Below are 288358 nucleotides of genomic sequence, written 5' to 3'. Positions count from 1 at the left end.
CAGGTAAAAGGATTTTGGGGGTATGTTATAAGCAAAAGAAAAGTGAAGGAGACCATGGAATTCCTGCATAATGAAAAAGTCAATAAGGTGGAACAGCAGGTGGAGCTATTAAATTTGTATTTTGTATCTGTCTTCTCACAAAACGCTAATGAAAGCATCAACAATAATCATGATAGAAATGATGGTTAGCAGAAGTCCAAGTTGACAAGAAGCAAAGGATTGATAAGAGGACATTTAGACAAGTTAAAGGAAACCAAGTCCCCAGGTCCAGATGATTTACACCCTAGAGTCTTGAAAGAGATAGCTGAGGAAATAATAGTACTGCTTGCCATAATCTTCAATAAGTCATGGAAAACAGGAGTGGTCCCTCTAGATTGGAAAAGGGCAAATGTGGTACCTATCTACAAAAAGGGGAAAACAAACAAATAGATCCATGGTCAATGTTAGTGCCCCATAATGGTCATGGTGAACACGGACAGAAGGCTTTGACTTAAGGATTGACCAGTGTTACTGTAAAACTGAATGTATTGTGTCCCACTCCTTATTAAAACTGGAGATAAACCTAATCTTATTCCCTTCAGTTTTTCTACGGCTAGATAGTTGTAATAATTACAAAAGTGAGACAGTTGCACTCTGTAGTGCTAAGATATGGGGAACAATGAATATGGGAATATAGACATGCATTACTGCTATGAAAAACATGTAAAAATTGAGATTCTTAGCACACAAAATTGGACAGTTTTATGTGAAATGGCAAGGCGACCTCTTTTCTTTTTGTTGGGTCCCTATCAAACTAAGGGCTACTTTGCACGCTTTGACATCGCAAGCCGATGCTGTGATGTCGAGCACGATAGTCCCCGCCCCCGTCGCAGCAGCGATATCTTGTGATAGCTGCCGTAGCGAATATTATCGCTACGGCAGCTTCACATGCACTCACCTGACCTGCGACGTCGCTCTGGCCGGCGACCCACCTCCTTAATAAGGGGGCGGGTCGTGAGGCGTCACAGCGACGTCACAGGCAGGCGGCCAATAGGAGCGGAGGGGCGGAGATGATCGGGATGTAAACATCCCGCCCACCTTCTTCCTTCTCATTGCAGCCGGGACGCAGGTAGGTGATGTTCCTCGCTCCAGCGGCTTCACACACAGCGATGTGTGCTGCCGCAGGAACGAGGAACTACATCGTACCTGTCGCTGCACCAGCTTAATAGAAATGTCGGCCCCTACACCAATGATACGATAACGACGCTTTTGCGCTCGTTAATAGCATCAAAAAGGATTTGCACACTCCGATATCGATTGCGACGCCGGATGTGCGTCACTTTCGATTTGACCCCACCGACATCGCACCTGCGATGTCGTAGTGTGCGAAGCCGGCCTAACACCTCTCTTTGGGTTAAAAAAACCTACAATTTATGGGCATACAGGAACCTGCAATTGAAGAATTAAAATAGCCTAAAGCTGAAGAGCAAGAGTGCTCAATTAGAAGGCATAGCCCTGTAATTTAAGAAAAAGACTGATGGCACATCTTACCTTTCTAATGCCAACAGGTGCAAACTGAACATGAAACAGTAACAAAAGGGACACAGTTGCACTCTGTAGTGCTAAGTTATGTGTAACAATGAATATGGGAATATAGAAATGCATTACTGCTATGAAAAACATGTAAAAATTGAGATACTTAGCACACAAAAATGGCCACTTTTATGTGAGCCCAACAGCCATGTTTCATGTTCAGTTTGCACTTGTTCACATTAGAGAGGTAGGATGTGCCATCAGTCATTTTCTTTGGTTGTAATAATTGACACTGTGCAGTTTTGTTGACACTGTTAAAACCATTTTTAATGGATTTCTCGCTGTAGCCTCTCTCCTCCAGCCTCTCTCTCAAGTCAATGGCTTGTTTCCTAAAGTTGCTCTCAGTAGAGCAGGTCTGCCTTATTCTCAGGAATTGGTCAGTTGGGATCACCCTGATGGTAACCAAATTTTGCACTGAGGTGGCATATAATAAAGAATTGATGGCAGTCGACTTTCTGAAGATAACGAATAACGTTTGGAACACCATTCTAAGTCTGAACTGGGTGCAAAAAACCTAAAAAAACATCACTATGGGGAGATAAGGTATGCACACCAGTGACTATGTAAGGGGAATACATGGAATAGCAGAAACTGCTGTGTGAATACTGACTTGAAAAATCCAATAGCTATATGAAAAGTGAAAATGTGAAAAATGGAATCTGCATTACTGCCATGAACATATGAATCAAGAGAAATTTAGCTACTGAATTGATCAATGCAATAGAGCCCCAACACTACGCCAAAGTATTTCTCTACGTTGGGGTCCCTAGCTTGTGTGTGTCCTCTCATGCAGTTAAAAAACTTACCGTGTATGGGAAGCTGAGACCCAAGCTATTTATGCGTATTATATGGATTGGCAATAGGTGTGGTGGGGAGGGTTCACAAACGAAAAACTACTAACAATAACGAGGTTTTTTGCACCCAGTTCAGACTTAGAATGGTGTTCCAAACGTTATTCGTTATTGTTAGTAGTTTTTCGTTTGTGAACCCTCCCCACCACACCTATTGCCAATCCATATAATACGCATAAATAGCTTGGGTCTCAGCTTCCCATACACGGTAAGTTTTTTAACTGCATGAGAGGACACACACAAGCTAGGGACCCCAACGTAGAGAAATACTTTGGTGTAGTGTTGGGGCTCTATTGCATTGATCAATTCAGTAGCTAAATTTCTCTTGATTCATATGTTCATGGCAGTAATGCAGATTCCATTTTTCACATTTTCACTTTTCATATAGCTATTGGATTTTTCAAGTCAGTATTCACACAGCAGTTTCTGCTATTCCATGTATTCCCCTTACATAGTCACTGGTGTGCATACCTTATCTCCCCATAGTGACTTTCTGAAGATGTCAGTCTCTATTGCCATAGCAACACCTTCCCACTTTGCGCGCACACGTTTCTGACAGAGGTGATGCATCCCTCTGTCTATTCGGTATGCATGCACTCTGTAATGTGGCGACACCATGGTAATGGATATCTTAGGCTGTATGTGCGCACTAATCATCTGCGCCCCACAGCGGTGACTGACCCATACGCATGAGATGTGATCACTGCGCTATATTTCCGATCATGTGACTGGGCACAGGCTCTTTTACCTATTATTTCTATGGGACTTGCATGTATGGGATGGCTTCTTATCTTAAGTCATGTTAAAAGGCTCATTAAAGGGTAGATATTGACTTTTAGGATTGCTACATACAATATGTGGTACTAGAATTCAAGTCCTCTTCCTCTCTGAAAAGGCTATTTGCATATTTAATGGTGTACACTATTCCGAAGATAAATGGGGGTCCCAGAGAGGGGAACAACAGTTATAAGATATTTGACATATGTTGTGGTTTTGCTATAGATGTCTTTGATTGGAATAACATTTTCAATAACAAACTGCCTGAATAACCAAGATAGCTGTCCTTGTATTTAGGTCTTCTATCCACCTCATGTTTCTGACCCCTATTTTCCAATCTGCTCCAAACACCAAAAAAATCCTTTATCTAATATATAAAGCTGAGTGTATGTGTGTGTGTGTGTGTGTGTGTGTGTGTGTGTGTGTGTGTGTGTGCGCAGTACAGACCAAAAGTTTGGGCACACCTTCTCATCTCTAGAACAACTATTAAGAGGAGACTTTGTGCAGCAGGCCTTCATGGTAAAAGAGCTGCTAGGAAACCACTGCTAAGGATAGGCAACAAGCAGAAGAAACTTGTTTGGGCTAAAGAACAAAAGGAATGGACATTAGATCAGTGGAAATCTGTGCTTTGGTCTGATGAGTCCAAATTTGAGACCTTTGGATCCAACCACTGTGTCTTTGTAGAAAAGGTGAACGGATGGACATGCCTGGTTCCCACCGTGAAGCATGGAGGAGGAGGTGTGATGGTGTGGGGGTGCTTTGCTGGTGACACTGTTGCTTATTCAAAATTGAAGGCATACTAAACCAGCATGGCTACCACAGCATTTTGCAGCGGCATGCTATTCCATCCGGTTTGCGTTTAGTTGGACCATCATTTATTTTTCAACAGGACAATGACCCCAAACACACCTCCAGGCTGTGTAAGGGCTATTTGACTAAGAAGGAGAGTGATGGGGTGCTCCGTCAGATGATTTGGCCTCTACAGTCACCAGACCTGAACCCAATCGAGATGGTTTGGGGTGAGCTGGACCGCAGAGTGAAGGCAAATGGGCCAACAAGTGGTAAGCATTTCTAGGAACTCCTTCAAGACTGTTGGAAAACCATTTCCGGTGACAACCTCTTGAAGCTCATCAAGAGAATGCCAAGAGTGTGCAAAGCAGTAATCAAAGCAAAGGTGGCTACTTTGAAGAACCTAGAATATAAGACATATTTTCAGTTGTTTCACACTTTTTTAAGCATTTCATGCCACATGTTTTCATTCATAGTTTTGATGCCTTCAATGTGAATCTACAATTTTTAGAGTCATGAATATAAAGAAAACTCTTTGACTGAGAATGAGAAGGTGTGTCCAAACATTTGGTCTGTACTGTATGTCCGCTAAAGGAATCCGCACTGTCGCATTTACAATCATGACATTTTGCACAGACACCCCATGTCACTCAGGGAACATCATAGACTATGTTTGGGCAGGAAAATTTAACCCTGCACTTTACACTTACTCTCCAAAAATCCTGCTTCTATTAAACTGAATGGAGGTGGGAGCTGCAGGCTATAAATAGCAACTGTCAGTGGTTGCTATAGGAACAAAATAAACTGTTAGAATAAGAAGCTTATGTGTGAGGTAATAAGATGTCGGTGGTGAGACGGAGAGAGAGAGACAGAGACAGACAGAGACAGCCCTGGAAAGAGACAGAGAGATAGATGGCCAAAGTGAGACCTGGAAAGAGACAGCCCTGGAAAGAGACAGCCGGGCAAAGAGAAAACCGGGCAAAGAGACAGCCTGGCAAAGAGACAGCTTGGCAAAGAGACAGACGGACAAAGAGACAGACGGACAAAGAGACAGACGGACAAAGAGACAGACGGACAAAGAGACAGACAGACAAAGAGACAGACCTGGAAATAGACAGACCTTAAAAGAGACAGACCTGAAAAGAGACAGACCTGAAAAGTGACAGCCCTGAAAAGAGACAGACGGGCAAAGAGACAGACCTGAAAAGAGACAGTCCGACAAAGAAACAGCCCGACAAAGAGACAGATGGACAAAGAGACAGACGGACAAAGAGACAGACGGACAAAGAGACAGACCTGGAAAGAGACAGACCTGGAGAGAGACAGACCTGGAAAGAGACAGACAGACAAAGAGACAGACGGACAAAGAGACAGACGGACAAAGAGACAGACGGACAAAGAGACAGACCTAGAAAGAGACAGCCGGGCAAAAATACAGACCTAGAAAGAGACAGATCTGGCAAAGAGACAGACTGTGCAAAGCGACAGACCGAGCAAAGAGACAGCCCTGGAAAGAGACAGCCCTGGAAAGAGACAGCCGGGCAAAGAAACAGACGGGCAAAAATACAGTCGGGCAAAGAGACAGAGGGGCAAAGAGACAGAGGGCAAAGAGACAGTCCTAAAAAGAGACAGACGGGCAAAGAGACAGATGGGAAAAGAGACAGAAGGGGAAAGAGACAGAAGGGGAAAGAGAGAAACAGACAGACACACAGATAGAGAAAGACACAGAGATAGAGACAGACAGACAAGGAAAGAGACAGACAAAGAGACAGACAGACAGTGACACACAGACAGAGACTGGGAGAGAGAGAGACAGTTACTTTCCCGGGCAACGCCGGGTACTACAGCTAGTTTGAAATAAAATACAAAAAAACACCCTCTTTCACCAATTCATTAACCCCCAAAACACCCAGGTCTGACATAATCCACACGAGGACCTATAGTAAACTGTGAGCTTCAGGCACAGACTGATAAGCATTGACATCACTCAGGTTATTTTTGGTCATAACTGAAGGTTCCCACAGCCCTCCACCTGTGATCGCAGGTAAACTGACCTCAAATGACCTCACCTAGCTTAGGTCACAGAGTTCACAGATTTGCATCTCCTAACAGAAAACCGCATTTTTTTTGCCTAGAGATATAGATTTGGTGTTGAAATTTTTACACTATATTTTTGCACCCAATCTACACCCCCTGGCAAAAAAACGCATCACTACCGCATCATACTGCATGTGGTTTTTGGTGTGTTTTTTTTTTACCAGGAGGTGTAGATTGAGTGGAAGAATATGGTGTGAAAATGTAATCACCAAATTTGCATCTCATGGCCTAAAAATGCACAAAACGTTTTGTTTTTTTTCATTGTTTTGGTGCAGTTTTCTGCCAGAAGGTGCAAGTTTAGTGCGGAAATGTCTGCACCAGATTTTAGCACCAAATTTTCACCTAAAAAATGCACCAAACGGCGTCAAAACCGTTTTTTTTTGCATTCTTGGGCCAAAAGATGCAAATTTGGTGATGAAATTTTTACACTATATTCATGCACCCAATGTACACCTTCTCGCAAAACAAAACAAAAAATCCCATCACTACTGCATCTATTAGTGATGTGTTTTTTTGCCAGGAAGTGTAGATTGGGTGTAGAAATTTCAGCACCAAATCTGCATCGCTTGGCAAACAACATTTGGTTTCCTGCCAGGAGATGCATGTCTAACAATGCAAAAGAGACTGAAAAGACAAAGGCGCTAATAGGGTACTAACGTTACAAACGTTTATGGAATAAATATCAGATGTGCTCACCTGATACAGTTGTGAAATTAGTCACAACTGCTATTGAAAGCGTGTAGGTCATGGCTGCAGCAGGCACCACGAGGAGTTAGCGTAAAAATTTGAAATAGAAGTGAACTCCCGCGCTGTTGTAAGAAGATGGTCAGCAGTAATGGTTAAACATGATTTTATTACGTGTTTCAGAGTTCACATCCCCTTCCTCAGATAGATCACATATGTACATTACTGTTGACCATCTTCTTATAACAGCGCAGGAGTCCACTTCTATTTGAAATTTTTGCGCTAAGGAAATGCATGCCTGTGAACTCAGTGATCTCACCTGAAGTGAAATCACTGACTTTACTGAGGTCACCTCAGGTCAGGTTACCTCCGATTACAGGTGGAGGACTGTGGAAACCTCCAGTTGTGACCGCAAATAACTTGAGTGACATCACCGCTCATCACGCGGCTCATTCTCTGCCTGAAGCTCACAACTGGTGGTTGTGTTCTATGGCTGCTCGCTGTCACTTCAGATATAGCAAAGCTGGAATCTTTATGGGACCTCGTGTGGATTATGTCGGACCTCTGTGTTTTTGGGGTTAATAAATTGGTGACATAAGGTGTTTTTTGTATTTTATTTTAAATAAAGGATTTTTTTGGTGTTTGTGTTTATTTAATCTAGGGCTTAGTGGCAGCCATGAGCTGTGATTAACCTCTTATTACCCCAATTGTCACTGCACTAGGGCAAATGAGAAGAGCCAGGTAAAGTTCTGGGATTGTCACATCTAATGGATGTGACAATCCTTGGGAGGAGCTACAGGCTGCTATTTTTAGGCAGGGGGCCCAATAAGCAGGGTCTCCCCAGTCTTAGAATATTAGCACCCAGCTGTTGGTTTTATTGTGGATGGGTACCAAAATTGGGGTGAGTATAAATAATTAAAAAAAGCCACATGCAGTTTTTCTTATTTTGATACACAAACAAGATAAGCACACGGCTGGGGGCTGCAGCCTGTAGCCGTATGCTTTATCTGTGCTGGGTATCAAATATGGGGGCACCCAATGCCAGTTTTTTTATTTATTCATTTATTTAGTTTTACACCACAATATAGAACCGCAGACAGGGTCTGTGATTGGTTGAAGTCAGACGCTGTCACACAGGCTAGGGATGCATCTAACTGCAACCAATCCCAGACCCCAGTACTGTTGGTGGGCGGGGAAAGCAGTGCATATGGACTAGCAACCCGGAAGTAAAATGAGCGACCCAGAAGCAGTTACAGACTTGGTAATTATAATGTGCTTGCTTCATTCTTATTTTCTTTATTCTTCCTTTATTTTTTCTTTTATTTCCGGATCATTACCCAGAGTTCCTTGAGAACTCCAGGCCTGGAACTTGCGTATGTTTGAAATCGCACGCATCCGGACTTTTACAGTTCGCATCCACCCATCACTACCAATGATCCATCTTTAGCAGCAACATTTCATATAAAAAGCCACTGCTTCATACAGAGCTCTGTGATGGCATATTGATAGCAGTTATTTTCCCTCCACTGACTTGACATTGCTCCAACTACTATTCTGACATCATCTTATGTAACAGTTATGCCATGTTAAAGGGAATCTGTCACAAGGTTTTTGCCACCTAATCTGAGAGCAGCATAATGTAGAGATCCTGATTCCAGTGGTGTTTCAGTTACTAGGTTGCTTAGTGTAGTTTTGATAAAATTAGTGTTTAATAAGCAGTAGATTATCATTAGAGGACTGCTTGGTCCTCTGCCAGGTATTCCAGTATATTCATTAACTGTGTATAAGAATACGCTCACAAGAGCGTGAAAATCGGATGAGTGCAATGCGAGAAAATCTCGCATTGCACTCTGACCAAAGTTAAGGCTGCTTTACACGCTACGACATCGCTAAAGCGATGTCATTGGGGTCACGGAATTCGTGACGCACATCCGGCCGCTTTAGCGATGTTGTTGGGTGTGACACATACATGCGATCGAAAATCGTCGCAAACACGTGCAAAATCGCTTATCGTTGACATGCTCCCCTATTCACAATTATCGTTGCTGCTGCACGTACGATGTTGTTCATCGTTTCTGCGGCAGCACACATCGCTATGTGTGACACCGCAGGAACGACGAACATCTCCTTACCTGCGTCCACCGGCAATGTGGAAGGAAGGAGGTTGGCGGCATGATATGTCCCGCTCATCTCCGCCCCTCCGCTTCGATTGGGTGGCCGCTTAGTGACGTCGCTGTGACGCCAAACGAACCGCCCCCTTAGAAAGGACGCGGTTCGCCGGTCACAGCGACGTCACTAGGCAGGTAAGTAGTGTGAAGGGTCCATGTGATTTTGTGCCCACGGGCAGCGATTTGTCCGTGACGCACAAACAATGGGGGCGGGTATGAACGCTAGCGATATCGGTAACAATATCGCAACGTGTAAAGCGGCCTTTAGTCAATGAGGGACAGCAGTTGGTCAGCTTTTCTCGCGTCCAGATTCTGGATGCGAGAAAAGTAGCAGCATGCTGCGATTATCTGCGAGAGCCATATCACTCGCACCCATTAAAGTGAATGGGTATGAGAGATACATCGGACTGCACTCGGATGTTATCCCAGTGCAGTGCGATATACGCACAGGCTGACAATGGAGGAGATAGGAGGATTAACCACTCCTTCTCCTCCGCAGCGCCCACCCTCAGCTTCACAGTCGCACAACACTTGGCTCAGGCTCGCAGCAGAGCCTGAGCTGGGGGTCATTAGCATATCGCATCCAATGATGACGCATTGGATGCCATATGCTCGTATGCGTTCAGCCTTACTAGAGAAAACACTGATTTTATGAAAATGACAACAAACAGCTCAGTAAATGACACATTGCGGGAATCAGGGTCCCTGTCTCTACATTATGCTGCTCTCAGATGGGGGAGCAAAAACCTAGTAACAGATTCCCTTTAAATTGAGTCTTGTGCCTGCCTAGTTGAGATATCACGTGAATGCATTTCTGTGGACTTTAACATCTTTTAGAGATGGTGATTGACTCCTGTCTTCTAAAATTAACCCCAGTCTCAAGCTTATCAATTGTTTTTATTAAACACCCTCTTGAAAATACATTTTTTGAGAAAGGGGACATTGTGAAGAATCTGAATATAATATCTCTTTCTCAGTGCGCCTAATGATATCTTTGAAAAAAAATAAGACTAAAAAAGATATCGGAAGTTCTATCCAACCATGTACAAAAATCAACATTTTATCTCCCTTTATCTTTGAGGCTGCTGATTTTCAATGGATGTTTTTTTATTCCATCCAGTCATTACACTACTGCATGAAGCTCCACAGCTGTTTGTAGATGCAAATACTATTGTGTGCCATTGAAACTTAAATTTCATTACATTAACTGAAACTTGGTACTAGGGTCAAAGTATGTGACTGGCAAAGGACTTTAGGCTATGAACCATATCACTTCTCTCTTGGCTCCTGGGTGTGGATCATATACCAGGCACTTGGCACTACATCCTGCACTGTCAAAGTATACTTTGCAGAAGCATATCAGTACCACATTGATTTTTTTTTTTTTTACACACATGTTTTTATTTGGATATTTCATAAACTTCAACTTCAATGCATGATCCAATCCACCCTAAAAGAGCTAATTTCTCCCTCCTGTTGTCGATCCAATGGACCAAACATTCAAAAAAGAGCTTTACACCTTGACATAAACATTTGTTATTCTCTTCTAAAGGAATTACGGTACTATATGGTGTTAATTGGAAGACGATATTACTTACAAGAAGGGGATAAGGCTATGTGCTCGGGCTGCCGATTAGGTGTAGAAATTTTCTGCACTAAAAAACTGCCTTGTGGCAGAAAAACACACCAAAAATGCATGCGTTTTTTAGTATGTTTTTGATGTATTTTTGAGCCATGCTTATTTTTAGTGAAATCATTGGCTAGAAGGGCTGAAAAACACAGGAAAAAAAACACAACAATTGACATGCTGCTGTTGAGGATAAGAATTGATTAACCAAAAATACTTAATTCAGCCATTTCATAGAATGAGGTATATAGTTTAGTAGATGTAAACTAACACACATATTTATGAATGCTTTTGTCTCTTACTAACACGTACAGTTAGGTCCAGAAATATTTGGACAGTGACACAATTTTCGCGAGTTGGGCTCTGCATGCCACCACATTGGATTTGAAATGAAATCTCTACAACAGAATTCAAGTGCAGATTGTAACGTTTAATTTGAAGGTTTGAACAAAAATATCTGATAGAAATTGTAGGAATTGTACACATTTCTTTACAAACAGTCCACATTTTAGGAGGTCAAAAGTAATTGGACAAATAAACCAAACCCAAACAAAATATTTTTATTTTCAATATTTTGTTGCGAATCCCTTGGAGGCAATCACTGCCTTAAGTCTGGAACCCATGGACATCACCAAACGCTGGGTTTCCTCCTTCTTAATGCTTTGCCAGGCCTTTACAGCCGCAGCCTTCAGGTCTTGCTTGTTTGTGGGTCTTTCCGTCTTAAGTCTGGATTTGAGCAAGTGAAATGCATGCTCAATTGGGTTAAGATCTGGTGATTGACTTGGCCATTGCAGAATGTTCCACTTTTTTGCACTCATGAACTCCTGGGTAGCTTTGGCTGTAAGCTTGGGGTCATTGTCCATCTGCACTATGAAGCGCCGTCCGATCAACTTTGCGGCATTTGGCTGAATCTGGGCTGAAAGTATATCCCGGTACACTTCAGAATTCATCCGGCTACTCTTGTCTGCTGTTATGTCATCAATAAACACAAGTGACCCAGTGCCATTAAAAGCCATGCATGCCCATGCCATCACGTTGCCTCCACCATGTTTTACAGAGGATGTGGTGTGCCTTGGATCATGTGCCGTTCCCTTTCTTCTCCAAACTTTTTTTCCCCATCATTCTGGTACAGATTGATCTTTGTCTCATCTGTCCATAGAATACTTTTCCAGAACTGAGCTGGCTTCATGAGGTGTTTTTCAGCAAATTTAACTCTGGCCTGTCTATTTTTGGAATTGATGAATGGTTTGCATCTAGATGTGAACACTTTGTATTTACTTTCATGGAGTCTTCTCTTTACTATTGACTTAGAGACAGATACACCTACTTCACTGAGAGTGTTCTGGACTTCAGTTGATGTTGTGAACGGGTTCTTCTTCACCAAAGAAAGTATGCGGCGATCATCCACCACTGTTGTCATCCGTGGACGCCCAGGCCTTTTTGAGTTCCCAAGCTCACCAGTCAATTCCTTTTTTCTCAGAATGTACCCGACTGTTGATTTTGCTACTCCAAGCATGTCTGCTATCTCTCTGATGGATTTTTTCTTTTTTTTCAGCCTCAGGATGTTCTGCTTCACCTCAATTGAGAGTTCCTTAGACCGCATGTTGTCTGGTCACAGCAACAGCTTCCAAATGCAAAACCACACACCTGTAATCAACCCCAGACCTTTTAACTACTTCATTGATTACAGGTTAACGAGGGAGACGCCTTCAGAGTTAATTGCAGCCCTTAGAGTCCCTTGTCCAATTACTTTTGGTCCCTTGAAAAAGAGGAGGCTATGCATTACAGAGCTATGATTCCTAAACCCTTTCTCCGATTTGGATGTGAAAACTCTCATATTGCAGCTGGGAGTGTGCACTTTCAGCCCATATTATATATATAATTGTATTTCTGAACATGTTTTTGTAAACAGCTAAAATAACAAAACTTGTGTCACTGTCCAAATATTTCTGGACCTAACTGTATATATGTATATTGCATATTTAGTGATTTTCCTTAACACAGTATATATAAGCACATGTAATTTGAAGATGGCTTCACATCCTGTCTACACCCAAGATGATGAACAAAGGAGAATTCCTAAAGTTTGGACTGACCAATCCAATAGAGATTATGTAAATTTCTATACGTCTTGAAGCCCGACCTGCGATACTTGATTGGACCATACTTTTGTATACACCCTTACTATAAAAGCTTTGTTCGAGGAGAATAAAGATCAGTTGGCCAGCGTCTGTCATGGAGATAGTTATAACTGACTTGTAGTCCATTACTTTGTCTTTTGTGCAAACATGCCATTATAATTTGGAACAGCAGTCAGATCCCGAGAGACCGCTTGAGTCTCATTATCATCATTTCAACACTGCTTCTTTTTCTGCAGCCAAAACCACAAGAAAAAAAGAAGTAATGTGCACACAGCCTCATTGACTTTGCTGGTATAAAGACAGACATGCAGATTTGGTCAACAATCTGCACGATAAACTGCACCAAACCTATATAAAAAAAACTCAGCTTGTGCACACACCCTTAAATGGAATAAAAAAATAAAAATAAAGCATGACTTTTTTCTACCTTCAGGCTGAGCATGCTCACTAGGCGAAACACTAGACATAGGATCTGGCTGGGGCAAATCGTCACGCGCATGCACCCTAGCCGCCTCTCCACACTTAGAGGTGGAGAAATAGGCAGCCAACTGGACGACCCAAGGCCCGGCCAAAAATGGCAGCTGGCGCCTGAGTGTAGCAGGAACTGCATCAGGCTGCTTGCGGCTAAGGCCGGTTTCACACATCCGGCTTTTTGCCATTTTGCCGGATGCGGCGCTCTCCCGTACAGTTAATACAGTACAATGACAGCGCAACAAGCGCCGGTCACATGCTGTCATGTGACCGGCGCATGTGACCCGGAAGTTACAGCGCTGTCATTGTACTGTATTAACTGTACGGGAGAGCGCCGCATCCGGCAAAACGGCAAAAAGCCGGATGTGTGAAACCGACCTAAGGCGTCGTCGATTCGCAACACTTCTCTGATAAGATATATTACAAAGTTGCTATTTTCATGTGTACTATTGATTTATGAAATACAAATTAAAAACAACAGTTCTGCTTTAAAAAAATTCTTAAGTATCCTTTACCTACCATTTATATTGTCAAAGAAAACCTAGCGGACACGTAATTATATGGGGCAGCTCTACTCCAAGTGATGAAAACCTACATAAAGAGGAGAATTAAGCTGATGATAGAAACACATTTATGCATAAAACACAACTAATAATTAGGAGAATAAAAGAAGAGAGGTCACTGAAAACAAATCCAAAGAGAGGTTTCTGTGATAATATACAGATATGACTAGATGTAGATACATTATGTTTCAGTATTTTCTGAAAATACCTAGAATGACAACATGACAACACTATAGGATACAGACACAACATAAACACATAGTAAACAAATATATAAATAAAACTGTGGTATTTTTGGCTCTGGAACAAGCAGACTAAACAGGAAAGCACAGAACATATGCAGGCCCCAGAGCAAATCTAAGCAATGGTGGAAACTTCCATAACTTGTGTACGTACCTTCGACAGGTATTGTGTTTACACTAATGTAGGAAGGACAATCACTGAGAGTAATCATATTACCTGTGTCCCAGAGTGACTCGTGGGGAATTTCTAAGGTAAAAGCAAGAACACCACTTTATGATGGACACAGACCACATGCAGAATATAATACTATACGGCAATTTTACAGACAGGGCTGTCCATGCAAAGGATTCAATTTCGGCCAAATATTTCTACTTTTGTATTGGATATAGCATGACGTCTGGAAGAGGAATACAGCTTTATAGATATAATAGAAACCAGTGAAAGGAAATAGCACTTGAAGCGGCTACAGCTGTCAGTCCCCGATCTCCGTCATTGGAAATAACTGGAGTTCTGGCTCCTCTATAGCTGAAATGGTAAAAAGTTCCAAACATGACAAAAGCCAGATTGCATTACTGTGTCTGTTTCAAATACATAATGATGACTGCTCGGATGGTGATTGCGAGTCCAAGTATTAGAATTTCTAGCAGATGCTGTTGACAATGTGATATCTAATAGGGCAGCATTGCATTGTAGCAGTGCCGGTAATCCTGATGCCAGTTCTGTTGCTCAATAACTTGTCTATCACAGAAGAGTTTAAAAGGTTGAGACATCTCATATAACCTATAGTCATAATTTAATTCTCCACTTCTGACATTTGTTTTTCATGTTAGCTTAAGTGAGAGCTTATCAAGTGCGAATATGGATTCCAATAATTTGTGTATTTTATGATGTATCTTTTTCTCAAAACTTTATTATAATACAACTTTCAATTTTTTTCAGCGCCATTTCTTTATGTGTGCAGAGCATATTAATTGTAACTAGAAAATTATTGAATAAACGTACATGTGCTTCCTTCTACCAAATCCAAGAAACACCTTATCATGTGTAGGTGACGCACGTGGCAGAGGGAAAAAGTGACCAAAAACGATAAAATAAAAATATATATTTTTTTATTTTATTAAATACATTTCAAAATATACTACTAAAAACAATCTTAATAAAAGACAGCAAGGTTCCCAAGCAAAAACAGCAGGACAAGTTAAAGTGACAGTGCAACTGAAGACCCAATATATTAATCTACCTTATAATAAATATTCCTGAGCATGCAAATAAAGTGCAGATAAGTTGTAATTGTCCAAAATCCGCAATAAAAATTTCTAAATTAACCAGGCTGCTGCTATGCAGTCAGAAAAATGGTACAGAAACCGCGGAGCACAAAAAACAATAGCAGCAATTGTGAGTTATGTAGTGCCCTAATAGGAATAATGTAAAAATGATATAGGAAATCAAATCGTATACCTGAATTGTGGGTCTGACGGTTCAAGTGACCCTGCCTGAGTCCAGCACCCCCTGAGGAAGTAACGAAACATGTGTCGGGGTCTGCAGCAGGCAAGCAGGTCACTTGAACCCTCAGACCCACAATTCAGGTATACGATTTGCGTCGCCTACACATAAGGGTTTTATTGGATTTGGTACTTGTATTATAGTGACACTAACAGAGTTTTGGATTTGATTATGTGCCTGCTCCTGTATATTTATTAGGAGTTACCCCTTTTTGGAAAACAGGCCTTTAGACCTTTTCTCACGCCTGTGCTTTACAGTACTTTGCTCTGCCCTCAGCAGGACAGAACAAAGTGCGCTTGCGCAGAAGCGCAAAGAAAGCCTCTATGTGAATGACGCATAATGCGCACAGGGCTGGCAGGAGGACGGTGATTGCCTAAGATGGAGGAGGTGCCGAACCAAGAGCAGCAACGCTTATCGGACCGGACCACCCAGTAGGTATTATAAAGGTGTTTTTTACGTTATGCAGAGCGGCCTGGGCTCTTATATACAGCACTAAAAGGTGGCCCGATTCTAACGTATCGGGTAGTCTAGAATGTGTATGTATTTTAGCAGATTGAATAATAAGGTAATGAATGGACTGGATGGGTTAGGTTTAATTTAGTATTCTTATAATTGTTTATTGGTTTTAAAATGATAAACAACAGAAGGAACAGTTTTAATAGATGAGTCTAATGTTTAATGATGTCCATGGCTTGTAATGAAAGAAGGCCATGAACAATGTAAATTTAAGTAAAAATATGCTGATGCTGTGATGTGGCCCAATGTTGGTATGTGCCCCCATCCTGGTGCAGCCACCATCCTGACATGTGCCCCCATCCTGCGGGGTAATGTGTGCGGGGGGCGGAGTGCGGGGTGGGTGGAGCCGAGCAGGGCCATGGCACTGAGGACGTCAGTGCCGGGACTGCATGGCTGGGGACAGGTAACTATCCAGGTGTGTGTGTGTGTGTGTGTGTGTGTTCGGATGCCTTCACACTTGCGTTCAGCGCAATCCGCCACTATAGAGCATAGCGCAGTCCGTTAACGCACTGCGCTATTCTCCATAGACTTGTATTGACGACACACTGTAATGCAAGTGTCTGCGTTGCATCCACTGGACGACGCTACGTCGTTAATTTGACGCAGCGTCGGACGGAGGGAATGCTGCATGTAGCGTTTTTTGGGTCGTTAAAATATCGCACCTTGACGGATTCCGTTAGAATCCGCCAAAGTGTCTAATAATTGTCTATGGGGGTGGATTCCGTCGCAATGCACTAAGCGGCGGAATCCGCTGACGGATCCCGTCACGTTCTACTGCGCATGCTCAGCATGTCAAGCAGAACGATCTAAATCGTTTAAAATCACTCCTGGTCTCTCTCCCCCCCTCTCTGTCCCCCCCTCTCTCATACTCACCGATCACCGGCGCGGCGCTGCACAGCTGTCACACTGCTCTGGCGGCTTCTCCTGCTTTTGAAAATGCCGGCCGCTCATTATTCAATCTCGTATTCCCTGCTTCCCACACCCACCAGCGCCTATGATTGCTTGCAGTCAGACACGCCCCCACACTGAGTGACAGCTGTCTCACTGCAACCAATCACAGCCGCCGGTGGGCGGGTCTATATCGTGTGGTACAATAAATAAATAATTTAAAAAACCTGCGGTCCCCCCCAATTTTGATACCAGCCAAGATAAAGCCACACGGCTGAAGGCTGGTATTGTCAGGATGGGGAGCGCCACGTTATGGGGAGCTCACCACCCTAACAATATCAGCCAGCAGCTGCCCGTGATTGCCGCATCCATTTGATGCGACAGTCCCATGACTCTACCCGGCTCATCCCGAATTGCCCTGGTGCGGTGGCAATCGGGGTAATAAGGAGTTAAATGGAAGCTTATAGCTGCCACTAAGTCCTAGGTCAGTCATGGCGAACCTTTTGCAGGCCGAGTGCCCAAACTGTATCCCTAAACCCATTTTTTTTTCCGAAGTGCCAACCAATCCTATTATGTAAATAATTGATTGTAACCTTACCTTTGCAGTCTTCTCTTCAGCAGGGGGCATCACGCTCATGCATGCTTACCACACATTGAAGCTGAGCCCCTGCCCTTTCAAGACACAGCAGTTGGATTGATCTTTCTGGAAAAAAATTGCAGCATATTAGGCACAAGGGATTTTAGCATGGAATGCAATCAGATGTCACTCTGTAATCCACATCTACATTTCAAAGTCTGAACATCCTGAAAACCCATAAAAACGTATGAGTTGCTCCCCTCCCCTTCATTGTGTAGTTATGTCCCCCTTCCTGGCCACTTCCTACTAAACATGTCCCCCATCCTGATATGTCTTTCCTACAGTCTGGTATATTTGTCCCCATCCTGGTAAATATTCCTCATCCTGGTAAATGTACCCCATCCTGGTAAATGTACCCCATCCAGGCATGTACCTCATTCCTGGTAAATGTACCTCATCCAGGCATGTTCCCTTATCCTGGTAAATGTCCCCTTTCCTGGTAAACGTACCCCATCCTGGAAAAATATACCCTATCCTGATAAATGTCACCCTTCCTGCTAAATGTTCCCCATCCTGGCAATTTTCCTCATCCTGGCATGTTCATGTACCCCCATCCTTTCATGTTTCCTCCCATCCTGGTAAATGTATCCCCCATCCTGGTAAATGTACCCCATCCTGGCACGTTCCCCTTCCTGCTAAATGTACCCCATCCTGGCATGTTTCCCCCCTCCTTGCAGTCATGTTTCCCCCCATCTTTGCAGTCATGTTTCCCCCCATCTTTGCAGTCATGTTTCCCCCCATCTTTGCACGTTTCTCTCCATCCTTGCAGCCATGTTTGCCCCGTGCTCTCCATGTTTGCCCTGTGCTCTCCATGTTTGCCCCATGCTCTCCATGTTTGCCCCGTGCTCTGTATGACCCCGTGCTCTGTATGCCCCCGTGCTCTGTATGCCCCCGTGCTCTGTTTGCCCCGTGCTCTTTGTTTGGCTCCGTGCTCTGTATGTTTGCCCCCGTGCTCTGTATGTTTGCCCCCATGCTCTGGGTTTACCCCCGTGCTCTGTGTTTGCCCCTGTGCTCTGTGTTTGCCCCCGTGCTCTGTGTTTGCCCCCGTGCTCTGGTTTTACCCCCCCGTGCTCTGGTTTTACCCCCGTGCTCTGGTTTTACCTCCGTGCTCTGGGTTTGCCCCCGTGCTCTGGGTTTGCCCTCGTGGTCAGTTTGCCCCCGTGCTCTGGGTTTGCCCCCGTCCTGGCACAGCCGCACACAGCTTGAAAATAAAAATAAAAAAACTCACCTTGCAGCCCCTGCTCCTCCGCTGCGTGCCGCCCTCAGTCAGTTCAGAAAGATCCCGCGCGCCCACAGGACGCCAGCGCCGCCTACTGACGCCCCTCCATCTCCTAGGCAACAGGCCTGCGGCTCAGGAGAGGAGGCGTGTCAGAGGCAGGAGAAATGTCTCCTCCGCTCCAACACCAGTTTGTACTGTCGGCGCGACCATACCGACAGTACAAAGTGGCTCAGTGTGGCGACAGCGCGCGTGCCAGCACAAAGGGCTCTGCGTGCCCAGTGTGGCACGCGTGCCATAGGTTCGCCATCACTGTCCTAGGTTAATCATGGCAGGCGTCTCCCCAAGATACACACAACGAAAAATCCTTTATTTGGAATAAAAGACCCCCCTCATTTACCACTTTATTAATCCCCAAACACCCATCCAGGTCCGACGTAATCCACACGATGCTTTCAGCTCTGCTACATGAAACTGACAGGGAGCGCCGTAGAACACAACCGCTCTGTGTCAGCTCCACGCAGCAACTGAAGTGACCCGGAGACTTCAATCAGGTAGTGCTTGTTTGTGTGCGGGGATGATGGAAGCCAGTGTGTGCGGAGATGATGATGAGTGCAGTAGTGCCGGGGTGTGTGCGAGGATGATGATGGGTGTGGTAGTGCTTGCGTGTGTGCGGGGATGATGATGAGTGCGGTAGTGCCGGGGTCTATGCAGGGATGATGATGGGTGCGGTAGTGTCGGGGTGTGTGCGGGGATGATGATGGGTGCGGTAGTGCCGGGGTGTGTGCAGTAATGATGATGGGAGCGGTAGTGCCTGTGTGTGTGCGGGGATGATGGGAGTGGTAGTGCCTGCGTGTGTGCAGGGATGATGAGTGCAGTAGTGCCGTGGTGGGTGCAGTGATGATGATGGGAGTGGTAGTGCCTGCGTGTGTGCGGGGATGATGGGAGCGGTAGTGCCTGCGTGTGTGCGGGGATGATGGGAGCGGTAGTGCCTGTGTGTGTGGGGATGATGGGTGCAGTAGTGCCGGGGTGTGTGTTCAGTGTATACATGCGGAGGGTGGAGTGCGGGGGGTGGGGGTGCAGCCGAGCAGGGCCATGGCGCTGAGGACGTCAGTGCCGGGGACTGCATGGCTGGGGACAGGTGACTATTTGTGTGTGTGTGTGTGTTCAGTGTGTACATGCGGAGGGCAGAGTGCAGGGGGGTGGAGCCAAGTTACGCTGGTAACCATGGTACACAATCGGGTAACTATGCAAAGCGCTTTGCTTAGTTACCCAATGTGTACCATGGTTACCAGCCTACGCCGGCTCCCGGCACTATCCCAGCAGCGCAAGGGTAAGTCTTGTCTCAGTTCCCGGTGTAGGCTTCCGGGTGTGCAGCACTCACCGGGGAGTCGGGGCTCGTGTGGGTGCGGGGAAAGGTGTTAGACGTCGTCCAGTCGCGACGTAGTTCGTGCTGTTCACTTAGCTGAGCCGTTCGTCGCAGGCTCTTTAGCGCACGCGCTGTGGCGACGGTTGTCACTGTAATGACGTCATTTTGGATCAAGACAGACAGACAGAATTAGGCAATTATATATAGACTAGAAGGTGGCCCGATTCTAACACATCGGGTATTCTAGAATTTATTGTGTAGTTAATGTATGTTTTTTGTTATATATATCGATGTTGTTGTGTGTAGTTGCCAGTGTTTGTGTAGGGCACTGTAAATGTTCTGGGTGTTGTCTGGGTGGGGGTGTGTGTGAGAGCGGTGTTGTATGTGTGTTGCGTTGTGTGTGTTGCGTTGTTTGTGGAGCGCTGTATGTCTACAGCTTTCTGTGTGTGGTGCTTTGTGTGTTGCACGGTTTGTGTGGGTGTGGAGTGCGTGTGTGTGTTTTGGGGAGGTATGTTTTGTGCGGTGCACGGTATGTGCGTATATTTGTGTATGCCGCGGTGTTTGTGTGTTGGGTGTTGTGTGTGTGCGGCATTGTCTGTGTAGGACAGTGTTTGTGGTTCCCAGTGTGTGTGTGTGGTGTGTTGTGCGGTGCGCGTGTGGCGCTGTGTGTGTTTTGGGGGGAGGTGTGCACCCCCATCGTGCTCCATCTCCCATGCTGCACACCCCCCATCGTGCTCCATCCCCCATGCTGCGCACCCCCCATCGTGCTCCATCCCCCATGCTGCGCACCCATCGTGCTCCATCCCCCATGCTGCGCACCCACCATTGTGCTCCATCCCCCATGCTGCGCACCCCCATCGTGCTCCATCCCCCATGCTGCGTACCCCCCATCGTGCTCCATCCCCCATGCTGTGCACCCCCCATCGTGCTCCATCCCCCATGCTGCGCACTCCCATCGTGCTCCATCCCCCATGCTGCACACTCCCCATCGTGCTCCATCCCCCATGCTGCGCATCCCCCATCGTGCTCCATCCCCCATGCTGTGCACCCCCCATCGTGCTCCATCCCCCATGCTGCGCACTCCCCATTGTGCTCCCTCCCCCATGCTGCGCACTCCCCATCGTGCTCCATCCCCCATGCTGCGCACTCCCCATCGTGCTCCATCCCTCATGCTGCGCACCCCCCATCGTGCTTCATCTCCCATGCTGTGCACCCCCCATCGTGCTCCATCCCCCATGCTGCGCACTCCCCATCGTGCTCCACAGTCACACATCAGACAGTATACACGCACACATCTGATCGCATACACTCACACCCCACTTCTCCCTGTGCCCTCCGGTGGGCGGTCCCAGCAGCTGTGCTGCACGCCGTGCTCCTCTGCCGACACTCACAGATCCGATCGCATACACTCACACATCAGAACACACGCACACACCCGATCGCATACACCCGATCGCATACACACACACACACACACTGACGATATCGCACATACGCGCTCACACACTCACAACATCCGGAGATACCACATGCTTCCGGCCATGTGATCCTCCGGCAGGTACTGGAAGGTCACTGCACGCACAGTATCGCCGCCGAGAAGTAAGTGATATCACTGGATGTTGTTGTGTGTGGATGCGATCTGATGTGTGTGTGAGAGAGTGAGTGTGATCTGATGTGTGTGTGTCTGTTCTTATGTGTGTGTGTGTGTGCGTGTGCGTGTGTGTGTTCCGCTGCTGCAGGACCTTGATGAGCTCACCTGCTCCCGGTCGGCGTCTGGTGAGTATGACTGCGGGGTCTTCTTTCTTCTGTCTTCTCTCTTCTGGGGGTGCCCGCTGCCTATAATGAAGTGTCTTGCAGTGTCTTTAACTCTTTCACCGCTGCATGACACTTCATTATTGACCGCAGCGTATGCCGGCTCCCTGCACATGTGTACCGGGAGCCGGTGTATGCTGGAGCGGGCGATGCGTGCGGAGGTCCGGGGTGAGCGGCTAATCCATGCGGGGGGCGGGGCCAGGCCGAGGCAAGCGGCCAATCCGTGGGGGGGGGGGCCAGGCCGAGCCCAGCGGCCAATCCGACAGTTGTCACTTTTATGACACTTACAATGACACTATCACGTGACACAATTTTGGAGCAAGACAGACAGACAGAATAAGGCAATTATATATAGACTAGAAGGTGGCCCGATTCTACGCATCGGGTATTCTAGAATTTACGTATTGTGTAGTTCATGTATGATTTTTGTTATATATATATATATATATATATATAGATGTTGTTGTGTGTAGTTACCAAGTGTTTGTGTAGGGCGCTGTACATGTTCTGGATGTTGTCTGGGTGTGATGGGGGGGTGAGAGCGGTGTTGTTTGTGTGTTGCGTTGTTTGTGGAGCGCTGTGTGTCTGTAGCGTTGTGTGTGTGTTGCGCAGTTTGTGTGTGTGTGGTGTGTTTTGGGGGGAGGTATGTTTTGTGCAATGTGCGTGTTGTGCGGTATGTGCGTATATTTGTGTGTGCAGCGTTGTCTGTGTGTGTGGGTGTCTGTGTAGGGCAGTTGTTTGTGGTTCCCAGTGTGTGTGTGTGGTGTGGTGTGTTGTGCAGTGCGCGCGCGCGCGCGTATGTGTGTGTGTTGAGGGGAGGTGTGCACTTCCCATCGTGCTCCATCCCCCATGCAGCGCACTCCCCATCGTGCTCCATCCCGTATGCTGCGCACCCCCCATCGTGCTCCATCTCCCATCCTGCGCACTCCCAAACGTGCTCCATCCGCCATGCTGCGCACTCCCAAACGTGCTCCATCCGCCATGCAGCGCACTCCCCATCGTGCTCCATCCCCCATGCTGCGCACTCCCAAACGTGCTCCATCCGCCATGCTGCGCACTCCCCATCGTGCTCCATCTCCCATGCTGCGCACTCCCAAACGTGCTCCATCCGCCATGCTGCGCACTCCCAAACGTGCTCTATCCCCCATGCTGCGCACTCCCAAACGTGCTCCATCCGCCATGCTGCGCACTCCCAAACGTGCTCCATCCCCTATGCTGCGCACCCCCCATCGTGCTCCATCTCCCATCCTGCGCACTCCCAAACGTGCTCCATTCGCCATGCTGCGCACTCCCAAACGTGCTCCATCCGCCATGCTGCGCACTCCCAAACGTGCTCCATCCGCCATGCTGCGCACTCCCCATCGTGCTCCATCCCCCATGCTGCGCACTCCCAAACGTGCTCCATCCGCCATGCTGCGCACTTCCCATCGTGCTCCATGTCCCATGCTGCGCACTCCCAAACGTGCTCCATCCGCCATGCTGCGCACTCCCAAACGTGGTCCATCCGCCATGCTGCGCACTCCCAAACGTGCTCCATCCGCCATACTCCGCACTCCCCATCGTGCTGCATCCTCCATGCTGCGCACTCCCAAACATGCTCCATCCGCCATACTCCGCACTCCCCATCGTGCTGCATCCCCCATGCTGCGCACTCCCAAACGTGCTCCATCCGCCATGCTGCGCATTTCCAAACGTGCTCCATCCGCCATGCTGCGCACTCCCAAACGTGCTCCATCCGCCATGCTGCACACTCCCAAACGTGCTCCATCCGCCATGCTGCGCACTCCCAAACGTGCTCCATCCGCCATGCTGCGCACTCCCAAACGTGCTCCATCCGCCATGCTGCGCACTCCCAAAGGTGCTCCATCCGCCATGCTGCGCCAGCATCAGCCTCTCTACCTGCAGCATCAGCCTCTCTCCTCCCAGCATCAGCCTCTCTGTCCCCAGCATCAGCCTCTCTGTCTCCAGCATCAGCCTCTCTGTCTCCAGCATCAGCCTCTCTGTCCCCAGCATCAGCCTCTCTGTCCCCAGCATCAGCCTCTCTGTCGCCAGCATCAGCCTCTCTGTCCCCAGCATCAGCCTCTCTGTCCCCAGCATCAGCCTCTCTGTCCCCAGCATCAGCCTCTGTCCCCAGCATCAGCCTCTCTGTCCCCAGCATCAGCCTCTCTGTCCCCAGCATCAGCCTCTCTGTCCCCAGCATCAGCCTCCCGAAGCATCAGCCTCTCTGTCCCCAGCATCAGCTTCTCTGTCCCCAGCATCAGCCTCTCTGTCCCCAGCATCAGCCTCTCTGTCTCCAGCATCAGCCTCTCTGTCCCCAGCATCAGCCTCTCTGTCCCCAGCATCAGCCTCTCTGTCCCCAGCATCAGCTTCTCTGTCCCCAGCATCAGCCTCTCTGTCTCCAGCATCAGCCTCTCTGTCCCCAGCATCAGCCTCCCGCAGCATCAGCCTCTCTGTCCCCAGCATCAGCTTCTCTGTCCCCAGCATCAGCCTCTCTGTCCCCAGCATCAGCCTCTCTGTCCCCAGCATCAGCCTCTCCGTCTCCAGCATCAGCCTCCCCATCCCAGCCTTCCCCAGGATCAGCCTCTGTCCTCTCAGCCTCCTCCAGCACGCCGTGCTCCTCTGCCGACACTCACAGATCCAATCGCATACACTCACACACACCCGATCGCATACACTCACACACACCCGATCGCATACACTCACATACACCCGATCGCATACCCTCACACACACCCACACACCCCCACCCGATCGCATACACACACACCCACCCGATCGCATACACTCACACACATCCGATCGCATACACTCACACACACCCGATCGCATACACTCACACACACCCGATCGCATACACTCACACACACCCACACACACCCACCCGATCGCATACACTCACACACACCCGATCGCATACACTCACACACACCCGATCGCATACACTCACACACACCCGATCGCATACACTCACACACACCCACACACCCCCACCCGATCGCATACACACACACCCACCCGATCGCATACACTCACACACACCCGATCGCATACACTCACACACACCCGATCGCATACACTCACACACACCCGATCGCATACACTCACACACACCCACACCCCCCCACCCGATCGCATACACTCACACCCACCCGATCGCATACACTCACACACACCCGATCGCATACACTCACACACAAAGACACACACACTGATGATATTGCACATACGCGCTGATACTCACAACATCCGGGGATATCACATGCTTCTGGCCATGTGATCCCCCGGCAGGTCCTGGAAGCTCACAACAGCACAGTATCGCCGCCGAGAAGCAAGCGATATCCCAGGATGTTGTGAGTATGTGGATGCGATGTGATGTGTGAGGTGTGTGTGAGTGTGATCTGATTTGTGTGTGTGTGTGTGCTGTTATGTGTGTGTATGTTCCGCAGCTGCAGGACCTTGATGTGTGGATGCGATGTGATGTGTGTGTGAGGTGTGTGTGAGAGTGAGTGTGAGCCGGTGTACACTGGTAACTATGATACACATCGGGTAACTAAGGGACCTTAGTTACCCGATGTTTATAATGGTTACCAGCTTTCACGGCCTCCGTCAAGATCCCAGCATCGCAAGGTTATGTCTGGCGCTGCCGGGATCCTGACGGAGCCGGTGTAGAAGCAAGCGATAGCCCAGCATGTTGTGATGTGTGAGGTGTGTGTGAGAGTGAGTGTGAGAGTGAGTGTGATTTGATGTGTGTGTGTGTACTCACCTGGGAATCGGAGCTCCGTGTCAGTTGGGCCAGAGCAAGCGTGCATTGCGTGAGGGGGCGGGGCCTGCAGAGAGCCGGGGCGAGAGGCCAATCCGTGTGGGGGGGCGGGGCCATGGCGAGCCCAGCGGCCAATCAGCTTTGTGTCACCGTAAGGACACAATTTCGGAGCATGACAGACAGATAGACAGACAGACAGACAGACAGACAGAATAAGGCAATTATATATATAGATTGTGGAATGCTGTATATAAGGGCTCACTGGTGATGGCTGTAAGTCATAAGGGATAAACCTGGTGACAGGTTCCCTTTAACCATGTTCGTGCTGCTAATACAGTGACGTTAAATTGTTAGGGTTGAATTATTCATTTTATGTATAAGACATCTTTACAATTAAAATGCTGCTGGCAGATGCTCTTTAATTTTCCCAGCTGCTATTCCCTTTGGCATAAGACATTTGATTACATCTGTATAGCTGATACTTTTACATTGGTTCCACTTGCCCTCCATGATGTGCAGTTTATCAATTGGCACAATTGACACTTATTAAATCATTAGCATAACATATGCACTGGATTTTCTGGCTCGGGTCATGTGTATGACAGTTTTCAATGTTATCCATCTGTTGCAGAAGTAAAAAGGTTTTTTCACCATACCATCTTATAAGGGATTATAGTTATTGGCATACTTACCCTGTTGTAGTGGTGATTTTCCTGTATTATTAATCACAAGAGACAATGTATATGTTACAGGCAATGTATGAAAACCCGGCATTCTATAGAATACCTAGGCAATGTATACAATCCGTTGTTTTCAGGCAAGGTATGAAATATCTGCGTTGTTCTATACTTTCCCTAAGCATTACATAAAATGTCTAGGTATTATAAAGAATGTCAAGAACTGCTCAGGCAAAGTCTGATATAATGCCCAGATTGGAAAAGTCTTTAGTAACAAAGTCAAAAAACTAATGAAAGAAGTAACAAACAGGCAAAAAAGTAATGAAAGAAGAAATCCTAAATGAACAACAGGATATCTTTACTGGGAAAAAACAAAGAAACAGAAGTGTCATTCCTGACTATTAAGCGGGCTTTACACGCTACGACATCGCTAGCAATTGCTAGCAATATCGAGCGTGTAAGCACTCGCCCCCGTCGTGCATGCGATATCGTGTGATCGCTGCCGCAGCGAACATTATCGCTACGGCAGCGTCACACGCACTTACCTGGTCGTCGTCGTCGCTGTAACTGCCGAACAATCCCTCCCTCAAGAGGGAGGGACATTCGGCATCACAGCAACGTCACCGCGACGTCACTATGCGGCCGGCCAATCAAAGCGGAGGGGCGGAGATGAGGGGGACGTAACATCCCGCCCACCTCCTTCCTTCCACATTGCGGCCGGCGGCAGGTAAGGAGACGTAAGGAGACGTGTGCCACAGCGATGTGTGCTGCCACAGGAGCGACGAACAACGTCGATAATCAACCATTACCGATTTTTGGTTTTGGGACGACCTCTCCATGGTGAACGATTTTCACTATTTTTGAGGTCGCTTAAGGTCGCTGGTTAGTGTCACACGCTACGATATCGTTAATGACGCCGGATGTGCGTCACTAACAATGTGACCACGACGATAAAACTTTAACGATATCATAGCGTGTAAAGCCCCCTTTAGTCTTTAGTAACAAACAGTCAAAAACATGAAAAAAGAAATGTAAAATGAACAACAGGATATCTTTGCTGGGAAAAAAAGCAATCAGAGGTGTCATTCGTGACTATTTGTTGCAGCACGGGAGGCCAGAATGGCATTTTAATGCTAAGGGCAACTGAGCCAGTTTCACAGATCTGCTACTGCCTTCATTGTCTACCTACTTTTGGACGGACCACCCCTGTAGTATTCTACACTCCGCCTGTTTGTCATTTAGGTATTCTATAGAATGACTAGGAAATGAATGAACATCTGATGTACTTCATACTTTGACCACCCATTTCCGGCATTGTATACATTGCCGAGGTATTCTATAGAATGTCTGTTTTTACACATTGCCGGTAACATATACAAATGATATATCGTCCTTTACTGTCACCTAATTGTACTGTAACATATAGCTGCAGTTGTCTATGTATTTCCCATTCATCTGTCTTGAATTTCACTCCTGTTTATAATTTTTATCAATTACTAATAAAGATATTTATTTACGCAAATAAATTGTATTTTTATGCGTTATATCTGGCAGCCTTTCTTAATCCCCTTGGGGATCATGTTAGGTTTTGTTGCAGCAGAAGCTTGCCTTGTGTTTAGTAGGACAAAATATTATTAAACCGTGACTAAAGTATGTGGCTTTGACAAAGTTTATGGCTTTATTCAGTCACTATACAATGATGGAACTGTTCAGCAGGCAATTAACCCATTTGTTATATCAAAAGCAAAATGCTGCAGAAAAAGAGTGAGGACAACTATATTTCTTGTTTAATTAAAACATTAATATCTAGATTTATTGGGTTTCCCCGATAATAAGCCCTATCAGGAATTTTCAGCCTCTTCGGCGTTAGACTTAAATATAAGCCCTACCCCGAAAATAAGCCTTAGTCACGTTTCAATAATGAAGTGTCCATGCATCTAAAAAAGTTAAAGAATACTGCAGGACACTTCATTATAGAAAGCAGATACCCTCAAAGGAGAGAAAAAAGAAGACAGAAGACCCAGCAATCATACTCACCAGAAGCCAAACAGGAGAACCTGCAGTGGAACGCAGGAACACACACCCAAACACATCAGATCACACACCCACACACATCAGATCGCACACACACACACACACACACACATTAGTTTTCACACTCACACACATCAGATCACACACCCACACACATCAGATCGCACACACAATCACATATCAGATCGCACACACACTCACCACATCCATTGATACCTATTGTTTACAGTCCAGCTGTGGAACCTGGGACATAGTGCAGTGGAGTGTGAGATCCTGCGGTGAAATAAATGGCGGACCTGCATTCTACTGCAGGTCCTTGATGCATTCCACTGCAGATCCTTGCTCTCCATTGCACTGCATCACAGGATCTTCTGCTGGCCAGACGCAATAGGTATCACCAGAGGTTGTGTGTGCAATCTGATATGTGTATGTTCGGATCTGATGCATGTTTATGTGTGCTCTGATGTGTGTGGGTGTGCGATATGATGTGTGTGATCTGATCTATGTGTGAGTGTCAGCTGGAAGCAGGGGAGGCCCGCTGTGCAGCATACCTGCTGGGAGCGCCTGCCGAAGATTGCAGGAAGACCTAGAAGCTTCACAGGCGTCCGGGGACTGGTAAGTTGATTCTCCTGGGAAGGGGGAATCTGCTTTTTTGAGGGGGTAAATTTACCCCCAACCAATGTTTCCCTGAGAATAAGCCCTACCCCGAAAATATGCCATAGGGCATTTTTGGGGGCAAAAAATGATGTAAAGGCTACTTTACATGCTGCGATATCGGTCCCGATATTGCTAGCGTGGGTACCCGCCCCCATCTGTTATGCGACACGGGCAAATCGCTGCCCGTGCCGCACAACATCGAGCAGACCCGTCACACATACTTAACTGCCCGGCGACGTCGCTGTGACCGGCGAACCGCCTCCTTTCTAAGGGGGTGGTCCGTGCGGCGTCACAGCGACGTCACTGAGCAGCCGCCCAATAGAAGCGGAGGGGCGGAGATGAGTGGCCGGAACATCCCGCCCACCTCCTTCCTTCCTCATAGCGGCCGGGAGGCAGGTAAGGAGAGGTTCCTCGTTCCTGCGGCGTCACACATAGCGATGTGTGCTGCCGCAGGAGCGGCAAACTACATCGTTACTGCTGCAGTAACGATAATCGAGAATGGACCCCCAGTTCACCGATGAGCGATTTTGCACGTTTTTGCAACGATGCAAAATCGCTCATCGGTGTCACATGCAGCAACATCGCTAATGCGGCTGGATGTGCGTCACAAATTCCGTGACCCCAACGACTCCGCATTAGCGATGTCGCAGCGTGTAAAGCCCCCTTAAGACAGTGTCTTACCTTTGGGGAAACATGGTAGTATTACTCTAATTGAAGTTCCCTGCAAAACACTGATATATATATATATATATATATATATATATATATATATAAAAAAAGTTAGACTTAATTTCAATGGATTCTCTGGTGAAAACAAATGAACACCTATCCCATTATCCCATTGAGACTGAATTAGGCAGTGGTTGGGCATGAGTACATCCGCCCCATTCTAACAGGGATAAGAGTTTCCCGATCTGCTGATCATTGTGAATGTCATGGATAGTTTATTAACTTATTTTCACTTGTTAACCCCTTTAATTAAATTCTTTCTGGTTAATGCCACATTTTGTAATAGAATATTGATTGGAACTCATATAATGATAATAGATGGTTTTTAAATCCTTTATTTGTAAACAAACCCAGACAAAGACCAAACGTTTGGACACACCTTCTCATCTATATCACCAAAAAAGAGAGAGCCGAACAAGAGGTCATGAAAAATTAATAATATTTATTCATATAAATAAAAAGAGCATAATAAATATCTCATGCAAATATTAAAAAACATAACTGTTGACTAGAGAAAAAGGGGAGTCACAAATTAATCTGCATATAAATATCAATATAAATATCAATATAAATTAATAAAAGGATGAGGGTGAAGTATAAGGCTGGTTTCACACTACGTCTTTTTAACATCCGTTAAAAACGTTTTTTTAACGGAAGTACGGATCCTGTGCAAATCCGTTTTCACTGCAATGCATTTTCAATGGACTCGCGTCCACCTGCGTTTGCATGCGTTTGCGTCCGTTAGACGCAGGATCCGTCCTTTTGCGTTATTTTGACATGTTTCAAAAACGCAACATGTAGCGTTTTTTTGCTTTGTCAAAATAACGCATCTCACAGGATCCTTCACATTGCGCCGCGAGCTGCAATGCATTTCAATGAGTGCTGGATCCTGCCTAGCAGAATGCGTTCAGTTGCGTTGTAACAGGATCCTGCTTTTGTACTGAGCATGCCCAGAAAGTACTGAGCATGCCCAGAACCAGTCTCCAGTGATCTGTCTATCTCTCTACTCCCTCCCTCACCCCCTCTCTCTCTATCTATGTCTTTCCCCCTTCCTCTCTCTCCCACCTGAGAGCTGCGGACACTCGTAACCAAGGTAAATATCGCGTAACCACTTCTCTTAGTTACCCGATGTTTACGTTGGTTACGCGTGCAGGCAGCCCTGCTCCTAGCAGCTGCAGACACTTGTAACCAACATAAATATCGGGTATCCAAGGCCGATGTTTACCTTGGTTACCAGCGTCTGCAGCTGTCAGAAGCCTCCTCCCAGTCTAGTTCCCCTCACTCCCGATCACATGACTCCAATGCCCGCCCCTAAATATCCAGTGCAGGATCCTGCAAAATAACATATGCGTTTGCATACGTTATTTGCTGTAAAAGCAGGATCCGTACTTCCGCTAAAAAAACGTTTTCAGCGGATGTTAAAAAGACGTAGTGTGAAACTAGCCTAAGAATGAATCACAAAGTACACATCAGTAATTCTCAAAATAAACTCATATATTATGAAAAGCCTGGTCAGACGTCATACCACAGAGTATGTTTAACTGCTGTCAGCAGAGAAAAACCAGAGTGACTCACCCAAAGCAAATCACCCAAACATCCTAATGCAGGTATAGGCAGAGGAAAGACTGCTCAGAGTAATGACAACCAGTGGGCAAATCGTCCAGGGAGATATATGAAGCGTCAGAATCGGCACCAAAAAATATATATAACAATAGGGTATTTACCTAACAGGTTGTGGAGCACTATTTCCAGAGAGGTAGAGTGACACCCACCCCGACGCGCGCACGTTTCGTTGCCGTCCCTTCCTCCCACAGCCCCCAAGAAGGGACTAGAAGGTGGAAGCAGGAAATGAGATAAGGGGGGCAGAGGGGGAGCGACAGGGGAAGAAGAGAAAAAGAGAGAGAGAAAAAAAAGGGGGGAGCAAACAATGGGAGAAGGGAAAGGGGAGAGGGGCCAGTCCCTCCAGGAGCAGACATCAAACTAATGCTAACTAATCACTTCGAGTCATCCAGCAGCCGGGCATATTCGCTAGAGAACTTAAAGTCCAGCCAGGGGAGCCAAGACCCATAGAATAGCTCATATCTGTCATGGAGCGAGGCAGTCAGGTCCTCCATATGTAAAAGATCATTAACTCTTGAAACCCAAAGGGCTAGAGTGGGGAGAGCGCTCGACTTCTGTTTCAAGGGGATGCACGATCTGGCCGCCATCACCAAGAAGCGCAACAGCGATTTTTGTACAAAGATGCCGGAGTCCCCAACAACTGAAGCAAGAAAAACTCCGGGCCCATAGCCTGAGTTGACCCAGTCACATCTCTGATCACCTCACCCACTCTGTCCCAAAACCGTCTCAAAGCCAGACAGGCCCAGAAGACATGAACAAAGTAGCCGCGCCTCCGCTCCACACCTTCAACAGTTAGGGTCCATCCCGGGGAACATCCTGTGCAGTCTGGAAGGAACCCTGTACCACCTTGCCAGTAGTTTAAAGTTAGACTCCTGGACTCTAGAGCTTATTGAAGTTTTGTGCGTCAAGATCAGGACATCACTCCTCTGCCCGTCTGACAGGGATAGTCCCAGGTCACGTTCCCACTGCAAAAGATATCCCGGAGGGGGAATGCCCGCCGGATCAACCAGCATCCCGTATTCCAGAGAGAGGGAGTGCCGCAGCACCCCCTCCCCAGGCACAAGTTTTCAAACTCAGTGGGGCGGTTGGTGAATTGAGCATAGTCAGATAGGGAGCTAAGGGAATGCCTAAGTTGTCTAGATCTCCAGCTTACCAAAGAACATGCCACCAAAGTATCCTCAATGAAGGCCAGTCTCCTTCGACCCCCATATGACAAACACAAAATCTCCCCCTGTATCCACTGCCGAAAGACGGTATCTGACAGACCAGGGCGGAGAAGTCCAAGGAACCAATCACAGGCGAGAGAGGAGAGGGCAAAGGAAGCAACAGCCATTGGACCAAGTGCATGGAGCAGCACTCCAGTGTAGCCCCCAGAGTTGGGTCGTGCCTCAAGCTAGGAAGGGGCAGGTGCGATATTCAAGGGGTCGCTGGGAAAGGGACCGCAATAAAACTTTGCTCCAGAAGCACCTAGGGCTTCAGAAGGGAGTGCTGACAAGAATCAATAACCCTCACCATGTGGGAAGCCCAATAATAGATCTTCAAATTTGGGAATCCCAATCCTCCCCTCCTGTTAGGCCTACTCAACAAGGACTGGGAGAGCCAAGCCGGCCTGTTGGCCTATTTGAATTTAGTTTTGAGAGAAGCCAGGCCTCTAAAAAAGTAGTTAGGAATCCTTATGGGAAGAGCCTGAAGTAGGTATAAACTGCGAGGAAGGACATTCTTCCTAAAGATATCATATCTTCCAAACTACGTGAACAGACCTTTGGTCCATCTTGCACAGTCCTCTTAGATGGCCTGAAGAAGGAGGAGGAAGTTCAACCAATAAAGAAGATTGGCCTCAACCGCCAAGTTAATCACCAGGTATCTCAGGGACTGGGTGGCCTATTTAAAACTGAAGGAGGAACGGAGTGAGGAGACTACGTCAGGAGGGAGGGTCATGGTCAGAGCCTCAGATTTATACATATTTATTTTAAAATTACACAGGGCCGAATACTTTTCAAATTGCCGCAGTAGGTTAGGCAGTGAAACCCTAGGGTTAGTGAGGAAGAATAGGAGGTCGTACGGGTAGGTTGCAACTTTAAATTTAGTCTTTTTGACAGAAAGACCCAAGATGTCCCCACTTCCACTGATGTGGCACAAAAAGGGTTCCAAAGTCAGCACAAATATCAAAGGGGAGAGGGGGCACCCCTGTCTAGTCCCATTGACAATAGGAAATCTATTAGACAGGAAACCATTCACCCTAACCACCGCAGAGGGAACACTATACAGGAAGCCTATCCATCTCACCACTGAACCGCCCAACCCCACCTCTCTCAGCACCTCCGTCATGAACGTCCAATTGACCCTGTCGAAGGCCTTTTTGGCATCTATGGAGAACAGCATCAAAGGCAACTTCTCCAAGCGGGCCTTATAAATAGGATTCAGGGCCTTGGTCGTGTTGTCCCTCGCCTCCCTGCCCCCCATAAACCCAACAGGTTTTGTCAGGGTGAATGATCTGTCTACACAATAGGGACAGCCTGTCCAACATGATTTTTGAAAACTGTTTCAGATCTGTATTGAGGAGAGAAATGGGGCGGTAACTGGCGCACTGAGATGGGTCCTTGCCTTCTTTGGGAATTACCACTTTATTTGCCACCAACATATCACAAGGCACCGGGGGCACAGAGGAAAGGGCAACATTGTTGTAAGCCGGCAAGAAAAGGGCAAGCAGCAAAGAGCCCTTCTTTTTATAATAAACTAAAGGAAGTCCATCCGGGCCTGGGGCTTTCCCAGTCGGGAGAGTTTTTAATGGCTTCAAGGATCTCCGTTTCAGTGATTGGTCTCTCCAGTGTCCATTCCCTAAGCTTGAGCTGCGAATGTAATTCTGTATTCGGATGCGGAGGTCCACCATGGCCTGTCCAGAGCGGGCGTTGTCAATAGAGTAAAGAGAGGCGTAAAAATCCCCAAAAGCAGAGGCAATGTCTCTCGGCTTCACTGCCATCCCACCTCCCAGCGACCGGACCCGTGGAACATAGCCTCAAGCCCTCTGTACACATAGCGCTCTTGCCAAAGTTCTGCTGCTCTTATTTCCGAACTCATAAAAGTGTCTCCTGCACTTTACCAGGGTGCCCTTTCCTTTGTGGTTCAACAACGTTCACAATTCCTCCTGCTTTTTGGTCTCCTACCGCCAAATCACGGCCCCCTTATGCAGGGTTTCCAGTCGATGTATGTCAGATAGAAGAGCAGCAGTCTCGGCAACACGCTCTTTCTGTTCTCGTCTGCTGCATCCTGGATTGTCATGGAAAACCCCCAGAGAACCTAGCGGGATAGAAAAAAAAAGGGGGGGGAGGAGGGAGACGAGTAGGACTAGATGAGAACGGGAGAGGAAGAAGGAGAAGAGGGACCCAAAAAGGGAAGAGTGAGAAAAGGAGCAAGTGAAGGTCCTACTCGCTAAGAGAAGAAAGGAACAAGAAGTGCAGGAGGTGAAGAAAGCTCACAAGAAGTACACATATCTAGGGACCAGCCCACAGATGTGCTAGGGAGAAGAAAAGATGGGGACAAGCACAGACCTGCAGAGGTAAGCAAGCCCCGACCCACCCACGTATATACCAGACGTATATACATCCACCCACCGACTATGTATAATTCTAAAAATGGAAAAGACATATACATTCTCCACTAACTTAAAGCAAATGGCATATTAACGAGAAAAATATATGCAAACTAATTAAGGGCAGCTTTGTCATCAGGACAGGGATGACAGCCCACCAGGGAGCTCTCTGCAAGGGAGCCAGGCTGGCCTCGAAAGGCATGCACCCCACCATTCATAGAGAAAGACCAAATAGAGACTCCAGCATAAAGAGGGACGTTCAGCCTTGCTCGCCAGCCGTCGCGATGTCTTCTCCTCTCTCTCCGTGTAGAAGATCCCATCGGGTCCCAGGCGAGCCAATCCGGAAGTGACATTGCAGAAGTCCCCAAAAAATTTAAACAGGCCTGTCAAGTCCGAGGGCTGCTTTAATTTGTATACGGCATTACCGTAGCAGATAATGAGGTGAAAGGGGTGACCCCAGCGGTAGGAGGCGCCCACCTCTTTGATCCAAAGCAGGAGAGGATGTAATTGCCGACGCATGAAAAGAGTATGACTGGAAACATCCGGGAACAGCAACACTGTGACCCCGTCCAGCTCCACAGAGCCGTGTGTCCAGGCCCACTGGAGAAACCACTCTCTGTCCCCATAGTAGTGGAGCCATCACAGAACGCCTCTTGAGGAGGGCACCCGTGTATTGGGTCTAGCCACCCTATGAATCCTATCAAATAGGAAGGTGGCGTCCGAGGGTCTGTCCGTGACCATGTTGAAAACGACCAGGATATTAGTGCGGAGGAGATCTTGGGACCAATCTTCAGGGATGCCTTTAAGCCTTATGTTATTTCTCCTGCTCCTGTTCTCTTGGTTGTATAGGAACAGGGCTAATTCCCTGATGCGAAGGTTATGAGATACACAGTCTCTCTCCAGCCTGTCCATTCGTCCCTTCAATGACTTCTGGGCCTGCTCTGTGGCTGCAATCCTGTCCTCCATCACCCCTATATCCTCTCTCACAGATGCCAGGGCATTAAGCTGTGACTGCTCTATTCTGGCTGCTAACTCCTCTAAATCCCGTTTGCTGGGGAGAGCCAGTATTAACTCGTTAAGAGCCTGAAAGTCCTGTATGTCAGGGGGATGTGCTGCAGGGGTTACTGAACCTTCCTGCGTGCCCTCCCATGAATTGGGGACCCCGGAGAGCCGGAATGCCGCAGGTATCCCCATATCTGGCATGTAATTAGTGTCCAGGTTCCTAGCGCGCCCAGACTGCGCACCACTCCGCATGGCACCAGCTGCCTCCCCGTCGGGTCCACCCATCACCTCAACCTCCATCGAAGCCGTCGGTCGTGCCTGCGCTGCGGGTTTCACCATCTCCGGCATGCTCCCGGACCCCACTCCTGCCCTGCTCTGACGCGATGCTTTCAGGGACTTTCCCTCTGTCATGCGCTCGGCTCCCGCCGGCGCCATCTTGCTTTGCTGGCTGCTGAAGTGCCACAGGAGGAGAGAAAGTGAGCCAGCCCCCCCGAGGGTCTTCCTGTTGCAGGAGATGGTGCCGGAACAGGCACCAAGGTAGGCTTTTTCTTAGAAGAAAACGCAATTCCAGCGGATCATAGGCAGAAGTAAAGTAAAAACTTGCACTTTATTTTCGCATTAAAAGTGTACAGGCGATATCCACAGAGATACAGGAAAAAAATCATCCAACGCGTTTCGACATAACGCAGTGTCGTAGAGTCTTATTCATGGATGTTTTACAAGTGAAACACTACCTCTATTTAACATACAAACACTCCCATCCTTCTTCAGGACTAAAGCACAATCAATTATTTTACACCTGACAAGTGCACCTGCTCTCAGGGAGTAGGAAAAACACCATATAACAATTACAAATAAAACAAAAAGTATGAAAAGAACAATATTAAAAATAAAGTCACATGAATACACTTTTATTTTTTATTATTAATTGTACTGGACTATAATGTCCTGGCGTACATTTTTCTGAGCCGAGTGGTCGGTGAGGGGAAGAAAATCTTACAGCGGGCACAGGAGCTCTGAAACTGCACATCTTCACTCCGCCATGTCCAGGGCCCCTAATAGATGGTTTTTAAAGAATTTTAGGAAAGCAAGTTGTAGTTAGGGAAGTCAACAGTTTTGTAAGATGAAAAATTTAATCTGATCATTGAAAAGCTAGAGGACAAGTTGGGGAACTGATGGGAAATTTGCTGCAATTACTATGTACTGTAACGTATGCTTCTATCACTTGAGTTTTCTGCAGTGCACGAGCCATACAGTTGTGCTCCCTAGTAGAGTTGAGCGCGGTTCGTGGTTCTCCAGTTCGCGGCTCGAGTGATTTTGGGGGCTGTTCTAGATCGAACTAGAACTCGAGCTTTTTTGCGAAAGCTCGATAGTTCTAGATACGCTCGAGAACGGTTCTAGCAGCAAAAAAAACAGCTAATTCCTAGCTGGCTTTCCGCTGTAATAGTGTAAGTCACTCTGTGACTCACACTATTATGACATTTCAGTGTATAGTGTGCGGGAACAGCGCATTCAGATCACTGCTGTATGTATAATGGCGATCGCCATTTTTTTTTTTTTTACCTTGTCTTCCTTTCCTAAGCGCGCGCGTGTAGTGGGGAGGGCCAGCATGTCAGCCAATCCCAGACACACACAGCTAAGTGGACTTTTAGCCAGAGAAGCAACGGCATGTGTGATAGGATGTCCATGTCACATGTCCCTGCATTATAAAAACGAGTATCTGCCCATCCGGACGCCATTATCTCTTCTGCGTCCTTGGTGTCAGACATCACTGGCGCAGCTCCTATCGCCGATACAGCTGTATTATGCTCCATACACAGCGCTGGACAGCTTAGGGATAGCACTTTCTATCAGTCCTTTTAAGGGCTCATACCGGCAGGGTCAGAGCCATAGGTGACAGGTCCTGAAAACAGAGTTTAACAGCTACACAAGATGACAGCGTCTGTGTAGCTAAGGTCAGGGATTTCCTCGCTGCATTTCCCCATTAGGATGGATAGAAAGGCAGGCTTCCTTTCCTCTACCCAGAGACCCACAACCCTGCCACTGTACCCTCCTGCCCTTTGCACACTCCAACTCATTGTTACTAAGCCATTATACTAGCAAACACTGAGTGAACTTAGTGGCATCCTAAACGTGGCTATTGGACTTCTGTATAGTCCCAGTAGTGCACAGATATTTGCAGCACGTCTGCCTGCATTGCACACTCAAACTCATTGTTACTAAGCCATTATACTAGCAAACACTGAGTGAACCTAGTGGCATCCTAAACGTGGCTATTGGACTTCTGTATAGTCCCAGTAGTGCACAGATATTTGCAGCATGTCTGCCTGCATTGCACACTCAAACTCATTATAACTAAGCCATTATACTAGCAAACACTGAGTGAACCTAGTGGCATCCTAAACGTGGCTATTGGACTTCTGTATAGTCCCACTAGTGCAAAGATATTTGCAGCACGTCTGCCTGCATTGCACACTCAAACTCATTATAACTAAGCCATTATACTAGCAAACACTGAGTGAACCTAGTGGCATCCTAAACGTGGCTATTGGACTTCTGTATAGTCCCACTAGTGCAAAGATATTTGCAGCACGTCTGCCTGCATTGCACACTCAAACTCATTATAACTAAGCCATTATACTAGCAAACACTGAGTGAACTTAGTGGCATCCTAAACGTGGCTATTGGACTTCTGTATAGTCCCAGTAGTGCACAGATATTTGCAGCACGTCTGGCTGCATTGCACACTCAAACTCATTATAACTAAGCCATTATACTAGCAAACACTGAGTGAACTTAGTGGCATCCTAAACGTGGCTATTGGACTTCTGTATAGTCCCAGTAGTGCACAGATATTTGCAGCACGTCTGCCTGCATTGCACACTCAAACTCATTGTTACTAAGCCATTATACTAGCAAACACTGAGTGAACCTAGTGGCATCCTAAACGTGGCTATTGGACTTCTGTATAGTCCCACTAGTGCACAGATATTTGCAGCACGTCTGTCTGCATTGCACACTCAAACTCATTATAACTAAGCCATTATACTAGCAAACACTGAGTGAACTTAGTGGCATCCTAAACGTGGCTATTGGACTTCTGTATAGTCCCAGTAGTGCACAGATATTTGCAGCACGTCTGGCTGCATTGCACACTCAAATTCATTATAACTAAGCCATTATACTAGCAAACACTGAGTGAACTTAGTGGCATCCTAAACGTGGCTATTGGACTTCTGTATAGTCCCAGTAGTGCACAGATATTTGCAGCACGTCTGGCTGCATTGCACACTCAAACTCATTATAACTAAGCCATTATACTAGCAAACACTGAGTGAACTTAGTGGCATCCTAAACGTGGCTATTGGACTTCTGTATAGTCCCAGTAGTGCACAGATATTTGCAGCACGTCTGCCTGCATTGCACACTCAAACTCATTATAACTAAGCCATTATACTAGCAAACACTGAGTGAACCTAGTGGCATCCAAAACGTGGCTATTGGACTTCTGTATAGTCCCAGTAGTGCACAGATATTTGCAGCACGTCTGGCTGCATTGCACACTCAAACTCATTATAACTAAGCCATTATACTAGCAAACACTGAGTGAACTTAGTGGCATCCTAAACGTGGCTATTGGACTTCTGTATAGTCCCAGTAGTGCAAAGATATTTGCAGCACGTCTGCCTGCATTGCACACTCAAACTCATTATAACTAAGCCATTATACTAGCAATTTATGCTGCCAGTTTAAGGGCCGTAGTTGCATTGTCAGGGATATTTATTCTTTATTATTCTGCTGTTAATAAAGCTAGACCACCGCTGCAATCTACACCACCTCACAATTTTTACTACCACATTTTCAGTGCACAATCTTGTCGCAATCAACATGAGTGGCAAAATGACAGATGCTGGTGGAAAGGGGAAGAGGCGTGGTGGAAAAGGAATAAAAGGGTTTGTCCGTGGGGAAGGTGGCAAAGCTCCATTATCATCTGCTGAAGATAGACCATCTACCAGCAAAAGTAAGATGTCTACTACTTACCGTGGACAATCCGATGTGCTCCCTTTTTTACGGACACGAACAACAGGAACAAAGGTAGATGATGGCCAAAAAAGGAAAATGCTTGAATGGATCTCAAGTGGTCCAACAAGTGCCCTCTCAGCCACTTCAAGTACCGCATCCAAAAAACACCAGTCCTCTGAGTTGTCATCCCAATCAAACTTGCTTTCTCCCAGCTCTGAAGTCTCCATCAGCCCTGCACAGTATAGTGGAACTGAGATGGCTGAGTCTGCAGAGCTGTTCAGTCACACTATAGCCTGGGAATCAGAGGTCTGCTCCCAAGCTACAGTGAGTACAGACCAGGAAATGGTCTGCAGTGATGCCCAGAACCTTTGTGACTCTGATTCATGCCGTGAGGACCAAGTTTCTGAGCATAATGTTGACCCTTTGTCACAAACTGTAACACCTGTGGTTATAGACAATGAGGAACATACTGATGACGATGAGACGCAGATACCAGATTGGGATGACAACTTAAATATTCGGTCAGGGCAAGAAGAGGCTCGGTCTGAGGGTGAGGGGAGTGCAAACACAACAATTGATGATGAAGTTCTAGATCCTACCTACTGTCAACCCCCAGTCAGGCACTCGAGGAGGTCAACAGAGGCGGTGGAGGAGGATGCAACCGACGACGAAGTTACCTTGCGCCTTCCTGGACAGAGTCGGAGCACTGGTAGCACGTCTACAACTGCATCATCAGCCACCACTCTGCCTCTGAGCACTAGTCGGGGGGGCTCAGCAGGTCGCATGCCCTCTAAGCCTTGCCTAGCCTGGTCCTTTTTTGACATAGAAAAAGATCGCCCAAATTATGTGATGTGTAAAATTTGCCGTGATTCTGTTAGTAGAGGTCAAAACCTCAGCAGTTTGACAACTTCTTCCATGAATCGTCACATGAATAAATATCATAGGTCCCAGTGGGAAGTTCACCGTGTTGCAATGCGGCCTAGCGGAGCGAACCATCTACGGCCTGCCCCTTCCAGTGCATCCGCGCGCTCTTCATCTTCTAGGACTGTGGGGACAGTTGTCACACCTGGTTTTCCACGCACAACTTCCACCACTGTAACCGCAACAGGCAGTTTGCTTGGTAGGTTGTCAGTTGGTTTGGAAGGGGAAACAAGTGAGTGTGTACAGCTCTCTCAGACATCGATAGCACCAACGTTGGATGAAGGCAACATCATGTCTCCGCCTGCACTTTCCTCACAAACCTGCATTTTTCCAGGGACACCCTACTCAACACCGTCTACACACAGCAGCCAGATCTCTGTCCCTCAGATGTGGTCAAATAAAAGGCCATTTCCTGCGACACATGACAAAGCTAAGAGGTTGACTCTATCCCTCTGTAAGCTCTTGGCTACCGAAATGCTGCCTTTCCACCTAGTGGACACACAGGATTTTAGAAACCTTATGTCTGTCGCTGTGCCCCAGTACCAGATGCCTAGTCGCCACTACTTCTCTAAGAAAGGTGTGCCCGCGCTACACCAGCAAGTCGCACACAACATCACCGCTTCCTTGAGAAACTCTGTGTGTGAACGGGTGCATTTTACCACCGATACTTGGACCAGTAAGCATGGACAGGGACGTTACATGTCGCTGACTGGGCACTGGGTAACTATGGTGATAGATGGTGAAGGGTCTGCTGCACAAGTCTTGCCGTCCCCGCGACTTGTGTGTCAATACTCTGTCTGTCCAAGTTCCGCCACTGCTTCTGCCTACTCCACCTCATCTGGGTCCTCCACCTCCGCCCCAAGCCTGCCTGGTCAGGCCACCAGCGTTCTCACTGCGCAGAAGGAATCACGCACCCCTCATTACTATGCTGGCAGCAGAGCGCAACGGTATCAGGCGGTCTTTAGCTTGACATGTCTTGGTAATAGGAGTCACACAGCTGAGGAGTTGTGGTCAGCTCTGCGGTCCGAGTTTAATAAATGGTTGTCTCCACTCAACCTGCAGCCTGGTAAGGCCGTGTGCGACAATGCTGCAAACCTGGGTGCGGCCCTTCGCCTGGGCAAGGAGACACACGTGCCTTGTATGGCTCACGCGTTGAACCTTGTTGTCCAGCAATTTTTAACACACTATCCCGGCCTAGATGGCCTTCTGACCAGGGCACGAAAACTGTCTGCTCACTTCCGCCGTTCAACCGCCGCAGCTGAGTGACTTGCATCGCTCCAGAAGTCTTTCGGCCTGCCGGTTCATCGCCTGAAATGCGATGTGGCGACACGCTGGAATTCGACTCTCAACATGTTACAGCGACTGTGGCAGCACCGCTGAGCCCTGGTGCAATACGTCATGACGTATAGCCTGGGCCAACGAGATGCAGAGGTGGGGCAGATCACCCTGATGGAGTGGTCTCAGATCAAGGACCTATGCACCCTTCTGCACAGTTTCGACATGACGATGAATATGTTTAGCGCTGACAATGCCATTATCAGCATGACAATTCCAGTCATTTACATGCTGGAACACACGCTAAACACTATTCGGAGTCAGGGGGTGGGACAACAGGAAGGGGAGGAACTACAGGAGGATTCATATGCGCAAGGGACAACAACATCACCAAGGTCCAGACGTTCATCATCACCAACGCAGCAGGCATGTGACCATGGGGGACAGGGATCAACAAGGGCGCATAGTAGCACGCGAAATGTTGAGGAAGGTGCAGGAGAACATGAAGAAATGGAGGACGAACTGTCCATGGACATGGAAGACTCAGCGGATGAGGGAGACCTTGGTCAAATTTCAGTTGAAAGAGGTTGGGGGGAGATGTCAGAGGAAGAAAGAACGGGTAGCACCTCTATGCCACAAACACGGCGTGGACTTGGTCCGCATGGCTGCGCAAGACACATGAGTGCCTTCTTGTTGCACTACCTCCAACATTACCCTCGTATTGTCAAAATTAGAAGTGATGATGACTACTGGATTGCCACACTATTAGATCCCTGGTACAAGTCCAAATTTTGTGACATAATTCCAGCCATAGAAAGGGACGCACGTATGCAGGAGTATCAGCAGAAGCTGTTACTCGATCTTAGCTCGGCTTTTCCACCAAACAACCGTGCAGGTGCAGGGAGTGAATCTCCCAGTTGTAACTTGACAAACATGGGACGGTCTCGTCATCTTCAACAGTCTACCCGTACCAGTAGGACTGTATCTGGTGCTGGTAACAGCAATTTTATGGAATCTTTTCATAATTTTTTTAGACCCTCCTTTGCAAGGCCACCAGAGACAACAAGTCTGACACATAGTCAACGGCTGGAGAGGATGATACAGGAGTATCTCCAAATGAACATCGATGCCATGACTTTGCAAATGGAGCCTTGCTCATTTTGGGCTTCAAATCTAGAAAAATGGCCAGAGCTCTCCAGTTACGCCTTGGAGATTTTGTCGTGTCCAGCTGCCAGCGTTGTCTCTGAATGTGTCTTCAGTGCTGCTGCGTGTGTGCTGACAGATAAGCGCACGCGTCTGTCCAGTGACAATGTGCACAGACTAACGTTCATCAAAATGAACAAGTCATGGATCCACCAGGAATTTACTACCCCTGTGTCATCCTGGGGAGAGTAAATGCTTGTGGATTTGGAATGTGCTTGATGCAAATTTAGCTGTGAAGTGTACAACTAGGGCACAAGTGCTGCCACTGAATGGGTGGGTGTGTGTGGGGCACAATTTTTGGAAAAAAAGGGAGACTCCGCTTGGAGTAACCCTTGCTTGCTGTGTTTTTTAAAAATGATCCAAGATGAACAGAGCTGGGATCAGGAAAGAGTTTGCTACCTACCCCGGTGTCATCCTGGGGACGGTTAAGTATGGCATATTTTTTAATGTGCTTGATGCAAATCTAGCTGTGAAGTGTACAACTAGGGCACAAGTGCTGCCACTGAATGGGTGTGTGTGTGTGGGGCACAATTTTTGGAAAAAAAGGGAGACTCCGCTTGGAGTAACCCTTGCTTACATTGTTTTTAAAAGAAGCCAAGATGAACAAGTCATGGTTCAGCAAAGACTTTGCTACCTACCCCGGTGTCATCCTGGGGATGGTTAAGTATGGCGTATTTTTTAATGTGCTTGATGCAAATCTAGCTGTGAAGTGTACAACTGGGGCATAAGTGCTGCCACTGAAGGGGTGTCTGTGTGGCCCAATTTTTGGAAAAAAGGGAGACTCCGCTTGGAGTCACCTTGCGGTGTTTTACATGATTTTAGAAGGGCATGCCATGCCTATATCTGTGTCTCGTCCTCTTTTTCCTCGTAACGCTGTTTTGTTTTCACATGAGAATTTGTCCTTGTCACTTTCCCATGTGTTTGTGTTGTGAGTTGTTTGTCACCTTTTGGACACCTTTGAGGTTGTTTTCTAGGTGTTTTTATGTGTTTGTGATTGCCTGCCATTCTTTCCTATGCAGTTCGAGTTCGGTTCGTCGAACGTTCGACGAACCGAACTCGAACGGTAGCTTCGTTCGGCGAACCGACCTCGAGCCGAACCGCGACCGGTTCGCTCATCTCTACTCCCTAGTCTTGTCCATTAGTTTCTATCACAAACATTATTTCGCCATGTGTTACAGTAGATTCCTTAATAGCCACCTGTAAATAGCTGATTGAAGATGATACAGACATGCTATGATGTTTTTGCTAGTTGCCACTTCCATCAGTTACTCAGGAGTGGGTAAGTGTCTTCTGTCATCAACATGCTCTGCTTCAAATACAGTATCCGATCTCCCTAGAACTGACTTAATGGAAGAGTCTCTGTGATTTCTCATATCTTTGAACTAATGATTACAAAGTTAATATCTACAGAAAATGTGCATCTCAATCAATTAGAATATCTTCAAAAAGTTAATTTATTTCAGTTTTATAGTTTTTAAGGTTGAGGGGAGACTAAGTCCATCTAGTTCAACCCATAGCCTAACATGTTGATCCAGAGGAAGGCAAAAAAACCCCAATGTGTCAAACAGCTCCAATGGGGAAAAAAATTCCTTCCTGACTCCACATACGGCAATATGACTAGTTCCCTGGATCAACACCCTGTCATAAAATCTAATATACATAACTGGTAATATTATATTTTTCAAGAAAGGTGTCCAGGCTCTTCTTAAATGTTAGTAGTGAATCACTCATTACAACACCATGCGGCAGAGAGTTCCATAGTCTCACTGCTCGTACAGTAAAGAATCCTCGTCTGTGGTTATGATTAAACCTTCTTTCCTCAAGACGTAGCGGATGCTCCCGTGTTCCAGTCGCAGACCTAGGTGTAAAGAGATCTTTGGAAAGGTCCCCTCATATGTTTATACATTGTGATTAGATCCCCCCTAAGCCTTTGTTTTTCCAAACTAAATAACCCCAAGTTTAATAACCTGTCTTGGTGTTGCAGCCCACCCATTCCTCTAATAATCTAGGTCGCTCTTCTATCTACCTCTAAGATTATGCTATTTATAACCTTCTATACTTTTGCTATCAAGAAAAACATCCATTCCTCTCTTAAACTCATTCAGTGAGTTGGCCATCACCACTTCCTCAGGAAGAGAGTTCCAGAGCCTCACTGCTCTTACCGTGAAGAACCCTCTTCTATGCTGATGTAGGAATTTTCTTTCCTCCAATCGAAGAGAATGCCCCCTTGCTCTTGTCATAGTTCTTGGTACAAACAGATCATGGGGGAGATCTCTATATGGCGCTCTGATATATTTGTACATATTTATTAGGTCTCCCCTAAGTCTTCTCTTTTCTAGAGTAAATAGACCTAATTTTTATAACCTTTCTGTGTATTTTAATGCACCCACTCCATTTATTATTTTAGTAGCCCGCCTCTGAACCCTTTCAAGTTCAGTAATGTCTTTCTTGAGCACCGGTGCCCAAAATTGCACACAATACTCCAAGTGTGGTCTGACGAGTGATTTGTACAGAGGGAGAATGATGTTTTCATCTCATGCCCCCAGACCTCTTCTAATGCATCCCATCACCCTATTTGCTTTGGTGGCTGCTGCCTGACACTGGGCACTCCAATTTAGCTTCTTATTGACTAAGATGCCTAAGTCTTTTTCCATGTCTGATTTCCCCAGCGGTTTCCCATTTAGTAAGTAATCGTAGCATCTGTTTCTCCTTCCCACGTGCATAACCTTAAACTTATCTGTGTTAAACATCATTTGCCATTTTTCAGCCCAATTCTCCAATTTACTCAAATCCATATGTAGTTGCAAATTGTCCTCCTTTGTGTTAACTACCTTACATAGTTTTGCATCATCTGCAAATACTTATATTTTACTTTGTAAACCATCCACCAGATCATTAATAAATATATTAAATAGTAGGGGGCCCAATACAGACCCCTGTGGCACCCCACTAGTAACCCTGGCCCAATCTGAGAATGCGCCATTAATAATCACTCTTTGTTTTCTACCACTAAGCCAGCTACCTACCCATCTACACGCATTTTCCACGAGCCCAAGCTTTCTCATTTTACTTAGCAGTCTTTTATGAGGGACAGTGTCAAATGCTTTACCGAAGTTGAGATAAATGACATCCAATGATTCTCCTCGGTCCATGTGAGAGCTTACATCTTCATAGAAGCTGATCAGCTTAGTTTGACAGGAGCGATCCTTCATAAATCCATGTTGATATGGAGTTAAACAATTATTAACATTGAGACATTCCATAATAGTATCCCTTAAAAACCCTTCAAACATTCTACCCACAACATATGTTAAGCTTACCGGCCTATAGTTTCCAGGTTCCCTTTTACACCCTTTTTTTAATATTGGTACCACATTTGCTAGCCGCCAATCCAGTGGAACAGACCCAGTTTCTATAGAGTCTTTAAATATAAGGAATAGAGGCCTGTCTATCACATTACTTAACTCCCTTAATACCCGAGGGTGAATGCCATCAGGGCCTGGTGATTTGTCAATTTTAATGTTACTAAGTCGGTTCTGCACTTCCTCCTGAGTTAGGCAGGTCATACTTAATGAAGCATTTACATGATCACTCTGCATTTCCCGTGGCATATGCTTTTCCTGTGTGAACACAGTTGAGAAAAAAGTATTTAAAACATTTGCTTTTCCCACATCGCTTTCTATGATTTTACCCTCATTATTCTTTAAAGGGCCAACACCATCAATTTTAATCTTTTTTCTGTTTATATAATTAAAGAATAGTTTGGGATTTGTTTTGCTTTCCTTAGCAATGTGTCTCTCAGTTTCTACTTTTGCTAAATATATTTGTTTTTTACACATTTTATTTTTTTCTCTATATATTTTTAATGCTTCTTCGCTGCCTTCTTGTTTTAGCTTTTTAAATGCTTTTTTCTTATTATTCATTGCCCCTTTTACATCCTTATTTAGCCACATTGGTTTTCTCCTGTTCCAAGCCCTTTTATATCCGTATGGTATGGCTCGCTCGCAGTGGGTGTTTAATACCGATTTAAAAATTTCCCACTTATTTTCTGTGCTCCCATTTTTGAGGACATTGTCCCAATCAATTTGGCGAAGGTCTTCTCTAAGCTGATCAAACTTTGCTTTCCTGAAATTCAGCGTTTTTGTAACCCCCCTCCAAGGCACCTTACTGAAGGACAAGTGGAATTGTATTATATTGTGGTCACTATTCCCTAGGTGCCCATCCACTCGTACGTCTGTTATTCTATCTGGCCTGTTGCTTAAAATTAAGTCGAGAAGGGCTGCCCCTCTAGTTGGGCCCGGCACAAGTTGGGACAGATAATTATCCTTAGTTACTGACAGACGCCGGATTCCTTTCTGAGATACGCAGGTTTCAGTTTCCCAGTCTATATTGGGGTAGTTGAAGTCTCCCATAATGATCACCTCATTGTGATTTGCTGCTTTGTCTATTTGTTTCAATAATACATTTTCAGTGGTTTCTGTTATATTTGGTGGCTTATAACAAACCCCTATGAGGATTTTATTAGTTTTCCCTCCTTGTATCTCCACCCATAGAGACTCCACCTCTTCATTTCCCTCTTGAATATCTTCTCTTAGTCTGAGCTTTAAACTGGACTTTATATATAGACAGACTCCACCCCCTTTCCTTTTTTTACGATCCCTCCTAAACAATTCATATCCTTGCAGGTTAGCCGCCTAGTCATAACTGTCATCTAACCATGTCTCAGTTATTCCTACTATGTCGTATTTTTCCTCATACATTACCAGCTCCAGTTCTTCCATCTTATTGGTCAGGCTTCTTGCATTGGTCAGCATGCAGGAAAGAAGTTTTGCTCCCCTTTTCTTAGCTTCCTTCTTAGTACCCTGTCTTGGGTCCTCTTTACGGCATATAGTATCCTTGATTAGTTTGTCCTTCTGCTGCATGTTCTTGTCTTCTGTTTTTTCTCCCATCCCCTCTTCTTCTTGTTTAAAGCCCTCCTGATGAGTGTGGCAAGCCTTCTGGCGAACGTGTGTTTCCCAGGTTTTGTGAGGTGTATCCCGTCTCTTGTGAGAAGTCCATCGTAAAGGTAATTCACTCCATGGTCCAAGAATCCAAATCCTTGCTGCCGGCACAATCGTCGTAGCCAGTTGTTCAAATCTAATATCCTATTCCATCTTCTGACACCATGGCCATCGACTGGGAGGATTGATGAGAAAACAACTTGTACGTTCTGTTCCTTTATTTTCTTCCCCAGAATTTCAAAGTCTTCACAAATAGTTGGTAGATCATTTCTTGCCATGTCGTTTGTTCCTACATGTATCAATAGGAACGGGTATTCGTCTTTAGATCCGAGGATAGTTGGTATCCTGTTGGCCACATCCTTGATTTTTGCTCCCGGGAGGCAGCATACTTCTCGTGCGGTTATGTCCGGCCTGCAGATAGTTGCCTCCGTGTCTCTTAGTAGTGAGTCAACCATAACTACCACTCTTCTTTTCTTTCTGGACACACTGCTTGTTGCTCCTGAGAGCTTTTGAGTGTCTTTTGTTTCTGCTTTTGTTGACAAAGTAACTTCTTTTGATGATACTGTGTCTTCTGTAGATATGGTATCATCCCTGAGCTGTGCCATTTTCGTTCTCCAGCATGAGGGCTTCATATTGGTTGCTAAGCTGTGTGGGTGGTGACGACCACTTGATACGCTGGCTTCTTTTGGTCACATGTGTCCACTTTTCAGCCTCTGTATGTGTTCTGAAGCTTTTCTCACTTTCCATATCCTGAATGGTTGCTTCTGCCTCGTCCAAGAAGTCCTCATGTTCTTTAATTAGCTTCAAAGTTGCTATTCTTTCTTCCAGTCCCTGCACCTTTTCCTCTAAGAGGGCAACAAATTTGCACTTTTGACAGGTGAAGTTGGATTTTTTGTGCGGCAGATCCGTAAACATGTAGCATGTGTTGCAGGTGACCATGTGAATTTTCTTCTCTTCCATATTGCTGATGTCGCGTATGACAGGCGAAAGTCGCGCGCCGTCTGGCGTGCGGTTTTGCGATGTCCTCAAACAGCGAAACCCGGCAAGTCCCAGCAATCGATCAGCTTATGGCGACTCTTCTCCTCTTCCCAGAATTCACTGGAAATATGCAAATGAGCTTCCTGCTTCTCCAATCCCTGGTTTTGCGATGTCCTCAAACAGCGAGACCCGGCAAGTCCCAGCAATCGATCAGCTTACGGCGACTCTTCTCCTCTTCCCAGCATTCACTGGAAATATGCAAATGAGCTTCCTGCTTCTCCAATCCCTGGTTTTGCGATGTCCTCAAACAGCGAGGCCCGGCAAGTCCCAGCAATCGATCAGCTTATGGCAACTCTTCTCCTCTTCCCAGAATTCACTGGAAATATGCAAATGAGCTTCCTGCTTCTCCAATCCCTGGTTTTGCGATGTCCTCAAACAGCGAGACCCGGCAAGTCCCAGCAATCGATCAGCTTACGGCGACTCTTCTCCTCCTCCCAGAATTCACTGGAAATATGCAAATGAGCTTCCTGCTTCTCCAATCCCTGGTTTTGCGATGTCCTCAAACAGCGAGACCCGGCAAGTCCCAGCAATCGATCAGCTTACGGCGACTCTTCTCCTCTTCCCAGCATTCACTGGAAATATGCAAATGAGCTTCCTGCTTCTCCAATCCCTGGTTTTGCGATGTCCTCAAACAGCGAGACCCGGCAAGTCCCAGCAATCGATCAGCTTATGGCGACTCTTCTCCTCTTCCCAGAATTCACTGGAAATATGCAAATGAGCTTCCTGCTTCTCCAATCCCAGTAAAAAAGGGAAACACATACTGTATATTATATAGTCATTACAAATAGAGTGATCAATTTCAAGTGTTTATTTCTGTTAATGTTGATGATTATGGCTTACAGTCAATGAAAACCCAAAAGTCAGTATATCAGAAAACTAGAATAATTACCACAAAACACCTGCAAAGGCTTCCTAAGCATTTAAAATTGTCCCTTAGTCTGGTTCAGTAGGTTACACCATCATGGGGAAGACTGTTAACTTGACCGATGCCCAGAAGGCAGTCTATGACACACTCCACAAGGAGGGTAAACCACAAAAGGTCATTTCTAAAGAAACTGGCTATTCACAGAGTGCTGTATCCAAGCGTATTAATGTACAGATGAGTGTAGGAAAAAATGTAGTAGAAAAAGATTCAAAAGCAACCGGGATAACCGCAGCCTTGATAGGATTGTTAAGAAAAGGCCATTAAATTTGGGGTAGATTCATAAGGAGTGGACTGCTGCTGGAGTCAGTACTTCAAGAGCCACCACACACAGACGTATCCAGGACATGGGCTACAAGTGTCGCATTCCTTGTGTCAAGCCACTCATGACCAATAGACAATCTTTAGAAGCATCTTTTCAGGGCCAAGGAGAAAAGGAACTGGACTGTTGCTCAGTGGTCCAAGGTGTGGTTTTCAGATGAAAGTACATTTTGCATTTCATTTGGAAATCAAGGTCCCAGAGTCTGGAGGAAGAGTGGAGAGGCCACATTCCAAGCTGCTTGAGGTCTAGTGTGACATTTCCACAATCAGTGATGGTTTTAGGGGCCATGTCATCTGCTGGTGTAGGTCCACTGTGTTTTATCAAGACCAAAGTCAGCGCTGCCGTCTACCAGGAAATTTTAGAGCACTTCATGCTTCCCTCTGCTGACAAGCTTATTGGAGATAGAAATTTCATTTCCCAGCAGGACTTGGCACCTGTCCACACTGCCAGAAGTACCAATACCTGGTTTAATAACCACAGTATTACTGTGCTTGATTGGCCAGCAAACTCACCTGACCTAAACCCCATAGAGAATCTATGGTTTTATTGTCAAGATGAAGATGAGAGACACCAGACCCAACAATGCAGATGAGTTGAAGGCTGCTATCAAAGTAACCTGGGCTTCCATAACACCTCAGCAATGCCACAGGCTGATCGCTTCCATGCCACGCCGAATTGATGCAGTAACTCATGCAAAAGGAGCCCCGACTAATTGTTAAGTGCATTTACTGTACAGACTTTTCCATAGGCTAACACTTCTGAGTTTAAAATCATTTTTTCAGTTGGTCTTACATAATATTCTAATTTTCTGAAATAATGACTTTTGGGTTTTCATTGGCTGTAAGCCATAATCATCAACATTAACAGAAATAAACACTTGAATAGATCACTCTCTTTGTAATGACTCTATATAATATATGCGTTTCCCTTTTTGTATTGAATTACTGAACTAAATTAACATTTTGAGGATATTCTAATTTATTGAGGTGTACTTGTATGTTATTTTCATAGACTTTAGATAATCTATATGCTTCTTTTCTCTAATTTAGGGTGTAATTTGGTTGACATCCTTTATAGCTGTGTTAGTATACTATTCCAAATTAATTCATTATATACAGATTATTCCTCAAAAGTAACAGACAAGGGACAGAAAGCTGCAACTCCACTTATTGCACAAACAAGTCACTAGAGTTGTCCTTTGCCATAGCTCAGGTTCATACTGACCTAAGGAAAAGTCATCCATTTTTAATCCAGAAAAAAAAAATTGATTATTTGGCTGTATTTTTATCTGAATGGCATCAATTTGTTTTCACATGTGTATTGCATATAAGGACTAAAAACCACATATAATCCTCACGATAGTTTCAATAAAATGCTGTCAAAGCCAAATACCAAGAAGTTTTGAAAGCAAGGCAGCTTTATTAAAAAAATGACACATTCCAAAAAGCGACAAAATTCACAGTGATAAAAATGCATGTAAAAATGTAATGAAAAAAACCCCGCAAGTAACCTAACTTACTTAGGCCGGCTTTGCACGCTGCGACATCGCAAACCGATGCTGCGATGTCGAGCGCGATAGTCCCCACCCCTGACGCAGCAGCGATATCTTGTGATAGCTGCCGTAGCAAATATTATCGCTACGGCAGCTTCACATGCACTCACCTGACTTGCGACGTCGTTCTGGCCAGCGACCCGCCTCCTTATTAAGGGGGCGGGTCGTGCGGCGTCACAACGTTGTCACACGGCAGGCGGCCAATAGGAGCGGAGGGGCGGAGATGAGCGGGACGTAAACATCCTGCCCACCTTCTTCCTTCTCATTGCAGCTAGGATGCAGGTAGATGTTCCTCGCTCCTGCGGCTTCACACACAGCGATGTGTGCTGCCGCAGGAACGAGGAACTACATCGTACCTGTCGCTGCACCGGCATTATGGAAATGTCGAACCCTACACCGATGATACGATAACGACGCTTTTGCGCTCGTTAATCGTATCAAAAAGGATTTGCACACTACGATATCGATTGCGCCGTCGGATGTGCGTCACTTTCGATTTGACCCCACCGACATCGCACCTGCGATGTCGTAGTGTGCAAAGCCGGCCTTAGGCTATGTGCGCATGCTGTGTTTTTTGTGACCACAAAGATGCAGCATTTTTGGCCCCAAAAAAACGCACCAGCGGCAATAACGCATCAAAAAACTCATGCGTTTTTGTGCGTTTTGCTGCGTTTTTCTCCAATAAATTCAATGGGTGAAAAACACAGGGAAAAACGCAAAAAGAATTGACATGTTACCACAAAAATGCAGCTAAACAAAAACTGCACTGTGCGGATAGCAAAAATAAAATCCCATAGACTTTGCTGGGAAAGGAGATTCATGCAGTTATTAAAGCAAAAACGCGGCAAAAAATGCAGCGTGTGCACATAGTCTTAATAGTTCCAGAAAAGCTACAGAAAATGTATATCATCAAAAACTCAGTAAATACTCACTAGTACCCACTACTGTGGGAACGCGGCCTAATAGACATGTACATTCAATGTTCCGCTAATGTTGGAAATACTGCAGTTTGTCATCAGAAAGATCTCCCAAAGCTTGGCTGGATTCCCATTTGACTATGTTCACATGTTGCGTTTTTGCTGTGTTTTTTTTCTACAGGCAAAACTGTTCTCTTTGCAGTAAAAAAGCTGCTTACAAAAAGCAGGTTTTCCTGCACTTTTTCTCATTGTTTTCTATGGTTAAAAAAAAACAGCTTAAAAAACATTGAAGGAATTGACATGCTGCTTTTTTCAAAAATGCAGCAGATTCCCAATTTCAGTCTGGAAAAAAAGCAGTCATGAGGTTTCTGGAATCTCTTATCTTTAGCTGGTACTGTAAAAAGCAGCTTTTAATTGCCATAAAGAAACAAATGCATCAAAAAACACTGCAAAAACGCAACGTGTGAACATGAGCTTACTGTTTGCAGTGCAACAAATGTCTCCATTTCTGAAGCCTGCAGGAATACCCACAATGAATTTTTGATGCTGCGTTTTTTGCTGCATCAAAGACACAGCAAGTTACAGTCCCAGCAAAGTGCATGGGAAATCTCCTGCCCACTGTGCTTTTTTACTTTGCACAAACTGACCTGTGGTCCGTGTTTCAAATCCACAACATGTCAATTTCTCTTGCGGGTACGCTGAGAGTTTTCTGTGCAGATTTTACCCATAAAATAGCATTAGATGTGGAAAATGCACGCGTTTTTAGTGCATTACCGCTTTGAAAATGCACTAAAAACACATGTAATCTGCAGATGATGGAATTAATAAAGTTTTGACAAAGCAAAATACTAAGAAGTATCAAAAACAAAGCAGCTTTGTTTAAAACATGACATACCAACAAGAGACAAAAATCACAGCATCAAAAACGCATATAAAAAAAAGAGAATGAAAAAATGCAAATAACGTTGTTAGGAAGACAGCCCAGGAGATCACGTAAATATCCCACCGCTACCACCAATTTGTCACAAACAGAGCTCTGCTGTCCCCAATCATCTACAATTATGGAATTTACCAACGATTAATGGACGAGCCACCGCTGTTTCCACTACTAGGCTGATTACTGGGGAGCTCACAGTGAGGGTATAATGTATATATACAGCTGATTCTAACATATGGAATATATCTATCCATATATATATATATATATATATATATATATATATAGATATATATATATATATATATATATAGTATAGACCAAATGTTTGGACACACCTTCTCATTCAATGAGTTTTCTTTATTTTCATGACTCTGAAAATTGTAGATTCACATTGAAGGCATCAAAACTATGAATTACAACATGTGGAATGAAATACTTAAAAAAGTGTGAAACAACTGAAAATATGTCTTATATTCTAGGCCAAGGGTGGGCAATTAATTTTCCCATGGGGCCGCATGAGAAATTGGGATGGTTTTAGAGGGCCGGACTAATATAATTAACTCGGTTCTACATATATATATATATATACACACACAAACACGCATATATACTGTGCGTGTATAACATATATACACATACACACAATGTATACATACACACACAATCCCCATATACTACATCACTACACCCGCCACATACTACACCTGTAATATACATCAGTATACACTACACCTGTAATAAACTACACCTCTATATACTATACCACTATATATTACATCACTACACCCCTATATACACCTGTAATATACTACACCCCTATATACACCTGTAATATGCTACATCACTATATACTACACCTGTAATAAACTGCAGCACATCACTATATACTACATCTGTGATAACCTACATTACTACACCCCTATATACTACACTTGTATTATACTACATCACTACACCTCTATATACTACACTTGTCTTATACTACATCACTACACCCCTATATACTACACTTGTATTATACTACATCACTACACTCCTTTATCAGGGCTGTATTTTGCCTTCGTGCTGCCCTAGGCACTTTAAGTGGTCGCGCCCCTTATTGACAACGTAAAACTGAGTTTTCGCGCACGACATCTGTTTAAGGCAGATCTACTCTGTAAAACACTTGAAAAAGTATCAATGAGAAACGAAGGGCACTAACCCCCCCCCAATGGGGATCACCACGGGCACATCAAAACAGCATGAGTATAAAATATTCCCACCGTCCCCACTTATATACTGTGACTGTCACACTGCCCTCCCTTATAAATTATACCCACCACACCTTCCTCAATTATGAAATATGATCTGCACATTGTCCTCACATCATGCTGCCCCCCTCCTCACAGTGTCCCATGCATGCTGCCCCCTCCTCACTATGTCCCATGCATGCTGCCCCCTCCTCACAGTGTCCCATGCATGCTGCCCCCTCCTCACAGTGTCCCATGCATGCTGCCCCCTCCTCACAGTGTCCCATGCATGCTGCCCCCTCCTCACAGTGTCCCATGCATGCTGCCCCCTCCTCACAGTGTCCCATGCATGCTGCCCCCTCCTCACAGTGTCCCATGCATGCTGCCCCCTCCTCACAGTGTCCCATGCATGCTGCCCCCTCCTCACAGTGTCCCATGCATGCTGCCCCCTCCTCACAGTGTCCCATGCATGCTGCCCCCTCCTGACAGTGTCCCATGCATGCTGCCCCCTCCTCACAGTGTCCCATGCATGCTGCCCCCTCCTCACAGTGTCCCATGCATGCTGCCCCCTCCTCACAGTGTCCCATGCATGCTGCCCCCTCCTCACAGTGTCCCATGCATGCTGCCCCCTCCTCACAGTGTCCCATGCATGCTGCCCCCCTCCTCACAGTGTCCCATGCATGCTGTCCCCTCCTCACAATGTCCCATGCATGCTGCCCCCTCCTGACAATGTCCCATGCATGCTGCTCCCTCCTCACAGTGTCCCATGCATGCTGCTCCCTCCTCACAGTGTCCCATGCATGCTGCTCCCTCCTCACAGTGTCCCATGCATGCTGCCCCCTCCTCACAGTGTCCCATGCATGCTTCCCCCTCCTCACAATGTCCCATGCATGCTTCCCCCTCCTCACAATGTCCCATGCATGCTGCCCCCTCCTCACAATGTCCCATGCATGCTGCCCCCTCCAGACAGTGTCCCATGCATGCTGCTCCCTCCTCACAATGTCCCATGCATGCTGCCCCCTCCTCAGTGTCCCATGCATGCTGCCTCCTCCTCACAGTGTCCCATGCATGCTGCCCCCTCCTCAGTGTCCCATGCATGCTGCCCCCTCCTCACAGTGTCCCATGCATGCTGCCCCCTCCTCACAGTGTCCCATGCATGCTGCCCCCTCCTCACAATGTCCCATGCATGCTGCGCCCTCCTCACAATGTCCCATGCATGCTGCCCCCTCCTGACAATGTCCCATGCATGCTGCCCCCTCCTCACAGTGTCCCATGCATGCTGCCCCCTCCTGACAGTGTCCCATGCATGCTGCCCCCTCCTGACAGTGTCCCATGCATGCTGTCCCCTCCTCACAGTGTCCCATGCATGCTGTCCCCTCCTCACAATGTCCCATGCATGCTGCCCCCTCCTCAGTGTCCCGTGCATGCTGCCCCTCTCCATGAGCTCCTAATGCTGCCTTCCTCTTTTCCATAATGACACCTCCATGCTGCCCCATTCATCTAAGACCACCACACTAACGCTTATGCTGAGACCCCCCCCCCCACACACACTACCCCACTCTTGATATTGACTCCCCTACATTGTTCCACTCCATACTGAGCCCAGACATGCTGCCCCTTCTCCATAATGAGCTCCCAATGCTGCCCCCCTCTCATTCTGAGTCCTTACACTCCCCCCATCGATATTGTCATTGCTCTATCCCTCAACCCTTGTCCTCTGTCTCTAGCATTGGCCCCTCTCTCCCATTCCCCCAGCAGCAGCCGCTCTCTTCCGCCTTCACCAGCAGCCTCTCCCCCAGCATCAGCCTCTCTCTCCCCAGCATCAGCCTCTCTCCCCCCAGCCTCCCCCAGCTTCAGCCTCTCTCCCCCAGCTTCCCCCAGCATCAGCCTCTCTCCTCCCAGCCTCCCCCAGCATGAGCCTCCTCCAGCATCAGCCTCTCTCCTCCCAGTCTCCCCCAGCATGAGCCTCCTCCAGCATCAGCCTCTCTCCTACCAGCCTCCCCCAGCATGAGCCTCCTCCAGCATCAGCCTCTCTCCTCCCAGCCTCCCCCAGCATCAGCCTCTCTTTTCCCAGCCTCCCCCAGCATCAGCCTCCTCCAGCATCAGCCTCTCTCCTCCCAGCCTCCCCCAGCATCAGCCTCCTCCAGCATCAGCCTCTCTCCTCCCAGCCTCCCCCAGCATCAGCCTCCTCCAGCATCAGCCTCTCTCCTCCCAGCCTCCCCCAGCATCAGCCTCCTCCAGCATCAGCCTCTCTCCTCCCAGCCTCCCCCAGCATCAGCCTCCCTGCTCCCAGCTTCCCCCAGCATCAGCCTCCCTCCTCCCAGCATCAGCCTCCCTCCTCCTAGCCTCCCCCAGCATCAGCCTCCCTCCTCCAAGCCTCACCTTCCCCCTCCCAGCCTCAGCCTCCCTCCTCCCAGCCTCCCCAGCCTCAGCCTCCCTCCTCCCCCAGCCTCAGCCTCCCTCCTCCCAGCCTCAGCCTCCCCCAGCCTCCCTCCTCCCAGCCTCCCCTAGCTTGAGCCTCCCTCCTCCCAGCCTCCCCTAGCCTCAGCCTCCCAACCTCCCCAAGCATCAGCCTCCCTCCTCCCAGCCTCCCCCAGCATCAGCCTCCCTCCTCCCAGCATCAGCCTCCCTCCTCCCAGCCTCCCCCAGCATCAGCCTCCCTCCTCCAAGCCTCACCTTCCCCCTCCCAGCCTCAGCCTCCCTCCTCCCAGCCTCAGCCTCCCTCCTCCCCCAGCCTCAGCCTCCCCCAGCCTCCCTCCTCCCAGCTTCCCCCAGCTTCAGCCTCCCTCCTCCCAGCCTCCCCCAGCCTCAGCCTCCCTCCTCCCAACCTCCCCAAGCATCAGCCTCCCTCCTCCCAGCCTCCCCCAGCATCAGCCTCCCTCCTCCCAGCCTCCCCCAGCATCAGCCTCCCTCCTCCCAGCCTCCCCCAGCATCAGCCTCCCTCCTCCCAGCCTCCCCCAGCATCAGCCTTCCTCCTCCCAGCCTCCCCCAGCATCAGCCTCCCTCCTCCAAGCCTCACCTTCCCCCTCCCAGCCTCAGCCTCCCTCCTCCCAGCCTCCCCCAGCCTCAGCCTCCCAGCCTCAGCCTCCCCCAGCCTCCCTCCTCCCAGCCTCCCCCAGCTTCAGCCTCCCCCCTCCCAACCTCCACAAGCATCAGCCTCCCTCCTCCCAGCCTCCCCCAGCATCAGCCTCCCTCCTCCCAGCCTAACCCAGCATCAGCCTTCCTCCTCCCAGCCTCCCCCAGCATCAGCCTCCCTCCTCCCAGCCTCCCCCAGCATCAGCCTCCCTCCTCCCAGCCTCCCCCAGCATCAGCCTCCCTCCTCCCAGCCTCCCCCAGCATCAGCCTTCCTCCTCCCAGCCTCCCCCAGCATCAGCCTTCCTCCTCCCAGCCTCCCCCAGCACCAGCCTCCCTCCTCCCAGCCTCCCCCAGCATCAGCCTCCCTCCTCCAAGCCTCACCTTCCCCCACCCAGCATCAGCCTCTCTCCTCCCAGCCTCCCCCAGCTTCAGCCTCCCTCCTCCCAGCCTCCCCCAGCATCAGCCTCCCTCCTCCCAGCCTCCCCCAGCATCAGCCTCCCTCCTCCCAGCCTCCCCCAGCATCAGCCTCCCTCCTCCCAGCCTCCCCCAGCATCAGCCTTCCTCCTCCCAGCCTCCCCCAGCCTCAGCCTCCCTCCTCCCTCAGCCTCCCTCCTCCCAGCCTCCCCCAGCATCAGCCTCCCTCCTCCCAGCCTCCCCCAGCATCAGCCTCCCTCCTCCCAGCCTCCCCCAGCATCAGCCTTCCTCCTCCCAGCCTCCCCCAGCATCAGCCTCCCTCCTCCAAGCCTCACCTTCCCCCACCCAGCATCAGCCTCTCTCCTCCCAGCCTCCCCCAGCTTCAGCCTCCCTCCTCCCAGCCTCCCCCAGCATCAGCCTCCCTCCTCCCAGCTTCCCCCAGCATCAGCCTCCCTCCTCCCAGCATCAGCCTCCCTCCTCCTAGCCTCCCGCAGCATCAGCCTCCCTCCTCCAAGCCTCACCTTCCCCCTCCCAGCCTCAGCCTCCCTCCTCCCAGCCTCCCCAGCCTCAGCCTCCCTCCTCCCCCAGCCTCAGCCTCCCTCCTCCCAGCCTCAGCCTCCCCCAGCCTCCCTCCTCCCAGCCTCCCCTAGCTTCAGCCTCCCTCCTCCCAGCCTCCCCTAGCCTCAGCCTCCCAACCTCCCCAAGCATCAGCCTCCCTCCTCCCAGCCTCCCCCAGCATCAGCCTCCCTCCTCCCAGCATCAGCCTCCCTCCTCCCAGCCTCCCCCAGCATCAGCCTCCCTCCTCCAAGCCTCACCTTCCCCCTCCCAGCCTCAGCCTCCCTCCTCCCAGCCTCAGCCTCCCTCCTCCCCCAGCCTCAGCCTCCCCCAGCCTCCCTCCTCCCAGCTTCCCCCAGCTTCAGCCTCCCTCCTCCCAGCCTCCCCCAGCCTCAGCCTCCCTCCTCCCAACCTCCCCAAGCATCAGCCTCCCTCCTCCCAGCCTCCCCCAGCATCAGCCTCCCTCCTCCCAGCCTCCCCCAGCATCAGCCTCCCTCCTCCCAGCCTCCCCCAGCATCAGCCTCCCTCCTCCCAGCCTCCCCCAGCATCAGACTTCCTCCTCCCAGCCTCCCCCAGCATCAGCCTCCCTCCTCCAAGCCTCACCTTCCCCCTCCCAGCCTCAGCCTCCCTCCTCCCAGCCTCCCCCAGCCTCAGCCTCCCAGCCTCAGCCTCCCCCAGCCTCCCTCCTCCCAGCCTCCCCCAGCTTCAGCCTCCCCCCTCCCAACCTCCCCAAGCATCAGCCTCCCTCCTCCCAGCCTCCCCCAGCATCAGCCTCCCTCCTCCCAGCCTAACCCAGCATCAGCCTTCCTCCTCCCAGCCTCCCCCAGCATCAGCCTCCCTCCTCCCAGCCTCCCCCAGCATCAGCCTCCCTCCTCCCAGCCTCCCCCAGCATCAGCCTCCCTCCTCCCAGCCTCCCCCAGCATCAGCCTTCCTCCTCCCAGCCTCCCCCAGCATCAGCCTTCCTCCTCCCAGCCTCCCCCAGCATCAGCCTCCCTCCTCCCAGCCTCCCCCAGCATCAGCCTCCCTCCTCCAAGCCTCACCTTCCCCCACCCAGCATCAGCCTCTCTCCTCCCAGCCTCCCCCAGCTTCAGCCTCCCTCCTCCCAGCCTCCCCCAGCATCAGCCTCCCTCCTCCCAGCCTCCCCCAGCATCAGCCTCCCTCCTCCCAGCCTCCCCCAGCATCAGCCTCCCTCCTCCCAGCCTCCCCCAGCATCAGCCTTCCTCCTCCCAGCCTCCCCCAGCCTCAGCCTCCCTCCTCCCTCAGCCTCCCTCCTCCAAGTCTCCCTCAGCATCAGCTTCCCTCCTCCAAGCCTCACCCTCCCCCTCCCAGCCTCCCTCAGCATCAGCCTCCCTCAGCATCAGCCTCCCCCTCCCAGACTCCCCCAGAATCAGCCTCTCTTCTCCCAGCCTCCCCCCCAGCTTCAGCCTCTCTCTCCCCCCAGCCTCAGCCTCTCTCTCCCCCAGCCTCTCTCCCCCCAGCCTTAGCCTCTCTCTCCCCCAGCCTCCCCCCCAGCCTCAGCCTCTCTCCCCCCAGCCTCCCCCAGCCTCAGCCTCCCTCCTCCCAGCCTCCCCCAGCTTCAGCCTCCCTCCTCCCAGCCTCCCCAGCCTCAGCCTCCCTCCTCCCAACCTCCCCAAGCATCAGCCTCCCTCCTCCCAGCCTCCCCCAGCATCAGCCTCCCTCCTCCCAGCCTCCCCCAGCATCAGCCTCCCTCCTCCCAGCCTCCCCCAGCATCAGCCTCCCTCCTTCCAACCTCCCCCAGCCTCAGCCTCCCTCCTCCCTCAGCCTCCCTCCTCCAAGTCTCCTTCAGCATCAGCTTCCCTCCTCCAAGCCTCACCCTCCCCCTCCCAGCCTCCCTCAGCATCAGCCTCCCCCTCCCAGACTCCCCCAGAATCAGCCTCTCTTCTCCCAGCCTCCCCCCCAGCTTCAGCTTCTCTCTCCCCCCAGCCTCAGCCTCTCTCTCCCCCCAGCCTCTCTCCCCCCAGCCTTAGCCTCTCTCTCTCCCCCCAGCCTCCCCCCCAGCCTCAGCCTCTCTCCCCCCAGCCTCAGCCTCTCTTCCCAGCCTCCCCCCAGCCTAAGCCTCTCTGTCTTCCCAGCCTCAGCCTCTCTCTCTCTTCCCAGCCTCCCCCCAGCCTCAGCCTCTTTCTCTTCCCAGCCTCTCTTCCCAGCCTCCCCCCAGCCTCAGCCTCTCTCTCTTCCCAGCCTCCCCCCAGCCTCAGCCTCTCTCTTCCCAGCCTCCCCCCAGTCTCAGTCTCTCTCTCTTCCCAGCCTCAGCCTCTCTCTCTCTTCCCAGCCTCCCCTCAGCCTCTCTCTCTTCCCAGCCTCAGCCTCTCTCTCTCTTCCCAGCCTCCCCTCAGCCTCTCTCTCTCTTCCCAGCCTCAGCCTCTCTCTCTTCCCAGCCTCCCCTCAGCCTCTCTCTCTTCCCAGCCTTAGCCTCTCTCTCTCTCTTCCCAGCCTCCCCCCAGCCTCTCTCTCTTCCCAGCCTCACCCCAGCCTCTCTCTCTTCCCAGCCTCACCCCAGCCTCTCTCTCTTCCCAGCCTCCCCCCAGCCTCTCTCTCTTCCCAGCCTCCCCCCAGCCTCTCTCTCTTCCCAGCCTCCCCCCAGCCTCTCTCTCTTCCCAGCCTCCCCCCAGCCTCTCTCTCTTCCCAGCCTCCCTCTCTTCCCAGCCTCCCCTTGCATGATTACAGTGGACAAAAAGAGGCATCGCAATTTGCAACGATCATCAACTAACCTATAAGGAGCCCATACATTCTAGGCTCTGCCTCTGCCTTACCTGCTCCGGTGCCCGCCGCCCTGCTCTAGCTGGCTCCTCTTCTGGCTTGCTCCAGCTGCAGACGCGTCCTCCTCCGTGGCGTGTGTCATCTGCAGCATTGGACGCTGCAGCACAGGGCAGTGAGCTGATTGTCGCGCCCGCGCGCCTCTGACCCCGGAAGTGCAGGCCATGGAACTTCCGGGGTTAGTCAGCTCACTATGCCATGTATTTAAATAGACAGCAGAAGTGCGCCTCTTCTCCCCCCCCCCCGGAACACAGCCGAGTGTAATGAAGGGAGGGACGGGGGGCGGGGATGTAAAAAAAAAAAAAAAAAATTATAATTTTTTTTTTTTTTTGCCAGAAAGTGCCGCCCCCCGCAACGTGCCGCCCTAGGCACGGGACCACGGGTGCCTAGTGGCAAATACGGCCCTGTCCTTTATACTACACTTGTATTATACTACATCACTACACCCCTATATACTACACTTGTATTATACTACACTCCTATATACTACACCTGTATTATACTACACCACTACACCCCTATAAACACCTGTATTATACTACACCACTACACCTGTAATATACTACACTACACCCCATATACACCTGTAATATACTACACCACTACACCCTTATATACACCTGTAATATACTACACCACTACACCCTTATATACACCTGTAATATACTACACCACTACACCTGTAATATACTACACTACACCCCATATACACCTGTAATATACTACACCACTACACCCTTATATACACCTGTAATATACTACACCACTACACCTGTAATATACTACACTACACCCCATATACACCTGTAATATACTACACCACTACACCCTTATATACACCTGTAATATACTACACCCCTATATACACCTGTATTATACTACACCCCTATATACACCTGTATAATACAGGTGTATATAGGGGTGTAGTGGTGTAGTATAATACAGGTGTATATAGGGGTGTAGTATAATACAGGTGTATATAGGGGTGTAGTATAATACAGGTGTATATAGGGGTGTAGTGGTGTAGTATAATACAGGTGTATATAGGGGTGTAGTATAATACAGGTGTATATAGGGGTGTAGTATATTACAGGTGTATATAGGGGTGTAGTAGTGTAGTATAATACAGGTGTATATAGGGGTGTAGTATTATACTACACTCCTATATACACCTGTATTATACTACACCACTACACACCTATAAAACTACACCACTACACCCCCCCATATACCACACCTGTAAAACTACATTCCCATATACTAAACCACTACACCCCAAATATTTGTCAAAAGTTACCCCTCTCCCCCAGCCCCCCGCCTGCCCGCCCCCATTGTCCCCGCAGGTTACTAGTAACCACTCACCTCTCTTCTTATCGTTCCCATCCTCAGACACCTCCGTACGAGCCCCCCGCTGAGCTGCTTCTCCTTCACATGGCCAGGCTGCGCCGACGCTGTATTCCTAGGAGCCCCCGCCGCTGCCTCTCTCCATACGGCCCCCGCCTCTGCAGCTTCTCCTGCCAGGCGGGAACTTTTCAAATGACACACGCGCGCCGTACTGACGATATCAGGGCGCGTGTGTGTCACAGAGAAAAGTGTTGGGCAAGGAACAGAGGAGAGATTCCTGCGTTCCGCTGCCTACACTGTGCGGAGCTTCAGGATCTGTCCTCTGTTTCCTGCCCGACACGCAGCGTGTGATGAGGGTCAGGGCCGGCTCCAGGTTTTTGTGGGCCCCGGGCGGAAGAGTCCCAGTGGGCCCCATCAACACGCAGACACACATACGTACACATACATATTTAAAGACAAACTCACAAAAATACATATAGAACGGACACATCTATACAGCCATATACACTGACATACATAGATTCACATTATACATGCCTACAGACGCACAGCTCTGCTGCATACATACAGACACACATAGCTCTGCTACAGACACACATAGCTCTGCTACATACACACATAGCTCTGCTACATACATACACACATAGCTCTGCTACATACATACACACATAGCTCTGCTACATACATACACACATAGCTCTGCTACATACATACACACATAGCTCTGCTACATACATAGCTCTGCTACATACATACACACATAGCTCTGCTACATACATAGCTCTGCTACATACAGACACAGATAGCTCTGCTACATACATAGCTCTGCTACATACATACACATAGCTCTGCTACAGACACACGTAGCTCTGCTACATACATAGCTCTGCTACATACAGACACACATAGCTCTGCTACATACAGACACACATAGCTTTGCTACATACATACACACATAGCTCTGCTACATACATAGCTCTGCTACATACAGACACACATAGCTCTGCTACATACAGAGACACAGAGCTCTGCTACATACATAGACACACATAGCTCTGCTACATACAGACACACATAGCTCTGCTACATACAGACACACATAGCTCTGCTACATACATACACACATAGCTCTGCTACATACATACACACATAGCAGTGCTACATACACACATAGCTCTGCTACATATAGACACACATAGCTCTGCTACATACAGACACACATAGCTCTGCTACATATATACATACATACACATTGCTCTGCTACATACACACATAGCTCTGCTACATACATACACACATAGCTCTGCTACATATATACATACATACACACATAGCTCTGCTACATATATACATACAGACACACACATACGCGGCTCTAGGGCCCAGCACATACGGCAGGGGGGGGGGTTTGCAGGGAATACACCTAGGGGGGGAGAAGAGCCCACACAGCTCACCAGGGCCCATAAATCGGGGGGTGGGGAGGGCACATACCGCTCAGGTCACGGTGGAGAGGGGGCCCACACAGAGCCGGAAAGAAGCACTGTGCTGGGGGTCGCTGGCTGGCACTGCAACTCTCATCTGTGGGATGAGCAGGACGCCGGCCGGTAGCTCCGCCCACAGATGAAGTTCAACCAGGAAGTCTTTGCTCCTTAAAGGGACGGTGCCGCAGATTCCTGCCGAGGACTGCGGTCCCCGGAACTTGGCCCGGGGGCAGCAGAACTAAGGCGAGTGGGCCCCGGCCAAGGGGCACCAGAACTGACGAGGCCGAGTGAGCCCCCCCGGGTACTGATGAGGGCAATCTGACCACGCGCCTCCCGGAGCCTGGAGCTCCGGACAACAGGTCAGATTGCTCTCATCAGTGACCGGCCAGCAAGGACGCCCTGAGCCAGGCGGGCCGGTCACAGAGAGTAGGCGGGCCGGATGTGGCCCGCGGGCCGCCCCTTGCCCAGGTCTGTTCTAGGCTCTTCAAAGTAGCCACCTTTTGCTTTCATTACTACATTACACACTCTTGGCATTCTCTTGATGAGCTTCAAGAGGTAGTCATCGGAAATGGTTTTCCAACAGTCTTGAAGGAGTTCCCAGAGATGCTTAGCACTTGTTGGCCTGCTTTTGCCTTCACTCTGCAGTCCAGCTCACCCCAAACCGTCTCGATTGGGTTCAGGTCTGGTGACTGTGGAGACCAGGTCATCTGGCGTAGCACCCCATCACTCTCCTTCTTAGACAAATAGCCCTTACACAGCCTGGAGGTGTGTTTGGGGTCATTGTCCAGTTGAAAAATAAATGATGGTCAAACTAAACGCAAACCGGATGGAATAGCACGCTGCTGCAGGATGCTGTAGTAGGCATGCTGGTTCAGTATGCCTTCAATTTTGAATAAATCCCCAACAGTGTCACCAGCAAAGCAACCCCACACCGTCATACCTCCTCCTCCATGCTTCACGGTGGGAACCAGCCATGTAGAGTCGATCCGTTCACCTTTTCTACAAAGACACGATGGTTGGATCCAAATATCTCAAATTTGGACTCATCAGACCAAAGCACAGATTTCCACTGATCTAATTTCCATTCCTTGTGTTCTTTAGGCCAAACAAGTCTCTTCTGCTTATTGCCTGTCCTTAACAGTGGTTTCCTAGCAGCTATTTTACCATGAAGGCCCTCTGCACAAAGTCTCCTCTTAACAGTTGTTCTAGAAATGAGAAGGTGTATCCAAACTTTTGGTCTGTACTGCATATATACTGTATATATACATCCCCCTCAGTAGAGTCATTGCCAACCTCAAAATAACATAAGAAAAAACTACTAGCTGCCACCACCAATCATTTATGCTGGCTCATTGGACACCCGTTACAGATATATATATATATATATATATATATATATAATTGGCTTCAGGAATGCGGTTATAGAGCAAGAGGAACAAAGCTATAACATTTTATATATTTAATCTGAAAAGTATGTGGTGTTTATAAAAATATACAAAAGATGTTACAAAGGGAAGAAACACAATATAGTATATACAATTACATAAAATAAAAGGGATAAACAAAAAAGAATGACAAAACTTATGTAACGGAAATGGCTCAGATTTATAGATAAAAGAACTCAAATGAAACATGGAACACCCCTATAAGGCAATGTAAATTCCTGGCATTGAACAAGGATCATGATTTGGCATTTGCTTTTATTAACACGTTATACCCATATACCTCCCTTCTGGTGATCCCCAACTTTCAGTATTTCTTCGGCCCTGGAGGTTCCAGGTGGAAGATTTTATCACCATATTCTTTCAGGACTTCAGGGGGGAGCTCGAAATTTCTGGGACTTCAACCTCAGAGGAATCCTCTGGGACCTGCTCTGGGTCAATAGCTGGTACTGTTATCCCTTTGGATGATGATGGTCCAGAAGGCAGTGTGTTGCCACTCTGACTGCAGATGACAGCAGCTGTGTAGGCTGTTTCACTAGGGGATGACATCACCTTACCATCAGCCTCACTGGCTGTGAGTAACCCTTTTTCCTTTCCCAAACAGACTGTGGATAACACTTTCTCATGATCCTGATGAGCTGTGGATACCACTTTTCCTTCACTCTGACAGGCTGTGGGACACACCTTCCCACCATCCTGATAGGCTAAGGATAACTCTTTCTCATTACCCTGACAGGCAGTGCGTACCTCTTTCCTACCATCTTCATAGTTATGCATAACACTTTCCCATCATCCTTACAGGCTGTGGATAAACAATTCCCACCACCCTGACAGGTTATGGGTACTATTTTTTCCTCACCCTGACAAACTGTGGCACACACTTTCCCACGGTCCTGACAGACTGATTAAACTTTGCCATCATCCTAACAAACAATGGGGACCTCATTCCCACTATCCTGACAAGTTATGGGTAACTCTTTCTCACCATTGTGACAGGCTGTTATTAACACTTTTCCACCACCCTTACAGGTTATGGGTACCACTTTTGCCCCACCCTGAATGGCAGTGGGTACCTCTTTCCCACCATAAGGACAGACTGAGGAAAAGACTTTCCCATCTCCCCGACAAGCAGTGAGGACCACATTCCCACCATCCTGATAAGTTATGGGTAACACTTTCCCATCACCCGGACAGGTCATGGTTACCACTTTTGAACCATCTTCACAGGCTGTGGTTACGCTTTTTCAACAGCCTAAAAGGTGGTGGGGAAACGCTTTCCTCTCTTCCCAGAATACCTTATGTCACAGTCCGTCTCGACACTGACAAACTGCATGCAACCACCTTCCTTGTGGTATCAGTGCCTGCTTGTCTCCATCTCCCTTAGCACTGATTCTTACTCATTTGAGGGGATCCTCAGCAACATCACCATGCAGCATGATGTGGCTCAATATTCCTGTATAATCAAACACATCACTCTGTGATACGACCGGATCAGTGCCAATCATGGCACAATTACCACCGGCCATGTCACAGTCTGTTGCGACACTGGCAAGCTGATAGCAACCATGTTCCTCATGGTCCTCATGCCTGTCTCCATCACCCTTAGCGCTGATTCCTACTTCTTTGAGAGGATCCTCAGCAACTCACAGCATGACATGGCTGAGTTCCCTTGCGCAATCAAACGCTATTATTATTTATGTACAAAATTGATATGCACATTCACATAATCAATATTTGGATTACATGAACTATCAGATTGGTGAGGGTTGACAGGAACGTATTTAGTGACCAAATTGTCCCAGATCAGTTCTCAATAAAACAATGGTGCGGAAGTTCTTGGACACCAGTATTTCTCTTAACCCACTCCCACCACCCCAGTCTAAGAAAACCCGGGCCATTGGTAAAAGTTGGTGAACACCACTAATCCCGGTGACAGTCAGGGTCTTCCCAGCGATAAAAATTCTTCCGGAAACACAAATTCAGAGCTAATGAGAGTTCCTTCTGCACGAAGCGTCAAAAACTCACCAAAAGCTCATCATAGGAAAGTAGCTTAATACAGGATATAGCTCAAGAACATTAAGATAAAAATGTAATTCAAAGTTAATCAACTTTTTTTGTCAATGATGTTGATTTTTTTGAAATTCATGAAATTGTTTTCAAAATGGGAACAAAGCAAGAAAAAGGCTTCAGGCACAATAGAAATTTCTGTGAATTACCGTGTTCAACTTGTTGCTTTAAAAAGATTTATTCACAAGTTTAACAAGAAATGAATAATCTACCTAACTCATTCTAGAATGCATTGTAATCAGCAGTAGACCAATTTGCTCATCATATGCCAAATTTGGTCCCTAGACCAGAGGGACCTGCAGAGGGACACATAGTTTTATAAGTTTATATATTCATTCTTTGATTGTGGCTTGTGTCCAGGCCTCAGACATCACTGTACTCAGTGTCCTTACTTGGGGAATGTGTGTTGTAGCTCGTTACTTTATGACATGCATTGCATGACATCAGAAGCCTAGCCTCAAGTGAAGAGGCTAAGAACAATCAGAGTTATGCAGGAAGTGGAAAAGAGGTGCAGAGGATCTGACCATGGGCTGCATAACAAGTGAATGGGGAGTTGTTTTTTAACCGTTTGCTGGGCTCTCTATAGTTTAGGAAGATGGCGGCCACAGCTTGTCACCATTCTGCTGTATTCACATGTAGCAAATTACTAATAATCTGTATATCACACACGTGACTAACAGGGTTTACCCGATACCAGGTAAACCCCAGGACATGTAACAACACACAGGGAACACAGGAGTCACAATAGAATGGAGGTCCCTGCTGCTAGGGAGAGGTGTGAGGGGGCACCTCCTGAACTCACTTCAAGAGGATTCCTGAGCTCCCTAGCATCTCTATACAGGTTCTTGCAACCTGTCGCTGAGCTGTATATGTTATACCTTCAGCTAGCCCTACACTCACCCTGGCTAGTGAGCAGGCTGACGAGATCACTAGACTAGCCACTACAGAAACACAAGGGTAGGAATACAAACAGGGGAAATAGACATGTAAAGGAAAAACACTCCAGGCGGCTTTAGTGTACCAAATACCACTGCTGCACACAACACGACAAACGTCTTCCAGAGCAGGCTCCTTCCAAAGTGGACCACATAGAATTAAGGATTTTATCACAGCCATCATGTGATCATATCACATGACTTAAATAGGGAAGGGGAGTGATCCCAAAGAGCTGAGCTGCACCTGAGAGTGAAACTACAGCCAGCAGCCAGGCAGGAAAGGGTGCTTAACATTTACAGCAACACAAGCAAGGAGATTTCCAGCGGCAAGGCGCTGTGAATTTCTTACACCAGATTCCCCCGGGCTCTTCCCTGAGCGAGCTTGACTGATGACACTGTATTTACAGATTTTTGTAAAATTTGAGAATTCAATTCCATTTGGATAAATTCACTCATCTCCATTGTACAGCGCTTCATAGTGGTTTCACGCCCTTCTTCAAGAGAGAAAGCTAGCTAGGGGAAGGGTACTGCTGACGATGACATCTAAACTTGTTTATTTGTCCATGAACATTGCATCTTGTGGAAGTTAGATTTTTATACATTATGATTTTGTATGATGTGCATAAATGATGAAATCGTTGAGTTTACTATAAACTATACCAGATTAACAGAAACAGTTTATAATCTAGAGTAACTGGCTGGAAAGCAGATTTGCTCTTATGCCGACTTTGCAGCGCTTAACTGATTATATTCCACTAGAGCCATAGGCCAGATTAGAGGAATGCGCTTGTAAGATTTAGATGCTGAATTTAATTGCCATGAGGCGTGAAAGGCCTGCGATCCATGCTGACATTCTCAGCATTTCAGATCTGGCACTGTGGGACTTAGCATAGTCCCTGATATGAGGTCCTATTTTAGAATGTGCTCATTGTTTGGATGCTTAGAAAACAGCTGGCATGAATCATTAACATATCGCTACCCAAACGTTTTATATTCTATTCTGCTTCAACATTGTTACATCTGCACATACTCGTTAATTCATTTATATAGAACAGACAATGTGGTAGATTGTGAGACTTTGCATAGTAAACCAAAAACCCTGATGTGCTCTTTATTAAAAAGGTTTAAGCTTGGAGTGAATCATGATAATTATGTCATCATTGTAGTAAAAAAATTCCCAGTAAATAAGAAGCTTCCCCGCCGTAGCAATGCTAAGCCGCTTCATGATGTCACAATCTTTTGATCTAAAGCCCGCTACACACGCTTCAATATATCTCACAATCCGTCGTTGCGGTCAAGTTGTAAGTGACGCACATCCGGCATCGTTTGTGACGTATCTGCGTGTGACAGCTACATGCGATCAGGATTGAACGCAAAACCGTTGATCGCAAACACATCGTATCATTCTCTAGAATTGAGCGTTTTGTTGCAAGAACCTAGTCAATTGTAACGTGTGACATCCCTCATACGATTTTGTTGTCTGATGCTATGTGCGCAGGTGTGCGCTCTGCACCGCAGCGTAAAAAAGGTCTGCTTCAGAGCGCAGCTGAAAAGCTGCGTTCTGAAGCGCCTCACAATGTCTGTCATTCACTAATCTCTGTCAGTCCGTCACTATCTCTGTCCCTCACTCTCTGTCCATGTCAGTCTATCCCCCTCTCTCATATACTCACCGATCCCCGATGCTGCACGGCATTCACACTGCTGAGGCGGCTTTTACTGTTTTGAAAAAGCCGGCCGCCCATTAAACAATTTCGTATTCCCTGCTTTCCCCGCCCACCGGCGCCTATGATTGGTTACAGTGTGACACGCCCCCACTCTGAGTGACAGGTGTCACACTGCACCCAATCACAGCAGCCGGTGGGCGTGTCTATACTGTGTAGTGAAATAAATAATTAAATAATTAAAAAAAACGGCGTGCGGTTCCCCCCATTTTTAAAACCAGCCAGATAAAGCCATACGGCTGAAGGCTGGTATTCTCAGGATGGGGAGCTCCACGTTATGGGGAGCCCCCCACCCTAACAATATCAGCCAACAGCCGCCCAGAATTGCCGCATACATTAGATGCGACAGTTCTGGGGCTGTACCCGGCTCTTCCCGATTTACCCTGGTGCGTTGGCAAATCGGGGTAATAAGGAGTTATTGGCAGCCCATAGCTGCCAATAAGTCCTAGATTAATCATGTCAGGCGTCTATGAGACACCTTCCATGATTAATCTGTAAGTTACAGTAAATAAACACACACCCGAAAAAATCCTTTATTAGAAATAAAAACACACACATATACCCTGGTTCACCACTTTAATCAGCCCCAAAAAGCCCTCCTTGTCCGGCGTAATCCAGGATGATCCAGCGTCGCTTCCACCGCAGCTGCATGGAGGTGACCGGAGCCGCAGCACACACAGCCGCTCCGGTCACCTCCACACAGCAAATGAAGACAGCCGCGCGATCAGCTGCTGTCACTGAGGTTACCCGCGGCCACCGGTGGATGCAGCGGTGGCCGCGGGTAACCTCAGTGACAGCTCAGCCGCCGAACAACCTCTTTTTTAAGGGGGCGGTTCGTTCGGCATCACAGCGACGTCACTCAGCGGGCCACCAATAGAAGCGGAGGGGCGGAGAGCAGCCGCATTCACATCACTCCCACCTCGTTGCCGGAGGACTTTAAAAAAATGGCGCCAGAATCAGCACATGCGTGTACCGCGATCTCTGGTACCATTATATTGAAGACACTGTTGAGATGACTATGAGTGGCAGCAGCGCATGCACTGATGAAAATATATTAGTCTTCATAGTGTCTTCAATAAAATGGCATCGGAGATTGCGGTACATGCATGTTCCAATTCTAGTGCCATTTTATTGAAGACACCATCACAGCGCAATGTGCACGTGCCACCAACATCGGCAATGGCAGCGCAAAATTTAAATAAAGAAAAGTAGGTAAGGCAAGAGGTGGAATCATTCCAGAGGACCCGGCCCACAAAGTTCCGCCCTGATGCAAAAGCCACTGAACCAATTACGTCATTTCTGACGCTTTAATAAAGGATTTTTCTGCAATCAAGCGTCAAATCTCTAAACTGAAGGCAGGATTTGATTCACCATACTACTGCCAGTATGGCACTGCCTGTACTTTATAGGTCAAAAGTCCTGCTTATAGGTTCCCTTTAAATATGAATGAAAGACATATAGAAAAACTTAAAGAGAACCTGTCAGGTGCAATATGCATCCAGAACCATGAGCAGTTCTGGGTGCATATTGCTAATCCCTGCCTAACTGGCCCTGTATCCAGTAGCAAACATAAAGAGATCTTTATAAAAAGTATTTCTAAAGATCCTTTATGATATTGTCGCGCCCCGGGGCAGCAGAGCTGCTCGGATCCGGGCGGTCCGTGGCTTGAGGGGTCCCGGGCCGGGGGCACCGTCGAACAGTTTTAAATGAAAAATAAAAACAAAGTCCAACTACGATTCTTGCGGTTTGCCTCCAGGGATAGTAGGGCTGCCTCTGCAGGTTTCCATTGGGGCTGATGGATGGTGGCAGCGTGGCTGGTGGAGCCCTCCGCAAGCAGAGCTTTTCCCCAGGGGTAAGTGAAGGGTTATCGTGGAGGTGAGCGGAAATGAAGCAGTCCAGACAAAGAGGGCAGTTTGATAGTTTTTACTCATTGGATTCACGCCCTGGAGACGTACTGGTTCCAAGGTGCGCCCGTGTCCCTGATGACTGTGCCTGCCGACCTGGTGCCGGTCTCCACCTGTGCCGCTCTCCACCTGTGCACTCTGGTGTATGTGGGCACTTGGAGGTCCTCCTGGGTTCTGGGTCCTGCCGCAGGCAGATTGGACTATTTAAGGGGATATGTCCCGGTCCCCTCTTTGCTGCTGATGCCTCGGATGTTAGTGGTGGCAGATGAGTCCTGAAAACTCACCACCTGGCAGAGTTAACAGATGGCTTGAAGTCCTGGTCTGGTATCTTCAACCTGTGCATGCAAAGTACTGTGAGCCCTGGATGTCCAGCCCACAGGATCCCTCTGTCATTAGAGCTTGCTCTCTCGCTCTGCAGCTACTTTCCTCCTCTGAGTGGCTGTTCCTTCTACTCAGGTCTTTGCAGTTTCTTTACTACCACTCCACTGACATTCTTACTCCTCACTTTCCTTTCTGGCTCCTTCCACTTTCTCTCTGTGTCTCAAGAGTCTCTGGTCTGTCTTGACACCTTTCTTATTACTCCTCTCCTCACAACCTACTACTTTTATTTTTTATTCATTTATATAGCGCTATTAATTCCACAGCGCTTTACATACATTAGCAATACTGTCCCCATTGGGGCTCACAATCTAGAGTCCCTATCAGTATGTCTTTGGAGTGTGGGGGGAAACCCACGCAAACACGGGGAGAACATACAAACTCCTTGCAGATGTTGTCCTTGGTGGGATTTTAACCAAGGACCCCAGCGCTGCAAGACTGCAGTGCTAACCACTGAGCCACCGTGCCTCCTCCTCCTCCTCCTCCTAAACTCAACTATCTGTTCCACTGTCTACCCACACTCCCCAGGTCACTTTCTCCTCCCCCAGGTCTGGTCTTTTCCTCCCAGCTGGCTGCCTGTTATCTAACAGCCCTCTCATCTGGCTAGGTGAGGCTCCCAGCCGAGTACAGCAAGTGTAAATGTCCTGGTGTGCTAGTGTGTGTGTACTGGCTGGCACAGTCATTTAGGACCCGAGCTGTTACCTTGTTGTTACCTTATTTTTGTGACACATGGTTACCGCAGGGGCATCACAATATGCTAATGAAGCCAGGTTCTACTTGCAAGGGCGTTATTTCCCTTGGCTAGTCGACCCCGTTTGCATGTAAACACTCCCCTGAACGTCCAGTCATGCACACTATGAAGCCGGGTGTACGCGTCCTGGCTTCAATTTGGGGACTTCTGATCATGCACACGGAGTCGAAAACAAGCAGTGAGAATGACCATGTCTCTGAGGCTGTGCATTTATTAGCATGTTAGCACGACAACATGCTAAGGGGGCCGACTAGCCAAGGGAAGTAACGCCCTTGCAAATAGCTGCTGGTCTCATTAGCATATCATAAAGTATCTTTAGAAATATTTTTTCTAAAGATCCCTTTATCTATGCTACTATAGGCTACGACTACTAGGCAGGCATTATCAATATGCACCCAGAACTGCTCGTGGTTCTGGGTGCATATTGCACCAGACAGGTTCCCTTTAAACCTGCCTACTTGTTACAGCCAAAACAGCCAAAGTTGCACAAAGACAGCCATTTAGAAGGTATTTATGACAGTCCCTTGTTATGAAATTGATAAATGATAATATATAATGTAACAGTTATTAAAAATTATGTGTGGATTTTGATGCGTTTGGTCTCATTGTCTTTACACCCAATTTTTATTCCTACTTAAAAACAGTCCAGATACATTTTAAGGCTCAAAAATTCAGGTAATTATTGGCTAATTCTACTACATGGGACGAGACAAACTCTTTAACATGCTTTATGTTCAAGTTAACTTTATCTGTGTTGCAGGTGGGGTAAGAAGAGCTGCAACGACACCGACTTTGCAATATTCGGAGAATAAATCCTAATGTGACCAGAAAGCGAATTAGACCACAGAAGGGTCTCTATTTCTGTGTGTTTTCCTGTGGCTTCATATAGTTATATTACATGTAAAATAACATTTATACAGCAGAAAATCAAATAAATTTCACAATAACAATAGTTTTCTGGCATCACATCCTGCACATATCTGAGAATTACCGTGGATAACACAGAAGGATGAGTCATCCATATGGAAAGCGCCAAAACCTTTACATTTGTCTTCCATTCACTCCTGAGGGCAGGGATGATTGTTCCTGAGAAATAATCATCATTAAACAGGAATTGCATCAGTCGTTATAAAACATTACTCAAAAGTATTTCTACATTCAGGAAGGACACCTATGCAATACCCTGTAAACTCTATGCCATGGGATGTCAAGTTACTCAACCGGCAGTGTACTAGTTATAAGGATGTGATTAATCTATGTCCTTAATATACCAGCCTTAGAGTCATTAAATATTTTTTAACTACAGCAAAATGCTGGATTCTTCCATGCTAAACATTGTAGGCTGTTTATACCTGAATTAGTTGTTCTCTATTATTTTGTTTTAATAAATAAAAAAGACCAAGTGCTGCAAAGAGCAGTTCTACTATATCATATGTGAGGCCGTCTGGCACATTTTATAAAAATATTTTAGTGTAGGACTGCCCCAATGAGATTTGCTGTGACGGGGTAGCTCAAGAAATTGCATTTTTTTGCCAATAATCTAAAATTTTTATAATAAGTACAGTTTGGAATTTTTAGTGCTGAAATGCACATTTAGTGCTGGCTTTTTGTTTTTTCTATTTTGCTTTAATAGTAGCATGGTGGCTCAGTGGTTAGCACTGCTGTTTTGAAGCACTGGTGTTTTGGGTTCAAATCCCACCAAGAACAACATCTGCAAGAAGTTTGTATGTTCTCCCCATATTTGTATAGGGTTCCTCAAAAGCATATTGATATATTTGTTTTTTTACCTTGAGATAGGCAGCGGTTGAGGGCTGAAATGCATTGGCACAACAGAGAACCATTTTGGAATGCAAAAGGTTTCTCATTACTGCAGAGCCCGTTCAACGTGATATTGTTTTCCTCCACTATACTCCTATTAGGGACGTGACTCAACCGGTCACTTTTGGATCTGATCGCTGTTTCAAATCATATTGTCATGTGTGCACGTGAGACTAAATAACGGACAACAAGTCAGTTACATCTATCTCCATGACTGGCTCTGAGGCAACTGAACTTTATTCTTAAACAAAGCCCATAGACCGAGAAGTAAAGGGGTGTGAACAAAAGTTTTAGTCCAATCAAGTATCGTAGGTCGGGGCTTCATGACGTATAGGAAATCTGCATATCCTCTTTGGATTGGTCAGTCAGGGCTCCAGGAATTTCTTTTGTATATCATCTTAGGCCTTGTCCAGAATGTAGCAGCCATCTTCAAGTTACATATACTGATATATACTGTGTTTAAGGAAAATCACTAAATATGCAATATACATATACGTATTAGTAAAAAGAACAAAGATATATATAAACATGTGTGTTAGTTTACATCTACTAAACTATATACCTGAGTCTATGAAATGGCTGAATTAAGTATTTTTGGATACTCAATTCTTATCCTCAACACGCCAAACACACAGACATATTTAGATTGTGAGCACCAATGGGGACAGTGATGATAATAGCTGTAAGGCACTTTGGAAGTTAATGGTGCTATATAAGTTAGTAAAATAAATATTGTACCTTGTGAAAAAAAATCCTGAAGAACAAATATTAAGTTAACGTCTGACATGGATTCAGTAGCACTGGGAGGCATAATGCAAGTGTGAATGGAGTCTAAAGATTACCCACATCACAGCTCAGTTAAAAACCTAATTCAAGTGACCTTGCATTAAGGAAACATGAAATACACAGCAAAAAGTTGCTTTGGAGTGTTTTTCTTTTGGTAAATTTTTTGGATCCTCAACCTTCAATAAGTGTCGTATTTTTCATGTGTTTTCCCATAGGTTTATCTAGAAGTCAAAGCCACATTCCTGAAATGAGAGAGAGAGAGATAGAGAGAGAGAGAGAGAGAGGTGAATGTCCCTTGGCTATATTCAAGAAAAGTATCAATTTGAATTAGGTGGATTGCTATCTTTTTGTATCAGGTCGTCCAATTCACCAGATACTATTGAAACGTGCGGTTTGAAAGATTCAAATCCACCAAAAACTGCTTACGATCTCCGTGTATACATCCTGCCCTTCATTCCAAGTTTCTGCAAGTGTGAAAAATGCTTTAACACTATAACTACTGGACTCGTGACACTTATATTGAAATACATGGTGCAAAGTAGTCAAAATGACTACCTCAGTAGTTCTAGTGTTAAACACTGGACCCCAGGGGTGGAGGCAATCCTACTGTTCGTTTTTTGGATAGTCCTGTATGTGCAGTTGAAATGGATTTAAACAGGGTAATTCTACATAAATAATTTATGTAGGTGTGATACCTATCCGCTAGAACAGCACTGCTAGATCCCACATATTTTTTCATTTGTGCCAACACTTTCTGGGCAGTCTGGGAAATAAACTTAACAGCTTCTGGCATCATGAATGGTAAAAGCTCAGCTGTACCTAGTTCTTCTCTTATACAGATTTACCCCAGATCTGGCTTGTTTGAAGGGGATAAAATGTTGCAGGGAAAAATGGGCTTCAAAGGAAGGACATTACAGATTTAGCTACTGATACATATTGAACAGGGGCATGTGAATGTAAGAATGAGTCCTTCAGGGCAGGAGGGAGGTGATTAATGTCCCCGATTTATTCCCCATCCTGAGGGGACTTTCAGCTATCTGTAAAATGCATGAACGTCATTAGGGCTTCCTATCATTTCTGGAAATCACTGCAGAAAATACAGAGGTATACTGGACAGGTTTGATTGCCCAGTAAAGACAGACAGATTTTTGTTTCCACCAAAACTTTTAGTGTACAGTAGTGCCTAAAGCTCTTGTGGGGGACCACATTCTTTTTTGCACAGGGAGCTTTTGGACAATAAATTCTGCTGGATGATAAATTCTTTATTTGTTCCCAGCATCCTGAATGCAGACACAGTTGAAAACAGTGATGGAGCAGGGAACCATCATCTCCCTCCTCCGTCATTCTCCCCTTCTCCCTCTGCATTTGATGTCTCAGCACAGCGGGTGCGATGATGTCACGACCACTATGTGCAAGGCAGTGCAGAGCTTCTGACTACACGCTGCACCTAGCGAAGCAGAATTGGAACATGGAGAGGCAAGTACTTAATTTTTTAAACAATGAATATATTTGTGGAGGATAACATACTATTTGGAGACCTACTTGGGAGGGGAGGGGGGTCATCATATTATTTGTAGTGCTATGTGAGAAGCAATCATTATCTGGAGTGCTACTTGGGGGGCCATTATACCATTTGGAGTGCTATGTGGGGGGGCCATCATACTATTTGGAGTGCTACTTAGGGGGCTATAATACTATTTGGATTGGTATTTGGGGGCCATCATACTATTTGGAGGGCTGTGGGTGCCATTATACTATTACGAGGGCTGAATGGAGATTCAGTGAATATACTGAATATACTGAATCAGTGAATATACTGTTTGGAGAACTATGTGGGGCCATTATACTGTTTGGAGGGTTGTGGGTAGGCCAATTATACTGTCTGGAGGGCTAGTGGGGGCCATTATACTGTATGTGGGTCATTCTACAATGTGGTGGGTTGTGTGGGGGCCATTATACTGTGTGAAGGGTTGTGCAGCAGCCATTATATTGTGTATTGGGATATTACACTGTTTGCAGGGCTAGTGAAGGCCATTCTGTTTGAAAGCCTTTATACAGTCTCGCACATTATATGGGGGCCATCATATTGTATGGAGGGTTGTGTTGGGGCTATCATACTGTGTTGGGGTCGCCGTGGGTACTGTAGGGTCATCATATTATGCGTGTGGAGGAATTCACTGTTTGGGAGTATCTTCCAGTTTGGGTGGCACATTTGTTGGTATCATACTTTATTTGGTCTATGAAAGGGGCATCTTAGTGCATGGGAACACCAAGGTGCCTCAGTAGGAGAAAGATGATAATTATTTACCGGTAGTTGGATTTTCCAGAACCATGACAGCACCATACGTGAGTGTCCGCCCCCAGGAACAGGAAACCTATAGAGATATAAAAAGGGCGGCACCACTCCGCAGCATCAGTGTGTTTATAGTACGACTTAACCGCCTATATATATATATATATATATTATATATATATATATATATATACACACACACACAGACACACACTGTGAGACTGTGACCGGGGTTATCTATGACGGCCGGTATGTCTCGCCCCGGTTGTGCTCACTCCATGATAGAAAGTAAATCCACTCTAGGGTTAATGCTGTTTCCCTACAGGCTGAAGGAAGGGTTAAACAGAATCAGGAACAAGGGCAGGTGTGCCGGGTGTGAGGGAGTGAACAGAACTCCCTGAGTCTCTGCTGGAGAGGCACATGTATTTTGTTATGGACTTTTGTTTGGACATTAAAACCGTGTGCTGTGAACCTTAATGCCTGGATCCCGTGTCTTCTGCTGCGCAGCCGACCGTGCTACCTCACATATGGTGGAGAATCGGCGGGCATGACAGCCGGTGAGGTGTAGCATCCATCCCTGGTGTCCCGGTAGCACATGTCCTGGATTCGAGCGGCTATACTACAGCCCAAACCCAGCGACGCCATGGAAGACATCCTAAGGCTGCAGCAACAGACTAATGCACAGCTACAAGAGGCTAATGCACAGCAGCAACAGGCCAATGCACACCTGCTCCGGGCGTTGGAACGTCAGCAGCAATCCTTGCAAGTGCAGGAAAAAAAACTCCAAGAACAGATGGATCAGGCCAATGCACGTCAGCAGCAATCCTTGCAAGTGCAGGACAAAAGGCACCAAGAACAGATGGATCAGGCCAATGCACGTCAGCAGCAAGCCTTGCAATTGCAGGAAAAAAGGCACCAAGAACAGATGGTTCTCCTGGCCAAGTCGATCCATGCCGGACCGGCAGCAACAACCCCGGGACCGGGTGACGACGGCAGCGTCCGGAAAGCGGTGAGACAAGCGTTGCAAAAGATGACCCTGGGTGATGATGTGGAAGCGTTCCTGGCGGTGTTTGAGCGGGTGGCCGAGCGGGAAAAGCTGCCGACCCCGCAGTGGGCTGAGGTATTGTCGCCCTATCTGACGGGGGAACCCCAAAAAGCGTACCTGGACCTCTGTACCGAGGACGCCATTGACTGTGACCCTGAAAGCCGAAATACTGGCTCAGTTGGGGGTGAATACCTATGTACGGGCTCAGCGGGTAAATCAGTGGTTCTATGAGGAAGCCAAACACGTACGCTCCCAGGCCTATGACTTGTTGCATCTTGTAAAAAAGTGGTTGCAGCCTGACACTCTGAGCCCGGCGCAAATGGTGGAAAGGGTAGTAGTGGATCGTTTTGTGCGCACTTTACCCGTCACCGTTCAACGGTGGGTCGGACAGGGTGACCCGAGTACCCTGGACCAATTAGTGTCCCTGGTAGAGCGGCATGTGGCTACGCAGGACTTGATACGGGACACCGAGACTTTGCGTACCGCCCGTCGGTCCGGCCCCTCCAAGCCTAGGGCCAAGGACCCACCGCTGACAACGGTGCAGGAGTCCCCTACCGTCCCGTCTGAGGCCGCGGCCGCCATTCCTGAGGTCCGGAAGGTTCTGTACCCTAAACGACAACCCGTCAAAGGGGTTTCCGTCCCCATTAGATGTTGGCGGTGCCAGCGGGTGGGACATATGGAAGCCCAGTGTCCACTCACCACGGAGCCCATGGATTGTGGGGTTACCCGGCGGGGTTCAATGTATGCTCAGGTGGTGTGTACCGCTGACCTGGTCTCCCCAGAGACGGGGCCCCACTTGTGCCAAATACAGGTGAATGGATGTCCGGTTACAGGATTGTTGGATTCCGGAAGCTTAGTGACCCTTGTGCGATCCACCTTGAGGGCTAAAGTAAAGGCCACAGGGCGCACCGTGGGGGTGGTTTGCATACATGGGGACCGCCGCGACTATCCCACGGGGATTGTCACCATCACAGCACCTTGCGGTCAGGTGCAACATGAGGTGGGACTTCTTAACACTCTTCCTTATGACGTGATCCTAGGAAGGGATCTGCCCTATTTTTGGACTTTATGGAGGGGACCCCCTAAGTCCCCTCAGATATTGGTCGGTCCGGGACCTGAGCCCTACAATCCTGAATCCGGGACACCTGCCGTAGGGGTCACCATGATAGGGACAGAGTGTGAACCAGATAGGTCGCCCCTAGAGGTATTGGCAGGAGAGGCTGAGACGGTCGAGCCCATCCCGGAGTTGGAGGCGTCCCCGGATACGTTTGGGACAGCCCAACTCCAGGACCCTACGTTAATACATGCCCGGAGTCGGGTGACAGTAGTTGTCGGGGTGGCACAGCTGCCCGGTGCCCAGGTAAGGTACCCCCATTTCGCTCTTAAGCAGGATTTACTCTACTGGGTAGATGAAATACGGGGCGTGGGGGTAGAACAGTTGGTGGTGCCCCAGCCGCATCGCCGGCGGGTCCTCGACTTGGCACATAAACACCTGATGAGTGGCCACCTAGGGGTCAAGAAAACGCAGGAGCGAATATTGCAAAGGTTCTATTGGCCTGGGGTCTTTGGGGAGGTAAAACGGTTCTGCAAAACCTGCCCGGAGTGTCAGCTTACCGCACCCCTGACCCATTTTCGCAGTCCGTTGGTACCGTTACCCATTATAGAAGTCCCTTTTGAACGGATAGGGATGGATCTGGTGGGGCCCCTCGTAAAGTCCGCTCGAGGGCACCAACACATCCTAGTGATTGTTGACTATGCCACCCGGTATCCCGAGGCGATACCTCTCAGACATACTGCAGCAAAGCTTATAGCTCGGGAGTTGTTTGCGGTGTTCTGCCGGGTGGGTTTGCCCAAGGAGATCCTTACGGATCAGGGGACCCCATTCATGTCTAAAGTGACCAAAGAGCTATGCCGGCTACTCCAGATCAAGCAGTTGCGTACGTCTGTGTATCATCCTCAAACGGACGGTTTAGTCGAGCGTTTCAATAAAACCCTGAAAACCATGCTAAGAAGGGTGATTTCAAAAGACGGGAAAGACTGGGATATGATGCTTCCCTATTTGATGTTTGCCATACGAGAGGTGCCACAGGCATCCACGGGGTTTTCGCCTTTTGAATTGTTATACGGGCGACATCCCCGGGGATTGTTGGACCTGGCAAAGGAAACATGGGAACAAGAGCCCACCCCCCATAAAAGTGTGATTGAACACATTTTGGGTATGCAGAACCGCATAAGCGCGGTCATGCCAATTGTGAAGGAACATTTACAGGAGGCTCAGGCCGCGCAAAGCGGCCGCTACAATAGACAAGCCACCGTGCGGACCTTTAAACCCGGGGATCGGGTGTTGGTATTAATCCCCACGGCGGAGAGTAAATTCCTGGCTCAGTGGCAAGGCCCCTACGAGATAAAGGAAAGAGTAGGGGTGGTTAACTATAAAGTATTGCAGCCCGGTAGGCGGAAACCTGAACAAATATACCATGTCAACCTATTAAAACCTTGGCAGGAACGGGAAAGCCTGATGGCTGTTTTTTCCCCACCTCCCTCCTCTTCGGGTCGTTCACATCCGGCTCCAGCGACCTCCGGAGAGGACGAACCGGAAGTAAGGATTGGAGAAGCCCTCACCAAGCAACAGAGGCGAGAGGCCAGACGGTTGGTTCAGCAGAACCCCGATGTCTTCTCCGAGCTGCCCGGTAGGACCAGTCTGATACATGATATTGTCACCGAGCCCCACCTGAAGGTACGCCTGAAGTCATACCGGGTACCGGAGGCTCGACGACAAGCCATATCGGAGGAAGTAAAGACAATGTTACGCCTGGGGGTCATCGAAAAATCCCAGAGTGAATGGGCTAGTCCGATTGTCCTAATACCAAAACCCGATGGCTCCTTAAGGTTCTGCAATGACTTTAGGAGATTGAACGAAATATCCAAGTTCGATCTCTACCCCATGCCCCGGGTGGATGAGCTGATTGATAGGCTGGGACAGGTGCGATATTTTACCACGCTCGACCTGACCAAGGGGTACTGGCAGGTGCCACTAACGGAGTCCGCCAAGGAGAAAACCGCTTTTGTTACGCCGGAGGGTCTCTTCCACTATGTTGTCTTGCCTTTTGGGTTACATGGCGCTCCGGCCACGTTCCAGAGGTTGATGGACTTAGTGCTGGAACCCCACCAGGCGTATGCATCAGTGTACCTGGATGACATCATTATTTACAGCTCCGATTGGCAGACCCACTTGGAACAGGTACAAGCGGTGGTGGACGCGCTTCGAACAGCCGGATTGACAGCGAATCCCAAGAAATGTGCATTGGGACTCACGGAAGCCCACTACTTGGGCTACGTGATAGGCCAAGGAGTGATTAAGGCCCAAATTTACAAGGTTGAGGCGATCCAGAAGTGGCCTAGACCCCTGACCACGAAGCAGGTTAGGGCCTTCCTGGGCATCGTGGGGTACTACAGGAGGTTTGTAAAGGATTTTGCGGGACTATCAGCCCCCTTGACGGACCTTCTCAAAGGCAAGAAGTCCGTCATGGTGCGCTGGACTCCGCAGGCCGAGGACTCCTTCCGGGCCCTGAAGGAGGTCCTGTGCGGACAGCCCGTTCTTGTACACCCTGATTTCCGGAAGGAGTTCATAGTACAGACTGACGCCTCAGAGGTCGGCCTGGGGGCAGTGCTGTCTCAGGTGGTTCAGGGGGAGGAACACCCCGTCACCTTCTTAAGTAGGAAGCTCACCCCTCCCGAGCGGAATTATAGCGTAGTGGAGAAGGAGTGCCTGGCGATTAAGTGGGCCTTGGAGTCCCTACGCTATTACCTGCTGGGACGTCAGTTTCGCTTGGTGACGGATCACTCTCCACTGGTCTGGATGAGGTCCGCCAAGGAACGGAATGCCCGGGTTACCCGGTGGTTCCTTTCTCTGCAGAACTTCCGGTTTACGGTTGAACACCGGGCCGGTAGGTTGCAGGGCAACGCCGATGCCTTGTCCCGCGGCCCGTGTTTGATGGCTGGAGTTCAACCCCGCACGCTTGAACTGAGGGGGGGGGTATGTGAGACTGTGACCGGGGTTATCTATGACGGCCGGTATGTCTCGCCCCGGTTGTGCTCACTCCATGATAGAAAGTAAATCCACTCTAGGGTTAATGCTGTTTCCCTACAGGCTGAAGAAAGGGTTAAATAGAATCAGGAACAAGGGCAGGTGTGCCGGGTGTGAGGGAGTGAACAGAACTCCCTGAGTCTCTGCTGGAGAGGCACATGTATTTTGTTATGGACTTTTGTTTGGACATTAAAACCGTGTGCTGTGAACCTTAATGCCTGGATCCCGTGTCTTCTGCTGCGCAGCCGACCGTGCTACCTCACAAAACACACACACACACACACTTTAACAAAAGGGAAATATCACTCATAAATCAAAAAATAAACAAACGTGTCAGCAGGTAGCCATTACCAAGATTAAGGGAGGGAATTAGTACGGTGCTTTCATGATTCTGGAAAATCCAATTACCGGTGTGTAATTATCATCATGTCCTTTCACCATGACAGCACCGTACGTGAGAGAATAAAATAGAAAAAAACATTACAGTGGGACCACAGCCGATAGTACCTTCCTTCCAAAGGCAAGGCATGAAAGACCGAAATCCAACCTGTAATGTTTAAAAAATGTGGAAGGGGAGGACCAAACTGCTGCTTTGCATATTTCTTTCTACTGAGGTACTGGCCTTTTTGGCCCAGGAGTTGGCTATGGCCTTGGTGGAGTGAGCCCTAATTTCATGAGGAGGGGTTTGACCCGAGGCAGAGTAGGCTGGGGAGATAGCAGTTCTAACCCACTTAGCGATGGTGGATTTGGTTGCTTGTTTACCTTTATTAGCTCCCTGGAAAGTGACAAACATAGCCGAGGATTTCCACCATAGGTCTGTTACCCTGAGGTATTCTATCAAGCCTCTCCTAACATCGAGGGAGTGAAAAGTCAGATCCCCTTGGGATTTTGGTTCTTCACAAAAGGAATGTAGAATTACCTCCTGGACCTTGTGGAATCTTGTGTTTATGATAGGCAAAAAAGCTGGGTCAGCTTTTAGAATTACTCTATTGGAAAGTATGGTAGTAAATGGAGGGTTAATCGAGATTGACTGCAACTCGCAGTTGCAGTAAATATGTCTAGCAGATATTAGGGCCACCAGGAGAACTGTTTTAAGAGTCAATGCCTTCACTGTAATCGAAGAAATAGGCTCAAAGGGTGCTTTAGTCAGAGCATTTAGCACTAAATTTAGATCCCAAGGGGCTAACTTTGGGGATCTCAGGGGTCTAGAAGTGAAGGAGGCTCTAATAAATCTTTGGACCCACGAGTGATCCACAATTTTTTTGTCGAATAGCACCTCAAGGCTGAGACCTGCACTTTTAGAATACTGGTGGACAGACCTTTCTTGAATCCATTTTGCAGGAACTCTAGAATTTCTTTCAGGGGAATGTGTTGGATTTGGTTGGTTAAGTTCCTTTCTGAAAATTCTAAGAATTCTTACCAAATTCTTGTATATTTGACCAATGTCACAATTTTCCTGCTTGACAGCATGATAGAGACTAAGTTATCAGCAAACCCCCTGGCTAGGAGGAGTCTCCTTTCAAGCTCCATGCGGTTTGATGTAATCCCTGAACTTGGGTGGTTCAGAACGATCCTTGTGATAATAAGTTAGTGACTCTGGGTACTATCAAGGGGTCTGATACTGACATGCGCCTGAGCAACGTGAACCATGGTCTCCTTGACCAGAATGGTGCGATTAAAATGACTCTGTCTTCTCGGATTTTTTTGAGAACTGCCGGTATCAGCTGGAACAGGGGAAAAGTATAGGCCAGCCGAAAGTCCCATTTCTGGATGACTGTGTAAACCCCAACTGGGAATCCCCTTGGGTCCAGGGAGAAGAATTTTCTTACGCGACGGTTTTGTCTGGTGGCGAATAGATCTATTTCCGGCCATCCCCGGGCTATGAGAATCTGTGTGAAGAAATCTTGATCCAAGACCCATTCTCATTGGCTGAGAACATGATGGCTTAGGAAGTCGGCCAACTGTGTTTTCCGCTCCCTTTGTCAGCCGGTTAGGGATGACAGGTTCTCTTCTGCTAGCTGAAATAACCTTCCTGCTTCTTCCATCAGGGATCTGAACCTGGCTCTCCACTGGTGGTTTAGGTATACCACCGCAGTCCTGCTGTCAGACATTATGATCACGTCTTTCCCTGATATTTTCTCCAAGGCTTGTAGGAGAGCCCGTCTTACTGGTGATAGTTCTTTTAAATTGGAAAAGTACTTTCTTACGGTAGGGTCCCAATTTCCTTGGAAGAAAAGATATTCCATGTGAGCTCCCCACCTCAAGGGGCTTGTGTCCGTGGTGACCACAATTTACATGTTCCACTGTCCAGGGAACCCCTTTCCTTAGATTTTCCACATCTAGCCACCATCTCGGAGATGTTATCACGTTTGGGCTTAGCTGGAACTTTAGATCTAGATTGTCTGGATTCGTTGTCTGTATCGGGCAAAAAACAGCGTTGGAGTCTTGAGTTTAGTTTGTTCCCTAGAAAGACTTGCTGTTGGGAGGGGTATACTTTTGATTTTTCTCTGTTTAAGAGCCAGCTGAGATCCCCCAATATTGCCAGGACCAGCTTGATTGCCACCGAGCAGTCTTCTTTTGATTTTCCCACTACCAGAAAATTGTCTAGATATAGTACGATTAGGATGTCTTCCTTCCTCATGTACAATGTCTTTTCGGCCACTATCTTGGTGAATATCCTTGGTGCTAAGGAGATCCCAAAAGGTAGGCACTGGTATTGTAGGTGGGTTGGGACTCCGTCGATGTCTACAAATACAGAGTTACATTTGAGGTTTTCTGTAAATAGGGATGTGGTAGTACACCTCCTTTAGATCTACGACTGCCATGTAACAAGCTGGGTAAAGGAGATTTACAGCTGATTTTATGGTCTCCATTCTGAACCTCTCTACTTTAGGACCAGTTCGGTTTTTTGGCCAAAAAGAGACTGCTGTAAAACCTCAGTCTGACGTTGGATTGTGGAACTTCGTTAGTACCCCTTTCTCTAACAGATGGAGAACCTCCCGCTCTAATGCCCCTTGATTGTTTCTGGTTGTTCGGGTTTTTATTATCCCCCGCGGGGGAAGAGAGGACAAGGTTAGTCTTAGGCCCTGAGATAGTGTGCCTATTACCCATCTGGATGATGGGAGTAGAGCCCATTGATGAGCAAAGAGTGTCAGTCTTCCTCCCACCTAATGCCTGTCGTCATTGCTGGTGTCTGGGATTCCCCCTAAAGGGAGCCTTATTGAATAGGAACCCTTTGTTATCTTTGCCATTCCAGGCATGATCCTCTGCCTTCTCTTCGTCCCATCTATGTCTTCTCCTTCCAGTCACGAAAAGACTTCCAAAATGATTGGAGGGGGGGCTCTTTTTCCTGTCTGCCGCAGAGCTTTACTTTTGACTGGAAGTCCGCCGTCCAGTTTTTTTAGACACAGAGCCCTGCAGCCGGAGTTGGACAAGGCGCATGCGCGAGCGACAAATCTCACATAGTCCACGGAGGCATCCGCTAGAAACCTGCTGACTTTTGAATTGTGGGTAATGCCTCCAGCAGTTGTTCCCTAGGGTTTTAATTTTTATCTGAGAGGATAACTCATTAAGCCAGGTGACCATAGCTTGTGCAGTGCATGTTGCTGCTGCTGTGTGTGAAGGACCACACTTCCGCTTCCCATGTTCCCTTAACGAACGAGCCAGTCTTTTTGTCCAATGGGTCTTTTAGGGATCCCAAGTCCTCGAAGGGGAGGGCCACCCCTCTGGACACCTTAGCTATGGCTGTATCAATCTTGGGGGATATTTCCCAGGTACCAAACAGATCCTCGTTTGAAGGGATATTTTCTTTTCAGAGTGTGGGGGACTGTTCATTTTTTAGCAGGTTATTCCCACTCCTTTTTAATGAGTGCTAGTACGTTGTCCTGTACCGAAAACACTTTCCACTCCTCCAAGTTCCCAAACATGACATCCTGTATAGATCTAATTTTCTTAGGGGACTCGACTCCCATCGTTGCCCTGACTACTTTTAGGAGTCTGTTGGTGTCATCTGCTGAAAAAAAAATGGGTGGCCGTATTCCTCATCTGAGGAGTCTGACCCCGACCTTTCTGAGATTAAGAATCCTCCTGACTCGTCCTCCGAGCTAATTTCCGAGGGCACTTATTTGCTTGAGGAAGGGGGGGGGCCTTTAAGTTGGTCAATTTCATTCCTCACTGTAGCCTTAACCTTTCTTTTCATCAGAGTTTTAATCTTTTGAAAGATAGAGGGGGATTCCTCTCCCACCGTCTTTTCAATACAAGAACGAAACAGGTTTTTATCATATTCCCTGTCTAGCTTCCTCTTACACAGGGCACATTCTTTATGCTTTGTCTTAGATGTTGGTTTCCTAGCCTAAACAAAAGACAATAATAGGACTTTCAGTATGGCATTACAGAGTAGGCACTCACCCATCCTTATCTCAGCACTACCACGCTAAAAGGGGGTTTCGGGTCCTCTATGACATCCGTTGTTGGATTCTACATGGTAGGAAGGTTCCACATGCGTCCAGTTTCACAGGTGACAGGGTGCCACCATTTGTGTCCCTTTAAGTATCTTGCACATGCAGTTCCCCTGACTATTCCCAACTGGGAGTGCCAGGATACTGCGCCCCCAGTGTGTGACATCACATCTTGATGGAAATTACATTAGGGACCATGTGCGAAGGTGCACACTCTAGGCACACCCCCTTCCGGCCCAGTTTCCAGGATGGAGCGGTCGCCGGGATTCTACAGCGGTAGGGCCCTGTGTAGCGGTGCACACTCTAGATCCGCCTCCTTCCAGCCCTGCCTCCAGCATGGGGCGGTCGCCAGAATCAATTGCTGCTGTGGGGGGGGCCATGTATGCAGATGCAAATCCTAGGTCCGTCCTCTTCCTGCCCAGCCTCCAGCATGGAGCACACGCCTGGATTCTTTTTACTGTGGCAGGGAACCCTGTGTGCAGGCGCACACACTACATCCGTTCCCTACCGGTGCAGCCTCCATCATAGAGCAGTCGCCGGGAACTGTTTGCAGCGAGAGCGGTGCGCTCCAGAAGGGAGGCAGCCGCTACCAGGAGATGCTGACGGTGGCGGCTGCACGTAACTTTCACATCTCTCTGGCCCACACGACCGAGGGAGACGCACGTATTCCTGGACCCCAAGCAGCACCATTCCGCAGGTATCCGCTCCTAGGAACAGGAAACACACAGGCTATGGAGAGGTGCCGCCCTTTTTATCGCTGTAGGTTTCCTGCTCCTGGGGGCGGACACTCTCGTGTACGGTGTGGTCATGGTGAAAGGAAAAAAATTACTTTGTAAGGGCTTCAACGTTGTGGGCTAAACTCTTCTGTGACCCCACTGGAATTTTTTTTGGGGGAGTGGGGGGAACGAAACAATTAGGACTTCAGCCAAGGGGTCCCATGATTTCTATGTATGCCCCTGAATATCACATATTTATTTTAAGTTGGAACAAACTGGGATATTTGGAGGCGAATTAGCTTGTGAGTACAACACTGTGCCTGGCACCTGAGTGTTCCATTTTTTTTTAGTTAAGCCCTACAATTCCTTTAACAAAAACCTATCCCACCCTAATAAACTAACACTCCTAATATATTCCTAATATAACACTCCTAATATATTCCTAATAAACCGCTACTCCTAAAACTAATCCTGATAGTAACAAAGTCGTATCAATTAGAGAAACTGTCACCAAGTTTTTGCTTCCTCATCTGAGAGCAGCATAATGTAGGAAAAAGAGACCCTAACTCCAGTGATGTATCACTTTGTTTATTGGGTGCAGCAGTTCTGACACAATCAGAATATTTAGATGTAGAATGAATCAGAGAGGAGAAAGCTAACCACATCCACACCACAGTACTCTGTGTACATTGCCCATTGACATTGATCTGCTTATCATAGGAGGGGCGTGACCGAAATAGGGGTTGGATCTGCTGTAGTCCAAGAAGTGATCAGATCCTGGTGATAAACCTTCATTATAAGTAAACAACAAACAGCTTGATAAGTGTGACACAACACTGAATTTAGTGGTTTAACCTCTACATCCCACCCACAGTCTAAAGATTACATTGCAAAAAGGCGCTGACACATTCTTTTTAAAAGAAATAAAAGCCTACTAAAGGACTAAAAATACTAAAGAAACAAGTTAATATAATAAGTTAATAAAATGTAATGTCCTTCTTTTTACTTATTTAAAGTTTGGGACACCTTTTTAATATTCAGAACTAAACTGCATTGCTTGAAGTAATCTAGTAGGTCCAAACCAGTGATCTTTAAGGGAATCTGTCAGAAGGTTTTAGCTATGTAATCTGACAGCAGCATGATATAGTGTCACTTACTGTGCTGGTTGGTTCAGTTTTGATAAAAATCTGTGTTTTTTTAGATTTTGTGCTCTATATAACCTAACCATAGTATCCAGTATTAAATACAGTAATCAGTTTCCATAAGGATGACAATATTGGTACTGCTGGTACACTATAGTAACAGGAGCCACCAACAATTGAAAAGCTATGTAGTTATAGTAGACAGGACTGCTGGACACTACACTGCCACACCGATGTTTCCTCCAAATACCATCAGGGCTCTTCAGTATTACTGTGTGGGCAGTTTTGTGGCACCTCATAATGTTTTGGTTACAGACTGTTGCGCTATGTAGCATGAAAGAAAAAATATAACAAAACAACAAGACAAGAACACACAACCAACAATAAATATAAATGTAGTTATATTGATTAAGAATATATTTATTAAAGTTTTAATTAAGCCAAGATATATAAAAGATTAATATTAAAAATACAATACACATGACATTAGATGTAGTGGTGACGGACTTTTTTTATGGCGACACACACACACACCCTTCAGTGGTCCCTAACATTAACATTCAGCCAGTCATCCCTGATTTAATCCCTTAAGTGGTACAATATCATGGAACAATGGAAAAAGTCGTGTGAAGCGTCAGGGTCCCAGACTGATGTCATCCATACATTAACACCTAACAAGATATTATGCCTTCTATTTGTGCACAAATATCCGTTTAACACTTGACACTTTAACAATATCAGCTTTACTTAAAACCCAACGCTGCCTCTCGCGAGTGAATAGCCAAGTTTGTTGCGGTTTCCGATGAAGGACATGAATCCAACGTATGTCTCAATCAGAAGTGGTTGATTTAAGATCAGGGCCCCATTTGCTCGCCCTGGCACTGGGTTAGTCTTGTGTGATTCTTGGACTGCTTTTACCAATTGATCATTAAAGACTGAAATCTGCAGACATAAGAGAAATAAGACAGTGACTGAAAATGACACTTTCAGAAGTCTATAAGTCTCATAAAAATGAGTTAAAGGGAACCTGTCGGGTCCAATATGCACTCAGAACCACGACCAGTACTGGGTGCATATTGCTAATCCCTGCCCAACCGTCCCTGTATACATTAGCATAGATAAAAAGATCTATAGAAAAAGTATTTCTAAAGATCTTATATCTTATGGTAATGAGCGCGGGGACTAGTCGCAAGGGTTTTATATCCCCCCGACTAGTCCACCCACTTAGCATGTTAGCACGTCCACAGGGTTGTGCTAACATGCTATTCAATGCAGCGCCGCGTGTACCTGTGTTCGCTGTGACCGCGCTTATGAATGCCGGGCACTTTCAGTCATGCACAGTATGAAGCCGGGTGTATGCATCCCAGCTTCAGAGAGGTCTACTGCGCATGACTGCAAGTGCCAGGCATTCAAAAGCGCAGTCACAGCAAACACCGGTACGCATTGCACCGCTGGTGACGCTGCATTGAATATCATGTTAGTACGCCCCTGTGGGCATACTACCATGCTAAGAGGGCGGCTAGTTGGGGGATATAACACCCTAGGGACTAGTCCCCACGCTCATTAACATACGGTAAAAGATCTTTAGAAATACTTTTTCTAAAGATCCCTTTATCTATGCTAGTGTATACAGGGACGGTTAGGCAGGAAATAGTAATATGTACCCAGAACTGATCGTGATTCTGGGTGCTTATTGCACCTGACAGGTTCCCTTTTATCGGGCCTGTTATAATGAGTGGTTAATATTTCTAAATGTATATTTATATAGTTAAGTATATATACATAGAGGAGACAAACATTAATTTTTACCCCTTCCTGTCCAAGCCAATTTCCATTATTGCGTTTTTTGTTTTTTTCCCCCGCTTTTCTTACGTGAGCCATTACTTTTTATTTGTTGTCATGGCTGTATGAAGGCTTATTTTTTTGTGGGACGGGTTTTTGACATTTTACCATATTTTACGTATGGCGACTTCTTTTTTAGATTTTAGTGGTTAGAAATTCAGAACTTAGTAAAAGAAAAAAGAAAAATGATAAATGTTTTTCTGGTGATGGTGGTATGTGAGGACTTGTTTTTTACATGGTGATAAGTAGTTTATATTTATACCATTTTTGGGCACATACAATTTTTTTTTAATGGCATTTTTTTTTTTGAAGAAGTACAGTGGATATACAAAGTCTACACACCCCTGTTAAAATGCCAGGTGTTTGTCATGTAAAAATAGCCATACCAATAAGAATCATTTCAGAACTTTTTCTACATTTAATGCCGCCCATAATCTGTTTAACTGAAAAATAAACTGAAATCTTTTCAGGTGGAAAATAAAAAGAACTGAAGTAATGCTGTTGCTTATATACGCACACCGTTAAACTATTATTTTGTTGAATTACCCATTGAATTAATGACCGAATTTAGTCTTTTTGGTAGTCTATGAATATAGCACATCTATAATTGGCAACCTTTGTCCATTCTTCCTTGCAGTAGAGCTGCAAATCAGTCAGGCCACGAGGACATCTCCTGTGCACAGGGCCCTGTTCAGGTCACCCATAGATTTTTAATTGGATTCAGGTCAGGGCTCTGGCCTTGCAAAACTCTGATCTTATTTTGGCAAAACCATTCCTTTGTTGATTTGGAGGTATGCTTAGGGTCAGTGAAGAGAGGTGACATCTCTCTTCATCTTCTGCCTTTCAGCAGAGGGCTGAACGTTTTGTTGCAAAATTGACTGATATTTGGAACTATTCATAATGCCCTCTACCTTGAGTAAAGCCCCAGTTCCAACTACTGAAAAACAGCCACAAAGCATAACACTGACTCCACAATGCTTCATTGAAGGTATGTTATTCTTCTGGTGATACACAGTGTTGCTTTTGCGTCAAACAAATCTTTTAGCATTATGGACAAAAAGTTGAATCCTGGCTGCATCAGACCATAACACTTTTCACACATGCTTTCACTTAATTTTTAAGGCCTTTAGGGATTCTGCAATGGAGCCTTACATTAGCCCCCCAGCGCTATGGCAACCAATAAACACCACATAATTTTATCACTACCAATCGGAACTGGAGTGGATACCCCAATCGAGCTGAACCACTTAAATGCCAATGTTAATGTCTGACAGCAGCATTTACTGTAAGTGGTTAAACAGTAGTGATCTAAGCTCCCATCTCCTATTCTGTCCATAGACTTGTACCAAACATAGGATAACAATATACCGGTAGGTCCCATGTTGACAAGTGGTTAATACTAGAGTTAAGCAAACAGATTTGCAGGACTCTGGTCCAGCAGCTGCATTGGTAGACTGTGGATGCTCTGGACCAGTGCTCTGTGAATCCCCTACTCATAGGGCTATGATGCTGGCAGGTAGGAAGGTTTAGGATTATCAACAATGCTATTGGAGCAGGGTCATATAAACCATTATAAATCATTTTGCTTTAAGAGTTATTACCACAATGGCAATGTTTTTTTTTACAAAGCAAAGTATCTGTATTACTATTGGTAATAAACAGTAGAAGCCCAACATCAATGTTGTATTCTTGTACTATTGGGACTTTTTTTTAAATCTCTTTTTGCCCTTCAGTGCATCCAGCTTTAAAGAGCTGAATGGATGGTCTTATAGGCTAAAATGGCATTTCCCAGAAAGCACCCTATTTCTTCTCACTGCTGTGGACCTCTCCTATTGTTCTGTGTGCTTTCTTATATATATCTCAACATGGCTAATTTTTTATTATATGGATAAAGTGACCATTAATAGTTTTGATGGTAGTGACCAAGGTCCAAACTACTGTAAAACTCCAGATTTCATTGGAGGCTCCTAGGGACCTTTAAAGCATGATCATGCTCTTCCCCCATGCATAGCAACTGTTTTGACAGTTTATGATTTTGTCCTGAGGAAGGAGCCTAGATGGTTCTGACACGCATTGGCAATGAAATCATCATTTTATTGATCTCATCTCTAATTTCATTTCATCACTACGGAAGCGTGGAGTTTTTAACCCTTTTTTCTTCACTATTGATTATACCCCATGCATAGCATAGCAGATCTGATCAAAGAAAAGCTTAGTTGTGCTACAATGAGGATGACATGATAGTGTGTCTGTATTATTAGACAGTTGTAGGTGCATCTGTTTTTCATGAATTAGACAGGGTTAGTAGGTGCAAATGCAACTGTCATTAGAGAGATCTTCAGAGAAGGGCACAGCTAAGCAGTGTTACAACCCGGCTGTCAGATGTTCTGGGTGCATGTGAGCATGCTTGACTGAAAGCAGCTACTGAAGGATGGGTCCAGGGGTAATGGTGGGTAAAGAGAGCACTAGAAGGCTTACTATGGGGTGATAGCTGCACATCAGTAGATTTAAAAAAATATATATAAATAAATGAAAAAAATACAAAAAACTGAGACAACCTCATGATTTTGAGAATAACCCTTTGTATACATGTTTTTTTCTACTTTCCCTGAAACTTGAAAGTTTCCTTTTACTTGTACTTTTGAACCTGTTGATAAGGCACACAGCGCCCTCTAGTGGAAATGTTAGAGTACATTTTAATGTTAATCTCCGTATATAACTAAACTACCTTGGAAAACTGAAATAATTGTGATCATTGCTGCAGTCTGACCCCGAAGAGACCTGATGAGAACATGTGTTTGAGTCTATTTGCAAACGCTCCGGAGTTCATGTTTCAGGAAAAATGCCATCCTCCTACATAGTACAGTGGGTGCACACTCCAAACAGAGTTTTCCAGCCCACATAGCTGAATTCCTCACGGCACCTGTCATATGAGCAGCGCTGCTGTATACCAAATATGTGACTTCAATGGAAGAAACGTACACGGACTTCACTTTCACCTACTCAGCAACTTAAAAGATTTACTGTTCTAGAGAGCGACGTCCTAATAATTCGGTCTGTGGGATACCTGACATGAGAGATCTTTATTAGTATGTACATGTGCTGCACTCATCTATACTGACTGATCAAACATATTATATTAGGTTATTCAGCAGTTGCAGAGTGTATTAATGACTCCCATGTCCATTACAGTATAAGTCACATATAATACCAGTATATACAATTACCTGGCTGATTACAGAGAACTTTTCAGAAAAGGTACTTAGAGGGTGATCGATGAAAGTGGTGTACGGAAGATCACTAGACATAGGGTTCCAGCGGGAAACAAAGGAAGCCTCGCGCAATTTATCCCAGTGAATACGCAGCCCTTCTCCTTCTCTCCTGAAAAAATGAAATTACAGGTGTTTAATATGTATGAGATGTGCCCTTGAAAAACCATTCTCAGAAAGGACGGAGCAATACACAGTGGCACATATTACATGCAAATAACATCACAATATGCACAACATATTTCACAATATAATGCTATATACAGATGGAGCAGAGCTAGTCTGCAACAATCATATGGTCTACAACAATTTCTGAGGCTATTTTGCCACCTAATCTGAGAGCAGCATAATGTAGAGAAAGAGCTCCTGATTCTAGCAATGTGTCACTTACTGAGCTGCTTAGTGTGGCTTTGATAAATCACTGCTTTATCAACAATAGATTATCATTAGAGGACTACTTGCGTGCTGTAGATAGTCCAGCATATTCATGAGCTCTGCATAACTGCTAGATCTGCAGCAGAGAAAACATTGATATAATCAAAATGACAGCAAACAGCTCAGTAAGTGACACATTTCTGGAATCAGGGTCTCTTCTCTACATTATTCTGCTCTCAGATGGGGGAGCAAAAATCTGGTGACAGATTCCCTTTAAGATCAAAATGTTCTTCAACAAATACACTTTTTAAAGACTGACTTGATTTTTTTGGGGGACTCAATTTAGGCCAATAAGATGGCTTATACTGATATATAAATGGGGGCTTTTATGACTGAATTAGTTTGCAGTCAGATCAAAGCTGGATACAAATGTATCTAGTCTACTCAATCTGTGCCCACATCGAAGTTGGAATTCGATGCCCCCAAAACTGCGGGACAAAATAGGCCATCGTGCTGCATTTTTAAACAGGTCTGCCTTTCCTATAGTAGAACCAAAAAGGGAAGAAATAGATATGAACCTAGCACCAGCTTCACAGATTATTTTTTTTTGCAGTGCCGCCTCTACGTTGTGTGACTTGAGGCAAAGGCGCTGTCATTCAAGCAGTAAGAGGTGGTGCTGGGCAGAGAATAGAGCTGGAGTGACAGAGGCTTATCAATGCAATCACTGATTTTACAGTCTACTGTACAGAGGAAGTGACTGGCCACGTAAATGTATTTCTGTACTTGTCTATGAAAAAGCCACATGCTCATATGAATAGTTTGGATGGTGAAAGGCTGCTGACTGACAGATTCCTTTTAACGGATATACACTCCAGACAAACTTATATACAAAGCCAATGATCGCTAAGCAATGAGACTTTAAATATTTATAACTAGTACAAAGAGGAATGGCGCCGTCTAGTAGTTTTATTCAGCGCGTATACATATTACTCTTTGTATCCAACCCCTAATCAGTACAATTTGAGGTGAGTGGCGGTATACTGCTAACCACGATATTGTGGTCACAACCACCCAACGTGTTACCACTGTGAATTTTCCTGCTTCAGTGCAAAAATATCAAATTCTTCCCTTACCTGAGGACACATGATACTATCTATTTGGATATTTAGCATACATTAGCTAGAATAAAAAAAATATATTGTATGAGATCTGAAACCTAATAATTTTGGCGTGTAATCCTCTTTAAAAGATTAGATATCTTGCTGAAAAAAAAATGATGAATTGCGATGCATGCCATTCCCTCTCCATAACACAACAGTTTTATTTCAACATCACCATGTTTTCTTTGCATCTGGTAACAAAACCCCAGCTTAGTGAAAAAAGCGGTATGTGCGGTTAATGGAAACTCTTGGCAGCAGTCCATTAAAACAATACACACAATGGGGAGTCAGCAGCTTTGTGTGCAAGTACGCTATTGTACAAATTTACTTACCGCCACACTCTTCAGTATTTGACCATCTGTCCTGAAGTGCAGGCATGAGTTAAGTTACAAAGCTTTCCATTACTAGTAATGTTGAAGAAATGTTTCTGGCAAGGACCAGATTATCAAGCTTCATTATAAACCACTTGAAAAATCGAATTTCTCCATCTTGGAATGTTACGGGGCTTTTTGACGCAAAAGATTCATCTTGGTAAAGTTAAAACTTTAATATCCTGTAGCCCTACTGGCTGTTACCCTGAAATCAATGTTATAAAATGCAATGGAAGATCAACTTTCATAAAGCAGCACTAGTCAAGGAACTTGCTAACATTTCAGCTGGTATTTTATTCTAAAAGCACTGGCCGAATTAAGGCCGCTTTACACGCTGCGCCATCGCTCAAGCAATCTCGTTGGGGTTATGGAATTGGTGACGCACATCCGGCCGCATTAGCGATGCCGTTGCGTGTGATACCTTTGAGCAATTTTGCATCGTTGCAAAAACGTGCAAAATCGCTCATCGGTGACATGGGGGTCCATTCTTGAATATTGTTGCTGCAGCAGTAACGATGTTGTTCCTCGTTCCTGCGGCAGCACACATCGCTCCGTGTGACACCGCAGGAACGAGGAACCTCTCCTTACCTGCGGCCGCCGGCAATGCGGAAGGAAGGAGGTGGGCGGGATGTTCGTCCTGCTCATCTCCGCTCCTATTGGGCAGCGGTTCAGTGACGCTGCTGTGACGTCGCTGTGACGCTGAACGAACCGCCCCCCTTAGAAAGGAGGCGGTTATCCGGTCACAGCAATGTCGCTAGGCAGGTAAGTAGTGTGACGGGTCCGGGCGATGTTGTGCACCACGGGCAGCAATTTGCAGAGGGTACCCACGCTAGCGATATCGGTCACGATATCGCAGAGTGTAAAGCGGCCTTTATTGTAAAAGTTGTTCCAAATTCACCTCCTCCCCTCATAATTGAAGAATCAGTAGTTACGAATTTATTCCTACCATTCCAAAGCCATATCAAGGGTTTTCTTCATGTTTCTTGTGATCACAATAGTGAAATTCTAGCCCCAAGTATTGCGTACTATGTACCTGAGGCAGGTATACAGTAGGTGATTGGCTACCAAAAGGTGGATACCTGAATTTATGGTGTTAGAGGGAATCTCTCAGTCGGATAAACCCTCCTAAGCTGTCTATATGAGCATACAGGTCTTAGGAAGTTGAATAAATTCATACCTTGGTATTTGCAATTTGTTGTCTCATTTCCTGAGAAGTCCAAGTTTTTCTTAATATGTAAATGAACTGGTAAGATCTCTAGGCCAGACACAGATCTTCCTCAGAATCTGCTTCCTTAGCTTATCTTAAATGGAAGGAGTTACCAGTGTGAGGCATGACCATCAGGAGAGTAGATGGTCAGTCATTACAAATTACACTGGTAATGCCCCTTTTCATTTAAAATAGGTTTTGGAGGCTTTGTGTGTTGCCCATAGATCTTAACAGCTCATTTACATATTAAGAAAAATGTGGATTTCTCTCAAATAAGAAATCAGATCGTAGATATCAAGGTATCATTCAATTCAACTTTCTATGACCTACAGTGCTGGCCAAAAGTATTGGCACCCCTGCAATTCTGTCAGATAATAAATACTCAGTTTCTTCTTGAAAATTATTGCAATCACAAATTCTTTGGTATTATCATCTTCATTTATTTTGCTTGCAATGAAGAAACACCAAAGAGAATGAAACAAAAATCAAATCATTGATCATTTCACACAAAACTCCAAAAAAATGGACCAGACAAAAGTATTGGCACCCTTAGCCTAATACTTGGTTGCACAACCTTTAGCCAATATAACTGCGAACAACCGCTTCCGGTAACCATCAATGAGTTTCTTACAATGCTCTGCTGGAATTTTAGACCATTCTTCTTTGGCAAACTGCTCCAGGTTCCTTAGATTTGAAAGGTGCCTTCTCCAAACTGCCATTTTGAGATCTCTCCACAGGTGTTCTATGGGATTCAGGTCTGGACTCATTGCTGGCCACTTTAATAGTTTCCAGTGCTTTCATTCAAACCATTTTCTAGTGCTTTTTGAAGTGTGTTTTGGGTCATTGTCCTGCTAGAAGACCCAGCTTTCTCACACTGGGCCCTACATTATGCTGCAAAATGTGTTGGTAGTCTTCAGACTTCATAATGCCATGCACACGGTCAAGCAGTCAAGAGGCAGCAAAGCAACCCCAAAACATCAGGGAACCTCCACCATGTTTGACTGTAGAGACCGTGTTCTTTTCTTTGAATGCCTCTTTTTTTTCCTGTAAACTCTATGTTGATGGCTTTTCCCAAAAAGCTCTACTTTTGTCTCATCTGACCAGAGAACATTCTTCCAAAACGTTTCAGGCTTTCTCAGGTAAGTTTTGGCAAACTCCAGCCTGGCTTTTTTATGTGTCAGGGTAAGAAGTGGGATCTTCCTGGGTATACTACCATACAGTCCCTTTTCATTCAGACGCCGACGGATAGTACGGGTTGACACTGTTGTACCCTCGGACTACAGGGCAACTTGAACTTGTTTGGATGTTAGTCGAGGTTCTTTATCCACCATCTGCACAATCTTGCGTTGAAATCTCTCGTCAATTTTTCTTTTCCTTCCACATCTAGGGAGGTTAGCCACAGTGCCATGGGCTTTACACTTCTTGATGACACTGCGCACCGTAGACACAGGAACTTTCAGGTCTTTGGAGATGGACTTGTAGCCTTGAGATTGCTCATGCTTCCTCACAATTTGGATTCTCAAGTCTTCAGACAGTTCTTTGGTCTTCATTCTTTTCTTTTCGTCTTACTTTTTCTGGTACACACAAGGACACAGGACAGAGGTTGAGTCAACTTTAATCCATGTCAACTGGCTGCAAGTGTGATTTAGTTTTTGCCAACACCTGTTAGGTGCCACAGGTAAGTTACAGGTGCTGTTAATTACACAAATTAGAGAAGCATCATATGATTTTTCAAACAGTGCCAATACTTTTGTCCACCCCCTTTTTTATGTTTGGTGTGGAACTATATACAATTTGGCTTTATGACAATTTTTTTTTTCAATGAAGACAAATTAAATGAAGATAATAATACCAAAGAATTTGTGATTGCAATCATTTTCAGGAAGAAACTGAGTATTCTCTGACAGAATTGCAGGGGTGCAAATACTTTTGGCTAGCACTGTAAATGCCCATATCATCTCCCACCTGACTATTGCAACCCCCTGCTCTGTGGCCTCCCTTCTAACAGTCTAACAGTCTCGCAACCCTACAATCTATTCTAAACTATGATGACTGACTAATCCAACTGTCCCCCAGCTACTCCCGATATCTCCTCTCTACCAATCCCATTGCCCAACGACTCAAATTCAAAAATCTAACCATGACATACAAAGCCATCCATAACCTGTCTCCTCCATACATCTATAACCTAGTACTTAGCTGCATGTAACCTCTGATCCTCACAATATCTCCTTCTCTACTTCCCTCACATCTCCTGTTGCCACAATCGCATCCAAGATTTCTCCTGTGTATCCCCCATACTCTTGAACACTGTGCTGCATATCAGACTCTCGCCTACCTTGGAAACCTTCAAAAGGAACCTGAAGACTCACCTCCTCCAACAAGCTTACAACCTGCAATAAACCTCAGTCCTCTATACTGCCGCATGACAATCTCCACCCTCACCTACTGTATCCTCACCCATCACCTGTAGACTGTGAGCCCTAGCAGGCAAGGTTTTCTCTCCTCCTGTACCTGTCTGTGTCTTGTATTGTTTATGATTATTGTACTTGTCCCTATTATGTATACCCCTTTCCAGATGTAAAGCGCCATGGAATAAATGAGATATAATAATAATAAATAATAATAATAATAATAATAATATAGCTTGCTTAGGAAGGTTGATCCTACTAATAGATTCCCTTTAAACAGTGGGGGTTTAAATGGAAAAGTAAATTTTAATTTTTTTTTTTATTATTCCTGGTTTGGGCAGTTTTTAGGAAAACCCCTTTAATCTGGTAATATAGCAAGATATAACAGAAGTAGTAGAGATAAATTTGAGCATGTAGCTGCTTCTGTTACGCATCATTTATATGCTGAATCACTGTACATTTGGAGAAATGAAAAGCTCTACAGTAAACTAATACAAAATATCTGACAGAGAGGACTTGGCCATTGAACTACTATAACTCTCAGAGTTATGCCAAGGCTAGACGAGCGTATTAAAAAAAAGTTTGAGTTTCAAACAGAAAACTGAATTTTCATATTAATTTCATCCATGTGCCCATTTTTGAAGTCCTATTTTCCTACAGCTACATTCACAAAAGTGCATGATCAAGTACAGTTTTCTAGTTAAATAATTGAAATGTACCAGTAAAATTCGGATGCTGCAGAGATGTTCAGAATTTTTGGGATCTGATTTTTTTTGTTTTGCATACCCATAAGGGTGCTTTACACGCTTGCGACATCGCTAGCAATTGCTAGCGATGTCGCGCACGATAGCACCCGCCCCCGTCGTACGTGCGATATGTGGTGATCGCTGCCATAGCGAACATTATCGCTACGGCAGCGTCACACGCACATACCTTGTCAGCAACATCGCTGTGACCGCCGAACAATCCCTCCCTCAAGGGGGAGGTGCGTTCAGCGTCATAGCGATGTCACTGCGGCGTCACTAAGCAGCCGGCCAATAGAAGCGGAGGGGCGGAGATGAGCGGGACGTAACATCCTGCCCACCTCCTTCCTTCCACATTGCCGATGGACGCAGGTAAGGAGATGTTCGTCACTCCTGCGGTGTCACACACAGCGATGTGTGATGCCGCAGGAACGACGAACAACATCGCTACGTACGAGACAACGATTTTTGGTGTTTGGACGACCTCTCCAAAACCAACGATTTTTGTCTCTTTTGCGATCGTTGTAGGTCGCTCGTAGGTGTTACACGCTGCGATGTCTCTAACAACGCCGGATGTGCGTCACAAACACTGTGTCCCCGACGATAAATCGTTAGCGATATTGCAGCGTGTAAAGCCCCCTATAGACTTAAATGGGCGAGTCTAATCTGAGACTTGGAAGAGTCTAGTGCATGCTGTGTTTTTGTTCACACAGACATATGGTCCACGTGCAAAAACTATATTATCTGAACAGCCCTATTGAGTTACAAGCATGCTAACCAAATCTTACTTGGATAGCACACCTCCGTGAAGAACACTCATCTGAACGAGCCCGTAGGATGATGCACTAAGTTTACTTGCTATCCTAAAAGGAAACCACAGATAATACATCGATATATTAGAAGGAATTGTCCCGAGTACTGTAGAAAGAGATTTAAAGTGAATATAAAGTAGAATCCATTAGAGAATCATGGATATTACTGGAATTACGTCCTCTGAAGGCAAGAGGGTTTCCATAAGACCTAAGGATGGAGGCTATTTCAAGTCCCACACCTCACAAAGTCATTACCAGAGCCTGTCTTTTAGCATCCTCTCCTCTGAAATTCTGATGAAAGGCTGTCTTTACATTGGTAAAGGCCATTTCCCCACAGTTCTGCCAATATCCAGATGCATTCACTATAAGAGGAAATGATTCCAACACTGAGACTGATAGATCCAGATGAAAAAACAAACAAAAAACTCCTAAAATTCAAAATTTTAATAGTCCGATTAAAAGGGAAGGGAATCTTCCAAAACCAATTAATAAATTCCTTCAAAAATACAAATGTCAATATTAAAAAGCCACAAGGGAGGGGGAGGGGGTCTGACCCTCACAATGCCCTAAATTCACCCCTTCCTTGCCGCGGAGGTCGACGCCCTAAGAACCTGCGCCATCGACTCTCCCTCCTGGCCCTATAATGGCCCTAGGAGTTGTGAGGTGATGGTACTGTGAAGGATTCACACATTCAAATGAACCAAATTTCAAGATATAATATACATAATATCAATAACCTATGACCAATATAATTAATTGGAAACATAAACGGGCACAATGACCCAGAAACCCACTCAATAATCTCCAGCGGTCCCTAAACGAAACCACCCGACGCGTTTCCCGTCATCTATCTGAGGTTCTTCAGGAGTGGAAAGAAAAATTAGTTCATAGAACAAGAAGGTTAATGAATGCTGGTGGTCCCAAAACAAACCTAGAATCAGAGTAATGCTAGAGTCTGTATAAAACAATCACGGTGGGGCTATACTTTATGGTTAGATAAGCCTCTAACCGTGTAATACAGATACCCTGACTGTCACCAAGTAACAGGGGTTAATCACAAATGCCAATGCATATACTTGTAGAGACAGACTCTAAACATATAAGGCCAGGTTAGAACCAAAGCTATAACCACTTATCTCATAGGCCTCGGTGTCCACCAGATAAGGGACCTTCTCAAGGGATTCCCCAAATATAGAACGGACCCAGCGTCTCCAGAGTAGCGATAATTCAATCCCTCAAGTCCTCATCCTAAAGCCCAAATATGGCCCGCAGCAGTGAGGATGTAGGTTCAAGGGGCAGGAGAACCGCCCCCCTATGGGTAACATTTTATAAACGCCTCCCTCACATAAAACCACCTGCAGCGAGTTGTTAATTAGCCCCTCCATACCTTAGCGTCCAGACAACATGTCCAACACCAGGGTGCCCGTATCTCAGTTGAACCACTTCCGCATCCTGGTGGAAAGCGATCACGTGATCGGGTATTCCCGACCCTAAGTCACTGCGCATGCGCGCTGGCCGCATTCCACTCTGAACCACAAACGGTCAGAGCCTTACCACGCATCACTTCCGCATCAGAATATTGGGTTTCTTTTATCTAATGTGCCCTAATGACTTTTTCCTCCTGTGATTTGTCCACTCTAACACTCTGCTTCTCCCCTTGCATTAGGGGGTTGTGTATGCGTTGCTCTGGGATGCCTTATACCCATCTGATTCTCCTCTTTTTTGCATTCCAGAGAGGAAAAAAGATGGTGCGCATGCGCAGGGTCGCGTCATTAGGGATCCCCCGATCACGTGACCGCATCATATTCTGATGCGGAAGTGATGCGTGGTAAGGCTCTGACCATTTGCGGTTGAGAGTGAAACGCGGCCAGCGCGCATGCGCAGTGACGTAGGGTCGGGAATACCCCATCACGTGATCGCTTTCCACCAGGATGCGGATGCGGAAGTGGTTCAACTGAGATACGGGCACCCTGGTGTTGGGCATGTTATCTGGACGCTAAGGTATGGAGGGGCTAATTAACAACTCGCTGCAGGTGGTTTTATGTGAGGGAGGCGTTTATAAAATGTTACCCATAGGGGGGCGGTTCTCCTGCCCCTTGAACCTACATCCTCACTGTCACTGCTGCGGGCCATATTTGGGCTTTAGGATGAGGACTTGAGGGATTGAATTATCGCTACTCTGGAGACGCTGGGTCCGTTCTATATTTGGGGAATCCCTTGAGGAAGGTCTCTTATCTGGTGGACACCGAGGCCTATGAGATAAGTGGTTATAGCCTTGGTTCTAACCTGGCCTTATATGTTTGGAGTCTGTCTCTACAAGTATATGCATTGGCATTTGTGATTAACCCCTGTTACTTGGTGACAGTCAGGGTATCTGTATTACACGGTTAGAGGCTTATCTAACCATAAAGTATAGCCCCACCGTGATTGTTTTATACAGACTCTAGCATTACTCTGATTCTAGGTTTGTTTTGGGACCACCAGCATTCATTAACCTTCTTGTTCTATGAACTAATTTTTCTTTCCACTCCTGAAGAACCTCAGATAGACGAGGGGAAACGCGTCGGGTGGTTTCGTTTAGGGACCGCTGGAGATTATTGAGTGGGTTTCTGGGTCATTGTGCCCGTTTATGTTTCCAATTAATTATATTGGTCATAGGTTATTGATATTATGTATATTATATCTTGAAATTTGGTTCATTTGAATGTGTGAATCCTTCACAGTACCATCACCTCACAACTCCTAGGGCCATTATAGGGCCAGGAGGGAGAGTCGACGTAGAGCGGGGGCGCCAATTGCGCAGGTTCTTAGGGCGTCGACCTCCGCGGCAAGGAAGGGGTGAATTTAGGGCATTGTGAGGGTCAGACCCCCTCCCCCTCCCTTGTGGCTTTTTTAATATTGACATTTGTATTTTTGAAGGAATTTATTAATTGGTTTTGGAAGATTCCCTTCCCTTTTAATCGGACTATTAAAATTTTGAATTTTAGGAGTTTTTTGTTTTTTTTTTGTCATGATTGCACTTCTAATTATTGATTTATGGTTACTTAGATCCAGATGACTAGCCTACATTTACACTGTATCCTCAAAGAGGGGATTCACAGCTTTTTACCGTATTAGTGGGCTTACTCACAGTATAAATGCAAATTTCATTTCATAACCATTTCCAAACTTCCTGCATGCTGCCAGTAAAAAGTGTGCAAAAAAAAAAAAATCAAATGAACCCTTCTATACTGGAAAGCCAGCTATAAGGAAAGGTAAAATGCATTTTGGGTGTGAAAACAGGTAGGGGAGTTATTAGGTGCTTAAAGAGGACCTGTCAGTAGGATTTTCAACCACTAATGAAAAGCATGAGTGTAGATTGCCTTTAATGATTAATACATTCATACTTTGCTTGTGGTATTTTATTTGGGCATTTTTGAGACATCTGTTCTTTAAGTTTAAATTGCATGTGCAGTGAGCTCCTAAAAACATGGCGGGAGACTCTGATGATCTTAGGAACTTACTGCCCCTTCTGGTGGAGGGAGGTAAATCAAGGCAAAGATGGGATACAGGTCACTGATGGAAGAGCGACCTGTCAATCAAAAAATAGGGTAAGTCAGTGGGCAGGGAAAAGGGAGAGAACAGCAGAGTTGGTAGTACAGTGGCTGCACTTGCCATTAAAAGGTCAGGGATGGATTTCTCAAAAATGCCCCAATGAAATAATACAAGCAAGGTATCAATGTAATTAGCATTTAAAGAGCTTTACACTCATGCTTTTAGTGAGGGGTCAATATCCTGCTGACAGGTCCTCTTTAAGTTACCAATTCTATGGATAATGACACCTGCTGCTGTCGGAGAACGGAAACATTCTTGATTACATCTAAATGACGAAAACATTTTGATCGTGTACAACTTATACAACTTAGTAGAAAGGGACGGCTCTGCTACACTTATGAGGGTTCTCTACATAGAGCTGTAATAAAGCAAAGAGCTACCACACATTTTGTCTCCCCTTTCTGATGGACCAGAGAGATTTATTCCTTACAAGGATGACCCATGGATTTAATAGGTGCCAAAATAATTTGCCCTGCGGGGATGCAGTGTGTACACGTATGACAAATATAGTCAAGTACTGTCAAGCACATACAAAGAGAAGTATTGCAGATTTGTCACACGAATCCAAGATATGGTGCCCCCGCTATGGGTCTTTACTATTCCTTCAATATTAGAAAGAGGTTTTTAAAGAGAATTTATGAGAAAAACATCATGCTATGCTTAATTGTATGCTGTATTACACAGTTTTCCTGCTTAGAATCCACAACATGTTTGTACTTTGTACAAATTCTGCATCGAAATGAATTCAATGTTCTAGAAATAGAGCATATCTTAAATGTCTAAGCTCTGGGACCTACCATAAGATAAGGAGAATGAAGGTCCTATATCCTCAGAGGTTTTGCATGTCCCTGCTGCTACTCTATTCACTGTCTATGAAATGATAATAAAGAACATCAATTGTCTAAATCAGGGGTCTCAAACACGCGGCCTGCATGCGACCCCTCAGGGTAGTTCGTGCGGCCCCCAGGCCCGTGCCCCTGTTCACTATCGCGGCAGGTTCAAGGGGCCGCAGCCACTGTCTGCGATTTATGTCAGATGAATGTGTTGCTGGCGCTGCGCTCTCGCACCGGCAATACAATCATCTCACATAAATCACTGACAGTGACACTGCAGCTGCCGCGATAGTGAACGGGGGCACGGGCCTGGGGGCCGCACGAAGCAGAGATGAGGCAGCGGAGGGAGCACGGGACAGGTGAGAAGAATGGTGTGTGTGTGTGTGTGTGTGTTGGACGTTAACCCCTTAGTGACCTATGACGTACTGGGTATGTTATGGCTCCCTGGTACTTAAGGACCCATGACGTACCCTGTACGTCATGGCGAAATCGCAGCCACGGTGGCTACGAAGGCTGCAAATACCTTAGATTCGGGGAGGAGGGGACCTCAGGAGGGGTGGTGTCTCCTCCCCAGACCTACGAAGGCTGTGGTTGGCTGACGAACGCCGCTCAGCCAATAACAGCCACTAATGTTTCAGCCATTGAAAATCGCTGAAACATTGAAATCCAGCCAAGATCAGGGCAGCTGTAGCCCTGATCATTGGCTGGAGCTGGGTGACCTGTGTTTCACCTGCCCCCAGCTCTGATTGGAGAGACTGGCCTTGTGACCGATCTGTCCAATCACTGTGGATCTGGGGCCGCAGACCACTCCCCTCAGCTTCAGTCCGGCGTCTGTGGAAGGTGAGGGGAGCTGCTGACCCATTACTACAGGATGGGGACAAAGTGCGTACATTACTATGGGATGGGGATAAGGCTGGGGACATTACTATAGGATTGGGACATTACAAGGATGGGCACAATACTATTGGATGGGGACATTACTATAGGATAGTGACTAGGATGGGCACATTACTATAGAATGGGGACAAGGTGGGCACATGACTATAGGATGGGGACTGGGATGGGCACATGACTATAGAATGGGGACAAGGCTGGGGACATTACTATAGGATGGGGACAAGGTGGGCACAGTACTATAGGATGGGACTAGGATGGGCACAGTACTATAGGATGGGGACATTACTATAGGATGGGGACTAGGATGGGCACAGTACTATAGGATGGGGACATTACTACAAGCGGACAAGGATGGGAAACATTACTATAGAATAGGGATAATGCTGGGGACATTACTATAGGATGGGGACAAGGTTGGCACATTACTAAAGGATGGGCACATAACTATAGAATGGGGACATTACTATAGGATGGGGACATTGCTACAAGGGGACAAGGACGGGGAACATTACTATAAGATGGGGGACAAGGATGGACACATTACTATAGATTGGGGACATTACTATAGGATGGGGACAAGGATGAGCACATTACTATAACATGGGGACAAGGATGGGGAGCATTACTTTAGGATGGGGACAAGGATCAGTACATTACTGTGGGATGGGGACTAGGATGGGGTACAATACTACAAGGGGACAAGGATGGGCACATTACTGTGGGATGGGGCCCAATACTACAAGGGGACACGGATGGGCACATTACTGTGGGATGGGGCACAATACTACAAGGGGACAAGGATGGGCATGTTACAACAATATGGGGAACATTACTAAAAGATATTGGTCAAAATTTCTATATAGTGCTAATTGTAAGACTATTAATTACAAGAAAGGAATAAAATATATATATAAAAAAAAAAGTTTATATTTAAACAAAGAATGTGCACGTTTGCTATAATGAACAAGTGAAAATGTTCAAAATCAGTGATCCAAAGGTGTGTAAAAAACAATAAAATATATTATATATGGTACCAATAAAAATGTCACTTTGTCCTGCAAAGAATGCGGCCCCCCAAATTATTTTTTTTCCTCTGTGCGGCCCATACACCCAGCCGAGTTTGAGACCCCTGGTCTAAATAGTCAGTTCCTCACTCTTGATGAGCGAACGTGCTTGCCACTGTTCGGTACTCGATCGAGCATTGGGGTGCTGGGAAGCTCGTGGAGCTTGGCAGAATATCGTGAGTGCTCAGATGTGTTGTTCGCGAAACAACGACCACAATGCATAGACTTGCTTCACTGCCTGATTTGTGCAGGCACCTCAGGGAGAGCGATTTTGAACGGATCTCTCTGGGGTTGAAACAATGCTTTCGGATGAAGTGTATGAAATAAAAAAACAAAACAAAAAAAAAAAAAACCACCCTTCCTCCCCAGAAGAGCCGAATTGCCCAATTATTGACTTCCATTATACTCGTTACTCGAGTTGAGCACTTTCGGAGCATCTGATCTTCTCAACTCGAATACTGAGCATTTTAGTGCTCGCCCATCTCTATTCCTTACTCAACAAATTAATTGTAGGTACACATACATGACTGCTGCGTCATTCAATCAGGAGACACAGAACTTCAGTTATTGAAATCATTGGGACCCCCAGTGATCATACCCTTATTGCTATTTCTATTCCCTATGTGAACACATCCACAGAGGAAATCACGAGCTTCAGGTGTGCTTTTTATCTCAAATTCTCAGCATTATGTTCAATGCTACAATCTGAAGCAACCTGAATGGCACACATAGCCCCATGTGCACTGTGAGCCCTCGCGGGCAGGGACCTCTCTCCTCCTGTACCAGTCTGTGCCTTATTTTGTTTATGATTATTGTACTTGTCCGTAGTATGTATACCCCTGTTCACATGTAAAGCACCATGGAATAAATAGTGCTATAATAATAAATAATAATAATAATAATAATAAAAAAAATGTGTAACTATATTACAGAGACTATGTTGCCAAGTGACTTCTGGTTGTATCTTGCACATTGGATTTTCGGGAGTCATCGGACAGTATTTTTCAGTGTATTCTTTGTATACATTACAAATAAAAGAAGAATCTGACCAGCACCTCTGAACAGTATAAGGCTATGTGCGCACAGTGCGTTTTTCCGCAGCGTTTTTGCGCGTTTTTCAGGTGCGTTTTTGGCCTCAAAACTGCAGGACTTTGCTTCCCCAGCAAAGTCTATGAGTTTTCATTTTTGCTGTCCGCACACATCTGTTTTTTTTACCTGCGTTTTTGAGTTAAAAAAAAGAATGGACATGTCAGTTCTTTCCTGCGTTTTTCTGCGTTTTCCCCCCATGCAATACATTGGAAAAACAGCAAAACGCAGAGATCAAAAACGCAGCAAAACGCAGCCAAAAACGCACCAAATCGCGGCAAAAACGCATGCGTTTTTTGATGCTTTTTTTGACGCAGGTGCGTTTTTGTGCGTTTTTAGCGGCCAAAAACGCACAAAAACGCAGCGTCAAAAAGACGCAGTGTGCGAACCTAGCCTAAAGCAAGTAAAAAGGAGCCATGCTTCACAATATACAAAGAATACAGCTCCACTTTGTACGTGCTAAGATGTATGCAAGCACTGAAAATATGAAATTTGAAAAGCATTACTGCTATGTAGAGTAGACGTATAAAAATGAAGGTACTAAGTGCACAAAATAGTCAATTCATAAGAGCCCATGAGCCACGACAAGATGACCTTTCTTTGAAGAATCCCATGCTGGTCAGTTTTATTGGAAGTTTTGACAGCCTTCTTTTCTGACTGAGCACTCTTTCCATCAGCCTAAGGTCATTTTTAATTAGTGCTGGATCCAACCTGTCCTTTAAATTTGTAAGGAGAGGCAGGTTTGATAAATATTAGGTTTAGGGTCATATAAAAAAAAAAGGTTGCCTTGTTGTGGCTGATGGGCTCTCATTTATTGGCCAATTTATGCTCCAAGAACCTTCATTTTTATGAGTATATTATATGCAGCAGTAATGCAGTACAAATGCTATGTATTCAATGTTCACATATACCTTAGCACTTACAGAGTGCTGCTGTATTCTTTTGTTTGTATACATCCCATTATTTCTCAACTGCACAGCATTCTCTCATCTACAAACAGTATAAAGTAAATGGACAATTTAGTAAAAAAAAAAAAAAATAACAAATTTACAGTTGATTTTAGCCTTCTAAAGCGTTCACCAGATGCAATGAAATAAAATTATAGCCAAAAGGTAAAAAGTAGTAGATTTATGACAAAGGTGCTGGGTGTGTTCCTGAAAGTATGCAGGAAGATATAGGGAGACGCTGGAATAAAGTGCTGCGTGGGGATGACCAGCATCTGTAACCCTGCCCAGCTGTAAAGAAATAAGGCATTCCTGCTCCACCTAAAGAAATGTGACTCCTTGTGTACATTAAAACACAAAGAAAGGAATAGAGCTGGCATCTCTGAGGGTATTAAAAGCTGTTTTGCTGACTGAATGACCTCAAAATGAAATATTTTCCATGACGAGAATAAAAGACGCTGGCACGGTGTCAGACACTAAGATTGCACAGTGTCTCGAGTCTATCCATGCCCTCAGGCTCTTACAAACCTTAAAGGCAGGTGCTCCTTTATCTGCTCTTTGCTCACCTGGCTGTTAACCAGCATGCTCCTAAGACCTCACCTCTTCTCCATTAACTGTTTGTTAGCTTTGGCCAGCAAGGAAGTGAGTTATTAAGTGGAGTGAGTAGCCTGAGGCTGTAAGATTTGGCTCAACTATACACCCATGGTGCCAAGAAACTCTAACCTGGAGCTATAGGCTTATCTTCAGTTTTATTCCGTAAAGGAAAACACGTCTGATATTCCGTAATAGCAATAAAAGTCCAACTATATGCCATCCACCCTCCACCATTAACCTTTTCAAACTTTGTACTTATATACAAGTCTATTGGAGTCGGAGATAGTTTTTGGTGGAGTTGGTCAAAATGTACAAGACTAATAACTTGGGAAAAAAAATCATTATCTGTTAATTATTTTAATTGGTTCATGTAAAAAAAAACAGATGCCATAAGGATGTACAAAACAGATATACGGATTACATATGGATGTAAAAAATAAGTGAGAAAATGGATACAAAATTGTCATTTTTTTCTGGATGTAATAGGATGATTTTACATGTGCTGATGTCTATCCATCCTAAAGCATATTTTCAGCCTCGATGGAGCTGCAGGGAAATTGAACTTATACTGCAATGTTTCCCATGAGATTACTAAGTGGGCAGAGGGTCACTTGGTGATAGGTATTGCAATACTTTACTGAAATGGAAATTATTTTAAAAAATGCCAATATATTGACACAAATACTAAACTTCCTTTACTTTTCCCTGGGGACAATATTTTGCACTAAAAAATGGCTCAACCTCATAAGAAATATTGTCTCCATCCACAGAACTTTCTTTAAACAACTTTAAAAAATATGTTGGGAAGCGCAGTAGTGTGTTCTTTATTTAATTCTCAAAAAAACTAAAAGACGCTTTGGGCCCAATTCATCAAGAGTTGATGAGGGGGCATGCTGGAGTCACACACTCCTGATTCATGAGAAAGTGCATGCCGCTTTATGAATCTGAAGCATCTGAGGAGTGGCGTGGCCTACACCAGATATCTCCAGGGCCTGGAGTGAGATTTCTGGCGTGCAGAATACTACAGCTTGGCATGAATCAGACGAGCTGTGGCATCACAGCCCCTACCATCCCACCCGCTGAGAGAAACTGGAGAAAGATGCCAAAAGTTGCAAACTTTAAAAGCATCCTATAGTTGTGCTTAAACTTTTCAAAGCTTTTACTGATGTAAATACGCTTATGCCCCAAAATGACAAAAGTATTCTAGGAGTAATACCTTTATTGGCTAACCAGAAAAAAATATATATTTGCAAGCTTTCAGAGCACAACAGAAAAACATTTAGATTGATTATTCTGGCTAAGGCTTGTTTCACACATCACTGAAAAACACAGACGTTTTTCACTGATGTTAAAAACGTCTATGTCCCTCAGTGTGCCGTGATTCATGGCACATGTGGGTTGTCCATGCGCAATCTGTGATACGTGATCTGTACTACGTGATTGCACATGGAGATAAACTCACCTGTCCCCGTTCATGCTGTCCGTGGTGCTGAAGTCTCTGGCTCTGCTGCATCCGGCCGCTGCTGTGTCACCGCTGCAGCTACTTCTGGGTCGGCTGCTCCTGCATACATGAATATGCATGCGATAATGAGCCAGCCAGGAAGAAGCAGAGAGCAGCTGGCGAACACAGCATCCCTGGAGAAGGGGAGTTGAAAATGCTTTTTATTTTCAATGTACGTGTTTTTCTGGGACGTGTTTCACGGACCACACAATAGTGTGGTCCGAGGGACATCAGTGGACATCAGTGATGAGAGAAAAAAACGGACATGTCTCTGTGCGGCAATCACAGACTCGCGTGTACACGGGACACAGTCAGTGAAAAATCACTGATGTGTGTGCAGACCCATTGATTACATTGGGCCTGCGTATGTTCGTGATTCTGCTACGTATAAAAACTAACACATACATACCAGAATCACTGACGTGTGAAAAAGGCCTAACACGGTACCACAAAATAATTTTGTATTGTACATCAAAGCTTTTACTGAAAGCTTTGACGAATCGTGCCCAATAAGTCTGATGCATTTTACTTTTGTGGCATAATGGATATTTTGCTAAGTAAATCTCCCATCATATTTACACATTCTGAGTACTGTAGATTTGTTTTAGATAGGTTTTTTCCTGTGTCTGATATAATCCACTGCAGTGCTCATGCTTGATCACTGCAGTGGATTAGATCTGCTGGTGCTGCACTTGCAGAACTGACACTTCACCATGCAGCCCGCATGGTCTGTGAAACAATCCGTAGCTCAGTAACCTGGGGTCTTCATGGTGACGACCCAGGATTGCCATGACAGCGATCGAGTCCCTGTGATTGTATTACAGGGACCCGATTGCCAGGGAGAAGTAAGTGATTCGTCTTCCTGGCTCGTGAATGCTGTGATCACGATTGATCGCAGTATTTAGGGGGTTAAACTGCCGGGAGCGGCGTGGGCACTACTCCTGGCAGTGTCAGCCGGGTCTCAGCTGTAACATCAGCCGGAGACTCGGTGGCAAACATGGGGGTACAGTGCAGGAACCCCCACGATCTCCATGACCTAAAAATTCAGGAAAAAAAATGCATAAAAAACCCTGCGAAAATCCGATACAAAATCGTGCGTCCCACACAGGAGAGGAATTAATATGATTTTAACTTTTTAATATACAGTGCAGTTAAAAAGTACCTGTTGTGTCTGCAACTATGCTACAAGTTCAACACATTATTTAGATGCCTTCAATGTGTTGCTAAGAGAATAATATTACAGACAACTTACATGCTAGGTCCACAAGGATGGCTAAAATCCCCAGGGGCATGACAACCCTGTCACACAGGACCATAGAATTCAGATTTTGTGGTTGCTGCTTTTAAAGGTGGTCAATCTATGGAGGTTATGGAGTTAGGGGTGCTTCACACACAGCGAGCTCACTGCCGAGATCGCTGCTGAGTCACGGTTTTTGTGACGCAGCAGTGACCTCATTAGCGATCTCGCTGTGTGTGACAATGAGCAGCGATCTGGCCCCTGCTGCGAGATCGCTGCTCGTTACACACAGCCCTGGTTCGTTTTCTTCAAAGGCGCTCTCCCACTGTGACGCACAGATCGCTGTGTGTGACAGCGAGAGAGCGACAAATGAAGCGAGCAGGGAGCAGGAGCCGGCGTCTGACAGCTGAGGTAAGCTTGTAACCAAGATAAACATCGGGTAACCAAGGTGGTTACCCGATATTTACCTTAGTTACCAGCCTCCGCAGCTCTCACGCTGCCTGTGCTGCCGGCTCCGGCTCTCTGCACATGTAGCTGCTGTACACATCGGGTTAATTAACCCGATGTGTACAGCAGCTAGGAGAGCAAGGAGCCAGCGCTAAGCAGTGTGCGTGGCTCCCTGCTCTCTGCACATGTAGCTGCATTACACATCGGGTTAATTAACCCGATGTGTACTGTAGCTAGGAGAGCAAGGAGCCAGCGCTCAGTGTGCGCGGCTCCCTGCTCCCTGCACACACAGCTAAGCGGTGTGCGCTGGTAAGTAATGTAAACATCGGGTAACCATACCCGATGTTTACCTTAGTTACCAGTCTCCGCAGCTTCCAGACGGCGGCTCCGTGCAAGCGCAGCGTCGCTTGCACGTCGCTGCTGGCTGGGGGCTGTTCACTGGTCGCTGGTGAGATCTGCCTGTTTGACAGCTCACCAGCGACCATGTAGCGATGCAGCAGCGATCCTGACCAGGTCAGATCGCTGGTCGGATCGCTGCTGCATCGCTAAGTGTGAAGGTACCCTTAGACTCCTCATACGATATATAAAAATATACATATTACTAGACTAACGGTATTACTGTACTATGTATAATTTCAGCATTGTGACTGCATTATTTCAATGTAAGGTCAGGCATAAATCGTTTTGAACAACAGATAGGATGCATGCACCATTGTACCTCTCTGTAGCCTTGTAACTGATGCTGTGAAGACAAGGACACCCTGTTAGTACATCAGGTAGAGCACACTGTGTTTTCAGTTCTCCTCTAACTGGGCAATGACCCAAGTGTTAATCCTGCAGATAGACTATCACTGTCAGGATGAAGAATTCTTTTTAGGACATACCACAGGCTTGTAACACACTGCATTGCTAATCCCATAAATCAGACTTCAGTGCTTCTGCCAGTATGCTCATTTTATGGCCTGTATGGTACAGAAAAAAAGATAAAACACTACAGGAAGGTCACTTTGTGTTTTTTGTGCCTGTGTGAAGTTGTACAGTGCTTTGTAGTTCGCAGATCTACTTTATGAATGCAAACGATGGTTATCAGAAGTGATTTGTAAAATATCTTCCGGCTGACAACAATCTTCTGTTTATTTTATAAAGATAAGTATCTTGTTGCACAATAAGGTAAATTATTCTTGAGAGCTCTATCATGTTGAAGATCACCAAAAATGTAATATGTTAATAAGAGAAGACTTAAACAATATCTCCAACCTTTAGATAAAAAAAGGTTTTCCTGGAGCTTATAGTTCACTCTTTAATTTAAGATAAATATTCAAAGAAAATTTTCATCAGAATTTCTTTTTTCAATTATGATTTCGTTATAAATGTAGTTTTAAACAATGTTATTAGTTTTATTATATTATATTATATATATATATATATATATATATATATATATATATATATATATATATACTAAAAATAAAATATTCCAGACTTCACACTAGGTTAGTCACAATAGGCTGGCACTTCCTATTTTCAGCAGCAAACTTTGGGCTTTGCAGTGTAGAACAAGACAGGAACCGTGGAGGACAGAGGATTCCTTAAACCCCCAGGATTTGCACATACAGTTAGGTCCAGAAATATTTGGACAGTGACACAATTTTCGCGAGTTGGGCTCTGCATGCCACCACATTGGATTTGAAATGAAACCTCTACAACAGAATTCAAGTGCAGATTGTAATGTTTAATTTGAAGGTTTGAACAAAAATATCTGATAGAAATTGTAGGAATTGTACACATTTCTTTACAAACACTCCACATTTTAGGAGGTCAAAAGTAATTGGACAAATAAACCAAACCCAAACAAAATATTTTTATTTTCAATATTTTGTTGCGAATCCTTTGGAGGCAAGCACTGCCTTATGTCTGGAACCCATGGACATCAAACGCTGGGTTTCCTCTTTCTTAATGCTTTGCCAGGCCTTTATAGCCGCAGCCTTCAGGTCTTGCTTGTTTGTGGGTCTTTCCGTCTTAAGTCTGGATTTGAGCAAGTGAAATGCATGATGCTCAATTGGGTTAAAATCTGGTGATTGACTTGGCCATTGCAGAATGTTCCACTTTTTTGCACTCATGAACTCCTGGGTAGCTTTGGCTGTATGCTTGGGGTCATTGTCCATCTGTACTATGAAGCGCCGTCCGATCAACTTTGCGGCATTTGGCTGAATCTGGGCTGAAAGTATATCCCGGTACACTTCAGAATTCATCCGGCTACTCTTGTCTGCTGTTATGTCATCAATAAACACAAGTGACCCAGTGCCATTGAAAGCCATGCATGCCCATGCCATCACGTTGCCTCCACCATGTTTTACAGAGGATGTGGTGTGCCTTGGATCATGTGCCGTTCCCTTTCTTCTCCAAACTTTTTTCTTCCCATCATTCTGGTACAGGTTGATCTTTGTCTCATCTGTCCATAGAATACTTTTCCAGAACTGAGCTGGCTTCATGAGGTGTTTTTCAGCAAATTTAACTCTGGCCTGTCTATTTTTGAAATTGATGAATGGTTTGCATCTAGATGTGAACCCTTTGTATTTACTTTCATGGAGTCTTCTCTTTACTGTTGACTTAGAGACAGATACACCTACTTCACTGAGTGTGTTCTGGACTTCAGTTGATGTTGTGAACGGGTTCTTCTTCACCAAAGAAAGTATGCAGCGATCATCCACCACTGTTGTCATCCGTGGACGCCCAGGCCTTTTTGAGTTCCCAAGCTCACCAGTCAATTCCTTTTTTCTCAGAATGTACCCGACTGTTGATTTTGCTACTCCAAGCATGTCTGCTATCTCTCTGATGGATTTTTTCTTTTTTTGTCAGCCTCAGGATGTTCTGCTTCACCTCAATTGAGAGTTCCTTAGATCGCATGTTGTCTGGTCACAGCAACAGCTTCCAAATGCAAACCCACACACCTGTAATCAACCCCAGACCTTTTAACTACTTAATTGATTACAGGTTAACGAGGGAGATGCCTTCAGAGTTAATTGCAGCCCTTAGAGTCCCTTGTCCAATTACTTTTGGTCCCTTGAAAAAGAGGAGGCTATGCATTACAGAGCTATGATTCCTAAACCCTTTCTCCGATTTGGATGTGAAAAATCTCATATTGCAGCTGGGAGTGTGCACTTTCAGCCCATATTATATATATAATTGTATTTCTGAACATGTTTTTGTAAACAGCTAAAATAACAAAACTTGTGTCACTGTCCAAATATTTCTGGACCTAACTGTATATACAGCAAAGCTAGTGCCATACTGACGCTAGGATGGTGAATGAAATTATTTACTTTCCAGATTGGATGTGTCATTGCAGTAAAATGTTTTAACAAAGTTCCAGAAATTAGTGCATTAGTTGTCTGCCATGTGTAGTAGGGCGGGACTATGTGGGTCAGGTCTTCCTTTATTATTCCTCCCCTGTGTGGTCTCATGGCCTCTATGTAAATAAATTCCCCCAGTCGCTGTGATTATAATTATGGCTGGCGCATGCACAGTATACACTTGAAATATTTCAGTTAATAAAATGGTTCTGGAGTTGGCGCCTGCTTATACCGCTATCTCCAGCGCCACTTTATTAAAGATATTGTCCTCCGGCTTGTGATGTGACAGATGCCGGTTCCAAAGGCAGCACATTTGTCCTCACATCTTCTGCCTTGGTAAACACCGTGGGAGCGCACCCGGCCACAAGACAAGAGGAGACCTTGCCCCCAACAGCAGCTAACGGCACAAACAAGCTCACGGGATGCTCCAGAGGAGGACACTTTTCTCAGAACGAGCATTCAATGAGTCACAAGCAGGAGATCAGATTCTTCAATATGATGGTGCCAAAGATAGCAGTATGTGCAGGCCATTTTATTGACGTGTACAATTGAAATATTTCAGTCACTTTGTATAATTATAATAATTATAATCACAAAGGGGGGAATCTATTTACATAGAGGTCATGCAAACACCCAGGGGAGGAATAATAAAGGAAGATCCGGCCCACATAGTCCTGCCCCACTGCACACTACAAACAACTGGTGACTGATTTCTGGAACTTTGATAAAACATTTTACTGCAATGAAACATCCAATTTGGAAAGTGAAGGTATCATTTTATTTACCATCGTAGTGCCAGAATGGCACTAGCTTTACTTTATGTGTGAAAATCCTGGTGGTTGTTTCCCTTTAACTGCTACTTTGTATTGATGGAGGCTTAAATATAGCATAACAGCAACACTACATGAAGATGCATATTAACTGTTACCCCGTGTTTTTTGGAAGGCGGCTGTAAACCTCATAGAAACACACAAGCACAATTTTTTTTGTGGCAGTTATTATTCATTTTTTTGCCAAATATAACAGCTGATAAAAGAAGAAATTCAACCTTTATGGTCAATGCTTTATATTTACTGTTCCTTTGCATCCATTGCTAGTTCTGGTTAAGAAAAACAGACTGAAAAATTGCCATAAAAACTGGCCTTTTTTAACATCTGTGTTAAAACACCCTAACAAAACATTTATCTGTTAATTATAACCAGAAAAGGGGCCAGCAAACCTATGAAAATAATCAGTCTCTAGCCCCCTTCACTTACTGCTCTGGTCACATGCCAATAAATGAAGTACAGTCCTGTGCCAAGAACGGCATTAAAAATGCAACAGCAGGGACCAAGGACAGAATTGTCAACCAGTGGATCAACGCACTGATGTTAATGGGACTGAACCGGTAAGCGATTTCACTATTTAAAGATCATTTAGCTATAATTTTTTATTGCCTGGAAAACCCATTTGAATTCTATTTCACCAAGCTGCAAAAAAAGCATAAATCTGATCCTCATGACCAGACCACAGAGACTGGACATAAATTGACTGACCTGTATAGAGATATTCCTACACACAATTTAAATTTCTGAGGGCTGATAATTTTATGAATATCACAATGAATGTGATAATGCTTACTGACAGTAAAAGAAAAGTTTCAGGCAACCACTAAAGGTGGTGTCACACACAGCGACGGCGACAACGACGTCGCTGCTATGTCACCATTTTCTGTAACGTTGCAGCGACGTCCCGTCGCTGTGTGTGACATCCAGCAACGAGCTGGCCCCTGCTGTGAGGTCGCCGCTCGTTGTTGAATGTCCAGCTTCATTTTTTGGTCGTCGCTCTCCCACTGTGACGCACACATCGCTGTGTGTGACAGCGAGAGAGCGACGAAATGAAGCGAGCAGGGAGCAGGAGCCGGCGTCTGGCAGCCTGCGGTAAGCTGTAACCATGGTAAACATCGGGTAACCAAGAAGCCCTTTCCCTGGTTACCCGATATTTGCCTTCGTTACCAGCGTCCGCTGCTCACGCTGCCTGTGCTGCCTGCTCCCTGCACATGTAGCACAGCGACGCGTGTCGTTATGATCGCTGCTGCATCTGCTGTGTTTGACAGCTAAGCAGCGATCATAACAGCGACTTACAAGGTCGCTGTTGCGTCACAGAAAATGGTGACATAACAGCGACGTCGTTGTCGCTGTCACTATGTGTGAACCCAGCTTTACTGCCAAGGTCCTTGAGTTGTGTCCATAGAGCAGCTACGGGCTGATTGAGCAAGTTGACACTTAAATGGTCAGGTCACTGGGTCAGAGCCATATAGAAGCAACAGTTGCAGAATCAAATGGCAAGAGGATAGCCAAGGACACGTCCAGGGAAGAAAGGCAGACAAATTAGACAAGAGAGGTTTCACACAATCTGAAATCAAATCCAATAGAACATTTTAGGAGAAAAACAAAAGAGCAGTGGATTCCAGAGCCAAGTCAGAAATACAGGCAATCAATCATGAATAAACCAGTGGCAAGGGCAAGGTGACACTGTGGGATTTAACCAGTGATTTTGACTTTGTAATGTGCTAGTCCTTGGGGAAGTGGTATCCATTGCAACGCCAAGAACAATCCCAGGTTGACATATGAATAGACTGTGTTTCCATTTCCCACAAAATGGGAGTGGTCAATGACTTGTTGCTTTTTTGCTTTTACGCAAATCATATGGATAAGCTCACATAAATAACTTTTACAAGTTTTTTTCAAAATTGCAAAATGAGATATGAATAATGCACAACATTCTAATTATATTTTTTGCAGAAAACACCAAAAACATTTTTTTTTCCAAATTTCAAACAAAGATATGAAAAACACACAAAGGTATATAAATCTACAGTAAACTAGCTGCAGCTACATTTCTAACTTTTCTTTTCCATTTTATTGGTCTCCCAAACAATTTTCACATGTTCTTTTCTGAAGAATGTTCTTTACAGACATTTTCCCCACAAGTGGTACAATATTGCTCAGTTTTCCTCTCTAAAGCGAGCTATACACGCTACGATATATTAAACGATATGTCGTCGGGGTCACGTCGTTAGTGTCGCACATCCGGCGCCGTTTGACATATCGTAGCGTGTGACAGCTATGAGCATCTGTTAACGAGCAAAAATACTCACCTTATCGTTGCTCGTTGACACGTCGCTCATTTTCTAAATATCGCACATCCTTCTCTGCGCCGGTTGTTCATCGTTCCCGGGGCAGCACACATCGCTCCGTGTGACACCCCGGGAATGCTGAACTGCAGCTTACCTGCGTCCCGCTGGCAATGTAGAAGGAAGGAGGTGGATGAGATGTTTATGTCCCACTTATCTCCGCCCCTCCGCTACTATTGGCCGGCCGCTGTGTGACGTCGCGGTGATGCCGAACGTCCCTCCCCCTTCAAGAGGAGGATGTTCGCCGCCCACAGCGAGGTTGTTTGGAAGGTAAGTACGTGTGACGGGGGTTTATGACTTTGTGCGACACGGGCAATAAATTGCCCATATCGCACAAACGATGGGGGCGGGTGCGATCGCACGAGAAATTGAAGCATGTGAAGCTGCCTTTAGTTTCTTGGACAAATGAAATAACGCTTTCGTTTTCCTTCTCCTAGCCCTGGAATATCCTGAAAATGTGCGCCACACCGTTTCATTGCTTCTTTAGTTTGCTTTGGTAAGCATTTGATGTTGCTTCACTCCATCATGTGAGGCATTACAAGTTCATGGCAAAGGTCCTTTAAGAATAGGCGTCTCCTGTCCTTCCTCCTTGCATGGAATTCTGAATGAGTTTCTGTATAAATAATGAATGAATTCAGGGCTGCTACATCACATATTTGAAAAAATTACTACAGGCCAACGTTTTGTTTGCCTCTTGCATGGATATTCTCCCACCATTTCATACATTTTGTCTACACCTCCTTTAGTTTCATTGTAATGCAGGATGATTTCTGGTTTCAATTTCCTGTCATTGCTGTCAATACTGCAATCATGATGCATGGTACTGAGTAATATAATGGATTTCTCCTTCTTCACTTTGTAAAATACAAGTGTCGCTTTGTTGTTGAAACCAAAGACACTCTCATAAAGTGCTTGCTGTGAATAGTGTTTCCTAGCTTGAGGAATTTCTCGTCGGTTTGACTTCATAGTACCAACAAGTGTAACAGCTTTTTCAAGCAGAAAATTGCCCAGTGCAACATTGGTAAAATAATTGTCCATGGTAATGTTTCTACCTGACTTGTATATTGGTACAGCAAGTGTTTTCACAATCTCAGACCCTAGATCTTTCTGTACTGGTGCATCAACTTATTTGCCACTGTAGATAAGCCCATTTATGCCATAATAATATGCAGAATCTTATTCCATACTTGATTGGCTTACTGGGCATGTATTGTATGAACTTGCAATGTCCTCTGAAGGGTACAAGTTGTTCATCTACTGTAACATTAGTACTAGGATTGTAAAGTTTTGTGCAATTTTTGATAAATAATAAAGTAACTTGAGACACAAACACTGCTGAGTACATGATAAAAATAGCAGGGTTTTCCCCAAAAAAGCATTGTTACACCAAAATGCCTATAAAAAAAATTATATGAACAACGGTATATTACCAACGACATACTTGAGGAATACCTATAGTTTCAAAATTCTAACTAAACTAATTTTGCAGATAATAGGAAAAAAGTAATTACTGGGGCATAAAAGGCCCGCGATACATTGTAGGGTTAAGGGCTGAAATCTACTGGAGGTCAGGATGAAGGGGACACTGTAACTGGTAGGACCAAACACCTTTTTTATGGAATGTTTGCTTAAGGAACATGGAAGCTGCTTTATTTTGAATCCCTTGAAGTTTTATGAAAGCAATAAACTATGCAAAGGATGTATAAATCAAGCCGCATACAAGGTTATCCTGGAAAAAGTGTTGCTTCCTTCTGCTCAGGCAATGTTCCCCAACTCTGAGGACTGGTTTTCCAGCAGGACAATGCACCATGCCACACAGCTAGGTCAATCAATGCGTGGATGAAGGACCACCACATCAAAACCCTGTCATGGCTAGCCCAATCTCCAGACGTAAACGCCACTGAAAACCTCTGGAATGTAATCAAAAGGAAGATGGATAGCCATCAAACAAAGAACTGCTTAAATTTTTGCACCAGGAGTGGTATAAGGTCACCCAAAAGCAGTGTGACAGACTGGTGGAAAGCATGCCAAGACGCATGAAAGCTGTGATAAAAAATCATGGTTATTCCACAAAATATTGATTCCTGAGGTAAAACATTATTAGTATTGTTGTTTCTAAATGATTATGAACTTGTTTTCTTTGCATTATTTAAGGTCTGTAGAGCAATGCATATTTTTGTTATTTTGACCATTTCTCATTTTCAGAAAATAAATATAAAACTTATTGCTTGGAAATTTGGAGACATGTCAGTACTTTATAGAATAAAAAACAACAACTTACATTTTACTGATAAATATACCTATAAAGAGAAAAATCAGAAAAACTGGCAATTTTGCAGTGGTCTGTTAATTTTTGCCAGAGCTGTAGTTTCACATTATTTCAAATAGTTGTGGTATACATTATGTGGGTGTCAGTCATTACCACTCTTATTTGAAAATCACCGGGAAAAAAGATCTTTTTGTGAGGATCATTTCATCTATCATCTCCATCATATACACAGCCATGTTAGTACTATAAGGCTGCATTCACATGTTGGGGTTTTTGCCCACAATTGCAGAAAATAGCATATTGTTTTGTCACAACTTTTCAAAATTACAGAAAAATACGACATGGTTCTACCACAATCACCCTTGGATTTAATATATCAAATCAATATCACAACCCAATAACTTTTCTTTTCTATATCTAAAAATAATTTTTTCCCCCACTTACTCAGATGTGATTTACAGCAGGCTTCACGTTTTATCACGTGAAACAAATCTGGATTAATAAAGCAAGTGCCAGAATATTGGAGTTGCTGCTTCACATTGTACCCAACATATAATCAATGGTATTATTGGGTTAAAGCGGTATTTGCTTGGATAATGACAGATGTTTAAGAGAAAGGCAAGCTTTTGGATTTACCAGGGTATGTAAATACTGTAACTTCCATTATTATTATATTTCCAGTTTAGTTAGTATTATAATAAAAACCCACAAAATTCCAAAGAAAAGGTGTCATAGCTGGGCCAGTCGTGACATGCTGTATTCACAGCACATGGCGTTTCTTCAGCGTGCACCTTAATTCTTTAGCTGGAAAATGGTCATTAGCGAACATGACATGATTTCCTTTACTTGTCAGCAAGTGGAAAACGAATACAAAACTACAGTATGTTTTAGCTAAATAGACTCCGTGCAGACACAGCTCATATTTACCTTTCACATGAACTCCTCAGTCAAAGGGCCCCGTACTTTTTACTAACCCCCTAGCTGACTATACACAGAATCTGTGCCTCCAATGAATATCACTGTCCTGATCTGTGCCACGATTAATCCTGCAAGAACAGAACATCTCATTTCATAGGTTATGGTCTTTTGCACATTACCAGATATTTAGCCTGATGTAACACATAGCAACAGTTGCCGTTTATGCACTGGTTTATTACATACAGGTAATGTAACCTGAGCCCTCTCAGCCAGACATCACAAAAAAGGAAAACTCAAATTAAGCCCCCCAATGGGCCTTGAAAACCTAAGCTCTTGTGGATGCGCTTATTTTAATGGGTTTGTCCAGGGGCAGAATCTGATAGTAGAAAAGTAAATATGATCTATAAATTAAAGGGAACCTGTCAGCAGAAATTTCGCCCAAAACCTAAAAGATTCCCCCTCTGCAGCTCCTGTGCTGCATTCTAGCAAGGTTCCTGTTATTATTGTACCCCCTGTGAGACCAAAATAAAGACTTTATAAAGTCTTACCTTTTCGTATGGCAATCTTTTTTTATAGTCAGGGGGGCGGGCTTTCTGGCGTCCGTTATTCTCCCTTCTGGTCCTTATTGCCGTCCCCCATCACTCCTTTGCATAGCTGATGACGCCGCCGTGGGGCCATATGGTCAGCGCTTGCGCAGAACGGTGGAGGCAGAGAGGAAAGCGCGGGCACGACATTATGGGCGGGTACTTGCTGATGAAAATCACAGCGCCGCCCATAATCTCTTGCCTGCGCACACGTCAACAGCGGTCACATTGCTCAGTCCCGTGAGACTGGCACTGGGCATGCGCGGGGACCGCTGGAGCAGTGGGCGGTGTCATCAGCTATGCAAAGGAGCGATGGTGGATGGCAATAAGGACCAGGAGGGAGAATTACGGATGCCAGAAAGCCCGCCCCCGTGACTATAAAAAAAGATTGCCATACGAAAAGGTAAGACTTTATAAAGTCTTTATTTTGGTCTCACAGGGGGTACAATAATAACAGGAACCTTGCTAGAATGCAGCACAGGAGCTGCAGAGGGGGAATCTTTTAGGTTTTGGGCGAAATTTCTGCTGACAGGTTCCCTTTAAAAGGTAACATGTCATGTCCAGAAATGCCATTTTAATCGGTAGGTAAATGGCATTAAAACCATGCCTGGTTACATTACTGGAGCAGTGGCTACAGGGAGAAAATTAAGTTATATTCTACCTGAAGCCACTCTCTTCCAATCATCGGGGAAGTGCAGGGCGCTGTAAGGCTATTTGCCCACACTGCTGATGAGTTGCAGATATTTTCTGCAGGTAAACGGGAATGGTTGGCAGAGAACCGCATGTTAAGATGGGATGCGGACTGGAGTTGGTTTACCCGCGATATCACATGCGGGCAACTGATGAAAAACCTGATGCGATTAGTGGGGAGGGGGAGAAAGAGAGACTGAAGTGATCCACCTGATCAGCGATGACATCACTCAGGTGAGTCCTCTACCTGCTACTCACTTCAGTCACTCTGGTGATTTGCTGTCACAGGCAGAGGACTCCAGCTGTGGCCACGGGTAACCTGAGTGATGTCACCGCTGACAGCGCAACTCACTTCAGTTGCAGCGTGGAGCTCACAGCGGGCAGTCTTGTTCTATGGTGCTCGCTGTGAGCATCACATGTAGCAGTGCTGAAAGCGTCGTTGGACCTCGTGTGAATTATGTCGGACCTGGAGCGGTGTTTGGGGGTTAATAAAGTGATGAAAGAGGGTGCTTTTTTGCCTTTTATTTGAAATAAAGGATTTTTTAGGTGCTTGGGTTTATTTAAAGACGCCTGCCATGACTAATATAGGACTTAGTGGTTGCTGTTGGCTGCCATTAACGCCTTATTACCCTGATTGCCACCATACCAAGATAATCGGGATGACCCGGGTAAAGTCCTGGGACTGTCGCATCTAATGGATTCGGCAATTCCGGGCAGCTGCTGGCTGATATTATTAGGCTGAGGGCTCCCAATAACGTGGGTCTCCCCAGCCTGAGAATATTAACCCTCAGCTGTGAAGCTTTATTTTGGCTGGGTATCAAAATTGGGGGGGACCGCACGCAGATTTTTTTTTAATTATTTATTTTACCATAAAATATAGACCTGCCCATCGGCGGCTGTGATTGGTTGCAGTCAGACAGCTGTCACTCAGCATGGGGGCGCGTCTGACGGCAACCAATCACAGATGGGGAAGCAGTGAATATGTATGAGCCTAATAAGAGGGTGCAGTGAATATGTAATGAGGCTAATGAGAGGGTCGGGAAGAAGAATGAGAGGCTGCGGGAGCAGTGTGACAGCCGCGTTGGTGATCGGTGAGTGTGAAGCAGAGAATGACAGAGAGAGAGGCACTCAGGAATGGTTGAAATAATGCTGTGAAACTGGACTCAAATTGTCACAGTGTGGATATACCTGCATGTTAGCAGCGTTATTTCATGACATTAAAAAGTCAAAAGGTGAAAAACTCTGCTAAATCGGACTCATAATTGACATGTTGCAGATTTTTTTCTGCATCCAAAACCAGACCGAGACAGGCCAGAATTAAACCGCAGTGTGTGCACAGCAAATCAAATAACCATAGACTTTGCTGGCTTCATGAGAGACATGCAGATTTAAAAAAACCCAAAACAAAACAAAACGTATCAAAACCCGAAGCTTGTGCACAGGGCCTAACAGTCATCACTTACTTCAAAGTGAGATTACTGTAATTGCTCCCTGGCACATTGTTTAACCCCTTTACCTACAGGCAATTTTCCGTTTTTCATTTTTGTTTTTCCTTCTCTTCATCCAAAAGCCATAATTTTTTTTATTTTACCATCAATCTTGCCATAGGAGGGCTTATTTTTTGCAGGACGAGTTGTGCTTTTGAATGAAATCATTAGTTTTACTATATAGTGTACTGGAAAACGGGGGAAAAATTCCAAGTGCGATGAAACTGCAAAAATAGTGCAATTGCATGACTGTTTTGGAGTCTTTTATTCACAGTGTTCACTATATGTTAAAACTGATGTTTCTTTATGATGCCTCAGATTGGTACGAGTTCGCAGATACAAAACATGTATACTTTTACTTTTATCTAAGAGGTTAAAAGAAATTGAGAAGTTTGTCCCAAAAACGTAGCGCTTTTGTCGCCATTTTCCAAGATCTGTAGGGTTCTCATTTTTCGGGATCTGGGGCTCAGAGACTGGATAGTTTTTGTGTCTTGAGCCAACGTTTTTAATGATACCATTTTTTAATTGATGCGCTGTTTTGATCATCTGTTATTGCATTTTAATGCAATTTTGCGGTGACCAAAAAAACGTAATTTTGTCATTTGGAATTTTTAGCGCCCTTTCGTGTATTAATCAGATTAATTGATTATATATTTTTATAGATCAGGCATATCTGAAAGAGGCAATACCAAATATGTGTATATATTTTTTATATCTGTTTTATTTTCAATGGGGTGAAAGTTTTATTTGAACTTTTCGGGTTTTGGGTTTTTTTTTACATTTTTTATTTATTTTACTAGTCCCCATAGGGGATTTTATGCCTGCACAGTTCGATCGCTTGTGCATTTCTGCTGATCAGAGTAGCACCGCTCTGATCAGAAGAAATGCTCCTATCCTGTGAGTGTTGGCGCTCTATTGGCTCACAGGAACTGAGTTATGGCAGCATCAGAGTCATCTGCTAACCCTGTGCTACCATGGCCACATATTGGCACCCCATGATCGCGTCACGAGGCTGCCAACGGCACCGGGGAACAGCGCAATCACTGCTACGCCCATTTAAATCGTGCTAAGGGTTCAACATGCGCGGGTGGATCTCCTATCCACCTGCGCCACACATCTCTGCTGATCAGATCTAAAAAACAAAAAAGGGGAGATTCACCTGTTTTTATTGTGAAAAGACTTTTTAAAAAAAGTGATAACTTACGCAGCGTTCCCACTTGCATCCCATCAGACCTACGCATTTTCTCAATAAAAGTTAAGTTTTAAACTTTTATACTCACCTGATCATTGCTGGAGATTTCATTTACCTTCATTAACACTAGAACTACTGGACTCGTGACACCTATATAGAAATACATAGTGCAAAGTAGTCAAAAGGACTACCTCAGTAGTTCTAGTGTTAAAGGCTGCTTTACACCAGACAATCTATCGTGCGATAGATCGTCGGGGTCACGGTTTTTGTGACGCACATCCGGCATCGCTGGCGATGCCGGCCTGTGTGACACCTCCTAGCGACGCAGTATCGCTCACAAATCGTGAGTCGTGTACTGGTCGGTAGGTTCCATAATATCATTTAATTTAGTTGTTCATCGTTTCCGTGGTAGCACACGCCGCTCCGTGTGACACCCCGGGAACGATGAACAGCAACTCACCTGCGTCACGCGGCCGCCGCCGGCTATGTGAAGGAAGGAGGTGGGCGGGATGTTTAAGTCCCGCTCATCTCCGCCCCTCCGCTTCCATTGGCCGGCGGCCGTGTGACGTCGCTGTGACGCCGAACGTCCCTCCCACTCCAGGAAGTGGACGTTCGCCGTCCACAGCGTGGTCGCACGAGAGGTAAGTACGTGTGACGGGGGTTACCGACTTTGTGCGACACGGGCAGCGATTTGCCCATGACGCAAAAAGGACGGGGGCGGGTACGATCGATTGTGAAATTGCACAATCGGTCATACTGTGTAAAGCAGCCTTAATATTTTCAATGTGGCAGATTTAAAGTAATAGAGCTTGTTCTAACGTTACATTTTTGCCATGATTTTTACCATGGGAAAAACAATGTTTTCCAGTACCAGCAAAGTGAATGAACTGTCTGAAATCTTTTTTTTTTCTGATTTGAAAGAGTTTTACAAATCTCCAGCATGTCGAGTCTTTCATTGTTTTTGTCACATTTTTCAACCATTCTGATGAATGAGAAAAAAAACATGAGTAAAGGGTGCTTTACACGCTGCGACATCGCTACGGCAGCGTCACACACACATACCTTGTTAGCAACGTCGCTGTGACCGCCGAACAATCCCTCCTTCAAGGGGGAGGTGCGTTCAGCGTCATAGCGACGTCACAGAGGCGTCACTAAGCGGACGGCCAATAGCAGAGGAGGGGCGGAGATGAGCGAGACATAACATCCCGCCCACCTCCTTCCTTCCTCATTGCTGGTGGACGCAGGTAAGGAAATGTTCGTCGTTCCTGCGGTGTGACACATAGCGATGTGTCATGCCGCAGGAACGACGAACTACATCATACCTGTGGCAGCAGCGATATTAAGGAAAGGAGCGACGTGTCAACGATCACCGTTTTTGAACGATTTTGCGATTGTTGAATCGTCGCTCATTAGTGTCACAGGCTGCGATGTCGCTACCGATGCCGGATGTGCGTCACTAACGATGTGACCCCGACGATATATCTGTAGCGATGTCGCAGCGTGTAAAGCACCCTTTAGAATACAAAAAAAAAAAAATAATACAAAATACATAAAAAATGCACACACACAAAAAATACAAAAATGCGTGTTTTTACACAGCGTTTTTCCTGCAAGCACTCTGGTTATTACAGCAAAAAAATCTGATGCAAATACTATGCGGGTGCATAGTTTTATTATAGCTTTTTGGAGAGGTCCCAAACCTCTGCCAGGTGCGTAAGGCCATAATGTTTCCTTGATTATTTCTTGTATTGAAAAAAGTTAAATTATAGAAGACAACTAAAAATGTTGCAAATAATAAAAGTCCATTGTAATTTAAAACAGCATAAAGAATTCAACTATATAATTAGTAGCCATCGGCACATTTCCTCTTCATATGTCTTTATAACTCTCCCTAGTACAGTATGTCTATGGCACGGTAATTGGCCCTCCCAATCAAAGAAATGACTCAGCATGTTGGGAGTTCTAGCTCAGGTATATGCATGCTCCGTAAGTGGGCACATTCAGGGCGACACAACCAGAAGTCATGCTATACACATTTCCTGGCCTTTACTATTTCATCTCATCGTGTGCCAAACCACTACAGCCGTATTAAAACATTCTGACACTGCAGTACAGACTGACAAAGCAATTACCCACATGCAAAGACAGCTCACGTTTTACAATTGACATGAACCTGTTATAGGATTTCTACATGGCAATGCAAGTACACTGGCACTTATTTCTTAGGAGCTTCAGTTATTTTGAGTTTTTTTAAAAAATGTAATAAATTATATCTATTGTTATTTTACACCTTCTACAAATAGCATTTCATTGTAACTTTAACTGCTGGAGATTAGAACTGCTGAGTATTACTGAGGTTCAAATATTGGTCAAAATAAGATGATAGGGGAGGATGTTGTTGGCATTCGTTATGCTCCATAAGGAATGTTATGAAATGGCCAACAATCCAATGGATGAAGAGCCCTGTCAGCAGACGACATTGAGCTTTAGTGCTCATACCACACCCTAGAGAAATATGGGGCATTCTTGGAACTGTGCCAACAAGGCATGGTCATTAGGGACTGCAAGGAATTTGTTGCTTGAAATCCCAATAGTGGCATCTGGAACCTGATCTGATGGGGACTTCTTTAACTCACATGCCTCTTAGCAACCACGAAACACAAACAGTATATTTAATGCTGGTTAGTGGAACAGGAAATAACAAGTATACAGATCTGTATTATCCACTTCTCAAAGAACTCATGGACAGTAAAAATATACAGTCATGTGAAAAAAAAAGTTTTACGTATCAGGACATATTTGAAAAAACGTCTGGCTGTTAAAGTCTTAAAATTAAGTAAATATAACTTCAGATTAACAGCAACGTATGAAAAATTACATGTTTTTTTTTATTAAAAACTAGGCCGAGAAAAAGCAGTGTGCAAAGTTAAAGAGGTTGTCTGAGGGCTTAAGTAAATTTCAACTATATCCCTATCTATTTAGTCCCGAAATCTAAACAAATTTTTTATATACTTGAGTTAAAAATTCCTTACCGTTCTCTAACTACACTATCTAATTGCTATTGTATTTTCCCTACTTCCTGTCTGATGATGCTTCGTTTGAGAATCCCAGTGCCAGTCACTGCCACAGCCTTTGCCCTCCCCCTGAAATGAAGCTTCATCAGTGACGCTCATTACAAGGCCTGGCCTAGTCTCTGGGACTGTGCGATGTGCACAATGACTGTGCGCTTTTGGTTGCTATCTCATATCAGTAATAATGATCAGAGTGGAGTGTTATATCAGTGAACGTTGTCAGGATACCCGGTCTGCAGAAAATAGAGCCATTACCGCATCTGCCAAATTATTGAATGTTCTCAGTGAGAGGAACAAAATTATAATCTTGTGATACCTTTTAATGGATAACTAAAATAAAATAAAGTGATGTTACAAAGCAAGCTTTCGAGACATCTCAGGTCCCTTGCTTGCTTTGTAACATCACTTTATTTTATTTTAGTTAGCCATTAAAAGGTATCACAAGATTATAATTTTGTTCCTCTCACTGAGAACATTCAATAATTTTTCAACTGCCTAACACGGTACCAAACCCTTTTCACTCGCATCTGCCAATGCACACCAGAGAGTTAATGTCCACGTACAGCAGTGAGATGGCCCTGTATGAATCCATATACACTCTATCCTTCTCTGGCTTAGGTATGAGAACTATTGTTGCCTCACACACGGAGTCTGGTAATGCATCCACTCCAAGTGCTTCCCAGAAGACTGGAAGACATCCAGTAGCTGAGGCAGCAGTACTGACCCAAACGCTTTATAGCATTCATACAGGAAGCCCATCAGTGCCTGGGCCTTTGTTAGTATCATAGCCATTTAAAGGCGCCTCTAACTCTTCACCAAAAGGGGTGCATCTAGAGCTTCTCTTTGTTCATCAGACAACTGAGGTACATGTAAATCACCAATATAATTATCAATTGATTCAGGGGACTTGGAAAGTTTTTAGGAATTCAACTGTTGAAAAAAACGAAAGAATTCCATCAGAATATCCTCTGATTCAGTAGCTATGGACCCATTAGAGGTGCTCATTAAGCATATACCTGGTTCTGTTCCTGCCACCATAGCCAAGAGGTGACCAGCACTTTCCCCTCTCAGTATAGAAGTTTTGTTTAATAAAAAAATTATTATCCTCTGCTTGTTCAAATAGGTGATTTTTGAAACATTTCTGTGCCTTAGCATTGTTCCATTTCATCTACAATGTGCTGTAGGTACTGGGTGAGGGATCCACTTTTAGATTTGTTATAAGAAATTTCTTTAATCAGAATACCCTTTAAAAAGGTTAGCATTGCGACCCATATTACCAAGAAGATGTTGAACCAACGTTATCCTAGATAAAAAAGAGGAGCAATTTTTTAAGTATCCCCTCCTTTCCCCTAAGCAGAGCTAGCCAGTATGGATTAAAGGGAAATGGTCACCAGATTTGGTGACTATAAGCTGTGGCCACCACCAGTGGGCTCTTATATACAGCATTCCAACATGTTGTGTATAAGAGCCCAGGCCGCTGTGTAGAATGTAAAAATCACTTTATAATACTTACCTAACAGGAGGTGCGGTGCAGACTGGTCAGATGGGTGTCTCCGTTCTCAGGGTCTGGCGCCTCTTTCGCCCAACTTTGTCCTCCTTCTTCTGAAGCCCGGGTGCATAACACGTCTTACGTCATCCACACTATCCGACATTGAGGTCCCGAGCAGGCGCACTACAATACTTTGATCTGCCCTGCTCAGGGTGTCATGCACCCAGACTTCAGAAGAAGGAGGACAAAAATGGTCGAAAGAGGAGGCGCTGGATGCGGAGAACGGAGACACCCATCGACCAGTCTGCGCCTGCTCCCGTTAGGTGAGTATTATGAAGTGATTTTTACTTTCTACACAGCGGCCCGGGTTCTTATATACAGCATGTTAGAATGCTGTATAAAACAGCTCACTGGTAGTGGCCATAGCTTATAGTCGCCAATTCTGGTGACAGGTTCCCTTTAAGCGTACACATCCCACCCAGTCAACAAAGGGAGGATATTAAGAACCACTAACAGTAGAGAGTGATCAGATAATTGCCTTGTGAGATATTCTACATTGGCAATCCAAGGTAATATAAATTTATTCCCTAGGGAAAAATCTATCCTTGATACCTTGATAAGAACAATTGTGAGGCAGAAAAACACGAGTATTGGTGCACCATTTAGAATTTATTATACTGGATCTCAAACCATTGCAGTGACCTTTTTAGGAAGATGAAGGACTTCTGGAAGAAAATATATGACCCCTAAAAAGCCCTGATTCCACCATTAAGTCTGGGTGGAAATACATGAAGAGACAAAGATTTCTGCAAGCCTAAATCCACAGAAGATCTGTAGTTAGTAGTGATGAGCGAGCACTACCATGCTTGTAGTCCACGCTTTCCACTAGTGGTTCTCCAACATGTTTGGAACAGCTTCCCTACCGAGATTAGGTGGCAAACACGCGGTGATAGATTTCCTTTTAATGTCAATATAAGAGGCTTAACTAAAATTACACTTAAAAAATGTGAGCTTTGAAAAATTGGGGCCTATGATCACATTTTGGTCCTTTATATTAGTATGACAACCAATAGTGAACTGCGACATAAAGGACATTTCTAAACTGTGGTCCACGAACTGTTCAACAGTTGTATTCTTATAAACTTCGTGTTTAGTTATTGATTTTGCATTATTTCAATATGGAAAAACCCAATTTAACTTTTTCTTATGAAAATGCTATAGCCAGATGTTAAAAGTTTATAATAAAATATGAGACTATCTATATACTTGTAATTTAGGGGCATTTTTAGGTCATTGGTGTTCTTTTTAAAATGTAGCATGCTCTACACTGCAGACATTTAACATATGCTTTTTAAAGCAGAACAAAAGCTTTAAGTTTCACTTCTGAAGATGGAATGGAAAACCTAGGCGTAATTAACACACTTGGTTGATCATGGCTCGTTTATTCTGTAATTTTCATTTCAGAATCTTATCCTACATGGAGAATTGAATTAGATAAGCATTATTATAAGAAAGAAACAAATGACTTTAATTATCCTTAAACGCCACCTCATGCAAAGTGATGATCCAATCCCTCTGAAGTTATGTATTCGTTATTAAACTGAAACATGATAGTAGCAATATATGTGTCAATGTGTGAATCCCTGATAAGCTTACAATATATCACACAATAGATCAGGGCTGGAATAAATGTAGCCATGGGAATTCGACTGTGAACAATATCCTTGCTCTGAAAGAGCAGATGTTAAGTTAGTCCAAGCAGTAATGGTGAAACCTTTGCACTCCATGGAAAACTGTGTAGAGCAGCTAGGTTTTTTTATGCATGCTAAGTTAAAGATTTTAGTCATTCTGAGCTCAATAGAGCATCTTTGTTGAAGGATTTAAAGAGAACCTGCCACTAGGGGTTTCCCTCATGAGCTGCGGCCACCACCTTTATAATACTCACCTAGGGTGTGGTCTTGTCCGATGGGTGTCGCTGCTCTCAGTCTGGCACCTCCTCTCTTCTTGCGATTGATGTCCTTGTGCTCAGCCCCGTGTGCATGATGCATCCTGTGTCATTCACAGAGAGGCCTCCATTGTGCTTCTGCGCATACGCACTTTGATCTGCCCTAAGGGCAGAGCAAAGTACTGTAATGTGCAGACGCAAGAAAAGGACAAAGACCACACTTCGATGTGTGCCGCCCCTGCAGCGGAACGAACCGCTCGGATCCAGGGGTGATGATTACTCGTGGCTCGAGGGTCTCCGGACCTGGGGGCTGGGGACCACACTCAAACGGAAAAGGGGATTATTTACAGGGGATTGGTATAGTTCGTGATGCCACCCGTGGTGTACTGTAATTGGGAGTACCACCGCTTCCGTTGGGAGTACCCGGGGTGATTGAGTGGGGCAGCAAGATGACGTTACCTTCCATGGGTAGGGGTAGGTCCCGGGACTCTGGACGGTGATGCAGGGGTGCAGTGCAGGGTGCAGTCGGGTACTCACTCAGCAATGAAGCAGACGCTGACAACAGGGTAAACCAAGTCTCTGACTGCCGCTGTCTCCTGAGGGGAGCTCGTCCGGGTCCCGTCCCCTGCAGCACTGCCTGGTGGTCCGTAACCTGCCTCCTGGCACCAATTTAGATTGTCCGTTGTGGCCCGGTAGCTTGGAGCTTTCCGGGCCCCACTCCCCACTGTGGCTAAGTGGAGGAGCCTGATCTCAGGAGCTCACGCGTGGGATTTCAGTGGGCCGCTTGCTAGGAAAGCCCTATCCCCCTCGTTGCGCTAGTGCCCCCGATCTCTGTGCTTTGTGGGAACATTCCATAAAGGCCCTGTCCTCCGCAGGTTAATTGCCGGGTCGCCTGAAGCTTCTCCCCGACCTAGGGTCCATGTACCCCAACATGCCTTCAGTCCCGGACTGGTGATAGGACCAGGCTGCTGACCATCCTCCTTGACGGTTTCCAGGCACCTAGTCTCAATCCCCTGCGACTGGGGGTCCGACTCCTCTAGGTCCAGACCACTGTCTGCTTCTCCCCTGGGAGCTACAACTCCTCAGAGCTCCTCACAACTCTAGGGCTACCACTGAACTGACTTAACACCTCCCTGTCTGACCCCTGGGTGGGAGGCCCTATTCCTGCTTAAGCAGCCCACTGGTGTGCCTGACAGGTGTGGTGCAAGATGTATATAGGATTTGTGAATGCTGGTGGACGCAGTACTGCAGGTTAGGTTCCCAGAACCATGGGGGTTTGAGTCCTGCACGGGAAGGGCAGATTGTACAGAACCCTGTGACGACCCGAATACTCAAGGGCGTCACACATGTGCACTACAGTACTGTGATCTGCCTTCAGCCTAGCAGATCAAAGTGCGCATGCACTGGAGCGCATTTGAGACCTCTCTGTGAAAGACTCAGGACGCGCCTTGCACATGGGGCTGGGCAGGAGAACGTCAATCTCACAAGAGGGAGGAGACACCGCACTGAGAGCAACAACAGCCATCGGCTCGGACTGCACCCCTAGGTGAGCATTATAAAGATGTTTTTTATGCTCTACAGAGTGGCCTGGGCTCTTTTATGCCATATTCTAGAATGTGGTATATAAGAGCTCACTGGTGGTAGCCACAGCTCAGAAGGGAAAAACCTGGTGACAGGTTCCCTTTAACGCAAATATCAAGTGATGTCGATTAGTTCAATTCTTCAGCTGAAAACAGCTACCCATTAGTGATGAGCGAGCATGCTTGTTACTACTCGGTACTCGCACGAGTATCACTGTACTCGGGCTACTCGGCGGGGACCGAGTAATCTCGCGATACTCGTGCTGTACTCGTGGTCTTCATTTCTGCATGTTGGCGCTCTTTTGAGAGCCAGCCCTCATGCAGGGATTGGCTGGCAGACCACTGCAATGCCACAGCCCTGTTAGTTGTGGAATTGCAGTGATTGGCCGGCCTGCACAGCGTGACCGAGCCTTTATACCGGCGGGCGCGCTGTGCTCTGCTCACAGCTATCCAGACAGTCAGTGCAGGGAGAGGGTCGCTGCTTCAGGGAAAGGTTTGCGGCCCTTTATAGCTATTTCCGTAGCAGGGCTGCAAACAGTGTGACCAAAAGTCCTTCTCAGGACTATTCTAGTTGTATACAGGCAGGCAGGGTATAGCCAGGTCGGAGTACAGTAGCAGAGTCCTTCTCAGGACTATTGTTGCTGTATACAGGCAGGGTATAGCCAGGTTGGAATACAGGCTAGTGACCAAAAGAGTCCTTGTCAGGACTATTGTAGCAGTATACAGGCAGGCAGGCAGGGTATATAGCCATTCCTAGTGGTGACCGTATACCAGCCTTCATCATATCTGGGGCTGGTGTACACAGTCTAAAACAGTCCTGATAGTGTCAGACTTCTCAGCAATTGTCGCTCCTAAAACCTGTTAGGTTCTTAGTGCGTCCGTGCTTGCATTTAAAAACCGCACATGTGTGCCTGTCGGTGGCAGCGTACAGGTGCACTTGTGTGCGTTTTTACCAAACTATTATATAACGCACAAGTGTAGTGTATAATACACGTCAGTCAGCAGTGGCTGATAGTGTCAGAGTTCTTAATTTTTGCTCCTAAAACCTGTGTTAGGTTCTTAGTGCGTCCGTGCTTGCATTTAAAAACCGCACGTGTGTGCCTGTCGGTGGCAGCGTACAGGTGCACGATTTGCACAAACTTTGATATAACGCCCAAGTCTAGTGAATACACGTCAGCACAGCATTGCAAAATGCGCAAGGGCGTTGGCAAGGAACAAGGAAGTGGACGTGATGGTGGTGCAGGCAGAGGCCGAGGTCGTGGGCAAGCTCTAATTTTGCCACAACAAAGGGCCACATCTAGTCGCTCGCACGTCCTGTCCCAAATTCTTGGGGACCGCAGCAGTACACCGCTCTTGAACCAAGACCAGTGTCAACAGGTTGTTAGTTGGATAGCGGATAATGCTTCCAGTCAGATTGGCACCACCACAAACACTCTGTCTTCCACACGGTCAAGTGTCAGTAGCCGTGATACTGCACCGCACATTTCAGAACCTGATCCTCCTTCCTACCACAAGGCTGAGTACACGTCCTCGGACATTAATGATCCCACACTTGGACACTCGGAAGAGCTGTTCACGTTTCCATTCGCACATTCTGGCCTCTCGCCAGCTCATGTTGAAGTGGGTCATGAGGAGATCGTATGTACAGATGGCCAAATATTTGAGCAGCCACGTTCTCACGAAGTTGGCAACGTGTCTCAACAAGGGGTGGACGATGATGAGACACAATTGTCAGGAAGTCAGGAGGAGGAGCAGGGTGCGGAAGAGGAAGACGACGTGGTGGATGATCCAGTAACTGACCCAACCTGGCAGGAGGATATGCAGAGCGAGGACAGCAGTGCACAGGGGGAGGGAGGCGTAGCATCCCAACAGGCAGTAAGAAGCAGGGTGGTAGCTCCAGGCAGAAGTCAGGCAACCGTTCCCCGGAACAACAACACGACACAAGGTGCCTGTACAAATGTTAGGTCTTCCCGAGTCTGGCAGTTTTTTTTAAGTTGGATCCAGATGATTCTAAAAAGGCCATTTGCAACACCTGCCGTGCCAGCATCAGCAGGGGTACCAAAACTAGCAGCCTGACCACCACCAGCATGATCAGGCACATGTCAGCCAAGCACCCGACTTTGTGGGAAGTACAACAGAGTCGAGGAGCAGTGCTTGCTAATGTCACTGCTACGTCTTCGCTGGTTGTGCATGCGAGCCAATCCCCTGTCCATGCTGCCTGCGAACAAGCCTCCTCCGGTCCTGCAGTTGCCTACGCAGAAATAACACCATCATCAAGCACGTCCTTGTCCCAGCGCAGCGTTCAGTTATCCATTCAGCAAACCTTTGAACGCAGGCGCAAATACACTGCCAACACCCCACATGCCACAGTTCTAAATGCTAACATTTCGCGACTGCTTGCGCTGGAAATGTTGCCTTTTAGGCTGGTGGAGACAGAAGCATTCCGCGACCTGATGGCGGCAGCTGTCCCACGTTACTCGGTCCCCAGCCGCCACTATTTCTCCCGGTGTGCCGTCCCCGCGTTGCATAACCACGTGTCACAAAACATCACACGTGCCCTGAACAACGCTGTTTCACCCAAAGTCCACCTAACCACAGACACGTGGACAAGTGCTTGTGGGCAAGGCCGCTACATCTCGTTGACGGCACACTGGGTTAATATTGTGGAAGCTGGGACCCAGTCTGAGCGAGGGACGGAACACGTCCTTCCCACACCAAGGTTTGCAGGCCCTACCTCAGTCAGTGTTTCACCCACACTCTACAGCTCCGGAATGTCATGCTCTTCAGCCTCCTCCTCCTCCTGCGCATCCTCATCCACTGTACCCTCCACACCAGTCCCAAGCTGGAAGCACTGCAGCACTGCCTCGGCGAAGCGGCAACAGGCTGTGCTGAAGCTAATCTGCATAGGTGACAAACCCCACAATGCAGAAGAGCTGTGAACAGCTCTGAAACAGCAGGCAGATCACTGGCTCACACCTCTGAACCTAAAGCCAGGAAAGGTCGTGTGTGACAATGGCCGGAACCTGGTGGCGGCTTTGAGGCGAGGCCAGCTGACACATGTTCCATGCGTGGCCCATGTGCTCAACCTCGTGGTTCAGCGGTTTCTAAAGTCATACCCAGAGGTGTCTGATCTGCTGGTAAAAGTTCGCCGCCTGTCTGCACATTTTCGAAAGTCACCTACTGCTTCAGCCGGCCTTGCCGGCTTTCAGCGCAGTTTGCATCTTCCGGCTCACAGACTGGTGTGTGATGTCCCCACGCGTTGGAATTCAACTCTGCACATGTTGGTCAGGATATGTGAGCAGAAGAGGGCAGCTGTTGAGTACCTGCATCACCTAAGCCGTCGGGAAATGGGTCAAACTCCACACATAACACCTGAGGAGTGGAGATGGATGTCCGACCTATGTTCCATCCTCCAAAACTTTGAGGACTCCACCAAGATGGTGAGTGGTGATGACGCCATTATTAGCGTCACCATACCGCTACTCTGCCTTCTAAAACGGTCTCTGCTCAAAAACAAACATGATGCATTGCAGTCGGAGCGCGATGAGTTGCAGCAAGAAACAGTAGTGGGTGTGGGTGATAACACACAGCCCAGCCTCGTCTCATCACAACGTGCAGTGGAGGACTATGACGAGGAGGAGGATGAAGCCATGGAGCAAATCTCCGGCCAAATTGAGGATATGACATGCACACCAGTCATATCCTCGGTTCAGCGTGGCTGGCCAGAGGACAGGGTAGATGAGGAGGAGGAGGAGGAGGAGGAGGAGGAGGAGGAGGAGGAGGACAGCATGTTCAGTCAACGTGTTGGTCAGGCTACTAAAGTCCTGGCTGTTAAGAGTCTGGCGCACATGGCTGACTTTATGGTAAGCTGCCTGTCTCGTGACCCTCGCGTTAAGAACATCTTGGCCGACAATCATTACTGGTTGGTAACACTGTTAGACCCACGCTACAAGGAGAACTTTATGTCTCTTATTCCCGAGGCGGAGAGGTCAACCAAAATGCAGCAGTTCCGGAAGGCCATAGTCACGGAAGTAGGCAAAGCATTCCCCTCACAAAACGCTAGCGGCATAGGTCAGGAATCAGTGGACAACCAAGGCGTACAGCCGAGAGAGGCACAAGTCCAATCCGCCAGAGGTAGGGGAACAGTCTTTAAGATGTGGGACAGTTTTCTCAGCCCCTCACGTACCACAGCCCCTGAGGTGCGGGGTAGTGCCACAAGAAATCCTAAGTTTGCCCAGATGCTCAAGGAGTACCTTGCAGATCGAACAACTGTACTCCGACATTCCTCTGTGCCTTACAATTATTGGGTATCCAAGGTGGACACGTGGCATGAATTGGCTCTCTACGCCTTTCAAGTCCTGGCCTGCCCTGCTGCTAGCGTTTTGTCAGAGCGTGTTTTTAGTGCCGCAGGTGGAATCATTACAGATAAACGCACCCGCCTTTCAACTGAAAATGCTGACAGGCTGACTCTGATCAAGATGAACAAGGGTTTGATTGGGCCAGACTTCACCACACCACCAGCAAATGAGAGCGGAATTTAAAGTTTGTAACGGGAATTTGCTATGTACCTCCAGTCACCCATGGGTACACACTTCTGGACTTTGGATAATCGCTGGACTGCTCCTCCTTCTCCTCATGCGCCACCATGATGACCGTTACAAGAGTTAGGCCTTTGTTTCAGGTATACCCCCAGTGGTAAATTTTTTCACCCATTCTTTGCAGAATGGACATTACAACGACAGGAGACCCGCTCCTTTGCAATGGGAACAATGTTTTGAGGCCCTCATGCACGTCTCTATGCAGGGACAACGTGGAGCCTCCCAATTTTTGGCTGCCCTGCCAAAGGGCTATACTACAAAAGACCCACTTCCTTCCAATGGGCACTTCAGGTTAACAGGCCCTCATGCACGTCTCTATCCAGGGACAACGTGGAGCCTCCCAATTTTTGGCTGCCCTGCCAAAGGGCTATACTACAATAGACCCACTTCCTTCCAATGGGCACTTCAGGTTTACAGGCCCTCATGCACGTCTGTATGCAGGGTCATTGGTGAACCTCAACATTTTGGACTGCCCTGGCAAAGGAAAATACTACAAAGACTCAGTTCCTCAAAATGGGCACATTAGACTCAGAGGCCTTTATGTACGTCTCTTCTCAGGGACATCGGAGTGCCACACAATGTTTTACGTAAAATCTTTCATGTATTGATCTCAAAAAGTAACATACATTAGCTCTATCTCACTATTGGGTATGTGCCCTTAACATTTCCGCCATGAAAATTCATTTTGGTGTCATTTTGGAAGGTTTTCTGGCGAGTCCGTAAAAATGGCGTAAAACGCGGACAAAATTGTTCACAGCTGTGACTTTTGAGTGATAAATGCTTCAAGGGGTCTTCCCCATGCTGTTGCCATGTCATTTGAGCACTCTTCGGAGACTTTTGTGCCATTTTTAGGGTTTCTACATGCTGCCGGTGGTCATTTCACAAAAATACTCGGGTCTCCCATAGGATAACATTGGGCTCGTTGCTCGGGCCGAGTACACGAGTATCTTGGGAGGCTCGGCCCGAGCTTCGAGCACCCGAGCTTTTTAGTACTCGCTCATCACTACTACCCATTATTTCAGGTCACTGATCAGAATACAGTTTCATTGAGAAGTAACTGTACTGCTAGGCATAATATGTAGTGTTGAGCGGACCCGGACTCCGCGCGGTTTCAGTGCTATCTCCGGGGACGACCCGGACGCGGCATTCCAGGTGCGCGATCCGGATTCGGCAAGTCCTAAAACATGAAAAAAACAAATAAATGAGCGTTTCATACTTACCGACACTCTGTGTCATGGCGGCATACTTCTTCCGGGTCGCGCTTTGACTTCACACTTCTTTCCTTGTTTTCTCCGCCCAGCGTCCGTCCGTGCAGGCTGACACGCCCCCCCAGCCTGTGACAGTCTGCTGCGGTGATCGAGTCATCGCCGCTCCCCGCCCACAGTCCGTCCGTGCAGGTTGACACGCCCCCTAGCCTGTTACAGTGTGCTGTGGTGATCGGTCCCCGCCCACCGGCCGTCAGTACATGCTGGAACGCCCCCCTAACTTGTGACAGTGTACCGGCCCCGGAGGCTGTGACAGTCTGCCACGCTCATGGCGGCATTGTTAACGCTACACGCTACACTCAAAGCGGGCAGTGTTATCGCTCTGAGATGTAGCAGAGCTGTTTGTGTTGCCGCGGGTTGATCTCTCTGTCTTTTATTATGGGCAGTATGGATGGCTTCATTAAGCGAGCAGTGTGGATGGCTTCAATGTGGGGACACTGTGGCTGGCTTCATTGTGGGGGCACTGTGGTTGGCTTCATTGTGGGGGCACTGTAGCTGGCTTCATTGTGGGGGCACCCTGGATGGCTTCAATGTGGGGGCACCCTGGATGGCTTCATTGTGGGGGCACTGTGGCTGGCTTTATTGTGGGGGCACTGTGGATGGGTTAATTGAGGAGGCACTGTGGATGGCTTCAATGTGGGGCATCTCTCTCTCTCTTCCCGGATTCCACTCCTCATAGGCATATATTGGGCCGGATTCCGGATCGGATCTCAGACTTCCTTGTCAATCCGCCACTGATCCGCCGGACCCGGATTATTAGCAATCCGCTCAACTCTAATAATATGGCTTCTATATTCATCTCTATGCCGATGACACACAGATCTACCTCTCTGGACCTGACATTACCTCTCTACTAACCAAAATACCACAATGTTTGTCTGCTATTTCATCCTTCTTCTCTGCACGATTCCTAAAACTTAACATGGACAAAACAGAGTTTATTGTCTTTCCTCCTCCTCACTCACCTCCTCCAACAAGCCTTTCCATCAAACTTGATGGTTGCTCACTCACCCCAGTCTCACAAGCTCGTTGCCTTGGAGTAACCCTCGACTCTGCTCTATCCTTCAAGCCACACATCCAAGCCCTCTTCAACTCATGCCGATTACAACTCAAAAATATCTCCCGGATCCGTGCTTTTCTTAACCAAGAATCTTCAAAAACATTAGTGCATGCCCTCATCATCTCCCGCCTCGACTACTGCAACCTCCTGCTCTCTGGCCTCCCTTCCAACACTCTTGCACCCCTCCAATCTATCCTAAACTCTGCAGCCCGCTTAATCCACCTCTCCCCTCGCTACTCCCCAGCCTCGCCACTCTGCCAATCCCTTCACTGGCTTCCCATCGCCCAACGACTCCAGTTCAAAACATTAACCATGACATACAAAGCCATGCACAACCTGTCTCCTCCCTACATCTGTGACCTAGTCTCCCAGTACCTACCTGCACGCAACCTTAGATCCTCACAAGATCTCCTTCTCTGCTCCTCTCTTATTTCCTCTTCCCACAATCGTGTACAAGATTTCTCCCGTGCATCCCCCATACTCTGGAACGCTCTACCTCAGCACATCAGACTCTCCCCTACCGTGGAAAGCTTCAAGAGGAACCTCAAGACCCACCTCTTCCAACAAGCCTACAACCTACAATAGCCCTCAGCCCAGTAGACCACTGCGCAACCAGCTCTGTCCTCACCTATTGTACCATCACCCATTCCCTGTAGACTGTGAGCCCTCGCGGGCAGGGTCCTCTCTCCTCCTATACCAGTCTGTCTTGTACTGTTAATGATTGTTGTACGTATACCCTCTTTCACTTGTAAAGCGCCATGGAATAAATGGCGCTATAATAATAAATAATAATAATAATAATAATATTCCATTTTCCACCATTTTTTTCCATTGGTGTATTCTCCTGCTAATTTTCTGTCATCTCTGAGCTAGGAGGAAGAGAGTAGCTACTATGATGTTTTTAATACATAGTGCACACAGACACAGAGGCAGACATGCCATTGGTGACGCCTGTGTAACTGCGCAGTAGAGTTGAGCGCGGTTCGCGGTTCGAGGTTCTCCAGTTCGCGGCTCGAGTGATTTTGGGGGCTGTTCTAGATCGAACTAGAACTCGAGCTTTTTGCTAAAGCTCGATAGTTCTAGATACGTTCGAGAACGGTTCTAGCAGCTAAAAGACAAGCTAATTACTAGCTGGCTTTCCGCTGTAATAGTGTAAGTCACTCTGTGACTCACACTATTATGAAATTTCAGTGTATAGTGTGCGGGAACAGCGCATTCAGATCACTGCTGTTTGGATAATTTTTTTTTTTTTTCCCTTGTCTTCCTTCCCTAAGCGCGCGCGTGTAGTGGGGCGGGCCAGCATGTCAGCCAATCCCAGACACACACACAGCTAAGTGGACTTTTAGCCAGAGAAGCAACGGCATGTGTGATAGGATGTCCATGTCACATGTCCCTGCATTATAAAAACGGACATTTTCCTCCAGCACGCCATTATCTGCCTTCTGCGTCTTGGTGTCAGTCACCGCTGGCGTAGCTCCTGTCTCCGATACTGCTGTGTACGCTCTATACACAGCGCTATACAGAATAGGGATAGAAGTTTCTTTCAGCCCTTGTAAGGGCTAATACCGGCAAAGTCAGAGCCATAGGTGACAGTCAGGTCCGTGAAAACAGATTTTAACAGCTACACAAGATGACAGCGTCTGTGTAGCTAAGGTCAGGGATTTCCTCGCATTTCCCCATTAGGAGGGATAGAAAGGGAGGCTTCCTTTCCACTACCCAGACCCACAACCCTGCCACTGTACCCTCCTGCCCTTTGCACACTCAAACTCATTGTTACTAAGCCATTATACTAGCAAACACTGAGGAAACTTAGTGGCATCCTAAAAGTGGCTGTTGGACTTCATTATTGTCCCACTAGTGCAAAGATTTTTGCAGCACATCTGCCTGCATTGCACACTCAAACTCACTGTTACTAAGCCATTATACTAGCAAACTATGCTGCCAGTTTAACCCCTTCACCCCCGGCCACTAAAACACCCTAATGACCGGGCCATTTTTTGCAATTCTGACCAGTGTCACTTTGACAGGTTATAACTCTGGAACGCTGGCGATTCTGAGATTGTTTTTTCGTGACATATTGTACTTCATGTCAGTGGTAAATTTAGGCTGATATTTTTTGCGTTTATTTGTGAAAATTTAGGAAATTTTGCAAAAATTTTGAAAATTTCGCAATTTTCAAATTTTGAAAATTTATGCCTATAAATCTGAGAAATAGGTCACACAAAATAGTTACTAAATAACATTTCCCACATGTCTACTTTACATCAGCGCAATTTTTGAAACAAAATTTTTTTCCGTTAGAAAGTTAGAAGGGGTCAAAGTTCATCAGCAATTTCTCATTTTTCCAACAAAATTTACAAACAAATTTTTTTTAGGGACCACATCACATTTGAGGTGACTTTGAGAGGCCGAGGTGACAGAAAATACCCAAAAGTGACCCCATTCTAAAATCTGCACCCCTCACTCTGCTCAATACCACATCCAATAAGTTTATTAACGCTTTAGGTGCTTCACAGCAACCAAAGCAATGTGGAAGGAAAAAATGAAAATTGTACTTTTTAACACAAAAATGTTACTTTAGCCATAAAATTTAAAATTTTCACAAGGGAGAAAAGAGAAAGTGCACCCTACAATTTATTGTGCATTTTCTCCTGAGTACGCTGATACCCCATATGTGGTAAAAATCAATTGTTTGGGCGTACGGCAGAGTTCGAAAGGGAAGGAGCGCCATTTGAATTTTTGAACACAAAGTTAGCTGCACTCATTAGTAGAGATGAGCGAACCGGTCCCGGTTCGGCTCGAGGCCGGTTCGCCGAACGGAGGTCCCGTTCGAGTTCGGCTCGTCGAACGTTCGACGAACCGAACTCGAACTGCATAGGAAACAATGGCAGGCAATCACAAACACAGAAAAACACCTAGAAAACACCCTCAAAGGTGTCCAAAAGGTCACAAACAACTCACAACACAACACAAACACATGGGAAAGTGACAAGGACATATACTTATGCAAAAACAAAAGAGCTGGACAAAGAAAAAGAGGAGGAGACACAGATATAGGCATGGCACGCCTTTCTAAAGTCATGTAAAACACCGCAAGGTGACTCCAAGCGGAGCCTCCCTTTTTTCCAAAAATTGTGCCCCACACACACCCACCCCTTCAGTGGCAGCAGTTGTGCCACAGTTGTACACTTCACAGCTAGATTTGCATCAAGCACATTAAAAAATGCGCCATACTTAACCGTCCCCAGGAGGACACCGGGGTAGGTAGCTAAGTCTTTCCTGATCCCAGCTCTGTTCATCTTGGCTTCTTTTAAAAACAATGTAAGCAAGGGTTACTCCAAGCGGAGTCTCCCTTTTTTCCAAAAATTGGGCCACACAGACACCCACCCCATCAGTGGCAGCACTTGGGCCCTAGTTGCAAACAGGATGTTATGATTTGCATCAAGCACATTCAAAAATACGCCATAATTAACCGTCCCCAGCATGACACCGGGGTAGGTAGATAAAGTCTTTGCTGAACCATGACTTGTTCATCTTGGCTTCTTTTAAAAACAATGTAAGCAAGGGTTACTCCAAGCGGAGTCTCCCTTTTTTTCCAAAAATTGTGCCCCACACACACCCACCCATTCAGTGGCAGCACTTGTGCCCTAGTTGTACACTTCACAGCTAGATTTGCATCAAGCACATTCCAAATCCACAAGCATTTACTCTCCCCAGGATGACACAGGGGTTGTAAATTCCTTCTGGATCCATGACTTGTTCATTTTGATGAACGTCAGTCTGTCCACATTGTCACTAGACAGACGCGTGCGCTTATCTGTCAGCACACACCCAGCAGCACTGAAGACACGTTCAGAGACAACGCTGGCAGCTGGACACGACAAAATCTCCAAGGCGTCAGTTGATAGCTCTGGCCATTTTTCTAGGTTTGAAGCCCAAAAGGAGCAAGGCTCCAGTTGCACAGTCATGGCATCGATGTTCATTTGGAGATACTCCTGTATCATCCTCTCCAGCCGTTGACTATGTGTCAGACTTGTTGTCTCTGGTGGCCTTGCAAAGGAGGGTCTAAAAAAAATTATGAAAAGATTCCATAAAATTGCTGTTACCAGCACCAGATACGGTCCTACTGGTACGTGTAGACTGTTGAAGATGACGAGACCGTCCCATGTTTGTCAAGTTACAACTGGGAGATTCACTCCCTGCACCTGCACGGTTGTTTGGTGGAAAAGCGGATCTAAGATCGAGTAACAGCTTCTGCTGATACTCCTGCATACGTGCGTCCCTTTCTATGGCTGGAATTATGTCACAAAATTTGGACTTGTACCGGGGATCTAATAGTGTGGCAAGCCAGTAGTCATCATCACTTCTAATTTTGACAATACGAGGGTCATGTTGGAGGTAGTGCAACAAGAAGGCACTCATGTGTCTTGCGCAGCCATGCGGACCAAGTCCACGCTGTGTTTGTGGCATAGAGGTGCTAACCGTTCTTTCTTCCTCTGACATCTCCCCCCAACCTCTTTCAACTGAAATTTGACCAAGGTCTCCCTTATCTGCTGAGTCTTCCATGTCCATGGACAGTTCGTCCTCCATTTCTTCATGTCCTCCTGCACCATACTCAACATCTCGCCTGCTACCATGCGCCCTTGTTGATCCCTGTCCCCCATGCTCCCATGCCTGGCGCCTTGGTGATGATGAACGTCTGGACCTTGGTGATGTTGTTGTCCCTTGCGCATATGAATCCTCCTGTAGTTCATCCCCTTCCTGTTGTCCCACCCCCTGACTCCGAATAGTGTTTAGCGTGTGTTCCAGCATGTAAATGACTGGAATCGTCATGCTGATAATGGCATTGTCAGCGCTAAACATATTCGTCGCCATGTCGAAACTGTGCAGAAGGGTGCATAGGTCCTTGATCTGAGACCACTCCATCAGGGTGATCTGCCCCACCTCTGCATCTCGTTGGCCCAGGCTATACGTCATAACGTATTGCACCAGGGCACGGCGGTGCTGCCACAGTCGCTGTAACATGTGGAGAGTTGAATTCCAGCGTGTCGGCACATCGCATTTCAGGCGATGAACCGGCAGGCCGAAAGACTTCTGGAGCGATGCAAGTCGCTCAGCTGCGGCGCTTGAACGGCGGAAGTGAGCAGACAGTTTTCGTGCCCTGTTCAGAAGGCCATCTAGGCCGGGATACTGTGTTAAAAATTGCTGCACGACAAGGTTCAACACGTGAGCCATACAAGGTACGTGTGTCACCTTGCCCAGGCGAAGGGCCGCACCCAGGTTTGCAGCATTGTCGCACACGGCCTTACCAGGCTGCAGGTTCAGTGGAGACAACCATTTATTAAACTCGGACCGCAGAGCTGACCACAACTCCTCAGCTGTGTGACTCTTATTCCCAAGACATGTCAAGCTAAAGACCGCCTGATGCCGTTGCGCTCTGCTGCCAGCATAGTAATGAGGGGTGCGTGATTCCTTCTGCGCAGTGAGAACGCTGGTGGCCTGACCAGGCAGGCTTGGGGCGGAGGTGGAGGACCCAGATGAGGTGGAGGATGCAGAAGCAGTGGCGGAACTTGGACAGACAGAGGATTGACACACAAGTCGTGGGGACGGCAAAACTTGTGCAGCAGACCCTTCACCATCTATCACCATAGTTACCCAGTGCCCAGTCAGCGACATGTAACGTCCCTGTCCATGCTTACTGGTCCAAGTATCGGTGGTGAAATGCACCCGTTCACACACAGAGTTTCTCAATGAAGCGGTGATGTTGTGTGCGACATGCTGGTGTGGCGCGGGCACACCTTTCTTAGAGAAGTAGTGGCGACTAGGCATCTGGTACTGGGGCACAACGACAGACATAAGGTCTCTAAAATCCTGTGTGTCCACTAGGCGGAAAGGCAGCATTTCGGTAGCCAACAGCTTACAGAGGGATAGAGTCAACCTCTTAGCTTTGTCATGGGTCGCAGGAAGTGGCCTTTTATTTGACCACATCTGAGGGACAGAGATCTGGCTGCTGTGTGTAGACGGTGTTGAGTAGGGTGTCCCTGGAAAAATGCAGGTTTGTGAGGAAAGTGCAGGCGGAGACATGATGTTGCCTTCATCCAAAGTTGGTGCTATCGATGTCTGAGAGAGCTGTACACACTCACTTGTTTCCCCTTCCAAAACAACTGACGACCTACCAAGCAAACTGCCTGTTGCGATTACAGTGGTGGAAGTTGTGGGTGGAAAAACAGGTGTGACAGCTGTCCCCACAGTCCTAGAAGATGACGAGCGCGCGGATGCACTGGAAGGGGCAGGCGGTGGATGGTTCGCTCCGCTAGGCCGCATTGCAGCACGGTGAGCTTCCCACCGGGCCATATGATATTTATTCATGTGACGATTCATGGAAGAAGTTGTCAAACTGCTGAGGTTTTGACCTCTACTAAGAACCATGACAAATTTTACAGATCACATAATTTGGGCGATCTTTTTCTATGTCAAAAAAGGACCAGGCTAGGCAAGGCTTAGAGGCCATGCGACCTGTTGATCCACCCCGAATAATGCTCAGTGGCAGAGTGGTGGCTGAGGATGCAGTTGTAGACGTGCTACCAGTGCTCAGACTCTGTCCAGGAAGGCGCAAGGTAACTTCGTCGTCGGTTGCATCCTCCTCCACCGCCTCTGTTGACCTCCTCGAGTGCCTGACTGGGGGTTGACAGTAGGTGGGATCTAGAACTTCATCATCAATTGTTGTGTTTGCACTCCCCTCCCCCTCAGACCGAGCCTCTTCTTGCCCTGACCGAATATTTAAGTTGTCATCCCAATCGGGTATCTGCGTCTCATCTTCATCAGAATGTTCCTCATTGTCTATAACCACAGGTGTTACAGTTTGTGACAAAGGGTCAACATTATGCTCCGAAACTTGGTCCTCACGGCCTGAATCAGAGTCACAAAGGTTCTGGGCATCACTGCAGACCATTTCCTGTTCTGTACTCACTGTAGCTTGGGAGCAGACCTCTGATTCCCAGGCTATAGTGTGACTGAACAGCTCTGCAGACTCAGCCATCTCAGTTCCACCATACTGTGCAGGGCTGATGGAGACTTCAGAGCTGGGAGAAATCAAGTGTGATTGGGATGACAACTGAGAGGACTGGTGTTTTTTGGATGCGGTACTTGAAGTGGCTGAGAGGGCACTTGTTGGACCACTTGAGATCCATTCAAGCATTTTCCTTTTTTGCCCATCATCTACCTTTGTTCCTGTTGTTCGTGTCCGTAAAAAAGGGAGCACATCGGATTGTCCACGGTAAGTAGTAGACATCTTACTTTTGCTGGTAGATGGTCTATCTTCAGCAGATGATAATGGAGCTTTGCCACCTTCCCCACGGACAAAACCTTTTTTGCCTTTTCCACCACGCCTCTTCCCCTTTCCACCAGCATCTGTCATTTTGCCACTCATGTTGATTGCGACAAGATTGTGGACTGAAAATGTGGTAGTAAAAATTGAGAGGTGGTGTAGATTGCAGTGGTGGTCTAGCTTTATTAACAGCAGAATAATAAAGAATAAATATCCCTGACAATGCAACTACGGCCCTTAAACTGGCAGCAAAAATTGCTAGTATAATGGCTTAGTTATAATGAGTTGGAGTGTGCAATGCAGGCAGACGCGCTCTGCAAATGTCTTTGCACTAGTGGGACTATAGCAAAGTCCAATAGCCACTTATAGGATGCCACTAGGTACACTGAGTGTTTGCTAGTATAATGGCTTAGTTATAATGAGTTGGAGTGTGCAATGCAGGCAGACGCGCTCTGCAAATGTCTTTGCACTAGTGGGACTATGGCAAAGTCCAATAGCCACGTATAGGATGCCACTAGGTACACTGAGTGTTTGCTAGTATAATGGCTTAGTTATAATGAGTTGGAGTGTGCAATGCAGGCAGACGCGCTCTGCAAATGTCTTTGCACTAGTGGGACTATAGCAAAGTCCAATAGCCACGTATAGGATGCCACTAGGTACACTGAGTGTTTGCTAGTATAATGGCTTAGTTATAATGAGTTGGAGTGTGCAATGCAGGCAGACGCGCTCTGCAAATGTCTTTGCACTAGTGGGACTATAGCAAAGTCCAATAGCCACTTATAGGATGCCACTAGGTACACTGAGTGTTTGCTAGTATAATGGCTTAGTTATAATGAGTTGGAGTGTGCAGAGGACAGGAGGGTACAGTGCCAGGATTGTGGGGTCTGGGTAGAGGAATGGAAGCCTGCCTTTCTATTCCCTCCTAATAGGGAAATGCAGGGAGGAAATCCCTGACCTTGGCTACACAGACGCTGTCGCTGTTTTCAGGACCTGTCACCTTAACTCTGACCCTGCCGGTTTGAGCCCTTAAAAGGACTGCTAGAAAGTGCTCTCCCTAAGCTGTCCAGCGCTGTGTATGGAGCGCATACAGCTGTATCAGCGATAGGACAAAGGACGGAGCTGCGACAGTGATGTCTGACACCAAAGACACAGAAGAGATAATGGCGTCCTGGAGGAAAATGTCCGGTTTTATAATGCAGGGACATGTGACATGGACATCCTATCACACATGCCGTTGCTTCTCTGGCTAAAAGTCCACTTAGCTGTGTGTGTGTCTGGGATTGGCTGACATGCTTGCCCGCCCCACTACACGCGCGCGCTTAGGGAAGGAAGACAAGGAAAAAAAAAAAAAAAATGGCGATCGCCATTATAGAAACAGCAGTGATCTGAAGGCGCTGTTCACGCACACTATACACTGAAATGTCATAATAGTGTGATTCACAGAGTGACTTACACTATTACAGCAGAAACCAAGCTAGGATTTAGCTGTTTTTTTGCTGCTAGAACCGTTCTCGAACGTTTCTAGAACTATCGAGCTTTTGCAAAAAGCTCGAGTTCTAGTTCGATCTAGAACAGGCCCCAAAATCACTCGAGCCTAGAACTGGAGAACCTCGAACCACGAACCGCGCTCAACTCTACTCATTAGCAGACACCATGTCGAGTTTGAAGACCCCCTGAGGTACCTAAACAATGGAGCTACCCCACAAGTGACCCCATTTTGGAAACTAGAGCCCTCAAATAATTTTTCTAGATGTTTGGTGAGCACTTTGAACCCCTGGGGGCTTCACAGAAGTTTATAACGTTGAGCTGTGAAAAGAAAAAAAAAATTTTTAACACAAAACTGTTGCTTCAACTAGGTAGCTTTTTTTTTCACAAGGTTGTCAGGAATAAATGCACCATAAAATGTATTGTGCATTTTCTCCTGAGTACGCAGATACCCCATATGTGGTGGAAATCAAATGTTTGGGCACGCGGCAGGGCTCGGAAGGCAAGGAGCGCCATTTGAATTTTTGACTGCAAAATTAGCTGCACTCATTAGCGGACGCCATGTCGGGTTTGAAGACCCCCTGAGGTGCCTAAACAATGGAGCTACCACACAAGTGACCCCATTTTGGAAACTAGAGCCCTCAAATAAATTTTTCTAGATGTTTGGTGAGCACTTTGAACCCCTGGGGGCTTCACAGAAGTTTACAACGTTGAGGCGTGAAAAGAAAAAAAAATTTTTTTTACCACAAAACTGTTGCTTCAACTAGGTAGCTTTTTTTCACAAGGGTATCAGTAAAAAATGCACCATGAAATTTATAGTGCATTTTTTCCTGAGTACGACGATACCTCATATGTGATGGAAAGTAATTGTTTGGGCGCATGGCGGGGCTCAGAAGAGAGAGAGCACCATTTGACAGCAAAATTGGTTGGAATCATTAGCTGACGTAATGTGGCATTTGGAGACCCCCCTGAGGTGCCTAAACAATGGAGCTCCCCCACAAGTGACCCCATTTTGGAAACTAGACCCCTCAAGGAATTTATCTAGATGTTTAGCGAGCCCCAAGGGGCCCCACACAAGTTGATAATGTTAAGCCATGAATACAATTTTTTTTTTTCACCACAAAACTGTTACTTGAACCACGTAGCTTTTTTTTCACAAGGGTATCAGGAAAAAATGCACCATAAAACGTATTGTGCAATTTCTCCTGAGTACGACGATACCTCATATGTGGTGGAAAGTAATTCTTTGGGCGCATGGCAGGGCTCAGAAGAGAAAGCGTACCATTTGACAGCAAAATTGGTTGGAATCATTAGCGGACGCCATGTCACGTTTGGAGACCCCCTATGATGCCTAAACAGTGGAGCTCCCCCACAAGTGACCCCATCCCCTCAAAGAAATTATCTAGATGTTTGGTGAGCCCCTTGCACCCCCAGGGGCTCCACAGAAGTTGATAACGTTGAACCGTGAAATTTTTTTTTTTTTAACACAAAATTTTTGCATCAATCAGGTAGCTTTTTTTTTTTACAACGGTATCAGGAAAAACTGCACCATAAAATGTCTTGTGCAATTGTTCCTGAGTACGCAGATACCTCATATGTGGTGGAAATAAATTGTTTGGGCGTATGGTGGGGCTCAGAAGAGAAGGAACGCCATTTGACTTTTCAAACGCACAGACGCGGTGCACTGATCGGCCGCTGCAGGACGCACATTCGGATGAGATATAAAAAGCGTCGGTGATATGGAAAAAAAGAAAAAGTCACGCCAAAAATTGAGCAGGGATGCCAATCCGTTATGTGCATCCCTGATCAGCGCTCAGCGGGACGCACGGACAGATGCGATACAAAAAGCGTCGCGGATACGGAAAAAAGTCAAGCCAAAAATTGAGCAGGGATGCAGATACGTTATCTGCATCCCTGATCAGCGCTCGGCGGGACGCACGGACGGATGCGATACAAAAAGCGTCGCGGAAACGGAAAAAAAGTCATGCCAAAAATTGAGCAGGGATGCAGATACGTTATCTGCATCCCTGATCAGCGCTCGGCGGGACGCATGGACGGATGTGATACAAAAAGCGTCGCGGATACGGAAATAAGTCACGCCAAAAATTGAGCAGGGATGCAGATACGTTATCTGCATCCCTGATCAGCGCTTGGCGGGATGCACGGACAGATGAGGTGTAAAAATGGACAGGATACAGGGAAAAAAAAAAAAAAGTTATACTCACAGTACCCAGAGGAGTAGCAGGAGGTACAGAAGGCAAGCAAGATAGACATCTGTACAGGAGCCGCAGGCAGGACGATGGACAGATCAGCAGAAGACCCAGGAAGGACCCAGAGATGGAGGCAGATGTGATCGGGCCAGTGAAGAAATCGGACGACCCAGTGAAGGCAGGTAAGTGGACGTCAAGGGGAGGGGGACAGCAGAGGGGGATACCGGAGAAGCAAGGAAAGAAGAAAGGAAGGAAGCAGAATAGAGATGACAGAGGAGGCAGGCAGATCGCAGGGGGAGCAGATCGGGATGTCGGGGGGGCAGATCGGGGCGTGGGGGGGCAGATCGGGGGGGGCACGGGCAGGGGCCATAACGGGAGCGCGCAGGGGCCATAACGGGAGCGCGCAGGGGCAATAACGGGAGTGGAATACTCACGTGGAGCAGGCGCAGAAGCGGTGACATCAGAGGCGGCGTCTGCGGCGGCGTGGTACCACAAGTACCAGCCACTGCACGCTGCAGACATGTTGGGGGAGGGTCCCCAGACTAGCACAGGCCTGGGGAGGGCGGCCACAGGCAGATCACACCGCCCCACTGCACACTGATTGGAGCGATTGCACGTCATAGCACGATCGCTCCAATCAGTGCTGCAGGGGCTGGGGGCGGCATGTTTGAGATCCGCCTATGATCTGCTGTAGCTGCTACAATAGATCATAGCAGGATCTCATAGTTTCGCACTAATTTGGGCATTATTTTTGCCGAAATCAGTGCGAATGTTGTGGTTGGCGGTTCAGATTTGAACAGCCAATCACAACGATCGTCGATGGGGGGTTGCGATGCCACCCCCCCTGGGGTGAAGCAAAGGTTCCCTGCTGTAAGAAAGAGCAGGGGATATCATTTGAAAGCCGTTGCTATGGCCACGGCAATCAAATGAAGTTTAGGCAGTAAAATTACGTCTCTGGTCGTTAAGTCACGTTAAAATAGGACGTAATTTTACTGCCCGCGGTCGTGAAGGGGTTAAGGGCCGTAGTTGCATTGTCAGGGATAATTATTGTTGTTTATTCTGCTGCTAATAAAGCTAGACCACTGCTGAAATCTACACCACCTCTCAATTTTTACTACCACATTTTAAGTGCACAATCTTGTCGCAATCAAAATGAGTGGCAAAATGACAGATGCTGGTGGAAAGGGGAAGAGGCGTGTTGGAAAAGGAAAAAAAGGGTTTGTCCGTGGGGAAGGTGGCAAAGCTCCATTAACATCTGCTGAAGATGGACCATCTTCCAGCAAAAGTAAGATGTCTACTACTTACCGTGAACAATCCGATGTGCTCCCTTTTTTACGGACACGAACAACTGGAACAAAGGTAGATGATGGCCAAAAAAGGAAAATGCTTGAATGGATCTCAAGTGGTCCAACAAGTGCCCTCTCCGCCACCTCAACTACCGCAACCAAAAAACACCAGTCCTCTGAGTTGTCAGCCCAATCACACTTGCATTCTCCCAGCTCTGAAGTTTCCATCCGCCCTGCACAGTATGGTGGAACTGAGATGGCCGAGTCTGCAGAGCTGTTCAGTCACACTATAGCCTGGGAATCAGAAGTCTGCTCCCAAGCTACAGTGAGTACAGACCAGGAAATGGTCTGCAGTGATGCCCAGAACCTTTGTGACTCTGATTCAGGCCGTGAGGACCAAGTTTCTGAGCATAATGTTGACCCTTTTTCGCAAACTGTAACACCTGTTGTTATAGACAATGAGGAACATACTGATGACGATGAGACGCAGATACCAGATTGGGATGACAACTTAAATATTCGGTCAGGGCAAGAAGAGGCTCGGTCTGAGGGTGAGGGGAGTGCAAACAACAATTGATGAGGAAGTTCTAGATCCCACCTACTGTCAACCCACAGTCAGGCACTCGAGGAGGTCAACAGAGGCGGTGGAGGAGGATGCAACCGACGACGAAGTTACCTTGCGCCTTCCTGGACAGAGTCGGAGCACTGGTAGCACGTCTACAACTGCATCCTCAGCCACCACTCTGCCTCTGAGCACTAATCGGGGGGGGCTCAGCAGGTCGCATGCCCTCTAAGCCTTGCCTAGCCTGGTCCTTTTTTGACATAGCAAAAGATCGGCCAAATTATGTGATCTGTAAAATTTGTCGTGATTCTGTTAGTAGAGGTCAAAACCTCAGCAGTTTGACAACTTCTTCCATGAATCGTCACATGAATAAATATCATATGTCCCAGTGGGAAGCTCACCATGCTGCAATGCAGCCTAGCGGAGCGAACCATCCACCGCCTGCCCCTTCCAGTGCATCCGCGCGCTCTTCATCTTCTAGGACTGTGGGGATAGCTGTCACACCTGGTTTTCCACGCACAACTTCCACCACTGTAACCGCAACAGGTAGTTTGCTTGGTAGGTCGTCAGTTGGTTTGGAAGGGGAAACAAGTGCGTGTGTACAGCTCTCTCAGACATCGATAGCACCAACGTTGAATGAAGGCAACATCATGTCTCCGCCTGCACTTTCCTCACAAACCTGCATTTTTCCAGGGACACCCTACTCAACACCGTCTACACACAGCAGCCAGATCTCTGTCCCTCAGATGTGGACAAATAAAAGGCCATTTCCTGCGACCCATGACAAAGCTAAGAGGTTGACTTTATCCCTCTGTAAGCTCTTGGCTACCGAAATGCTGCCTTTCCGCCTGGTGGACACACAGGATTTTAGAGACCTTATGTCTGTCGCTGTGCCCCAGTACCAGATGCCCAGTCGCCACTACTTCTCTAAGAAAGGTGTGCCCGCGCTACACCAGCATGTCACACACAACATCACCGCTTCATTGAGAAACTCTGTGTGTGAACGGGTGCATTTTACCACCGATACTTGGACCAGTAAGCATGGACAGGGACGTTACATGTTGCTGACTGGGCACTGGGTAACTATGGTGATAGATGGTGAAGGGTCTGCTGCACAAGTCTTGCCGTCCCCACGACTTGTATGTCAATCCTCTGTCTGTCCAAGTTCCGCCACTGCTTCTGCCTCCTCCACCTCATCTGGGTCCTCCACCTCATGCCTGCCTGGTCAGGCCACCAGCGTTCTCACTGCGCAGAAGGAATCACGCACCCCTCATTACTATGCTGGCAGCAGAGCGCAACGGCATCAGGCGGTCTTTAGCTTGACATTTCTTGGGAATAAGTCACACGGCGGCTGAGTTGTGGGCAGCTCTGGAGACTGAGTTTGGTAAATGGTTGTCTCCACTCAACCTGCAGCCTGGTAAGGCCGTGTGCAACAATGCTGCAAACCTGGGTGCGGCCCTTCGCCTGGGCCTGGACCTGGACTTTGTTGTCCAGCAATTTTTAACACACTATCCCAGCCTAGATGGCCTTCTGACCAGGGCACGAAAACTGTCTGCTCACTTCCGCCGTTCAACCGCCGCAGCTGAGCGACTTGCATCGCTCCAGAAGTCTTTCGGCCTGCCGGTTCATCGCCTGAAATGCGATGTGGCGACACGCTGGAATTCGACTCTCCACATGTTACAGGGACTGTGGCAGCACCGCCGAGCCCTGGTGCAATACGTCATGACGTATAGCCTGGGCCAACGAGATGCAGAGGTGGGGCAGATCACCCTGATGGAGTGGTCTCAGATCAAGGACCTATGCACCCTTCTGCACAGTTTCGACATGGCGACGAATATGTTTAGTGCTGACAATGCCATTATCAGCATGACAATTCCAGTCATTTACATGCTGGAGCACACGCTAAACACTATTCGGAGTCAGGGGGTGGGACAACAGGAAGGGGAGGAACTACAGGAGGATTCATATGCGCAAGACACAACAACATCACCAAGGTCCAGACGTTCATCATCACCAACGCGGCAGGCATAGGACCATGGGGGGCAGGGATCAACAAGGGCACATGGTAGCAGGCGAAATGTTGAGGAAAGTGCAGGAGAACATGAAGAAATGGAGGACGAACTGTCCATCGACATGGAAGACTCAGCGGATGAGGGAGACCTTGGTCAATTTTCAGTTGAAAGAGGTTGGGGGGAGATGTCAGAGGAAGAAAGAACGGTTAGCACCTCTATGCCACAAACACAGCGTGGACTTGGTCCGCATGGTTGCGCAAGACACATGAGCGCCTTCTTGCTGCACTACCTCCAACATGACCCTCGTATTGTCAAAATTAGAAGTGATGATGACTACTGGCTTGCCACACTATTAGATCCGCGGTACAAGTCCAAATTTTGTGACATAATACCAGCCATAGAAAGGGACGCACGTATGCAGGAGTATCAGCAGAAGCTGTTACTCGATCTTAGCTCGGCTTTTCCACCAAACAACCGTGCAGGTGCAGGGAGTGAATCTCCCAGTTGTAACTTAACAAACATGGGACGGTCTCGTCATCTTCAACAGTCTACCCGTACCAGTAGCACCGTATCTGGTGCTGGTAACAGCAATTTTATTGAATCTTTTCATAATTTTTTTAGACCGTCCTTTGCAAGGCCACCAGAGACAACAAGTCTGACACATAGTCAACGGCTGGAGAGGATGATACAAAAGTATCTCCAAATGAACATCAATGCCATGACTTTGCAAATGGAGCCTTGCTCATTTTGGGCTTCCAATCTTGAAAAATGGCCAGAGCTTTCCACTTACGCCTTGGAGATTTTGTCGTGTCCAGCTGCCAGCGTGGTCTCTGAACGTGTCTTCAGTGCTGCTGGGTGTGTGCTGACAGATAAGCGCACGCGTCTGTCCAGTGACAATGTGGACAGACTAACGTTAATCAAAATGAACAAGTCATGGATCCACAAGGAATTTACTACCCCTGTGTCATCCTGGGGAGAGTAAATGCTTGTGGATTTTGAATGTGATTGATGCAAATCTAGCTGTGAAGTGTACAACTGGGGCACAAGTGCTGCCACTGAAGGGGTGAGTGTCTGTGTGGCCCAATTTTTGGAAAAAAGGGAGACTCCGCTTGGAGTAACCCTTGCTTACATTGTTTTTAAAAATGATCCAAGATGAACAGATCTGGGATCAGGAAAGACTTTGCTACCTACCCCGGGGTCATCCTGGAAACGGTTAAGTATGGCGTATTTTTGATTGTGCTTGATGCAAATCTACCTGTGAAGTGTACAACTGGGGCACAAGTGCTGCCACTGAAGGGGTGGGTGTCTGTGTGGCCCAATTTTTGGAAAAAAGGGAGACTCCGCTTGGAGTAACCCTTGCTTGCTGTGTTTTTTAAAAAGGAGCCAAGATGAACAAGTCATGGTTCAGCAAAGACTATGCTACCTACCCCGGTGCAATCCTGAGGACGGAAAAGTATGGCGCATTTTTGAATGTGCTTGATGCAAATCTAGCTGTGAAGTGTACAACTGGGGCACAAGTGCTGCCACTGAAGGGGTGGGTGTGTATGTGGCCCAATTTTTGGAAAAAAGGGAGAACTCCACTTGGAGTCACCTTGTGGTGTTTTACATGATTTTAGAAGGGCGTGCCATGCCTATATCTGTGTCTCCTCCTCTTTTTCCTTGTCCAGCTCTTTTGTTTTCGCATGAGTATATGTCCTTGTCACTTTCCCATGTGTTTGTGTTGTGTTGTGAGTTGTTTGTCACCTTTTGGACACCTTTGAGGGTGTTTTCTAGGTGTTTTTATGTGTTTGTGATTGCCTGCCATTGTTTCCTATGCGGTTGAGTTCGGTTCGTCGAATGTTCGCCGAACCGAACGGGACACCCGTTCGACGAACCGAACTCGAGCCGAACCACGACCGGTTCGCTCATCTCTACTGCACAGGGGTCCAGGAGGTAAATCTGTGCACTTCCACCTCCAAGCAGATAGCTTCTGTCGCAGACACATATGTGCTTTTAGACTGCAAAGTACTATTTTTGCACAGGGTCCCTTTTCTTTCTGCATCCTCCCCTGCAGAGATATGAGGCAGTCCTATGCTTATCTTTCTATGCAGCACATGTTTAGAAGCAGCTGTAGTGTAATGAATATTATACAGCGGTGCTGAGCAGTGTACCTGTGACTACAATCCTAGGGTTAGATAAACACAAACTAGAAAGCAGCAGCAGCAATGGTTTGTGTGTTTGTGCCTCTCTACTTCACTATGCCTCTCAATTGGATTCACCTGTACTAGTTCACCTGTACTGTACTGCAAACTTCATCAAACCACTATAATCTCATCCTTCAGCAAGTTGGTAGTCCTGTAGTAATATACAGTATATTAGAAATGTACAGTGGGTACGGAAAGTATCCAGACCCCTTTAAATTTGTCACTCTTTGTTTCATTGCAGCCATTTAGTAAATTCAAAAAAATTCATTTTTTTTTCCTCATTAATGTACACTCTGCACCCTATCTTGACAGAAAAAAACAAATGTAGACATTTTTGCAAATTTATTAAACAAGAAAAACTAAAATCTCTCATGGTCATAAGTATTTCAGACCCTTTGCTCAGATACTCATATTGAAGTCACATGCTGTCCATTTCCTTGGGATCCTCCTTGAGATGGTTCTACTCCTTCATTGGAATCCAGCTGTGTTTAATTAAACTGATAGCACTTGATTTGGAAAGGTACACACCTGTCTGTATAAGACCTCACAGCTCACAGTGCATGTCAGACCAAATGAGAATCATGAGGTCAAAAGGAACTGCCCAAGGAGCTCAAAGACAGAATTGTGGCAAGGCACAGATCTGGCCAAGGTTACAAACTAATTTCTGTAGTACTCAAGGTTCCTAAGAGCACAGTAGCCTCCATAATCCTTAAATGGAATAAGTTTGGGACCACCAGAATTCTTCCTAGATTTAGCCATTCAGCCAAACAACGCAATCGTCAGGTAAGAACCTTGGTGATAGAGGTAAAGAAGAACCCCAAGGTCACGGTAGCTGAGCTGCAGAGATGCAGTATGGAGGTGGGAGAAAGTTCCACAAAGTCAACCATCACTGCAGCCCTCCACCAGTTGGGCCTTTATGGCAGAGTGGCCCAACGGAAGCTTCTCCTCAGTGCAAGACATATGAAAGCACGCATAGAGTTTGCAAAAAAACACATGAAGGACTCCCAGACTATGAGAAATAAGATTCTCTGGTCTGATGAGACTAAGATAGAACCTTTTGGTGATAATTCTAAGCGGTGTGCATAGAGCAAAACCAGGCACTGCTCATCACTTGCCTAATACAATCCCAACAGTGAAACATGGTGGTGGCAGCATCATGTTATGGGGGTGTTTTTCAGCTGCAGGGACAGGACAATTGGTTGCAATTGAACGAAAGATGAATGCGGCCAAGTACAGAGATATCCTGGAAAAAAACCTCTTCCAGAGTGCTCTGGACCTCAGACTTGGCCGAAGGTTCACCTTCCAACAAAACAATGACCCTAAACACACAGCTTAAATAATAAAGGAGATGCTTTAGAACAACTCTGTGACCATTCTTGACTGGCCCAGCCAGAGCCCTGACCTAAACCCAATTGAGCATCTCTGGAGAGATAATAAATTTGCAAAAATTTCTAAATTTCTGGGGGGGTTTTCTGTCAAGATCGGGTACAGAGTGCACATTAATGAGAATAAAAGATGAACGTTTTTGAATTTACTAAATGGCTGCAATGAAACAAAGAGTGAAAAATTTAAAGGGATCTGAATACTTTCCGTAAGCACTGTATATATTTGTGTGTACTATTGATTTATGCAAAGATATTTTATCTTAAAGTTACCTAGCTTCAAGACGCAAAAAAAGTGAAGATTTTGGAAATATTCATGAGGAAGAGTTATTTTATTACTTGTAGAAAAGTTTACAAATCAGAATGAAGAGGGGGTTAATGCCGCGCATCAGCCAAAATGAAGATGTAGCACGTTGATGTTATAAACGTATTCTTTTATTCCATCGGTCTACGCGTTTCGAGGATATACCTCTTCTTCAGGACCAGTGCATCAATATAGCACTATAGTAATATAGATACTATGTTGATGCACTGGTCCTGAAGAAGAGGTATATCCTCGAAACGTGTAGAGCGATGGAATAAAAGAATACGTTTATAACATCAACGTGCTACATCTTCATTTTGGCTGATGCGCGGCATAAACCCCCTCTTCACTCTGATTTGTATGCACATCCACGTGGGGCTGCAGCAGACGCCATCATCCTATGCTCTATCAGTCTTTTCAGGTGAGTGTATTTTTCCTGATCTACCTCACTGATGTGTTGGTATTACACTATCAGCGCTCCTTATTTTTCAGTTTGTAGAAAAGTTTATTAGAGCTGTTCTCTAAGATGTAAGATAAGTGCCATCAATATATGATTGGTGGTGAGGCAAGAACTAACAAATCACAATAAACTACATACAGTTCAAAAGCACAATCATGCAGCCACTGAAACGGAATAATAGTATTATGTGCCAATCTATTGAAATGCTAGGTTAACATTACAACACATGGCCATTCCAAGACTAACTAAGTGACAGGCAATCTATAGTGGCTCATTTGGTTGATTGAGGAGGTCCTGAGTAAGACAACTATTCTCAGTGATATCTATGTTCCCTAGTAGTTTGTTATGATATTGAAATATTTAGAAGATCACTCTGGTGTGCCATTGTAGAAGTCCTTAAAGCCCTCTCTGCCACTTAAGATTACATTAGTGTTATAAAGGTACATGGTTTTGATATAGAGTTTGCAGTGGGCCTCATTTACAACTTTGGAGATGTAAGGGATACTTCCCCTCATTAGTCTAGTGGTAAACTGCTCGCTTGGGGTGCGAGTGGTCCTGGGTTCGAAATCCGGACACAGCCCATGGACTCTGTTGGGCTGCGGCCAATTGTTCATTACAATGTGTTCATTGAAGGAAGAGCACAGGTGAACTCTGGAGATATGCAAGACACCAGTGATTAAAAATGTACATTTTATACGACAATCACTTGTTTCTTCAAGAAAAGCATAAACAATTAATTCAGTGAGTCCTACAATGGGTCTATAAAAGCCATAAATCACAATCTATCTAATATTACATAAACATTGAAAGATTATTCTTGTACTGGCAAAATGAATGTGAATCACAGTGAACACATAATATAACCAAGTGAGTATTTTGACCATATCATCATTGTAAGAAGATTTTCCATCTCTAAGCTGTATAACCTTGAATGCTTATTGGTTTGGAGCATATAAGATGATGAGTATTTGTGAAATGATGGAGTGTATGGCCTAAGAATATCAACACCCTAAATCAAGGTGTGCAAAATTAGTAGGCAGTTTGTTTTCTTCAGGCAAAAATCAGATAAAAAAGAAATTTAGATTCTGAAAAGTCAAAAGTTGTAAAGTTTACACAGGAATGCAACATTCTGGAGATTGCTAAGATATTGGATCATAATCACAGAACCGTCAAAAGTTTTGTTGCAATTAGTCAACAGGGTCGCAAAATAACATGTTGAGAAAAAAGACGCACATTAAGGCCTAAGACACACGGCATGAAAATCGGAGCGAGTACAATGCGATAAAACATCGCATTCCACTCGGACCAATATAAGCCTATAGGTGGCTTTACACGCTCCGATATCGTTAATGTTTTATCGTCGGGGTCACGTCGTTAGTGACGCACATCCGGCGTCATTAACGGTATCGCAGCGTGTAACACTTACCAGCGACCTTAAACATCCTCCAAAGTGGTGAAAATCGTTCACCATGGAGAGGTCGTCCTAAAACCAAAAATTGTTAATGGTTGTTTAAAGATGTTGTTCCTCGTTCCTGCGGCAGCACACATCGCTGTGTGTGACACCGCAGGAGCGAGGAACCTCACCTTACCTGCGTCCCGCCCGCAATGAGGAAGGAAGGAGGTGGGCGGGATGTTCGTCCCGCTCATCTCCGCCCCTCCGCTTTGATTGGCCGGCCGCTTAGTGACGTTGCGGTGACGCCGAACGCACCTCCCCCTTGAGGGAGGGATTGTTCGGCAGTCACAGCGCCGCCGCCGACCAGGTAAGTGCGTGTGACGCTGCCGTAGCGATAATGTTCGCTGCGGCAGCGATCATATGATATCGCATGCACGACGGGGGCGGGTGCTTTTGCGTACGATATCGCTAGCAATTGCTACAAATATTGTAGCGTGTAAAGCCCGCTTAAGTGTCAGCACCCATGAGCAATTATTTTCTCAGCCCTAATCAGACCGAGAAAACAATTGCAGCATGCTGTGACTAATGCGATCCTGTTTTCTCTCGCACCCATTCAAGTCTATGGGGCGGAAGAAAAATCGCACTGCACTCGCAGTACACTGGTGTACCGCGAGTGCAGGGCGAGAATGGCAAGAGATAAATCCCTCCCTCCCCTACTCAGCGCCGGCCCGCCCCTCTTCAGGGCAGGACCGCTCCCCGTAGCTGTGGTCCGATCGCATGATGCACCCTCAGTCGCAGTGACACTCACATGACAATCGGCTCCCGCTGTGCTGCCAGTGTGAGCCGAGTGTCATGCGAGAATCGCAGTAGATCCCTGTGTGGTCCGGCCTAATAACCAAAGATTTCAGAACAATCAAATTTGATGTGACCAGGAACCCATTATTCTCCAGTGCTGACACATTCCAGACTTGCAACCTCCCTGGAGTGCCCATAAGTGCAAGGTGTTCAGTGCTCAGAGACATGGCCAATATGAGAAAGTATTAAACCCAACCACCACTGAACAAGATACAGAAGTTGCCACATCAAGATTGGGACACTAAACATCCGAAGACAGATTTGTTTTGTACTGAGGAGTTGAGAATAACACTTGACGCACCAGATTGATGGGCCTATGGCTGGATCAGTAACTGGTAAAAACCTCCACTTCAACTCAGATGTCAGCAAAGTGGAGATGGGGTACTGCCATGGACTGGTATTATATTAAAGATTACCTAGTTGAGCTTCTTTGGGTTGAAGATGGAGCCATAATCAACTCCTAAACCTGATTTTAGAAGACAATTTCTTCAAGAAGTGCTAAAAGATAATTTCTGCGTCTTTCAACAAAACAATGATTTTTGTACAGGACAATACTCCATCACATGCATCAAAGTTCTCCTATGCTCGGCTAGCCACTAAAGGCTTTCAAGATGAAAGTATAAGATGGACCCACCTTCCTCATCTGACCCAAGCCATATTGAGAGATTGTGGGACTTTGTTAAATGGGAGCTTGCTGGTGAAGGAAAAAAAGTACATTTACAGGTCTGGGCATGCTATAAACAAAGGGTTATTAATGGTTGTCTGATGAATGTTCTGCCACGCTAAATGCACTTGGTAGCACAAACTATCAAGATCTGCTGCTGGAAGCTCCCTTTGAAATTGTAGGCCAATGATGTCCGAGATATGTTTGAGGGGAGACAAGTCCAGAGAAACTGCAGTGAAAACCGTCGAAGTATTTTTTATAAAATGGCTGTATCATTACTTTTACAATTGATCTATTCTGTGCTGCAAATGAAGCTGGACGTCACATACCATGCCTAAGGCATCAAAAAGTGTCCACACAAACAATCAGAAGGCATTTGCACAACACTAGGCTATAGACCAGACGTCCAGCTACAGGTGTTCCACTTAACACCACCGCTATCATGGTGCAGAGTAATGGATCTGGAATGAGGATCTTTCCTGTTTAGAGAGGAGTTCCCCTTTTGCCTTAGATGTATTTATAGTCATATTGAATTGGTGACCACGTAGGCAATGTTATGAAGAGTCTTACATGAGGAAACCACACACCAGTTCTACTCCTCGGATTATGGGGTGTTGTGCAGTGGCATTATGGATGGTAGCCAGAACCCTCTAGTTTACATTCCAGTTACACAAACAGCTTGACATTACATTGTGGAAAGACTGAATCGGTCATTTATTCAATCTCCCAGGAGCCATTTTTGAACATAACAATGCCAGGTCGCATGTTGCTCATGCTATTATGAGCAACCTGCATAGTGAGAACATGTTGCCATTGCCTTTAGTATTTTAAGACTTGTCTCCCATTGCGCACATGTTGGACATGGTTGGTCAGGAATTGCATAGGGAGCTGTCAGCAATAGATTTTTAGGATTTGCGTGCTCCAGTGAAATCAAGGTAGCAGAATAAACAGAAAACAATAACTTAATTGATAGAATGCCAAAGTGTACAAGTGTGTTTGTGTTCAAAAACTCAAAAACTTTCGATGATTTGGAAAAAACAACCTTTTTTTATCATTTGCTATCATTAATATGTCTATCAATACTGTGATTTCAATGCTACCACAACTTTTCCTCTTTGGTGTTGCAATTTGCATGTTGAGAAGTGTACGAGGGGCGATCCAAAAGTAATGATAATCGGTTATTTCTATTGCACACAGAAATTAAAATAAAATGTTTTCTTCTCTCTTAGGTACCCACTAGTCCAGGAAAAAAAAAATCACTTAAATAGGCGACGATTCCCAGAAGCTACATTCATTTGAATATGAACTGCCAAGGAGTGAACATCAAAATGGAAAAAAACGAGCTCAGAGCGGTCATCAAATACCTCTGCTTGAAAAAAATGACTACCAAAGACTTACACAGCGACTTGGTGGAAACATTGGGGGACTCTTCTCCCCCATATTCCACAGTTGCACGCTGGGCCTAGGAATTTAAGCTGGGAAGAACATCAACGGAAGATGAACATCATGAAGGACACCCATCCACGTCCCTCAATGAAGAAAACGTGAAAAAAGTTGAAGAAGTTGTATTGGCAGATCGAAGAGTGACTATCAGGTATGTAGCGGAGGTCACAAGGATCTCATATTTCAGTATTGAAAGAATCCTTGCAAAAGAATTGCATATGAGAAAGGTCTCCGCGCGTTGGGTGCCAAAAATGTTAACCAACGAGCAAAAGAAGAAACGAGTTGACATTTCAATAGCAAATCTCAAAAAGTTCCAAGCAGACAAGGAGATTTTTTTGTCACGTTTTTTGACCATGGACGAGACCTGGATCCACCACTTTGATCCCGAAACTAAACAACAATCGATGACATGGAAACGAGCCGATGAATCGACGCCGAAGAAATTCAAAGTGTCAAGCTCAGCAGGGAAGGTTATGGCGTCCGTTTTTTGGGATGCTGAAGGAATTATTATGGTGGACTATTTGGAGAAGGGAGCCACTATTACGGGATCCTACTACGCAGAACAAATAAGAAGATTGCGGGAGGCTATCAAGGAGAAAAGGCGCGTCAAACTGCAGGCTGGAGTGCTGTTTCACCAAGATAACACGCCGGCTCACAAAGCTGCAGTTGCCATGGCAACCATTCAAGAAGCAGGCTTTGAACTAGTGGAACACCCCCCTATTCGCCAGATCTAGCCCCCAGTGACTTCTTTCTCTTTTCTCGCCTCAAGGAACACCTCCGGGGCAAGAAATTTGACGACAATAGCGACGTGATAACCGCTGTTGGGGATTTTTTTGAGGGTCAAGATCAAGAATTTTTTTCGAAGGGAATTCTAAGTTTAGAAAAGAGATGGACTAAATGTATAGACTTGTTAGGAGACTATGTAGAAAAATATTATTATTTTTTTTAATATATTCATTGTGTTTATTATTGATTATCATTACTTTTGGATCGCCCCTCGTATATACTTTTGCCTCCTGAATACAAAATTCCCTACGCTGCTCCCCTAAATACAAATATGCAATAAGCCACTGTGCAAACCATTATTCAAAATATAATTTCACAAATCAGCACTGTGCACTTCCTATTAACTACAATTAGACACTTTTCTGCTGAACAATAAAAATATAATTTAGGCCTCTGTCACACGTTCGTGCCTCCGGTATGTGTTTGACAGTTTTCTCACGTACCGGAGAGACGTAGACACGTGGACCTATGTATTCCTAATGGTTTGGACACACACAAGTATTTTGGAACGGAACGTGTGTCCATTCCATACTTACGTGTGTCCATGTGTTTCTCACGCTGACATGTCCGTTTTTCTCCGGCATCACGGGTGTCACACGGCCCGCACCCATACCACACGGATGTAGTGTGGATGCGGTCCCGTATGACACGCGCCGGAGAAAACTCACGTGTGAGAGAAAAAAAAATAACAAACCTTTACTCACCTTCTCCAGCCCTCCTGTGTCTGCCACTGCTGTCACTTGAGGCAGACCGCCGCTCAATATGGTCATTTAATATTCACTTCACTGCGGCCGGAAGCAGCAGCAGCGGGGAGGCGGCAGGGCTGGAGACCGAAGATCAGCAACACGGACAGCAGGAAGGACCACGTGAGTATGCAAACTACCGGTTCTCCGTGTGTTAACGCGGATAGCACACGTAGAACACACGTCGTCCGCAGGTACCGGAGACCCTTACTTACCAAACGCAACACGCAGGGAAAATACGTGTCTCGCGGCACATGCGTGATTTTCACGTATGTGTGGCAGAGGCCTTACTTAGCTACTCAGGCTACAAGGTCCTGTCCTGTGTCCTCTTCCCCACCAATTCATTTAATGCCCCGTCCTAAGTTCTCCCTTCTACTCTCCTCATACATCCTAAAGTTATTACAAGTACATATCCTGTGTCCTGTTCACCTTCAATTCATTACAGGTCCCGGTCTTATCTTCTCCCCACCTATTGCATTATTAAACTACACATCCATTTAAGTATTACAATCTGAGAGAAAAATTACCATTTTTTTTTCCAGTAAAAGACAAGAAAAAAAAAATCTGACAGTACATGAACAATCAACACGGATATGTGAATGTAATCTAAATCCTTGTCCTGAGTTTTTTCTCTCACCTTAACCCCCAACTCCAACCCCACCATGTACTTTCCCACTGTGTTAAAGAAAAGAATCATATCACTTAGTTGTCTAAATGATATCCTGTGGCACTGCTTCCCTCATGGTCTGGCCGGCTACACATTAAATAATGCAGGCGTAGTGATGATGTCATATAAAAAGCACCAGTAAACCATGTCAGGGACACAGCTTGCAAGTGGGAGGAAGTGCTCTTGTTAGATGAGATCAAAGTGGAAATTTTTTAGCTAACTGTAAAATGCTATGTTTGGCGGAAAACTAACACTGCACATCACCCTGAAAACACCATTCCAACTGTCAAACATGGTGGTGGCAGTATCATGCTGTAAGCATGCTCTTCTTCAACAGAAACATGGAAGGTGCCAGAGTTTATGGGAAGATGGATGGAGCTAAATACTGTATAGGGCAATTGTTCATTGAGAAAAACTTGTTAGGGGCTGCAAAAAGAATGGAGACTGGGGTGTAAGTTCATCTTCCTGCAAGAAAATTACACTAAACATAATGCCTGAGCTACCTGATTGTTTAGATCAAAGCTTATTCATGTGTTCAAATGGCCCAGTCACAGTTCATACCTAAATCCCATTGAAAATTTGTTGCAAGAATTGAAAATTGCTGTTCACACATGCTCTCCATCCAAACTCACATAGCTAAAGCTAGTTTGAAAAGAACAATGGGCAAAAACGTCAGCTTCTAGATGGGAAGTGCTGGAAGAGACATAACTGCAAAGATTTACAGCAGCAATTGCAGAGAAAGGTGGTCTTACAAAATATAGATCAGAGTGGCTAAATACAAATGCACGGCTCAAATTGTAGATTTACATGTTTTATACATCTAGAAAGCTAAGTATCCTTCCCTGTACACCTCACAAATACTTGCTACTTAGCGTTGGTACATCACATTATCCAAATGGGTAAATGTGAAAAAGTTCACGGGGTGTAAAGAATATACATTATTATATATATACTAGAAGGTGGCCCGATTCTACGCATCGGGTATTCTAGAATTTACGTATTGTGTAGTTAATGTATGATTTTTGTTAAGTGTTTGTGTAGGGCGCTGTACATGTTCTGGGTGTTGTCTGGGTGTGACGGGGGGTGAGAGCGGTGTTGTATGTGTGTTGCGTTGTTTGTGGAGCGCTGTGTGTCTGTAGCGTTGTGTGTGTGTGTGTTGCGCGGTTTGTGTGTGTGTGGTGTGTTTTGGGGGGAGGTATGTTTTGTGCAATGTGTGTGTTGTGCAGTATGTGCGTATATTTGTGTGTGCCGCGGTGTTTGTGTGTTGGGTGTTGTGTGTGTGCAGCGTTGTCTGTGTGTGTGGGTGTCTGTGTAGGGCAGTTGTTTGTGGTTCCCAGTGTGTGTGTAAGGTGTGTTGTGCAGTGCGCACGCGCGCGTGTGTGTGTGTGTGTGTGTGTGTGTGTGTGTGTGTGTGTGTGTGTGTGTGTGTGTGTGTGTGTGTGTGTGTGTGTGTGTGTGTTGGGGGGAGGTGTGCACTTCCCATCGTGCTCCATCCCCCATGCAGCGCACTCCCCATCGTGCTCCATCCCCCATGCAGCGCACTCCCCATCGTGCTCCATCCCCTATGCTGCGCACCCCCCATCGTGCTCCATCCACCATGCTGCACACTCCCAAACGTGCTCCATCCGCCATGCTGCGCACTCCCAAACGTGCTCCATCCGCCATACGCCGCACTCCCCATCGTGCTCCATCCCCCATGCTGCGCACTCCCAAACGTGCTCCATCCGCCATGCTGCGCACTCCCAAACGTGCTCCATCCGCCATGCTGCGCACTACCAAACGTGGTCCATCCGCCATGCTGCGCACTACCAAACGTGCTCCATCCGCCATGCTCCGCACTCCCAAACGTGCTCCATCCGCCATGCTGCGCACTCCCAAACGTGCTCCATCCGCCATGCTGCGCACTCCCAAACGTGCTCCATCCGCCATACTCCGCACTCCCAAACGTGCTCCATCCGCCATGCTGCGCACTCCCAAACGTGCTCCATCCGCCATGCTGCGCACTCCCAAACGTGCTCCATCCGCCATGCTGCGCACTCCCAAACGTGCTCCATCCGCCATGCTGAGCACTCCCAAACGTGCTCCATCCGCCATGCTGAGCACTCCCAAACGTGCTCCATCCGCCATGCTGCGCACTCCCAAACATGCTCCATCCGCCATGCTGCGCACTCCCAAACGTGCTCCATCCGCCATGCTGCGCACTCCCAAACGTGCTCCATCCGCCATGCTGCGCACTCCCAAACGTGCTCCATCCGCCATGCTGCGCACTCCCAAACGTGCTCCATCCGCCATGCTGCGCACTCCCAAACGTGCTCCATCCCCCATGCTGCGCACCCCACCATCGTGCTCCATCCTATGCTGCACCAGCATCAGCCTCTCTCCTCCCAGCATCAGCCTCTCTCCCCGCAGCATCAGCCTCTCTCCTCCCAGCATCAGCCTCTCTGTCCCCAGCATCAGCCTCTCTGTCCCCAGCATCAGCCTCTCTGTCCCCAGCATCAGCCTCTCTGTCCCCAGCATCAGCCTCTCTGTCCCCAGCATCAGCCTCTCTGTCCCCAGCATCAGCCTCTCTGTCCCCAGCATCAGCCTCTCTCATCCCAGCATCAGCCTCTCTCATCCCAGCATCAGCCTCTCTCATCCCAGCATCAGCCTCTCTCATCCCAGCATCAGCCTCTCTCATCCCAGCATCAGCCTCTCTCATCCCAGCATCAGCCTCTCTCATCCCAGCATCAGCCTCTCTCATCCCAGCATCAGCCTCTCTCCTCCCAGCATCAGCCTTTTCTGTCCCCAGCATCAGCCTCTCTCCTCCCTAGCATCAGCCTTTTCTGTCCCTAGCATCAGCCTCTCTCCTCCCAGCATCAGCCTCTCTCCTCCCAGCATCAGCCTCTCTCCTCCCAGCCTACCCCAGCCTCAGCCTCCCCCAGCATCAGCCTCTCTCCTCCCAGCATCAGCCTCTCTCCTCCCAGCATCAGCCTCTCTCCTCCCAGCATCAGCCTCTCTCCTCCCAGCATCAGCCTCTCTCCTCCCAGCATCAGCCTCTCTCCTCCCAGCATCAGCCTCTCTCCTCCCAGCATCAGCCTTTTCTGTCCCCAGCATCAGCCTCTCTCCTCCCAGCCTACCCCAGCCTCAGCCTCCCCCAGCATCAGCCTCCCCCAGCATCAGCCTCTCTCCTCCCAGCATCAGCCTCTCTCTTCCCAGCATCAGCCTCTCTCTTCCCAGCATCAGCCTCTCTCCTCCCAGCCTACCCCAGCCTCAGCCTCCCCCAGCATCAGCCTCTCTCCTCCCAGCATCAGCCTCTCTCCTCCCAGCCTACCCCAGCCTCAGCCACCCCCAGCATCAGCCTCTCTCCTCCCAGCATCAGCCTTTTCGGTCCCCAGCATCAGCCTCTCTCCTCCCAGCCTACCCCAGCCTCAGTCTCCCCCAGCATCAGCCTCTCTTCTCTCAGCCTCCCCATCCCAGCCTTCCTCAGGATCAGCCTCTCTCCTCCCAGCCTCCTCCAGCACGCCGTGCTCCTCTGCCGACACTCACAGATCCGATCGCATACACACACACACACACACACACACACCCGATCGCATACACTCATGCACACACACATTGACGATATTGCACATACGCGCTCACACTCACAACATCTGGAGATACCACATGCTTCTGGCCATGTGATCCTCCGGCAGGTCCTGGAAGCTCACAGCACAGTATCGCCGCCGAGAAGCAAGCGATATCCCAGGATGTTGTGAGTGTGTGGATGCGATGTGATGTGTGTGTGAGAGTGAGTGTGATCTGATGTGTGTGTGTGTGTGTATGTGTGTGTGTGTGTGTGTGTGTGTGTGCTGTTATGTGTGTGCGTGTGTGTATGTTCCGCCGCTGCAGGACCTTGATGCGCTGGTAACTATGCTACCATGGTTACCAGCGTATCTCGTCCCCCGCTCGCACGGGAGCCCACACCAGCATACGCCGGCCAGCCCCAGCAATGCGAGGGTATGTGTCGGCTGGTTTGGGGGCGTACGCTGATGTGGGCTCCCGGGGGTACAGTACTCACCTGGGAGTCGTGGCTCCGTGACCGTGTCGGTTCGGGGAATGCGTGGGGGGGCGGGGCCAGAGCTAGCGTGCATTGCGTGAGGGGGGGCGGGGCGTGGCCGAGTTGCCAATGCCTGCAGGGTGCCGGGGCGAGAGGCCAATCTGTGGGGGGGGGCGGAGCCTGGGTGAGCGGCTGGCCAATCCGTGTGGGGGCGCAGCCTGGGCGAGCGGCCAATCCGTGCGGGGGGGCGGGGCCATGGCGAGCCCAGCGGCCAATCAGCTTTGTGTCACCGTAAGGACACAATTTTGGAGCAAGACAGACAGACAGAATAAGGCACTTATATATATAAAAACACACACACACACACACACACACACACACACACACACACACACACACACACACAGTAAAAAGTCCACATTTATTAAATAATCGACAGTGTATATGGGGGGTCACTTCACTCGAGGGTCATCTCTAAACTAACATATGGCAGAACAGCTGGAAGACACCAAACGGAGCACATGTACTAGGCCTCCAGTTTATCACTATGGCCTAACCCATTCGGGAACCAGGAAAAGATGAATGAAGAACCAAACTTCTACTGATTTAGTAGAGAAATTAACTATTATCCGCTAGAACCTCAAGGAATCCACCATGTAAGATAAAGGAGAATACTTTTTCTTTTCTGTAACTGATCAACATACAATGAGCTCTTATTTTTGTCAATCAGTTTATTTCTATATAAAATACATCTATGCATTTTTAAATCTTAAAGTCTCTTTCCTACACCTCATCACATTTTACTTAAAAAAAAAAAACGTAAGTCAGATTCTTTAACACATATATACATAGACACAAAATAAAAGAATTAAACAGTATGTACATGTGGAAAACACAAATGGCAAACCTAAATCATTGTTTTAGCAGTTGTAATGGCTTTTGCCTATTATTACAACATACAAGTGCATAAATCTGTTACATATGGATCTTACAGGGTATAATTTTTTAGCTGAATCTCATATAAACTTCATGGTGTTCCAGGTCACTTTGTACCCCAGTATGCACAGAAATTGCAAAACTGTCTTTACCTCTGGGCTACTACACGTCATCAAAGTACATTGATCAAAAGCAATAGACCACAAAATAATATTTTTGTTAGAAAGCATAATATAGCCTGTATGGTTTACATACAAAACAGTCATTGTCACTGTGTTATTGGAAGCCAATTAAAGGGCAAATTGCAAAAACAAATATTCTTTGGTACATGATCTTAGCACAAGAAAGCAAACACACAATGGAAAATAAATATAAAAGCATATTGCAAAATAAAGTGAAAAAGGAAAGAAAAACAGTCAACACCCACAACAGAGAAGGAACACCATACAGCTAGTGCAATACAGTATTAAGAGTGCTTGGTCAGACTGTCTAAATCATACCATGTACCATGCTTGTCACCATCAGTGTCACCATATTATGTGGCTAACCACAATTAGCAGCAAAATGATCAAAAGCCACAAAACCAATATTTAACTTGTTCTGTCACAAAGTAAAAAAAAACCCGCGAACGACTACGGTATATAACTGGTACATTGGACATCACTGCATAACATTGACTGGGAGCTTTGTGCACTTCACTGACATGTATTTAAATTTATCAATCTGTAAAAGAAAACTAGAAAAGGTAAAAATAATATATCATAAACAGACAAGAAAATTGGTCATGAACTCCAAAGAAATTTAGTGGATAAAAATGAAAGGGGTTGTCCACTACTCGAACAACCTCTCAGAGTGCTTGCCCCTGTTAAAATAAAAGCATTTTACACTCTCCTATGGTGCCACGCAGTTGTACCGGTGTAGGCACTCGCTCTGCTGGAGCGGACATGATGTTACGCCATGCTAACCCTGCATCCAATCAGTCCCGGCTTCACTCTCCCCGCCTTGGGATGCATCAAACATCAATAGGAAGTAAGTGGCAGCCACAACTCTGACTTCCTCGTGATGTTCACTTCATCTGAAGCGGAGGGATGCCAGCGTTGATTGGGCGCACAGCTCACATGACCTAACAACTTGACATGAACCCAGGGAACACGAGTGCCGACACCGCTGCAACGGCATCTGAGGTGAGTATAAGTGTTTTTCTTTTAAAGGGAACCAAACATCAGGATTTTTGTGTATAAGGTGCAGCCAGTGCAGTACTGGCACTATCAGGCACACTGTGTACATACCATTAGTGGGCAGCTCGGGTGTTTAGGCAGTGAAATTCAACTTCATAAAGTTTGAAAATTCTGAAAAACCTCGCTGCTAATGTCCGGGTGGGTTATGCACGTGTATCCCCCCCCCCCCCCCTCCCTTGCCGCCTGTTCCTCCCTCTCACTGGCCATATGTAAATTTCTACTCTTCAGTTACACGTCAGTTAGCGCCTGCACATACCGCTCATCTCCGGCGCCGTGTTTCTGAAGACCACAGTATTATGGTGCATGAGAGGGCGGTGCATGAAAGGGCGTCGCATGTGCCCTCGCTTCTTCAGATCTGGCGGGGTTACACGTGCATAACCCGCCCGGACATTATCAGCAAAGGTGCCCACGTCAATCAAAAAGTGCATGAATTTTCAAACTTTATAAAGTTGAATTTCACAGCCTACACATCCGAGCTGCCCACTAATGGTATGTACACACTGTGCCTGATAGGGCTAGTACTGCACTGCCTGCACCTTATATAGGAAAATGCTGATGTTTGGTTCCCTTTAATACGTGCAAACACCTAGGCCGGCGTCACACAGTATGATCTATCGTGTGATCGCACGAGCAATCGTAGCCGCCCCTGTCGTTTGTGCAACACGCGCAATTAATTGCCCGTGACGCACAAAGTCGTTAACCCCCTGTCACACGCACTTACCTCACGGACGACGTCGCTGTGGGTGTCGAACATCCTCTTCCTGAAGGGGGAGGGACGTTCGGAGTCACAGCGACGTCACACAACGGCCGGCCAATAGAAGCGGAGGGCCGCCCACCTAATTCCTTCCGCATTGCCGGCGGGACGCAGGTAAGCTGTGTTCGTCGTTCCCGGGGTGTCACACGGAGCGATGTGTGCTGCCACGGGAACAACGAACAACCGGCGTGCAGAAAGAGGACCGACATTTTGAAAATGAACGACGTGTCAACGAGCAACGATAAGGTGAGTATTTTTGCTCGTTCACAGTCGTTTGTAGCTGTTACACGCTACGATATGTCTAACGATGTCGGATGTGCGTCATGAATCCGTGACCCCGACGACATATCGCCCGATATATCGTAGCATGTGACGCCGGCCTTAGAGTGTCCCAGAGATGGATGGACAACCCCTTTTAAGTTTGAAGAAAAAAATAACACAAGTTTTGACATACTATATATCTGATCTGCTCATAGCTTGCACTGACTTGAAGTCATGCACCTTTTACTTAGTGTGGTGTACATCATTCCTATTTTATCCTTTATTATTAATTGGGGAAAAATAAAACATAAATCAGTCTTTGCAAATGGACCACTGTATTCAACCCCAGGCTATCAGACTCCATAAACCATTACACAATCAGCATTGTTTGCAGAAAAAGTGACATCATACTCAAGTCTGTTCCCTCATAACCCTATGGCATTATTTAGTGCTAGTCATCCTTAATATTAATGGGAACCAATGAGCAGGTTTTTCACATATAAAGTACAGGCGATGCTATACTGGCGCCAGTATGGTGAATCAAATAATACTTTTAGTTTAGAGATTCGATGCTTGATTGCGGAAAAATCCTTTATCAAACCTTCAAAAATTATGTCATTGATTCAGTGGCTTGAGCATTAGGACGGGACTTTGAGGGGTCGGGTCCTCAGAAATGCTTTCTCCTCCTGGCTCGCTTCCTCTTTTTTTATTTAAATTTTGCGCTGCCATTGCCAGATAGTGCTCATTGCTAGTGTGACGTTCTCATGGCACCGGGATCAGCGCATGTGGGTACCTTGATCTCCAACGCCATTTTACTGAGGAAACTGTGGAGATAACTTAGCGGCGACAGCGCATGTGCTGATGGGAAAACAAATAAATAAATCTGCACATATGCCGCTGCTCATATTCGTCTCCACAGTGTCTTCAATAAAATGGCACTGGAGATAGCGGTACGCACATGCGCTAATTCTGGGGCCATTTTATTGAACACACCGTCACACTAGCAATGTGCATGCAGTGCCAACAGAGGTCTCAGATAAAGAAGAGGAGGCGAGGCAGGAGAACCAGACCCACAAAGTCCTGCCCGGCTGCTCAACCCACTGCACTATTGATGTCATTTCTGAAGGTTTGATAAAGGATTTTCAGCGATCAAGCATCAAATCTCTAAACTGAAGATATGATTTGAATCAGCATCCTAGCAACAGTATGACACAGCCTGTACTGTATATGTGAAAACCTGCTTGTTGGTTCCAGTTCCTGGTCAAACATGGCCTACAAAAGCTGGTTTGGGAACTGCACATTGAAGACATAAGATGGAGGTTAAATATAAAAATAAAAAGGCAACTTTACATTTAGACAAAAAAGCCAATTTTTAGCGTTGATATCTCATCTCATTCAGGATTGGTGATTTTTTACAGCCATATTGATCTAACTAGATCAGTGTTTCTCAACTCCAGTCCTCAAGACCCACCAACAGATCATGTTTTCAGGTTTTCCTCAATCAGGTTCTCAGGATTTCCTTAATGTTGCACAGGTGATGGAATTATCCCCTGTCTAATAGTGAGGAAAACCTGAAAACATGATCTGTTGGTGGGTCTTGAGGACTGGAGTTGAGAAACACTGAACTAGATTGACGTTACAAATTACAATAAAATTCATTAAAACACCAAAAAGTTGATAGAGCTCTCCAGAAGCTGACGAATAAGCGGAAGAGGCGAATTATGATGAGGTGCAGGCATATTGGCCATCTGTGTGCAGCTGATCTCTCAAATATGATAAGAATTAGAGCTCAGTTCCACTTGCGCATAGCTTCCGATGTGAGAGCACCAGAAGCAATATGCTAACGACCCTCTGCTGCGTGCGTCAGCCAAGAATCATGTGACTGTGATGCTATCTTGCGATTTTACCACAGGTGCAGAGAAGAGGAAGAGAACACTTTCTTCCCCATCTCCTCCGCGGCCCGTCTCTGTGTACATCGCACTGCAGTCGGATGACATGCGAGTGCAGTGCAATGTTTCACATGCACCTATAGACTTGTATGGGTGCGTGTGAGCCAAGAATCACTGCCAAATTAATTTCTCAGGCTGATATGGCATGAGAAATCAATCGCAGATGGACACTGCCCCGTAGTTTTGCACTGATGCGAGTGCAGTCCAATGTTTTATCAGATTGCACTCGTCCATGCAAAACGCAAGTGGAACACTTAGGAGTACTGTAGGATAGCACCCATTTGCACTCAGAAAACATATTAGATGCCACATACTTTACTAAAGACTCTGCAACAGAGAGGCCAATAAAAAAAAAAAATACAAATATTTTTTCCACCATGCAGCCACTATTATATCCTGTATCCAGTTTAACATGAAAATTTTGGTAAAAGATCCTCTAAATAACGTGAAAACTTTATAGTATCTGCAGATTGTACATGGTGCAATGAAGGTAATGCAGAGGAAGGCCAAAATATTAACACTGGTTTAGAGTTCTACATAAGGTGCTTTAGGCACCAGCTACCCCCGTCCAATGATGTTGTATTAAACCATGTGAACTTTGGACCTTACATATAACATGCTGCTAGATTTCGCATAATGGGTACTGTCATAAGATCTGCATGTAGGAACGCGTCTAGCATCCCAATTAACTGCAATAATTTTAGATAGCTGTATTTATGTTCCTTCCTATTTATGTTTGTTGTCTTTTTTAGAATAAAGACGTACACATCGCTTGTACAAAGTCTGTCTTTATGTCCCTCTCTGTATGCCATCATATTGAAGTTGCCAGCTCCCCTCCCATTTACCTATGTCAAGTCTGGATCTTCCACAATGAGAGTAGTAGATCAATACTTATGAGAATAGACATAATATTTGTATATTTTACCCTTCTGGTAATAATACACCTACTAAGTCTTGAAAAATAGTTGCATCAGCAATGGAGAGGTAAGCGTGTATTAAAGGGTCCCATTATGTTCTACTGCACAAAACACATTAGGGGTTACCTGCTCCAAATGATCTTTGCTTCCAATCCAGACCACTTTCTGACAGCCTGGAGTCTGAAGCATGTCTTCCCCTGAAAGCCCCAGGGTGTACTTACATTACACGTATGGCACTTGCTAACGCTATATTTTCCTGCAGGAAAATTACGGCTAGCTTACTTACATGAGGCATAACACCAGATGAGATTATAAGCAGGCGTTCTCTAAATCAGACAATTCTTTCATGGGGGAACACAAACAAATTTGAGGACTTACGAGACCTGTGCCGTTGCTTCCTATACACAGCGGAACGATATCCATTCCTTTTCACACAGGCTCGTGGTCATCTCACATTTTGGAATCAGACACACTCGTTATAGCCCTTTCAAAAAACCTCTTCAATTGTTTGTAGACCTAACCTAAATTTTATGTCAAATGTTAATCTAAGCTATACATTTGGATTCTATAGATATTTTGAAGATATCACTGGCTTTGATAAAGGTACCTGATCTGTCAGCAGACTAGTCTGTCTGCTGTATGGGCACCTTTTAATATCTAAAGCGACTCTCTAGCCTCTTAGTAAATCTCATATATAAAGCTAAGTGTACGTATGTGTGTAAGTCTGCATTTACAATCACAAAATTTTGCACACCCACCGCATTTGAATGTCATAGACTGTTTGATGGAACAATTTAACCCCAAGCTTTACAGTTATTCGCCAAAAAACATGCTTACATTAAAGTCAATGGAGCTAGGATGGATCCGTTATTATAGACTCCTATTATGGACAAAGAAAGAGACACACAGAGAGATCCACACACACAGAAAGAGATACACACACAGAGAGAAAGTGACACACTCAGAGACTCACACACACACAAAGAGACACACACAGAAAGAGAGACACACACACACACACACGCAGAAAGAGACACACAGAAAGAGACACACACACAGAAACTGTTTGGATGTTTAAGGTAATATACAGTCATATGAAAAAGTTTGGGCAATCCAGAAATATTACTGAGTCCATCAGTTATTAGATATATGAAACTGAAATAGCTGTTGCAAAAACCCAAATTATTATAAAGAAAAAAGGTTAACATTAATAGGGGTGCCCAAACTTTTCCATATGACTGTATTGGCTGTTTTGACAGTTACCCTGGATATTTATCAGGTGGCCTATTGCAACCAATCACAGCTCTGCTTCTATTTTGTTAGAGGTCAAGAAGCTCTGATTGGTTGCTATAGGCAACAAAGAACATTTTTAGTATAGAACACCTTATGTGTGAGTTAATACGATTTCGTGGTGATGCTTAGCCAACTATGTTGTAAAGGCTGATGTAAGTCACATGACCTTACCTGTATACTAATCGTGTGGGGTTTTATGAGGCAATATATTGGCTGTTTTGACAGTTAGCCTGGATATTTATCAGGTGGCCTATAGTGACCAATCAGAGCTTTGCTTCTATTTTAATAGGAGCTCTGATTGGTTGCTATAGGCAATGAAGGACATTCTTAGCATAAAACAGCTTATGTGTGAGGTAATAGGATTTTGATGGTGAGTGGGACGAGAGAGGGAGTGAGCTGGAAAGAGAGGGAGAGAGGAAGAGAGGGGGAGAGAGACAGAATACTTTTTTTTCCTGTCTGTACAAACTAGCTACTATTTTGACATGGGGAGTACTGTGGGAGGTTTAAACCTCCGTTACTATGTTCCGAGATTTATATTGTACCGTCATGCTCCAAACAGTCCCATCCCAATCAATGGAAAGGCAGAAGAGGTTCAGACTTACTATACTGCATTCCCTGACACTACAGAGACTATTGATGGAAAAAGCTGTAGCAGAGCAGAGGCCATTAGGTATAATGAATATACATTACAAATGTCTAGTTATATTTAATATTGGTGGGGGGCATCATTAAATGGAACCTGACACCAGGTTTTTCCCCTATGAGCTGCGGCCACCACCAGTGATCCTTTATATACAGCATTTCAGAATACTGTGTATGAGAGCCCAGGCCACTCTGTAGAATGTGAAAAATGTTTCCTCGCGCCTGCGCATTACAGTACTTTGCTGTGCCCTCAGCTGGTCAGTTCAAAGTGCGCACGCACAGGAGCGCAATGGAGGCCTCTGTGTGAATGACGCAGGACAAGACATCCACACGGGGCTGCGCAGGAGGATGGTGATCCCAAAAGATGGACGAGGCACCGAACCGAGAGCAGCGACACCCATCAGACCGTACTGCCCCCTAGGTGAGCATTTAAACAGTGTTGGACTGGTTACCGTAGGAAACTCCAGTAATACCAGTCCTGGCTGCGGTTACCTGGATTGAACTCTGGAACTCTCACCTGATCTCCAGAGTGCAGCCTGGACTGAACTCGGGGTTTGCAGGACTGAACTGCAAGCGCCGACTGATTCCCCGGCAATTGCGGTTCAGTTTATGGCAGCTGCGGACAGGGCCTGCTGAACTCCGAAGCTGTCACCTGAGCTCCGGAGTTCAGCCTGACCTGTCCGCAGCTGTGACATGAACTGAACCGCAATCACCGTGGAATCATTCGGGGGTCGCGGTTCAGTCCTGCAAACCCCGAGTTCAGTCCAGGCTACACTCCGGAGCTCAGTTGAGAGCACCGGAGTTCAACCCAGGTAGCCGCAGCCAGGCCTGGTATTACTGGAGGTTCCTCCGGTAGCCAGTCAGATTCTGATTATAAAGGTGTTTTTACGTTATACAGAGTGGTCTGGGCTCTTATACACAGTATTATGGAATACTGTTTGTAAGGGCTCACTAGTGGTGGCTGCAACTCATAAGGGAGAAGCTCACACCTCTATCACATAAATGAATCATGTTGAAAATCTGTCATATCTGCAAGCAGCTTGTTATATGTTATACAGCAGGAGCTGGGAATGAAATAGTTTTGCAATAAATGATTCAGAATAACTCCTATTTCATATATTTTAATTCCTACTTATTCTGGGCTAAGTAATCCCATGGGCAGTCTTAATAGCCAGGCCTCCTTACAGGAGCATAGCTATCCATCACTAAATATGATCTCCCACTGGACTCTTAAGCCGAGAATGGCTATAGATTTAAAGCAATAAATAAAAGTTACGCTACTTTTGTGTTTTCAGTAACTTTATACCATTCTGCTCACTCCCACCTGATCTATATCTAGCGTAGCTATACTATTCATCATGTAAATCCTGTATTGGTTTTATAAGCAGATATCGGGAGAGTACTGCAGATTCAGAATTACTCTTTTCATTCACTTTTTTTTTTAGAACGTGTCCTGATCCTGTCCTGTTTTGGGCATAAATGGGAGTTTGTTTCTTTAAAAACAAAACACAATCAATAATAAGTACGATTTTCAATAATTGATTATTAAAAACAATAGAAAAATGAAGCAATGACAATCATATGATTATAATCATGTTTAACTGTAGCAGTCATTTATAGTGACTTGTTACAATAACCCTTTCTCTTCTGTACTAGATATCTGCAAAAAAAAAAAAATGTTCTGGCTTATGCGGAAGATGTGTGGGAATTGTCCGTACAATACTGGAAGTGATAGAGAAGACACAGTGATGCATTTTCTCTCTTCTTCATACCTTCAGCACAAAACACACCAGGGCCAGGTCTGAAATATGCCAGTTCTTGGAAAAAATCTTGTGATTGCTTTAGTGGAAGGAATGTGGGACAGGTAGAGACAGGCAGAGCCTCCATAACTGACATATATACACATGTATTCATTCACAAGCTTCATCGTAATTATCTTCCTTTGGGGAGGTTATACTGAGCCAGTGGCATGGTATAATAACAAGATATAATTACATGATAAAAGCACATCCCTCAGACCCCACGCCCCATAAAATAAAACACAGCCCTAACAACAGGTTGCCTGGAGTTATCCCAGTTTTGACTGCACAATTACAGAACTTGGAAGAATCACGTATTTAATTTGAGATTACCTCTTGCCTGCAGTGCACTTTGCTTTCCCCACCTTAGCTCAGGGATAAATGCTCGGAAAATCTGATATGCTGACTTCAAAGTTAGATGCTTCCAGACCACCATAAAAGATGACCCACTTCTGCCCTGCTGCACCAACCCCTGATAAACCGTCAGGTGGAGAATACTCACTCCTCACTGAAAGAGACTATAATTTGTTAATCACAGACAACCTTCAGTATGTTCTATGTGCAAAATCGAAAGCTTGCTTGCAGCGAGGTCTGCTACTTCTGTTGGATTACAGGGGAACCGCGCTACAAAGAACGTGACAGCAAAGATGGAGCTGCAGCTGTACATTACCCAGGCCAAAAACTACTACTCCGGCAGGATACAGCTAAGCCCCCATTAGGTGGAGGCATCACGGGTGCAGGAGGAGCAAATCACACACGCTTCCAAAAATGGAGGGGGCGATTGCTGGATGGTAAAACTGCACACTGATGGCTTGCATAGAGCGCTGTTCACACTTGCAGATGCACAATCACAAACCCGCAGCCTATTAGGTGACTCCCATACTATTAGATCAGGTGAGCTGCCAATCCGTACTCCATCTGCTCATCATACAGGGACAGGAACTCTAATATGCAAGGCCTAACAAAAAGGCTCCTGTCTGTATCCTATACAAAAAAAATGAGATTTTTAGTTGGTGTTATGGCCATAATACAGGATACAGCCAGGTCCCTTTTTGTTAGACCTTGCATATTAGAGTTCCTGTCCCTGTATAATGCGCAGTTGGGGTACAGCTTGACAGCCGCCTGATCTAATAGTATGGGCGTCGCCTAATAGGCTGCGGGCTTGTGACTGTGCATCTGCAGGTGTGAACAGTGCTCTATGCAAGCCATCAGTGTGCAGTTTTACCATCCAGCAATCGCCTCCTCGATGTTTGGAAGTGTGTGTGTGATTTGCTCCTCCTGCACCTGTGATGCCTCCACTTAGTGGGGCCTTAGCTGTATCCTGCTGGAGTAGTAGTTTTCGGCATAGGCAATGTATAGCTGCAGTTCCATCTTTGCTGTAAGTAATGATATTTATTCCTCTTTTTTTGTTGCTTTTTTATACGAAGAAAGTGAGAAAGAAAATTGGTGCCGAGATGTATCTGGAAGATGTGGTGCTTGAAGAGCGGTATCGCCTAGTTTAATATTCTGTCACCACATGGCAGTAATATTTGTAAAGCCATATTGTGTTATAAAGAATAGGCAGCCCTGCACAGTGGAACGTTCTAATGCCGTGTTCACACAAATGACAGAAATCTAAAAGGCTTTGTTGCACCAGGGAAAAAAATGATTTTCCATCAGCTGAATCAGTTTTGTGACCGTGTGCTGTTCGTTTTCACAAACCCATTATGTGACAGTCTTATAGTAGTGTATACAGTGAATTTTGGAAAGTCGCACATGTGAATTAGCCCTTTAGCCTTGATGTGTCATTGATCTAAACTCACAGTACTCTCGTGTGAATATCGCTCACATAACTAGGCCTTTGGTATTGAACCATGCCAGTAATTAAATTCCTGCACCCTGATACCAATAGTATGTGTAATTGCTTATTACATCTGCTATAAAGCTGATTTACAGTTTATACTGTACACCAGTTTCCATTACCGATGCGATACATTGTAGATGTGCTAATAAATCAGGGAGGCTATAGCAATCATCTGCGCACACCCCATAACCCTACAGACGGATTTTAGAATTTTACTGACCTCTGCTGGGAATAATAGGTAATACATGGTATACAGTGTGCATGACGTGTTTATAGCCTTCATTTTAGACATTTATGCTTAGATGGTGTAATGTTATATAAAGGGTTCTGTTAAGACAAATAATTTATGCAGCTATAATTCACCTTAAATTACGTAGGGAGACATAAAGTCACCTGTTGGATTACCCAGGCAAACACGGCTACCCACTGGGTGACCTTTAGTAGTTCACCTTTGTGGTCTAGGACTGCTGGGGGCTCATCTGTTATATCCAGATCAATGCAGGACTTAGAAGATACTTGAAAGCACTCTCTCGGGGCTGTTCACAATCTTCCATGTCAGAGAGAAGATGAATGGCGAGGATTGGCATGCCATGTTTTAGTAGAAACTGATAAGTGCACTCTCTGGCAGACACAACTACATGGTAAAACTGTAGACATGTATGAATTATTCTATTTTTTGGACTACAGGACATACTTTTTAGTAAGAAAAAAATCTTGACAAAAAAAAGTCCCTGCATCTAAAGGTCCGCAGTAAGACCTCCCTGACCATTTCCATAATGAACAGGTTAATTGCTCTGTCTGATCATTGGGAGACATGAGCCTTTTAATATACTCTACCAGACACTCAATTAAAAAAAACCTCATTTACACAAGGCCTCCCAAAAAATATATTAATTCCTCTTAGATATTGTATTATAATTTATTTTTAGAGCACCAATAAATCCATGGTGCCGTACATGAGAAGGGGTTACAGACAAATCACAAATATAAATTATAATAAACAAACTGACAGTGACAGACTGGCACAGCAATGAGAGGGTGCTGCCGCTGCGGGCTTACATTCTACAGGATTATGGGGAAGGAGACAGTAGGTTGGGGCGGTGGGGAGGCGGCAGTGGGGTCATTGCAGACAATAAGCTTTGCTAACGAAATGGGTTTTCCACATGAAAGTTCTGAATGTGGTCAATAATTATTCAACACATAGGCCATAATAATTCCACTATCCTCTGGAATTCTGTGCCCCAACACGTCCCATCATAAACGGATGTGCTGGGGCACAGAATTCCAGAAGATAAAGGATTCTCGGGAGAAGACTTGCAGACGATTGGGTGAGGAACGCAAGAGTGTGGAGGAGAATAGGAGATCTTGGGAGGACCGGAGATTATATGTTGTAAAATATCAGATTAGTTTAGAGATATATGGGGAGACAGATTATGGACAGCTTTGTAGGTCAATGTTAGTAGCTTGTATTGGATATGTTGAGGAATTGGGAGCAAATGAAGGGATATTCAGAGAGGAAAGGTGGAGGAGCAGTGAGAAGAGAGGTGGATAAGTAGAGCAGAAGAGTTAAGGACAGACTGGAGAGGTGTGAGAGTGTTAGCAGGAAGGCCACAGATAAGAATTTTGCAGTATTCAAGGCAGGAGATGATGACAGCATGCACTAGTATTTTAGAAGATTCAGTGTTGAGGAAAGGACAGATTCCGGAAATATTTTTGAGTTGGAGGAGGCAGGAGTTGGCAAGAGCTTGGATGTGTGGTTTGAAGGACAAGGCAGAGTCAAGAATTACTCCGACGCAGCGGACTTCAGGTAATGGGGTGAGCATGATGTGGTTTATTGTGATAGATCAGGTAGGTAAGTTAGGTGAGATGGAGGAAAGATGATGAGTTCTGTCTGTCTACGTTGAGCATAAGAAGGCGAGAAAAGAAGGAGGATATGGCACTCCGGTATGCTGAACAGCAGAGGTAGATCTGAATGTGTCCAGCATATACTGTAGATGGTACTGGAAGCCATAGGATTTGTTATCCCAGGACAAAAGGGATAGATGGAGAAGAGTAGGCATCCCAAGATATAGCCCTGAGGGACTTCGACAGAGAGAGGATGGGATGAGGAGGTAGTGTGGGAGTTGGAAAGGCTAAATGTGCAGTTACAGAGGGATGTGGAGATCGAGGAGAGGGCAAGGTCTGTGATCCTGAGGGAAGAAAGGATTTGTAGTAGGAGAGAGTGGTTGACTGTGTTGAAGGCAGAGGACAGATCAAGAAGCAGAAGTATAGAGAAATGTCTGTTCGCTTTGGCAGTAAGACAGTAGTTTTGGTTAAGGCAGCATCAGTGGAGTGGTTTCTTTAAGGCAGTACTCACATCAGCGGTATTCTGCCGCAAAACCAGATCCGTCACAAATGCGTTTCAGTTCCATTCACTTCCAATGGACTCGCGGTAAGATGCGGTCACATGTGGTTGTGTGCGTCATACGCAACCGCATGTGACTGTATCTTACCACGAGTCCATTGGAAATGAATGGAACTGAAACGCATTTGTGACTGATCTGGTTTTGCGGCAAAATTCCGCTGATGCAGAAGGGAAGGTACCAGAGTTTAATCATAAGTTCAAGAGCTGGGTTAAGGGTCTGGTAGTGAAGTTGGGGAAGATGTAGGATGGGGTTAAGGGGAACCTGTCATCAGATTTGGCGACTATAAGCTGCAGCCATAACCAGTGGGCTCTTATATACAGCATTCTAACATGCTGTATATAAGAGCAAGGCCGCAGTGTAGAATGTAAAAATAACTTTATAATACTCAACTAATGGGAGGTGCAGTGCAGACCGGTCGGATGGGTGTCTCCATTCTCAGGGTCCGGCGCTTCCTCTTTCGACCATCTTTGTCCTCCTTCTTCGGAAGCCTGGGTGCATGTCGCGTCCTACGTCATCCAGACTATCCGGCATTGAGGTCTAGCGCAGGCTCCCTACCATACTATGTTCTTCCCTGCTCAGGGGAGATCAAAATGCGCCTGCTCAGGACCTCAATGCCGGCTAGTGTGCATGACATAGGAGGCTTCATGCACTCAGGCTTCAGAAGGAGGATAAAGATGGTCAAAAGAAGACGCGCCGGACCCGAGAATGGAGACACCCATCCGACCGGTCTGCACCGCACCAAAACTTTTGTGAGATTCATATGCCAGGGTTGTCTATTGATTTGTTGCATATGCACAAGAGGGGTGACTGAATCAACAGCTGAAGTGAGTGTGACACTGTAGAAAACGGTGGCACTGTCCGTGTCGTGGAGTGAAGATATGGAGGACAGGGGTAGAATAGAGTTGGAAAGTATGAGTGTCTAGGTGTGTGAGGTTTCTGTGGGGGTGTGCTAGCTGCTGGACATGGAAGGGGTAGGAGAGATGGGCAGGTAAAGAGGACACGATGAAAATGTAAGTCGATAGAGGTCAGAAAGGGGTAAAGATGAGGTAGTAAGATTAGAAAGGGAGCAGAGGTGGGTGAAGATAAGGTCTAATGTATCTATGTTTGTGTAGGTTCCTGTAGAGGAGGACTAATTAAGACCGAAGAATGAAGCAAGTGAAAGGAGTTTAGAGGCTGTCAAATGGCGGGTGTCAGTGGGAAAGTTTTAGTCATCCATGATGACAGTGGGAATGTCAGAAGAGAGAAAGTTGTTGAAGCCAGCTAGAGAATTGGACAATAAAGACAGTGGCCGGGCCAGGGATCAGCATAAGACTTCCAGTTTAAGGTTTGTGGGACAGTATATACGGACAGGAGACTGGAGGGGGGATTGAGTTGAAGATGCATTTGTTAGAAAAGAGAAGACCCACTCTTCCACCAAATCTATTGCTAGTGTAAGGCTGCTTTCACACCTCCGTTTTTTCCTGTGCGGCACAATCCGGCACTTTGCAGGAAAAACGCAACTGTTTTTTTTTTTGCTGCCGGTTGCGTTTTTCCTGCATAGACTTTAATTAGTGCCGCATGGGCTTGCGTGCCGTCCGGTTTTTGCTGCATGCGGCAGATTTAGCCGATGCGGCGGCCGGATGGAACGTTGCCTGGCACGTTTTTTTTGTGCGGCAAAAAAAAAAAACCGCATTGCGCCGCATCCGGCCGATGCGGCGCACTTTTCAATGCATGCCTATGGACGCCGGATGCGGCAAAAACCGTATCCGGCCGCCGCATGCGGTTTTTGCCACTGCACATGCTCAGTAGCATGCCGCAAGCGGCAAAAACCGGACGGCTGCATTTAAAAAACGTATGCAAAGGATACGGCTTTTTCGCCGCATCCGTTGCATAGGTTTTAGAGCCGGACTGGCCGACTCTGCACCTACCGGATGTGTGAAAGCAGCCTAAGGAATGTGGGTGAAGGCCATGCAGCAGGGGAGGTTGTGTCAGAGGCTGTCAGCCATTTATTGGTGAGGTCCATGGAGGATAGATTGCGAGAGGTACAGAGGTACAGGAGTCATGCGTGGGGGGGTCAAGGGAATGGGTTTTATATTTGAGAGACCGCGGTTGGTTCTAGTGGGTGTGGATTGATAGGAACAAGAATAATGGGGGTATCAGCTGTGGAGGTCCAGGATGGGGAGATATGTCAGAAGCGGAGAGGAGAAGCAAAGAAAGAGCAAGAAAGTGAAAGAAGGATTGCCCAGATTGTTCTGCGTTTTTGTAGGAGGGATGCGTGTTTGAAAAGCAGGTCACCAGATGAGGTCAGATGGGGAGGTAAAAGGGAGATAAATATTGGTTTTGAGAGTGATGTGAATTCCGGGGCATTTTTGGTATATTTCTGCTGTGCACTAAAGAGCTGCACTGACCTCGGTCATCACAGACTCATATGAAATAGACCAGGTGTGAGCAGGAGGAGCCACAGGAGAGCGGTCAGAGAATCACATCAGGGGATAAATGAAGAGACTGGCGCTAATATGAACATTTTGCTTGGTACATAGCAGGGGAAGCAACTATACAATAAGGAAAGATATAGACAGGTGTGAATTACAATCAATAAGAGAGACTATAGGCATTACCTTTATGTATATCTTACACCACTATGAATAAAATATTACTTCCTTTTCGAGCCTGGAGCATCAGGAAAGAAAAAGCCCTTGCATAGACCCCCAAATTAGCACCTAGGGAAGCTTTAATTAGCAGTTGTGTTAAGGTTGGTGTGTACTATTGTCAAGTACATCTTATAGCCTGAAATATAATTATATTGTGAAGCGACTGGATCAATCCAAACACCTGTACTTAGTAATGCCTAGCGCAGACCGGGGCTGGTATTTGTCCTTGGTGCTCTTGGCATGTGCCGTCATACTCTCTCCCTTAGGCCCTGAGACCTTCTGAGACATTAATAGTATATCGACAGGATATACCATGAAAGTGGGGCAGGCTGGGCATTCCAAAGAAGACATGATGGCGAGTAAGCTGCATGCATGAAGTTAAGAGGGGTTCAATAACTCAGCAGCTAATGGAACTCCAAAACCAGTAAGAAAAGACACTTAAAAAAACTCCATTTTGATTTTTTTTTTCTTCTTACGCCATTTACCAGATTAATTTATTTTATATTTTGATAGAGTAAACTTCTACAAATGCAGCAATACCAAATGTATATATTTTTTATTTCTTAACTTTTAATGGTGGGTGGGTGATTTGAACTTTTACTTTTTTTCATATATTTTTTAAACTTTTCACTGTTTTTGTTAGTCCCCTTTAGAGCCTGTGCGCACACTGCGTCCTGACCAGTGCAGAAAAAAGTGCACCCTATGGCAGACTTGACACTGCGTTTTGACAAAAAGAATGCATCCAAAACGCATGTATTTTGGATGTATTTTACATGCATTTTTGTCAGTGCGGTCCCCCGGCAATTCAGCTCTGCTACATGCCCGTTGACAGCAGACACAGACAGAGCCGGGTGATGAGAATGAACTCGGATGAACTTCACCCGACTTCATTGTCATCCCACGGCTCTGTCTCTGTGTGCTGTCATGAACTCAGATGAACCTCCGAGGTCAGTGCCAGGACACAGGAGTCCGCAGCAGTGACGTCAGAGCTTCACCCGAGTTCACTGACATCGCGCAGCTCTCCCTCTGTGTCACAGCCTGACTTGCAGTCACACGTAAAGGACTCACCTGTGACCGCAAATCACCTAAGTGACTGAAGTGAGCCGCGCGATCAGTGGTGCCGTCACTCATGTTACCCGCGGCCACAGCTGCAGTCCTCCACCTGAGAGCGGTGGCCGCGTTTAGCCTCAATGACAGCATAGCTGATCGCGCGACTCACTTCAGTTGCTGCGTCGAGCTCACAGCTAGCGGTCCTTCTCTATGGCCGCTTGCTTTCAGCTTCCGATGTAGCAGAGCTGAAAGCGTCGTGGAACCTTGTGTGGATTACGTCGGACCTAGAGGTGTTTTTGAGGAGTTAATAAAGTGGTGAAAGAGGGTGTTTTTTGTCTTTTATTTAAAATAAAGGATTTTTCAGTGTTTGTGTTTATTTACTTTCTCTACAGTTTAGTGATCGGGGGGTGTCTCAGTGACGCCTGCCATCACTAAGCTAGGACTTAGTGGCAGCTATGGGTGGCTGCCATTAACGCCTTATTACCCTAATCGCCAGCGCACCAGGGCAATGGGCAGAACCGGGTAGAGTCCTGGAACTGTCGCATCTAATGGATGCGGCTATTCCAGGCAGCTGCTGGCTGATATTTTTAGGATGGGGGGCTCCCCATAATGTGGCGCTCCCCATCCTGAGAATACCGGCCCACAGCTGTGTGGCTTTCTCTTGGCTGGGTATCATTTGGGGAGCGGGCGAACGTTGTTTCTTTTTAATTATTTATTTTACTGCACGATATAGACACGCCCACCGGCAGCTGTGATTGGTTGCAGTGAGACAGCTATCACTCAGCCTGGGGGCGTGTCTGACTGCAACCAATCATAGGCGTCGGTGGGCGAGGGAATCAGGGAATACGATATGGAATAATGAGCGGCCTGCATTTTCAAAAGAGGAGAAGCCGCCACAGTGTGAACGCTGTGCAGCGCCTTGCCGGTGATCGGGAGTGGCGAGTATGAGAGGGGGGTGGGAGGGAGAGACCGACATCGACAGAGAGAGAGAGACCGAAAGAACTGTGTTTGTTATGTCAAATAAACATGTGGATCGCAACAAAAATGCAGTGCAAATGTACTGCTTAGCATTTTGGTAGCTTTTTATAACAACTCATTGATTTCAATGGGTGTAGAACGCTGCCAAAACGCTCAAAAGAAGTGACATGCTGCATTTTTAAATCCAGAGATTTTGTAAAATTTTTGACTTTCAAAACGCTGCGTCCAAAAAAGCATCGTGCCCACGGATTTTGTATGATTCTCATAGACTTTGCTGGGGAAGCAGAACGCATGCATTTTGACAATGTGACGCCGCAGCTTAAAACGCTGCGGAAATGCTAAAAAAACCCGCAACGTGCACACATGGCCTTAGGGACTAGAATCTGCAATCATCTGATCACTTGTTCTATATACAGCAATCCAACAGCATTGATCTATACAGCATAAATCATAGTCTCATATGAACGCCACACACGGGCTGGCTTTCACAGAAGTACCATCATGACAGACACAGGGGTCTTTAGCAGACCCCTGAGTGTCAGGGCAACACAATGGCATCTCACAATTTTGTACTGGGTGAGTAGATGAGGGGCTAGATCAGTGCGCTGCTCTGACAGAGCAGATTAAGTACTGTAATCACAGATTCACAACGGCATTTAACATGTTAACAGCCGCGGGCAGAGCTGGCTGATTATGAAAGCCATCATCTGCCAGGAAAGAGGCAGGTTCAGCGTCTGAGCTTGCATCAAAGACAGGGAGACGACTTATGATGGACATACATAGTCCGTCATAGGTTGCCTAGGGGTTAAAGGAATTTAGTCATGTCAGGAAATAAATATTTATCTATTTTAATAGCATTAAAATCATACTTACTGGAGCAACAGGTACATTAAGAAAATTAACATATCTTCCCTGCAGCCACTTGCTTCCAGTCTTTGAGGTGGTGCATGGAGCAGTGACAGTCACCGCTCGCTACATGGTGAGTGAGCTGTAATCACTACCCAGCACACTGATTGACAGCTGGCTCTACAGCGTGCATGTATAAAGCAGGAAGTGAATCAAATATCTGGTGAGTGATTACCACCGTGCTCACTGTGTAGGGACTGTAAATCGCTCCCTGCCTCAGCCTCTGATTGAAGGCCAGCAGCTACAAGGAGGATAGATGTTTATTTTCTCCCTGTAGCTGCATTTCCAATAAAGAAGACAGGCATGATTTTAATGCTATTCACCTGCAGATTAATCCATACATGCAGGTAAACGGCTTTTACCAACATGACAGGTTCCATTTAAATATCAAAAAATGGGATAAATAGATTTCCTTCTAATTGAAATGTCTCTGGCAGTGTACAGAAGTGAAGGGGTCAATATCATAACTTCTATAGAAATTGAGTTAGAATTGATTAATAATAGATCTATTGTGTTACTCTGCAGCATGGATATTGTACACATATCCGTTATGCACACTCTGTACAGCACATACACATCACTACTGCATGTACTGTATATATGCACATGTCGCGGGCGGAGGAGGGGACACTGCGCTCTCCCACTGCTCGGGTCCGGCCGCTGCTGCTGCGGCTGATGCTCGGTGGTGGCTCGAGTGGTGGGCCGGATCCCGGGGACTCGAGCGGCGTTCCTCGCCCGTGAGTGAAAAGGGTGGGGATTGATTCTGGGGATTTGAGATTGTCCGTGATGCCACCCACGGTTGTGGTGAGGTTGTGACACCACCGCTGCTCTGGATGGGGATCCCGGAAGCGATGGCAGGGAGCAGCCTGGGTGTTAGTTCTCCCCTCCGTGGGTAGGGGGTTGGTTGTCCCGGGGCCCGGTGATGGGGTAGGGATGGATTGCAGGCGGGTTACGGGGCCTGGTGAGGTGCAGGGTCGCGGGGGCAGCGCTGTGCCGCACGGCACGGTGGTACTCACTCAGCCAATGATGTACACAGAGTCTCCGGTAAAACAAACGGCTGGATGGATGGGTCCCACAGACGGCTGCGGTGTTTCTTCTCCCGGCAGGTTGATGGTGACTGCCTTTCCCTGCACCTGTGTAGTGTAACGGTTCCAATGGGTTCCCACCGGTAACCCGCTCCCCAGCTTGAAGGTTGCTGAAGGAGCCCTTTTTGCCCGCAGGCTCTGGCCCTGGGAACTTTAGCCTTGGCGGTGACTGTGTTTCCCTCTCTCGGTTGGGCTGTTGCCTTCTGTTGGGACTTGGCTGCTGGGAAACCCAGGAGGTTCCCTTCGCTAACGGATATGGCAAATTCACGGCGACTCCTAGCCTTGCCGGGGTCCGTAAGCCCCTGCCGGATGGTGCTGGCTTCTCTTTGCGTACCGGTCCGGTACCGCCGGGCCACCGCCCGTCCACGGTCCTTACGGCTAGCTCCAATAAGCCTCTCCTGCAGACGGTCACCACCGTCTGCCAACCTTGCTGATCCGTCCGGGCCACACACCCGGACCAACTTCAGGCTCCTCAACTACCACTTCCCTCCTCTCACTTTCACTTCCCAACTAAAACTGATCTCCTTTACTTTTCCCGCCTGCAAGACTGTGAACTCCTCGGTGGGCGGGACCAACCGCCTGGCCCACCCCCTGGTGTGAACATCAGCCCCTAGAGGAAGGCAACAAGGGTTTTTGTCTGACTTCGGTGTGCCTGACCGGGAGTGTGGGGTGTGTTGGTGTTGTGCTGTGACGACCTGGCTTGTCCAGGGCGCCACATTCACACAGCTCTGCTAAATTCACAAACACAGCTTTGCTAAATACATATGTGTATATACCATCATAATTTGAAATTCCTTTCAGGACCCGAGACTGATCCTTCAACTAATCTGGAGTTGATATGCAGGCCCTGGTATCGTCCTCTCCTACCCTGCACTGATCAGACTGACAGCTGTGGGGGAGAGATAATGCTGCATAGTCCTCTCAGTAATTGGGAAGGCCTCAGTGTCAGTGTTCTGAGTAATAGGAATTTACTCCGGACTATAGGGCCATGTGCACACTGAGTATTTGGTGAGTTTTTTATCTCAGTATTTGTAATCCAAAACCAGGAGTGGGTAATGAATACAGAAGTGGTGCCGTGTTTCTATTCTACTTTTCCTCTGATTCTTTCACTCCTGGTTTTATCTTAAAACTACTGAGGTAAAAAACTCCCCAAATACTCAGTGGCCGAAGACTTTCCAAAAAGTGAATATTAAACAGAAATGAAAGGGTTAACACTACGCTGCCATCCAGGAACAAAACTTCAAAGGTTCATTGCAGATCAGAAGTGATTTTTATGCGTTTCGGAGCAGGAAAGCTCCTTCTTCAGGATGAAAATCACAGAAACACAAGTGAAAAAATAACAGGTCTGCGTGAGCCAGAATCCTTGCTGGTTAGTAGAAGATCAAAAACTGATTTCATGCAATAAAATGCAAATTAATTATTTAAAAAATACACAATGTGAATTTTTTATTCTGTTATTCACAGTTGAAGTGTACCTATGATAAAAATTACAGTCCTCTTTGTAGATGGGAAAACTTGCAAAATTGTTAGTGTATCCAATACTTATTTTCCCCACTGTAGCTGGTGAATAAAGGATCCTTAGGCTATGTGCCAACGGGACAATGTACCCGCGGATTTTGCTGCGGAAAACCTGCAGATTTATCTGGATTTTCTAGATAAATCCGCAGGTTCTAGCAAGTACAAACACTCCCCATGTTATCCTATGGGATTTGGAGAGTGCTGTATCAATGCTGCGATATGTGTGGCTGCGGAATATGCTGCGGATGTCTCGCAGCCACAAGTAACTGCATGTCAATTATTCATGCGGAAATATCTGCAGAATTCCCGCTCCTCCACTATGGAGATAGTGGCCGGGACTTCTGCAGGTATTTCCGCACTTCTCCTGCAGGTTTACCGCAACAAAAATGCTCGTAACCCGCAGAAATGGATAGATGTGGATTCTGGGGAGCAGCTGCGGGAAACCTGCGGCAAATTCCGCGGGTACATTGTCCCGTGGGCACATAGCCTGAAGGGGGCTTCATACGCAACGACATCGCTAACAAGATGTCGTTGGGGTCACGAAATTCATGACGCACATCCGGCCTCGTTAGCGACGTCGTTGCATGTGACACGTACGAGCGACCGCTAACAATAAAAAAATACTCACCTTATCGTTGACACGTCGTTCATTTCCATAAAATCGTTGCTGTTGCAGGATGTAGGTTGTTCATCGTTCCTGAGGCAGCACACATCGCTACGTGTGACACCCGGGAACGACGAACAGCATCGTACCTGTGTCCAGCCAGCAACGAGGTGGGAGTGACGATCCTGCGGCTCCTCTCCACCCCTCAGCTTCTAATGGACGCCTGCCGTGTGACGTCGCTGTGACGCTGCAGGAACCACCCCCTTAGAAAGGAGGCTGTTCGCCGCCCACAGCGACGTCGCTAGCAAAGTAAGTAGTGTGACGGACACTAGCGATATTGTGCGCCACGGGCAACGATTTGCCCGTGACGCACAAACGACGGGGGCGGGTGCTTTCACGAGAGACATTGCTAGCGATGTCGCTGCGTGTAAAGCCTCCTTTACTCTTTCACTATTTGGATTTTCGATAGGAAGCTATGCCAGTTTCCTTGAGGGAGATTTTCATCCAATAAGGCAGTGCTGCTGCTTTTCTGGATTTTTATGTATGTACATATATAAACACATAAATATCTGCCTGGCACAGGCCAGTTACTAATATCAATACTATACATTTGTGAACTATTCAGAAATATGAACCTGTCCACATGTCACACGAATAGTTGGCTTCTTTGCTGTTATACCTATACCACTTAATGTAAGCAATTCTTTATGAATTTTAAAATATTCTTATTCCTCTAGAAGAACCCATATAAAATACACAGATCTCAAGTATTACACTTAGTGCAGTAAAAAATTACATCAATAATTTCATTGTAAAACATGAATTCCAAAAATTAGAATTTGATAGGTTCCTGCACTTGTTTTCACCTTTTAAGGGAACCAATCACCAGGATTTTTGTATATAACTAAAAGCCAGTGCTATACTGACACTATCAGGCTGATTCTATACATACCTGTAGTGGTCAGCTCGGATGTTTAGGTTTTGAAATCCAAGACATTTATAAAATCGGCAGCTTCTTGAGTGACAGCAGCTAAGCATCAGATATCGGGAGGGGGGTATTCATAGCTATCCCCTCCCCGTTAGAATTAGCATAAGTATTATATAATACATTTCACTTTTCTCTACCAGGACCTGTGTGAGGTCATACCCATGTGACCAGGAGGGGTGTTGCTTCCTGGTATCAGCTTTGTTGGCTGAGGCCCCACCCCTTCTGGTCACATGGGTATGACCTCACACAGGTCCTGGTAGAGAAAAGTGAAATTAATTATATAATACTTATGCTAATTCTAACAGGGGGAGGGGATAACTATGAATTCCCCCCTAGCTATTATCTGATCCTCAGCTGCTGTCACTCAAGAAGCTGCCGATTTTATAAACTTTACTTTCTTGGATTTCAAAACTTATATATCCAAACTCACCACTACAGGTATGTATAGAATCAGCCTGATAGTGCCAGTATAGCACTGACTTTTAGTTATATACGAAAATCTTGGTGATTGGTTCCCTTTAAAGAGGTTGTACACTACTTTTACAGTGATGGCCTATCCTTACCATAGGTCATCAATGTCTGATCGGCCAGGGTCCGACGCCCCGCCAATCATCTTTTCTCGGTCCAGGTCACCAGAAATGCTCAGTTCCAGAGCTGCTCCGTGTTCTGATAGTGGTCACAGCTGGATACTGCACATGCGCCTCCCATTCAGATCAATAGGAGGTGGATGTGCAGTAACCGATTGCGAACGATATCAGAAGACGGAGCAGCTCCTGAACTGAGCATTTCCGGCTGCGTGCTGTATCGAAAACAGCTGATCGGCGAAGGTGCCGGGCGTCTGACCCCAGCCGATCAGACATCCCAAGAATAGGCCATCAATGTAAAAGTACAGGACAACCTCTTTAAGGTCCCTATAGGTGTTTAACGAGATATTTTAAGAAAAATTCCAGCATATGGTGCTGTATCTCGCCCCATAAACATTGTTGCTGGACCAGGGCATAGTGTGGATTTTAGTGCCAGCTCTTCTCTAACTCCTGTACTGATTTTATCAGTGACTTCAGAGTGAAGTGATCAGTGCTGAGGACAAGGGGAGGAGCACAGGAGTTTGAAAAGTGGAGAAAAAAAGAAGCATTATTCAGTATATATATATATTTATACAGTAAAGTTTCTTATCTTTGATTGTCTATTGATTCATTGCATAGAAGTGAAATGATGTTTACTCTGGAACGCTGATCCAATTCAGATAGTTTAGTTCCATATTTATGTCTGTTCCCAGTAAACAAACACAGCTGCTTCCATCTTTCAGTGGTAATCGGGCTCTGCAATTTCACAGCATGCAGCTCTGGTGGTGCTGGTCCTGCTCTATAATGCACGCAGAATAAAAGGTCTACTTTATCTGTCAGGTGCACAATGCACCTATATATTACGGCTTTGTGAGCGATATACACTCTCAACATTTCGATAAAAGCTATTAAGAAAATTGCTAACAGACTTCAGGCCTCTCAGTGGGAAACAGCGAGTAAACAGGTAGGCACAATGAGAACCAATGCTGCCATACAGGGTAGGGAAGGCCCACATACATCCCATGTCTTATTTATGTTAACCACCCACTTACTTGTCCAAGGACTTCTGTGGAAATATGAAGGGACCGCGACATATTCGGTCTACGAAGTTCAGAGGAACCTTCTGGATTTGTTGGCAGCACAACATGATAAAGTCATACTTGCAGATAAACAGGTTATTGGCTGTTAAGAGAACCACACGTTCCTTTTCATTGTTCCAATGATCAATTCTGTGCGAGATAAAAGCAATAAATGCATCAGATTTACTGGTTTATGAGCATCATTAAATGTGGCAATAAAAAGAACACGAGACGCGCATTCTGCAGTTTGACCACAAGGTGGCAGCATTTTGTTAATCTAAATAACCCAACATGGTGCCAGCTTTTTAATTTGACATTATGGAGATTATTCATTCTGAAAACTTGTTAAAAAATATCTCCCATCTGGATTATGAACAAAACTGCAAAACCTAACAAGTTTCTGTGAGTGGCTGTCTTCATTTAGAAAGATTCTGACAGCCCACGAGAATGTGAAAATAAGAAAAAAATATCATGGATGCAGCTTTTTAACTGGGAAGAAAAATGTAAGTATTCAACACATAACCAGACTTACATGAGGAGAGACATAATGCGGGTACATCGACGACTAAAGCATATTTATAGGAAATAGGTCTCAAGCGAGAGCCCTACTACTACTGTGTATGTAGGGGACTTGTATCATTGCCAGAAATGCCACTACACCATGACCCAAACTGCTGACATACCAGGCACTGTTGTAAGATCCAACACATTAGAATGTTATTATGGGGAGACCTTGTGTCAGGGTGGCATTGTTATGGCCAAGTGTCAGGGTGCCAGTGTTATGGCCAAGTGTCAGGGTGCCACTGTTATAGGCAAGTGTCAGGGTGCCACTGTTATAGGCAAGTGTCAGGGTGCCACTGTTATAGGCAAGTGTCAGGGTGCCACTGTTATAGGCAAGTGTCAGGGTGCCACTGTTATAGGCAAGTGTCAGGGTGCCACTGTTATGGACAAGTGTCAGGGTGCCAGTGTTATGGACAAGTGTCAGGGTGCCAGTGTTATGGACAAGTGTCAGGGTGCCAGTGTTATGGCCAAGTGTCAGGGTGCCAGTGTTATGGCCAAGTGTCAGGGTGCCAGTGTTATGGCCAAGTGTCAGGGTGCCAGTGTTATGGCCAAGTGTCAGGGTGCCAGTGTTATGGCCAAGTGTCAGGGTGCCAGTGTTATGGCCAAGTGTCAGGGTGCCAGTGTTATGGCCAAGTGTCAGGATGCCATTGTTATAGCCAAATGTCAGGGTGCCACTGTTCTAGCCAAGTGTCAGGGTGCCACTGCTATAGCCAAGTGTCAGGGTACCACTGTTATAGCCAAGTGTCGGGGTGCCACTGTTATAGCCAAGTGTCAGGGTGCCACTGTTATAGCCAAGTGTCGGGGTGCCACTGTTATAGCCAAGTGTCGGGGTGCCACTGTTATAGCCAAGTGTCGGGGTGCCACTGTTATAGCCAAGTGTCGGGGTGCCACTGTTATAGCCAAGTGTCGGGGTGTCGTAGTCTCAGAGTGATATAGTTGTGGCCAAGTCTGAAAGTGAGAGCAGCATAATGTAGGGGCAGAGGCCATGATTCCAGTGATGTGTCACTTACTGGTCTGCTTAGTGTAGTTTTGATAAAATTACTGTTTAATCAGCAGTATATAATCATTAGAGGGCTACTTGGCGTGCTGCCAGGTAGTCCAGCATATTCATGAGCTCTAACCAAAAAAAATGCATCTTCAAATACAGCAAGTGTGAACAGGTGCTTGTTGCTAAAACTAAACGAAACACAGACAAATTGTTTTTTGCAGTATATATTTGAGGTGTAAATAGCCTCCTATTCTGACTGTGCTGTCTGCCCATCACCTATAGAGTGGTTTTAAAGGGAATCTGTCACCAGATTTGGTGACTATAAGCTGCGGCCACCACCAGTGGGCTCTTATATACAGCATTCTAACATGCTGTATATAAGAGCCCAGGCCGCTGTATAGATCGTAAAAATTACTTTATATTACTCACCTAACAGTCGATGCGATGTAGACTGGTCAGTTGGGTGTCTCCGTTCTCAGAGTCCGGCGCCTCCTCTTTCGGCCATCTTTGTCCTCCTCCTTCTGAAGTCTGGGTGCATGACACGTCCTACGTCATGTACACAGGCCAACATAGAGGTCCTGCACAGGCGCACTACAATACTTTGATCTGCCGTGAGCTCATAAAGTGATTTTTACGTTCTACACAGCGGCCTGGGCTCTTATATACAGCATGTTAGAATGCTGTATATAAGAGCTCACTGGTGGTGGAAGCAGCTTATGGCCCCAAATCTAGTGACTGGTTCCCTTTAATTAGTGCTAGATCCTAACTGCCCATATATTGTAGACTTTTAACCCAGGAGAGGCATGACCCTAGTATAGGGTGCCCTCAGAGAAAGGTCACTTTGCCATGGTTGATGGGCATACAAGAATTGGACAATTTTTGTGCTAGGAACCATCATTTTTCTAAATATATTTTATACAGCATGAATGCAGTATAAATTTCATATATTCTATGTTTGCATATGTCCTGGCAAAGTGCTGCTTTCTTTGTGTTTAATATTCATGAGCTCTATATAACTGTGACACATCGTTGGAATCAGGGTCTCTGTCTCTACATTAGGCTGCTCTAAAATGCGGTAGCAAAAATTCAGTGACAGATTGCCTACAACCAGAATGACACAAGAACAAAGTGATGTCTCTTTTCCCACCCTATCGACAGGGCTTTGGAGTCGGAGTCTGAGTCGGTATGAAATGGACCGACTCAGACTCCTAAAATATATAATAAATTGGGGGCAGTAGTGCAATGCAGAATGTGCTGAATATTTTTTCATAGGAATTTGGGAAAGTTATGAAATGTCCTATAAATGGCTGTTCTATTCCTGAGGCTACATTCACACACAGCGTTTTTGCTGCGTTTTTTGAGGATACATTCTTCAGCTGCAAAAGCAGATCAGCTTTTTAAAAAAAACCGCATCACCTGAAAGGTTTTTAAGCTCATAGATAATGCTTTCAATAGCAAAAGCAGATTAGAAAAACACCACAAACTGACTGCTCATTCTTTGTGAGGATCCGTTTTTGAGCACAAAAAAACGAATCCTCACAAAACTGTGTCTGAATGTCATATCTTGAAACCCATTGACTTTGCTGAGATGCCCAGAGTCACTGCAAAAAACGGATCCGCAAAAACACAGTGTGTGCATGTATGTAGCCTGAGGATCTAGGCTTTGTCTTAGCTGAAATAAGTCGGTGCTGCACTTGAGCACCAGTGAAGCTCCTCCTCTACAGGCAAGGGTAAAAAGTAACCACACCCCGAAAGAAGGAAGGCCGCACTCATCTCAGAATTGCTAGAGTGAACAGGATAACAAGATTAAGGGAATTACTTCTTAAACTAAACTCTGTGCAGAATTATTAGGCAAATGAGTATTTTGATCACATGATACTTTTTATTTATGTTGTCCTACTCCAAGCTGTATAGGCTTGAGAGCCAACTACCAATTAAGTAAATCAGGTGATGTGCATCTCTGTATGAGGAGGGGTGGGGTGTAATGACATCAACACCCTAAATAAGGGGTGCTTCATTATTAGGCAACTTTCTTTCCCTTAGCAAAATGTTTCAGAAGAGAGATTTGACGGGTTCTGAAAAGTCCAAAATTGTGAGAGGGAAGCAGCAGTCTTGAAATTGCCAAACTTTTGAAGCGTGTTCACCGAACAATCAAGCGTTTCATGGCAAATAGCCAACAAGTTGGGCAAAAAAGGCACAAAATAACTTCCCATGAATTGAGGAAAATCAAGCGTGAAGCTGCCTAGATGCCATTTGCCACCAGTTTGACCATATTTCAGAGCTGCAACGTTACTGGAGTATCAAAAAGCCCAAGGTGTGCCAAACTCAGGGACATGGGCAAGGTAAGGAAGGCTGAAAAACGACCACCTTTGAACAAGAAACATAAGATAAAACGTCAAGACTGGGCCAAGAAATATCTTAAGAATGATTTTTCAAAGGTTTTATGGACTGATGAAATGAGAGTGACTCTTGATGGGCAATATGGATGGGCCAGAGGCTGGATCAGTAAAGGGCAGAGAGCTCCACTCTGACTCAGAAGCCAGCAAGGTGGAGGTCGGGTACTGGTATGGGCTGGTATCATCAAAGATGAACTTGTGGGATCTTTTCAGGTTGAGAATGGAGTGAAGCTCAACTCCCAGACCTACTGCCAGTTTCTGGAAGACAACTTCTTCAAGCAATGGTACAGGAAGAAGTCGGTATCGGTCAAGAAAAACATGATTTTGATGCAGGACAATGCTCCATCACATGCATCCAACTACTCCACAGCGTGGCTGGTCAGTAAAGGTCTAAAAGATGAAAAAATAATGACATGGCCCCCATGTTCACCTGATCTGAACCCCATAGAGAACCTGTGGTCCCTCATAAAATGTAAGATCTGCAGGGAGGGAAAACAGTACACCTCTCGGAACAGTGTCTGGGAAGCTGTGGTGGCTGCTGCATGCAATGTTGATCGTAAACAGATCAAGCAATGACAGAATCTATGGATGGTAGGCTGTTGAGTGTCATCATAAAGAAAGGTGGCTATATTGGTCACCAATTTTTTGGGGTTTTGTTTTTGCATGTCAGAAATGTTTATTTCTAAATTTTGTGCAGTTATATTGGTTTACCTGGTGAAAATAAACGAGTGAGATGGGAATATATTTGGTTTTTATTAAGCTGCCTAATAATTCTGCACAGTAATAGTTACCTGCACAAACGGATAGCCTCCTAAGATAGCCAAATCTAAAAAAAATCCACTCCAACTTCCAAAAATATTAAGCTTTGATATTTATGAGTCTTTTGGGCTCATTGAGAACATAGTTGTTGATGAATAATAAAAAAAAATCCTCTAAAATACAACTTGCCTAATAATTCTGCACACTGTGTATTTAAACTTTCAATAAACTGTGCATAAATCAATAGTCCAGTATACTGTATGTTCTCTCTGGATGCTTGTTTGTTTTTTCTTTGAGCTCATGTACGTTTGGGAGGATAGCTTATACATACAATATACAGGGAAAATACAGCAGGACTTATTGTATCATAAAAATGATTAAATGTCTGATGTTCACATTGTACTACAATACATTTTTCACTTAAATATTAGCAATATATGTGGGAGTCGGTGCAAGGGAAATTGAGGAGTCGGAGTCGCAGGTTTGGCTTACAGACTCCACATCCCTGCCTATCGATGGACTGAAGTGTGTGATACTAGACTGAACCTACTGTAGTTTTGTTTTAAGAAACTTTTTTTTGGCAATTGCGTAGATCAGCGCAAATAGATCAGAGGAGGAACTGGGCAGCAGAAGAAAATTGGACATAAAACGTGTATTGCTTGTTTGCCATGAAGTTAAATCAGGCATCCTGAAACCTAACAACTTTTTAAAACAGTTTGTAAAGGGAGCCTGTCATCAGCGTTTACCTCCAGAAGGTGTTAGGAACACTTTATCAGCCTCCTAATACCCCCTTTATTGATGCTTGTATTAACCTTAAATCCTAAACACAAGTATTTGAAAATGTAGTTTGTCTTTAGTCTTCCTGTTACCGGACTAGTCAGGGAACGCTGACAGTCAGATCCACTGCGCGGAGTTAGCACACCCATCCCGGTGTATAGAAGTACAGCAGAAAAGAGGAGAAGATGGACGGCTTCTTCTCCGACACAGGGAGACTGGATCCCGCCTCGGTGATGTCGGGTCAACTTCCAATTCTGGAACTAAACATGATATCACCAAACATCAGAGGCCGCAGCAGCCCGGATCACGTGATGGGATGAGCGGACAGCGATAGCATCGCTCACAGGCTGAATAGGAAAAAGAAGGTGTTTAGAAAAAGTTTTCTTCCTCTGCTTTAAATCGACGTGGCTACTATACTTTGTAGTGGACCACCTCTACGTTTCTGCACAGTATCCTAAAGAGACGATAAACCCGTTGTGTGATGACAAGTAAATACTATGGGTCACATTTGGTACACCAGTTATGTAATGTGTACACTTGTTGAGTAATACAGCACAAACATGGTGTAATCACATTCATCTACCTCTGCTGTGTCAAGGCAATGCTGCTCTTCAGAACTCTGATAAAGAACCGGCCTGGGTGCATCCCTGTGAAATATTAATGAGCGGGGAGCCCAGTCTGCCAAGTCTTCTATTTATTTTACTGGCATGGACAGACTTCAATGACACAGACTCAAGTTAAAATGACATAGGACCCTATAAAGTCCTGAGATTTAGCTGGCAAATGCTGACTGCTATTTCTTTTCCAATGCTAGCTGACCATCTACTAACAGTTTTTACTTGGTATAAGCAGGAGCAGTTCTTCGGGTCAGCTCAAAGGGGCATCTTCATACCACTTATTCCACAGGAGCTGATGAGCGAACTACGAAAACCACAAAGGGATATGGGATAAACGTCGTTTAAGACAAAAAGACGTTCACTGGACAAATTAACGGCGACATGGCAATTTTTGATCCAAGTTAAAGATCCTAGTCTTTGGGTCTGTGAAAATCACTGAGAGCACACAGATAGCATCAGTGTGAAATCCATGGGATGTTCGTCAAGAGGACCTTTCACCAAATTTTACATGTGCTGGGCACAAAATGTAATGGTGGCTGCAGAGCATCATACAACTATTTTGTTTTTAATTTCGCCTCTACGTTGTGGAGATATTAACAATCTAAGTATTTTGCGCCTAATAAGTTAACTTTAGTTAAGGCCAAGTGGGTGTTTTCGCTCAGGGGATGTAGTTCTCCTCTAAGGCCTCATTCACACATCAGTATTTTTGCCTCCGTGTTTGCTTGCCAAATCCAGGCGACATGCAGAGAAAAACTATAAAGTAAGGGCTCATGCGCACACTGCGTCCTGACTAGTGCAGAAATAAATGCACCCTCTGGCAGACTTGACGCTGCATTTTGACAAAAAGAATTCCTCCAAAACGCATGTATTTTGGTTGCATTTTGCGTGCAGTTTACATGCGTTTTGGATGCATTTTTGTCAGTGCGGTCGCCTGGCAATTTAGCTCTGCTACATGCCCGCTGACAGCAGACACAGACAAAGCCGGGCGATGAGAATGAACTCGGATGAACTTCACCCGACTTCATTGTCATCCTGCGGCTCTGTCTCTGTGTGCTTTCATGAACTCAGATGAACCTCCGAGGTCAGAGCCAGGACACTGGAGTCCGCAGCAGTGACGTCAGAGCTTCCCCTGAGTTCACTGACATCGCGCGTCTCTCTCTCTCTGTGTCGCAGCCTGATTTGAGATCGCAAATCCCCTGAGTGACTGCAGTGAGCAGCGCGATCAGCGGTGCCATCACTCAGGTGACCCGCGGCCACAGCTGGAGTCCTCCACCTGAGAGCGGGTAACCTGAGTGACGTCATCGGTGATCGCACGGCTCACTTCAGTTGCTGTGTGGAGCTGACAGAGAGCGGTAGTGGTCTGTGGGCCGCTCGCTGTCAGCTTCATGTAGCAGAGCTGAAAGAGTCGTGGGACCTCATCTGGATTACATCACACCCGGAGGGGTATTTGGGGATTAATAAAGTGGTGAAAGAGGGTGTTTGTTTGTCTTTTACTCCAAATAAAGGATTTTTTGGATATGTGTGTTTATTTTCTTTAACTTACAAGTTAATCATGGAAGGTATCTCGGGGAGATGCCTGCCATGATTAACTTAGGACTTAGTGGCAACTATGGGCCGCTGCCATTAACTCCTTATTACCCAGATTGCCACCTCACCAGGGCAATTCAGGATGAGCCGGGTAGAGTCCCGGGACTGTCGCATCTAATGGATGCGGCAATTCCGGGCGGTTGCTGGCTGATATTGTTAGGCTGGGGGGCTCCCCATAACATTGAGCTCCCCATCCTGAGAATACCAGCCTTCAGCCGTGTGGATTTACACTGGCTGGTATCAAAACTTGCGGGAACCTCACATTGTTTTTTTTAAATTATTTATTTATTTATTTTTCTTCAACTTTTTATTTTGAGAAGATTTTTTAACATATTTTACAACCAAAAATTAAGACAAATACACAGGTATCAGAAATAATTCTCAGGCATGCAGTCAAATACAATGCAATAGGGGCATATCGGAAGAAAAATGGAAAGTGAACAGTTTGTTATCTCATATTAGAGTAAGAGAAGATAGAGGTCAGAGCCCAACCTGGAGGTCTCAATAGCAAATTCTCAGATCCCGTTAATATATAGTGCAAAAACATCCAATACAATAGAGACCTTCACTACCCTATATCTGGTATGAATTCGCAAAAGTGTCCCACAAAGACCAAGTTGTTATAAACCCATCCATTGTGTTATGAAGCTGGGCCGTTAATCTCTCCATATTTCTGACATCTGCTATTCGAGCATACAGATCTGAGACAGACGGAGGCGCCGCTCTTTTCCAGAACAATGACACCAAGCACTTGGCAGCTGTGAGGATATGAAGCAGCAATTTTATCTCTGGCTTACTTAGAAACGATGGGAGGGCATTCAACAGGTTAACTGCACGATATCGATGTGCCCACCGGCGGCTGTGATTGGTTGCAGTGAGACAGCTGTCACTCAGCTTGGGGGAGTGTCTGACTGCAACTAATCATAGGCGCCGGTGGGCGGGTGAAGCAGGGAATACGAGATGGAATAATGAGTGGCCGGCATTTTCAAAAGAGGAGAAGCCGCCACAGTGTGAACGCCGTGCAGCGCCGTGTCGGTGATCGGTGAGTATGAGAGAGGGGGTGAGAGAGAGACACCGACATGGACAGAGAGATAGAGAGAGGGAGACCGACCAACAGACCAACTAACCGAAAGAGAGAGAGAGAGACCGAAAGACTTGCGTTTGTTATGTCAAATAAACATGCGGATCGCAACAAAACTGCAGTGCAAACGTCACTGCTTAGAATTTTGGTAGCGTTTTTCTACAACTCATTGATTTCAATGGGTGTAGAACGCTGCCAAAACGGACAAAAAAAATTGACATGCTGCTTTTTTAAACGCAGAGAATTTGTCAAATTTTTCACAATCAAAACGCTGCGTTTAAAAAAGCATCGTGCGCACGGATTTTGCATGATTCTCATAGACTTTGCTGGGGACACAGAACGCATGGGTTCACGCTGCAGTTTAAAACGCTGTGTAAATGCATGAAAAAACGCAATGTGCGCACATAGCCTAAGATTAACTCATGTTCTACATTTTGGAAACGCTCCTAGTTTTGGCATACAATACTGATCAAAAATACTGATAAGTGAATGAGGCCTAAGACCATGTGCACACATTCAGGATTTGGGGTGATTTTTAGCTCAGTATTTGTAAGATAAAACCAGGAGTGTGTAATAAATACAGAAGTGGTGTCTGTGTTTCTATTATACTTTTCCTCTGAGATGCTATCTGATAACACCCTCTTGGACTTAAATGGGTTAAATTTGTTTGCTAATATCTCCGCAATGAAGAGGTGAAACGTAAAAAGAAAAAAAAAAGTTTTACGAAGCTCTGCTCTTGAATTAATATGCAAATGAGGCTGAAGATCTGTTTACAGATCTTAAATCTCAGTCACTCCGGCTCTATTCCCCACCCAGTGCTGCCTTCTCCTGTGTGACTAACAACCTCTATGCTGTGTGACTTCAGGCAATGGCGCCATCAGTCAAGCAGGAGGCATCACTTTATGGGAAATAGAGCTCGAGTGACAGAGGCTTCAGATCTACAAAGAGCTCTTTAGCTTATTTGCATATCAATTGAAACGCCAATTTCTCTATAAAGAGCTCGTTCGGACATCCATGCAAATCGGTCTGATCTCAGATTGCAGGGTACGACCTTGCAGTGATTCTCCAGATCTGAGCGTCACAGTCTCATAGAAATATATGACACTATCTTGCGCTGGTGAGGAAACCTGTGGCCAGTCAGTGCACTGTGGTCCGAGATCGGATGAGCCCTGACATAGGTATGGACTGGCCATGTAAAAGGTTTTGCTGGACTTGCCTTAGGAAGAGCTACATGTCATATAAGTACTATGGTGTGTGAAATCCTAATGACAGTTTCCCTTTAACATTTTAATGTATAAAATGAGCTTTTATGTGAAAAATCACTAATGGTAAAACAGACACACTGACTAAACACTGGTGAACAATGGTCAATGTTTTACCTTGTGTGAAAAACCACGGGTGTCTGAATGAGGCCTACATTCAATAAGATGGCATACTCACCTAGAAATGAATAAAAACCAACAAAAACTACCAGAATAATGGTTGTTACCCAATGTTATCTAACACCTCTTGATCTAGTTGAACAAGAAATTTCTACTTTCTCTCAAACAAGATGGAGCAAAGCACTTAGGGGTACTTTGCACACTACGACATCGCAGCTGCGATGTCGGTGGGGTCAAATCGAAAGTGACGCACATCCGGCATCGCTGTCGATATCGGAGTGTGTAAATCGTTTTTGATACGATTAACGAGCGCCAAAGCGTCGAAATCGTATGATCGGTGTAGCTTCGGTCATTTCCATAATTTCAGAAGGACCGATGTTACGATGTTGTTCCTCGTTCCTGCGGCAGCACACATCGCTGTGTGTGAAGTCGCAGGAGCGAGGAACATCTCCTTACCTGCGTCTCGGCTGCAATGAGGAAGGAAGAAGGTGGGCGGGATGTTTACGTCCCGCTCATCTCCGCCCCTCTGCTTCTATTGGCCGCCTGCCGTGTGACGTCGCTGTGACGCCGCACGACCCGCCCCCTTAGGAAGGAGGCGGTTCGCCGGTCAGAGCGACGTCGCAGGGCAGGTGAGTGCATGTGAAGCTGCTGTAGCAATAATGTTCGCTACGGCAGCTATCACAAGATATCGCAGCTGCGACGGGGGCGGGGACTATCGCGCTCGGCATCGCTACCACCGGCTTGCGATGTCGTAGTGTGCAAAGTAGCCCTTAGTCTCTAATTGCTGTATATACACTATATATTTGTCCACTTTGCAGCATTCAGAAGGTGATCATCCCAATTCAGATAAAATATTATTTCATAAATCTGTGCCATTAGTGTGAGTGATTAATCATATATCCCTATAAACATGTTCACTCATATGTTAACACCTCTGGCAGACAGGGCCGAACAAGTGTACAAAACAACTGCAATCTCCCCCGCAAAGAGGTCCCCAACTACAATAAAGGGAGTCATCGGAACAGTCCAGCCAAGCGCTCGGTGTACCTTGGGCTTGGCTGAGAAGCTCAAGGCACTTTCCCAGCTACTCGTTTTCCATCTTTCTCCACCCTTCTCTTCCTTGGTTGACAGATCTGGTTTTACAGGAACCAGAAGAGGGTAGAGATAAATGGAAAACAAGTGGATGAGAAGGGACACTGAATTTCTCACTCACACCAAGGGTGCACTAAGCGCCTGTGCGTGGTTTGACCAGTAATTTAGTAACTTTGTGTTGGCAGTCTCCCTTTAAATAGTCAGATGATCCTGACATTGGGGGACTTATTTGAAAGGAGGCAGTCTGAGCACTACAGCGACTGATGGGTAGATAGCTGCCTATTTCTTTCAATCAAAGATTTCATAAATGTAATATACATCTGCAGCACTGACAAATTTTGAGTTTAGCCAGAACACCCTTGCTGATTGTAGCCTTGTGGAGGGGGGGATTTCTACAATCAGTGTACCTAGCGCTAAGGCCTGTTTCACACATTTCGCCTTATGCCGGATCTGGCACGCATGCAGTACAGTACATTTATTTACAGTGGAAGCGCGACACCATGCGGTTGTGTGCTTCATGCACAAGCGCATGGTGTCACACTTCCACTATAAATAAATGTACTGTACTGCATGCGTGCCAGATCCAGCATAAGGCGAAATGTCAGATGTGTGAAACCGGCCTAAGAAACTAGTGAGAGGGCAGCATACGTCCAATACACATTGCACAGCTAGGTTTACATTACATCTTTTGCAATAAATTAAGGAAGTTTGTTCATAAAGATAATATGATTTAAAAAGGATTTAAAGGGAACCCATCACTTAGTTGTGGTTTGTGCTCCTGTGGAAGCCATTTAGTGATCCCTTTATACACTGACTAACAACTGTTCCTTATTGATTTCTGAATATTCCTAAAATGAATTTTGAAGAGTAAAAGGAGATGGACATTTTTGGTTGACCGAGCTGCTGGAAAAGGAGTCATTCCACGATTTGGTAGTATTTGATAGCAGCTTTATTACGTGTTCCAAGTTCATATCAAACTCGAAAAAAAAATATGCTACATACCAGTTTAGTCTTTTTTTTTTTTTTTTTTTTTTTAAAAGAGTGCAATATGAACTTGAAACGCATAGTAAAGTTACTATGAAATACTACCACAGCGTGGAATGACTAATTGTCCAACTTGGTCAACCAGAAAACGCCCATCATCTTTTACGTCTCATTGCAGATGAAGATTTTCTTCTATCCGCAGGCAGGACTGTGATAGTTGTATTCTCTATGGGCATATGATGGGGTTGTAACATGTACCACTTGATAAATGCGCACCCCTCTCAACTCGCCGTAACTTCCTCTACCCCATACTATGTCCGCTTGTCACTCATTTTTCTCTTCTAAAATCAATTTTATAACTGGGCTTGTGATATGCTAATTACTAGGTGAGTACTCATGGGGGTGTTGCTTTTCCTGGCTAGTCAACCCATTAATCGTGTTCTCACACTCCTGTGGGTGTCTGAGATCTGATTTAGCCCCTGTATGTGTAAGAGATCTGATTTAGCCCCTGTATGTGTAAGAGATCTGATTTAGCCCCTGTGGGTGTAAGAGATCTGATTTAGCCCCTGTAGGTGTAAGAGATCTGATTTAGCCCCTGTGGGTGTAAGAGATCTGATTTAGCCCCTGTATGTGTAAGAGATCTGATTTAGCCCCTGTGGGTGTAAGAGATCTGATTTAGCCCCTGTGGGTGTAAGAGATCTGATTTAGCCCCTGTAGGTGTAAGAGATCTGATTTAGCCCCTGTGGGTGTAAGAGATCTGATTTAGCCCCTGTATGTGTAAGAGATCTGATTTAGCCCCTGTGGGTGTAAGAGATCTGATTTAGCCCCTGTGGGTGTAAGAGATCTGATTTAGCCCCTGTAGGTGTAAGAGATCTGATTTAGCCCCTGTGGGTGTAAGAGATCTGATTTAGCCCATGTATGTGTAAGAGATCTGATTTAGCCCCTGTGGGTGTAAGAGATCTGATTTAGCCCATGTATGTGTAAGAGATCTGATTTAGCCCCTGTATGTGTAAGAGATCTGATTTAGCCCCTGTAGGTGTAAGAGATCTGATTTAGCCCCTGTAGGTGTAAGAGATCTGATTTAGCCCCTGTGGGTGTAAGAGATCTGATTTAGCCCATGTATGTGTAAGAGATCTGATTTAGCCCATGTATGTGTAAGAGATCTGATTTAGCCCCTGTGGGTGTAAGAGATCTGATTTAGCCCATGTATGTGTAAGAGATCTGATTTAGCCCCTGTATGTGTAAGAGATCTGATTTAGCCCCTGTAGGTGTAAGAGATCTGATTTAGCCCCTGTGGGTGTAAGAGATGTGATTTAGCCCATGTATGTGTAAGAGATCTGATTTAGCCCCTGTGGGTGTAAGAGATCTGATTTAGCCCATGTATGTGTAAGAGATCTGATTTAGCCCATGTATGTGTAAGAGATCTGATTTAGCTCCTGTGGGTATAAGAGATCTGATTTAGCACCTGTGGGTGTAAGAGATCTCATTTACAAGAGTGGTACCTGGCTCTTTGCAAATCTTTACCTCCCTGGCAATGCATAGTGAAGCAGAGTGTACACGCCCTGGCTTCATCGATGCACTACTCATGCCCAGGAAGGCAGCAGTGAGGTAGGACACAGCCATCAGTTACCACCAGATTTGCAATGTCCTATATCATTGCTGCCTTCCTGGGCATATGTAGTGCACAAATGAAGCCAGGGGAGTGTACACCCAGCTTCACTACACATTACCAGGGAGGCAGATTTGCTAAGGCTGGGTTCACACACAGCGACAGCGACAACGACGTCGCTGTTACGTCACCATTTTCTGTGACGCAACAGCGACCTTGTATGTCACTGTTATGATCGCTGCTTAGCTGTCAAACACAGCGACGCAGCAGCGATCATAACGTCGCTACATGTGCAGAGATCAGGGAGTCAATACTGGCAGCGTGGGAGCGGCGGAGGCTGGCAACGAAGGTAAATATCGGGTAACCACCATGGTTACCCGATGTTTACCCTGGTTACAGCTTACCACAGCTGCCAGATGCCAGCTCCTGCTCTCTGCTCGCTTCATTTCATCACTCTCTAGCTGTCACACACAGCGATCTGTGCGTCACAGCGGGAGAGCAACAATAAAAAAACGAACCAGGGCTGTGTGTAACGAGCAGCGATCTCACAGCAGGGGCCAGATCGCTGCTCAGTGTCACACACAGCGAGATCGCTAATGAGGTCACTGCTGCGTCACCAAAACCGTGACTCAGCAGCGATCTCAGCAGCGATCTCGCTGTGTGTGAAGCAACCCTAAGAGTCGGGCTTGATGCTGCTCTTGCAAATCCGGTGACTCCCACCCACAGGGGCATGATAACATGATTCATGGAACAATTAGTCTGGATAAACAACTCTCCCACAACTAGTCAACCACTTATTAGCATATTGAATGTACGGTTACAAATTGGATTTTAGGCATATTAAAAAAATCTAAAAAAGGAAAAAAGTGGCTTGTTAGGACATGTATAAAAAGATCAATAAATACATGGTGGTGGTTTGGTGGTTGTAGGCACACTGACATGTTCCCTTTAATATTTCAATTAGCTGTTTGCTTGGGTGGAGATAAGCCAGAACCTCGAAAATCAGCTGCTTAACCCATTAATGACCGTCAATGCGCATTAAAACGTCAGTCGGTAAAGTGAATCTGTCATCTGGTTTTTGCTACTGCATGTGAGAGCAGCATAATGTAGAGACAAATACCCTGATTCCAGCGATGTGTCACTTACTGAGCTGTTTGCGGTCATTTTAATAAAATTAATGTTTTCTCTGCTGCATATATAGCGGTTATAAAGAGCTCATGAATATGCTGGACTACTTGCAGCATGCCAAGTAGTCCTCTAATGATAATTTACTGCTGATTAAACAGTGATGCAGCCCAGTAAGTGAAACAACACTGGAATCAGGATATCTGCCCCTACGCTATGCTGCGCTCAAATTAGGTTGCAAAAACCTGGTCACAGATTCCCTTTAAGGGGCCCTATTCCTTACTGCTGTTTTAAAACAGCAGTAAGAAATAAGGGCACAGCACCCATAACCCTCTCTCGCCCCACGGATGTAAATCTAGTGGGTGACCGATATCTTTCTCAATCAGTTTTGGAACCAATTGGAGTCGATTAACCCCTTAAATATCTAAGTGGTTAAAAGGGGCTTAAAAGACACCCTTTGACTGGATTGGCCCCTGTGATTATAATCACAGGTGCCGATCGTTACCAGGTAGCTTGAGGTTATATGATAACTAGTGCCTTGTTAGATCCTACTATAAGCAGGGTCTAACAGGCACAGTCTGTGAGACACTGACCGGTATATTACACTGCTATAGACGAGTACATCAGTGCATGAGACCAGTGATTAAAGTAAGAAATATTAATGTCTCACAGCGGGACTAAGTGAAAAAAGTGAGATGAAATAAATAAAAGTTTTAAAAAAACAAAACACAAGCAAAAAAACCCCAAAAATCCGTTTTGACACTAAAAACACAGCGTTTGTGTTAAAATAAAAAAAGTACACAATTGGTATCGCCGAGTTCAGAACAACCTGATCTATAAAACTGTCATGTTATTTATTTCGTACAGCAAACAATATAAAAATAAAAAAAAAGTTACAATTTCATCATATTGACACACAAAAATGTAATAAAAAACAATCAAAAAAGTTATATGTATAGAAAAATGGTACGAATGAAAAACGTCCCCGCCAAAAAACAATATACAGTCATATGGAAAAGTTTGCGCACCCCTAATAATGTTAAACTTTTTTCTATATAACAATTTGGGTTTTTGCAACAGCTATTTCAGTTTCATATATCTAATAACTGATGGACTGAGTAATATTTCTGGATTGAAATGAGGTTTATTCTACTAACAGAAAATGTGCAATCTGCATTTAAACAAAATTTGACAGGTGCAAAAGTATGGGCACCTCAACATAAAAGTGACATTAATATTTTGTAGATCCTCCTTTTGCAAAAATAACAGCCTCTAGTCGCTTCCTGTAGCTTTTAATGAGTTCCTGGATCCTGGATGAAGGTATATTTGACCATTCCTGTTTACAAAACAATTCCAGTTCAGTTAAGTTTGATGGTCGCAGAGCATGGACAGCACGCTTCAAATCATCCCACAGATTTTCAATGATATTCAGGTCTGGGGACTGGGATGTAATTGTTCCTCTGCATGAATGCCTGAGTAGATTTGGAGCGGTGTTTTGGATCATTGTCTTGCTGAAATATCCATCCCCTGCGTAACTTCAACTTCGTCACTGATTCTTGCACATTATTGTCAAGAATCTGCTGATACTGAGTTGAATCCATGTGACCCTCAACTTTAACAAGAATCGCGGTGCCGACATTGGCCACACAGCCCCAAAGCATGATGGAACCTCCAAATTTTACTGTGGGTAGCAAGTGCTTTTCTTGGAATGCCGTGTTTTTTTTGCCTCCATGCATAACGCCTTTTTGTATGACCAAACTACTCAATCTTTGTTTCATCAGTCCACAGGACCTTCTTCCAAAATGTAACTGGCTTGCCCAAATGTGCTTTTGTATACCTCAGGCGACTCTGTTTGTGGCGTGCTTGCAGAAACGGCTTCTTTCGCATCACTCTCCCATACAGCTTCTCCTTGTGCAACGTGCGCTGTATTGTTGACCGATGCACATTGACACCATCTGCAGCAAGATGAAGCTGCAGGTCTTTGGAGGTGGTCTGTGGATTGTCCTTGACTGTTCTCACCATTCTTCTTCTCTGCCTGATATTTTTCTTGGCCTGCCACTTCTGGGCTTAACAAGAACTGTACCTGTGTTCTTCCATTTCCTTACTATGTTCCTCACAGTGGAAACTGACAGTTTAAATCTCTGAGACAACTTTTTGTATCCTTCCCCTGAACAACTATGTTGAATAATCTTTGTTTACAGATCATTTGAGAGTTGTTTTGAGGAGCCCATGATGCCACTCTTCATAGAAGATTCAAATAGGAGAACAACTTGCAAGTGGCCACCTTAAATACCTTTTCTCATGATTGGATACACCTGCCTATGAAGTTCAAAGCTCAATGAGGTTACAATACCAATTTCGTGCTTTAGTAAGTCAGTAAAAAGTAGTTAGGAGTGTTCAAATCAAGAAATTGATAAGGGTGCCCATACTTTTGCACGGGTCAAATTTTGTTTAAATGCGGATTGCACATTTTCTGTTAGTACAATAAACCTCATTTTAATCCAGAAATATTACTCAGTCCATCAGTTATTAGATATATGAAACTGAAATAGCTGTTGCAAAAAGCCAAATTGTTATAAAGAAAAAAGGTTAACATTAATAGAGGTGCCCACACTTTTTCATATGACTGTATATACAAACAATTAGTGATTTTCGACGCAAGTGCTCAGCGTAAAACACAAAAATATGATCCTAGCCTTATACTGAAAGCGATCAAAAAATGTTATGTTCCCCAAAAGGTTACCAACAACCCCCCCCAACTTATCCCGTACAAAATCAGCCCCTGCTCAGGTCTGGCATCAGTCACTGGAAATATAGAGTCCCCAAGTTACAGAAAATAATTAATTTCATAAAAGGTGCAGTATAGTATTATGCATACTGCACCTCTAGGAGGGCAAAAGAAAGGGAAATATTACTACAAGCCCCCCAAAAAAATATATATTTTTTTCCTATGGGAAGTTTTTGTTATAATAGTAATGGGACTATATTTACTAGACATTTGAGCCAGATTATATTAGGCAATCAGCTGTGTTTTATTGCAGCATCCACCACATCTGGGAACTATATCTTCATATTTAAGGCCTCCTGATGACCCTGTGAGGCAGGAGAAATGAGTGGAGGCCATGATATGGCATCAGACTTCTCAAGAGAAGTAATTCTTATATGAACACCTCTGATATTACTACATACTACACCTGAGTTATTAATATACTTTATTGGATGTACATTATTATCTATTCAATGGAACAACGGATTGATGTATGGACATCACAGGTGTAGGCATGGAGTCTTTGCCATTAGGCTGTGTGCGCACTTTGCGTTTTTTCATGCGTTTACGCAGCGTTTTGAACTGCAGCGTTTTAATGCATAAATGCATGTGTTTTGATTTCCAAGCAAAGTCTATGGAAATAGCGCTTTCTTGTGTGCACGAAGCTTTTAAAAACGCAGCATTTTAGTTGCCAAAAATTTGTCAAAATCTCTGCGTTTGAAGAAGCAACATGTCAATTGTTTTTGCCATTTTGGCAGCATTTTGCTATCATTGATGTCAATGAGAATTATCAAAATGCATCCTAAATCAAATTCCTAGCGTTTGACATGCTTTTTTGACAAATTCAAAGCATGCGTTTTTGCCATGATATTGAGGTCATGATGTCTCCTTTTGTCCACACATCTAGCCCGACTATAAAAAAAATTGTCAAATAATAATTTAACGTCAATATATAAATATTAAATCATATTAATCTTTTTATTAAAATTATCTATTTTGTGTATGATTTAAAGCATGATTTTTTTTTTATTTATTTTTCCATTTTTTTCAGTGTTTGAATGTTTAAACTTTATTTAGTAGTGTCTTTGTCTTGAAAACGCATCTGTCTTTAAGCACAGAAAATGCATGTAGAACGCGGCAAAAACGCTAGAAAAACGCATGCGTATTTCCTGCGTTTTAGTAGCCAAAACCAAATTTGACATTGAGAAATTCTGCCAGAGGATGCGTTCATTTCTGCAAGGTACTGGACGCAACGTGCGCACATGGTCAATGTCTATCACAGTGATGGCGAACCTATGGCACGCGTGCCAGACAGGGCACGCAGAGCCGTTTGTGCTGGCACGCGCGCTGTCGCCACACTGCGCCAGTTTGATCTGCTGGTGTGGTCGTGCCGGTAGCTCAAACTGGTGTTTAGCAGAGGAGACATTTCTCCTCGCTCTGACACTCCTCCTCTCCTGGGCTGCAGACCTGTTGCCTAGGAGACGGAGGAGCGTCAGTAGGCGGCTCCGGTGTCTTGTGGCCGCGCGGGAACTGAAGTGACTGAGGACGCAGCAGTGGAGGAGTGGGGGCCAGAAGGTGAGTTTTTTTTTTATTTTTAGCCTCTGTGCGGCTGTGCCAAGATGTGGGGGGGACAGAGCCTGCACGGGGGAAACATGCAGCGCACGGGGGACACATGAGGAGCACGGGGGAAACATGCAGCGCACAGGGGAAACATGCAGCGCACGGGGGACACATGGGGAGCACGGGGGAAACATGCAGAGCACGGGGGAAACATGGGGAGCACGGGGGAAACATGGGGAGCACGGGGATAGAGCCAGCACGGGGGAAACATGGGAGCACGGGAGAAACATGGGGAGCACGGGAGAAACATGGGGAGCACGGGAGAAACATGGGGAGCACGGGAGAAACATGGGGAGCACGGGGGAAACATGGGGAGCACGGGGGAAACATGGGGAGCACGGGGGAAACATGGAGCGCACGGGGACAGAGCCAGCACGGGGGAAACATGGGAGCACGGGAGAAACATGGGGAGCACGGGAGAAACATGGGGAGCACGGGAGAAACATGGGGAGCACGGGGGAAACATGGAGCGCACGGGGACAGAGCCAGCACGGGGGAAACATGGGAGCACGGGAGAAACATGGGGAGCACGGGAGAAACATGGGGAGCACGGGAGAAACATGGGGAGCACGGGAGAAACATGGGGAGCACGGGAGAAACATGGGGAGCACGGGAGAAACATGGGGAGCACGGGAGAAACATGGGGAGCACGGGAGAAACATGGGGAGCACGGGGGAAACATGGGGAGCACGGGGGAAACATGGAGCGCACGGGGGACAGAGCCAGCACGGGGGAAACATGGAGCGCACGGGGGACAGAGCCAGCACGGGGGAAACATGGAGCGCACGGGGACAGAGCCAGCACGGGGAAACATGGGGAGCACGGGGGACAGAGCCAGCACGGGGGAAACATTAGGAGCACAGGGCAAACATGGGAGCACGGGGGACAGAGCTAGCATGGGGGGAACATGGGAGCATGGGGCACATACAAACAGAGCACGGGGAAAACTGAGCACGGGGAAAACATGGAGAGCATGGGGAAAACATGGCTGCAAAGATGGAGAGAAACGTGCAAAGATGGGGGAAACATGGCTGCAAAGATGGGGGAAACATGGCTGCAAAGATGGGGGAAACATGGCTGCAAAGATGGGGGAAACATGGCTGCAAAGATGGGGGATACATGGCTGCAAAGATGGGGGAAACATGGCTGCAAGGATGGGGGTAAACATGACTGTAAGCATGGGTGGAAACATGACTGCAAGCATGGGGGAAATCATGCCAGGATAGGGTACATTTAGCAGGAAGGGAAACATGCCAGGAAGGGGTACATTTACCAGTATGGGGGGTACATTTACCAGTATGGGGGATACATTTACCAGTAAGGGGGATACATGCCAGGATGAGGAAAAATGCCAGGATGGGGAACATTTATCAGGAAGGGTGACATTTATCAGGATGGGGTACATTTACCAGGATAAGGGAACATGCCTGGATGAGGTACATTTACCAGGATGGGGTCATTTAACAGCATGTGGGAACATGCCAGGATGAGATACATTTACAATGATGGGGTACATTTACCAGGATGGGGTACATTTACCAGGAATGGAGGACATTTACCAGGATGGGGCCATGATGTGGACAAATATACCAGAATGTAGGAAATATATATCAGGATGGGGGACATGTTTACCAGGAAGTGGCCAGGAAGGGGGACATAACTACACAATGAAAGGGGAGGGGAGCAACTCGTACGTCTTTATGGGATTTCAAGATGTTCAGACTTTGAAATGTAGATGTGGATTACAGGGTGACCTCTGATTGCTTTCCATGCTAAAATCTCTGTCTAATATGCTGCAATTTATTTCCAGAAAGATCAATCCAACTGCTGTGTCTGGAAAGGGCAGGGGCTCAGCTTCCATGTGTGGTAAGCACGCATGAGCGTGATGCCCCCAGCTGGAGAGAAGAGAAGACTGCAAAGGTAAGGTTAAAATCAATTATTTACATAATAGGATTGGTTGGCACATCGGAAAAAAAAATGGGTTTAGAACTACAGTTTGGGCACTCGGCCTGTAAAAGGTTTGCCATGACTGGTCTATCATGTTGTAGTTAGAGACCTCCCCGCATTTTTTGCAAACTGGGTGCCAGGTGATCATCATTGGTAACCCAGAGGAGATGATCTTTTTTTGGTTTGGTTTTTGTGGATGGGTTGTTGTTTGTTAATTACATGGTGAGATAGGGACATGTCTATGGATTTATAAGGGAAAGTCGATAGGGAGCACCGGCGCCATTTGTGCAATTTTAGGGTGCCAACCTCTGCGGCTAGGTAGGGCATTCTATTAGCGGCAGCAGCAGGGCATAATAGATTACACAGTTCTGCAGACGTACCTATACCTCTGCTTTTGTCTTTTTTTTGGGGTGCAAAAGTATTTAACATCACCGATACTTTTCTGGCTAACACCTTACATCACTATTTATGGCATCCAAAGTAATGCGTCGTATAGGGGGCTCCAAATCTGACATAGTCATTATCAACAATCTTGTGTTTCTGTTTGCACAGGTCACTGTACACTACACAAATTCTGTACTGAAAAACATAGGACTGTTTGTAGCATCCTTCATACAAAACAGGCTGAGGTAAATGCATTCATATGCACTAAGCCATTTACATAAAGCTAAGTGATGTGTAGTTCTCAAAGGTGCTATAACACCTAAATTGCCACAATTGTTTAAGATGAAATATAGCACTGTTCCTTTAAGAAAAGTAAAAAGCTTCCACGGATAGATTGTGTTCAGACTATCCTTCAACAATCTGTTCCCTGCCACCTGCTCCCTGCTTTAATTACAAGACATATCTCCATTCTACACTAAGGTGTCAGCTATGGTGGTTCAATGTTTTTGTCATTCTGTTTCTTCAACAGCAATCTACTGGGGATATGTTTAACTAGAAACAAATAGAAAACATGATTCCAGTGCCAGTGCAGAGCTGGCACACAACTCTCATTGTGCCAGACCATGTACAGCAAATAGACGCTCAGTAACAAACAGAAAAAAGGGGGACAGCCTTCAAGATGACTAAAGGCCCTTATATACATACAGCTATCTCTCCCGACTCCCCCATACATGAGAACATACGACTCGAAGAGGTGCTCCTCTGTTCAGTATAAGAGAGCTGCAACCAGTCTTGTAGCAGCGGCTTACAGGTCAGATCCTTCTCTAGGGAAAGTTGGGCAGCCTTCATGAACCTTCAGCCTACAGCTATCTCTCCTGACCCTGCATACAGGAGAACATTCGACTCAACCAAATATTGCTGTGTTTTGTTTGAGAGAGCCTCAACCAGACTTTTGTAAGCTGGGAACTAAAGGATCCACCACTGAAGTTCAACGGATCGGATCATTCTCTAGGGAGAGTTGAATAGCCTCCATATACATTACATATAGGCAGCTTTGGCAGACTTTAATTCATATTGGGGGCACATACGCAGCGTGTACGTCTCATATGGTCTCACATAACTACTAATGTGACGCGCTGGACTAGTCAGGTCGTCCCAGGTAGTCCCATGCACACACACACCCCTCTCCCTGGAAATGTGACAGCAGCCAACCAAGAAACCCTTGTCACCACCCTCCGGGTTTGATGTCCACACCAGGGGGGCAAAGCCACCGAGGAGTTCACAGGCCTGGAGGCGGGAAAGACACGAGAAGTTCTAGTTCTAGTGCACAAGTGAATGAGTCTGGACAGTGAAAGAGCTTGAGTTCAAGGGCAGACCTGTGACCAGGCCTGCCAATAGTCCACTTAGGTGGTTGGGTCGGAGCCCAGTCACCTCTGGCAAGGAGGCAGACGGTGGTGGCCGCTTGCAGGAGCTGGGATTACAGCCGTTGGAACCGTAGGGACCGGGGTCGGGCGGTGGCCCGCCGGTACCGAACCGGGGAACTGATTGGAAACCGGAGCACCAGGAGGGGTACTCAGACCCAATACAAAGCCCCGAACCGACAGGGCCCAGTCAAATCAACTGATTGAGGACTGGACTTAAGGACCTATCCCACACAAGACCCGTTAGAAGACAACAGCCCAACCATACAAAGTAAAGCCACCGCCAAGGCATAGAGACCTAAAGGGCCAGCGTCTGCGGGCAAACAGGGCTCTTCCGACAATCAGCAAGCCGGGGAGCGGAATACCGTTGCTTAGGCATAGGAGTCAAACATTCATGTAAAAAGGTGCAGGAGAAAGGCGGAAACCACCAACCCGTTCAGGGAGAAGCTGCAGCCGGCTGCGAGTCTCGTTCATCATCTCGTTTGGTTTATCAGAGACTCCAGTGCAGGGGTGGGCAATTAATTCTCCCATGGGGCCGCATGAGAAATTGGGATTGGTTTAGAGGGCCGGACTAATATAATTACCTCAGTTCTACCCAATATACTACATCACTATACCCCCTCCATATACTACACCTGTAATAAACTACACCACTACACCCCTATATACTATACCTGTATTATACTACACTCCCTCCATATACCTGTAATATACTACACCCCCATATACACCTGTATTATACTACACCACTATATAATACACCTCCGATATACTACATCATTACACCCCATATACTACACCTGTAATATACTACACCTCCATATAGTACACCTGTAATATACTACACCTCCATATAGCACACCTGTAATATACTACATCACTACATCCCATATAGCACACCTGTAATATACTACATCACTACACCCCTATATACACCTGTAATATACTACATCACTACACCCCTATATACACCTGTAATATACTACATCACTACACCCCTATATACACCTGTAATATACTACATCACTACACCCCTATATACACCTGTAATATACTACATCACTACACCCCTATATACACCTGTAATATACTACATCACTACACCCCATATACTACACCTGTAATATACTACACCTCAATATAGCACACCTGTAATATACTACACCTCCATATAGCACACCTGTAATATACTACACCTCCATATAGCACACCTGTAATATACTACACCTCCATATAGCACACCTGTAATATACTACATCACTACACCCCTATATAGAACACCTGTAATATACTACACCTCCATATAGCACACCTGTAATATACTACACCTCCATATAGCACACCTGTAATATACTACACCTCCATATAGCACACCTGTAATATACTACACCTCCATATAGCACACCTGTAATATACTACACCTCCATAGAGCACACCTGTAATATACACCTCCATATAGCACACCTGTAATATACTACGGCTCCATATAGCACACCTGTAATATACTACATCACTACACCCCTATATAGCACACCTGTAATATACTACGCCTCCATATAGCACACCTGTAATATACTACGCCTCCATATAGCACACCTGTAATATACTACATCACTACACCCCTATATAGCACACCTGTAATATACTACGCCTCCATATAGCACACCTGTAATATACTACACCTCCATATAGCACACCTGTAATATACTACGCCTCCATATAGCACACCTGTAATATACTACGCCTCCATATAGCACACCTGTAATATACTACGCCTCCATAGAGCACACCTGTAATATACACCTCCATATAGCACACCTGTAATATACACCTCCATATAGCACACCTGTAATATACTACACCTCCATATAGCACACCTGTAATATACTACACCTCCATATAGCACACCTGTAATATACTACACCTCCATATAGCACACCTGTAATATACTACACCTCCATAGAGCACACCTGTAATATACACCTCCATATAGCACACCTGTAATATACTACACCTCCATATAGCACACCTGTAATATACATCACTACACCCCTATATAGCACACCTGTAATATACTACACCTCCATATAGCACACCTGTAATATACTACACCTCCATATAGCACACCTGTAATATACTACACCTCCATAGAGCACACCTGTAATATACACCTCCATATAGCACACCTGTAATATACTACACCTCCATATAGCACACCTGTAATATACTACACCTCCATATAGCACACCTGTAATATACTACACCTCCATAGAGCACACCTGTAATATACTACACCTCCATATAGCACACCTGTAATATACTACACCTCCATATAGCACACCTGTAATATACTACACCTCCATATAGCACACCTGTAATATACTACACCTCCATATAGCACACCTGTAATATACTACACCTCCATAGAGCACACCTGTAATATACACCTCCATATAGCACACCTGTAATATACTACACCTCCATATAGCACACCTGTAATATACTACACCTCCATATAGCACACCTGTAATATACTACATCACTATACCCCCATATACTACACCACTATATACACCTCCATATAGCACACCTGTAATATACTACACCTGCACCCCCATATCACACACACTACACCCCATACAGCCTGCACCCCCATATCACACACACTACACCCCCATATGTCACACATCCTGCCCACATATCTCACCCTGCCTGTACCCCCCAACTTACCCCTCTCAAACACTCTGCCCCCCTTCACATCCTTCTGTCAGTCTGCAGCCCTCATATGCACTCACCCTGCAGCCCCCCTCCCCCTCATGTCCCCTCTTTTCTTATTACCAGTCATCATGTGTCCACATCTCCTTCAAGATTCACTATCTTGCTTTCTGCCCGGCATCCTGTGTATCCTCCCACACAGTCACATGGACGTGACATCATCGCAGGTCCTGGAAGATGAATTATTCCGTCTGCTCTGCTGTGCTGCTCCTTCTCCTGCACTGACTGTGCGGACCTGCACAGGATCTCTTCCTGCTCGGCATGCTGCAGCCCGGCTCCACTGCACCGGCTGAAGACGGGCGGGCCGGTCAAAGAGAGCAGGCGGGCCGGATGTGGCCCGCGGGCCGCCCCTTGCCCAGGTCTGCTCCAGTGTATTGTGTCATAGTGAGTAGACCAGTGCCTTCGGACCGCGCCAGCCTACACCCGCTCCCCCGCCTCCGCACCTCCCTCGGGCCCCCGGGACCATCACTCCCCTATCCACGGAGGGGTCAACACCAAGCTGCGTAACACCATCCCCGGAAGGCCTAGTCAACGGCAGCGGTGGTGTCCATCTATTCACCACAACTCGTGGGTGGCGTCACGAACTTACACCCTTACCAAGCCACCGCGACCCCGGCCGTGGAACTCCCCACCGAAGTCCCTGTGTGTAGCACCAACCCCCTTGTAGAGCGACGTGACCCCCAGGTCCGTGAGGAGCTCGAGCCACCACCCACTGTACGAACACGGATCCGAGCGGCTCGGCGGTCGCAGCCGAGCCCGCGGGGCGGTACACTAACATAAGCAATGGCACAATGCGACACTCACTCTGTTAGCAGCCAGGCACTATTAACAGTTTCCTTCTCCTTTGATAACAGCTGGCTTGTCAGATCCTCAACGGCTTGATCAAAGGCTCCTGGCTAAGAAAGAAAGACGGGAACATTTATTTATAAAGTGAGCAGTAAACTAGGTGTGCTCTAGTTTTACCATGGAGCACATTAAAATACATTCTTGAAACAAGCCTAAAAATATATGTATTTTTTCACTTTTATTCTTGGAGGCACAAAATTGTGCAAAATAATCAGTATGGAACAGATGAATTACAATTTATCCTATGTAATACTTGTAGAGGCATATACAGAGAACGGCGAGCAGCTGCTCCGAATAATCTTATCTCAGAAAACGAAGTTATGCATCATCTATGCTCGGTGAGAAATATTTTAGATTATAAACTGTTTCTTTTACAAAAAGGCGAGAAAATCTGGAATGTGGTTGGTTTGGGGGAAATATCTTGTGACTTTCTGTCACGATTCATCTCCAACACTGGGATCCATTGTATTTTGGGAGGATAAATTTGAAGAATGCAAAGTTCTTCAGCTAATTTGTGTCATTTCAAAGTAGGATCTATATAATGGTGTATAGAGATGAATAGATCCAAATGTATCCCCATATGCAGGGTATACATACACAGTATACAGTTATTTAGATGGTTGAATAGAACCACACAGCAAAGTTTATCAAATCCTCAGATTGTCATTTAGGTGGATTCATTACAGGGAATCTGTCAGGTCCAGCAAGCCTTCCAAACCACCACAATAATACTGTAGAGACTACTTTCTGTATTCTAGTAATTCAATGTGAGCCTGGCACATCAGTACGTCATCCTATCCGAGCAGCTCATTCTGCAGTTAGGAGGCTTAGGCTGCTTTCACACCTCCGGTTTTTGCTATGCGGCACAATCCGGCACTTTGCAGGAAAATCGCAACCGTTTTTTTTTTGCTGCCGGATGCGATTTTCCTGCATAGACTTTAATTAGTGCCGCATTGTGCCGCATGGCCTTGCGTTCCGTCCGGTTTTTGCCGCATGCGGCAGATTTAGCTGATGCGGCGGCAAAAAAAAACCGCATCGCGCCGCATTCGGCCGATGCGGCACATTTTTCAATGCATGCCTATGGCGGCCGGATGCGGCGCGATGCGGCAATAACCGCATCCGGCCGCCGCATGCGGTTTTTGCCACTGCACATGCTCAGTAGCATGCCGCAAGCGGCAAAAACCGGACTGGCCGCAAAGGAAAAACTTATGCAAAGGATGCGGTGTTTTCACCGCATCCGTTGCATAGCTTGCACAGCCGGATTGAGCCGCAGAGCTCAAGCCGGATGTGTGAAAGTAGCCTTAGGAGACCGGTCAAAACCATTTACAATGTATACACAAATCACTAGAAGTATCCTGCAAATCCACATACTTAGGTGGCATATCCTGTCTTTACAGTATCTAGATAAATTAGTCAAGTGGGTGGTTTTCAAGGATTTAGAAATCGCTTGTTGCCTTCTACATAATCCTTCTTGACTTGAATTTTAGGATTAATCTATTTGCACTAATTTGTCATACAGGGTCGAATTTATCCATTGGCACAATAGGCCTGTGTCTATTAGCCCTAGAGAAGGATGGGGCGCTAAAGGGGAGTTTTAGGCCGCATTCAGACATGCATGTTCCACATCTATGTTCTATGCATGGTTTTCACGGATAGAACACATACGCCCATTATATTCTATGGGACTGCTCATATGTACGTGTTTAATGCAACAGTGTGATTGTGTTACTCACAGCAAGTTGGGCTGCAGTGTGTACATCGCCCTGGCCAAAAACTGATGCTCTAGCAGGATACAGCTAAACCCCCACTAAGTGGAAGCATCACAGGTGCAGGAGAAGCAGATCACACACACACCTTCATGGAATGGAGGGGAGGTGACTGCTAGATGATAAAACTGCACACAATACTTGATTTTTGGAGGACATTATCCTCTTATTGTTGCTTTTTTTATATTTAGTGTAGGGACCTACAGACATGAGGTCCCTTGACGAGGGTGTAGGCTTACGTTTTATGGCCATAAATACCAACAAAAACCTCATATTTTTTTGTTTGTACAGGATACAGCCAGGCCCCTTTCTGTTGGGCCTTGCATTGTAGAGTGTCTGTCCGTGCATGATATACAGTGGAGTACGGCTTGGCAGCCCGCCTGATCTAATAGAAGGGCGTTACCTAATAGGCTGCGGGTTTGTGACTGTGTCATCTGCATGTGAACAGCGCTCTATGCAAGCCACTTGTGTGCAGTTTTATCATCTAGCAGTCACCTCCCCTCCATTCCATGAAGGTGTGTGTGTGATCTGCTTCTCCTGCACCTGTGATGCCTCCACTTAGTGGGGGTTTAGCTGTATCCTGCTAGAGCATCAGTTTTTGGCCAGGGCGATGTACACACTGCAGCCCAACTTGCTGTGAGTAATACTTGATTTTTGGAGGACATTATCCTCTTATTGTTGCTTTTTTTATATTTAGTGTAGGGACCTACAGACATGAGGTCCCTTGACGAGGGTGTAGGCTTACGTTTTATGGCCATAAATACCAACAAAAACCTCATATTTTTTTGTTTGTACAGGATACAGCCAGGCCCCTTTCTGTTGGGCCTTGCATTGTAGAGTGTCTGTCCGTGCATGATATACAGTGGAGTACGGCTTGGCAGCCCGCCTGATCTAATAGAAGGGCGTTACCTAATAGGCTGCGGGTTTGTGACTGTGTCATCTGCATGTGAACAGCGCTCTATGCAAGCCACTTGTGTGCAGTTTTATCATCTAGCAGTCACCTCCCCTCCATTCCATGAAGGTGTGTGTGTGATCTGCTTCTCCTGCACCTGTGATGCTTCCACTTAGTGGGGGTTTAGCTGTATCCTGCTAGAGCATCAGTTTTTGGCCAGGGCGATGTACACACTGCAGCCCAACTTGCTGTGAGTAATACTTGATTTTTGGAGGACATTATCCTCTTATTGTTGCTTTTTTTATATTTAGTGTAGGGACCTACAGACATGAGGTCCCTTGACGAGGGTGTAGGCTTACGTTTTATGGCCATAAATACCAACAAAAACCTCATATTTTTTTGTTTGTACAGGATACAGCCAGGCCCCTTTCTGTTGGGCCTTGCATTGTAGAGTGTCTGTCCGTGCATGATATACAGTGGAGTACGGCTTGGCAGCCCGCCTGATCTAATAGAAGGGCGTTACCTAATAGGCTGCGGGTTTGTGACTGTGTCATCTGCATGTGAACAGCGCTCTATGCAAGCCACTTGTGTGCAGTTTTATCATCTAGCAGTCACCTCCCCTCCATTCCATGAAGGTGTGTGTGTGATCTGCTTCTCCTGCACCTGTGATGCTTCCACTTAGTGGGGGTTTAGCTGTATCCTGCTAGAGCATCAGTTTTTGGCCAGGGCGATGTACACACTGCAGCCAACTTGCTGTGAGTAATACTTGATTTTTGGAGGACATTATCCTCTTATTGTTGCTTTTTTTATAACAGTGTGATTGTGCAAACAATAAGGGGAAAAAAAGAAAAAAAAGTTTGGCTCCCCTCTCAAACAATAAGGGGACTAGAGATGAGTGGACCAATGTACTTTCGGGTTCGCCATATTTTAGATAAAAGTTCGTTTCGGGACCCAGACTTGACCTGAAATTGTTCCCTGACCACAAACCCGATACAAGCAATGGGGATTCGAACTAACAGGCTTGGCTCGAGTAGCGAGTATAATGGATGTCAATGATTGGACAGTTAGGGTCTGCGTCCACATACATCCAGCCATACACAGTGCAGGGAGACTGGAGTTTTGATTCTTTGTTTTTTACACGCAGAATCCAAAAATATTGTTTTTACCCCCAGTGAGAGCCATTCAGAGACTACAAGTGGCTCTCACTGAGTAGCCGAGCACCTCGATGCTCGATCGAGTGGTTAGCATACGAACAGCACCTGTACTCGGACACAGACTTTTTTTTTTAAAGTCCATGTTCAGGTTCAAGCGAACCCAGTGTTCGATACAAATCCTGAACTTTAGAGTTCGGCTTCGCTCACCCCTAATGGAGACCTGTCCATTTTGTACCATCAAGGAAGGAGAAAAATACTAATAAAAGTCTATGGGTCCAAGAAAACCCAAGACAGTTCTCGGATGGCATCAGTGTACAATGAGTGTGCTGTCTGTGATTAATACTGCAAAAATAGGAGAAGTGTTGGAATTCATTTATTTTTTTCAATCGTGAAAATCACTGATGAAACACTGATGCTAAAAATTGAGAAACTGACGGAACACTGATGACACTAGGATCCAAAACACTGACACTCCTACCATTTTTTTATCTACGTGAAACAACACGGCTGCTTGAATAAGGCCTAAGGGAAATGAAGAGTTTGTAATCATATTTATACCAATATTAATCTTAGAATCTGCTGACAGTAGTTTGTGGCTCCAAACTAGAGCCCTGTGAATTGTATCCTACCTGCATTCAACCCAGGGGCCTGTTCAAGTTAGTAGATCCAGTGTGATGCTCTCTTGACACAATGACGACACATTGGTCGACAAATCAAAAGAGGCACTAGGGATGACAGCATGTAGGAGGTGGTTTGCAGGGCTCTGGTTAACAACAGCGGACTACCGGTGTGACTGATGGACCAGGGTCCTTCAAATCTTTTTGATCATCTTTAATCAATATCTTATTTAAGCACCCATTGTGTTGACGGGAGGAGAACACCTTGAGGGGTGCAGAGATAAGCAATTTATTCTGGGAAGCATCTCACAAGATGGATATATATTTTATAGCCATACAATATATAAACTGCATTTTTATTTTACCCTTGCAACAAAGAACTTCCTCATGATATACTGTTTGTTCAATCGAGTTTCTGAATCTTGCGGCTTGTTGTTCTCCTCTTGAGCTTGTTTACTCCTGGCGTCCTGGTTGACTGCGGGTCCAGGAAGATCTTGCGATCCAAGTGCCACTGGACGAAATTCATCCTTCTGCTCAGACTGGGACATTTCTGGAAACTAAATAAATAAACACATCAGCTCAGTACTGAAACCATCTAGAAATGCTGGGTGAAGAAGCTCGTCACGACATGAAGAAGCGAGTTTGTGACCCAATTAGCATTTCAGGAACAGCAGCTATCTCTACACCAAATTCAAATTATTATGCAAATTGGATTTAAGTGTGACAGATTTAATTTTTTGCTTTTCAATTAAACTCATAGATGGTATTGTGTCTCAGGGCTCTTTGGAGCACTGAAATCAATCTCAATCACCTGTGATCAGTAGTTTGCCTGGTTAGCCCAATGAAAAGAGAACTACATAAGGCCAGAGTCACATATGAATGTGACTTACACCAGTCTCACATCGCATTACCTGGCCCGGCCGCACGCTCTCCGGACAGGAGCGTCTCGTCTCAGCTACATAGGAATACATGCAGCCAACCCGCTCCGGTCAGTAGAGCGTGCGGCCGTGCCAGGTGATGCGATGCAAGTCACTCACAAAGTATGCCTTCGGCCTTAAAGGACATACCATTTTATTAACCCCCTAAGGGTTTTTTCCTCTTCTTATTCCAAGAGCCATAACTTTTTCTTATTTTTCCCATTGATATAGCCATGTGAGGGCTTGTTTTTTTGCAGAATAAGTTCTACTTTTGAAAGAGAGGAGTAGGGAAAACCTAGAAATCTGTGACCGTAAAAACATCCTTTTATTTCCAAAAATTCATAAAAAAATCCTTCATCACATCAAGACATAAAATCAATTAGAAAATCCATGCCAGATAACATATGAACAACAAATATGTTTCGGACATGGGTCCTTATTCATTGAATAATACATACAATGAATAAAGACCCGCGTCAGAAACGCGTTTGTTGTTCATATGCTATCTACCATAGATTTTCTACTTTATTTTCTGTCTTGATGTGATGAAGGATTTTTTATGAATTTTTGGAAATTAAAGGACATTTTTACAATGTTGTCGATTGCTGGATTTTCCCTAATCCTCTTATTCTCCTGCTGACACTTCAGATTTCGCTGCAACAGGCGCCTTTTTCAATTGGTGAGCTGACCTCTTTTTTCCTTCTACTTTTGAATGACATCATTCATTTCATTATATGATGTAATAGTAGGAAGAAAAATTACAAGTGTGGCAAAATAGCAAAAAAAAATAAAAAAAACAGGAGTTGTTTTTTTATTTACAGTATTCATATTACCATAAGGGTATGTGCACACGTTGCTTTTTTTTCCGCGCGGAAAAAAACGCACCCTCTGGCAGAGGGGAGAATTGTAAACAATGCTTTTTGAGAAACAACGCATCGAAAACGCATGCGTTTTTCATGCGTTTTTCATGCGTTTTTTTAGGTGCGTTTTTTAAGACTTGTCAGTGATAATAAAGTTGGTTGAACACAGACCTTTGGAAAAAAAAACCTGTGATGTCATTTCCTTCTCCACATTCTGTTTGGATAAATGGGGGGGCTTGGAATGGAAGGAGCACCATTTGAATTTTGGAAAAGTTGAAATAAACTTCGCGCACCAAGCCCCTTAGGTACCTATACGTCAGAAAACCCCCACAAGTGACCCCATTTTGGAATCTGCACCCATCAAGGATTTTATTCAGGAGTATATTAAGCATTTTGAATCCACAGCTACTTCACCCAAAATGTTGCTGTAGCAACAATATTCTCACTTTTAGGCCCGCTTCACATGTCAGTGAAAAACACTGACGTTTTTCACTGGCGTGTAAAACACGCACATGTCCCTCCGTGTGCCGTGAATCACGGCACACGTGGGTTGTCTAAGTGCAATCCGGGCTCCGTTCTCCGTGGCCCGTGATTGCACTTAGAGATTAACTCACCTGCACCCGCTCCCGCTCTCCATGGTGCTGATCGCTCCCGCGGTGCAGCATCCGGCCGGCGCTGACCCCCGCAGCAGCTGCTTCCGGGTTGGCTGTGTCGTGCATCATGAATATGCGCGACAATAATGAGCCGGCACAGAAGGAACAGGGAGGATGGGCTGCAGAGGACATCGCTGGAGCCGGGTGAGTTAAAATGTTTTTTATTTTAAAAGCACGTTTTTTTCTGGCACGTGTTTCACGGATCACACCACTGCGTGGTCCGTGGGACATCAGTGATGCCAGAAAAAAATGGACATGTCTCCGTGCGGCAATCACGCACACGCGGGTACGCCGCATGGAGACACGTGCAGTGAAAAATCACTGACGTGTGAGCAGACCCATTCATTATAATGGGTCTGCGTATGTCAGTGATCCTGGTACGTTTAAAAAAAAGCACAAACGTCCCAGAATCACTGACGTGTGAAAGGGGCCTAAGGCTATGTGGCCATGATCCAGCGACACGGCGTCTAGTACACAGTGCCAGCCTTCCTGCAGCTGCCCATGCCCACGATTTGGGTTCAGGCTGCTGTGGAGCTCTATACTACCTGCAGAGAACACTCGTCTCCGCAGCATAAATTGACATGCTGAGGCTCGGGAAGCCACGCTACCGGTCAGTTTATGCTGCGGAGAAAAGAAGCACAGTGGGCATGGGATCTCCAAAAATCCTTCCACTGTGCTTCTACTGCACAACGCAGCGTTATGGAAGCAGGGAAAACACTCAGCGCCCACAACGCTGCAAACCCTGATTGTGGGCACACAACCTAAAAAGCGTCAATGGATGAATGGATGTCAAATATATAGAACGTCCTACCCCCGCCTGCATATTCTAAGCTGGCACCTTTAGTACCTTTCATGTGGCACTAAAGGGTGCCTAGCTTAGTATTTATCCAATAAAAAAAAAAAAAAAAAAAAAAAAAATTAAAAAAATGGCGTGGGGTCCCCCCTATTTTTGATAGCCAGTCAGGGTAAAGCAGACAGCTGTAGCCTGCAAACCACAGCTGGCAGCTTCATCTTGGCTGGTGATCAATTTGGAGGGCTCCCCATGTTTTTTTTTTATTTATACATAAAGAATAAAAAAAAAAAAATAACGTGGGGTCCCCCCAAATTAGATCACCAGCCAAGGTGAAGCTGACAGCTGGGGTCTGGTATTCTCAGGGTGGGAAGAGCCATGGTTATTGGACTCTTCCCAGCCTAAAAATAGCAGGCCGCAGCCGCCCCAGAAGTGGCGCATCCATTAGATGCGCCAATCCTGGCGCTTCGCCCCAACTCATCCCGCGCCCTGGTGCGTTGGCTAACGGGGTAATAAATGGGGTTGATACCAGATGTGTAATGTCACCTGGCATCAAGCCCAGCAATTAGTGATGTCACGGCGTCTATCAGACACCCGACATAACTAATTGACAGTAAACAAAAGCAAAAAAAGACAACAAAAAATGTTTTATTAGAAAAAACACTCCCCAAATCATTCCCTTGTTCTCCAATTTAATAAAAAAAAAATGGGTCCGCAGAAATCCATATGGATGTCCCACGTCGCCTCTGGACCTTCTAGAATATGGGGGCACGTTCAGGAAACGTATCCCCCATTTTCTAGGAGGGCAGACCCTCCATTTGAGGAGAGTGGGTGCAAAAATCTGCACCCACTCTCCCCGGGTCACAGCTGCAGAGTGCGAGCAGCCAGCACAGCTCACACTGAACACTGTGCTGGCTGTCAGCTGCTCTGCTCATGTGACCGGCCGGCGTCTGCTGTGAAGGAGGAGGGAGCCGCGGGGGATCAGCGCTGCGACCGGACAGGTATGTATGACACCGGGGGAAATTGGGGTGAACGGGCAGGGCCTGGGGAACAGTTTTCTGTCGCATGTGTTATTGCACATGCGACAGAAATCATAGGAGCAGGACGGCCGGTGCGCTACTGTGCGCGCGGCCATGTTGGATTTTCGGGAGGGGGGTCGGGGGTCGGGGCGGGCACTTTGGCGACACCGGGGGCTTTGCCAGGAAGTGAGGTCAACAGGAAGCCTCTTGACCTCACTTCCAGGTAAATGCCTGCGTTCTGGCGTGCCGACAAAGGCCGCGGACCGCAACAAAAAAGCAGGTCCATGCGTTGTGGCTGCGTTCTGACCCCACATCATTGATTTCAATGGGGGAGAGAACGCAGCCACAACGCACAAAAGAAGTGACATGCTGCTTTTCTTTCCGCACCGATTTTTGGCATCCAAAACGCTGCGGAAAGAAACGCAGCGTGTGCACTGATTTTTCAGCTTTCCCATACACTTTGCTGGGAAAGCTGAACGCATGCAATTTGCCACTGAAACGCTGCGGTTCAAAACGCAGCGTTTCCGCGGTAAAAAACGCATCGTGTGCACACAGCCTAAAACTACCCTGGCTGTATGATTCTCCAGGTCAGTACGATTATGTTGATACCAAACATGTATAGTATTTGATTTAAAAAATATTCAGCAATTTGGGGGAAAAATAAAATCTTGCTTGTGTCACAACTTTCTGAGAGGTGTAACGTTTTCATTTTTCGGGATATGGAGCTGTATAGGGCTTGTTTTATTGATGTTATTTTGAGGTATACACAATGTTTTCATCGCCTGTCATTACATTTTTATCTGTTATTGCAGTAGTCAAAAAATGCAATGCTAGCGTTTGGTTTTTTTTTCTGTGGTTACGTTGTTTACTGAAAAACTTTGAGTTCAGTAAATGTGATGTCTAATGCTACAAATTTGACAAATAACCATTTTTAGTTCTTTACATACTATATAAAATGTTTGTAAACTCTGTTGTGCATAATAATTTGACAGTGCATTTTGAGTTTTATTTAGTTTGGGAAAAAATACTGTTATCATTGGGAGGTTTGGACGTTTGCACCGATGACCATTTAGGAAAATCAGAGAATACTACGGTAGGTAGCATTTGCACAATAATTTGAAACGCAGTGTACCGTATTTTTCGGACCATAAGACGCACTTTTTCCCCCCAAATGTTGGGGGAAAGTTGGGGGTGCGTCTTATGGTCTGACTATAGGGCTGCGGCCGGGAATGAGGGTGCTGCGGTGGAGCGGGCCATCAGGGGCACGAGCAGGCTGTAGCAGCGCCTGCCGTGATCACGTGGGCCCGCTCATTTCATATGCACGCCCATCATCCCGCCCATCTGTCAGCGCTGAAGCAGTCACTGACAGGTGGGCGGGGGGTTCGCGCATAATTAACAGCCGGCCGTGATCACCCCTGGCAACTACAGCCTGGAGTGATCATGTGCGGCTGTATTCACTGCCCCCCGCGCATCATCATCAGCGCGGGGAGCAGTGAATAAGTACGGCATACTCACCGGACACTTCCGTGCAGCACACGATCTCCTCCAGTCTGCCGGTCAGCTGATCTGTGTAGAAAGCAGTGAGCACAGTGATGACGTCATCGCTGTGCGCCGCTAGTCACACAGGTCAGCTGACCGGCAGACTGGAGGAGATCGCGTGCTGCACGGAAGGGACCGATGATGGCTCCACACAGGTAAGCGGTGCTGCTGCCGCCACAGACTGGAGGAGGAGCGATGCTGCATGGAGCAAGGGAAAATTAGTATAAACGTTTATTGTTTTTTGTGTGATACAGGATACATGCCATATAGGAGCACGGGGCCATATAGAAGCACGGGGCCATATAGGCACACGGGGCCATATAGGAGCACGGGCCCATATAGGAGCACGGGCCCATATAGGAGCACGGGCCCATATAGGAGCACGGGCCCATATAGGAGCACGGGCCCATATAGGAGCACGGGCCCATATAGGAGCACGGGCCCATATAGGAGCACGGGCCCATATAGGAGCACGGGCCCATATAGGAGCACGGGCCCATATAGGAGCACGGGCCCATATAGGAGCACGGGGCCATATAGGAGCACGGGGCCATATAGGAGCACGGGGCCATATAGGAGCACGGGGCCATATAGGAGCACGGGGCCATATAGGAGCATGGGGTAATATAGCAGGATGAGGGTATATTGCAGCATGGGGCCATATAGCAGGATGGCAGTATATAGCAGGATGGGGGTATATAGCAGGATGGGGGAATATACCAGGAAGGCAGTATATAGCAGGATGGGGGTATATAACAGGATGAGGGCATATACCAGGATGGGGTACCTTAGCAGAGAATTTGGGGACATTACCCCCATAATAGTGTCAGCAGCAGATCCTCGCCCCATAACAGTGTGTCATGACCACATTTTTTGCTTAAAATCTTTTTTTCCCTATTTTCCTCCTCTAAAACCAGGGTGCGTCTTATAGTCCAAAAAATACGGTAATTTATCAGAATTAGCCTTACTAGTAGAGCTTAATAAGGAATAACGTTTGGAACACCATTCTAAGTCTGCACTGGGTGCAAAAACCTAAAAAAACATCACTATGGGGAGATAAGGTATGCACACCAGTGACTATGTAAGGGGAATACATGAAATAGCAGAATTCTATTTCTATGCTATTTCATGTATTCCCCTTACATAGTCACTGGTGTTGCATACCTTATCTCCCCATAGTGATGTTTTTTTAGGTTTTTGCACCCAGTGCAGACTTAGAATGGTGTTCCAAACGTTATTCCTTAATGTTAGTAGTTTTTCGTTTGTGAACCATCCCCATACACACCTATTGCCAATCCACATTATACGCATATATAGCCTGGGTCTCAGCGTCCCATACACGGTAAGTTTTTTAACTGCATGAGAGGACACACACAAGCTAGGGACCCCAACGTAGAGAAATACTTTGGCGTAGTGTTGGGGCTCTATTGCATTGATCAATTCAGTAGCTAAATTTCTCTTTATTCATATGTTCATGGCAGTAATGCAGGTTCCATTTTTCCCATTTCATCCTTACATACAGCTATTGGATTTTTCAAGTCAGTATTCACACAGCAGTTTCTGCTATTCCATGTATTCCCCTTACATAGTCACTGGTGTGCATACCTTATCTCCCCATAGTTACTAGTAGAGGTTGACTGTATACATAACAATACATGATTATGTAGCAGGCACTGAAGTTTTGGAAAAACACATAAAACAGTCAGCGTACATTTGTGTGCTGAAGGCGTTCACCTTGGCAAAAAGTCTTTCTAGTTTAGTTGGCTGTGTATTGTCAGAGCTACCTAAACAGCTTTGTTACAGCCTGAGACTAATTCGGCACTCTCATATTCTGAATTATTAACTGTTAACATAAAATATATCTACAAACATGACACCTGCCAGCAGCTGTCAAACTTGGAAAGCTTTATGCAGACGCTGAACAGATTACAGTGGTAATTTTACATTTTTAAATTGCGACCTTTATACATTAAAACATAGTAATCACAGTGTTAGGCTATGTGCCCACGCTGCGGAAAATGCGCAGAATTTACCGTGGATTTTTCGCGGAAATTCCGCGGATTTTTCAAAAATCTGCAGCACAGCTACTCCCCAGCCATTTCTATGGCATTTGGGAACTGCTGTGCCCACACTGCGGATTTTTCCGCAGCGGAAATAATGCGGATTTCCCTGCGGAAAAATCAGCTGCATGTCAATTATTCCTGTGGATTTCTCCGCAGGGTCCCATATACTTACCTGCCTTAATAGCAGACACCTGAGTCACTTTCTCCGTCCGGTGTACAGCAGCGCGGTGGATCCAGGTACAGGAAGGAAGAGGTATATATCCGCAGGACACTGTCCCCGTGGGCACATAGCCTTATAATTAAAGGGAATGTGTCAGCAGATTTTTGCTATGCAATCTGACAGCACCATGGGGTAAGGTACATAGACCCTGATTCCAGAAATGTGTCACTTAGTTTATTGGGTCCAGCAGTTATGATAGAATCACAGTTTTCTCTGTTGCAGATCTAGCAGAGCTCAGTTGTTGAGCTGTGTATAATCCCGCCCACACCTATCTGTGTACATTGTATATACACAGAGAGCTGCTAAAATCAGTGGTAGGGGAAGGGTTGGACTAGGAGGCACAAGGCCAGTTGTCTTGTAGTGATAATCTCCTGCTTTTAAAATTCTGATTGTATTGAAACAGGATCTCAGAGCCCAGTAAGTGACACATCACTCACAGGAATCAGGGTCTCTGCTCCTATATTAAGTAGTACTTAGATTACATAGCAAAAATCCGCTGATTTAATTTAAAGGACACTATGGGAACCAACAAATTCTCACAGCATCGTAGAAAAGGTTTGTTCATACCATATTTTCGTTGTTCATCCATAGAATATATCAGTAAAATCTATCAACATACAGTATGTCTAGCCTTCAGAAAGTTATATGTTGTACAGTGTAATACAAAAAAATCTGGCAACGCTATGGAAGGCTTACATAGGCAGACTTGACACTAGCCACTCTGCTTAGCAGGTCCCAGAGGCACCATGGCCTTCATACTTTAACTCCTGTACAGAGATCTAGATGTATACCAGGGACCCCTGGATTGAGTCCACAGAGTAGCTGCTCTCAGTGGAGGAAGTTGTCAAAGTCAGTAATAGAGGGACGAGACTAGGGGAAAAGTCCGAAAGCAGAAGCGTGGTAAGAAGAGGAGGTCAAACTAGGAGATCAGAAACAGAGACAAAATCAATGGATAACATTTTGAGGTCAAGATATAGAGCAATACATAGAGTGCCTGCAAAGTGGTAACTTAAGGTCCAGTCACACATAACGAGATCGTTACTACGTCACAGTTTCCGGATCGTTGTTAAATCATTGGTGAGATCGTTGGTGATATGTCACACAGTCATTTTCCCAACGACATTAGTAACGATGCAGCACCCTGTATAACGATCTTGTTGGTCGTTGGGACCCTGTCACACAGCAGCTATATAACGATTCCGACCTCAAATAGGGGTGTAGTGTTTGACGCTGTAAGCCACGTAGGTGTGCATATGCGTCGCCTTTTTCACACCCCTCCGCTCCGTTTGGTGGCCAATACTGCGTTCTGATTAGGCGGCCGGCCTAGAAGGCAACTTTGTATCGCTTCATCCTTTGTCCCTTTTTGAGCTTTGCTTTCAGGATAGAACCTGCGACTTCAGCTTTGATCCGAAAAGCAAGCAAGCAATTGGGAACAAAGTACGAATGAATCTGGGTGTAGTCGCAGGTTCTGTCCTTAATGCAAGGCTCAAAAAGGAACAAAGCATGAAACGATACCCAATCAGAACGCAGTACTCTTGTCAGCGCCAACCAATCGGTGCAGAGGGGGCGCAGAAAAGGTGACGCAACTACACGCCTATGTGTCACACTTTAAGTTCTCATCTAGGTCGTTAACGAGATCGTTGGTAGGTGTCAAACATACAGATCTATCCTGCCCAGCAGGACTCTAACGAGCCAAAAATGGCCCAGGACATTCAGCAACAACCAACGATCTCACAGCAGGGGGGGGATCGTTGGTACATGTCAAACATAACGAGATCGCTGGTGAAGTCATTGTTTCGTCAGACTAAAGGTCCAGTCACACTAAGCAACTTACCAGCGATCCCAACAACGATAGGGATCGCTGGTAAGTTGCTAGGAGGTTGCTGGTGAGCTGTCACACTGCGACGCTCCAGCGATCCCACCAGCAACCTGACCTGGCAGGGATCGCTGGAGCGTGGCTACACGAGTTGCTGGTGAGCTCACCAGCAACCAGTGACCAGCCCCCAGTCTCCTAGTTACAGCACACATCAGGTTAATTAACCCGATGTGTGCTGCAGCTAAATGTGCACAGAGCAGGGAGCAGCGCACACTGAGCGCTGGCTCCTTGCTCTCCTAGTTACAGCACACATCGGGTTAATTGCCTGATGTGTGCTGCAGCTATCTGTGCACAGAGCAGGAGCCGGCAGCACAGGCAGTGAGAGCGGAGGAGGCTGGTATCAAAGGTAAATATCGGGTAACCAAGGACAGGGCTTCTTGGTTACCCGATGTTTACATTAGTTACCAGCCTCAGCAGAAGCTGGCTCCCTGCTCACTGCACATTAGTTGTTGCTGTCTCGCTGTCACACACAGCGATCTGTGCTTCACAGCAGGACAGCAACAACTAAAAAATGGCCCAGGACATTCAGCAACAACCAACGACCTCACAGCAGGGGCCAGGTTGTTGCTGGATGTCACACACAGCAACATCGCTAGCAACGTCACAAAAGTTGTTCGTTACCAGCGATGTTGCTAGCGATGTTGCTTAGTGTGACGGGGCCTTAACTGTGACGTAGCAATGATGTCGTTAGCGATCTCGTTATGTGTGAAGTGGCCTTAAACAAGAAGGGTCAGGAATCAGGATAACAGAGAAATAAACATAACATGAACAGAAATACAATGTTGTTACTTACAAGGACTAGGTGAACCAGTTGTTTCACATACAAAACTGGTCATGCTGTATTGCAGGTAAAAAAAAAAAAAAAAAAAAAAAATCAGCAGTGAAAACGGTGCAGCGCCTCAGGAATATTGTGGCTTTTGGCTGCTACATGTGAACGCAGCCTAAAGAGGTTTAGAGACCCAGCACTCTGTACCTCACCTAAGGCTATGTGCCCACGGGAGCTTGCTTCTGTGGATTTTGCCGCGGAAAACCTGCGGATTTATCTGGATTTTCCAGATAAATCCGCAGGTTTCAGCGAATACAGACACTCCCCATGTTATCCTATGGGAAATGGGGAGTGTCTGTGTCCACGCTGCGGAATGTGCGGCTGCGGAACATGCTGTGGATGTCCCGCAGCCGCACATAGCTGCATGTCAATTATTCCTGCGGATTTACCTGCGGAAATCCCGGCCCTCCACTATGGAGATAGAGGCCGGGACGTCCACAGGTAAATCGCATGAAAGTCCGCAGGTTTACCGCAGCTATTCCGCTGTACTACCGCAGCTAAAAAAAGCTGCGGATGCCGGCGGGAAGCTGTGGTAAACCTGCGGCCGTACCTGCGGATATATCCGCAGCTCCCGTGGGCACATAGCCTGAAGCTCCTTTCACACATCAGTTTTTTGCTTTCAGTCACAATACGTTGAATTTTGAAAAAAACGGATCCAGCCACTGATGCCGCTGGATTCATTTTTTTCTCATTGACTTGTATTAGCAACGGATGGCCTCACATTTCATCTGACGTTCGACGGATCCGTCGCCGTCCGTCGTTTGGTAGAATTGAAGCTTATGGGCGGAGGATCTGTCGTCAACCATCAAATGACAGAATACGGCGACAGATTCCATTTTGTTAACTGAGCATGCTCCTATTATTATTTAGCCCCCAGCTAGTTGGATCCGTCGCAAAACGCACCCGTCGCATCAGTTTAGCCACAATCTGCGACGGATCCGTGGAAAACGGATTGTGACTGACGGCAAAAAACTGATGTGTGAAAGGGGCCTAAGCTGTCCAGTGATTGATCTGCTGACTAGCCCCATTCACTGGCCGGCCAGAAAACCCTAATTAGAATACAACTATATTCAGGTAAGGTGACCAGTCATCACACGTCCCAGCATGAAAAAGCATTAGCCTGGGTCATTCCACCAGCAATGAGACAGAGCCGTGGCACCTGTAGGAACGGCATTAGGTGGGTATGTAACACAATAATTACTACAGCTTTTTTTGGGACTGACCTTTGACATTTTTATCCTATATTAACACTGTCTAAGCAACTCAAAAATGTAATGTACAGTAAAGAAGACATCTCAATAAATATTATTTTCCCTACACTCTCCTAATCACGTATGTGATGCAATGCAAGTGTATCACTTAATGTTTGCCTGGTTTCCAGCATCGCCCACTTCTGGCCCATGTGACAGGTCTTCAGCTTTGCAGGCTCCCACTATATAGGGAGACACTTCTTTTGCAATGGTAGTCTATGAGAGCCAATATGAGGCTCAACAGACTTACACTGAGCTAGCTGGCTAGTCGGTTTTCAGGTCACATGGTGCAGAAGAGAAGTAGATAGACACTGGAAACAAGAGGAGACTGCAAACAAACGGTAAGTATTTTAATATAAATGTTATCACTTACATAAAAAATTGTTTAAAAGAACTGAGAGTCCTCAGTGGTTGAAACCTTTTAATGGCTACCTGAAAAGATGGTAATAATTGCAAGCTTTCCAGACTACTCAGGTCTCTTCATCAGGGTCAATAAAACACAAAATCTGAAGAGTCACATATTTATACACAACAGGACATAGAATAGAGCAGGAAATAAGACAAGTTATGTGAAGCAAAACTATCAGTATGGCAAGAGGACAAACTGTTGTGGCCATAAATATTGCTGCAGTTCAGTGTGAAAGTTTTATTGTCCTCTGATTAGGATCTAGTCCAGGGCTGTGATGCCCCCAGATGGTGTGAGGAACACATCTCTTAAGGCTACGTTCACACTTGCGTTGAACGGTATCCGTTGCATTGCGTTGTGTGACAGATGCAACGGATGTGTTGCATATAGTGGCACAACGGATGCAACGGATGCTGCAAAACAACGCAATTCGTTTTTTTTTTTTGGTTCTTTTACAGTTTTAGCGTCGGTAGACTACTGTGAACGATCAGCTGATCACTCACAGTAGCCGGCCGCCGGGTGATCAGCTGATCGTTCGGTCGCCGACAATGTGTGCGGGGGGCGGAGCGCGAAGTGGGTGGAGCCGAGCAGGGCCATGGCTGAGGACGTCAGTGCCGCGGGGACTGCATCGCTGGGGGACAGGTGAGTGAGTGTGAGAGTGTGTATGTGCGATTGTGTGCGATTGTGTGTGTGTGTGTTTCTGTGTGTATACATACAGAGTGTGGGAGGGGGCGGAGCCGAGCGGGGAAGTGTCGGGCTCCCGGCACACGTAACCAGGGTTCCTTGGTTTCCCGATGCGTACCCTGGTTACGGGTGGAGGGAGCCAGAGAGAGCATGCGCAGTGAAATCCAAAGGATTCCGCTGCTCAAAAAAACATTACATGCTGCGTTACTTCCGCCCAGTGCAGCGTCAAAATAACGACGCTGCGTCGTCCAGCGGATGCAACGCTGACACTTTCGTTACAGTGCGTCATCCATACAAGTCTATGGAGAATAGCGCAGTGCGTTAACGGACTGCGCTATTCTCCATAGTGACGGACTCCGCTGAACGCAAGTGTGAAAGTACCCTTAATTGATGTAAAAGGACATGAAATTTTATTTACTGCCCCATTCTATGTCCTGTTGTGTATAAATATGTGACTCTTCAGATTTTGTGTTATACCATGCCTGATGAAGAGACCTGAGTAGTCTGGAAAGCTTGCAATTATTACCATCTTTTCAGTTAGCCATTAAAAGGTATCAACCACTGAGGACTTCAGTTCTTTTAAATAATTTTTTATCTCTACTGGCTAACACAGTACAAAGATATTTTACCTGCATCACTTACATAATTAAGAGGCTTTAGTGGAAAACATTTTTTACTGAGACGTCTTTAATTTAATTCACACAACTTTGTAACCTTTCCATGACTTCTCATAGTCCTGCATCACTGATCAGTAACACCGTGACTACCAGATGATCAAAAGGGACAGGAATATTTCTATAAGGAATCATTCTAGAACAAAAAAAATCATTGAAAATATCCATCCTAAAATTATAAAGGGAATCTGTCACAGGGATTTTCCCTTATAAGCTGCGGCCATCAGGAGTAAGCTTTTATATACAGCATTCTAGAATACTGTGTATACAGTTGAAACCAGAAATTTACGTACACTATCTAAAAAGACACATATGCATGTTTTTCTCACTATCTGACATGAAATCAAAAAAACGTTTATTTTAGGTCAATTAGGAACCAAAATTATTTATATTATTTATATTTGCCAAATGCCAGAATAATGAGAGAAATAATGGTTTAGGGCATTTTTATTACGTTCTGCAAAGTCAAATGTTTACATACACTAAAAGTACTAGGTATGCCTTAAAACAATATGGGACAGCCCATATGATGATGTCATGTCAGGTTAATTGGCAACATCTGAGTTAGAGACACCTCTGTGGATGTATTTTAATGCACACCTGAAACACACTGCTTCTTTGTGTAGCACCATGGGAAAGTCAAAAGACATCAGCCAAGATCTCAGGAAGAGAATTGTGGACTTGCACAAGTCTGGCTCCTCCTTGGGTGCAATTTCCAGATAACTGAAGATGCCTTGTTCATCTATACATACAATTATATGCAAGTACAAACAAGATGGGAATGTCCAGCCATCAAACCGCTCATGAAGGAGACGGGTTCTGTGTACCAGAGATGATCGTGCTTTGATCAGACATGTGCATATCAACCAAAGAACAAAAGCAAAAGACCGTGTGAAGATGCTGGCGGAAGCTGGTAAGATTGTCATTATCCACAGTGAAAGGAGTACTGTATCAACATGGGCTGAAAGGCCACTCTGCCAGGAAGAAGCCATTACTCCAAAAGAAACATGAAAAAGCTAGATTAATGTTTGTAAATGCACACAGGAACAAAGACCTTAATTTTTTGTAGACATTTTCTGTGGTCTGACAAAACTAAAATTGAACTGTTTGGTCATAATGACCATCGTTACAGTTGGAGGAAAAAGGCAAAATCTTAGAAGCCTAAAAACATCATCTCAACTGTAAAACACAGGGCTGGCAGCATAATGTTGTGGGGTTATTTTGCTGCAGGAGGGAATGGTGCACTTCACAAAATAGATGGCATCCTGAGGAAAGAAGATTATGTGGCAATACTGAAGCAACATCTCAAGACATTGGCCAGGACTATAAAGCTTGGGCGGATATGGATTTTCCAAATGGACAATGACCAGAAGCATACTGTCAAACTGGTTACAAAGTGGCTTAAAGATAACAAAGTCGATATTTTTGAAATGGCCATCAGAAAGCCCTGATCTCAAAATCGTATTAAAAATTTATGGACAAAGCTGAAAAGGCAGGTGCGAGCAATGCAATCTACAAACATGGCTCAGTTACACCAGTTCTGTAGGGAGGAATGGGCCCAAATTCCTACCAATTATTGTGAGAACCGAGGATATCCAAGTCATACAGTTTAAGGGTAATCGTACAAAATACTAATGAAAAGTATGTAAACTTTTGACTTTGCAGAAAGTAAGAAAAATGCCTTAAAACCTTCTCTCTCTCTCATTATTCTGGCATTTGGCAAATATAAATAATTTTGGTAATTCCTAACTGACCTAAAACGGGTAAGGTGTATATTGATTTCATGTCCAATAATGAGAAAAACATGCTTATGTGTCTTTTAAGATAGTGTATGTAAACTTCTAATTTCAACTGTAAGAGCCCAGGCCATACTGTATAACATAAAAAAGACCTTTATTATATTCACCTAGGGGTTGCTCAGGTCCACTGGGCGTCGCTGGTCTCGGTCCGGCACCTCCTCTCTTCCATCCATCGTTGTCCTCCTCAGCTCTGTGTGGGTGACGCGTCCTATGTCACGGACAAAGAGGTCTCAATAGCGCTCCTGGGCACTTTGATCTGCCCTGCTGATGGCAGATCAAAGTATTGTAGTGCGCATGCACAGGTGGACTTCGACCTTTCCTCTTTTGTCCATTACAGTACGTTGCGCTACCCTCAGCAGGACAGATCAAAGTGCACAAGAGCGCTATTGAGGCATCTGTGTCCATGACGTAGGACGCATCATCCCCACAGAGCTGGAAAGGACATCGGCGATGGATGGAAGACAGGAGGTGTCGGACCCGAAAGCAGCGACACCCATAGAACCCGATGGCCCCTTTAGGTGAGTATAATAAAGGTGTTTTTTACGTTATACAGAGTGGGCTGGGCTCTTATATACACTATTCTAAAATGTTTTAGGTCGACGCAAAAGAGCATGATTCCACATACTTCCAGACCCATGACCTCTGCATTTTGTCTTTAAAAATTCAGTATATTAATATAACAGGGTTTTTTTTCCCTGTCTTTGAGCGTATATCCTCGGACACAAGGGATCTATAATGAATCACAGCTTTTAAGAGAAAAAAAAGCAATGAACACAAAAAAATAGCCATTACATGCCCGGTTATGTATACCTAGGGATATAATGCATCTTGGGACTTGGATTAAGCTTTCTTTGCTTTAGCTGTTAAATCCAAGGGAGACCAAAGCGTTCAAGGCTCCATGTCTGGATTTACAAATTATTAATACAATTACGCATTAGAGGCCTTTGTAGCTAAGCTGCTTTAGGCATAATTAGGGTTATTCACACTTGGTCTAACAAATGTCTTAAAGCCCCTTTTCAGAAAAGGATAATTGATAGGTAAATGTTTCCTAACATGTCCAGTAAATTTTCCACGTACAGTAAACATAGAAACAGCGTCCACGTGTATACAATATTTTACAGGAATCTGTTAGCACAATCTGACTGTTCAAACCAAGCAGTCGCTCAGTGCACCCTCCGCACTCCCAAACAATTCACTACATTTCCATCTATCACCGCTCTTCTCTTCCTTGATTGACAGATCCGGAGTTTTTCATGCATAGTCCTCAAACCTAATATTAGTTTACATTATCACCCTTTCACATGTACAACTATATTTACAGCTCGAATTATTGGCACAAAATCACGGAGACCTGTCTCATTTTGATCCAAGTTTCTGATCAAATTCGCCAATGCAAGTTAATAGGGCCTGTGATAAAAGTTTCTCACAGACTGTTTAGGAGAAACTTAAAGTGCACCAATCACCAGGATTTTCCTATATACAGTCATATGAAAAAGTTTGAGCACCCCTATTAATGTTAACCTTTTTTCTTTATAACAATTTGGGTTTTTGCAACAGCTATTTCAGTTTCATATATCTAATAACTGATGAACTCAGTAATATTTCTGAATTGAAATGAGGTTTATTGTACTAACTGAAAATGTGCAATCCGCATTTAAACAAAATTTGACAGGTGCAAAAGTATGGGCACCCTTATCAATTTCTTGATTTGAACACTCCTAACTACTTTTTACTGACTTACTAAAGCACTAAATTGTTTTTTTAACCTCATTGAGCTTTGAACTTCATAGGCAGGTATATCCAATCATGAGAAAAGGTATTTAAGGTGGCCACTTGCAAGTTGTTCTCCTATTTGAATTTTCTATGAAGAGTGGCATCATGGGCTCCTCAAAACAACTCTCAAATGATCTGAAAACAAAGATTATTCAACATAGTTGTTCAGGGGAAGGATACAAAAAGTTGTCTCAGAGATTTAAACTCTCAGTTTCCACTGTGAGGAACATAGTAAGGAAATGGAAGAACACAGGTACAGTTCTTGTTAAGCCCAGAAGTGGCAGGCCAAGAAAAATATCAGAAAGGCAGAGAAGAAGAATGGTGAGAACAGTCAAGGACAATCCACAGACCACCTCCAAAGACCTGCAGCATCATCTTGCTGTAGATGGTGTCAATGTGCATCGGTCAACAATACAGCGCACGTTGCACAAGGAGAAGTTGTATGGGAGAGTGATGCGAAAGAAGCCGTTTCTGCAAGCACGCCACAAACAGAGTCGCCTGAGGTATGCAAAAGCACATTTGGACAAGCCAGTTACATTTTGGAAGGTCCTGTGGACTGATGAAACAAAGATTGAGTTGTTTGGTCATACAAAAAGGCGTTATGCATGGAGGCAAAAAAAACACGGCATTCCAAGAAAAGCATTTGCTACCCACAGTAAAATTTGGTGGAGGTTCCATCATGCTTTGGGGCTGTGTGGCCAATGCCGGCACCGGGAATCTTGTTAAAGTTGAGGGTCGCATGGATTCAACTCAGTATCAGCAGATTCTGGACAATAATGTGCAAGAATCAGCGACGAAGTTGAAGTTACGCAGGGGATGGATATTTCAGCAAGACAATGATCCAAAACACCGCTCCAAATCTACTCAGGCATTCATGCAGAGGAACAATTACAATGTTCTGGAATGGCCATCCCAGTCCCCAGACCTGAATATCATTGAACATCTGTGGGATGATGTGAAGCGGCTGTCCATGCTCGGCGACCATCAAACTTAAATGAACTGGAATTGTTTTGTAAACCGGAATGGTCAAATCTACCTTCATACAGGATCCAGGAACTCATTAAAAGCTACAGGAAGCGACTAGAGGCTGTGATTTTTGCAAAAGCAGGATCTACAAAATATTAATGTCACATATCTTGAGGTGCCCATACTTTTGCACTGGTCAAATTTTGTTTAAATGCGGATTGCACATTTTCTGTTAGTACAATAAACCTCATTTCAATCCAGAAATATTACTTAGTCCATCAGTTATTAGATATATGAAACTGAAATAGCTGTTGCAAAAACCCAAATTGTTATAAAGAAAAAAGGTTAACATTATTAGGGGTGCCCAAACTTTTTCATATGACTGTAAACTAAAGCCAGTGCTATACTGCCACTATCATGCTAATTCTATACATACCTTTAGTTGTCAGCTAAGTTGTAATAAACACAAGCAAGTAAAGCTTTTTGATTGGCAGCAGCTGTCGATCAACTTATAGCTGGGGTGAGTTTTTATAGTGATTTCCGCCCCCCTGCCTGTTGTCCCTACCTGTTATTTATGCTAATTCTATTATAGAAGCGTTTTACTAATGGTTGTGGCTAGAAGGATCTTTTCTGATGTCATACCCATGTGACCAGAAGGGGAGGGGCCTCAGCCAACATAGCTGATACCAGAAAGTAACATTTTTCTGTTGGCCCCACTCCTTCTGGTCACATGGGTATGATGTCAGAAAGGTCCTTCTAGCCACTTTGATTTAGCCACAACTATTAGTACAAAGCTTCTATAATGGAATTAACAAACATAAAAGATAGGGGGAAGGGACAACAGGCAGGGGGCATGTTATGATCCGGTAACCGTGGAAGATTACAAAAAAATCCCATTGGTGAAAAAAAAAACAAGAAACAGGAGTAGTTGGAACCTGGGCTGACCGCAATCCCCTAACTATCAGACCACACTAGAAGTAGCCGTGGAGCGTTCCTAAAAACCTAGACGCCTCATCAAAGCCTGAGAAACTAGCTACACCTCACAGAAAGAAATGAGAAAATCTACCTTGCCTCAGAGAAGTCCCCAAAGGAGTAGATAGCCCCCGAAATATAAAGATTACGGTGATGTAGGAAAACACAACACTCAGATAGGAAAATAAACTTAGCAAAGGCGAGGCCCAACTAACTTGATACAAAGGAAAGGTAACTGATTGTGGTCAGTACAAAATTCCTGTAGATAAATACCAATCTCCTGATAGTAAAAATGGCCCTGGAGGTCAAACGACCTCACCCCCACTATATCAGGTACTCCTGTAAATAATGTAAGAACAAAATACCAAAAAGAACACAAAAATACAAAAGTGCAAATAATCAAGCTAGACAGGGAGACGCTCCCTATTCCTGCGGGAGAGCTAGCAAAGGGGAACCCCCATACTCTCACACTCAAGAAACCAAACTCCACCTGCAAGAAAACAGATACAAAACAAGGCAAAGAAAAACAAACACCCTAAAGGTGTAAGTCAGGAAGCAAGGAAAAAACTTACAACTTATCTGCAGAAGTCTTGCTTAGGGAAACAGGGAAGGACAGAACTCCAAGCCAGGAACAGAGACTGAGGAAAATACAATTATAACCGGCACCAGCAAGGTAAAAAGTGATCTCCTATATAGACCAGACTTGTCTGCAATAGGACTTCCCTAATTCTCAATTAACGCCGACACCTGTGTGAGTCACAGGCCCATACTCAGCTCCACTACCATTCCTGGCCAAAAGAGGGAACTCCAAAACAGCACCCACACAGATGACATTCACAACAGGGGCAGGAATCATTAACAAAACCCACCCCAGCTATTAACTGATCGGGAGCTCCTGCCAATCAAAAAGCTACTCATTTTACAAACTTTACTTGCTTGTGTTTCAAAAACTATACATACTAGCTGACAACTAAAGGTATGTATAGAATCACCATGATAGTGCCAGTGTAGCAGTGGCTTTCGGTTATATAGGAAAATTCTGCTGATTGGTGCGCTTTAAGAAACCTCCATCAGTTAATTTTTTCTGAGAAAAACTGGTGAAACTGTGACCAAACTATGGTAAAAACTGACACTGACCAAATTCTGATGAAACTAGGACCATTTTCAGAGTTTGGGAAAAATCACTGCCATCTGGAGGAGCCCAAAAAAGGCATTCTGATCATAGACATTAATGGCAAATCCCCAAATCGTCAGGTTATATATTTCTTCCACCTATTGATGAAGCAGCTGCTCCTGGAAAATAAATGAAGAGTCGTCCAAGGGAGTTATGAAAACAGCCCAACGTGTTCACAAGGCACAACAAGGTCGGGGAGCCTTTGTATAGTGCTGTCAGTAGCTTTGAGGGGGTCTGCGGACTCCATTAAAAGGGGTTGTTCTGCAGCTGATGTGCTGCAGGCATCACAGTTCCCAGATGGAATCATGAAGGCTTCAACCCATCAGCAGCCAATGATGGGGTGCAACACTCACATAACCTAATGTCACAAATATTTTGGGGGAACACGACTCTGAGCGAGGCCAGCCCAGGAGGTAAGAATGTTTTTCTGTTACTGGCACATTAGGGACATTGGAAGCCTGGAAGGGGTTCTCCAGTAGTGGAAAAGTCTGCAGACCCCTACAGACTGCTAATAGGTCTATGGAAAGGTTCGGTGATGAGCATACATGTTGCATGATTGTGAAATGACCCTGACATCACTATCATATGGACATGGACTATGTACATACTGCTCTCCCCATCCTCCATATGGGGCTCATAGCAGTTCTGAGGAGACAACATAGCTGCTTGCCTGCCTATCTTCATCTCATCCCGTGACTGCACATTGCTAGAATATGCCATTACTTTACGATCAGCAGGAATCTGACCTTTGGGACCCTGCTCGCAGCCTTTCCCTGCTACATTCAGGTAAATGAGGCCGGCTGCAGTTCCCTGCACAGCCTGATGGTTGGGAGTTTCCCTGTGTAGGGAAAAGCAGTGAAGAGGACCCAGCCCTGAATCAGCCCTGTCACTATCAGGATCACAGAGGATTCAGAAGGTCAGAAGTACTACAGATCAGAAAGTGCTGGGGATATCCTTTAACAGGTTAAACAAACCTCTGCAGACTTTACTCTTCTGGTATACTACAAAAACCTGTTTGACCAGACCATGAAAGCCTGATCTGTGCTCCTGTGATAGGGTCATTCTGCTGTTGTATATATTCTGTTAGTAAACATTATATTTCATCTTCTATTTGTCCTATTATTTATCTAACAGATTCTTCCTAATGTTTCCAAGAAAAGAAGTCAGCGGCACTGACCGTGAAGATAAAATAAAACACGCATGTTCCTTTATTCACATCTTCATTAAGTCAGCTTCAGTATCAGGAAGGGGAGAGGTGCAGCAAGTGCACTAACTCAGACAGCGCCCGTTTCACGCTATCTTTCACTTCTATGGGGCAGGGTAGCACGAAACGGCCGTTTTCTGAGTCAGTGCACCTCCTCCACCTCTCCCCTCCCTGATACTGAAGCTGTTTTCATGAAGATGTCAATAAAGGAACACATGTTTTTTTTTATCTTCAGGTGACTGCCTCTGACTGCTTTTCTGGACACTTGAATTATAACCAGGGCTTATCTCAAGAGACCCCAGTGTTAATTTGTCCACATTCCATGTGATAGTGCCTAGCTCATTATCTTGTTATTGACATTGTGTCTTCCTAAGGGGTGCTTCACACACAGCGAGCTCGCTGCCGAGATCGCTGCTGAGTCACGCTTTTTGTGACGCAGCAGTGACCTCATTAGCGATCTCGCTGTGTGTGACACTGAGCAGCGATCTGGCCCCTGCTGCGAGATCGCTGCTCGTTACACACAGCCCTGGTTCGTTTTCTTCAAAGCCGCTCTCCTGCTGTGACACACAGATCGCTGTGTGTGACAGCAAGAGAGCGACAAATGAAGCGAGCAGGGAGCAGGAGCCGGCGTCTGACAGCTGAGGTAAGCTGTATCCAAGATAAACATCGGGTAACCAAGGTGGTTACCCGATATTTACCTTAGTTACCAGCCGCTCTCACGCTGCCTGTGCTGCCGGCTCCGGCTCTCTGCACATGTAGCTGCTGTACACATCGGGTTAATTAACCCGATGTGTACAGCAGCTAGGAGAGCAAGGAGCCAGCGCTCAGTGTGCGCGGCTCCCTGCTCTCTGCACATGTAGCTGCATTACACATCGGGTTAATTAACCCGATGTGTACTGTAGCTAGGAGAGCAAGGAGAGAGCTGCAGAGGCTGGTAACTAAGGTAAATATCGGGTAACCACTTTGGTTACCCGATGTTTATCTTGGTTACAAGCTTACCTCAGCTGTCAGACGCCGGCTCCTGCTCCCTGCTCGCTTCATTTGTCGCTCTCTCGCTGTCACACACAGCGATCTGTGTGTCACAGCGGGAGAGCGGCTTTGAAGAAAACGAACCAGGGCTGTGTGTAACGAGCAGCGATCTCGCAGCAGGGGCCAGATCGCTGCTCAGTGTCACACACAGCGAGATCGCTAATGAGGTCACTGCTGCGTCACAAAAAGCGTGACTCAGCAGCGATCTCGGCAGCGAGCTCGCTGTGTGTGAAGCACCCCTAAGGCTATGTGTCCACGGTAGAATGTACCTGCGGACTTTTCTGCCTGAAAATCCGCGACTTTCGCGGCAAATCCGCACCCGCGGATTTGCCGTGGATTTTGATGCGGATTTTTTTTTTTTTCCCCCATTCTATACCCAAATCCGCACCAAAATCTGCAACAAACAATTGACATGCTGCAGATTTTTCCGCATCAAAATCCGCGGCAAATCCGCAGCGGAAAAATCCGCAGCATGGACACAGCATTTCCAAAATGCCATTGAAATGGCTTGGAAGTGCCGCTGCTGCAGATTTTCGGCAAATCCGCGGTAAATCCGCAGCGTGGGCACATAGCCTAAGGGTACCTTCACACTTTAGCGATGCAGCAGCGATCCGACCAGCGATCTGACCTGGTCAGGATCGCTGCTGCATCGCTACATGGTCGCTGGTGAGCTGTCAAACAGGCAGATCTCACCAGCGACCAGTAACCAGCCCCCAGCCAGCAGCGACGTGCAAGCGACGCTGCGCTTGCACGGAGCCGGCGTCTGGAAGCTGCGGACACTGGTAACTAAGGTAAACATCGGGTATGGTTACCCGATGTTTACATTAGTTACCAGCGCACACCGCTTAGCTGTGTGTGCAGGGAGCAGGGAGCCGCGCACACTGAGCGCTGGCTCCTTGCTCTCCTAGCTACAGTACACATCGGGTTAATTAACCCGATGTGTAATGCAGCTACATGTGCAGAGAGCAGGGAGCCGCGCACACTGCTTAGCGCTGGCTCCTTGCTCTCCTAGCTACAGTACGCATCGGGTTAATTAACCCGATGTGTACAGCAGCTACATGTGCAGAGAGCCGGAGCCGGCAGCACAGGAGCGGCGGAGGCTGGTAACTAAGGTAAATATCGGGTAACCACCTTGGTTACAGCTTACCGCAGCTGCCAGACGCCGGCTCCTGCTCCCTGCTCGCTTCATTTGTCGCTCTCTCGCTGTCACACACAGCGATCTGTGTGTCACAGTGGGAGAGCGCCTTTGAAGAAAACGAACCAGGGCTGTGTGTAACGAGCAGCGATCTCACAGCAGGGGCCAGATCGCTGCTCATTGTCACACACAGCGAGATCGCTAATGAGGTCACTGCTGCGTCACAAAAAGCGTGACTCAGCAGCGATCTCGGCAGCGAGCTCGCTGTGTGTGAAGCACCCCTAATGTTTCCAACATCATTAAATCCTAAACCATTAAAGAGTTAAGGTACCGTCACACATAATGAGATCGCTAGCGAGATCACAGCTGAGTCACGGTTTCTGTGCCGCAGTAGCGATCCCGTTAGCGATCTCGTTATGTGTGACACCTACCAGCGATCAGGCCCCTGCTGTGAGATCGCTAGTTGTTGCAGAATGGTCCAGGCCATTTTCTTCAAAGGCGATGTCCTGCTGGGCAGGACACATCGCTGTGTTTGACACTGTGTGACAGGGTCACAGTGACTGCTGAGATCGTTATAAAGGTCGCTACTGCGACCTGTATTGTTCCTGCATCACTGGTAAGGTCTGACTGTGTGACATCTCACCAGCGACTTACCAGCGATCCCTATCAGGTCGCATCGTTTTCGGGATCGCTGGTAAGTCGTTGTGTGTGACTGGGCCTTTGGGGGTACTTCTCACATAGCGAGATCGCTGCTGAGTCACAGGTTTTGTGACATACCAGTAACCTCATCATTGATCTCGCTGTGTGCGACACTAAGGGGTACTTCTCACATAGCGAGATCGCTAGCGAGATCGCTACTGAGTCACGTTTTTTGTGACGCACCAGTGACCTCATTAGCGATCTCGCTGGGTGTGACACTGCGCAGCGATACGGCCCCTGCTGTGAAATTGCTGATCGTTACACACAGTGCTGGTTCATTTTTAGGACGTTGCTCTCCCGCTGTGAAGCACACATCGCTGTGTTTGACAGCGAGAGAGCAACGATCTGAATGTGCAGGGAGCAGGGAGTTGGCGTCTGGCAGCCTGCGATAAGCTGTAATCAAGGTAAATATCGGGTAACCAAGCGAAGTGCTTTGCTTGGTTACCCGATATTTACCTTTGTTACTAGCGTCCACCGCTCTCAGGCTGCCAGTGCCGGCTCCCTGCACACGTAGCCAGAGTACACATCGGGTAAATAAGCAAAGCGGTTTGCTTATTAACCCGATGTGCAGGGAGCCAGCGCTAAGCGCTTGGTTACCCGATATTTACCTTAGTTACCAAGTGCAGAATCGCTTCCACGCGTTGCTGGGGGCTGGTCACTGGTCGCTGGTGAGATCTGCCTGATTGACAGCTCATCAGCGACCATGTAGCGACGCACCAGCGATCCTGACCAGGTCAGGTCGCTGGAGCGTCGCTAAAGTGTGACTGTACCCTAAGCAGTGACCTGGCCCCTGCTGTGAAATCGCTGATCATTACACACTGTTCTGGCTCATTTGTTGGTCGTCGGGCTCCCGCAGGGCAGCACACATCGGCGTGTTTGACACCTTACCCAACGACCTCGTTCGCGACTCACCTAGGCGTGCATCTTCGTTGTTTTCCGCGCCCTCTCTGTTCCGATTGGTGATCGTTACTGCGTTCGGATTGGCCACTTCCATCCTCTGTTCTGGCTTTCAGATCGCAGTACATTTCAGAGGGCTGAATTCACTTGTCCCGGACCGCGTGCAGCAGCAGATTGTAATACAGTCCATTCTGCATCGGGACTGTAGGATGGATAAGGATGGAGAAGGATGGAAGCGCTATTATGTTGCCTTCTCTAAAGGCAAGGCCGCCCAGTCACAACGCAGTTACGACCACCAATCGGAGCAGAGGAGGCGCGGAAAAGGCAATGTAGATGCACGCCTAAGTTACTAATCAAGATTTGAATGGTGCTATGTGACAGGGTCCCAGCGACCGCCGTGTCGTTGCTGCATCGTTGGGAAGATCTGACTGTTTGACAGCTTACTAGCGGTCCTGTAGCGACGTACCAGCGATCCTGACCAGGTCATATCGTGGTCGGAATCGCTGGTATGTCGTTTAGTGAGACGGTACCCTAAGTCCCATCTCCAACAAACTATCCTAATATATAGGAGTAAGAATAATAGGCCTAAGACACACGGCATGAAAATCGGTGTGAGTGGAGTGCGATAAAATATCGCATTCCACTCGGACCAATATTTGCCTATGTGTCAGCGCACATGAGCGATAATTTTCTCAGCCCTAATCGGACCGAGAAAACAATCACAGCATTCTGCGGGTGTAATGCGATCCTTGTTTCTCTCGCACCCATTCCAGTCTATGGGGCGAGAGAAAAATTGCACTGCACTCGCGGCACACCGGTGTACCGCGAGTGCAGTGCGAGAATGGCAATAGCCAGCAACGGAGGAGAGAGGGAGATAAATCCCTCCCTCCCCTCCTCAGTGCCGGCCCGCCCCCTGCAGCTGAGGGCCGCTCGCACCTCAGTCGCAGGGACACTCGCATGACACTCGGCTCTGCTGTACTGCTAGCATAAGCTGAGTGTCATGCGAGGGGATATCAGTAATCCCCGTGTGGCCCCAGCCATAATGTTACCAAATACCTCCAATTAGAAATGTAGTATAGTTCTCCTGATTAGCTATGTCTCTTACATTATATGCAGGGATTTGCAGCTTAGGTAGTATTGGTTATGATTAAAGATGAGTTGACCTGTGGAAGTTCGGTTTCGGCGGGTTCAGCTGAACTTTAGATAAAGTTTGGTATGGGAACAGGACTTAACCTGAATCAAGATGGAAGTCACTAATTGGGCAGTTCGGGTCTCCGCCCACATACAGTCAGCCATACACTGAACACTGATCCTAGAAAGCAGTGACATCCTGATTATGTGGACATACCTTTAAAATGGCTTCTCACATGGCAGATTTGCAGCACGAAATTCAGAATGCAAAAATTAATCTGATTGGGATTTACAGAAATCTATACGTTTTCAAAACTGTCTTCTATAAATTTGTTGTGTACATGCCCCCAGCCCTCTCCATCATATGTATGGCCCCAGCATCTAATATGTGATGCATATACAGCAGTGCCAGTAGAAACCTGGAAATTAAGTTGTGAGAAGCAACAAGATCAATATCACTTATCATCACAGCCGTGCCAAAGAGAAGCAGCTCCAGCCACCACAGTAGGGGTGAGCTAATTTTTTTTTACCAAATATAGCGGGGTAATTTTCAAGTTGATAGCTTTGTGCTCCCATCCCCCCGAATGATGGTAGAAATGGTTCTAGGCAGAAAAAAAAGGTTCCCTACCCCTGGTCTACAGTCTATTGTGAAATATTTATTAAAAAGAAAACATACCTTTTTGGGGTATTTGGGGTCTTTTTTCCTTTATTTATTTCCTTAGGCTTTTAAAAAAGGGTATGTCACCACAATGAGAGTTAGGCCAGTGTCACACTTGCGAGTGCCTTGCGTGTAAAGCCTGCTTTACACGTTGCAATTTCGTATACGATATCGTATGCGATGTGCAACGTCCCCATCGTATGTGTGGCACGTTCAATTTGTTGAATGTGCCGCACAAACAATTAACCCCCGTCACACGTACTTACCCGTCCATACAACCTCGCTGTGGGCGGCGAACATCCACTTCCTGGAGTGGGAGGGACGTTCGGCGTCACATCAACGTCACGCGGCAGCCGGACAATAGAAGCGGAGGAGCGGAGCTGAGCGGGACGTAAACATCCCGCCCACCTCTTTCCTTCCTCATTACCGGCCGGGAGCCGCGGGAGGCAGGTAAGATCTGTTTAATGTTCCCGGGGTGTCACACACTGCGATGTGTGCTGCCTTGGGAACATTGAACAACCTCACGTTCAATTCTAGAGAAATTAACGATGTACGTGCGATGAACGTTTTACCGTTCAATCGCAAGTACCTGTCACACACTGCAATGTACCTTACGATGCCGGATGTGCGTCACTTACGACGTGACCCCGCCGACACATTGTAAGATACATTGCAGCGTGTAAAGCGGGCTTAACTCTCGTGAGTCTCACATCGCATCACCCGGCACGGCTGCACACTCTCCTGACAGGAGCGTGTCGGTTGCATGTATCTCTATGCAGCTGAGACGCTTCTGTCCGGAGTGTGTACAGCTGTGGCGGGTGATTCAATGAGAGACTCGCGAGAGTTACATGCAAGGCATAAACTTTTTCTAATATCGTCAAGAAGGTTGTATGTGAATTGTGTAATTTAACCTTCGTCCGGCTGAGTAGGTACAATTGTAACTATTCCGTTTTAAAATTGCAATAATTTTTTTTTTTACAAAAGCCGTAGAGGGCTGAAATTTCGTGACATCTCTGCAGTTTTGGTCCAGAATATATTGGCCAAATTTCAATAAAATATCTCCACCCCCTTCCGAGATAAGGGGTCGCTGTTAACGTTGTAAAATTATGCAGCCTGAGGGTATGTGCGCACGTTGCTTTTTACCTGCTTTTTACCTGCTTTTTACCTGCTTTTTCTTCTGCGCTGTTTAATGCCAAAATGGATGTGTTCTTCTATTCAAGCAAAGTCTATGGGAATTTGGGTTTCTTGTTCACACTATGTTGTTCAAAATGCTGCCTTTTTGTGGCAAAACTTTGGTCAAAAACTCAGCTTTGCAGTGCAAAACCCAAATGGCAAAAACAATTGACATGTTGCTTCTTTGAAAAGCTAAGTTTTTGACCAAAGTTCTGCCACAAAAAGGCAGCATTTTAAACAACATAGTGTGAACAAGAAACCCAAATTCCCATAGACTTTGCTTGAATAGAAGAACACATCCATTTTGGCATGAAACAGCGCAGAAGAAAAAGCAGCAAAAAAGCAGGTAAAAAGCAACGTGCGCACATACCCTCAATTGGTTTTAGAGAAAGAAAATAAAGGTGCTATAATGGCCCAGCCAATCAACTGACCTGAATCCAATAGAAAATATATGGAAGGAACTAAAGCTCAGAGTTTATAGGAGCCTGAAGCTTCTGGATTTGACAAGTGTATGTGTGGAAGAAAGGGTCAAAATCAAACCTGAGCAATGCATGTGACTAATTTCTCAATACGGGAGGCATCTTGAAGCTATCATCACCAACAAAGTTTTGTTTTGTTTTTTTTAAAGTATTAAATTAAATTTCAGTAAAGCGGGCTTTACACGTTACAATATATCTTACGAGATGTCGGCGGGGTCACGTCGTAAGTGACGCACATCCAGCATCGTTAGTGACGTCGTTGCGTGCGACACCTATGTGCGATCCTGATTGTGCGCAAAAACGTTGATCGCATACACGTCATTCATTTTCTAAATATTGTTCGTTTTGTTGAACGACACCGGTATCTTGATACGTGTGACATCCTAACAACGACGAGCCTCATCGTTAGTATATACGTCATATGCGACGCGGGCGTGTATCTCCACGCCATGCCTCACGCCCACCGCTATGATTGGTGGTACCAACTGCATAACGAATTGTCCTTCGTGCTTTATAAGGCCTACGCAACTCGTGTAATGTTAATCATTTATCCCTGTCTGCGGTCCGGTAGATCTAACGAGATATTGATCGGTGTGGCATCGTATAGAATATGCATGTGTGACGGCTCAGAGATGACCTATGTACGATCTCTGCAGATCGAATATACAACCTGAGAATGTCGCATCGCATACAAGATCGCATATGAAATCGTAGTGTGTAAAGCAGCCTTAAGAGTTCAATTTTTCATTATTACACATAACTTAATTTATGGACATGTATGGTTTGATTTCTCTGCCCGTGTGGATTGGATGGGTTATTACCGACATCTGGTGAAACATTTATGTTAATAGCACCTTTAGAAATATATTTACTTAGAAAACTGATGACAGGTTCAATATTTATTTCACCCGCTGTATATAGAGCTCATAGGATACACTAGAATTGGTGTATATACATCATACACGAAATACCAAGACTGCTGTATACACCACATAGGAGACCCTGGGACTGGTGTATATAGATCACATAAAAGACATTGGAGCTGATGTATATACAGCACATAGCATACACTAGGGCTAATATAGAGTGCGTCCACCCATATCCTGTCCACCACCATTAACTTGAGAACAGCAGCAGCTATAGGCTTAGAAGTGGTGTCTAGGTATAGTAAAGAGCCATGTGCTACGCAATGAAACCACCTACAGCGCCACCTGGTGGAAAACAATGCGTTAGCATTTTTATCTCAAAAACGGAACGAGATAGAGAAAAAAAGTGAATTACAAAGTTGAAGGGCATCATCAATTCAATACGAATACAGAAATGTAATGATTAGAATGTGTAAAACTCACAAGGCTGCGGACGTAAAGCGATACCTCATGGAGACCTTCCTACAAGTCATTGGGTATGGTGGCTGCATGGAGTGGCCTCCACGTTCACCTGACTGACCCCATTGGACTTCTTTCTGTGAGGTCACATGAAACAGCAGGTGTATGCGACCCCTCCACCAACATTGCAGGACCTACGACGACTTATCACAGATGCTTGGGCAAACGTGTCACCTACCATATTGCACAACGTGCAGCAAGATACAGTATGCTGTCCAGAGTCCAGATGTGCATTGCAGCTGACGGTGGCCACTTTGAGCATCAAAGTTAAATGAGCGCCACATGCGTGACCAGCATTTAATGTTTTGGGGGGGGGGCATGGTTTTCATATCATAGCATTTCTGTATGCAAGATGTCGATTCGTATTGAATTGATGATGCCCTACAATTTTTTACTTTTTTTTTTCTCTATCTCGTTCCGTTTTCGAGATAAAAATGCTAACTCCGTTGTTTTCCACCAGGTGGCGCTATAGGTGGTTTCATTGCGTAGCGCATGGCTACTTTACTATACCTAGACACCACTTCTTTGCCTATAGCTGCCGTCATTCTCAAGTTAATGGCGGTGGACAGGATATGGGTGGACACACTGTATACACTACGTAGAAAACACTGCGACCGTTGCCTTTAGAAAAGGGACAGGAGCACAGAACACACTCACAAGAACGTCCTGACGCTGGCATTGGCGAGAGTCAGGACGTAATCCATGAGTCCAGTAGTGAACGCTACATGCACATGCCCACGTGCAGCACAAAGCAAAAAACAGGGCCGTCCAAAAGGGACCAAGTCGCAGAAATGTGTCCGGGAATGGAAAAAGCACATTGCAGGCCTTAAGGCCACTTTACACGCAACAACATCGCTAACGAGATGTCGTTGGGGGTCACAGAATTCGTGATGCACATCCGGCATCGTTAGCGACGTCGTTGCGTATGAAATGCAGGAACGACCGTTAACGATCAAAAATACTCACCATATCGTTGATGCGTCGTTCTAATCTCAAATATCGTTGGTGCTTTTGGACACAGGTTGCTCGTCGTTCCTGCGGCAGCACACATCGCTACGTGTGACACCGCAGGAACAACATCGTACCTGCGGCCACCGTCAATGAGGAAGGAAGGAGGTGGGCGGGATGTTACAGCTACGCTCATCTCCGCCCTTCTGCTTCTATTGCGTGGTCGCTTAGTGACGCCGCTGTGACGCCGAACAAACCACCCCCTTAGAAAGGAGGCGGGTCGCCGGCCACAGCAACGTCGCTAGGAAGGTAAGTGTGACGGGTGTTAGCGATGTTGTGCGCCACAGGCAGCGATTTGCCCGTGACGCACAACTGACGGGTGCGATCGGCAGCGACATCGCTAGCGATGTCGCTGTGTGTAAAGTGGCCTTTAGGGTATGTGGTCACAATGAGCAATTGGTGCAGAAGTCTCTGCACCAAAATCTGTCCCTTGTGGCAGAAAAGCCACACCAAAAAAAAGCATGCGTTTCTGTGCCAAGCGTCTCTTTAGTGAAAACAATGGCTGGGCTACAAAACGCTAGAAAAGAAGCCACGGCCCAGAGGGCCACTGCTCCAGCTTTGAGACATTAAATGGGTTGTCCATGTCTGAGGCCATGTTTGTGTCTTATGCCACATGTACTCGGGGGTAAGTCATTTTTACAATTGGGTTCCATTACAGCTTGTCCACCATTTTTTTCTATTAGACGCCAAATTACAAAAATTACTTTTATAAAAAAAAAAAAATAGATGCATTAAGTAATAAAATAACACGGTGCCCCCTGCCCAGCCCCCTCCCGCTGGAGATCCGGACTCCGTGGGGCCCTTACCCTCCGTTTTCTAATGAGCCTCTGATAGGTGAGAGCTGAAGTCCTGCTGCACTACAGAGCCCAGCAATCAGAGGCTGCCCCTATACACAGCTGGCCTGCAGCGGCTACAGCACCGGCGGAAGGGCGACAGCAGGAAGTTTCTAAAAGTTGTGGACTTCCCCGTACGAGGCTGTGAGCGGAGAGGACATGGCCGGGGCTGTAGTCTGTAGCCCCCCTGAGGTCTGCTCCCCACTCCCAGGAATCCCCGGAGGACGGACCGGCTTACCGGAGTGTATGGCTGGAGGACCCGGGACACTGCGCTGCTCCTCCCGTGACTGACTACAGGCAGAAGACAACTGCACCGCCCGCCCCGAGCGTGTGATCACAGAGGAAGTGTCGTTATAGCGCGGCCGTGCTGCGTCTCCATGGAGACTGCGGGCTGCGCTGTGGTCAGCAGTGGTGTGTGCACATACTGCCCTGCCTGCCATATATAATACCCTGCCTGCACTGTATACACTGCCTGCTCCATATACCTTGCCTGCGTTATACACTGCCTGCACTGTATACACTGGCTGCTCCATATACCTTGCCTGCGTTATACACTGCCTGCACTGTATACACTGCCTGCTCCATATACCTTGCCTGCGTTATACACTGCCTGCACTGTATACACTGGCTGCTCCATATATCCTGCCTGTGTTATATCCCCTGCCTGCACTGTATACACTGGCTGCTCCATATATCCTGCCTGTGCTATATCCCCTGCCTGCACTGTATACACTGGCTGCTCCATATATCCTGCCTGTGTTATATCCCCTGCCTGCACTGTATGCACTGGCTGCTCCATATATCCTGCCTGTGTTATATCCCCTGCCTGCTCTATGTACACTGGCTGCTCCATATATCCTGCCTGTGTTATATCCCCTGCCTGCACTGTATACACTGGCTGCTCCATATATCCTGCCTGTGTTATATCCCCTGCCTGCTCTATGTACACTGGCTGCTCCATATATCCTGCCTGTGTTATATCCCCTGCCTGTTCTATATACACTGGCTGCTCCATATATCCTGCCTGTGTTATATCCCCTGCCTGTTCTATATACACTGGCTGCTCCATATATCCTGCCTGTGTTATATCCCCTGCCTGCACTGTATACACTGGCTGCTCCATATATCCTGCCTGTGTTATATCCCCTGCCTGCACTGTATACACTGGCTGCTCCATATATCCTGCCTGTGTTATATCCCCTGCCTGCACTGTATACACTGGCTGCTCCATATATCCTGCCTGTGTTATATCCCCTGCCTGCTCTATGTACACTGGCTGCTCCATATATCCTGCCTGTGTTATATCCCCTGCCTGCACTGTATACACTGGCTGCTCCATATATCCTGCCTCTGTTATACCCTGCCTGCTCTATATACACTGGCTGCTCCATATATCCTGCCTGTGTTATATCCCCTGCCTGCTCTATATACACTGGCTGCTCCATATATCCTGCCTGTGTTATATCCCCTGCCTGTTCTATATACACTGGCTGCTCCATATATCCTGCCTGTGTTATATCCCCTGCCTGCTCTATGTACACTGGCTGCTCCATATATCCTGCCTGTGTTATACCCTGCCTGCACTGTATACACTGACTGCTCCATATATCCTGCCTGCCCTATACACGCTGCCTACACTGTATACACGGCCTTCTCTATATATCCTGCCTGTGTTATACCCTGCCTGCCATATATACACTGCCTGCACTGTATATATATATGGGCTGCTCCATATATCCTGCCTGTGTTATATCCCCTGCCTGCACTGTATACACTGGCTGCTCCATATATCCTGCCTGTGTTATATCCCCTGCCTGCACTGTATACACTGGCTGCTCCATATATCCTGCCTGTGTTATATCCCCTGCCTGTTCTATATACACTGGCTGCTCCATATATCCTGCCTGTGTTATATCCCCTGCCTGCACTGTATACACTGGCTGCTCCATATATCCTGCCTGTGTTATATCCCCTGCCTGCACTGTATACACTGGCTGCTCCATATATCCTGCCTGTGTTATATCCCCTGCCTGCTCTATGTACACTGGCTGCTCCATATATCCTGCCTGTGTTATACCCTGCCTGCACTGTATACACTGACTGCTCCATATATCCTGCCTGCCCTATACACGCTGCCTACACTGTATACACGGCCTTCTCTATATATCCTGCCTGTGTTATACCCTGCCTGCCATATATACACTGCCTGCACTGTATATATATATGGGCTGCTCCATATATCCTGCCTGTGTTATATACCGTGCCTGCTCTATATACACTGGCTGCTCCATATATACTGCCTGTGTTATATACCCTGCCTGCTGTATATACACTTGCTGCACCATATATCCTGCCTGTGTTACAGTCATATGAAAAAGTTTGGGCACCCCTATTAATGTTAACCTTTTTTCTTTATAACAATTTGGGTTTTTGCAACAGCTATTTCAGTTTCATATATCTAATAAATGATGGACTCAGTAATATTTCTGGATTGAAATGAGGTTTATTGTACTAACAGAAAATGTGCAATCCGCATTTAAACAAAATTTGACCGGTGCAAAAGTATGGGCACCCTTATCAATTTCTTGATTTGAACACCCCTAACTACTTTTTACTGACTTAGGGTGGCTTTACATGCTGCGATATCCGGCCCGATATCGCTAGCATGACACCCGCCCCCATCGTTTGTGCGCGACGGGCATATCGCTGCCTGTCGCGCACAAAATCGCGCACCCCCGCCACACATACTTACCTGTCCTTCGACGTCGCTGTGACCGGCAAACCGGCAAACCGCCTCCTTTCTAAGGGGGCGGTCCGTTTGGCGTCACAGTGACGTCACTAAGCGGCCGCCCAATGTAAGCGGAGGGGCGGAGATGAGCGGGACGTAACATCCCGCCTATCTCCTTCCTTCCGCATTGTGGCCAGAGGCAGGTAAGGAGATGATCCTCGTTCCTGCGGCGTCACACGTAGCGATGTGTGCTGCCGCAGGGACGAGGATCAACTTCGCCCCTGCGACAGCAGCGATAATTGGGAGTGGACCCCCATGTCAACGAGGAGCGATTTTGGACGTTTTTGCAACGATCCAAAATCGCTCCTAGGAGTCACACGCTACGACATCGCTACAGCGGCCGGATGTGCGTCACAAAATCCGTGACCCCAACGAGATCGCTGTAGCGAAATCGTAGCGTGTAAAGCCCGCTTAAGGCAAAAAAACGCAAACTACATGTGACTGGATCCTTTTTTTTTGGAGTCTAACGCATGCCACCGCAAGTGACCTGAACATTTTTTAACTGGATCCGTCTGCCGGATCCAGCATAAAAACGGACCGTACTGTTTTCTTGCTTAGTTTTGACGGATCCGTTTATTCTATGTCATCTGCCATTCAGCTCTGCTACATGGCCGGTGACAGCAGACACAGCCAGAGCCATGTAGCAGAGCTGAATGGCCGCTGACAGCAGACACAGACAGAGCCGCACGATCAGAATGAAGTCGGATGAACTTCACCCGACTTCATTGTCATCCCGCGGCTCTGTGTGGCATGGCCTGATTTTCGGTCACCGGTGAAGGTCTCACTGGTGACCGCAGATCCCCTGAGTGACAGAAGTGATCGGCGCTATCAGCGATGACGTCACTGAGGTTACCCGCGGCCACAGCTGAAGTCCTCCCGCTGAGATCTGTGGCCGCGGGTAACCTGAGTGACGTCATCGCTGATAGCGCGACTCACTTCAGTCGCTGTGGGGAGCTCACAGAGAGCGGTCGTGGCCTGTGTCCGCTCTCTGTCAGCTTCTGATGTAGCAGAGCTGAAAGCGTCGTGGGACCTTTTTGGATTACGTCGGAAATGGAAGGGTATTTTGGGACTTTAATAAAGTGGTGAAAGAGGTTGTTGTTTTTTGTCATTTATTACAAATAAAGACATTTTTGGATGTGTGTTTTTATTTAACAGGTTAATCATGGAAGGTATCTTGGTGAGACATCTGCCATGATTAACCTAGGACTTAGTGGCAGCTATGGGCTGCTGCCATTAACTCCTTATTACCTCGATTGCCACCGCACCAGGGCAATTCGGGATGAGCCGGGTACAGTCCCGGGACAGTCACATCTCATGGATGCGGCTATTCTGGGTGGCTGCTGGCTGATATTGTTAGGGTGGTGGGCTCCCCATAACGTGGAGCTCCCCATCCTGAGAATACCAGCCTTCAGCCATGTGGCTTTACCCAGGCTGGTATTAAAATTAGGGGGAACCGCACGCCGTTTTTTTAAAATTTATTTATTTTACTTCATGATATAGACCCGCCCACCGGCAGCTGTGATTGGTTGCAGTGAGACATGTCAATCATCGTGGGGGCGTGTCTGACTGCAACCAATTCTAGGTGCCGGTGGGCAGGGAATACGAGATTGAATAATAAGCGGCCGGCTTTTTCAAAAGTGAAGAAGCCACCAGAGCAGTGTGAACGCCGTGCAGCGCCGCGCCTGTGATCGGGGATCGGTGAGTATGAGAGAGGGGGGGAGAGGGATAGACCGACAGAGAGAGAGACCGACAGAGAGAGAATAGAGACTTTAAATTAAAACAAAAAAACAAATAGTTAGCTAATGAAGAGATACAGAGATATATAGATTGACAGAGAGAAAAATATAGATAGATGCATAGAAAAATATATATATAGAGATAGGAAGTGAGCAAGATGATGTAAAGAAATACAGTATATATAGATCGGTAGATAGGTTGATTTTCTATTAAAAAATAAAAATAGGAAAGGTAGATAGATTGCTATTGATAGGTAGATATATATAGATAACTATTTATATATATATATATATATATATATATATATACATATATATGTATACAAACCATAACAATTCTATTTTGAAATATATATATATTTATTAATAAATATATAAATGAATATTCTAGATTTTATGTTTAAATAAAGAATTTCAAGATTTTGAAAGAAAACTATGTGCTTCTGACCATGTTTTCAAAGGCAAAAAGGATCATTCCAGCCGCATACAACCGCAAATGTGAAAACTAGATCCGTTGCCAATTGAAATATATTGCAGCTACTGCTGCAATATACTGGATCCGGTGAGCTGTAGTTTTTGGTCGGAGGGAAAAACCTCTACATCTTGCGTTTTTGAAACATGGTTAAAAACTGCAACTCACAGGATCCAGACACGGCCGCATGCAAACGCATGTTGCCGCCAGTCCGTTGACTTTGCATTGTGCTGTCAACGGATCCGGCAACATGCGTTTTCCGTTTTTGTGCCGACCGGCAGAAAAACGCTGATGTGAAGCTAGCCTTACTAAAGCACTAAATTGGTTTTGTAACCTCATTGAGCTTTGAACTTCATAGGCAGGTGTATCCAATCATGAGAAAAGGTATTTAAGGTGGCCACTTGCAAGTTGTTCTCCTATTTGAATGTCCTATGAAGAGTGGCATCATGGGCTCCTCAAAACAACTCTCAAATGATCTGAAAACAAAGATTATTCAACATAGTTGTTCGGAGGAAGGATACAAAAAGTTATCTTAGATATTTAAACTGTCAGTTTCCACTGTGAGGAACATAGTAAGGAAATGGAAGAACACAGGTACAGTTCTTGTTAAGCCCAGAAGTGGCAGGCCAAGAAAAATATCAGAAAGGCAGAGAAGAAGAATGGTGAGAACAGTCAAGGACAATCCAAAGGCCACCTCCAAAGACCTGCAGCTTCATCTTGCTGCAGATGGTGTCAATGTCGGTCAACAATACAGCGCACGTTGCACAAGGAGAAGCTGTAAGGGAGAGTGATGCGAAAGAAGCAATTTCTGCAAGCACGCCACAAACAGAGTCACCTGAGGTATGCAAAAGCACATTTGGACAAGCCAGTTACATTTTGGAAGAAGGTCCTGTGGACTGATGAAACAAAGGTTGAGTTGTTTGGTCACAGTAAAATTTGGTGGAGGTTCCATCATGCTTTGGGGCTGTGTGGCCAATGCCGGCACCGGGAATCTTGTTAAAGTTGAGGGTCGCATGGATTCAACTCAGTATCAGCAGATTCTTGCAATAATGTGCAAGAATCAGTGACGAAGTTGAAGTTACGCAGTGGATGGATATTTCAGCAAGACAATGATCCAAAACACCGCTCCAAATCTACTCAGGCATTCATGCAGAGGAACAATTACAATGTTCTGGAATGGCCATCCCAGTCCCCAGACCTTAATATCATTGAAAATCTGTGGGATGATTTGAAGCGTGCTGTCCATGCTCGGCGACCATCAAACTTAACAAATGGAATTGTTTTGTAAACAGGAATGGTCAAATCTACCTTCATCCAGGATCCAGGAACTCATTAAAAGCTACAGGAAGCGACTAGAGGCTGTTATTTTTGCAAAAGGAGGATCTACAAAATATTAATGTCACTTTTATGTTGAGGTGCCCATACTTTTGCACCGGTCAAATTTTGTTTAAATGCAGATTGCACATTTTCTGTTAGTACAATAAACCTCATTTCAATCCATAAATATTACTCAGTCCATCAGTTATTAGATATATGAAACTGAAATAGCTGTTGCAAAAACCAAAATTGTTGTAAAGAAAAAAGGTTAACATTAATAGGGGTGCCCAAACTTTTTCATATGACTGTATATACACTGGCTGCTCTGTATATACTGCCTGCTCTATATACCTTGCCTGTGTTATACACTGCCTGCTCTATATATACTGGCTGCTCCATATATCCTGCCTGTGTTATATACCCTGCCTGCTTTATATACACTGTCGGCTCCATATCTCCTGCCTGCTCTATATACACTGCCGGCTTCATGTATACTGCCTGTGTTATATACCCTGCCTGCTCCATATATCCTGCCTGTGTTATATACCCTGCCTGCTCTATATACACTGGCTGCTCCATATATTCTGCTTGTGTTATATACCCTGCCTGTTCTATATACACTGGCTGCTCCATATATCGTGCCTGTGTTACATAATAATAATAATAATAATAATAATATTTTATTCATTTATATAGCGCTATTAATTCCACAGCGCTTTACATACATTGGCAACACTGTCCCCATTGGGGCTCACAATCTAAGGTCCCTATTAGTATGTTTCTGTATGCCAAGTGTCGATTCGTATTGAATTGATGATGCCCTACAACTTTGTATTTCACTTTTTTTCTCTATCTTGTTCCGTTTTCGAGATAAAAATGCTAACACTGTTGTTTTCCACCAGGTGGTGCTAGAGGTGGTTTCATTGTGTAGCGCATGGCTACTTTACTATACCTAGACACCATTTCTATGCCTATAGCTGCCGTCGTTCTCAAGTTAATGGCAGTGGACAGGATATGGCTGGACACACTGTATAAAGTACATTAGCAGACAGGGTTACCTTATGAGAAGGCAGCACAGGGTATGAAATAAAGGACCATACAAGTGACAAATTACCAAAAAAATAGATAGAAACCAGTGTGCCGTAATTATAAATAGTATTTTGACAATTCTAATATTGTATACGAGCAGCCTATTAGGTGACGCTCAAACCGGATGTGTGAAAGTAGCCTAAGTAATACTTAATTTTTGGAGGATATTTTCCTCTTTTTGTTGCTATGTTTATATTTAGTGTAGGGACCTACAAGCATGAGATTCCGTGACGCGGGTTGTAGGCTTACGTTTTTATGGCCATAAATACCAACAAAAAACTCATATTTATTTTTTTTGGACAGGATACAGCCAGGCCCCTTTCTGTTAAGCCTTGCACTGTAGAGTGTCTGTCCGTGCATGATACACAGTGGGGTACGGCTTGGCAGCCCGCCTGATCTAATAGTATGGGCGTCACCTAATAGGCTGCGGGTTTGTGACTGTGTTATCTGCATATGTGAACAGCGCTCTATGCAAGCCACTAGTGTGCAGTTTTATCATCTAGCAATCGCCCTCCTCCATTCCATGGAGGTGTGTGTGTGATTTGCTCCTCCTGCACCTGTGACGCTTCCACTTTAGTCGGGGTTTAGCTGTATCCTGCTAGAGTACTAGTTTTTGGCCAAGGCGATGTACACACTGCAGCCCATCTTGCTGTAAGTAATACTTAATTTTTGGAGGATATTTTCCTCTTTTTGTTGCTATGTTTGTATTGCAACCAATAGCATGGAGCACATTTCACGGGTAGATGGAAGAATGACAACTTCAGAGCAAGCTTTGGCCCACAATCACCACAGCCACTCCTCACAATTACTCAGCCTTCTTCCTCCAATTCCAGCTTCTCCACCATGACAGAAAATCATCTTTTTACTCTACTGTGAAGATCACATCTCATGACCTGCCTGCTTGATCCACTTCCATCCCACCTCATCCCCAATCTCAGCACAGTCTTCATCCCAGCCCTAACCCATCTCTTCAACCTATCACTAACAACTGGTATATTCCCTTCATGCTTTAAACATGCCTCCATCACACCCATCCTCAAAAAGCCCTCCCATGACCCTAGCTCTGTGTCAAACTATCGCCCCATATCACTTCTCCCCTGTGCCTCAAAATTACTGGAACAGCATGTTCATCTTGAACTGTCCTCCCACCTCTCTTCCTGCTCCCTCTTTCACCGGTTACAATCTGGCTTCCAAACCCATCATTCCACTGAATCTTCCCTAACCAAAGTCACTAACTACCTACTAACCGCAAAATCCAAGCGACACTACTCTGTCCTCCTCCTCGTGGACCTGTCCTCTGCCTTTGACACAGTAGACCACTCCCTTCCACTACAAATTCTCTCATCCTTGGGCATCACAGACTTGGCCCCATTTTGGATCTCCTCATACTTAACCAACCGAACTTTCAGCGTCTCCCAAGGTTCAGTTCTTGGACCCCTGCTGCTCTCCATCTACATCTTTGGCCTGGGACAGCTCATAGAGTTCCATGGCTTTCAGTATCATCTCTATGCTGATAATACACAGATCTACCTTTCTGGACCTGACATCACCTCCCAACTAAACAGAATCCCACAATGTCTGTCTGCTATTTCATCCTTTTACTCTGCTTGATTCCTAAAACTGAACATGGACAAAACAGAATTCAGCATCTTTCCTCCTCCTCACTCAACCCCCCCCCCCCCCCACCTGACATATCCATCAATGTCAATGGCTGCTCACTTTCACCAGTCCCAGCTGCTCGCTGCCTGGGAGTAACTCTAGACTCTGACCTCTCTTTCAAGCCACACATCCAAGCCCTTTTCACCTCCTGCCGCCTCCAACTCAAAAATATTTCCCGGATTCGTACATTCCTTTCCCAAGAAGCTGCAAAAACACTCGTGCATGTCCTTATTATCTCACACCTAGATTATTGCAACCTCCTGCTCCTTGGCTACAAAAAGCATTTACAAGCTGTGATATTTGCCAAAGGAGTGCCACTAGGCACTATCCATGCAGAGTGCCCAAACTTTTGCAAAGGCCCAGTTTCCTTTCTTGTTCATTTCATAGTTTCATAGTGTTAAGGTTGAAGGTAGACTTGAGTCCATTGAGTTCAACCCATGACTAAACCTAACATGTTGATCCAGAGGAAGGCAAAAAAACCCATATGACAGACAGTAAGTGCCACATTAGGGATGCAAGCCCAGGACTAGGATCACTACAGCAGTACGTTGTTCCTAGCAACCAAGAAAATGGCTTCTTCAGGAAGGATGGAGATAGGAGAGCAGTAAAAGCTAGACACCATACTATGAAGAAAAAGACATGGATCGCACATCCCAAAAATACAATGATCTAAAGCCGCTAGGCAAAAAATTAAATAGAACATGAGGTTCTTTTGTTACCATTCTGATCAGATTGTATTAAGCCCACTGCCACGTCACGGCAAACCTCTTGAGTGGGTCCCTAACCTGACCTTTTTGCGTGGCACCGTGCACTGACCACCGCCGCAGCGACAAAGCGCCAGCAGGGCAGGCGACCTGGTGCCTCACAGCACCCATGCTGCAAGGCAAAGCCCCCAAGGCTCCAGGCCGCGCCGCCCCACCGACACCACACCACCACAACAGCAGCCACCACACAGCACCAGCACACAGTGAGAGGAGCTGTGCACTCACCTCCCACTGGCTCCCATATGTGAACTGGGAGCAAAAAGAAGGCTGACCCCTCTTGCAGTCTCCTGCTGATTAAAATCACCTGTGCCAAATGGGGAGAGTGCAGATCCAAGCAAAAAAAAGAGGGGGATAGACTGATATAAATACCATACTATGAAGAAAAAAACCCATATGACAGACAGTAAATGCCACATTAGGGATGCAAGCCCAGGACTAGGATCACTACAGCAGTACGTTGTTCCTAGCAACCAAGAAAATGGCTTCTTCAGGAAGGATGGAGATAGGAGAGCAGTAAAAGCTAGACAGATTTTGGTGGTAGGGGACGCTATAATTAGGTGGACAGACGGTCATCTGCCACCAACATAGTTGTCTGCCAGGTTCTCCGGTTCGGGATATTGATGATCAGATAGACAGATTGCTCAGTAGGGCGAGCTGGGGAAAACCAGTGGTCATGGTCAAAGTAGAAGCTTAGGGAGATAAATAAGTGTCTAAGGGTACTAACGTCACACTTTAGCAACGCTCCAGCGATCCCACCAGCAATCTGACCTGGTCAAGATTGCTGGTGCGTCGCTACATGGTCGCTGGTGAGCTGTCAATCAGGCAGATCTCACCAGCGACTAGTGACCAGCCCCCAGCGAAGCATGGAAGCGATGCTGCGCTTGGTAACTAAGGTAAATATTGGGTAACCAAGTACTTGGTTACCCGCTATTTACCTTAATTACCAGCGCACACCGCTTAGCGCTGGCTCCCTGCACTCGTAGCCAGAGTACACATCGGGTTAATAAGCAAACTGCTTTGCTTATTTACCCGATGTGTACTCCGCCTATGTGTGCAGGGAGCCGGCACTGGCAGCCTGAGAGCGGCGGACGCTAGTAACTAAGGTAAATATCGGGTAACCAAGCAAAGCACTTCACTTGGTTACCCGATATTTACCTTGGTTACAGCTTACCATAGGCTGCCAGAAGCCGGCTCCCTGCGCATTCAGATCGTTGCTCTCTCGCTGTCACACACAGCGATGTGTGCTTCACAGCGGGAGAGCAACGTCCAAAAAATTAACCAGCACTGTGTGTAACGAGCAGCGATTTCACAGCAGGGGCCAGATCGCTGCTCAGTGTCACACACAGCGACATCGCTAATGAGGTCACTGGTGCGTCACAAAAACCGTGACTCAGCAGCGATCTCGCTATGTGAGAAGTACCCCTTAGAAACTGGTGCAGAAAGGCAAGGTTTGGGTTTATAGAGAAGTGGGTCGACTTCTCAGTCAGCTACAGACTTCTCTGTCAGCTACATAGTAGGGACGGCTTGCACCTTAGGGGTGCTTCACACACAGCGAGCTCACTGCCGAGATCACTGCTGAGTCACGCTTTTTGTGACGCAGCAGTGACCTCATTAGCGATCTCGCTGTGTGTGACAATGAGCAGCGATCTGGCCCCTGCTGCGAGATCGCTGCTCGTTACACACAGCCCTGGTTCGTTTTCTTCAAAGGCGCTCTCCCACTGTGACACACAGATCGCTGTGTGTGACAGCGAGAGAGCGACAAATGAAGCGAGCAGGGAGCAGGAGCCGGCGTCTGACAGCTGAGGTAAGCTTGTAACCAAGATAAACATCGGGTAACCAAGGTGGTTACCCGATATTTACCTTAGTTACCAGCCTCTGCAGCTCTCACGCTGCCTGTGCTGCCGGCTCCGGCTCTCTGCACATGTAGCTGCTGTACACATCGGGTTAATTAACCCGATGTGTACAGCAGCTAAGAGAGCAAGGAGCCAGCGCTAAGCAGTGTGCGCGGCTCCCTGCTCTCTGCACATGTAGCTGCATTACACATCGGGTTAATTAACCCGATGTGTACTGTAGCTAGGAGAGCAAGGAGCCAGCGCTCAGTGTGCGCGGCTCCCTGCTCCCTGCACACACAGCTAAGCGGTGTGCGCTGGTAACTAATGTAAACATCAGGTAACCATACCCGATGTTTACCTTAGTTACCAGTCTCCGCAGCTTCCAGACGGCGGCTCCGTGCAAGCGCAGCGTCGCTTGCACGTCGCTGCTGGCTGGGGGCTGTTCACTGGTCGCTGGTGAGATCTGCCTGTTTGACAGCTCACCAGCGACCATGTAGCGATGCAGCAGCGGTCCTGACCAGGTCAGATCGCTGGTCGGATCGCAGCTGCATCGCTAAGTGTGAAGGTACCCTTAATGGAGAGGGGGCAGCTCTGCTAGGAAAAAAATGGTCAAATGGATGGAAGAGTGTTTAAACTAGGATTTGGGGGAGGGAAGGTAGTTGTACAAATAAGGGAATAGATAAAGCTGACACAGTCAAACAGTCAGGGTCAGAGGATTAGGGGGGGCTGGGACGTGTAAGGAATGTACAGAGGTGAGAAAGAATAATAAATGTGCTAATGGTATTAAATATATCTGCTGACAAGAAGTCTTGCAAAAAAAAAAACTGAATGAAATGGAGATTCTTATGTCAGAAACCTGGCTTGATAAGAGCCATTGAATGGGTGACCAATATAGAGGGTTACATCACATTCAAAAATGACAAAAAAGGTGGAAGGGTATGAATATTTGTTTAATCTTAATAAAAGGTTTGTGTTCAATGACGACATTGGAGCTGTGACAATGTAGAGTCAGTATGGGTAAATATACAGTAAAGACCAAAAGTTTGGACACACCTTCTCATCTCTAGAACAACTGTTAAGAGGAGACTTTGTTCAGCAGGCCTTCATGGTAAAATAGCTGCTAGGAAACCACTGCTGACAGGCAACAAGTAGAAGAGACTTGTTTGGGCAAAAGAACACAAGGAATGGACATTAGACCAGTGGAAATCTGTGCTTTGGTCTGATGAGTCCAAATTTGAGATCTTTGGATCCAACCACTGTGTCTATGTAGAAAAGGTGAACAGATGGACTCTACATGGCTGGTTCCCACCGTGAAGCTTGGAGGAGGAGGTGTGATGGTGTGGGGGTGCTTTGCTGGTGACACTGTTGTGGATTTATTCAAAATTGAAGGCATACAGAACCAGCATGCCTACCACAGCATCTTGCAGCAGGTTTGCGTTTAGTTGGACCATCATTTATTTTTCAACAGGACAATAACCCCAACCACACCTCCAGGCTGTGTAAGGGCTATTTGACTAAGAAGGAGAGTGATGGGGTGCTATGCCAGATGACCTAGTCTCCACAGTCACCAGACCTAAACCCAATCGAGATTGTTTGGGGTGAGCTGGACCGCAGAGTGAAGACAAAAGGGCCAACAAGTGCTAAGCATCTCTGGGAACTCCTTCAAGACCGTTGGAAAACCATTTCCGGTGACGACCTCTTGAAGCTCATCAAGAGAATGCCAAGAGTGTGCAAAGTAGTAATGAAAGCAAAAAGTGGCTACTTTGAAGAACCTAGAATATAAGACATATTTTCAGTTGTTTCACACTTTTTTAAGTATTCCATTCCACCTGCTTTAATTCATAGTTTTGATGCCTTCAATGTGAATCTACAATTTTCAGAGTCCTGAAAATAAAGAAAACTCTTTGAATGAGGAGGTGTGTCCAAACTTTTGGTCTGTACTTGTACTTGGGGAGGGCAATAATGGAAATTGGAGTTTGCTATAAGCCTCCCAACATAGGTGAACAGGTTGAGAACGAAATGCTGCAATAAATTAAAAATGCATCAAATAATAATTGTGTCCTTAGGGGGGATTTCAACTACCCAGCTATTCAATGGGACAAGAAATCATCTGTTGTGCTAAAAGCTATAAGTTCTTATCTACAGTTCAAGACAATTACCTCTCTCAGATGGTTGATGACCCGACCAAGGGAGATAATTTGCTGGATTTGGTCCTGTGAAATAGACCAGATATAATTTCAGATTTACAGGTCCTGAAGCATTGGAGCAGCAGTGACCACAATGTGGTAAATTTCAATGTAATATTCAACAACAAAGCTACAGACTGGCAGAGGGCGAAAGTGACTCTCACCTGACCGGGATGACCGTCATCTTATTTGAATGTCACTCAGCAACTACAGGATGACATCAAGTGACCTACAAAGGAGTGGCAAATGGTGGCTGGAGTGAAGTCCACGGCAAAAACAGTTCTTAACAGGCTTCTAGAGGCAGGGCTCAAATCATGTAAAGCTAGAAAAAAGCCTTTCATCAATGAGAAGCAAAGGAGAGCTAGGCTGAAGTTTGCCAAAGACCATAATGATTGAACCATATTGGACTGGAGTAAGGTAATCTTCTCTGATGAGTCTAATTTTCAGCTTTGCCCAACACCTGGTCGTCTAATAGTTAGACGGAGACTCGGAGAGGCGTATAAGCCACAGTGTCTTGCACCCACTGTGAAATTTGGTGGTGGATTAGTGATGATCTGGGGACGTTTCAGCAAGGCTGGAATTGGGCAGATTAAACTTTGCAAAGGACGTATGAATCAAGCTGCATACAAGGTTATCCTGGAAAAAACAGTTGCTTCATTCTGCTCAGGCAATGTTCCCCAACTCTGAGGACAGGTTTTTCCAGCTGGACAATGTGCCATGCCACACAGCTTAGATAAATCAATGTGTGCATGAAGGACCACCACATCAAACCCCTGTCATGGCCAGCTCAATCTCCAGACCTGAACCCCATTGAAAACCTCTGAAATGTAATCAAGGGGAAGATGGTTAGTCACAAGCCATCAAACAAAGAATAACTGCTTACATTTTTGTACCAGGAGTGGTATAAGGTCACCCAAAACCAGTGTGAAACACTGGTGGAAAGCATGCCAAGACGCATGAAAGCTGTGATTAAAAATCATGGTTATTCCACAAAATATTCCACAAAATATTGATTTCTTAACTCTTCCTGAATTAAAACATTGTTTTCTTTGCATTATTTGAGGTCTGAAAGCAATGCATTTTTTGTTATTTTGCCCATTTCTCATTTTCAGAAAATAAATACAAAATGTATTGCTTGGAAATTCGGACACATGTTGTCAGTAGTTTGTAGAATAAAAGAACAATTTTCATTTTACTCAAAATTATACCTACAGTATAAGTAAGAGAAAAATCAGAAAAACTGAAAATGTTGCCGTGGTCTTTTAAAGGGGTTATCCGGCTTATTTTACTTATTTTTGGTTATTTCACTATTGGGCTACATTGGGGCGGTTAAGTAGATAGCAACTATCTACCTGCTCTGCTGTAAGCCTCTTTCCCCCGGCTCAGAGCGGTCATGTGACCACTCGTGTCGTGATTTTGCTGCTTCCTGTGAGGATACATCAACAGGGACTGGACTTTGTTGACTAGCATCACAGCCGACGTCATGTTGCCGCCCTGCACCCGACCAGGTACAGTGCGATGAGCCCCCGCCCCTCTCATCCTTCCTCGCCCAGTCCCCACATTCCTACTCTCCCCCCTCCCTGTGCGCTGCTATCTGTGCCATGTATGTGCCCGGTTCCTGGACAAACAGGTTTGCCCTCTCTCTCTAGGACATCATCAGCGCTGTTTGACACAGCTCATTGTGAAGTATGGGGCCCGGGAAACTGTGTCCCTCCTCCCCCATGCGCTGTCTCTATGCTCACACTGTGATGAATGCAGCCTCCAGCGCTCCTGGCTTTTAAATACAGCCAGGAGCAGAGAGCAGGGACGTCACCTGACACCAGCGAACAACAGCACTGAGCTCTGCATCACCTAGCTGTAAGCAGGCTGCACACATCACAACACGGAGGAGAAGATAGCGCATGGGTGAGAGAGGGGGGGACAGAGTAACGACATCGCAGCGTGTGACACAAATGAGCGACGATCAACGAGCGCAAAAACGTGAAAAATCGTTGCTCGTTGACACGTCATTCATTTTAATATCGTTGCTGCCACAGGTACGATGTTGTTCGTCATTCCTGTGGCAACACACATTGCTATGTGTGACAGCACGGGAGCGACGAACATCTCCTTACCTGCGTCCACCGGCAATGCGGAAGGAAGGAGGTGGGCGGGATGTTACGTCACGCTCATCTCCACCCCTCCGCTTCTATTGGCCGGCCGCTTAGTGACACCGCAGTGACGTCACTATGACGCCGAACGCCCCTCCCCCTTGAAGGAGGGATTGTTCGGCGGTCATAGCGACGTCGCTGTCAAGGTATGTGCGTGGGACGCTGCCGTACGGCAGTGATCACCAAATGTCGCATGGGCGACAGGGGCGGGTGCTATCGCGCTCAACATCGCTAGCAATTGCTAGCGATGTCGCAGCGTGTAAAGTACCCTTTAGTGTGTGTGGGTGGGTGTATGTGTGTGTGTGTGAGTATATGTGCATGTGTCTATACAGTCATATGAAAAAGTTTGGGCACCCCTATTAATGTTAACCTTTTTTCTTTATAACAATTTGGGTTTTTGCAACAGCTATTTCAGTTTCATATATCTAATAACTGATGGACTGAGTAATATTTCTGGATTGAAATGAGGTTTATTGTACTAACAGAAAATGTGCAATCCGCATTTAAACAAAATTTGACCGGTGCATAAGTATGGGCACCTCAGCATAAAAGTGACAATAATATTTTGTAGATCCTCCTTTTGCAAAAATAACAGCCTCTAGTCGCTTCCTGTAGCTGTTAATGAGTTCCTGGATCCTGTATGATGTAGATTTTTACTAAAAGGTATACAATCATGGGTTAAAACATACCAGAATTTGGCTTCAAATTTAAAGCCAAAGGTAATAGTAAATGAAGAGCCGTTTTCGGAGCCAAAAGAAGCCGGCTCACCAAAAAAATCGCATTTTACCCATCACTACTAGTCAGGGGCCTGGGAGGGGGGAGGAGCTAGGAGTGTCAGTTCACAGCACAGGAAGGAGGGAAGTGAGTCTGGAGTGAGGTGTGAGAGGAACAGGAGGCTGGAGGAAAAGTTCTGTGGGACCCACAGTCTGGGCGATGTGAGGACTGGGGTACGGCCTGGCCACCAGTGTCGGGTGGACCAGAGGAACAATCAGAGAGAAGCAGAGGACAAGAGAGCAGTGAGGAGCTGGAGAGGCCAGTTGGTCTGGTGGCGCGGCAGCCATAGAGCTGGCAGGGTCCGAAGCTGCTTGAGTACCTGTGTGAAGCCTGGAGCTGGTAACTGGAGCTCAGCCCAGGTTCTGTCTGTTAACCGCTGGTGAAACTAAAGGAGCAGGAAAGGTTACGGGCACGGGAGTCTGAGAAGAAGGGATTCCCTGGAGACCACCTTGGTAGAAGACAGTACCAGGCAGCTGCACATTTTACCGTGAGTAAAGTGACATCAACCGCAGCACTTGTGTGGACTGAATCATTGCCGGCACACTGCACCACAACACCAGCTCCAAACACTACTACCACCATCGTCACCTGCTTGCTGGGGAAAAGTCCTACTTGCGGAGGGCCCAGGTCATTAGAGCTGCATATTCTGCATATTACATCAGCCCCAGCAAAACTCTGCACTGGCGGACCCCAAATTTGGCCGCAAACCGCAAGTGGCATAGTCACTATAATCCCCCTTTTTATTTTCAATTTCCCTTTTATTTTCTTACCGACCCCCTAGGGTCCGGGACCGGGCACCGGCCACGACCATAACTATACCCCTGAGTGTCGCACACGCTCGGGACCGAGTACCCCAAGCCCTGGTGTGGGTCATAAACAAAGAGCTGCAGAGAATAAAGTGATAATTCAAGAGGAACAAAAGTTAAAAAACAAAAAAAAAATAATGTAGGTATGTTTTATATGACAATACAGCACAGATTAGCTTCATTTTTTTTAGGGTTCTTTTTGAGTTTATGTCGGACAACTCCTTTAATTTTTGCCAGAGCTGTATGTCGAGAGCAATCAGCCCAGAAATGATTTGAAACTGACCACATCATTGAGACTCTTGGATTTTATTGTATCCAGAAAATGAATCCACCTCACTTCTCTTTGTGCCAGTAAGTTGCCAATAAGTTCGGTATATTACCACCTCTCACCCCCAAATGAACTCTGTTAATGCCACGGAACCTCGCAAAACACCAGTTAGAATTCTGGCACTCCCTAAAGTACTTAGGGATGTTCTTTAACCCCTTAACGATTGCAGGCAGTAAAATTACGTCCTAGCGTTCATAGTTTTAATCCCCACCGGCTGCCGCGGGCAGTCGGGGGAGTCTGCGCACATGTCAGCTGATTTGTACAGCTGACATGTGTGCCTTGCAGGCATGAGTGGAATCGTCATCCACCCATACCTGTTAAACCCTTAAGTGGCACTGTCAAAATGTGACAGCTCCATTTTAATGGCAATCACGGTATAGGTTTAGTCACCGCCCTCCACCGGACGTTATGTGACGTGATCACGTGGATCTGATGGTTTTCCTGGTAGCACCGGCTCATGTGATGACTCCTGTAGCTCTCATGACTCAGGTCCTGTAACCAGCAGTTGAGTACTGCAGGTTACAAGACATGATCATTTCTCCCGATCGGTTGGTTGGTCTTCACCACCTTGCTAAAAGATAAATACATCTTGATTCCGTGCTGGCCTCCTGCTGAGCAAGCAGAGATTCCAGACTTGAAAGCACTTTTTTTAAACTGGTGCTGGTGATATTTTTTAGTTCCTTCAAGTCTAGGTTGAAAGCAGGTGGTTTGTATTCCTCTGTGATATCGTTGGTGAAAATTCTGCTGAACCTCAATCTGAGTCATCTAATAAGTAGTTAATGCTTTTCGCCCTGTGTGTCCCCCCTTGTGTCTTCTATAATTGTTTAGTGGGGTTGAAGAAGAGCTCATCCCAACTGTTCCCTATTAAGGGCCCATAGGTGTCCGGCATAGGTGCGGAACCTATCTAGGGTGGTGAGGGACCCCAGGAATCAACAGTAGGTTCGGTCAGTGGTCACCATATTCTCTTTCCCTAGACGCAGGGTTTCCCTTCCTTTTCTCAGTGCGCTTTTAGCTTTCTCGTACCTAGACAGACATTTACATGGAAATTTATTTGTGTAAATATCAGATTTTGGAAAAAAATTATAATTTTTAAACTTTGAATTTTTATGCCCTTAAACCAGAGAGATATGTCCCACAAAATAGTTAAATAACATTTACCACATGTCTACTTTACAACAGCATCATTTTTGGAACATTTTTTTGTTGTTAGGAAGTTAGAAGGGTTAAAAGACTTTCAGCAATTTCTCATTTTTACAACATAATTACAAAACAATGTTTTTAGGGAACATACGACATTTCAAGTGACACCATTCTAACACCTGCACCTCTCAAACTGCTCAAAACCCCATTCAAGAAGTTTATTAACCCTTTAGGTGCTCTACAGAAATTAAAGCAACGTGGAAGGAGAAATGAAAATGCAACTTTTTCCCCCCCAGAATTTTACTTTAGGCTCAAATTTAGCATTTTCACAAGAATTTCACGAAAAAATGGACTATGCCATTTGTTGTGCAATTTCTCCTGAGTACAGTGATACCCCTTATGTGGCGGAAAACTACTGCTTGGGTGCATGGCAAGGCTTGCAAAGGAAAGAGCGCCATTGACTTTTCAAATGCAAAATTGTCGCATTTACCAAGCCCCTGATGTGGCTACACAGTGGAAACCCTCACCAGTGACCCCATTTTATTTTGGAAACTACACCCCTCACATAAGTTATTTAGAGGTGTGGTGACCACCTTGAACCCACAGGTGTTTCACAATATTGTATAACATTGAACCGTCAAAATGAAAAAATACCTCTTTCCCACAAACGTTATTTTTGCCCTAAATTTCAAATTTCCACAAGGGTACTAAAAAAAAAATGAACCATACAATATATTGTATATTATGTGAGAACACCAATACCTCATATGTGGGGGAAAACTACTTTTGGGCGCACAGCACTGCTCAGAAGGGAAAGGGCACTAATAGAATTTTGAAGCGCCATTTTGACTGGAATAGGTTGCAGACACTGTCATATTTGAAATAACTCCAAAGAAAGAATTTGCAGGGCACTGCTCCACAAAATGCCTCCTGACAAATAGTCAACCACTATTCACATTTGAGAGCTCAATTAGTGTGACTTCAGCCTCTGCAGTTGTGCAAGAGGATTAAGGATAGAGAACTAGTGCTCACAGCTACGTGGTGCTCATTGAAAAAAGCAGCCAAAAATCTCATAAGCAATGAGGTTGAAAAAACGAATGAGCACTCACCGGTTTTGCTGTGCGATGATCAAAGTATTTTATTCATACTTAGAGGATACATGCTGCGGCAAGCGGGGAGGGGGTGAGACAGGACAGCACGTTAGACGACGGCCATTTCACCCCTTAGGGTGGGGCTTGACGGGTCTAACAATTTGTGACATCACATCCAGGCTATTTAAATCAGCGGGTCATGCTGTCATTAGGGGTATGTTAAAAACATGTTAAAATCAAAAACCAAATAGGTAATATCACAAAGAATAGCAATGGCAGGCAGACAACCAGCGATAATCAATATTTTAACCCAAAAAGACTATTTGCAGGGCACTGTGGAGCAATGCCCTGCAAATTCTTTCTTTGGAGTTATTTCAAATATGACAGTGTCTGCAACCTATTCCAGTCAAAATGGCGCTTCAAAATTCTATTAGTGCCCTTTCCCTTCTGAGCAGTGCTGTGCGCCCAAAAGTAGTTTTCCCCTCAGTGTCAGTGTCATTATCCTGTACCTCCAGTGTCAGCGTCATTATCCTTCACCCCCAGTGTCATTGTCATTATCCTGTACCTCCAGTGTCAGTGTCATTATCCTGCACCCCCAGTGTCAGTGTCATTATCCTGTACCTCCAGTGTCAGTGTCATTATCCTGTACCCCCAGTGTCAGTGTCATTATCCTGTACCCCCAGTGTCAGTGTCATTATCCTGTACCCCCAGTGTCAGTGTCATTATCCTGTACCTCCAGTGTCAGTGTCATTATCCTGTACCCCCAGTGTCAGTGTCATTATCCTGTACCTCCAGTGTCAGTGTCATTATCCTGTACCCCCAGTGTCAGTGTCATTATCCTGTACCCCCAGTGTCAGTGTCATTATCTTAGGCTAAATGTAATTACTCTTCGGGGGGCCTCTATATGTGATAATAGTACAGGAGGAGCTTCAGTATAAATACTGTATATATATATATATATATATATATATATATATATATATATTAAAAAAAAAAAGCCTGATCTGTCTATAGAGCAGTGTTGTCAGAATACACAGGACTAGTGAAGGGTTTATCCAGCATGTAACACTAGTTTGGAAACTATAGTGAAGACAAATATTCACCACAGTCTCCAAATGGAAAAGTGTATTGGGTGGTAATGCTTCACACCACCACATACTTAGGGTATGTGCCCACGATCAGGACTCACTGTGTTCTGCATGGAGCGGGTCCTGACCTGCGGGGCCGCGCGTCTCCTCTGCAGGAGACTGCAGCTGCTTGTACCCACAATCAGGCTTCAGTGCGCTGCGGTCTCTCGTTTGTGTTCTCCATACGGAGGAGCATGCGATTACGCAGCAAACAATTGACATGCTTCGGTCTAGAAAGAAGATCCGCAGGTCAATGTTTGCTGGGGAAAAATGAAGCACACTGGGCACGGGATTTCTAGAAATCCATCCACTGTGCTTGTACTTACAACGCAGCGTTTTGGATGCAGCTGAAACATGCTGCAAACACTGATCGTGGATGGCTGGGCACACACCCTTACAGGGGATTTCCCAGATAGATGGCGGCATCGGTGGATTAATTTTAGTAAACGTTTCCATGTGAAGATGCTGGATAACATTTTGCTTCTCTTTGAATATATTTTGGCTCATGGACTCGGTGGTTTTCCTAGGACAAGGAATGTCCGTGTGTAAGAAAACTGCGACTGACTGTAAATAACAGATTCCATTATTAACTACAATATATAAGAGGCTACAAGAAACCCTGTGATATCTGCAGGCCCAGGACAGGGCTCTACTGCGCTATCTGCAGGCCCAGGACAGGGCTCTATGCGCAATGTAGAGTTTGCTAATAGGCTCACGTTATATTGAGAGAAGCCGAAAATGTACAACTAATAAAAACGTTTATGGTAGCTATAGTGCGGGCCCCTAGAGGCAATTTCCCTGGTTGGCCCCTAGCACCCCAGTCCGACCCTGCACATGGTAAATTAAGAGGGCTCCCCTCACTACAGAAATGCAAAACATGTGGACACTAGACGTGGTTTAGGCACTCTGTGGGGCTCAGAATGGACGGGTGCAATTGTATTTAGAAGCTCATATTTTGATGGCATTCTTTTTGGGGGAAGCCATGGTGCTTTTCCAAAGCCTTTGTGTTACTAGTAACATGCAAGACCCCAATATTTTGATTAACAGATTTTATTGGGAACATTTTACATGACATTTTGGATTACACATATCCTCTTTCTCTACGCTGAGCACTAACTTTGGGGTTTATATCTAAATCTACTAATGACATGATTCAGATAACACACCAAAGGAATCTATTCACTATAATGAGGTATCGTACTCAGGAGAAATTGCACAACAAATTGTATGGTGCATTTTCTCTTGATACCCTTGTAAAAATGTTACATTTTATGACTAAATTATTTTCAAAAGACGGTCAATATATATACGGACACTCCCATACACATAGGTTATTATTCCAAGAAAAAATAATGATATATTTTCTCCAAAATAAGAGAGTACACAGTCCAATTCACATACAAATTAATTTTTTATTTTATATCAGCATAACAAAAGACATTACACTATTAAAAGAGATGCATACAGAAAGAAGTAAAAATGGGACCAGCGGCATGCAAAAATTGGCATCAAATTTCATTATCGCCGTTCAAAAATGACAAATGTTTTAAAGGGAACCTGTCATCAGAAATTTAGCTATAAAGCTAAAAGTTCCCCCCTCTGCAGCTCCTGTGCTGCATTCTAGGAAGCTTCCTATAGATTTTGTGTCACCTTTTATCCCAAAATAAACACTTTATAAACTGGTACCTTTTCGTATGTAAATTTCTTAATTTTCCATGTGGGCGGGCTGTCTGATGTACGTTGCTGTTCCTCCATCATATTGACGCCGCCCCCGAACGCTGAATTTGAAAGTTCAGGACACCGCCCCTGGGTGCCCGTGGTCCAGCGCATGCGCTGTTCCACTGTAGCGGTGCCGTGCACTGTGTGCACGTGCGACCGCTGTGACGCTTTGCGCGGGCACGAGGTTATGGGCGGCGCTGTTAGTGTCATCAGTAAGTGCCGCCCATAACCTCGTGACCGCACTTTCCCCTATTCCTCCAGCGTTATGCGCAAGCGCTGGAGGAATGATGCCCGGACGTCCCCTCCTTCCCATCATGCTCAGCACGAGGTCACGAGGTTATGGGCGGCACTTACTGATGACACTAACAGCGCCGCCCATAACCTCGTGCCCGCGCAAAGCGTCACAGCGGTCGCACGTGCACACAGTGCACGGCACCGCTACAGTGGAACAGCGCATGCGCTGGACCACGGGCACCCAGGGGCGGTGTCCTGAACTTTCAAATTCAGCGTTCGGGGGCGGCATAAATATGATGGAGGAACAGCAACGTACATCAGGCAGCCCGCCCACATGGAAAATTAAGAAATTTACATACGAAAAGGTACCAGTTTATAAAGTGTTTTTATTTTGGGATAAAAGGTGACACAAAATCTATAGGAAGCTTCCTAGAATGCAGCCCAGGAGCTGCAGAGGGGGGAACTTTTAGCTTTATAGCTAAATTTCTGATGACAGGTTCCCTTTAAGTATCAATTCAAGTAATGCAGGATGAGAGCACCCACTCCTAACAAAGTGCATATAATGCCTGATTGCGTATGCATCATAAATGAGGTAGATAGGTGAATAAAATCCAGCACCACTATGAGATAATCTACTTGTCATATAAAGACTTAGACAATCATCAGCTGCCACCTCCTGCTAATGCTACAAACTAGTAAACCAAAAAAGTTATATGCGCTATCGTTCGCATGTCAGAATCAGCAAGTGAGCCCATCCTACCATACACCATAACTTCCGGATTATAGGCAGATAACAATACCCCATATGAGGACCAGGTGTATGGCTACGTACACACTGTCAACCAATGACACCCAGAATTCTGCGCACCTTAATGGTAAGATGGAAATAAAGAGATGAAATTACCTGCACGGAGGATGTATAAGTGCCGCGGTCCCATAAACAACCCGACGCGCGTTTCGCACCCGGCTTCGACGGGGGGCGTGCCGGGCAAGAGGGAGCACGGGAACTAAATACTAGTACTTCACCAATCGGAGGATAAGCAGCGCTCACATGATCTTTCGCCATCCGATTCAAAGACAACTTCCTGTCAGGCGGCTCTGGTACGCAACCTGCGTGTCAAGCACCGGAAGTTGTGCAGCGACGCAGGTCGGTCCCATCATATGCGCCGTTCATTTGGTTCCGGGGGAGTCAGACCATAAGAGCGCATACCCCCGATGGTGTATATAATCTACAGATGTAATGATATAAATCTTACAATATAAATAGGAGGCCGGACTCCGAGGAGCTACGAGGCAAATTTCCCCTGCAGAATTACCCACACAATGTATATAAAAATCTATGCATACATTGAATCATTAGAGATGTGCGCATTGCCTGCCACTATTATAATATACTACGGGCAATGCCATTGAAAATATATCTACGGACAGTATAACAATGCACACATCTCCAAGGATACATACATACAACTAGCAATACATAGCATTAATATGATCACAGCATTCAATAAATCCCGATTTTCCCTCATGATGAGGAGGACAATCAATCGCAAACCCTATGTAGATGTAACATATGTCACAAAAACATCACATTGAATAAAACAATACTAAGATCCAACAATTGTTGATAGTCTGAACTATCACAAATCCCCTTATAGTCATTCCTTTCTCCTAATATCCCATCTTCCAAGGGAAATTTTCTCCTAATTCAAGGAAATATCCGGGATATCTGGAAAACACGTCATGTGGGTCGTGATTTTTTCAAACAACATGGATCGGGGTCCTTCAATATGCACCCCACATAGGTGGGAACCCAGTCCTCCTTCTCTGGACATACAGGATACATGATGGTAAATAATCTACAAGAAAAGAGAAATTAGCCAAATAGAACAAATACATTATAAATAAACCGGCACCCCATCAGCCATCCCTCATAGTTCCCAATTCCCCCCTGCCCGGCACACTACGTAAATAAAAACTATAAAAACAATTTAAAAACACACTAACAGGAATTGACAAGCAAAAGCAGAAGGAACAGAGAAGAAACTTCACAAAAAGGCCCCAAAACCCAGGGTCTCATTGAGACCCTGGGGGCTGAGGGTACCCAGCCTGAAAATCCAACGGCTCTCCAACCTGGCCAATATTTTTGCCAGGTCCCCCCCTCTAATGCCCAGGTCAACCTGGTCAATAGCTTTAATTTTAAGAACATGGGGGTTACACCCGTGAAACTCCTTGAAATGTCGTGGTAACGTTTTCAATGTAGTATTGTCTTCCACAGTTTTAGCTTTATCTATGTCTCTACAATGCTCCCGTACTCGGATCTTCAACTCACGAGTGGTGAGACCCACATATAGTTTCTTGCAGGGGCATTCTCCCAAATAGATAACCCCCTTCGAAGAGCAGATCAGATGCGTCCTGATGTTAAATTTGCGAGACCCGTCAAAATTTATGAAATTTTTTGATTTTGTCAAATTGGCACAAGCTTTGCAAAAAGTGCAGGGAAAGAAACCCTGATCAGAGATGGGCACCAACCTTCTATCCTTCCGCTGGGGATCGAAGTGGCTATGCACCAAAGTATCTCTCAAATTTCTTGACCTCCTGGCTGTTATAAGAGGTTTTTCAGGCAGAACTTTTTTCAATATGGGATCAGAACACAAAATCCCCCAGTGTTTGGATATAATATTTTTCATTTTACCCCAATGACTGTGGTACGTGGTGATATACCGTACCTGCTCTACTTGGTTCTTCTGATTGCCGCTTGTAGATATTCTGTCATTGGTAAATAACAAAGAACTCCTGGGGGTTTTGTGAGCCCGATAAAAGCCCCTTTTGATGATATTCTTGCTATATCCTCTACTCAAGAAGCGTTGTGCAAGTTCTCCTGCTTGTCTTTCAAATGACTCCGTACTTGAACAAATTCTTTTAGTTCGTAAAAATTGTCCTGTCGGTATTCCTGTAATGACCGACTTGGGATGAGAGGACGATGCATGCAGAATGCTGTTGGTAGCAGTACTCTTCCTGAAAATAGATGTAGACAGAAAACCATCATCAAGAGTCTTCACGAAGATGTCCAAAAAATCCAATTCCCTGCCTTGTTTAAATGTCA

The 288358-nt window shown here is 45.8% G+C and overlaps 1 protein-coding gene across 1 annotated transcript; it reads right to left on the bottom strand.

The window, feature by feature from the left end:
- Positions 1 to 90910: 90910 nt before the first annotated feature.
- TPRG1 (tumor protein p63 regulated 1) lies at positions 90911 to 262383 on the bottom strand. Its single transcript, XM_075338514.1, has 6 exons — positions 262279 to 262383; positions 230314 to 230505; positions 225478 to 225569; positions 198775 to 198951; positions 95590 to 95743; positions 90911 to 91462 (listed from the first exon to the last, which is right to left on the bottom strand). The coding sequence occupies exons 2-6, from the start codon at positions 230494 to 230496 to the stop codon at positions 91268 to 91270; spliced, it is 801 nt and encodes a 266-aa protein (XP_075194629.1). The 5' UTR covers positions 230497 to 230505; positions 262279 to 262383; the 3' UTR covers positions 90911 to 91267.
- Positions 262384 to 288358: the final 25975 nt, after the last annotated feature.

The sequence above is a fragment of the Anomaloglossus baeobatrachus genome, chromosome 3 (genome assembly GCF_048569485.1).
Source record: "Anomaloglossus baeobatrachus isolate aAnoBae1 chromosome 3, aAnoBae1.hap1, whole genome shotgun sequence".
NCBI classification, from domain to species: domain Eukaryota; kingdom Metazoa; phylum Chordata; class Amphibia; order Anura; family Aromobatidae; genus Anomaloglossus; species Anomaloglossus baeobatrachus.
The sequence above is the reverse complement of the archived record's forward strand: the minus strand, read 5'-3'. Positions and strand labels throughout refer to the sequence as shown.

Coding starts and splice junctions, on each gene's coding strand:
- TPRG1 (XM_075338514.1), bottom strand. CDS start 230,496: ATGTCCCAGTCTGAGCAGAAGGATGAATTTCGTCCAGTGGCACTTGGA. Junction 198,952..225,477: donor AGTGCCTGGCTGCTAACAGA/GTGAGTGTCGCA, acceptor TATCTCGCACAG/AATTGATCATTGGAACAATG. Junction 91,463..95,589: donor AGTTCTCTGTAATCAGCCAG/GTAATTGTATAT, acceptor TTATGTCTGCAG/ATTTCAGTCTTTAATGATCA.